Genomic DNA, 288,358 nt, shown 5'->3' with positions numbered 1-288,358 from the left:
GGAAGGAAAATGAGAGAAAAACATGCCTGTAAGTGAAATCAGCTGTGAACAAAGTATCCAGGTACTTTTGACCCAAAGCACCATTCTTCCTCCTAGTGGCACTTATTTTTTTCTTCTTTTACAAGATTTGCCCTGAGCTAACATCTGTTGCCAATCTTCCTCTTTCTTTTTTCCCCCCTCCCCGAAGCTCCAGCACATAGTTGTATATTCTGGTTGTAAGTCCTTCTAGTTCTTCTGCATGAGCTGCGTCCACAGCATGGCTACTGACAGGCAAGCAGCATGGTTCCACGTCCAAACTGAGCCCAGGCCACTGAAGCAGAGTGCACCCACAGAATTTTAACCACTAGGCCATCAGGGCTGGCCCCTCTCAGCACTTTTGCCCAACAAGTACAGAGCATGTACAATGTGTTTGGCTTTGTTCTAAGTTCTTTATATCTATGAACTCACTGAACCCTCGTAGAACCCCCATAAGGAAGGTACTGTTATTATACTTATTTCATAGATGAGGAAAGCAAGGAGCAGGGAGCTAAAAAATTGCCTGTGACCACACAGCTGATGACTAATAAAATCAGAATTTGAGCCAAAAACCTGCAGTCTAACTCCCTGTGCTCAACCACCATGATACAGCACTAGTTCCTGACATTTACACAACTTTTCTCCAGTTTTTCCCACAACCCACCCTCACCAGCAATCTCTCCACTCTTGGGCTCCCTGGTCCTCTCCTCCCCTTCCAGACTTCATTCAGAAGCCACTTCTTACTCTCTTCGTTGACCATCTCAACTCTCGTAGCAATTGGACTTATTCCTGTCTATTGTATATAACCTACTCATGTCTTCCAGCCCGGGAAGTTTCCTCCAGGCAGTTGTAGATGTTCCCAGAAAAGGAACCACTTGCACTCAGAGCCCCCTGCCAGCTGGCTCCCTCAGGCCTGGCCCCATGGCCTCCTTAACCCGCTTCCTGGACCCAGCCTGTCTCAGGGGATCCCTGCTCCTCAGAGTGGGGAGAGGGAGCCCCTCCCCTCTGATCCATTCATTCGCTGGATAGATACCGGGGCCGCTATGTACCACCACCACTCTCTGCCCTGGGGATACACGTGTGATCACAACAGATGAAAATTCCTGCCTTAAAAACTTTTATTTAGCAAGCCAGTCAGCTAATAAGCATCATAATAAGTAAGCTGTATGGAGCGCTAGAAGAAGAAAGTGCTCTTGAGAATACCGAGTCAGGGTTGGGGGTGGAAACGCCAGGGGATGTTAGCAATTTTGAGTGAGTGGCCTCCCGGAGAAGTTGATACTTGAGCAAGGCTTGCAGGATGAGGGAGCTGGTCCTGTGGATCCACTCGAGGAGCAGGGATGGCCAATGCAAGCCCTGCAGAGGGAGCCCCTGGAGTGTGGAGGGAGCAGGGGAGGGGGCAAACAGGTAGGCCTTGCAGGCTTTGTGAGAACTTCCCTTCTACTCTGAGTTAAACATGGGCAGTTGTCACAGGATTTTGAGCAGAGGAGTGACAGGGCCTGACTTAGGTTTTAAAAGGATGACTTCGGGGGCTGGCCTGGTGCCATCGAGTTTATAAGTTCACGCACTGTGCTTCGGCAGCCAGGGTTCGCACCGCTTATCAAGCCATGCTGTGGTAGGCATCCCACATATAAAGTGGAGGAAGATGGGTACGGATGTTAGCTCAGGGCCAGTCTTCCTCAGCAAAAAGAGGCGAACTGGCAGCAGATGTTAGCTCAGGGCTAATCTTCCTCAAAAAATAAAAAAAAATGATGACTTCCAGGCAGCATTGCAACATCACTTGACTTTTGTGGTCATGAATTTAGAATAACACCAGTCAACCCAGCCAGAGGTTTTTGTCCAGCAGTGGCCAGCTGTAAATGTGCAGACAGATGTAGGTAGATGTTTGGATCTACAGCACAAAGAAGGGCGTAGTGTATAGAGATGAGGAGTTAAGACCCTGCAGAGCACTCACAGAATGCGACTTGGCCCCCAGCGTGGGGCGAGGTTAGGGAAGCAATTCTTCCTGTTTACATTTAGATTCCTCTCCTTCCCCCACCCCCTCCCCCCCCCCACCCCCCGAGCCCCAGATACGTGTCCTGACCCAGAGATGAGGTGTACCAAAATTCACAGAGGAGAACTCAGAATTCCATCTCCCCCCACTGACTGAATTCTGTTGCAGGATAGCATAGCTCTTATTTCAGCATGTGTTTAATTTCCCCACCTGGAGTGCAAGTGTTAAAGGGAAGAGTACGACTTCTTTTGCACCTGTTTCCTCTAAAGCAAAGGTTCTCGGCACGAGCTGCACTGGATTCACCTGGAACATTTAAAAACGGCAATGTCCTTCTCTAGAGAGCTAATGCAATCGGCCTGGACTGCAGCCTGGTCCTGGCCTCCAAGGAAAGCCCAGGCAATTCTGACGGGCACCAAGGTCGAAAACCTGCAGATTATCTATCCCAGGGCCTGGCATGTAGAGGGTCTGACAAATAATCAATGGAAAACATTCACGAATGGTCTGGGAAAGTAGATAACTTCCAGCTAATCCCCTCAACTCAGGTATTTTTCCTCAATAAGTCATCCTGGACACTCACTTCTGTAAAATTAAGCTTCTTGGAATGCCATTTTCAAATTCAGTGTCTTGAAAAGTTCCTATATTTCTCCATTATGTAAAACAGTGATTCCCACACTTTGGTCCGTGGACTGGACCAGCTAAGGAACTTTAAAGATTGCAGATTCTGGGGCCTTGGGACTCACCGAGTTTCTGGTGCAGTCGGCTAGAGGCCTAAGAATCTGCATTTCTATAAAATTCCCTCGTGACCGTAATTCACTCCCAGGGTGAGAACCGCTGATCCACACGATAAAGCCCACGCTCCTTCCCTACTTCCTCAAGTTTCTCCACAATACGTTACCATCTGATTTACAACTCCTCCTGTATTTCTCTATAATTCCAACCCAAATCCTTTATCCCAGGAAAGGAAATCAATGCCCAGATCTTTACAATGCCTGCTCTCTCCTACTTCTGTTCACACTGTGTCTTCACTTCAACTGACTCTTCCCTCCTCTACACCTGTCCCCAAACCTGTCCACTTTCCTGTCTGGCTCAAGTCCTACTACTCCCTCCACGGAGCCTTCCACATTTTCACAGACCAGGATGTAACCCGTCTTCGCCTAACTAAGTATCCCTTGTTGGTGTAATTACTGCCTTTGATTTGACTTGTTATGAAATGATGTGTTGTTTGTCTAAAGAAACTACTAGCTCCTATAAGACAGCGACCCTGTCTATGCCCCTCTGTATTTGAACTATACCTGGGACCATGAATGGACGAAGGAGCTTACAGCATAGGCAGAATCTCTCTCAGCACCTCCTCAAGGCTTTTTCTAATTGTCACAATTTAATTTCATAAGATGATTTCAAATATCTTGGAGAAAAGGCATAGCTATCATAAAACGAGGCAGGGAAGGCAAAGATAACTTGGGTTTTGTTTCTTGTGTTTTTAAAGCCTCATTTGCCATTATTATATTTATAAGGCACCACAGATAAGCTAACATACTTTAGATACTGCAGTAACATAATTTTTAAAAAGCACACGTGCCTTGGGGCTGGCCCCGTGGCTGAGTGGTTGAGTTTGCGCGCTCCGCTGCAGGCGGCCCAGTGTTTCGTTAGTTCGAATCCTGGGCGCGGACATGGCACTGCTCATCAGACCACGCTGAGGCAGCGTCCCACATGCCACAACTAGAAGAACCCACAACGAAGAATACACAACTATGTACCGGGGGGCTTTGGGGATAAAAAGGAAAAAATAAAATCTTTAAAAAAAAAAAAAAAAAAAAGCACACGTGCCTTATATGCTTTCTGTACCCTTCTTGTTTTATATTTTCCTTGAGCAGTAATAGTCATCTCATGTACTTTATTTCCACTTATGGCTAATTACACTTTCTGGTTCCTATAATCCAAACAACATTGCTAATATTTTTTGGTTTCTGATTCTCTGAATATTTTTAAAGATTTTTATTGACGTTACAGCTCCTTGAGGTTCCACTGTAATAGTAAATTCTCAATTAGGAGCTTAGCAAGATTCATAAAAGTCTAAGTTCTTAGTTTTGTGACAGAACTGAAACACCCAATTTAAAGGCTTTTACTGTCATAATGGGAAAAACACACTACACATCACTGTTTACCTAGGGGCCAGTAGGGGATCAAATCTCTTTCTTACAGTAAGGATTTTGGAGGAAGTTTCTATTGTATTAAAGGCTACTATGCACAAGATGCTGTCAGATTTCTTTCTGGTCTGTCTTTTTCAAAGTTGATGTTTGCAGTCTGTTATACATGAGTACCTACAGACTCCATGAGAACAGGAGTCATTTCAGTGTTCTATCTTGTTCAGCATCCAACACAGTGCCAGTCACGGGGGACGTGCGATGAATGTTTGTTGACTCACTGATAGGCGTTGGGAGGTAAGAGGCTCCAGGGGAAGAGGGGTGTGACTGGGGAGTGTGATTATCAGAAGCACCAGCTACTTGCATTTTCAAGGCAACCAGTCACAAACTGTTTGGTTCTCAGTGTCTGGAATATACTTGTATATTTGTGTGATCTTTGAAAGCAGAATGTTATATGTAAATGGAGAAACCTGGAACCTGAGCACTTACCAATTACCTATGGAGTGGAGAAAGCTCTGTGTATGTGGCGGGAAGGGGGTCTTGTGTTTTTAATCACTAGCCAGAGAGTGGTATATTTGTTTAGTATGAAGTTTAGCACATGAAAGGTTTACCCAGAGAGCAGCGTTAAAACCAAGAAAGAGAAAAAAAATAGGTAGCTAACTTGTTCTGCATAAGAAAGGAGGAGGAATTTGAATGAATTGAAGAGAAAGAGGAAAAGGAAAAGAAGAGAGAGGAAGAGCTGGTCAACACACAGAAGGCTGGAGAAAGCTGACATGAGAAATCCCAAACAGCAGGAAGCCTGAGAGACTTTGTAAGTAATGTGTAATATTCAGTTTTAATCTCCATGCCTCCTGTGATATAAGCCTCCACACTTCACCCCAAACCTTCAGTAGTCTGCGGCAAAGAAATGGGCCTCACTTGGCCTAGTACCCCCAGGAAATGAATCATCAAATCCAGGAGGACACTGTCAAAAAATAAAGCAAAGAATAAAGACAGAGGCCACGTTCTATGTGGGGCGACAGGGAAAGAAGAGAATGAACAGCCTGGGAACCAGAGGGGCCTAGATTATGAAGCCCTCAGGACTTTGCAGAAAACTTGGGAAAGGATTTTAACAAACTGAGATTGAGATTCTCAGCTTTTTTTTTTTTTTTAAGGTACACTTTTTGGTGAGGAAGATTGGCCCTGAGCTAACATCTGCTGCCAATCTTCCTCTTTTTTTGTCTCCCCAAAGCCCCAATACATAGTTTCATATCCTAGTTGTAGGTCATTCTAGTTCTTCCATGTGGGATGCCACCACAGCACGGCTTGATGAGTGGTGTGTAGGTCTGCATCCAGGATCCGACCCAAAGAACCCTGGGCCCCTGAAGCAGAGTGCGCAAACTGAACCACTCGGCCATGGGGCTGGCCCTCTCAGCTTATTTTAATAAGATCTCAAAGGCAGCAGGTGACAACAAATGACATCTAGGTTCCAATTCTTTAGCTCTGTCCTCCGAGAGCCCCCAAGTGCCACACCACAGAGCCATGATTTTAGAAATGAAAGGCCAGCAGCTTCCCATGCATATGATGAAACATTCAATATGGAAGTTTCTTCGGTGACCTCATGCAATGTTTTGAAGTTCCATGCAACTTGAACAAATGTTTTCTGCTCACTTTATAACCAGTTTGTTAGTGAATAAAATAGAAGGGCTTCTCCAGAGTTTTAGATCTTTCTATCATGATCCTCAATAACCCTAAAGTTTCATTCATTTATTTAATAAATGTGTATTTAGCATCTTCTGTGGGTCAGACACAGAACAGTGCTTCTCTAAGGGAGCTTCAATCCTGAGCAACAGTCCCACACCCTGGCTGTTTATCAGAATTATTGGGTAAGCCTTATAAAAAGAAAGATTCCAAAGAACCCACTCCAGACCTACCATGTCAAGAATCTCCTTTTGATCTCTATATCTTTTGGTTTTCCAATAAGCAAGAGTGGAAGAATGAGAAATAGAAACAGACCAAATAGTGGAAGTAGAATAAAAAAGATACCACAACCACTTTCCCAGAGGTAAGATTACAGCATGTCATCTGGATATTGGCTGAGTTCAGGGAGGGATCCTCACAAAATCCTGCCCATTAACCACGATGAGATAGCATTTCATACCCACTAGCATCGCATCATCATGATGATGGACGATAACAAGTGTTGATAAGGATGTGAAGAAACTGGACCCTTCCTACATCACTGGTGGGAATGAAAAACAGCATAGCCACTTTGGAAAACAGTCTAGCACTTCCTCAAAACGTAGAGTTACCATATGACCTAGCAATTCCACTCATAGGTAATTGAAAATGTCCACACAAACATTTGTAAGTGATGTTCATAGCAGCATTATTCATAATAGCCAAAAAGTGGAAACAACTCAAAAGTCCCTCAACTAATGAATTGGTAAATGAAGTGTTATATATCCATTCAATAGAATATTATTCAGCTGTGAAAAGAAATGAAGGCACAGCGAAGGAAACCGTCAACAAAACGAAAAGGCAACCTACCAAATGGGAGAAAATATTTGCAAGTTGTATATTTGATACGGGGTTAACATCCAAAATATGTAAAGAATCTCATACAACTCAATAGCAAAAAACAAACAATCTGATTAAAAACTGGGCAAAGGATCGGAATAGACATTTTTCCAAAGAAGACGTACAGATAGCCAACGGGTACGTGAAAAGATGCTCAACATTACCAATCATCAAGGAAATGCAAATCAAAACCACAGTGAGATGTCAGTTCACACCTGTTAGAATAGCTATTATAAAAAAAGACAAGAAATAACTAGTGCTGGTAAGGATGTAGAGAAAAGGGAACCCTCGTGCACTGTTAGTGGGAATGTAAATTAGTGCAGCCACTATGGAAAACAGTATGAAGGTTTCTCAAAAAATTAAAAATAGACCTATCATATGATCCAGCAATTCCACTTCTGGGTATTTATCTGAAGAAAATGAAAACACAAACGTGAAAAGATATATGTACTCCCTTGTTCAGCGCAGCATTATTGACAATAACCAAGATGTGGAAACAACCTAAGTGCCCATTAATGGAGGAATGAATAAAGAAAACGTGGTGTGTGTGTATATATATATATTATGGAATATTGTTCAGCCATAAAAAAAGAACAAAATCTTGCCATTTGCAACAACATGGATGGACCTTGAGGGCATTATGCTAAATGAAATGAGTCAGACAAAGAAAGACAAATACCATATAATCTCATTTATATGAGGAATCTATAAAAAAAACAAAACACTAAGGTCAGAGAGCAGATTGGTGGTTGCCAGAGGTACGGGGTAGGGGTGGGGCAAAATGGGTAAAGGGGGTCAAAAGGTACAAACTTCAAGTTATAAAATAAGTCCTGGGGATGAAAATGTACAGCATGGCAACGATTGTTAATAATACTGCATTGTGTATTTGAAAGTTGCTAAGAGAGTAAATCGTAAAAGTTCCCATCACAAGAAAAAAATTCTTTAACCCTGTATCGTGACAGAGGTTAACCAGACTTATTGTGGTGATCATTTTGCAATATATAAAAATATCGAATCATTCATGTTGTACACCTGAAACTAATATAATGTTGTATGTCAATTATACTTTAATTTAAAAAGAAGGAGTGAAGGACTGATACAGGCTATAACATGGTTCATACCTTGAAAACATTATGCCAAGTGAAAGCAGCAAGTCACAAAAGTCCACTTATTACCTGATTCCGCTTATATAGAATATCCAGAATAGGCAAATCCATAGAGAAAGAAAATACATTAGTGGTTGCCAGGGGTTAGGCGGAAGATGGAACGGGGAGTGACTGCTAACAGATATGGGGTTTCTTTTGGGGGTGATGAAAAGTTTCTGAAATTAGATAGTGATGATTTTACAACCTGGTGAATATACCAAAACCACTGAATTGCTCACCTTAAAGGGGTGAATATTATGGCATGTGAACTATATCTCAATTCAAAATATATATTAAAAAAAATTTTAATGGCATCATAAAAAATAATCCTGCCCATTGCATCACAAGGAAGAAAGCATTAAATGGGGGAAAGAAGGGTCTTAAGGTATGAACTCCTAGATTTTAAGGGCAAGGAATATATCTTATTTATCTGTGTGAGCCCAGGAGCCATTACGCCTCCTAGCCTGTGTACCATACCCTCTGCATCAGTTAAGATGTTTCCCATTATCAGCTAAGGAAAATGCAACTCAAACTCGCCTAAATAATAGAGAAATTACTGGTCCATTTGACTGAAAAAGCCCAGATTTGGACTTCAGGTAAGGTTTGCTCATCAAGGACCCAATTTCTTTCCATCTCTCATCTGCTTTTTGGATAACTTTGACCCCTGACTAGATTCCTTCTTGCTCCTAAGATAGCTTCCAGTAGTTTCTAGAGGTACAGGCTTGCTCATTTAAGACCCTGGTAGCTTACTCAAAGTTCAGGGAGTAATAACTGTTGATCTTTATCCGGCAGACTTAGGTCTTGCACCATAACAAAATGAATCGCTGAATCCAGGAGGACAACGTCAGAGAATAAAGCAACGAGGCCCAGAGCTAAGCAGCGAAGCTAAGTTAGTTTTCTTGCTGGGAAAAAGGGAGCCACTCATTCAGCACCTGCCTGAAAGAACAAGGATAGGCATATAGGATAAAGGAGTATTTATTCCACATAGGAGGGATTCTAGGCTTTAAGTGCTGATTATTTTGGGGGGGAATTGAAAATTGCTCCTTTTCGTGGGTCTTTTTTTTAAACGTATGTGACCAAGTGCAGGCATGGTTTTCCAAGAGATCTCAGGTGAGATACTTCAGGCTCTATCCGGCTCTCGCAGCATGCACTTTTTTGTGCAAAATTGGGGCTTGGCAGTTATGTACTTTTAAAAAACAATGGTAAGCACTTTTTGTTTGAAAACAATGAATCTATTCCTAGACGTCAGGTGGGGTCAATCCCACCAACACGGCTCTTCTGTCAGAAAGAAGAACGAAGAGACGGTTGTTGGTGAGGTAACCATATGCACAGTACTCTCTGAATTCATTCAATGCCTGAATAAGAAATACGTTAAGACAGTAAGGACGACCAAAGGAAGAGAAGCATGCAAACATGGCACTGGGAGTGTGTGGGAAGCCCTAAAGCTCTTGGAAACCGTTTTCTAGGCAAAAGACAACGAAAAAATGCGCCAGTTTTACCTTAAGCAATTTATCCACTAATTTTACCCCCCTCATTTTTACATTTACAGATTTGCAGTTTTAAAAAAAGTTATTGAAATGCTGTCAAGTAGCGAGAGAATTCTTTCCTTGTTAACCAAGATAAGCAGGGGTTTATTTCCACAGGAAAGATTCTTTGTGTTGGCACCAGCATCAGACACCCTAGAGCAAGAAAACTTCTCAAGGAAACTTCCAGAGCAAATTCCAATTAACTAAAGCTTCTCCACCAAAAAGGACATAACAGAATTTTTTATCTCCTCGTCCTACAACAGCCATCTTGCTTCCTGTTTTCAAAATTTTTCCAAGTTTAACACTGATTTCTCAATTACTGAATTTTTTAAAGCGTGTAGGCAAACACACTAAGAGTTAACAAGTGTGTTCTCACATTGTAAGAGAAGGTCATTCAACAAACTTCAGAACACCTGCTTCCAAGTCAAAAAGAACAAATTCTGTCTCTGCTGCTCATTGGCTATGTGACCTGGAGCAAACTGCCTAAGCTCTCTGTCCTGTCCCCTTAAAATTGCAGTGACAATATCCTATCAGCTTGTTTTGAAGACCAACTGAAATAATGCATATAAACCACTTAGCCCAGTGCCTAGAAAAATCACTCAAGAAATAGCTGTTGCTACGTTATAATTATGACAATTAATAGGAAATGTGTTCCAAACACCTGAAATGCAACCATTTATTTAAATGTTATTTAATATCCCCATGTGGCTGTAAAATGTATACATCCGAGAATTGAGTTAGAGCTTTCCTCATCTATCAGATGTGAAAACTGAGGATAGAAGACAACGTACCAGGAGAGAGAAATCTACGGCAGAACCAAAAGCCAAATTTTCTCATATCGGTTGTCTATATAAGCTAAAACTGCCAATTCATAGGAATATTCATTCTCAGAACCAGAGAGAACGCATTGACTAATCCCATTGTTTAACTGATAGAACTGTCAAGGCCCAGAAAGTCAATAGAGGGTGAAAATCAGGCCAAACAATTATTTAATGATCTAGTTAGTTAAAATAAATCTCATAGCCTCCTCATAAAAGTAATAATAAGGGGCCGGCCCGGTGGCACAGTGGTAAAGTTTGCATGTTCCGCTTCGGTGGCCCAGGATTCACCAGTTCGGATCCTGGGTGTGGACATGGCACCACTTGGCAAGCCATGCTGTGGTAGGCGTCCCACATATAAAGTAGAGGAAGATGCACACAGATGTTAGCTCAGGGCCAGTCTTCCTCAGCAAAAAGAGGATTGGCAGCAGATGTTAGCTCAGGGCTAAACTTCCTCAAAAAAAAAAAAGTAATAATAATAATAAGCACGTACATGTATATTTTTTTCCAGATACTTTTCTAAACACTTTTAATATATTGATTCATTTCCATATATTGACTCATTCCATATATTGGCTCAATATATGACCTTCTGTATATTGATATTGTCTCATGGTCTTCACTCACCTCTTACAGATGAGGACACCATGGAACTGAGCAGTAGAGATTAGCAAGGGCAAGGCTGGGATGCAAACCCTGGCTGTGTGCTCCAGTGTCCAAGTTCTACTATTACACCCTATGTCCCAGCCCAATATGGTAGCCACTAATCATGGGTGGCCATATTTAAATTTTAAATTAACCAAAATCAAATAGAGTCACAAATCCAGTTCTTCAACTGCACTAGGCACAGTTCAAATGCTCAATAGCCACACCTGGCCCATGGCTTCTGTTGGATGGCGCAGATAGAGAATATTTCCATCATCACAGACACTTCCGCAGCTCTGTGCTCCTAACCACCACATCTCACTGCCTCGCGGACTCTAGAGGTCTGTTTGCTTTGCCTGTCTATGCTAAGAGTTCCCTGAATTCAAAACAAATTTAGGTTATTTCATTCTCTTTGAGCAAGCAGATTACTCAGGGCCTATATTTTATACGGCTATCTAATATAACATATCAAAGGTTGCAAAGCATTTAGAAAACATGTTCCCTGCTGTGAAAAATTTAGAATCAAATATTGTGAATTCTCTGACGCCCATCACAATTGGGCAATGCTGTATTCCGGTGGGACAAAAGTAAAGGATAGTTGAAAGGCATCAGTATTATAGGCAAATCCAACTAATGAATTATTTTCCAGATATTTTCTGTATTCTTGTTGCTGAGAACTCTAAATGCGTTCTCCTACAGAATCATCGGCACACACAGGGGTGAAGTCTTTACTTCATCTGACCAGAGCCTGCTTAACCTGTGATTTATCTGAAGCATTGTATCATTTGCTGTTACAGGACTTTTTCATCAGATGTAAAACTAGAGCATGGAAACCGAGGACCGCTGAGATATATTCTGGCTTTAGAATGCTTCATAATAGTCATCCTTCTGAGATGATGATTTTGCATCCAAGTAACCCAAAAATTAAGCTCAAGTGGGAATCAAGAAAAAGCAACTACATGCACAGGGGTGAGGTGGAGGGCTGTGGATGCAAATCCTGCAGTGGAATCAACCGCACCACGTCTGTGCGCTTTTAGCCCTAACCAAAGTCAAGAACCCCAGAAGCAAGAGAAATGCTGGAGGACCATCGATCGTTTTCAAGATTCAAGCTTTTCAGCGTCTATTATGAGAATTAGGGCATGTGTTCCTCCTTTAACTCCTCCTCCTTCTCTTTCTCCACCTCCTTTTCCTCTTTCTCATTAACAGCCAGCTACCATAATGGGGAATTTATTATATGCCAAAGCATTGTGCAATGTGTTTTATTCCTATCATCTCATTTAATCTCAGAAAAAACTCATCTAGTAGGATTATAAAATCCACTTACAGAGAAACCCCAGGTGCAATTCACCCAGGTCACACAATAAGAGGTGGAGCCTGCATGGGAACTCAGGTCTGTGTGTCTCCAAGGACTGCATGCCTTATCACTGCAGTAGGCTGTCTTCAGCATCCGCAAATCAGGATTGCTTAGTATAGTGGAAAGAGCTTTACTAGAGAACCAAAGAGCCTTAGTTTTCATCCTATTCCACAATAATGCCAACTGTTACTGTGGGGAAATTATTTAATGTCTCTGGATTTCAGGTTTCCTATTTGTAAGATGGGGAGTTGAGGGAGAGGATGTGTGTGTGTGAGTGTGTGTGTGTGTGTGTGTGTGTGTGTGAGGAAGATTGGCCCTGAGCTAACATCTGTTGCCAATCTTCCTCTTTTTGCTTGAGGAAGATTGTCCCTGAGCTAACATCTGTGGCAATCTTCCTCTGTTTTGTATGTGGGATGCCGCCACAGTGTGGCTTGATGAGCAGCGAATAGGTCTGTGCCCAGGATCTGAACCTGCAAACCTCGGGCCGCCAACGCAGAACATGCAAACTTAACCACTATGCCACCAGGTCGGCCACAAGGAGAGAGGATTTTTGAGGTTCCTTCGAGTTCAAAACTAAAATTCAATTCTATTAATATATGCATATTTTAATTTTCCTCCTACGTATATTATTTTCACCACTTAAGTGATCATAACTAGTATTTACTGATTTTCACTACGAGCCAGGCACTTTACATGCAGTTGCTCATTTCGTCTTTATCACAGCCTTGCGAGGTAAGTACCACTGTGGATTACATTAGTTTTACGATGCAGAAATTAAGGCTCAGGGCAGCTAAGTAACTTGCCCCAACAACGAAGGACAGAGGCTGGACCCAAACTCAAGGCATCTAACTCTAAAGGCTGCACTGACTCCTGTCTGACACCTCCTCTGCCTCCGTAGTCAGACACTGTGTGCTAGACCTTCCATAGTACACACACATACGCCTCCTGAGAGTAACAGTGCAGAAATATATTAAATCTCAGGAAAAAAACAGAACAGAGGAAAAATAAGCAAATATATTTTGATGACCAGCCTCCTAACAGTATTTGATGGAGAAGGCATATTCAACTTCTACCTGCCTCATTTAACCTACAGAATCATCTTTCATTTGTGAACTAAGCTGCCTTCCATGGAACTTTTAGATCTTATGACAAACACTGATTGTAGTAGCTCCATTAAGCTTAAAATCTCTAATAGTTTTCTTAAATTGGCATTTCTTCCTACAAGTTTAATAATAATTTTTTTTGAAGATGTGTGTAAATCTTGGCTCAATAATACTATCAACAAATGAACCTTTAGCATATCCACACCTTAACTCCTAAGGTCCTTGGACACTAAAAACCTCATACTGGATCGAGCCCCACCTATGTTTGGCAAACAATAGTGGTTTATAAGGGCAATTAAGACATCTCTGGAACAATGGCTCATTATTCTCTTGGACTAGATCTCTCCTCATGTAAGTAAGGCTATAAACTGTTTTCTTATTAGCTTAACCAAATGTGTCATATAAAAATTCCTCTTGTGGGGTAAATACATGGATAGATATTTGATAAAGCAAATATAGTAATATTTTAATTATAGAATCTAGGTGGTGGATTTATGGATGTTCACTGTACAATTCCTTCAACTTTTATATTTGAAAGTTTTTAAAATAAAATGTTGGGAGAAAATCCCTTTTTAAAAATATTTACTGTGTATTCTACAAACACTTACTGACTCCTCACTATATACTACACACTGGTACAGCTGTAAAGGGAGCTTACAGTTTAATGCAACAATACTGCAGAATTGGCTTATGTGAGACTGGGAACTCACAGCAGAGGACCAGATACTCTTTCGGTTGAAATCAGAAAACCCCTACAAGCCTAACCAGCCTGGGAAGGTCCAGTTATGTACCTGCTGCAAGTAAACCAATCAAAGGCTGTGTAACCAGTTTGAAAGCCAATGGGAAAGCTTCCCACCCATGCACTCTACTGCCCCTCCACCACCTCCAAAAATCCCACCCTAAGAGAAGTCCCCCCAAATAGGACATTGACCAATCAAAGACTGCTTGAGGCTTCCTCCTTTTACTCCATAAAACTCGCTGTCCTTTCAAACCCCTTTGAGCCCCCAACACAAGGAATGCTGACTCCCTTACTACAGTAAACTCTGAATAAACAGACTTTGATGAACTCTATAGGTGGCCTTCAACCTTTTGACAATCCTCAGCTACTGTCATCTAGATGGTTAGTTAAAATCAGTTATGACAACTCTTCAAAAACAAATATGGGGGGCTGGCTGGGTGATGTAGTGATTAAATATGCATGCTTTGCTTCAGCAGCCTGGCATTTGCATGTTCAGATCCTGGGTGCAGACCTGTACACTGCTCGTTGAGCCATGCTGTGGCAGCATCCCACATACAAAATGGAGGAACATTAGCACAGGTGTTAGCTCAGTAACAATCTTCCTCAAGCAAAAAGAGGAAGATTAGCAAGAGATGTTCGCTCAGGGCCAATCTTCCTCACCAAAAGACAAAATCAAACAAAAATATGGCACCTCTATTTGTTTTCCCCTATAATTCCACTCTCATTTGTATTACAGTCTGCTTTAAGAGAGAAGGGGACAAAATTACAGGCAGAATGGCACAGAAGCCAAGGTGCCTCCTTGAGACCATCTTGCTTGGGAAGGTCATATGCAATGTCTGTCTCCTGGGGAACAGTGTTGAGAATCTCTGAGTAATTAACTTGAACTCTGCATCAGCGTTAGTAAATGCTTTGTCTTCCACAAAGTAGAGGATAAGGAAGTGTGAACAGTAATGGCTGCCTGTGGGCTGTGTATTTCCTTTGCAAAACAGCAGCCTGCATAATCATGACTGAGTGACTCTAGCAGACTTGGGAAAAATTCTTGCATTGGTCCATCTGTCTTCATTCAGTCTCTCCCATCCCATCTGACCAAACACTCAAATACTCTTCAAGATTAATTCAAGCCTCACCTCCCTCATGATGTCTTCTCTCATCATGCCAAACCAAATTGATTAACCTCTCCTTGAAACTCTCCTAGTTATAAGCCTTAGAAAGAAGGAAAGAAGAAAAGGGAGACAAGTATGGAAGGAGGGGGGAGGAGGCAAGAAGATAAAATCGTTTTACAGTCTTCCTAAAAATTGAGAGGAATATGACCAAAGATCCTTGCAAAGATATATCCTCAACATTTTAATTTTAAAGATGACAATCAGAATGGCAAATAACATTGTTCAGTTTCTTTCTCTGTCACACCCCACCACATTATTCAGCTTTTATACAGAACTGTTGCTGTGTTTCATATATACTCTCCCTCCAAATTTCCTAATAGAGACTTATAAACTATCACTCGATTCTGAATCAACAAAGCTTACACAGAAGAGAAGACCTGGCAATGTCATATCCGGTCAGTGCAATAATCTTTTTTGTCATTTTGTCAAATAGGATTTTGGAGTTTCATTGCTGGTGTGAGATTATGAAATCTAACAGGAGATATCAGCTTCATACAAGCAATACCTCCTGATATGTTCTTTAGAACTGCCTGGTCTGTGAGACCAGGAGAGTCTTGTCTTAGATGTCTGCACAAAAAGCCCAGATGAGGTCCTCTAGGATTCCTACAGGTGGGAAGTTAGAAAAGGTGACTTCTTTAAGCCTTACCAACTTGAAAATTCCAACAAGTTTTCTAAGATAAAACCTAAATAGAGAAAAAAAAGAAGAGAATAGAGGAGAAGGAGTTAGGAGAAAAAATGTTCAAATTAGTATCATGGTTGCAAAAGGCTGACCCCATAATGAGTCTGTAGGTTTGGAATGCCTGTTACACTTTGCTTCCTAGAATAAGAACCTTGGACTCATGATGAAATTGGGCTGTGTAGGCAGCATTTCTCAGCTCTGTTTAAATACACTGTTGATGTGTTGCCTATGACACCATCAAGAGTGTTCCTACAGATCCAGCCATACAGCTGGGGCGGGCACAGCACAAAATGAGCCACCCGATGACTCAGAAGCTGCTCCTTAGCCCTAAGCTCTGATCCTTTCCAGGTCTAGAGAGGGCTGAGGGGCTGGTTCCAAAGGGGAAGCCAGATGCTCAGGCACTGTGCAGGGAACACAGCAGTCCCAGGATGAATCCCAGACCCCTCTGACAACCGAATGAATTTGCCCCTCCAAAACTCACCTTATCATCCAAATGAACCTTTACTTCTTCACCAAGAAACAGAAATATATGTAAAATTGTGCACTTAAGAAAGCAAACTTCAATTCGGCTCAAAAGTAAACACGAATGAGAAGGTGACTATTGCTTACTTGAAAAAGAAAATAAAACAGTAGATTTGTTTTCCTCATCTAATCATTTTGACTCACATTTAGTATGGCAATAGATGTTGAAAGTAAGGACTAACAGATGAAACGTAGATACCATAATCTGCCCGAGTATGATGGGTGAGGCTGACACTGCTGGTTGTCTAGGCAATGTCAGTTCTCCATTTCATCCTCATTAAGAGAATCTCAATTTTCACAGGAATGGCAATGAGCCCAACTGAAAAACTACAGTCACCAGACTCTCTTGCAGCTAAAGGTAGTGGTGGGAGATGGTTCACAGCAACAAGATGTATGTTTACTAGGGGTTCTGGAAATGGTCCAAGTCCTGATAATAGAAACTTATCCTCACTCCTTCATCTGTCTTCCTCATTCCTGGAATGCTGACATAATTCTGAGATGCTCAGGAGTTACACATGAAGGACAGCAAAGCAGAAAGTTAAGATGAGCCTGGCCCTGGAGAAGCTGCACTGGACCCTGAAATGATCACTGCCACACTTTTTATGGAAAAAAATAAACCCCTTATTTGTTCAAGCAGTATCAAAGTTTCTATTACTCTCAGCTAAATCTATCCCAAGTAGAGAGTATGGATCAAGAAACACCAAAATTATGCAAAATTCTTTGGGTTTTATTCATACCAAGTTGTTCCTTTGTTTTCAGATAAAGGAGATCATCTTCACAAAGACGTGCTGGTTGCCGCCCTGCTCCACGGCAAAAACCTGACCTCAGTTGGAGGAAGACGGATTTTGGGTCCTGTCATTTTGGTGATAAAGATAAAACTAAAGGATAGTCAAACTTCCTCACACTCTCTTCCAAGGTGAGCAACTGAATTCAACACTGTATTGACTACAATAAAAACAAAGAGAAATGTCCATGATAATGATGCCAGTGTACGTTTCCTACATTCCTATCAATGGGAAACTATTCTAGAATTAATTGTTGGAGTTGATTGTATTGTATATTGCCTGAGTACAAGGTCATCCTATGCCATTCTCCAACTATTTAGAGCAAAAAACAAAAAAATTTCAATGTATAAGCAAGGAAATCAGAGAAGCAATGACTTACAAGGAGAGATCCATGTATTTCACATAAATTCCAGCTATCAGTGGACCTATACCAAACGTGTTTTGGACAGAAAACTTATAGTCCAGACACCTTTGGTCATTCAGAGCCTAGAAATGAAATTGTTCACACCCAGTTCCTAGAATTAGAACTGCTACTCCTTTAATTGTTCATCCCTCACTTATAAAATCAGCAGTATGAACGGTTGCCTGCCTCCTTCACAAGGCAGTTATGAGAACTAGATCAATGCCACTGCAACGTTTTCCCCCTCCATTCCTCAGCTTGCAGTTTTGTGCTGCTTTACAGGGAAAACTTGAAAACAATTTAAATAGACCTGTTCCGTCCACTCACATGCAGGAGCTGATTACCTTTCAAAAATAGTGTGACAAACTTCTGAACCCGATTCTTCCATACTAGATGGGAAGCATCAGCTCTCACATTGGCAAGTTTGTAGAGTCCATTCTCAAGAATGTGGGAGGCTGATAGAAGGCAGTGCTTTCTGTGAATGCAGTAGAAGGGAAAGAAAGAAAAAGAGCTTGCTAATTGTGACCAACACTTTGGTTGGTGATTCATCAACTCATCTCCTTGCCCACCTCCCAATGTAGATGGTGAAAAAGGGAGATACTCCTTTTCCCAGCCACCCTTGCAGCTCAGAGAGGCCATGAGACCCACTTCTGCCCAAACAGATGCAAGTGGAGGGACTCCTGCGAAAGATTTTTGTTGCTGGATGAAAGGAGACAGACATGTGAGAGGAGCTTTCTCTTGCCATCTTGACAGACCCCCTACATCTGCACTCATACAAAGCCATGGAAGGACTTGCTGTCCGTGAACCATTTGGTGACCAGGAAGCCTGAAACCTAAGGACAAAAACTAAACATGCCACAGATGTTGGAGTGGAAGGAAAGAACAAGCATGGGCCTCCCATGATTTTAAGTCACCAACCAATCCAGAAACACTTACCTCTAAATATCTTAGTAAGTTTATAACAAATGTCCTTTCTGAACAGATAGATTGTTCTACCCAGCTGTAGTATTCTGCATCTGAAAGAACACATACTGACTCAGATTAAGCACTGGGACCTACGAAATTATACGGGTTCTAAAAATATAACACAAAAGTAACTCAAAAACAATGCAACAATAACAGCCAAATCCATGAATAACCAGTCTCAAGCCACTTGTTAGTTCATGGAAATATTTACCTGGCAGAGTAAGAACCAGTTGGAACAATTCCAGGTTTCCTCAGCCTCTGGGTCAACTTAGAATGAATGCCAGACTTTTCTGGGAGGAATTTCAAAATGCCCCCTTCATTGAGAAAGCGATTACTTACCTTACAGGCACAGCTATAAAGACCAAGGAAATCATGAGAATCATTCCTTATATTTATATAGCAAACATCTCTGGAGAGATTGATAATTTCATTTTGTTTTCAATAATTATTAATCTTTGCAATATCCTGGCAGGGAGGAGGAGGGATAAAGGATAATTACTACCATTTTAGGGAGGAAAAGAAACAAATAACGTGAAATTAAGTGATTACCTATGAACCATGGTCAAAATGTAGCCCCACTTGGAGACAGCCAGTAAGCCAGCAGAGCTTAGACTCCACTATCTTAAATCCCAGTCTAGCCTCTGTCCCTCAGGCGCTGTTTCCTGATGATGCAGCAGGTGATCCAAATGAGTCACTCAGTTCCTTGCACATCCCAGAAACGAGGCTAGGATACAGAGAGAACACAGATTACAAAGGCAAGTCAAACCAGCTCATTCAGAGCATTGTAATTAAGGCATCCTCATCATTTTTTGACTCCTAAACATCTGGAATAAAAATAACAAAAAAGGAGAAAAAAATATAAGGAAAGCACCAAAACAAAGGAATACACAAGAATACTTAAAAGTCAGAGAGATTTTCAAATATCTACAAAGTACACAAAACTGGAATAACTAGGAGTAGCAGAGGGGGAAGAAATATTTTAGAAATATATTAAGTATTATTTGGGAGTTATCTGAAGTTCAGTCAGAATTTTTTTCTTTTTTCTTTCTTTTTTTTTGCTGAGTAAGATTAACCCTGAGCTTACATCTGTGCCAATCTTTCCTGTATTTTATATGTGGGGCACCACCACAGCATGGCTGATGAGTGATGTAGGTCCACACCCGGGATCCAAACCTGTGAACCCAGACTGCCAAAGCGGAGTGTGCCGAACTCAACCACCAGGTCACAGGGCTGGCCCAGCATTTTATTTTCATTTGTTAATAAGGCATGCTACAACTCCTTCTGGATGATGTGAGGTGGCTTGAAATAAAGTCTACATAAACCATAGGGCCTTTAGAATATAAATAATACCGCCTCAGTGCAAACACCTGCCCTGCCACATCCTGGCTGTGTGATTTAACTCTCACTGCCTCAAGCTGACTGATCAAACTTGCTGTGGGAGCAGTAACAGCACCAACTGCAAAGCGTTCTTACCTGACATAAGTGTTAATTTATCTGAGGGAGCTCAGAGCACACCAAACAGGATAAATGCCAAAAAAACTATACCTAGGCCTATCATTTTTAAATTACAGATAAAGAAAAAATCCTGAAAGAAACCAGAGGGAAAAAAATACCTTAACTGTAGAGGAACAAAGATAAAAATCACATCTGACATCTCAGTAACCATGCAAGCAAGAAGAGACTGGAGGGAAATATTTAAAGTTTGAGAGAAAAACCCCACCAGCCTAGAATTCTGTACCCTTCGAAATTATCCTTCAAAAGTGAAGAAGAAATAAAGACTTTCTCAGGCAAACAAACATTGAGGTAATTTGCTACTAGCAAACCAGCCTTGAAAGAAATGTTAAAAGAAGTTCTTTAGAAAGAAGGAAAATCATATAGGTTACCAGAAACTCAGAGCTACATAAAGAAAGGAAGAGCATCAAAGAAGGAATAAGTGGAGGTAAAATAAAAACTTTCTTAAATGACCTAACAGATAACAGTTTGTTCAAAATAATAATAGCAACAATGTATTCAATTAGGTAGGCTTATGTATATACCTTATATGTATGCTTATATATATTATATATACTCCTATGTATGCTTGTATATAAGTGCAATGAATAACAACGATGATCCGAGGGGTGGGAGGAAGGAGTGAAGATCATTTCGTTATTGTAATGTACTCACACTATCTATGAAACAATACAGTGTTATTTAAATGTGGACTTGGGTTAGTCGTAAGAGTATATTGCAAACTCTTGGGCAACCACTAAAAAAACATTAAAAAAAGAAGTTTGATTTGCTACAAATGGAGAAAAAAATGGAATCTATAAAACATTCAGTTAAAACTATAAAAGGCAGAAAAAGAGTGGACAATAAAACAGGAACAAATACAAGGGTAACAATTAGAAAAGAATAACAAACATGGTAGATATTAATCCAACTATATCAATAATCACTTTGAAAGTCAATGGTCTAAATACCCCAATTAAAAGACAGAGATTGTCAGAGTGAATCAAAAAACAAGACCCAACTATATATTGTCTATGAGTAACCCACTTTAAATTTAAAGATATTATAGATTAAAAATAAATGGATGAAGAGTTAATTTGTCTGAAGCTTCTAGAACAATGCTTTACCCAGAGTAAATACTATGTAATTCTTTATTATTATTAGAAGAATTCGATAATATAATTAACAGGTGTTTTTAAAAAATATATTCACATATATATTTAATATAAACGTTTGGAAGATTTAAAGAATTGACCATATCTTAAAACATTGAGAACACCTCAGCAGATTCTAAAAATTACACAATATAAAATTCTCATTCTCTGGCTGCAGTGCAGTAAGAAATCAATAAATTTTTTTAATTGGTAACATTTAAACAGCCCTTCCGGACCGCCACTAAACAAGATATCTTGTTTTATGGGGGTGGGGAGTTGGTGGATTATTGGTGGTGGTGTTTTTCCTGACATGGATACATGAGAAATTTCCCTCTTTTCTTTTTTAAGCCAGAAAGTTGGTCTTAAAGACCTTGAGTTCTGATTACCTTGCCTAGAGAAGGGATAACTTTGATTTGTGAGATGCGTTAGGGAAATGAGTTTTGCTCTGAGACTAAGGGAAGAATGTGGTCCTTCCTGGGGAGATCGCTAGATTCCGTGAGACCGAGGGTCCGAGGCTTTCGCAGGTGGAGGGCTTGGTTGCAGGCTGGCTCATTGGCCCCAAGTCAAACACAGAGCACCATGGGTTTTGGAGTTTCAGCCAAGATCTGCAAGGCCAAATTTGATGTTGAGGGTATGGAACCATCAGATATTGCCTTCTAGTAAAATATTGTTAGAGTCATCTATTGTTACTTAACAAACTATACCAGAACTTTAAATTGTTGTTGACTTAAGACAGAAACCATTTTAGTATATCTCATGATTTTGTGGGTCTTGAATTTGGGTAGGGGTCAGCTGGGTGATTCTTCTGTTCTATGTGAGTCTGGCAAAGATGACTCTGGTATTCAGCTGGCAGATGGACCAGCCTGGAGGGGCCCTGGATGCCTTCATGCACAAGTGCCTGGTCAAGGATGGCTGAAGAACCAGCGTAGCTGGGTCTGTTGAGTGGAGCACCGCGTGTGACCTCTCAGCACGGCAATGTCAGTGTAACCAGATATTGGACCTGATGGCTCAGGACTCCAGGAGTGAACAAGGCAGAGCAGCCTGGTCTTTTATAATCTAGGCCCAGATGTTACCTAGTGTCACTTCTACTGTCTGCTGGTTGAAGCAGTCACAAGCCAGCCCAGATAAAAGGGAAGGGCACATAACCCCCACCTCTGAATAGTGGGAGTGCCAAAAACTTTGCAGCCATGATTTTAAACCACCACAACTCTACAGACGTGGGCTTAGACGCCTGGGAGCACCCAAAGGACTGAAAATCAGGGGCCTTTGCTCGATTTCATAGATCTCAGAAGCCACCAAAATTCATACATAATATGCGTAATGGAAGAGAAGCCAGAAAGAGGCTGACTGTTGGTTTAACAGTCACACTAAAAAAATAACTATCAATTCTTATTTTACTAAAGTTTTACAATTTTTATACATTTAAAACAAATTTATTCATGTTTAAAGTAAAATAGTTCCACAAAACTTAAATAAAGTATCTCTTCCCCACTGTGTTAGTTTTCTATTGGTTGCTGTAACAAATACCACAAACTTCATGGCTTCAAACAACGCAAATTTGTTATCTTACACTTCTGTAGGTCACAGTGTGGCACAGGTCTGCTTGAGCTAAAACCTTTGCGTCCACAGGGCTGAACTCCTCTCTGGAGGCTCCCCAGAGCCTCCGCTCATTCAGGTTGTTGACAGAATTTAGTTCCTTGAGGTTGTAGAACTGAGGTCCCTGTTTCTTTGATGAGGGTTGTTCCCAACTTCTAAAGGCCACCTACATTCCTGGGGTCATGGCCCTGTCCCTTGACCTTCCAGCCAGTGTCAGGCACCTCTCCTGCCTGACATCTCTCTTGCCTCTACTGTGGTCACCTCTCCTCTCTCTCTCTCCTCCTCTGACTTCAGCCAGGACCGATTATCTGTTGTCAAAGATTCCTGTGATTAAATTGCCCACTTAGATAATCCAGGATAATCTCCCAGTCTCAAAATCCTTAATTAAATTACATCTGCAAAGTCCCTTTTGCCATGTTACTCAGAATTTCATATGTTCAGGGGATGAGGACATGGGCATCTTTGGAGAATCTTCCAACCGCACACACTACTCGCTGTCCCAGTTCCAAAGTCTTTTTTTGCTCCGTTATCAGTGTATACTACTATTTCTGGATTTTCTTGTTTAATTTAAGAATTAACATTGAGATAAAGATAATGATCTAACTCTTTTATGTGCCCACATATTCACACACATACACATCCCTCCTTCCCCCATTATCCCAATAGAGTTATATCACAATTTTTGGTTAAATCATTATCCAAGTGTTTATGTCAATATTAGCAAGTAAATACGTTTATAACTAAAATAAATACTATGCTATGATTATTTCTTCTTTCTTGTATAAATGCAGTTAATATTTGTCACCTTTCTTTCACTCACTTAATTTTCTATATATCAATCATCTTTGAAGTTTTTATTAGAATTGGAAATCATTTCTCAGTACATTTTAACACAGCAGATAATCTATCAATTTTTTCTCTTTTCCGGAAAACAACCCTCCTTGGCCTTATGCCCTTTCATTGGAACGTGGATCAATTGCTCTCTAATCTTGACCTGGAGATATTCTTTTAGTATCACTTCCATGATTCCCTTCACATTTCTCCTAGGTTGAGGATCACCTGTCTCTTGGTCTACTCCCTCATTTTGTTGGAGCACATGCTCCAGAAGCTCACTGAGAAAAGGTGCACGATTTTTTTTTCTTTAGCTTGCATGTTTTAAAATGTTTTTATTCCCCTCTCACATTCGTTTAATGCTTAAGCTCTGTATAGTATGCTGGGTTGGAAATCTTCTTCCCCTGTCTCCAAAACGATGTTGAGATTTGATTGAGGGTGGTGTGGAGAGCGGTCTATATGGCATCTTGTAGCAATGGAGTAGCAGGGAAAGATAATTGTGAAGGGGGAGTTAACCAGAACGACACCTCCACCACAAGCATGCTCTCAAGCAGACCACTTTTAGAAAAGAGTAGACATGGTACTTGAGGATTTGGTAAATGATTCCCTAAAACTATCCATGCCTGCATAGTTTTAGAATAGTTTTCATGTACTTTACCTCTAGACTTTCACATACTTAACCCAACTTGAAGACTGCTCTTCTAAAGCAGCAACTCTTCTCGGAAGTGTGGGACCCAAGGGTTAGAGAGACATACAGTCTCTGGCTTTCTCATTCTCTCCTTTTTTTACTTATCATCCCTCAGGACCAGAAACAAAAAGCTCTAGCTATTTCTTTCTTCTGTATCACATCCTCCTCTGACCCTAGAGACAGCGGTAAAGGTGGTTCAATAGCCTCTTTGTGATTCTCATGTTCAATAACCTAAATTTCTCTAGAGTCTAGAACATTCAAAGATAATCATCAATGATGATTATTTTCCTTTTTAAATTTGGAGGAAAGGAAAGACTTCAACGATTTTCTAATCATCCTTATCTTTATTGTGAACAATTTTGGCATATGGACATGCTAATGAAAATTATTATTAATTTTAGTAAAATTTTAGAGAAAGTCATCAAGTCCTAGACACTGGATATTATGGCAATGTTATAACCCTACTTTCCAAGTTTTCATAATCTCTTTGTGGAGACCAGACAGTTATACAGTGAAGAGTTAAGCAGTCTGTGATTAATTGCTAAAATGAGAGCTATAAACATATCGTATCTTATTCAGTATCACAGAAAACCTAGGCTATTAGGAAATTTGCTCCAGAACTTTATCTTGTAATCTATTTAGTTGAAAAATAAAACTTACTAAACTGTAAGTTGGTGAGGAATGCAGTTATAAATTCATACTAAAATTCAAACAGATTACCTTAATATATATTCAACCTCTGGGTCAAAGTATATTCATTTCTACCACAAGCTCGGAAACAAACATTATGGTATTAAAATTGAATTTTTACCCTAGGGCTGTAACAAGGAAATGAAAACTGAAAAAAAAGTACATTTATTTCTTTTACCCAGAGTTTTACTAAGAGTTTACAGTTATTTGAACATTTAGGCCTCTTGCATTTTAACTTCCTCTGAGAACAATAGAAATAGATTCCCACCCTGCTTCAGCCTTCTCACCCAGTTCCTATAGAGAAAGCCTTTCAACTGAAACAGTTTAACGACCAGGCTAAAATCCAAGATTCTATCAGTTAATGATGAAGGTTCAGGATTTAGTAGGATTTAAATCTTACATATTTAATGCATTAGATGAACTCTTGAATGCCCTTGAGCTAATAGCTCATATTAATTAAATTATTAATTTAGTGAAATGCAGAATTCACATTTAATCTTCCTATCACACAGCACATGTAGATAGTTTGAGAAGCCACAAATGACTAGAAGCAAGATAAACGTGTAAGTATTTCAATATACAAAGCAGAAAGGAAAAAATTTAATATCTGGTTCCAATTGTTCTAAAAACTCAAATTCAGATTTCCCTTTCTGGTTGGCATTTGCCGAATTTCTGGATTCCACCAATTGTCTTTAAATTCTAAACAGTGAAAAACTATTTCCTCAGAAGTAGTAAGGAAAAAAACATAGAAAAGTAAATCACTTTTTAAAGCAATCAAAACCAATCGTCAACCATCATCGAAGGCATGAATATAAATCTCTACATATCACGCCTTAGCGGCACTTCCCAACTGAAGGCTCCAAAAATGACGTGGTTTCTAACAAGTGAATTACATTCGTATTTTTCCCATAATCAAAGGATATAGATCAAAGTTTGGTTTCACAATCTTGTTGGTTCCTGAAGAAGCACTCTCATGCAAAAATGAGGCCATTGTCTCGGTAAACCAAGAGCTCAGCTCGGAAAGTGATCAAAGCCATGAAAAAATCATTTTGCAAATTATTTAGGGACACGCGAGCATATTTTATTGAAAGCCCCAAGGTCACAGCAGAGAAAATTACTGGTGTATATTTTCACCTTGTCCTTGGTGTATTTTTTCCTTTAAAATGGCTTCGTTTGGAGATCCATCAGGAAAGCGGTGCTGTACACAAGGAAGGAAAGTCGTTGTAGATTTTAACCTTTAACGGAATAGTTTCAGCAACTTAAATTTCCTTTTACCTCTAATCTACTCATATGCCAAGACCGAAGGAAATATTTTAGTGTTGAATCTCTACCCCAAAAAATCAGTTCTTGTTTTTGAAAAGGGTATCTTGGTAGATACTGGAACATCACGCATAAGTGCAATACAGAATTAGTAAAAATGCTATTTGTGGAAAGAAAAAAAGGCTGGGCTAAGGTCGGAAGACTCCTGGGATGGGGGTGGCAAGAGCAGAGTAAGAGCAAATTAATGACAGGATGTTTTCAATCCAGAGTAGATTCAGCCACTGACAATGAAAGGGAAGAAAAGTCCTCTTGTTTATGGATGGGGTCTTTCTAGGATTTTTAAACAACCAAATACAGTTATAGGGTCCTCACACCATGAGAAGTATCATTACAAAAATGGGAAAAAAATTTAAGTTCTGTCCATTAGGCAATTCTGTTTTTAACCTTGTTATAATAAAAGTTATCCTTTTAAATAGTTCAGTAAGACAAAGACTTCCTTATTTTCATAAACGGGTCAGAAGGTACAGGTAATACCTGATACGGTTCTATAGAGTAAATGCTCTGGGCACAGCAGAATCTTTATACCACTGCAGACAACATTTTTAGGGGAAAAAAATGAAAATAGGAAATGTAGATGATGTAGAAAATTTTATGCCAAAAGAATCTTGTATCCACTCGGCAATTCGTATATCTGAAAATTATTAGCTATTGAAGATTGTTAATCCTAGTTATTCTTTTTTTTTTTCCTTCTTCTTCTTCTCCCCAAATCTCCCCAGTACATAGCTGTATCTTCTAGCTGTAGATCCTGCTGGTTGTGGCAACTGGGACTCCGCCTCAGCATGGCCTGATGAGCGGTGCCATGTCAGCGCCAGGATCTGAAGTGGCGAAACCCTGGGCCGTGGAAACAGAGCACAAACTTAACCCCTCAGCCACGGGGCTGGCCCCCGAGTTATTCTTAATTAAGATACTTTCGAATTTTTAAAAATGTTTTAGTTTAGGCAATATTTATTAAAATTAAAACGTAGTAAAACCAGTAGTAAAATTCAGATAACCTCCTCTCTCTCTGCTCCTCATCTTAATGCTCCTTAAAAATCATTGAAGTTTTTAATTAAGAATTCTGAATAGTGTTTTCCTTTTTCTTCTCACTTTATATCATCCTTTGGCCCAAACAATTAGAAAAGGCTTTATTCTGATACAATTTTTACATTTTCTCTCATCTCTGTCAAATCTCGGGGTGCATCAATTGATATAATCAACAAGTCAATAAATGGTAGTTGGAGAAAACTGTAAGGAAACAATTTCTGACCAGAGGTGGGATCTCTCAGAGTGAGCAGAGAAAGGGAACTTTTCAATCAATGAATTTTAATCAGTCATTAATGGATCCATAATTAGCGAGTTTAAAAAAAAATCATGTAGCACAAGATTTCAAGTGTTTTCACCTAATTTTCCAAGAAATGGTCAACACCAGTACACTGTCCCCATGTCTGCATTCCACTTTATTACCTGATAGGGATGAGTTGGTCAGATAATTTCATTATTCTACAATTAAATCTAATTAAGCCTATAGTAGGTAACCTTACTTAGTTACCTCAGGAAATAGAACGTGAAAGATCTGCCACAATATTTAAATATTCCTCTTATAATGTGATCATATTTAATATAAAACTACTAGTGGGAAAGTGCCCAGATTTTTATACATATTTAAAATTTTTTACTTTATTAGCACATTTTCTTTATACATTAACATATCTACCTTGAATGAAAGTTTCAGATACCACCTTCCCCACTATGAGTAGGAAGGGAGCAGGTCTTGTTGGAACAGACTCTTGTTTCCTGACCATAGGAGTAGCCATATGACCAGCTGGACCCATCTGAGAACTCCATTATTCTGGCCACAGTGACTGGGTCAAGAATAAACATGTGATCCAGTTTAAGCAATTTGGAGTCTTGGTTAGGATCTCTGCTGGAACTTAGAGGAAAGAAACTCCTTTTCTCCGCTGATTTCAAAACTCTAACAATGTGTTCCCAGGGCTGCCAGCAGCTAGATCCCTTGCCACATGGAAAAACTTGAAAATGAAGCTGACATCCAGAGACTACAAGTGAAAGAGAGGGTCAGGACAGCATGGAATTCCTGGTTTAAGTCCTGAGACCCACTCACCAAACCATAAAATTATAACCTATGATTTGCAGAAATAAGGGCATTCTCTCCTGGAAGACCAAATAAACTACATTCTGTTCCCTGATAATCACCACTCCCCCAAGATCAGACTGGGTCTCATCGAACCCTATCTTTTCTTGACACTCCTCTCACTTATAATTACTTTCACTCTCCTGGCACATATTAGGAGCTCAATAAATACTGAGTGAATGAATTGATGAATGGATGACTTCATTAACACTGAACCATACCATACTGTTAACAAAGGTGAATTATTTAGTAAAAATAGGAACACAATAACTCAGAGCTGACATTGAGGCATGTCTTTAAATGGCTCTGCAAGCATATAATCTTTTCTGGATACTGTATTCAACTTAAGTATACAACACCTAAAGAAAGTAAGGGTCCCATGGAGAAAGGACTCTAGGGCTACACAAATGGGGCAAGGAACTTTGGGTTAAAAACCTGGAGAAATGGGTTTCCCAGCTACCAGCTGAGATCTGAGCCACCCCAACTATTATAGACTGTTTGTGTCTCCCTAAAATTCATACGTTGAAGTCTTAACCCCTACTGTGATGGTATTTAGAGATGGGTAAGTAGGTTTAGATGAGTTAATGAGGGTGGGGCTCCCATAACCGGATTAGTATCCTTACAAGAAAAGACACCAGAGAGCTTGCTTCCTCTCTCTCTCCACATGCACACATGGAAGAAGGGCCATGTGAAGACACAGCAAGAAGGTGGGCATCAGCATTCAAGGAGAGAGGCCTCACCAGACATGGACCTTGCTGGCAACCTTGATCTTGGACTTCTAGTCTCCAGAACTGTGAGAAATAAATTCCTACTGTTTAAGCCACCCAGCCTGTGGTATTTTGTTATAGCAGCCCAAGCTGACTAACACAGATTTTCCTACTAGGATGCAGTCTTGTGTCTTGGAGTCAGCCCCGTTACAGAATGTGACGACTAATCTCAGCTCCCCACAGAAGACAACTTTATTTGAGGCAAGTTCTACTGTGTTTTTTGAAGCTATACAAAGCATAATAAAATTTACCTCTCACAAAGGGGCTACCATTTGGTCACTCTGAATTTTATTTTGCCTGCTATTTGTTAGGTTTTTTTTCCTTGCTCTGAGCTTCAGTGATTGACTATTGAATAGAATAAACATGTATTGAACACCTTTTACATATTGGCCTCATTCTAGATCAGAGGATATGAACTGAACAAAATGCCTGTCCTCATAGAGTTTACAATCTAGTGGGGGGATGAGGGAGCAGGGTGATAGACAGACAATAAACATGTAAACAAATCAACATGCAGTATATCAGACGGTGACTTCCAGTTCTGGCCATGACAAACCATCTTGTATCTGATTAACCGTTTCACCAAAAACAGCTATGTGGAAAACAGGAAGAAGGCACTGGAGAGCAACCAATTTTGGCAGACTACAATGCTCAGGACAGGAGAACACAGGAAGTGAGGTCCACATGTACCTGGCATTTCCCCGAGCACATTTTCCAAAATGCAGCACATAGGAAGTGTCCAAGCTACAGGTAGCAGTCTTATCAGGTAAAGAGACAACAGTCAGTATTTGGAGCTTTCAAAGTATTTTGGACTTCAGAGGCAAAACCAAAGGAAGGAAGGTGTCACAGGGCAAAAGACCAAAGATCTTCACACAAATTCCCCTTAAGTCACTGTCTGACTCTAAAAGTTTTCATGCATGGGGCAAACTTTCATAAAGAAGAAGAAGAAAAAAAGGGCCCTGGAAAAACCTGCAGCAGGGTGGCTAGAGAGCCAAACAGAGACTTTAGCAGCTGAGAAATTCTGGGGACACAGAGGTTGTAGTTCAGGTAGAGTGGTCTTGGCGAACACTGAAGCTGGAAACTGAGACCCCAGAGTGGCTGTACCCCAGGAGCAATGACTATGTTATAAGAGTAAAAGAAAAATATTATATAGAGCAGACTTAACAGTGCTCACAATGAAGTTTCAAAAGAATCAAGATGATCTACCAATTTTCTAGCTGACTTTCCAGAAGAAAACAACCCTCTTTGGAGGAGGGTAATAACAACCTAGAGTTTCTAAAACTTTACATCTACAGTATTTAGCGTCCAATCAAAAATCATCAGTAATGCTTCAAAAAAAAAAAAAAAAGCGTCAAAGGACCCCAAACTAGGCAAAAACAGACAATAGAAATGGACCCAGATGGAAAATCTCAGCTAAAAAATGGAAACTACCAAAGAGAACAAAATGGAAACTCTCTAGAATCAAAGAGTACAATATGTGAAATTAAAAATTTATTAGATAGGCTTAACCACAAACTGGAGACTGCAGATGGGAGGACTAACTAACTCGAAGCCAGATCAATAGAAATTATGCAATCTGAAGAGCTGAGACAAAGATGGTTGAAAAAATAAAGAGGCTCAATGAAATTTAAGACAATATCAAACACTCTAACACATATGAAATTGGAATCCTACAGGGAGAGGAGAGCAAGAAAGCATTAGATAAAGTATTTAAAGAAATAATAACCAAAAATTCCCTAAAGTTGGTGGAAAACATGACTTATAGATCCAAGAAGCACAATAAATCCCAAGCAGGATAAATACAAAGAGACCCACATGTCAGCATATTTTAATCAGAGATTACCGAAAAATAAAGATATAGAGAAAAATTAAAATATAAAATAATAAAGAGAAAGAGAAAAATCTTACAATCTGCTGGGGGTGAGAGGATTACACATAATTTACAGAGGAACAGTAATACAAATGACAGCTTATTTCCCATCAGCAACAACACGATCCAGAAAACAATGAAATGATTTTTTTTTTTTTTTTTGCTTGAGGAAGATTATCCCTGAGCTAACCTCTGTGCCAATCTTCTTCCACTTTATATGTGGGTCGCCGCCACAGCATGGCTGATGAATGATGTAGGTCCATGCCTGGGATCTGAACCTGCCAACCAGGGCCGCCAAAGCAGAGCTCACCAAACTTAACCACTATGCCATGGGTCAGCCCTATGAAATGATATTTTTAAAGTGCTTAAAAGAGGAAAAGAAAAAGTCAGCCCAGAATTCTATATCGAGTGAAAATATCTTTCAAAAAAAGGGTCAAATAAAAACATTTTGGTTAAACAAAAGGAGAGGGAATTTATTGTCCTCAGCTTTGCATGACGAGAAACATTAAAATGTATTTTAAATAGGATTCAACTACTTTCATTTTCACGTAGTTGTCCTAATTCTCTAAACTTTTCAGGCTAATCATATGTTCATATAATCATAGGGTTTAGGACAACTATTCTAAGTTTATAACAAAAATATTTCTTCTTTAATGATACTGAGCTGGGTATAAGATAAATGGTCATTTCCCAGAACAGAAGAAGGGAGGGGAATTTCGCTTAGATTTATCGTAGCAACCACCATATGAGCATAGGTGGTTCGTTTTTCTATCTGTTGAGGTGCAGGCAGAGAAGCTAGAACACAGAGTTCTGGAAGTACAGCTAGAACTGCTTCCAGAAGGAAGTACTTGTTCAGGGTGCACTTAATACAAAATGAAAGGAGGTGGAAGAGAATAGGCTGCACATGGGCACGGGAACCCAAGAGAAGAGGGGGAGTCTTTTGTCTGCTATAACGCATAAAACCATGGCTCTTAGGAAAATAGGGCACGATGAATGTCTCAGGCAATCTGATCACGAGCAAAAAGCAGAATTAACACTTTTTCTTATGCACCAAACATGTGGAAAACTCCTCTGAAGAGTCACGATTCAACTCCACCAAATCTCGTTCCTCTATTAGTGGATCAGGCAGTTTTAAGTGAACCTTTACAAGGCCATACAAGGGAAAGCAACAGACGATGAAGCCCATCAGATCCACCACCACTCACCCTCCACAAATGGTTGCTGTCATTGCTTAGATAGAATATCTCTTGTTTAAGCTACAGAGTAGTCCCCTGGAAGTCATCTGCTTATCCTAAAGTTCTTTCCCCTGACAATCACAGAAATAAATACTCCAAATAACAGAAAACCCTGAATTAGAGGAAATATATCAGATTGGACGAGAACATGGATTTTGGAACCAGACTGCCCGAGTTTGTACCCTGGTTCTGTCACTTACTTTTTTTGTGATCTTGGAGAGGTTAACCTCCGTGCCTCGGTTTACTTTTTTATGACAATAAGGTGCTTGCCTTGCACAGGGCTGTTCTGAGGATGTGAAATACACGTTAGCTACTAGCAGTATATATATTAGCACAATTCATTGGCTATTATTATTAAGGGATGATGTAAAACCCAGCTCTCTAGTTTCATCTGTTGATTCCACTAACTAAATTCCAGAAGAACCCATCTATTGCAGAGCAATGGATTCTTCTGTGTTTAAAGATACACATCTATTGGTTTTCTAGACAATTGTCACACCCAACTGCCACTATTAGGCTGGTAATTCTCTGGGCCCCAAAGTGCTCACCATTTGCAGGAAAACAAGATTGTCAAGGACTACAGTGAGGAGAGACAAATGGGCTGTAGCAAAGGCATTAGGTGAACAGGTGGCCTCAGAGTGACAGTTCTCAATAGAGAGGGTCAGAGATGCCACCTCATAAAACTGTTGGGAATGGCGCAGGGCCAGAGGGCAGACTATTTAGATAAGGCAAGAGAGGTTCTCTTTAGTGGGATTCTAGGATGAAATCCCATATATTTAAGAGAAAATTTTATAAATTCACGTGTGATGTAGGCTGATGTTACCAAGTCCTAGTGACTATTAGACCCGCAGAACCAAGTTAGAGACCAGAAAATGTCAGCCTCCTACAAAAGATCTGTGCTTTACTAGAACTTTCTTGGTGCGGGGAAATGTGTGTCTCATGATCAAAAAGTAAATTTCCTTTTCAATTCAAAATTTACTCTTATTTGCAAGCCAGTTACCAAGAACAGGATTTGACAACCCAAAATGACCTCTAGGCAAGGCCACTGGCCCTGTTCACAAACCCAATAAAAATAATCTCTACTCTGGCCAGCCTCTCCTCAGCTTTTACACTCTGAGAGAGCTTTTCCCAAGAGGGCCCTCCTCTGACTCTTCTAGATGAGGTGGCGGGATGCCTGGTATTAAGTAGGGAAAAGGCAGCCAATGACAAAAGTAACTCCAGGAGTCTAGCTCGAAGTCAGCTGTGCTCAGAAATGCACGCTCACTACTACTGGGTTCTTCGCCAGGTCACGGGTCAGGGACTCTCCTCTGGAGACGAGGTGTGGGAGGAAGGGGACAGACAGGAGTCAGGGAACAAAGTGGCTGGTGAAAAACATCCATCGGCAAGACAAGTAATGAAAAAAGAGGAGGAAGAAAACGAGTCAACATTTTAAAAAATATTTCAGAAAGTTAGAAAACCCTTAACAGTGGAAATTGGAATATGAAAAAGCTGAAAGAATTAAAGTTGTTTTTTTTAAAATAATGAAGTTTAAATGAAGTTAAAGATTTGAAAGGAAAAAAAACTAGACTGGGGGTTAAAATAGCAGACAGTAAGAACCAAATGCAAGTGAAATAAAGGTTAAAATATTTTTTTATTGAGATGGTTGAAAGCCTAGTATAAAGTATAAGTAAAACCTGCGAGTTAAAAAAATTGGGAGTCAAAGAAATTGCCTATGGTCAGCCTAATGATAAATTACGGAAGTTCTGAGGTCAACCCCATGTTCTCAATAAATTATCTCCTATTGTGGCGGCAAGTCTTTAACCTGATTCAGAGCGTGTGTTTGTGTGTGTGCGTGTGTGTGTACTGAGGCCTCTCCCTCCTCAGGGCGGGGCTTTCCCAGCCACAGGCACCTACAGGGAATCCAGCCCAGCCTTGACGCACTCCCTTCTGCTCCATCTTCTGAATGAATGACCCTCGGGAAGGGTTAGATGAGAATAAAAAGCTGTTTATCCGGATATGGTCTAAGTTTGTAAAGTCTAGCCTTTTACACAATTCCTGAGGCGTGACCATTCTCGTCCCAATTTCATATTTCATTAGCACCACCATCAGCAGATTATGTAAGATATTAAAGTCAATGCTGTCAAATGATACCAGATCTGCAAAATGGGGTTAGAACATCACATTATCTGGATTCTATGAAAGCCAAAATTTGTGATACATTCTGAATAAGGTCGTTTAAAAATTTATCTTTGAATTAGCTAGGATAAAAAAAAGGCCTGTTAAAAATAAAACAAAATTTTAAACGTTTAACCCAATGTGGTGTTTAAGAACTTCAAAAGCATATAATTAAATTCAGTGGATATGAGAAATCATTCTTACCTATGAAAGGATTTCAACATGACTTCTACACAATGCACTTTGATAAGCTGGTTCAATTTCTATGAAACACTATTAAGCGACATGTTTTTAAAAATGTCTCAACCCACACATTTTATCACTCAGCCTAACCTTCTTTTAGTAAGGTTTTAGTTAGTGTTAATTTTAATTAGTCTTTGTTTAGTAAATGTTCTGCCAACTCACTCCAGCCTTTATGTTGAAGGCTTTAGGATATTAGCAACATTGGCTGATTCCCAATCTGTTTCATGTCTCCCACGAGTGACACAATTTCACTTTTCCTTTTTTACTAAAATTTGCTGGGCCCTACCATCTAGTCTCTGCCCAGTTTATGACACATTCAGAAATTATCTAGTTAATCTCATGCTAATTAAAACCACTCTGCAGCTGGGTATTTTTTTTATTTTAAAGATTGGTACCTGAGCTAACAACTGTTGCAAATCTTTTTTCTTTCTGCTTTTTCTCCCCAAATCCCCCCAGTATACAGTTGTGTATTTTAGTTGTGGGTCCTTCTAGGTGTAGTACATGGGACACCGCCTCAACATGGCCTGATGAGTTGTGCCATGTCCGCGCCCAGCGACATGGTTTAGATCTAAACCAGCGAAACCCTGGGCCGCCGCAGCGGAGCACGTGAACTTAACCACTAGGCCACGGGCGGTCCCCGAAGCTGGGTATTAAACAGACTACAAGGCAGATCTTGTGAACGAAAGTTTTATTTACACACCGTATCTAGAAGCAGATACATAAATTCTTATACAATTAATTTCCAAAAATGTGCAAGAAATTACTGTAATTTGTTTACAAACCGAAACACATATTAAAATCAAAGGACTTTGGATAATTCATTCTGTGGTGTTCTCAGTACAAATGGTACACACCTGATTTGAAACATACAGAAAAAGTGTAAACTACAGCAATCTGGATTGCAAGTATTAATTTCATGGCACTCCAACGACTATAAAATGTCATTAACCGAACATGTATACTTAATACAAAATTCTGTAAGAATTTTTCATCATCTCTGGATGTAGAGTTTGGATCACTTTTCAGAAACAGCAACTACACATTCGCCACATTATATCTGATTAATAAAAAGGATGTTTATAAAAAACTTTCTTTACAGGATTAAAAAAGTATTAAAAGAAACCAGATTTGTGATTACTAGCGTACCAATACTTTATTTTAGAATTTTAAAGTTTGTATGGAACTGGCGATTGTTCCTTATTAGAGTTTTCAACAAAACTTGTCTATTGCTGGTAGTGTGATTTCATTTTCAAATTAAGACCTCACATCCAATGAAAAGCCATTAAGTTTTAAAATATTATTTTGAATCATTCATAAAGCAATTATCTCTCATATACAATGTGAAATGTACAATGATTAAAACTGGCATTTCTGAAAGCATTGTTAAGATATTTAGACCTGTAGCACTAGCAGAGACATTATATATAACCTATTTAAGATTTTAGTAACTTTTATCCTGTTTCAATAATACTGGCTCAGAAATTATAATGTATACTTTGTTTTATTTCCTAAACGCCAACGATTTAGCCTTTGGCACATGATTTTCTTCAACAGCAAGATGGCTGCCCTGTGTAGCTGGTTTCCTTAAAAACTATTTTTAGTTCTATGATCATTTCCTGTGATATAATATTTTTGACCTTCGAAATTTTCAGATTATTGCACCAAGCAGAAAGAGAACAGTTTTCCTTTGAAAGAGAAAGAGTGACACATTTTTCAAGTACTTTCTATGCTTTATTATTTATAAAAATGCATAATAGTCTCCTAGTAAGCCTGAAAATAGCTTCTGGCTTCCATCATGTTTTGTGATGAAATATTTGATAAAATCAACTCTGATTCATTTATTATGGCAAAAGGATACAGTTTTCCTGTTTTCTTTTTCTTGCCTTGAGCTCAGATTTTTAGAAGCACATATTTAAAACTCACTTACAGATTATGTCCATGTCATCTAAGCCACTATTCAATAGAATTCAGAAATTTACCCAAATTGTACCTAGACCAAAGTACAGGATGAAGATTTTCTCTCTTTTCCCCTTTCCATTTTCACCCAGACTGTTGTAGTCTCCTATAAGGCCAATCTTCCACATTACGTTGTGTTGCCTATGCCAAATGGAGCTCTCTACAAAAAAGCAGGAAATACTACAATACTGCTCACTTTGTTTGTAAATAATTTCTTGGCAAATACTTTTACTTTTACCATACGCTATCAGACCTTAGCAATTTCAAATTGAATTAGAATAGGGCATTTTACTTTTAAAGTATTTTATATTACGAATATACAAAAGCACATAAAATTGGCTGAATTAGAACAGTATCAAGGCTTGCCCCTCCATAAAAACAGAAAATACAATTTTAAAAACACTTAGATGAAAATCAGAATAACCTTAACTTGAAACTAAATGGCTAGATCTTAAACACATGGTATCATGGGGAAAACGTGGGGAACAGGCTATAGCGACATGGTAAGACGGGGTTCAGGGCAGTCCAAAGACCTCTGTGCACCATGACCTCACAAAGAGTACATGTAAATGCTTCTAGAAACACGGAGAAGCCACTTCAACATTTATTATTAATACACAGTGACTCTGTGACGACACCTGCCATCTAATATAGATGCACAGGGACTTTTAACTCACCCTAGATATATTTTAAATTGTTTAAAAATAAATAGTTTTGCAAAAAAATAGTTTAAATGTCTTGCATTACTTTGATAAGTTTACAACTCTGTAATAGTTCTTAATCCAAATAGCTTATAGTGAATACTTAAATTATATTATTACAGTATACTCCATATGCCATCTTAGTAGGTGAAAACATATCAGAAAATGAAAGAGGAGTCTTTGTGACAAGGTACAATCAACATTCCACCAAAATTAAGTACCTTTCCCCCTTTAAGTCAAAATACCATAACATGATATTATGGCATTGTGCCTTTTCTTGGTAATTCTCAGTTCTGACCCTAAAAAAAACAGAGAAAAACACGGGGACACTGATATGTCTGAATGTCAACTAATTTTGACCTAAGACCTTGACTCTTGTTTTTAAATGGAGGTAAGAGAGAGGAAAACTGAGCTGCAAAGGAAGAAATGTCTTAAATTACCTCTTTCATCTGTGACGGAAACATTTCCCTTTAAAGTTGTGTAGCTGGAAACATTTTCTGGTTGGGGTAATCCCAAAACTACACTAAAGAACAGTGCAGTGAGTAAACACTGCATTCAAAATAACTAAAAAGTTCTTAGCGAGTCCCCCCCAAGGACTGACTCAAAAAGATACTAATGATGCCAATTTACTTAAGACTTAGCTAAATTAAAAAGAAACAAATAGAAAGCCTATTTTTAAATGGAAGTATATATGGTAGGCAATAAGACTTCCATATACATGATATGATTTTAATATTTTTCTTACACGATGCTCCACAATTTCCACAATTTTTCAACTAAAGTAATCGGGTTTTTCTGGGTTTTGGTTTTTGTTTTTTTAGTAGGGGGAAGGAAGGGTCGAATCTAGTACATACTAACAGTGACTACATAAAGAATTATATAAATCCAACTTTAAAATCATGTTGTCTTTCTATTCAAATCAATTTAAAACTTAGATAAACTTCAATGTTGCAAGAGAATCTAGTCCACTTATGAAAATCAGTTCTACATCAAGTTCACCCAAGAAAAAACACTGACTAAGCTGAAGAAATCACAGATAAAACATTTTACCAAAGAAAAGTATAGATAACACAAAAAAATTGCTATCACAGGAAACTATGATCATCTAGTATTTCTTTAATAATAGTTCTAGTTCCATAGGTCTTTACATGTTATGCCAATTTTTACCAGAGTTTAATGACGGAAAAGGCAACAATTTCTAAACTGACGGTATTCATTTCTTTATGATTTTTTAATGTAAGGCCATTTATTAAAATAGACAAACCACAAGATGAAAATGAAAGCAACAGAAAAATTCAACTTTACATAACCAAAAAAATAGCACAACCTTAAAAATAATTTAGAAATGAGTGTTGTAAAAGATACAATGCAGATTTGCATTCCATTACCCAAGATTATGTTGATTCATAATTCTAAATAAATCTTTCTAAAGTATGAGATTACAAATCATTTTCAGTGTATGCGTAAATTCTGTGTTTTATCATAAGGGTACGTTTACCCAACACTATCTTTGAAAATGGGCCATTTAAAGAGACATAACAATTTTCACTCTAAGTTTCATTCAACTTTACTTAGGGCTGAATACACATGAAATGTGCTTTTAATGCATAAAAATCACAGTGGATAGCAGCAAAGGACTTGGGGAGGGGGGGTTAAGGAGAATCTGATAATTCACATTGTGATTATTCTGCACATTGATGAAAGATAATGCACACTTCTAAAACCTCAAGACTTCTCTTTTTAAAAAACCAAAATAAACCCAAGACACCTTGCCAACACTTCCCCACCCCTAAACAAACTGATTACTCTTTTACACATAAAACTGAAATAGTATGGCAGCAAAAGAACTGATAGCAATTAAAGTTTGTAAACTGTTATTTCAATCTCTTTTTCTTATTCCCAAAGTGCAAGATGCAGGGTTCTCATCATCTTTCAGTAGTGCTTCTCCTGTAAATAATCCTTCATTTTGTTTGGCAAAGGCAGTTTCTGAATCAAGTCTATTCTGGTGTACTGACGTATGACAAACCGACACAGGTACTGCAGGGAGCGCACCTGCATGAACCGCGACACGGGATGGGTCAGCCTGACGGGGTACGTCGCAGAGCCAGGCAACCGAGACCTTGAATAACAAAAAGCTCCATTTTCAGAGTCCCTGATTGAATGCTCAATTAGATCAACTATAGACGTATGTCCTTCCACATCTGGTTGTTCATAAAAGCTAAACCTACCGTTTGAGTGTTCAATTCTAGTGTGAAGTGTTTTGCCATGGGAGCGAAAGCTCAAGCTTAAAAGATAACGGTCATCAGAACTATCCCGAACAAGAAAAGAACCATCTGGCACATTCGCTAACTTCCCTTCTGCCTCCCAGCGTGTGATTGGTCCCCAGTACCATCCTTGCTTTGCAAGTTTTTTCAGCTCCTCAGTAAGGCTTGTCACAACCATGGGACCACTACTCTGCACTGAGTCATAAACTCTTGCAACCCCAGGGGCAGAGTTAGGATCAAAATTCAAATGACAGCGCATACTTTCAGCCACGTGGGCATCCGCGCCGGTGAGGCCACTGAAGTTCCTTTGGATTTGATTAGTCTGCATTGGAGGTAGCAATGGTGAGAGTGGAGGGACGTCATCATGACTTGCTCTCGGGCTCTGCAACATGACTCCCGTGGTGCCAATCAACAAGCCATTCACCGACTGATCCACAAAGATCTCCTGGGCCACGACTAGGTCCTGGTCCACCTGATTCTCGTCTTCAGAGAAGGAGTTCCCTCCCACTTGAGGAGGGACTGCAGAGACTTCCATGGGAGAAGAACTGTCCAGACAATAGCTACGTGATCCTTCCAAAGGGTACATCCCCTCATCTAAAGGCACAGTATACTGAATGTAGTCCTGAGGCATAAGTCCAATAACTACAGGCACATGTTCATCAAGGTGAAGATGCAAGTCTCCATTCTGAGATTCCGAACTCTTCAGGGAGCTACTTTGTTCTTGGCACACAGTTTCAGACTGAAGGTCGTGAAAATCCTTCCGAACACCATTCAGTGCTGGGCTTGGACTGGACGAGTGAACCAAGGCTTTGACTCTCACCTCCATTTTGATACACGTCTCCTCAGAGTTGGTAGGTCGAAGAGGCCACGGCGTGGGGCTGTAGTGATGGTTGCGGAGGGAAGTGGACCTCATCGGCCTTTGAGCTCTCACATCTTTAAAGACGATGGGTGCTGAGGAGGAGGAGAAGGTGTCCTCGTCGGCAGAGCTCCCAGAGGCCGTGCTGCCCTTGCCTTTCTGCTTCTGTTTGGCAGAGAGCCGTCTTTTTAACGTACCCATGAGGCTTTCACTTTTGGATCTATTTTTGCCACCTTTTTCATCTTCACTGTTGATATCACAGCTTGCCATATCTTTACCATAGCAGCTACCAAATAAGGAATCATCTTTTCCAAAATCACTTGCTAGTGATGGTTGTTGTACTACCATGAAATCCGTTTCTTCTTTACTTTTATTCAAGTTGAAAGACTTCCGGAAGGTTTTAAGACTAATTTTCTTCATTATGACTAGTTACCTAATCCAAGGGGATCAATTTCTCTCTGAAATATTATTCTCAAACATCTGGAGAGGCTGCAATGCTGCATCTATGTATTTTTCCAGCTTCATTTACCCTTTGGAGCCATTTTCTAAAATAAAAAAATAAATTAAAAAAAGTCATATTAAAATGCATTTCCACAAAAGTTTTATCTTACTCAGTTTTAACCCTTTAGCTTCTGAACAAGGACACCTGAGTATCTTCATAGGAAGGTAAGCTCCATTAGGACAGGATTTTTTCCGTCTCACCCAGCAGAGTCGTAGATCACTGCCCGCTACATAACCAGCGTTTGACAAATCTTTGGTAATGCTCCAAGAACAAACCCTAACCTCCCTCTTTTCTTTCTCCACTTTGCTTTGGTTTTCTCCTTAATGATGGGTCAGCGCTCCTGTCTTTCCTGCCTCCTCCAGCAGACCCACACTCCTCTTCAGCACCAATGCACACCGCTCCCTGACTCTGCCCAGCACGAGTCTGTGTCCCCCAGACAGCGAACACTCAATAAAGAGGCAGCACATCAAACTCGAGGAATAACGAACCTGGGTGATTCCTCAACAACTTATACATGTTTTTAAATATTTAAACATCTGTAAAATAAATAAAAAGAATTCCATAATCTGTGATAAATTATCTGTAAAAAGTCTAAAATTGTCCCTCTATACCCAAGAGTTCCTTGAGCCCATCCACCTCCCCATTCCCAGTGCCCAGCACAGACGAAAGAGAAGCTGAATGCTCACATCTTGAAACACTCCCACCTCTAGGGCACACCCGTACAAACTAGATATGTCTAGTGTAGGTCTATGTGGAAGAAGACTATGAAGCATACTTCCAGAATTATTATTTCTTCCTCTTTTTTCTGTAATTTCCCATGGCAAATTTTTACTTCTGTATCCAAAAATATACTTTCTAAACTTCTTTGTATACTGTTTCATCACTGAAATGATAGGATTTCAATTCTGCAAAGACTTTCTGAACATCATTTCATACAAAAGAATTCTGACACCCAAAGTCATATTAATTGATCACAGTAATAACTGCTTTGCAAAGACATTCTGTTTAACCTATGCATAATGTTTCATTTCCTCTATGGCCAAGTTCTGCAGTTTCTGCAACCATCAAAGTATAGTGCCATAACAAGATGATTAGCTTTGAGAAAAATGCTAATAAAACTGAGAGCAAGATTTGATCTCTCCACCCATAAGTTTAGCACCACTCAGTTTCCCGGCAAAAGCCTAAGTAAGTGTGATGACATTCATTAATTCACTGGGCATTTACTAAGCCCCTACTACATACCAGCACTGTGTGGTAATGTGCACATCATAACAACTGTAACACAAACCCATTAGTACTATAGCAATTAACACATGGTGGGAGTTGAGAGAGAGCTTCCAAATGTTTACTTTAGTTCTAGATAGGACTTGGTTACTGTGCAGATAGAATCTGCATGAAATCATTTTTAGTAAAAACTACTCAGATCAGACAACCTATTAGGGGATCAGCGATATCACCCCCATAAAGGAAGAAGCAATTTTAAAAGTCTTACTGTCACATACTATGTTTTTGAGCAAGTTGTAAAAAATAAGTACAAATATTTGGGCACCAGTTACTTTTTTTTTGAGGAAGATTAGCCCTGAGCTAACACCTGCTGCCAATCCTCCTCTTTTTGCTGAGGAAGACTAGCCCTGAGCTAACATCCACGCCCATCTTCCTCTACTTTATATGTGGGATGCCTGCCACAGCATGGCTTGCCAAGCAGTGCCATGTCCACACCCAGGATTCGAACCAGCCAACCCTAGGCCACTGAAGTGGAACGTGCAAACTTAACCACTGAGCCGCCAGGCCAGCCCCAAGGCACCAGTTACTTTTAAACATTATATTAAGTTATATATTAGATGAACTCACTATCCAAGTAGCATTATCTTCTACCTAAGTTTAAAGATGTAATATTTAAGTTATTAACATTTTTGTTTTGTTTTGTATGGCCATCCACAAACATGAAATAGAGAATATAGTGACAATATACTTTAGCTGGCAAGTCACTCCTTTTGAGTAGACAGGATCCCAATATCTAATCTCTTGACAAGAATAAGAATCCACGCACTCTGTTTGTGATGGGTACATTTGTAAATGTAAAACCATCACACAATGGAATTTAGATATTTTGTTGATGTATGATTAAGATGAATTGCTACCTTCCATTAGAAAGCAGCTGTTATGAAATATAAGTAAAGTAAAACAATCTATGTATATGGGAATAACAATATGTATAAAATCATGTTGAAATTTTTAAAAGTCAACAAGAAAAAGAATCAACAGAAACAGGAGACAATATCCTGTATCATGGTAATAAATAGATAGTAAGTAAAAATGAGCAAAGTGCCTTTTTGGTAAAAATCTGTTAAAAAGTAAACGTGTTTGCATCACGTGAGCCCAATCTCTGGGCCTTGTGGATGAGCAAGCCCCAGAGCCCGGCCACTGTACCCTAGACCCCAAGAAACTATGTAACTCCCATGTGGCTATTCCTGAAGCTGTCAAGCAATGACTTACCATAACTTACCACACTTAGCATTTACATATTCACTTCATATCAATTTGCCTTTCTACAGAAATATTTTAGGAAGGCGAAAAGATCTTCATGAAAATCTGCACATTCCATGTTCATACTCCTTCAGAATAGGATGAAGTTTTTTAAATGTTTGAAAGTCAGTTATAAATTCTGCTGCAGCTAAACGATATGCCAGACTAATATAAAATAATTTTAAAATATTACAAAAGTGCACCATGGAAATATTTGTAGAAATTTCTATAAATAAAGAAACAGTATCACACACAAAAGCAGACCCATGTGTGTATGGAAACCTGACATATGAAAGAAGGCAAACCAATGGGAAAAGGACAGTATTTAATTGATGGTACTAAGACAATTGGTTATAAATCTGGAAAAATAATAACACTGGATTCCACACCTCACAATGTCAATGAAAATAAATTATAAGTAGATTAAAGATCTAATTGTGAAAATCTAAGTTTAGTTAGAATAAAATATAAGACTTTGAGATAAGAATAAAATTTCTTAAACAGAGTACAAAAGATAAAGAATAAAACTTCAGTTCAAAAGACACCACAAAGGGACTGAGATCTCATCTGTCAAATTCTTTTGTGAACGTAAGAAAAGCAGGACAACCTAAGTATACCAAAAGGTCCTTAACTTCTCTTAATCAGAGAGAACTTTTACGTACAATCGTTCACAGTAGTAGAAAGCTCATTTATTCGTCTTAACAGGCTGAAAATGGCGACCCGAAGACTAATAAAACCTCCCTGCGTTAAGTGATAATTTTCTGGCTCACTAGCAATGAATCCAATTCTGTGCACAAAAAAAACTGGGTGTCAATTTCACAGAGATTAAGAAAACTTAATTACCAAAATCCATAAGACAAAAAGATGTGAATACAAGAGAAAACAAACATGTTTAGCCCCAATAACAGAGATGTTGCAAAGAAAGTATTGTTTACAATAATAACAAAAAATCAAATTCTTAATAAACTAGATCAATGGATCAACATCCGGAAGGGCTTATATATGATCTGTCTGGAGTGTTACCCCAAGATCTCTCAAACCCAAGCACAGAAATCAACCTCAAGCTTGACCTGGAGGGTCAGGCCCAGCTAAGGTTCTAGGAAAGGTGTAAATGTCAGGCCAGTTTCTATCCTAATCACCAAGGCTTTCGTTTTTCTACCTCTGTGCCTGGCTTATGCTATTCCTTCCTCCTGAAAAATGTTCTCCTCCTCTTTCCTAATCTATCTTTCAGGGAATTCCTTAAAAAAATATACTTCTTTCTAAAATCTGCTCTGATCATCCAGCCAGAAGGGAGTTCTCTCTCCCTTCTCTGGACTCAGAAGACTCAATTTGTACTCCTTTAACAGTATGTCACACAGTGACTTAGAATTGCTTCTGTTCTATCCATATCTTAGCTCCCCAGATTGTAGTACTTGAAGATAGAGACCATGTCTTTATTCATTTTTATATTCCTAACCAGGAACTACCATTAGATATTTAATATATATTGCTTAAATTCTTTGATACCAAGTAAATATTCCTTGACTATCAAGTAAATAAATGGATAGGAAAATCCACACTGTGCGAAACTGGCTAAATCTCCTCATCAAAATGAAGCAATCTCTCTCCTATAAAATCAAAGTCATTATTACAAATGATCAAGGATTTGGCAATTCCACCTAAAAAGGCCACATGGGAAACACCTACCTGCCTATCAGTTAGCAAACTCTACCACACAGACTCTGTTTCCATACTTTCACATGGTATGTGTTCAGGCATGTAAAGGGTCCAAGGAAATTCTACCAAATAAATACTGGTAAAGAGAAGGAAGTAAATGTATTAAACAATCCTCCCCACCCCAAATACTTAGTACCATGTATTTGCATAAGTACATCTAAAAAGAAAAATTATCTTTGATTTTGAAAAGTTGACGATGGGTAAAAAGTACAATAGCCACTGAATTATCTACATACGGACAATGCCGTCACCAGGATCTGAAAAAAATATTAGGTTGTACTAAGTATGCGAATGTTACAGTGGGTGCTACAGACTGTCCTTTCTGCTCGTAAGTTATTTTTCATAAAGCCCTCTACTGCCCCTTTTCCCCTCCACTGGTAAGATACTCTACTAGATTCAAGAGGATTTAAGATGTTTGATGCAAAACTAAGAGATGAAATCTGTGAGCTCCAAGACAGGGCAAAGAAACAGTGGGAAACGGCTGGACAGATACTATCTGATACAGCATTCTTAAGCAGTCAACTCGGAACATGACCAATGACTAAAAGCTATAAATCAGACTAGACTGTAAATAAACACACAGGATAAGGGAAGGTATGGTGATTCCTAATTCTGCTTCCTAGTTTCACTCTAACCCGCTGCATGCCAGGGTGTGGGTAAAATGCATGAGCAGGTCTTAGTGGCTCTTTGAACCCCCTGAACTCATAGGCCAAATATTTTGTCTATGTTCTTTTCTCTGTCCATTACTATCATCAGATCCTCAAAGGAGTCTTGACCCACAAAAAAGTGTGTCTTCACAGAAAACTTCGTAAGTGGGAAGAATGCACCTTGACGGTAACAAAGCCCTGTGGCCCTTGGCATCATGGTGCTCACTATTCCCTGGGAGAGGCCATCTGGGCAGGGCAGACACGACACAGGTAAACCAAGAAGGGCATGATAATTAGTAATTGGAACAGACACCATGAAGGAAAGGGAGGCAATCAGAGAATACTGGGGTTTCTACTTTAGATTCCATGAACACGTAAGACCCCTCCAAGCCCTCTCTGACAGGCCAGTATTTAGGCCAAGGCTGGAATAAAGAGAATAAGCCAGTTACACAAAGGAAGGCTGAAGTGAGAACAACTTTCTAGACTGAGGGAAAGGGTATGTGTAAAGGCCCTCATATGGGAAACTGTAGATGCAAACAGAGAAGCCCAATGTGCCTAAAGTCTAGGGCGTGAAGGCAGAGTGGGGCACCAGTTGGCCACATCAAGGTATTTGGGTGTGATTCTAAGTGCAATGAGAAGAATTAAAAGGTTTTGAATATCAACATGGTCTAGTTTATACATGCACATCCCAGTTTTGAGCCCACACATCATCCTATCTGACACACATACACAAACCTACTAGGAATGTAAACACAAACCTACCAGGAATGTAACTTTGATGACAAAAAAGAAAAAGAAAAAACCCAGGGGGTCTCAAATTGCCTTATCTAAAAAACAGACGGACCATAAAATCATCCTATTAGGTAAAGTTCGTAATGAAATGTAAGATGTTGAAACAAACACTTGGAACCATGTGTAGCTCCAGGAGGGGACTTTCAAGTCTCCCCAGTAGACCACGTGCCTAGTAAATTTCTGTGAACAATGGCTGGACTGAGCGAATCCTGTTCTGAGACTGAGAGCGAGCCTCTTCTCCTTCTCACACGCACTCTGGTCTTTCTCAAGTCCGATCCTCAAACGGCAGCAAGAGTAAAATGCGAAACAGCTTTCCACTTCACTCAGTAAAAGACATAAGTCTTTGCAGCGGTCTGTAAGGCCCTACATGACGTGACTCCTATCTTCACACTATTCTCCCCCTGCCCTCTCCACTGCCTCCTTGATGCTCTGAGGGTACTACAAACGTGCTGCCATTTAGGGCCTTGTGCTGGCTGCAAACATGACACATGAATCTCCCCATTTCCTTCTGGCCTCCGCTCAACGGTCGCCTTCGCAATGAGACCTCCCTTGACCACGCCATTTAAGCTGCAACCCAAACCCTCTCACTGTGTTGTATTATTTTTCCTAGCATACAATAGAACCTTCTTATTACGTTCTTTATCTTTCCCCCGCTCTTTACGTTAAAGAACATAACTTAACGAAGGCAGGGATTTTACCTCTGCTTTCTTCACTGCTGTCTCCCAAGAGTCTAGGACCACGCCAAGGCGTAGCAGGTGCTCCGTACCAAGAGTAAGTGGATGGTAGACATGCAAACCTACTCCGGCACAGTGATCGGACACCGACCCACTTTCGCCTCCCTCACTCCCCACCTCAAGCCATAATTTACCATTACTGAGGATAAAGTCACAAAACTCCTTAACATGGTTAATAAGGTCCTACAGGGGCTGGTCATTCTTCACTTGGTGATTTCTGGTCTAGTCACACTGAACGCATTCGTATTCACCGTATCCTTGCTCAAGAGAGAACTTTTTAATGTACTGCCCCTTTGACTGAAACGTTTTTTTCCCTCTCCTCTTTGACTAAGTGCTTCACACCTAAGCTCATCTGTCAGTTCCTCAGGGAACCGTACCCTGCTCCTCCTGACTGGGTGACATCCCCCAATTACAGGATCTCAGAATACTGCATCCCTCTCCTGCCTGGAATTTTCATCTGGGATGGATACTTAAATCTGTCTGTATAATTATTTGATTAATGCCTATCACCCAAGCACACTAAAATCTCCATGAAAGCAGAGACTATGTCAATTTTTTCTCAACACTTTAGACCCAGCATCTAGCTCATACCTGGCCCAAATGCAGCACTCAATAAACATTTGTTCAATGAACACCAAGTGAAATGAATGAGAACACTGCTCCACAATGACGGCAACTTGATGCATATAATTGCCCGACAGCAGGATCAGTGACTGATTCTGAGGTGATATGCATTCACGCTTGAATTAACCTCATTAAATTTAGGGTTCAAGTGGTTCTGCTCCCCACTATCACATCCATTTCATAGAAAACAAGAGACTGACAACCACAGTAAAACTACTTGGGCGTCATCTACCTGATGATTAATCCTTTCTCAACTACCAATCCATATGCAACTCAATACTAACATTAAATAAACAAAATTCAATCCTAGACATTAGAAACTATAAAAAGTTCTATTAGGCCATACGGTCTTTTATCTCTTCTCTTCATTTTCTAGGCAAAGATTACTCTGGAATTTTTAAGAGTATCAGTTTTTCTGTTTGCACTTCCAAAAATATATGCCATCTTTTTATAGGATTGCCATCTGTCTCATCATGCCTAAGTAAATGTTCTGAATTAGTTACTGCTTTTCTAATTGTAAAATTTTAAGTTTACACATACACTTGAAAATGTGTATAAAGGTTCAAGGAAAAAGGTTTTAGACATGAATACTTTATCCATATGGGCAGAAGACAACATCTTCAAATACTTTCACAATCTCTTTTTTTTTTTTTTTGGTGAGAAAGATTGACCAGCAGCTAACGTCTGTGCCAATCTTTGTCTATTTTTCGTGTGTGGGACACTGCCACAGCATGGCTTGATGAGCAGTGCGTAGGTCTGTGTCCAGGATCCAAATCCATGAACCCCGGGCCACCAAAGCGGAGTACACAAATTTAACCACTATACCACCTGGCTGGCCCCTTCACAACCTCTTTTTTAAGAAATGATTGGAGGTAGTCATGCCTGTCCTTGTAACAACTAAAAAAAATATAACAGACAACATCGGAAAACTACTTAACCTTCAATGAACGAAACAGTTTTATCATTGCCATTTTACAAGTGAGGAAACTAGGTCTCAGTCACATTAAACTTGCCCAACAAAGTTAAATAGTTTGCCACCAGGAAATAGCAGATCCAGAATTTGAACCTGGCTGCTGACATGGGAGCTTGTTCTTCCCCTATAATAAGCTGCCCGGCCAGTCAGTCTAGTGCTTACGTCTGTGGTTCCCAAACTTTCTGCTCTAAAGGCCTCTTCATCCTCTTAAAGTCTACTGAAAACCACAAAAAGCTTTGTCTATGTGGGTTATAGTATTGAAATTCACCCTATTAGACATTAAAACAGATTTAAAAATATTTAGCAATTCATTGCAAAATGACAATATACTCAATATATGTTAACATAAATAACATTTTCATGAAAACCGAATACACTTCCTCAACCAATAAAACTTCAGTTAGAAAAGTGGCACTGTTTTACATTATTGTAAATCTTTTCTGTCCGACTGAAGACAGCTGGGCACTCACGTCTGCATCTGCATTCGATCTGTTACAACATGTTGTCTCAGCTAAAGTGTGAGAGGAAATCCAGCCTCCTGCAGACGTAAACACAGCTGGAAAACGGGGAGATATTTTATTTGATAACTTTTTCACATAACTGGATTTTCTCCTTGTGATACTATACAAAAAATCAACAAGTGATAGTTTCTTAAAAGTTAGTTGCACTGTAAAATCTGAAACCATCTCAAGAATTTTTTTACTCTACTGCATCATATTTCATTGGTCTAGCTTGCATTCTGAATGAATCTTTTATCCATGCAGGATTTTGTATCCTGTATTATTTATTTCATTATACGGTATCAAAAATTACATTTGTTAAGATCACTACTAATCTCATCAGAAAAGTCTTTAAGCATTGGGAAGCAGCTAAGCTAACAGAGGCAGATAGAAGTTTTCCACAATTCTAATTTTTGCTTGAAAGCTTGAATTTATCACTGGCAACAATACTGTCAGTAAGTAATAGGCTTACTGTGGTCAATTATGAGAAAACATGTACTAAAAACCCACGTTGAAAAACCATAGTCTGTCAATTGTTCTTTTAGGTAAAAGTGGGGTTTTGTGAAAAAGCAGCTATCTTAGCCAGCGGCTCCAACCACGGCACGTGCACTTCCTCGAGACAACTTCCTTTCTTCAGTTTGTGGTAGAAGGAGCTTTCTACACACTTCCACTTCACCATAAAAATTCGGAAAAGATTTGTAGTCAGGGTCAAGGTTTAATAAAATCAGCAGCTGGCCCTGTGGCCTAGTGGTCAAGTTCAGTGTGCTCTGCTTTGGCAGCCCGAATTCAGTTCCCGAACACAGACCTACACCACCCCTCGGTGCCCAAAATGAGGTGGTGATCCACATATAAAAAATAGAGGAAGACTGGCACAGATGTTAGCTCAGGGCCAATCTTCCTCAAGCAAAAAGAGGAAGACTGGCAACAGATGTCAGCTCAGAGTAAATCTTCCACAGCAAAAATAATAATAATAATAATAATTTTTACTGCTTCATCAATGACATTCTTAAATGTAACTGGAATTTCATTTTCCTACAAGTACTTGGAGGTAAATAACATATGACTTCTATGAAAGTTTAATACTATTACAGTTGGTGCGACTGCCTTGTTTGTGGTAAGGCACCATCAATTTTATCCACCATTGCTTTTGCATCCTCCGTGAAAACAGCAAATAATGTTTTAGCATTATTATGAAAAGGGATTCACAGACCACACTCTGAGAAGTGTTAGCTTAAACCACCTGTGAAGACAGTTTAAAAGGACAAAGAGAAAAACTTTTAATATAAGCAAAACATCCATACAGAACACTAGGAAGATAAGGAGTTTCCCCTTGCAACTCTCTGCACTAGGGGTTGAACCGTCAGTTTCCAGGCACGCCTTGGTTCAGGCTCTTACATTTCCAATTCAGTTCCTTGGATTCTGCTCTACTCTTCCTGAATCTGTCAGTATATTACTTGCCATTACCTTCATAAAAAAGGAAAAATAAAGAACAGATACTAAAGACTCTCCAGAAAGGGAGAAGTAGAAAGGAGGGAAAGGAATAGACCATATGATAAAAAACAAAATAAAGGCCATGGCCAATATAACATGAAATATGATGGAATTTAGGTTCCAATGTTTGTTAAGCCAATAAATATGAATGAGACAAACTCAACTATTAGAAGAAAAAGATTTTCAGAGATAGTTTTTAAAAATCCAGTCATATGTTATATGAAACAACACACTAAAACCAATTGTCTCAGAAAGTTTCTGAACACCACAAAATCTCTATTAGCCTCCACTTTCCAACTACCCTCTTCTTCCTTCAGCATTCTGTTATTTTCTTATTCTATCAGTTGAATTATATTTAGCTGTACTCTACTTGAGATCAGGAACATATCACTCTTGGTCACTTGTTATATCCTCAGTCCTTAAAATAGTTCCTGAGCAAGGCTGATGTTCATACAAACTTCTCTGAATTTAAATTCATTGCATGATTTAAACATGTAAACAAATAAGGTTTTTTTTTAGGAAGATCAGCCCTGAGCTAACATCTGCCACCAATCCTTCGCTTTCTCTTTTTTTTTTTTTTTGCTGAGGCAGACTGGCCCTGAGCTAACATCCATGCCCATCTTCCTCTACTTTACATGTGGGACCTCTGCCACAGCATGGCTTGCCAAGTGGTGCCATGTCCACACCTGGGGATCCGAACTGGTGAACCCTCAGCCACTGAAGCAGAACGTGTGAACTTAACCACTGCACCACTGGGCCAGCCCCAGTAAGTATTTTTTAAAAGTTGTTTCCACAAAAACAGTTAATTGATTTGTAAACACTAAATAAATACAGATGGCTAAAAAAATTTCCTGTGAAATTAAGTATAAGCAAAATCACTCTAAAAAGACTAGGAAAACATCACTTCTAAAAAAATCTAGCCATTGTACAAAGATTGCCTTCAAATGTGACTGACTTCTAATTCTACTTAAAAGAAGTACCAAACTGGAAATCACAGAGGAAACATTATGTCAGGATACTGATTACATAATTCAGATTGATAGAGTTCAGTCAATGGATATCTAAAGAAAAGACATTTAGAAACTAATGAAAGAGTGCACATTTATTTGTTTTAATGTAAAATAAAATGTTTAAAAGCACATGAGGTCTGTACTTCGGAGCCATTTTTCAATTAACTGACAAATACCAATCCTAACTGTTTCAGAAAAAAATCCTCTAACAGAAAAAAAGTGATAAAACGTATATGCTGACAATACGAGAAAGCTAGAGTAACAACAGTAATATAAGACAATGTTTACATTTAAGGAAAATTGGTCACACAAAATTAAAATGGGCACATCACACAAGGGATAATCTACAAAGCAGATAAAATTGCCAAAAAATTACACACAAAATGGAACAACATTAGAATGTCTCATTCGGGGTGGAGAAAGGGTGAAGGGGTAAAGTGAGATATTTGCAGGTGATGGATGGAAAGCAGACTTTTGGTGGTGAACACAATGCAGTCCATACCGAAGTCAAAATACAATGATGCATCCCTGAAATTTATCTCATGTTATAAACCAACCTTACCTCAATAAAACAAATAACTAAAATAAAAAATAAAATGTCTCTTTCAGCCCAAGAAAATGAAATAAACAAAAATGAAGAATATAGCAATTTAAATTACTTTACCTATTAGATATATGGGATTCTGTACTCTAAAAAGTGACGATACAGCTCCTTTTCAAGAATCTATGGAATAGGTACTCGATGTGACAATATATTAGGCCACAATGAAAATCTCAATAAATTTAAAAATCAGAAAAATCTCATTCAATGACCACAAGGCAACAACACTAAATAGAAAAAACAAAACAAATTTTTAAATAAGTAAAATTAAAATCATCAAACGTCCTTAAATCACTCTTGAATCAAAGAGGAGATCTCAAAGAGACGAGAAGTGGCCTACTGTTTATAAACCAACATAACGACAATGCTACAGACCAAAACCTGTGCGACTACAGACCCTAAAGCTGCGCTCACGAAAAGCTCCAAAGCCTTAAACATTTACAAAACCCAATAGGAAGGAATTAAAAGAGACAAACTATGCACTCAATTCCAGAAGTCAGCAATTAGAACAAAAAAAGAAAAAGAAAAAGCAGCAAAAAACAAAGATAAAGACACAAATGAATTAGAAAATAAAAAGTAGTAGTAGTAAACATTGTAAGAGTTGATTCTTTGATTAAACAACAAAAAACTTAATTGTTAAACTAACTGTCATAACCAAGGAAAAAGGAAAACCCGTTTATAAAAATTTAGAAATGGAGAGAACAATAATTACATATCCATGAGAAACCAAAATACGTTAACAGCACTTTGAAAACTATAAGAATTAACTAGAAACTCAGATGAAATGGATAAGTTTATGGCAAAAAATTTATTACCAAAATTGCCAATACAAGAGGCAGGAATCCAAAAGAGGCTAAAAGCTGTCAGAGAACAAGCAAGTCATCAAAGAGCTAGCATGGCCTTCTCTTCCCTCAGGAAGAAAAAGCGACAAGTCCATAAACTTAAGTCCAACACTCACTAAACTACTTTGGGGCAGAGAGAAAAAAAGAAAGCTCCCAATTCACTTTTAAAGCCAAAAGAACATTGGTAACACAACTGGACAATGATAACACGTTAAAAAAAAACAAAAAGCACTGACCTCACTTACAAACACTGAAATACACATCTTGAATATCAGCAAACACTGGGAGTGGTGGGGGAAATGATTGAACCAGATAAGAGACATCTCGAGATCGCCAGCATGGCTGTTAATTTGTAAATTTATTGATATAATTTGCCATAGAGCAAAGGAGCAAAATCATATGATCATAGCTATAAATCATAAAAAAGACCCGAAAAAAAAGTAACATCAATTCCTGACCCCCACCCCAAAAATCTCTTTGCAAAATAGAGACAGATGGACATTTAACATGATATATATAACAAAATTAAGAGCCAAATGAACAATGAAAAAATGCTGAAAGCCGGCAACAAGGATGCCAATTATCAATACTATAAATTAGCATTATCTTCAACATATTAGCCAATTAATTAGACGAGTAAAAAAAAGTATAAATATTGAAAAAGAGGAGACAAACTGTCACTATTGACAGATGACATGATTGAATGAAAACCTGGGAATACAACAGATGCAGGTCAACAACCAGCAGGAAAAAGAAGAACTCAGTCAAGTGACTGCTGGCAAAATTTATATGTAAAAATCACTAGTAAACCAAAGCAATCCCAAGAAAACAGAACAAAGCTGGAGGTATCACACTCTCTGATTTCAAAATATAGAAAGCTACAGTAATCAAAACAGCATAGTATTGGCACAAAAACAGACACACAGATCAGTGGAACAGAACTGACAGCCCAGGAATAAACCCACACATCTATGGACAGCTAATTTTTGACAAACGAGCCAAGAATATACAATGGAGAAAGCAAAGTCTCTTCAATAAGTGGGGTTAGGAAAACCCGACAGCCACATGGAAAAAAATTAAAGTAGATCATTATCTTATACTTTACACAAAAAATTAACTCAAACTGGATTAAAGACTTGAATGTAAGATCTGAAACCATAAAACTTCTAGAAGAAAACACAGGCAGTACACTCTTCAACGTCAGCCTTAGCAACATATTTTCAAATACCAAGTCTGACCAGAAAAGGGAAATAAAAACAAAAACAAACAAATGGTACTACATCAAACTAAAAAGCTTCTGCACAGCAAAGGAAACCATCAACAAAACGAAAAGACAACTTAACAAGTGGGAGAAGATATTTGCAAATCTTACAACCGATAAGGGGTAATATCCAAAATATATAAAGAACTCATACAACTCAACAACAAGAAAACAAACCCAATTAAAAAATAGGCAGAGGATCTGAACATTTTTTTTTTTTAATTTTTCCTTCTTCTCCTCAAAGCCCCCAGTACATAGTTGTATATTTTAGTTGTGGGTACTTTTAGTTGTGGCACATGGGATGCTGCCTCAGCGTGCCTTGATGAGCAATGCTATGTCGCTAGGTCCATGCCCAGAATCCAAACCAGTGAAATCCCTGGGCCTCCAAAGCACAGCACGTGAACTTAACCACCCAGCTACAGGGCCAGCCCCTGAACAGACATTTTTCCAAAGATATATATGTGGCCAACAGGCACATGAAAAGATGTTCATCACTAATTATTAGCGTAATGCAAATCAAAAGCACAACGAGTATCACCTCACGCCTGTCAGAATTGCTATTATTAAAAAGACAAGAAACAACAAGTGTTGGGGAGGACGTGGAGAAAAGAGAACCCTCAGACACTGCTGGTGGGAATGTAAATTGGTACAGCCACTATGGAAAACAGTATGGAGATCCCTCAAAAGATTAAGAATAGAACTACCACATGATGGAACTATTTCACTTTGGGTGTTTATCCAAAGAACAGCAAAACACTAATTCGAGAAGATTGCATTCATTGCAGCACTGTTCACAAGAGCCAAGACTTGAAAACAATCTAAGTGTCAATCAGCAGATGAATGGATAAAGAAGATGCAGTATATACATACAATGGAATACTACTCAGCCATAAAAAAGATGAAATCTTCCAACATCATACTCAACAGACAAAAACTGAAACCCATCCCTCTCAGAACAGGAACAAGACAAGGGTGCCCACTTTCACCACTCTTATTCAACATAGTACTGGAGGTGTTGGCCAGAGCTATTCGGCAGGAAAAAGAAATAAAAAGAATCCAAACAGGCAATGAAGAAGTAAAACTCTCGCTGTTTGCAGACGACATGATCTTATATATAGAAAACCCCAAAGAATCCATACAAAAACTATTAGAAACAATCAACAACTACAGCAAAGTTGCAGGGTACAAAATCAACATACATAAATCAGTAGCATTTCTATATGCTAACAACGAACTAACAGAAAAAGATGTCAAGAACTCAATCCCATTCACGATTGCAACAAAAAGAATAAAATACCTTGGGATAAATTTAACCAAGGAAGTGAAAGATCTATACAACGAAAACTACAAGACCTTCTTGAAAGAAATCAACGACAACATAAAAAGATGGAAAGATATTCCATGCACATGGATTGGAAGAATAAACATAGTTAAAATGTCCATACTACCTAAAGCAATCTACGGATTCAATGCTATCCCAATCAGAATTCCATTGTCATTCTTTACAGAAATCGAACAAAGGATCCTAAAATTCATATGGGGCAACAAAAGACCCCGAATTACTAAAGCAATCCTGAGAAAGAAGAACAAAGCTGGAGGCATCACAATCCCTGACTTCAAAACATACTACAAAGCCACAGTAATCAAAACAGCATGGTACTGGTACAACAACAGGTGCACAGGTCAATGGAATGGAATTGAAAGCCCAGAAATAAAACCACACATCTATGGACAGCTAATCTTTGACAAAGGAGCTGAGGGCCTACAATGGAGGAAAGAAAGTCTCTTCAACAAATGGTGCTGGGAAAACTGGACAGCCACATGTAAAAGAATGAAAATCAACCATTCTTTTTCACCATTTACTAAAATAAACTCAAAATGGATCAAAGACCTAAAGGTTAGGCCTGAAACAATAAGTCTTCTAGAAGAGAATATAGGCAGTACACTCTTTGACATCAGCTTCAAAAGAATCTTTTCGGACACCATAACCCCTCACATGAGGGAAACAATAGAAAGAATAAACAAATGGGACTTCATCAGGCTAAGGAGCTTCTTCAAGGCAAGGGAAAACAGGATTGAAACAAAAAAACAGCCCACTAATTGGGAAAAAATATTCACAAGTTATTTATCCGACAAAGGGTTAATCTCCATAATATACAAAGAACTCACACAACTCAACAATAAAAAATCAAATAACCCAATTACAAAATGGGTAGGGGACATGAACAGACATTCTCCAAAGAAGACATACGGATGGCCAATAGACACATGAAAAGGTGCTCATCATCACTAATCATCAGGGAAATGCAAATCAAAACTACACTAAGAAATCACCTTACACCTGTTAGAATGGCAAAAATATCCAAAACCAAGAGTGACAAATGTTGGAGAGGCTGTGGAGAAAAGGGAACCCTCATACACTGTTGGTGGGAATGCAAACTAGTGCAGCCACTATGGAAAACAGTATGGAGATTCCTCAAAAAGTTAAGAATAGAAATACCTTATGACTCAGCCATCCCACTACTGGGTATATATCCTAAGAACCTGAAATCAGCAATTTCAGAAGCTCCATGCACCCCTATCTTCATTGCAGCATTATTCACAATAGCCAAGTCATGGAACCAACCTAAGTGCCCAGCATGATGATTGGATAAAGAAGTTGTGGTATATATATATATACAATGGAATACTACTCAGCCATAAAAAAGGACAAAGTTGTCCCATTCACAACAACATGGATAGACCTTGAGAGTATTATGTTGAGTGAAATAAGCCAGACAGAGAAAGACGAACTCTGTATGACTCCACTCATAGGTGGTAGTTAACATATGGACAAAGAGAACTGATCGGTGGTTGCCAGGGGAAAGGGGGGTGGGGGGAGGGCACTAGGGGTGAAGTGGTGTACCTACAACATGACTAATAATAATGTACAACTGTAATTTCACAAGGATGTTAACTTTTATAACCTTAATAAAAAAAAAAAGATGAAATCTTGCCATTTGTGACAACACGGATGGACCTTGAGGCTATTATGCTAATCGAAATAAGTCAGACAGAGAAAGCCAAATACCGTGTGATTTCACTCATATATGGAAGATAAAAACAACACACACACACACACACACAGAGAACAGACTGGTGGTTACCAGAGGGGAAAGGAGGAGGAGGAGGGCGGTTGAAAGGGGTAAAAGGGCACATGTGCACAGTGATGGATGGTAATTAGTCTTTGGGTGGTGAACAGGATGTAGTCTACACGGAAATCGAAATATAATCATGTACACCTGAAATTTATATAATGTTATAAGCCAGTGTTACCTCAATTGAAAAAACACTAGTAATTCGTGGGGCTGGCCTGGTGGTGCAGCAGTTAAGTTCGCATGTTCCACTTCAGTGGCCCGGGGTTCACCAGTTCGGATCCCGGGTGCAGACCCAGCACCACTTGTCAAGCCATGCTGTGGCAGGTGTGCCACAGATAAAGTAGAGGAATATGGGCATGGATGTTAGCTCAGGGCCAGTCTTCCTCAGCAAAAAAGAGGAGGATTGGCAGCAGATGTTAGCTCAGAGCTAATCTTCCTCAAAAAAAACTAGTAATTCTATATTCCAAAAGATAGTAGAAAATATAATAAAAGACTAGGTTCTATTTATAATAGTTTCAAAAAAATGAAATTTATTTTTAAAATGTCCAGAATGACATGAAAAACTTTAAAACTCCTCAGGGGATCGTACAGATATAAATATACAGAAAGACACATCTTATTCTTAGATAAAACAGTTTTAATCCTGTCAAAATATTAACTCAAGATCCCAAGAAAATATCAATTATGTTTTTGCAAGAAACCCTGACAAAATGATACTGAAGTTAACTTTGACATATAAACAATAAAAAGAGTAAGAAAAATTCTAAAGGACAAATGTTGGAGAATGACTTACGTAAGATATAAAACATACTGTAACAGCTTAAAACTGGAAGGGAAAAAAGACTAGACAGACGAAGACATATATGAAAAGGGTATGTGACTAAGAGATGTTAAACTTTTGGGAGAAAGACAGATTATTCAAGAAATGATGATGAGTAGACTGGCTTACCATTTGGGACTGGTGGGGAAAGCAAGAGTTTTACTTTATTTCTTACATAAAAATAAATTTCAGAAGTATCAAACAGGCAAACCTTAAAAAAAAAAAAGTTGGAGAAAAGTCTTTAAAAAAACCTTGCAGTGCAGAAAGTCTTTCTATGCATAAAATAAAACCTTGAATCCGTAATAGAAAACTGACAAATCCAACAATGCAAAATTTAAAATTTCTGAACAGCCAAAAGAATGGAATAAATAAGCCAAAAGATAAACTGAAGGACCAATGCAAACACATACGACAAAGGATCAATATCTGTAACACAGACAGTGCTCTTAGAAATCAGTAAGAGAAAGGCACGTGATCTTATAAGCAAATGGGCAAAAGATACAAAGGGACAGTTCACACACAAAGAACGACAACAAGGAAGAAAGGCAAGAAAACAAGCAAGAAATCAGGTGAGCCAAAGAGCGAGAAAACAAATTCAAGTGGCCAACCAACACCCTAGCAGACTCTCAATTCATTCATCACAGAGAAATTAAAGGAAATCGGGGTGATTGGAACTGTTCTGTATCTCGATTGTGGTGGTGGTTACATGACTAATGGCATTTGTTAAAACTCAACAGACTTTACACTCTAAGGGTGAGTTTCAATGTAAACTGTATCTCAACTTTAAAAATTCACTAGAAAGGAAACTCAAAACAAAACAAGATAATATCTTTTCACCTACTAGTTTGAAAAGTTAAATCAATAACAATGTTGGCAAGGGCATGGGAAACTGAGGGCTCATAACTAATTGCTGAAGTGTAAACTGGGGTAAAATTTGTGGAAGATTATTTGAAAATATCAAAATTTCAAATTCACATATGCTTTAACCAAGTAACTATGCTCTTAGGAATTTATCTTTTTGATATATACTTATGCCCAAAACAAGAACATACGGAAAATGATTCTCACAGCACTAAAAAAAAAAAGCTAACATTACTTGATCACGTACTTAGTCCTGGCCTATTACTGGTAAAGACAGGCCACATATTGGCCTAATATCTGCTGGGCCTTGGTTTTAAGCCTTCTGAATATACTATGTCTTATTTAATCTTTATAACCCTGTAAATTCAGTACTACACACAAAGCAGTATAACAGTGGGAGGCACTCCTCTGAACCAGAATGCAAGAGTTCATGTATATCCTGGCTCAACCATTTAACAGTTGTATGATCTTAGAAATAAAAGTATCAGCCACTCAAGTTAGTTGTGAGGTTTAAATGTGTTAATATACGTGATATCCTTACAACAATGCTAGCATGTATTAGGCTATATATACTGTAGCTAACAGGAGTAACAACATAACAATAGTAACATTCCCATTGCATAGACAGGGGAGCTGAGGCAGAGATTAAAGAGTTTGCCTAAAATCAAACAACTGATTCTAAAGAATGAGCCCACTTAATCACTACACAAGACTTTCATGCATAATGCATTTAGGTAAAAATGTGGAATTAACCTAAATATTAGGAAATAACAATAATAATATACATCAAAAATCAGTGGACTAGTTTAATAAATTATAATCTATCAATATAATGGAATATTATGTAGATAAAGAAAGAGATTTAAGATACATTGTTGGGAAAAGGCAAACTACACAACAAAATGTAAATATGATCCCATTTGTGTATACATTTATACGCCTAAGCTTTACAGCAAATGTCTCAAAGAATATCCAAGTATCGGTGATTATACCTCTAGTGAATAGGAAAAAGGGATTAGGAAGCCCAACAGACATATTTTCCATATTAGATCTTTCTGTAACAATCAAGCAGGTTTTACTTTACTATAAAACAACTAGCCCACTCAACACTTAACAAAAGAAAATAAGACAGCCTAGGAAAAGAATGTGTGTTTCCGCCACCTGATATCATGAAAAGCAGGACTCTGTCGCTCTCAGGGTCAAAGGTCTCAGCAGCTTTTCCTAATCCACCTCCCTAAACCTTCCCAAACTATTCCCGATTCTTCCTAGGTTCTCATCTCACGATACAGTCTTGCCCTTCACATCTTCCCTCGTTCTGTCATACTTCACATTTCATAGGAAGTCATTCTCATATTTCAGTCTTTTGCTTCCCTATTCACAACTCGAGACTCTTCTGGCAGCTCTGCTCCCTGTGGACACCAGGCATAAACCCCTCATCCAGTCAAATCACTGACACCTAGCCACCGTGGCACCCCTGAGTTCACCCCACACACCAAGTGCTTCTCACCACCCACTACAATGTCCCTAAGTTTCCTTAACTTATGCCCACCTCTTTCTCTGCCTCCCTCTCCTGCCTTTTTCATCACTCCAGGTCACATTCTTGTCTTGACACAGATAAAACACTGCCGTTCCTTGAAAGGTATAAGGAGATAACTGCAAGTCATAGTAAAAACACAGAGATGAAAGATAAAATCCTCACCCTCAGGACCTTGGATTCTAGTACAGAACATGAGTAAGCAAATATTTGCAGAAGACTATGAGAATGGCTGTAAAAGCAGCATGTTGAGGATGCTATCATCATTCAGAGGAGAGATCATACGAAGAGGAAGAGGGGAGGTTTCTCGTCACTACTGCTTCTGCCACTATTCTATCCTATTACTAATACCAACACAACCGCAACCCAATGGGAGGTTACTACGTACTAAAATACCTACATCAGCCTTCTTGAATCCTTATAAGAAGAAGTCTGTTTGGAAGGAACTATTTTTATCTCCATTTTATGAAAGAGCAAACTAAATCTTAGAAAGTTTAACAATTTGCCCAAAGTAACAAAGGAAGTTGCCAAGTAACAGACCCAAGGCTGACCCTTGGTACATGATCCAGAAACTACCATCTTCTCTGATTGTGCTAACATTAGATGGGGCAGGGGAGGACAGAGCCTAGTGATTAAAAGTACAGACTCTGGAGCAACACTGCCTGACTGCAAATCCCAGCCACCATTTCTAATGACCCTGGGCATCAAGCCTCAGTTTCCCCATCTGAAAATGGGAATTAAAAAAAGGACATACCAAGCGGGGTTTACTTCTGGCATGATGGAATGAGGGGGCTGATAAAAGCAACTAAAAAGCTGGCCAAACTGTCAAAAGCAACCATTCCACCACTATGGAGATAAACTAACAGCAAAAACAACTGAGAAACTTATTCATGAAAACCATTGAACTCTGGGATTTCATAAAAATTACAAACTTTTGTGCTCCAAAACACATCACTGAGAGAAAGAAAAGCTACAGACTGGGAGCAAAAATTTACATATCCTATATCTGAGAAAAGATTTGCACCCAGAATACATAAAGAACTCCCACAACTGAAAAATAGTACAATCTGATTTCTACAATGGTAAAAAGAGCCAAGTAAACCTTCTACTAAAATGGCTAAAAAGCACATGAAAAGGCACTTAATATTACTAGTCATTAGGAAAATATGAAATTGAAACGACAATGAGATACCACTACACACCCACTAGAATGACAAGACCCAGTGTTGGCAAGAATGTAGAGAAACTGGAACTCTCATACATTGCTGAAGGCAATGTAAAATGGGTTGGCTTTTAAACTCTTTTCTTTGTTCCTTATTGTGGGAAAAATGATTAAAATGCATGGCTAAATACAGATCATGAAGGTGCAGCCACTATGGAAAACAGTATGGAGATTCCTCAAAAAATTAAAAATAGAACTACCATACGATCCAGCCATCCCACTACTGGGTATTTATCCAAAGAGCTTGAAGTCAGCAATCCCAAAAGTCCTATGCACCGCAATGTTCACTGCGGCATTATTTACAATAGCCAAGACATGGAAGCAACCTAAGTGCCCATCAACAGACGAATGGATAAAGAAGATGTGGTACATATATACAAGGGAATACTACTCAGCTGTAAAACAGAACAAAATCATTCCATTTGCAATAACATGGATGGACCTTGAGAGAATTATGTTAAGTGAAAAAAGCCAGCTAGAGAAGGATAATCTGTGTATGACTCCACTCATATGAGGAATTTAAAATTATGGACTAAGAACAGTTTAGTGGATACCAGGGAAAGGTGGGGTGGGGGGTGAGCACAAAGGGTGAAGTGGTGCACCTACAACATGACTGACAAACATTAATGTACAACTGAAATTTCACAAGATTGTAACCTATCATTAACTCAATTAAAAAAACAAGAAAAAGAAAATAAATAAATAAATACAGATAATGAAAAGATCTGTGATAGGGCAGACACATTTCAGACCCCGAGACATCACTCTGTGTCAGTTCACACAGACCATGGACTTTCTTTCTTCTACAGCTGTATATTACTTGTGCCTGGACTTTTTATGCTTTTTGTGGTACCTCGAGAAACAGAAGTTTCTCATCTTACTTTAGTTGAATTTGTTAGTCTATTGTTTGCCTCTTCTATTGTCTCAAGAAGTCTTTCTGATACCAGAGCATATATTCTCCTGTATCTCCTATAGAAGTATCAAAGTTTTGCATTTCACATGTAAGTCCTTGATTAATCTAGTATTGATTTACGTATAAGGCAGGGATTAATTTGCATTTTTCCAGATAGATAACCAATGGGCCCAACATATTCACAGAAAAATACTGACAATCATAATAATCAAAGAAATACAAATTAAAATAGTAATGATTTTTCACAAGTCAAATCAGCAAAGATTTTCTAATGATGATATTCATTACTTGAAATGTCTTAATATAGTTGTAAAAAATAACATGCTATAGGCAACTCTTAAAAATATTCAGTCTTTGACCGAAAAATGCTATTTTTATAAATCTTAAAGAAATAACGTGAAACTAAAGCATAACAATGGCCCTTGTATTATTATATATGACAAAAAGTCACTTCAAATTTTAAAAATCAGAGACATTCTAATTTCCACAGTATGAGAACTGTAAACAAAATTCTGGCACATCTACACAATGGAAATTTAGGGAACCACTAAAACCGATATTTATACAGAGTTATAAATAACATGAGGGAAAAGTTCATATTGTTCATTTGTTAAATGCAAAAACACAGGAAACAAAAATCGTATGTAAAGCGTGGTCTTGATTACGTAGAAAGAATAGGGAGGAAAACCAGGCCAGAAAGAAACACAGCATAACTGTCAACTGGATTGCAGAAGTCTGATTTTCAATATTTATTTTCAAAATACTCTACAATAAACATGGAGAGTTTTTATAAGAATAAAGTCTGTGAGCCTGCTTTTTCTTAAGTTACTTTTTCAAAGGGACTGGCTGAGTAAATCCATCAGGTTAAAGCAAAATGCAAGGCCTTTTCTTGGCTTCCAGGTACACCATGACCGCCAAACAAAAAAATAAATCAACAGATAAGAATAGTGTATTATTTTTGTTTTATTAGAACCTAAACAGCCTCCTCCTTCTCCTCACTATACCCAAATAAATTTTGCAAATCTGACATTTCATTTTGTTTGGTGTATATGTAGTCAGGGACTGGCCTGAAATATTCAGTCTAAATGACTGAAGAGTAATAACCCCGCCAGCTTTTCAATGACCCTCTTCCCTCTATACTTAGTTGACACTGCATGATTAATCATAATAATTTCCTAGCATATACTCTCAATTCCCTTCCCGCACTGTCACTCTGAATAACTCTCTTGGCAAAACCACAACATTAGTTAAAGCCAATTCTGCCTACACCACGCCTGCTCCTTACAGGGGAAGGCGGCTGGAGGAACACACAACCACTCTGATTGGTCTCACTTATAGCTATGACCATGAACCTCAGATGGAGCCTTACCACCACCCAGAAATCAAGCCACATCTCCCTGGTCCCTTCACTCTCACTTTCCTTGCCGACCATTTCACATCTTTCCTCACAGCTATAACACTTACTCCCCCATCTTCCTATTTCACTGAGAAAATTAAATTAAAATCAGAAGAAAACTTCAGATTTCAACACTACATCTACCCACTTTCCATATTTACTTCCATCCAGTTACTCTACAGATCCATGCACCTTTCTAAAGGCACCACTCCACTTGCGTACTTGACCTCCTTCACTTCCCAACAATTTCCCTCTCTACTGGGTCACTCCTAAAAATGTCACTTCTCATAAACTTGTCTTGAGCACACTTTCCCCACCAGTGATGGTTCTCTCTCTTTAATCCCTTCTACAACAAAACACCTTGGGAGAATCATGCATACTTGCAGTCCACAATTCCCCCTCTCCCACTTTCTCTTAAACTCACACCAGAGGCCTGCTCTACCATTACACAGAAACTGCTCTTGTCAAGGTCACTAATGATGTCCACACTGCAAATCCAGCATCAATTCTCAGCGCTCATCTAAGATGCTCTATCAACAGCGCTGGACACAGCTGATCACTCCTTCTCATACTACTCTGCCTCCAGTCTCTTAATGTTGGAGTACCCCAGCACCCAGATGTTGCTCATTTCTTTTCCAGCTACACTTATGCCCTTCAATGACTTCACTCATCCTCATGCTTTAAATAACATCCATGTGTCATCCACTCTCAAATTTCTCTTAATTTAGCCTAGCTGTAGTCAATTCCCTGTCTTGACATCGCCACTTTGTGTCTTATAGATATCCGAGACTTAAATTCAAAACAAAACTTGGATTTCTTTCACGCCACCCCCAAACTTGCTCTACTTGCAGTCTTTCCCACTTTTGTTTATGGCTACTCCATTCTTCCAACTGCTCAGATCAAAAGCTGTGGAATCATCCATGACTCCTCTCATTCTCTCATACTCCACATCCAGTATGTCACAAGATCCCAATCTCAGCCATCTTCAAAATATACACAGAATCCCATCACTTTTTACCACCACACTGGTCCAAGCTACTGTCCTATCTCACCTGCATTACTGCAATAGCCTACTAATTAGTTTCCTTGATTTCTCCTTCGGCCCCCTACAGTCTTTTCTCAACATGGCACTGGTGCTCAGGGAACTAGCACAAATGCTGACACTGGCTGCTAATACTACCCTGACTAATAAAGTCCTTTATCTCTGGCCCAGGACTCTCATGTCTTCTGGCAGTAACCATGAAACTATTTCAGGCTAACTTAGCTTGCACATAGGGAAAAATCTCCAACTCTTCACAGTTCCTGACAACAACATGCAAATACAAATAAATTAAACATAGCAAATGTCGCAGAATTGCTTCGACTTCCTTTAGAGTCTCTAGATCTCAGCACAATAAGCTTTATTTTAGAAAGCAATATAAATATTTGCATGGCTACAAAGGTGGATAAAGAAATTTAAAGATAAGAAAAATGGACTTAAAGTTGCCATAAAATTTAAAATTTTATAAATTAAAAATAAACTTCTAATTACAGCAAAAGCTCTAATAAATTTTCAAGTGATTCATTCCCACTTTGTAGGCTACTGACACAAAAATATAGGGTAGCACTAAGTTTGCTGTGTGACACTGCGTGAATCTCCTGAGTCTCAGTGTTCCCATATAAAACAGAGAGGCTGATCTCTAAAGCATGTCCAGCTCTAAAACTACCTGATTCAATGAAAATAAAATATGCAGAAACTTAGAAATTTAACCTGCAGAGAAGATTTACGTGAATATTTATAAGCATCTTTTCCTAAAACTGTGTTCAATACATTCCTATTAAATTGAATATGAAACAAATGTTCATAAATTTAATCATTTGAAATGTTAATAGAGCTGGGTGATAAGGATTAATGAAATAAACCTACTCTTTAATTTTTTAATTCCGATTTTAACATGTTGGATTTAAAAAGTAGTACACTTATATACTAATTCATCACTGTCTTTATGTATATATGTATTAAATATCTAATGTATACATTTTTATACCTTTCTGAGCACTTACTAAGGTTTTAGCTAAAAACATGGCAAATTCCCTAAACAATCCTACCACTTTCACTGCCTATCAGCAAGTAGGACCTCACTGGTTAAACTACAGAGTAGATACTATCCTTTGAGAATTTTTGACAAACTACTAACAATTAAGTACGGTCCAAAGATCTGTTTTGGTTTTTATTCTGGAGCAGGGGTGCTATAGCAAATAGTACAATGATGAATTTCCTTCATTACTTTTCATTCTTCAAAATTTAAACTAATTTGTTTATACATAAAATCTCTTAAATATATTGAACTGCTAAAGCAAAAATTTTTAGCTTCTAAAAGCAACACGCACACAAAAACTGAAAAGTAATACAATTGCTTTGACGGCTCTCAGTGTTAAGTCTTAACACAAAAGCTCCAATTTAAAAAGCAATTTGTCAATTATTCAAATGCTGTCGCAGAGAACACATAAGATTTTTTCACTCAGTTTGCATTAGAGAATATGAGCTTTCAGTTAAAATAGTCTTTTCTTCATTTTCTTTAAGTACACCCAAATTAAGAATAGCAGATTTGGGATACAAAAAGTAATCCACATAAGATTTATTAAATGTATATTAACAGCAAACATAAACCTCATTCATTAAGCATTTAAGATAAAGGGGATCCTGCAGAGGGATAATTATTCAAATTAGTAATATACCCCTATTAAGCAAATCACACAAATCTTACAAAATGAAAAAGCTTATATGCATCGTAAAATAACAACTTAATTGTCAAAAGCAACTTACTATAGGTGGCTAAACATGGGATCTGTTGATGCTTTTAAAATAACCTAACTTAAAATAACTCATGTTACCCACTACAGATCAGCAGGCATTTCATAATTAAGTTACACAGAACTCAGTGACATAGAGGGGCTTCATGACAGCATTAACTGAAAACCTTTATTTAAAGAAAAATTACATGTGGGTTTCCCTCAGAGTAAAAGGCTTTAATATTCACTGATGATAGCAAAACAAACAAAAACTATTAAAAAAAACAAAGAAACTCTGGATGAGCCACTGATGAAACGTACTTCTTTATCTCCTCTATCCTCAAAAAACACAAGGACAACGAGAACTGGGAAGCAAACGACAGCAGATGAGAACAGTGTTAACTGGCTTAACCAGACTGGAGAAAGCTGAAATCCAAGCCTGTGGAAGGGAAGGCAACAAAAAGCAAGGCTAAGAAAAGGTATCACCAATTGGAAAGAAGAGTCAGATGCGATTTATTTTACAAAGTGGTAGGAGAACAGTTAGAAAACAAAACTCTTAGAATCAAAATTAAAAACTCATAGAAGAAAACCTGAGGAAATTTTCTCCCAAGAAAAGAAGCCCCCCAAAAAACTGACTTGAAAAATTGAGGAAAAAACTAAAAAAAATTAATATATCAATGCAGGGGGTCCAACATCCAACAAAGAAGAGCTTCAGCCAGGAAAAGAAAGAAAATGAAGGGGAAGAAATTTTAAAATTTTCCCAGAACTGAAGAACACAAGTTTACAGACTAAAAGGATCCATGAAATGCTCAGTACACCCAAAGAAGAAAAAATAATCATCAGGTACGTGAAATTTTAAAATTTAGGAGATAATACAAAGGTACTAGAAAGCTTCCAGAAAGAGAAAAAAATTACATGCAAATGATTGGGAAACAGATGGCAATCGACTTAATAGTAACACAGAAAGCTGGAAGCTGGTGGGGCAACGCCTTCAAAATTTCAAGAGAAAATTTACTTCCAGTATGGCACACATTTACAATCAGTGACTCTTCTTGTGCACCTCCACACTTCTCAGCATCCGTGCAGGGCCACATGACTGGTTCTGGCCAATGGACATTGAGCAAAAGTGACATGTGTCACCTCTGGCCAAATATTTAAGTGCCAGCTTGTGAGCTCTCAGCTCTCTTTTGCATTTACTGTAGTAACTTAGAGCCATGGAGTGATGTGCTGGGGAAGTGCAGGTGAAAGCAGACTGGATCCAAAGAAAGATGCCAGAGGAGCCTGCAGCAGGCCTGCAGCAGACTTGGCGAAAGCAAGAAATAACCCTTTATTTATGCACTGAGATTTCAAAGTTAATCTGTCACTGCAGCATAACCTGCTTTATCCTGACATTAGCATTAACCTAGAATTCTATACACAGACTATAAATCAAATATTTAGAATGTAGACATTTTCTGACATGCAAAGTCCCAAAAAGAAAAACACAAACTCTTCACCTTTCTAGGAGGTAAACTAAGAAAAAGAAAACAGGTAACTGCACTTAGGAAAGAGAAGAAAAGAATCTCTAGATGGATGCTATAGCCCCTGCTGTTCAGCCTGTTTGAGGCACTGTCCCTGCTGCCTATAGCTCTTCCCAATAAAATATGGGTCACCCTCCAAAAGCCGATTCAACTGTGAAATCCTCCATGAAGACACAAATTCAAACTCCTCAGCTCTCATAAGTAAATGAAACCATCTTGCATCAACGGCAAGAAGAGGTGCATACATCAGACTCCATTCTGAAATCTGCTAGTGATGAGGTATGTGACTTTGGGCAGCTTATGGAACCACTCTTAGTCTCCATTTTCTCATCACCTGGATAAGGACAAAGCTGGTCAATAATCAAAAAGATCTAATTCTAAAATGCAGTAATTCTGCAAATGTATAAAACCACTAAAATCCTAATATAATTCTATGTTTAGTACATGCTTACATATTCTGACAGACTGTGATATTTGGTAATAATGTTATTCTCTAAGTATATATGTATCTGTTACTTTAAAAGCAAAGTCAGGGGGCCGGCCCCCTGGCCAAGTCATTAAGTTCAAACACTCCGCTTCGATGGCCCAGGGTTTCACCGGTTCAGATCCTAGGCACCGCTCATCAAGCCATGCTGAGGCAGCATCCCACATAGCACAACCAGAGGCACTCACAACAAGAATACACACACAGCTATGTACTGGGGTGGGGTGGGGGGGCTTTGGGAAGAAGAAGAAAAAAAGAAAGAAGATTGGCAACAGATGTTAGCTCAGGTGCCAACCTTTAAAAAAAAAAAAGCAATGCCAATAGACAAAAATGACTATTGACCAAAGGATGACAATATTTCCTTTAAAAACCAAAATTAAACTTTAATAGCAAACACCTTCATAATTATAAACATTGAAAGGAAAATCAGATAAAGTAACAAGTCTACCAGTGAGAACTCATCTTCCTTTAAAAGCATATCAACCCTGTTGCTTCGCCCATCCAGCATGTCACTGGTGTGGCCAGAATAATGTCTATTATGACAAGTACAACCATAAGCAGCATCAAAGAAGAGGCTATCCAGACCACTTGGTGAATACTTTCTAAATAGTTCTAAAGAATAACATTAAACCCTTAAAACTGTTTTTGATGGAAATCTTATCTAATGGGAGCCACCTATTCCTCTGCCTTCTTAAAAGAGATACTTTAAACACAACCATGTATATTAAATATAATCTCAAGTGTCATTAAACTGCGGTATATAGACAGATGCCTCTTCCGATGACTGAATTTACCTGTTGGAAAATTTCAGGATGGCACAGCGACACCTTCACGGCTTCCTGATGCTCAGGTAACTGTCTGTCTCCCAGGCCTTCAGAGCACTTCGGTCTTCTCTTCTTTCTCCTCTATTACTCAAGAGTCTGCTCCCAGGGACAATGGAATAGTCACCGTGCCCCAAACATAGTGTCCAAGTGTGGTGCCCTTTTAATAATTTTAAGAAAAAATTTCAGTGTGACGGCTGTTAAGAGTGACAAAATAACATTAAAACAAACAGTATGAAAACAAGAGGGCAGGGCCTTGCAGAAGGTCAAGTGAAGCACCTTTTCTGTTCCAGATCTCCCACCAACCAACTGCAACGAGCCAGCACCAAGAATCCAGTCGCTGCTCACACTGCAGCCATCGCAATCCTCACAATTCTAGCAGCCCCACCGTTAACACTTCCATAGACTCCCATTCTCCTTCCTCTTGTATTCCCGTTTTCCTTGTCCCTTTGGTCTCTCACCCTTTCCCCATACAGGGCTTCCTAAACAAGAACAACCAAGTCTTACATACACGCTGCTGACTGACCAGAATACTCTTTTCAACTAATCACAGTGTATTTTAAACTAATTATTACTATTAGCACTTGATATATTCCAGGTACTGAACTCATACATTTACATGCATTATCTTATTAAATTTTCACACCAATGTTGAGAAAGACACTATTATTATTTTATAGATAAGGCAAATAAGACAGTTTATTCTACAAACCTACCCTACAAAATCACAGTGCTGAACTTCAAACCTAGATTTGCATCCCTAGGAAAGACTGCCTTCACCAGTTGTGATGGGAGTCACCCAGGTCTCTGGCTTGTCTAACTTCAAATGAGTTTTTCCTTCCTGCTTAATTCTACATCAGATAACCAAGGATGCCAGAAGGTCCCAGAGAACTGAGGTTTTTACCTTACTAAGCTATGTAAGCTAACATCAAGGGAAATGTGCTTTCGAGTAGCTACTCTCCACACACTATTAATAACTACACTTCCAGAGGTGATGAAGGCCCGTGCATCTTTGCGGTCAGCCAGTTGGGTATGTGTGTGAACTCAGATACACGTTATGGCCCTACAGGTAGAGACAATTCTCTCTCTGTGGTGCTATTTGGGCCGTGCAGTACAAGAACTTTGGCCTTATTAGTGCTAATAATTTATTCAGCTGAGCAGATCAGCTCCGATAGGGATAACTAAGCAACGGATTTCTAAGATCTACACAGCATATCTTTGTCTTTAATGTGTAGATAACGATGTAAAAACTACAAGCACTTTCTGTACACCACATCCCTACTCAGTGATCAGGCCCCCATGGGAATGTTAGGGAGAAGAAAGAGAAAGACCACAGACCACACCCTGCCCACATGAAACTTATGTGGGGAGATAGACGAGAAACAAGTAAACAATTACAGACTGTAATAAATGTTATGATGGAAACATACAAATTGATAAGACGGGATTACTGAAGGAGCTATAAGGAAGACTAGTCAGGCAAGGCTTCTCTGAGGTGGTGACCCTGGGCATTAAGATCTGAGAATGAACCAACCAGACAAGGAGCTACTGAAGAACATTCTAGGCAAATAGAACTACTGTGTCAAAGATGAGGAAGCCAGAAGCAGCCTGGGATGCTGAGGAACAGAAAGGCTGGAGCATAACTCTCTGGTAAGGCAGAGAGATGGCTGTTCAAGACCAGCTGAAGAACTAGGCAGCAATCTTGAGGCCAACGGTAAAGACTCTGGATTTTACTTCAAACAAAACATATACTCAACATAACTGTCAGATGGACTATTATCCCCTCTTTAGCTGCACATGAGGAACAGGACTCAAAGGGAATCTAAAATGTGTTCAAGGTCACATACTAGTAAGATACACTCTTTCCTAAAGATCTAACACCTCCAAAACGTCCTCTGCGTGCAATGTGAGAAGTGAAATCTTAAATGACTTTATCTAAGTATGTCTATTCTTGAAACAGCCAACTAAAAACAACTGTCTCAACTAAGTAAAATTTAATGTTCGTATGGATCATCAAAGACCTTGAAGTCAGTCGACAGTAAAACGTGCCGTCAGTTCTAAAGCCTTCGCCACTTAGTAGCTAAACCAACATGCGGTACATAAGAAATTAACCACAATAAAATTAATGACAATCTCACTCCCAATTTAAAACATGTCCCACCACTGTTTCTGTTTTTACTACCTGGTCAATTCTTTCGATCAATCTAGTCATACAAGAAAATTCCCCCTTTTATGACATATATTAGTATTATAAATTTCTCCCTAGTAAAAGGAATAATTTTACAAAAGTACTCAGGCACCACAGATGTGCCATTTTCAAAATTGGAAGTTAGGGATGAGGACAAGAGAACTAAATTAGACAATCTTCACTTTCCATAAAAGATGCAACAAACAGAAAACAGCAAAAGATGATCTTAGCTGTAGGTCGCTTACCTGCCTACACTTATTAAGACAGTCACCATCTTACCGACAGGGATAGTTCTGAGAAATGCGTCCTTAGGCAATTTCGTCGTTGTGCGAACACCATAGAGTATACTTACACAATCCTAGATGGTACAGCCTACTACACACCTAGGCTATATGGTACTAATCTAATGGGACCACTGTCGTACACACGGTCAATCGCTGCCTGAAATGTCTTTCTGTGGTGCCTGACTGTATACACATCCATTAGTTATACGACCTCATAAATAACATGGAGTATTTGACTACAAACTTCAACATATTTCTGTGCTGTGTGTATCAACCCATTTGACGTTTCTGCATATTTTTCAGAGAACAATAACAGTAATTGCCACCAATTCAGAAAAGGATGTAACATTTTCTTTCCTGGGAGTATATTATGACTTTTAAACAAGATCACACAATTACTGCTATGAGCAAAATAAAACATACTACTAGTAACAAAAGTTTCCTGAAAACTGACCAAAATGGAGAAAACTACCAGAACTTTCTCTGAGTAGTGAAGTTACATAATGAGGCAGACTTAAGATACTTGCTTCCCTTCCCTAAAAAGAGAGCCACGCAAAGAACGTGCAGGACCACAAAATGACTCGGAATCCAGTCAGGGCAGCAGCAGAGCTTTTCCTCCCAGCCCCTGGTCAGTGGCACCCAACCCCTCCTCTGCCGTTCCCTGCAAGGTGCTGCTAAGGGAAGGCGCCAGGTGACACCTGAGGGTGTGCCCCTGGGTCCTGTGGAGGCCATGCTTAAGGCCTGCCTATCTTCCCACTAAAAGAAGTGGAAATGGGCAGTGCCAGGGACTTCCCACCAATTCAGAAGATTCTAAAGATCATCATAAAGGGAAACACTGTTTCAAAAGAGATGCTGAAGGGAGTCCTAAAACGGTAAAGGTTCAGGTGAATATCCTGGCTGATCTTTACCCAGACCAAACAGTGGAAAGCACTTGCCAAACCCCAGATAATGTTCTTCTTTACGAACTCCACGGTCAATGGGCCAGCTTCCCCAAAGGCAACAAGAAAACATGAGGGAGGGTGCTGGAACCAAAGGGTTGAGGCCACATTTTGTCTAGAGCTGGGACAGACCCTGACACTCACCATATCCACGCTAGGTGACACAGGACAGAGGCGAAATTAGCACAGGGCAAGTATCACAGGCTACTTCAAATGGTTTTCTCTGTGCAACTTGGTAAATAACTCCGACTCTCCACAGCACTAAATATTCCTTCTAAAATTCATTCATTCAAGTAAGCTAAGTGGATTTCATGTTGTGGCAGTTGGGACGTTAAAAAAAACGTCAAATTAAATTAATGCCTACTATGGTTGAGAAGACGCGACGATATTTCATCCTGAAGTAGATGCCTGTTTACTCTTGTTTGATTACAAATATATCTTTATTCCCAGGAACACAGTCAATTAAAAACGTACTTGGGAAACGTTTTGCGTCTCATTCACGTTATCGTCGTGATTACTATGTTCTCCGTCTTCATACACAGCAGCATATCGCCCTAGCAGGGGTAGACGTTCAACAAACATTTGTAGAACTGAATCCTACATTATGCATGTCATTCCTGGGAACCTGAGTTCCACCACATATCCCTACCTGGCCCTTAATTCCAAAACGTGGGAATGGGGACCCCAAGTTTCACATTCCGACTCAATGGTAAGGTGGCATACAGATCACTGCACACATTCCAAGTTTTGCGCCAGGACCTGCCACCGAGAAATGTCACTAGCTCTGCTACATGACGAGCCACCATGGTGTCCCTGAAGTTGCCAACTCCTGAAGCAAATTAAACATCAAGGCCCGTGTCGGTCGCAGGGGCAGCGCGAAACCCACAATGCCCTCACCCATGGAAGGACGTGAACAGCCAGAAGCGCCTTCACCGGGAGCGAGCCAGGCTCCCGGCCCCCCGCGACCTCCCGGGTCGGCGGCGGCCCGACGCGGCCTGGGCCCTCCCGAGCGCGCCCTCCGGCCCCGGCCCCGAGCGCCGAGCCCGAGGAGGGGCCGAGTGGCCAGGCGGTGAGCCGAGGAGACGCGCAGGCCCCGCGCCGCCGCCCCAGGCCTCGCCGAGCCCCGGCCTCTCCCCGGCGGGCCGCGGGCAACAAAGGCGGCGGCCGGGCGCGGCGCGCGGCGGCCCGGAGGCCGAGGGGTCGGGCGGGCGCGCGGCGGAAGCAGGCCTCGGCCCTCCCCGGCCCGGCCCCCGGCCCCCGCCCGCGCCCGCGCCCCGCCGGACCCTCGGCTGCAGGGGCGCCGGGCGGCCTCCGGGCCCCCGCGCGGGACCCGCCTCCGCTGCTCGAGGCACCGGGCCCCCGCGGCCAGTTCCCCGGGAGGCGGAGGCGCGGGAGGCCGAGCGCAGCCCCGGCCCCCGCCTCGGCCCCGCAGACGCTCACCGGCGGCGGCCCGCTCCGCTTCCTCGCCCAGCGCCGGCGCGACTGCGGCGCGCGGCCCTCCTCTCCCGCAACTCCTCCTCCCGCCTCCTTCCTCCTCCTCTTCCTCCTCCTCCTGCTCCAGGAGGGGCGCGCCGCCGCGCCTCGGCCGCGGGGGGAGCGGCTGCCGACGAGCCGCGCGGCCCGCCCGCGCCCACCACTCGGCCCGCGGCGCCGGCGGGGCCCCGGGCGGGGGCGCGCGGGGGGCGTGGGGGGGAGGGGGCCCCCGGGCGCGGGGGGCGGGCCGCGCAGGGGCGCGCGGGGGCGGGGGCGCGCCGGGTCGGGGCGCGCGGAGGTCTGCGGCCGCGGCGGCGAGGGGCGCAGGCGGGGTGTTCGGGCGTTGGATAGGGGTCCGGGCCCGGCGCCCCTCCGCCCGAGCCCGCGGCCGGCCGCGCCTCGGGGCTGGTGCTCCGTCTTGTGCTTCTGTCTTCGGGTGGCCCCGGCTAACGCGGGGAGGAATATCTCGGCCCCCGGCACCGCCGCCCCCCTCCCCGTGCGGCCGGGCGGCGGCCCCACACGGCCCGGGGCCGCTCACCTGGCGCGGGGACCCCCTGCCTCCTCCCCGCAGGGAGGGCGAGACCGAGGACCGCGAGCACCCCCGCCGGAGCGGGGGCCCAGCGGGGAGGCCCTTCCCCACGCTTCCTCTAGCTTGATCGTAAAATCGGCTTGTTAGAAGAAAACTTATTTGTTTCAAGCCATCTACTTTCCATCTAGTCCTTTTTAGTGGGGTTTTATCCGAGTAACAGTTCACTATTGTTCGTGCCGCTGAATTCTAAGGTAGTGTGATGCAAAGTTGCGTGTTGGGGACTTGACTCATTTCTTTGGAAATTGGCTGAATGTGCTGCTAACGTATAGCAAATTTGATTTTTGTCAGAATCAAGGGGAAAATGTTTGTCTTTGGGTAAAAAGCGATTAAAGATAACTATCATTAAAATCTAACAAGAATTATTGTTGACTGTAAAAGTTGTTTTTTGAATAGTATAGTCGTTTTAAAAAGGAACCCAGGGGGCCAGCCTGTGGCTGAGTGGTTAAGTTCCTGCGTTCCCCTTTGTTGGCTTGGGTTAACCGCTTAGGACCTGGGCGCCACTCTGCACACTGCTCATCGAGCCATGCCGTGGCACATCCCACATGGAGGAACTAGAATGACCTGCAGCTAGGATATACAACTATGTACTGGGGCTTTGGGAGGACAAAAAAAGAAAAGAGGAAGATTGGCAACGGATGTTAGCTCAGGGCTAATCTTCACCCCCCCCCCCCCCGCCAAAAAAAGGAACCAAAAAAATAAGGCTAGGGAAAAAATAAAAAAAAGAAAGCTGTTTGATTGTGAATTTCTATCTCAATAAAGCTGTTAAAAAAATAATTGATTTTAATTCGTATAAAAGTCTGATGTACAATACTCAGCTAAGAAAAAAGCTCATCTAAAGAAAAAATGTAGATTAATAATTTAAAAATTGGATTCCGGTGATTCCATAGGTTTTTATGCCTGAGTATAGTTTATGTAAGGTTGATGTCATTTCTTGTGTGTGATTCTCCAGACCACGGCTGTCTTAAGTTCCTATTCGAATTTATCAGTACACCCCTATCATTATTGTTAACCTGATTTAAATGCAACCCGGTTCTCAAATATCTAATCGTAGTGAATGTAGAGTGAGAGAGAATGGTCAGAGAGGTTAGTAGTAATAACAAGGAGTAATCAGAAAAGAAGCAAACTTTTCAACCCCTCCCCCCTTGTGTTGACCCCCCTCAGAGGAGAATTCAAGGGATAGGTTGGCGCGTCAGGGCCAGGTGTCTCCTCACCTGACCTCAAGCAGAGTGGGAGCTGGAGGCTGTGCAGTGGGGCTGCTGAGCTCTAAGCAGCACTGGGCTGAGCTGACTCCTCCAGGAGACACCACCAAGCCCCTGGGCTTCTGAGTCTGGCAGAGCTGGTCTGGCATCTCAGCTTTGACAATTCATATTATTGTGTGACCTTAAGGAAGTTTCTCTGTTGTAACATCAGTTTCTACTTTTGTGAAAGGGAGACGGGTGGGAGAGTGGGTTTTGATCCTAACTATATCAAATAGTTGTGAATATTACATGAAATAATACAAGAAAACCACTTCACTTGGTGCCTGGTCCATAATGATTATTACTAGGTAATGTATATTTCATGGGCCAGACACTGCATTAAGCCCTTTTGTATATATTATCTCTTTTAGTTTTAGCAATAATCTATCTATAAGGTCAGTATTATCATCATCCCCATATTACAGACGAGGAATAAGTAGGAAATAACTTTCCCAAAGTCACACAGCTACTATGAGGCTGAGCTGCAATTCAGACGTAAGTCTCTCTGACTCCAGAATATGAGCTCTGAACCACTAAATTAAAATAATAGTGATAACAATATTAATAATCCAGCAGCAACTTTAGTGCAGAGATACTAGTGGCTAAATATACTATTAAAATCTCCATTCTTGGCTGAATTCCAAACACTTCTTGGCTGTAGGCAGGTGTTGTCTTCGTGGCTGTCCGTCATCCAACCCTTCCCTCTATCAGCAATTCAGTCTCCCTTTGGGGGAAATCTTATCTTTGCTCTGCTATACCCAGCCAACCTGAGAGGTGTGCCCAGGACTGACTGCTAATTAGCCTCTTGCCCAGGACTCTGACCCTTGAGCTAGAGATACAAACAAAGAGGGTGCATGACAGAGGAAGGGGATCGGATCCACCCTAGTGGGGTACCTGGAGCAGATGGTTCCTGGTGCCAGCCCCTGATAGCCTTCTAATAAATGCCTGTTTTGCTCAAGATAACCAATTTCTGTTGTTTGCAACCACAAACACTGTCTGATAGATACACTTGCTAAAAGATGGTGATGGCAAAGAGTCCCGCTGAAAGTCTAGCCTCTTAACAGGGGCGGGGAGCCTAGTTCACCTCATCCTCCTAAAGTCACAGCTTACAGAAACAGAGGGACCTTTATTGATCATCCTCAACATCCTCATTTTACAGAGGACGAGACAGACTCTGAAAGATCATATGACCTGCCCGAGGTGACAGAGTGAAAAAGAGCTGAGTCATGACTTGAACTGCTGTCTCTCAATTCCAAGACTGGTTTGATATCTAGTATTAAACGTGGTCCCTTCTTCCAGAAGGGGAAAATAGAGGAGCCCAGACTTGAGAAAATTGGGAGGAAGCAGGATGGGATACAGTAGGGAGCTTTCCAACCTCATCCTGACATTTCAGTTACATCCTCAGTGTGAAAAGCACCCTCTGGGCCCCTGGGGGAAAGCTGCCCAGTTGAGGAAAATTCCACACTCTCCACTTCCTATGGCCTTTCTGCTGCCTCCTGCCTTTCTGTCTTTGAGGATCACGAGCTATCCTCCACTCCTGCAAAGAGCCCTGTTTGGTACTTGTACAGGGTTCAAGAGTGTTCCCCCAGAGACTCATGTCCTTCCCGGAACCGCAGAATGTGACCTTGTTTGGAAGTGGGGTCTTTGCAGATGTAGTTAAGTTGGTATGAGGGCATCCTGGAATATGTTTGGACCTTAAGCCAATATGATTGGTGTCTTTATAAGAGGAGAAGAGACACAGAGATGGACAAGCAGAGGGAAGGCCATGTAGAGACATACAGGGAGAACGCCAGGAAGGCAGAGATGGCTGTGATGTGTCCACAGGGCAAGGAATGCCAACGACTGCCGCCAACATCTGAAGCCAGAAAGAGGCGAGGAAGGGCCCTCCCCTAGAGGCTTCAGTGAGAGCGTGGCCCTGCCGACACCTTGATTTTGTACTTCTAGCCTCCAGAACCATGACAGAATACATTTCTATTGTGTGAAGCACTCAGTTTGTGATGCTTTGTTGTGGCAGCCCTAGGGAACTAACACAGTTACTCCTAGGCCTGCCCGCCCCTCCACTCCCACCTCGTGGGCCTGTTCTCTGTAGTGAAGTCACTCCAGTCTCCTCCCAATCAAAGATTCTCTGTGCAGAGTTTTCCAATTACTAGTGTGACCACTGGCCCCAGTTTGCTCAGGACAGTACCAGGTTATAACTGTTCTTCTGGCACAAATGTTAACAGTGCCTCCTTTTATTTCAAAATTGTGCCAATTCAGATAATAAATTCTGTGTTCTCCCTGCCTTCCACCTAGAGTGTAAAATAGTGACTCAGTTACCTGGCATTCCAAGCTCTCTGAGAGTGGGACCCAACCTACTTCTCCAGCCTCACATCCACTGTTTCCTTATATCATGCTTTGCTGGGCCAAGCTGGGTGTCTCCATCTCCAGACAGTCCCAGCCCTGTGCCTTAACTCATGCTTTTCTCTCTCACTGGAGCATTCTTCCGTCTCACCTCCCACCTTTGAGTACTTCTATATGTTGAAAATCTTACCCAGTGCCGGTCAAGGTTCAGATCCACCCTGTCAGAAATGATGTCATCCTATTTAGGAACCCCACGTTGGGTTCAACCTCTTTTAGAGCGCAGTTCACACTCTACCCTGAACGGTAACAATTCTCACTCTCCTCCGAACGCAGATGCTTTGTCTTATTCATCTTAATATTGAGTGTACTAGTGCCTTGAATGAAGGTTTTTTCACACTATAGGGACTCAAAAAATGTTTGATGAATAAATACAAATATTCCATTCCTCTCTCCATCTATTTAGAATAGCCTGGTGGTGATAAATGGGCTTTCAAAAGCCTTTTATAGATCCACTTCAAGATATCGGGGTGGCTGCTTTGTCCTTTGGGAAGTGACAAATACCTGCTTTCCAGAGCATAATTATTAAGGGAAAATGTGCTATTTCCATCAGCAGCTAAATTCTGCAAGCTGGGAGCATACTTAAGTCAAAGGAATGAGGCCTGCCTCCCAGAACAGTGGGTCTGGAGGGGCTTTAAAGGCTGGAAGAAAGTTTGTAGGTATCTGATTGTTTAGTCAGAAAGTAGCACTTCAGCAAAATATTGCTCCTACATGATAAGAGTCCCTGGTACTTCAGGCTCAGCTTAACATTATCCTCTGTTTCAGATCAAAGACTCCTATTTGTAGACAATTAAAAGAAAAACCTCACTTTTGCCTGCCTTCTCCACTTCCAGGATCCAGGGCCCCAATGACTGCTTAGGAGTCTTTCACTATGCAAGGTAACCCTATTGATTTAGTGCAAAAAAATCTAGCAAATACCCATTATTGCGAGGTATCAATGGCATTTATTTGCCTCTTGTGGAAACTTAGAAGGTATGTCCTATAGTAGAGAATAACTCCGTATACAATCCCCTCACAACACCCTTAACCCAACAATGGAAGAATGTATCGGAATTTTTCCCCACAAAAGGCAGAGCCAGAAACCCTATGGCCAGCGCAGGGCTGCAGGGTCATCTTGAACTGCCATCATGACTTCCCCTCCGAGTGACACGGCTAGCTGAGTAGAATCCAGTTTCTTAAAGAATCCCTTCTCTATAACCAAATGGACTAAGTTGTTAGCTCACTGAATTCAAAAGCTGGAAGTCCATAGTAGGGTCAGCATTTCCAGAAAGGTGAGCTTCCACTCATGTTTGTGATTCTAAAGCACTAGGAAGCCCTGACAATCCATACAAAAAGAAAAAATACTGCACCTCCTATGACACTAACTAAAATTCTATACTACAGCTTTGTTCCTTTAGATTTGGAGTTATTAAAGTATGAATACCTCCCTAGAAGCAATGGCACTCTTAGATGTCCTCAGTGTTTATTACCCTGTGATCTATATATTACTGTCATGTTGTTATTTGATTCTTGCATCATTTTTAACTCTTCATATCTAAGTGTTCCCCAATTTACCTATGCAATTCCATTCTAAGAGTTTATTTGTAATTTAGATTATAAATTCAATGTTTCTAAAGAAAAAGGCAAATGTTATAAATGGCCCTCAGATTCTCAGATTAGCTCCTGTACCCAACAAAAAAGCTTATTATTACAATTAAATAATAGAACTAGAAGGAATATTAAAACTTTCTAGTGATCTAGTATGATATACGTCACATGAAAGCTGTTCTGGTGGTAGGCTCTTGAGGCAGGAGTAGCAGCTGGGAATCAGAGGGTTCAGTCAGACTATCAACATATCAGGCCTCAGCCCCCAGGAGGAAGGGCTTGGGAGAACCTAGGGTGGATCAGAGCCTCAGATATGTGAAATGCCCAGACTCAGGGCTGGCTTCCAGTCTAAGCAGGGAAACTAAAGGAGGGGTCACAGAAAAGTCAAAGTCGAAAGGAAATTTTCCCTTTGGGGCCCCTAGTATAAGTGTTATGTTAGGCACTGCTGTAGGTTGAAGTGTATCCCCTAAAACATACGTTGGAGTCCTAACCTCCATACCTGTGAACGTGACCTTATTTGGAAATAGAGTCTTTGCAGATGTAAACAACTTAAAATGAGGTCATACTGCATTAGGGTGGACACTAATCCACTCACTGATCCTTACAAGAGGAAAATTTGGCAAAGACACACAGGGAGAAGGCCATGTGAAGATGGAGGGCAGAGATTGGAGTGCTGCAGCTGCAAACGAAGGAATGCCAAGAATTGCTGACAACCACCAGAAGCTGGAAGAGGCAAGGAAGGATTCTCCCCAAGAGTCTTCAGAGGGAGCATGGCCCAGCCAGCACCTGGATGTCAGACTTGTAGCCTCCAGAACTGTGAGACAGTAAATGTCTGTTGTTTGAAGCCACCAGTTGGTGGTACTTTGTCACAGCAGCTCTAGGAAATGAATACAGGTAACTTACAACGCTATCTCGTTCAAGCAGGCAGAAATCCGATCAGGTAGACTGCTGAGATGTGTGGAGCAAGGCTGCAGCTTCCATTCATTCAATATCCAAGGAGTATTTATGGAGAATCTATGTTCCATGACGTATGCTATGTTCCAGGCATAGTTCTAGGTGCGGGGGATATTTCAACAATTATTTATCGAGTATCCACTGTATTCCAGGAATAGTTCTTGCTGCAGTGGATGAAGGAATGAACAGGGTACATAAGGTGCCTGCCCTTCAAGGGATTAATTTAATGAGAATGGGGGCAGAGGGGGAGGGAAGAGTCAATATCAAATAACTAAGCAAATGAACAAAAAAGTCTAGATTATAAATGTGCTACAAAGGAAATAAATAGGGTAATGGAGTAGATACCAACTGGGGAAGGGGTTGGTGGCACTTATGTGAGTTAATCCAGGAAGAGATCTTTGCTCTGAAACTTGCAAGATGAGGATGAGACAACAATGCAAAGATCTAGGCAGGGAAGAATTCTAGGAAAATCTCTGAGGTGTAACAGAATTTGGCGCATTTGAGGAAGAAAGAAAGACTGGTATGGCTGGAACATGGTGAAAATAATGGGCGGATAGGAGATGAAGTCGAAGTGGGAGCAGGGACCAAATCATTTCAAGCCTTATAGGTAAGGAGTTTCAGTTTTCTCCTAAGAGTAATGAGAAATAACATATATTTTAATCAGGAGATGATGCAAACTAATTTACGTTTTTAAAAGATCTCTCTCATTGCTGAATGGAGAATGGATTTTAGCAGGACAAGGTTGGAACTAGGGAAAAAAAAGAGTTAGGAGCCAGGTGAGGGGCCATGGCAATTTGGACTAGAGTCAAGGTGAATGGATTTGTTTGGGGTTAAGAGTTTAACAGGTGAGTACAACTAATTGAAGAGCAAGTTAAAGCAGTTTTGTTGATTGTAAAACACATCCAGGGGCCGGCCCCATGGCCAAGTGGTTGAGTTTGGGTGTTCTGCTTCAGTGGCCCAGGGTTTCGCCAGTTCGGCCGCTGGGCGCGGACACAGCACCACTCATCAGGCCATGCTGAGGTGGCATCCTACATAGCACAACCAGAGGCACTCACAACTAGAATCTACAACTATGTACTGGGGGGGGTGCTTTAGGGAGGAGAAGGAGAAGAAAAAAGATTAGCAACAGATGTTAGCTCAGGTGCCAATCTCAAAAGAATTAAAAAATAAAACATATCCAGAAGTTCTTTGACACTTCTGTGTGTTCTCCCCCCGTGAATCTGGGCTGACTATTGTGACTCACTTTAAACCAAAAAAAGGCATGCAAATATATTTAATGTAAGTTTTATGTGACACAGGAAGAACCTTCATAAGGGAATGAAGACCTGAAGAAATGGTTAAACCTGAGTGTTTTCATGCTAGATATGATAAATAGTGGAAAGTCATGGAAATATATGATAGGACAAAGTGTTCAAGTTAAATGTAGTAAACGGGGGGAACGTTACCAGAGTTTTTGCTTGTCCCCTTGTCTTTGGAGATAGGGACATTCCTTTTCTCTGCATTTAGGAAGGGCACCTCTGACCCACTTCAGATGTAGGTCAGAAAGTCTTTCCTAGGTTTTATGATCTGCTTCAGGGGAAACTTGGAGATTCCTTCCTTGCAAGAGCTGTTTCTCAAATTCCTTCAACTTGAAATATCACTATGTCAAGGTGCCACATTGTGGGGTAGCATGTCCTGAACTCCATCAATAAAAACCTAATTCTTTACCAAATCTTTTATTTTTCCAGTTATTTTTAAGAGGATATTAACCCAAAGTGTAACAAAGAAAAAGCTTCTCTTCCAAACTTTTAAATTCTTTTACTGGAGCATGCAAATTAAACTGACAAAAGACTAATTAACAGGAGAAAAGGTATACTTTTTTTTATTGATGTTAATATTTTTATGTTCACAAGGGCTTTACAGAAAAGAAGTGAAAACCCAAAGAAGCAGTTAGACTTGGAGGCTTATATATAATTTTAAGAAAGGGCAATAAATTGTAGAGAAGTGAGTAAACAAGGAAAGGGGGTTTGGGCTCTAGGGGCAATAAATTGTGACTAAGAAATGTATGGTAATTAAGGGTTGTTTAGCAAGGTTTGTTATGCAGACTCATCTCAGTTTTCCTGGAGAGGGGAACACCTTTACAAATAGAAAGTTATGTCACCCTTACAGAGGGAAATGGATGCCCTGCTCTGAGGCAGAAAGGAGGAGGGCAGAGAGCTCTTCCGGGGTCTGCTATTTCTCAATTGCCTTCAGCTCGAAATAATCAATATGCCAAAGTGGTATATTTTGAGGTGGCATATACTGATCCCCTTCAAAAGTTAAAAACTGCTGGATTGACAACAATTATTTCAGGGTCGTTGTCTTAGAATTTACTGTTCAGATACATTCTTGAGAATGAAACCAGTCACAAATTACAAAATATCTTAAATTGCAGAAAGTGAGATTTATCTCATCAGAGAAAGACTGCTGTAAGGGGCAGACACGGGAACTGTAGGAATGTGGTGTTACATCATTGAGCAAGCAACCCAAGACAAATATAGAGAATGTAAGTCATGACACACAAGGCCACCATCACTGATTATGAAAGCATTTAGATTGAGTATAATTTATATAGATCCCATTTTACTCTTTTCAATTAACAGCAGACATATTTGAAAAGTGCGAGATTTGTGCAAAGGCAAGGAAAAATACTGGTCATTCAAATGTCTTGTTGCATCACAATAACAAACACCTTTGGAATTGGTATGTATAAATTTCCTATCCAGAGTCACATCTTGGCAGTGGCCCAGCAAGGGACTTGAGATCAAAAGGCACTCCCTTTGAAAGGAGTACCTTAGAAGTGTTTTCAGTCACTGGCTTTCCCCTCATGATCCATTTTAATGTCCCTTGGCTCAGAGTTTGGGTGGAGGTTGGGCACAATAGGTGCTAGGTACCCTTATGCTAAGTGCTAATCTATGCCAGACTTGCAAAAGGAGTGGCTCCCAAACCTGTTCTGCCTGAATTAGCCAACCTACCTAGCTTCAGGGTACAAAGAGAAAAGCCTATATGTCCCATCCTCCACCAACGGGGAGAAGGAGTTGTTTCTTCCTCATTTTAAGCCAAGTGAAAGGAAGCTTCAAGAAAACCAGAGAGCTTGACCTGTGCCCTTGGTATTTGAGCTGTGGAGGGTGATGTCAGACTCCCTGAGCAGAAAATACTGGAGAATCTACATGTCCTGACTCAGCAGCAGAACCAAGAGATGGGCCTGCACCCCCAGAGTGTGTCAGGCCAAGGATGCAGGAGACACCTCTGGGCTTTGTGGACCAGTAGACATGAGCTGGAACTAGGTAACTTACAAAGGACTCTGCCCTGGAGTGTGTTAAAGAAAAAATTATTCTAATACTTGCTAGAATGGCAAGAGAGACTTTATTGTGATCCGTGTCAAGACTATCGCAATAGGGACGAGGGATTGAGCTTAACTCTGAATGCAGTAAAGACAGCTGGGGTTTTATAGCCAACAAGCAGAGTGAAGGGAGCTCAGTGGATGGAAAATTCCTAAGAGACATGAAGGGTAGGGGGATTCTTGCTAAAGCATCACCATCTTGTGAGGAGACTCAAGCAGCCCGAAGAAGCCCAAGTGGGCAGCAACTGAGGCCTCCAGCCAACAACCAGCACCACATGAGTGAGCCATCTCCGAAGCCTCAGCCCCAGACAAGTCTTTAATGACCGCAACCCAGCTCACATCTTGACAGCAACTTTGCAAGAGACCCCAAACCAGAACCACCCAATGAAGCTGTTTCAGAATTTTTGGCCCAAAGAAATTGTGAGATAATATGTTTATTGTTTTCAACCACTAAGTTTTGGGGTGATGTGTTATGCAATAGTAGATACTGGTACACTCCACTTTACAAATGAGAAAACTAAGTCGCAGAGAGGTTAAATAACTTGCCCAGTGTCACACAGCTAAAAGTGGTGAAGCCAGGGTTTGAACTCACATCGTCCAGTTTAGCACCCCTCCTTAACCATTGCATACTGTGCCTCTACCTCATAAAGAAAGGGAGGCATGACTTCAGCATGGGGATGAATAGGATTTCTAAGTGGCCAATGGTACATGAACATGCCCAAGTTCAGTATTTTATTTTATTTTTTCAGAATTTATTTTTAGAGCAGTTTTAGATTCACAGCAAAATTGAGCAGAAAGTACTGATTATTACTTTTTGACCATAAGCCTTTCCATGTATTTGCACTTATTTAGAAGCTAATAATAACTGAATATTTTATAATAAAGATTCTTGTGTCCTCTTTTCATTAAAATTCTTTTTTTTGTGGAGGGAACATTTTCTTTTGCCCTGACTTACCTCTCTTTTTATTAATATTAGCCTGAATTATTAACATTTAATTTGTAATAGACTGGAAGTTTAATTTAAATAATCTAATGAAGTTTATAACATTTTAGGAAAATAACATTCAACATCCACTTGTGAGAGGGGTTCGAAATATATGTTACTTAATTTCTTAACCCCGTGTCCTCATAAAAGGAAACTGCACCCTCTGACCATGTTCTTGTGCTAATCTATCTCTCCCATTTTCTCTTTACTGTTGACCTCAGAATGATCACCTTACCATGTCCATGGTAACCATATTTTGTAGGGAAGAAATGATGCAACAATTACATGAAAAAGGCGGGGAGCAAGCCAGTTTTCACTATTATCTCATTCCTAAACTTTTGATTAAGAGGAGTTGGGAATAGCCGGAAGGTAGAGTTAACTTTTATATTAATAAAATGACATTATTTATATGTTAATAATTATCACATATATCAAAAAACACCATATATCAATAATTATCAAAACAAGATAAATGCTAAGTTAAATAATTATCAAAACAAGATAAATACCTATGCTCCTCTTTCCACTCTTTTTATTACCCCTAGATTGTCATCATGAAAAAGTGTTACTTCACATGAGACCCAGAAATAGAAGAGACTGTGTATCAGCTGAGGAAAAGCACTTGGCTAAAGACGGTTCTTCACTACTTAAGGAAATGAATGCCTATCAATAAATACCGAATTGAATGGTGAGAGATGACGTGAGTGGAGCCATATTGAAATAAAGTTGGAGCAGTCATTTCAGAGGAAGCAACTCGCACACCTTGTTTTCTTTATCTTCCAAACTGGACCAAACTGCCAACCTTCCAAGAAGTCTGTAAGGACAAGAATATTCTGCTTGTAAGGACTGATGAAATTGGACTTTGCTGATGACCAAATTGCTAGCCAGTCAATGAAGTATAAGTCTAGCTTTTTGCCTGATGACCGAATCTCAAGCCAATCTATGAAATACAAAGCTTGCATTACCTCATCTAGCACCAATAAACTCTTCCTTAATACAACTCACGCTTCTTCCCTTTCCCATAAAAACCCTGAGCCCCTCTCCTGTAATCGGGTCACTATTTGGATTTCGACCTGAATCTCTGCTCCCCGAATTGCAGTTCTTTGATCCCAAATAAACACTTTGCCTCTTAAACTGATTTCTGTTTTTGCAAGTTGACAGAATATTACGTTCTCATTGGCATCTAGTGTATACTTCATTGTAATAGCAAACCAATATCTATTAAAAAAGTTAACGAGTAATTTTGACTGAGATCTGGAATAGTTTTCTAACAGAGTCTCCCTTTTAAATATTGCTGAGTATGCATAAATGCAGGAAAAATCTGGCAACTCCAGGGTTTAACTTAAAAAGAGAAAGCAACAAAAGACCTAGGGAGCTATTAAGGAAACATCAGTGTGATTCAGATTTCCTTCTGTCATTGAGTATTTTCAGGTTCAGTTTTGTTTGAAAACAATTCCACGGGGATGGTGGAGCAAACAATAGCAGTCCAAGGACTTAGCTTTTCTTTCCAGAGGACTCGGATCCCTGACAGCTTACTGACTATATGTAATATCTCTCAACTGAGTCGCTGCTAAGTACTGAGTGGCAGTAGGATAAACATTTTATTCCTGAGAAACGTTTGAGTGTATTTAAGTCTTTATTGCCAGTTGGTGTAGACAAATAGGCTTAACTTTTAGACAGGTTGAGAGTAGGCCAGCCACACACACACACACACACACACATGTGAAAGTTGAAGAACTAGACAAGATCTAAATAGAAGATTCTTCCAACCTTGGCCCAAAGTTGTCCCAGGGCCTTCCTGAGGGAAGGGCCAAAATACCCCTGAACAGTTTTACTTCTGCTTTGTCATATCAACAAGTAACAGAAGTCTCAAATTTTAAATCCATGCTTTAACACGGCAAAAACTTTTACCCTTAAACATTTGTAAAGCAACACAAAACCCAGACATTTTCTGTGAGATAAAATAAATTCTCTTTATATTTTCTAGAGCTTAATTACTGCTTCTTATTTATTATACACTTTGGTGTACCTTCTTATTTTGAAAGAGGAGGTGAGGATACATATAGCAAAAATTAAGAAATACAAATGCAGGTTTAGATAACAGCTAGTTTCCAGAAATACTATGATGAAATATTTTAACATTAACATTGCCCATTTAGAATGACCCATTGTCTCAAAATATTTTGGTTGAATTTTTATTTTATTTTATTTTAAATCAGGGGATAGAAGAATCTGAAAGTCATTTTGCTCCCTACTCTTATTTATACCTTTTAGTCTCTTACATCAAAGGCTTTTAAATCAATCACCTGGTATACTTTTTAAAAAATTCCATCTTGTAATTCAAGACTGTTACAAGAATGAAGTATTTCCGCAGTAATTACTCCAAGAGAGGAAAGAAAAATTTCAAATTATTTTACACTAATTCATACTTTATAAGGCAAAATCAGAGCTTTCCCGTTAATTTTTTTAACTAAAAATGAAAGAATGGTAGGCAAAACTTTGACAATTCCTTTTAGTTTATCAGATCAGTGGAAATACACACGTTGAAATTGACATTCATGTCTAACTAAATTAATTAATACCAATACCTCAGCTATGAGAAACTCAGGTAGGTTGTAGAAACGCTTACATGGGATCTTCTATTTTTAGGCTTTCTTTAAAAAAGAGCCAAATACTTGTCCAAGAGTAGTAATTCACTTTATCAGTGTCAGAATAACAGTTGAAAATCTTAACATCTTTGGAAAGAAGTGAAATAGTGTTTTTTGTTTGTTTTAGAGTGGGAATTAAAACTGTAGCTCCGTAAAATAGCTTCCAACTGGCTATCAAAGCCGCCCTGGGTTTACAAGAATCCCGAGGGTCTTTCAAGATACAATCCGTCTCATCCTATGTCAGAAACATCGCCAGATTATAAGGAAACATCACTTAATGTCTCATTGATAAATAGAAAACTCCATCATCAAATTAGAAAAAAATAAAAACAAAAAAATCTTTATCTCAAGGTCCAAGACACCCAACAATTCAACAATTATGTCTCATTTCATGAATATTTGCAAGATGTTCCAGACACAAGGGATCTCTTCAGGAAATTGGCTTCATTTCAACCCTGATAGAATTTCTAGAAAAAAAATTAGTGTAAAGCCCTACCGAGGGCTGGCTTCACCGGTTTGTGCCCAGCGCGGTTGCCCAGGGTCCCACAGTTAGAAGGGTCCCACGACTGTGGGTTAATGCTCCGTCATGGAGTTCTGAATCGCTTTCTCTTTGAATTTGAGTTTTGTAAGTGAAGCCCCATGGGACAAAGGAGCATGCTCTAGGGGGCTTGGAGCCTCAACTCACAGGTAGTCCATCTCCCACCGACTCCTCCGGTCAGGTTCTAAGTCACCTGCTCTACTCGCCCTGGCCATGGGGCCCACCAGTTCGCCCCTGCCTGATACCAACCTAGAGTCCACCCTGGCGCCTACGTCGGCTGGGTCTGGGCCAGAAGCACATGCGCACAGCATCTTGGTGTGGGGCGTGGCGGAAGCCGTCCCAGCTTGGGCTGGCAGCGCTGTGGCTCAAACTGGTTGAGTCGTGGGGTGAGGCTCTTGCCCTCTCTCGTTTCTGGTACCTGAGCAGACGTTGCAATACCCTTGGGTAGGGTAGCAGACCCTTGGGCAGGAGAGATGCTGCCTCGACTTCCCTGAAATGCAGGTAAGGTAAGGCACATTGGTTTGATGCTGGAGGATGGAGAGACTTGGGGTGGACCCAACAGTTGGTGAGCTGCACACGCAGCAAGTGGGGGGGGGGGGGCACCTGTGAGGGTCTGCACTTGCTTTGCAAGTGTCCTGGTGCCCGAAGGAGTATGACATTAAATAGCAAATAAAAACATCGTGATGGGTAGAGAGACAGACCCTTAGGAACAATTACCTTTTGAATAATTTAGTATTTCCCAGAAATTTGTTACCCTTAGTAATCTTTACACAATTCTATTATTGACTGGCAACTTCTTCACTAGGATCAGCAAATGCCGTTTAAAAAAAGGGGTCCCGCCAGTGGTACTGCGGTTAAGTTCACGCATTCCACTTCTCGGAGGCCGGGGGCTTGCCGGTTTGGATCCCGGGCGCGGACATGGCACCGCTTGTCAAAAGCCATACTGTGTGTGGTAGGCGTCCCACGTATAAAGTAGAGGAAGATGGGCATGAATGTTAGCTCAGGGCCACTCTTCCTCAGCAAAAAGAAGAGGATTGGTAGTAGTTAGCTTGGGGCTAATCTTCCTCAAAAAAATAAATAAATAAATAAATAAACAAAAAAGGAAAAACGTGTACTTATGAAAGAGCCAATTTGGTTTAGATTGATCATGTGTGCTGCTGCTTCTCTGTTTTCCAATCAGTTCCGTTCTCCACCCTTCTCTGGCCTGTGCTTGTCCTAGGAGATTGCCCTCTATGGCAGCATCGCTTGGGCTTCCTTGCCCACTGGTGTCCATTTGGGTCCAGCAAAGTTAGGAAATGGTATGTGAGCGGAGATCTGGAACAGAGAGAATTCAGAGTGCTTGTGCCCCTTGCTCCCTCCTTGCGGGGCTGCAGTTTGGACACAGGCTGCCTGCCTTGGCTCTGGGTCTCATTGAGAGGCCTCTCCACTGCCACTCCCTCTCCCACTGGTGCTGTTCCCTCCTCTTGCCACTTCCGGCCACTTTGGGTTGCTGGTTCTGGGGTGTCATTATCCCTTGTTAGTTTCCTTAATTCTGCCCACTGCTCTGTTCTGTCCTTTTCTTAAGCCTTCTTTGGTTAAACGTTTTGGGTCTGCCTTCTGTTTCTGCCAGCACTCTGATTGATATGGCACCTCTTCTTTACACAGCTTGCAAATGGATGCAATTCAGGTTTGTAGCTTGGAGGAGTTTTGCTGGAGCATACATTTTAGAACCATGCTGTCATTTGATTTTCTGGATAATCCCTAAGCATACTCTGGTGGCCTGGCAATATGCTAACTTGGCTAGGCTGGGCAACATTTCCTGGAATTCTTGTCCCTGTATATTTCTAGTTATGGCAGGCCACAAAGACATTTGAAAAGGGGAAGTGAAGTAGCAGTTGTGTTACTCTGATGCTGGGAAGATCAGTGGAGAAGCACAGGTATTGTGGGCAACTCACCCATCTTGTCACTTTCCTGCTGACTCACCTCATTGGTGTGGCCAGTACCTGGCTTGCAGCTGCTCTGTCACCCCCATGTCCTTCCTTCGCTTCTCTGATGCCTGGGCCAGGTGTGAGTTTAGCTCTAAGATGAAAAGTGCCAGCTTTCCCTGCAGGACACCGCATCACTAGCATTGGCAGTGATGAGAGACTCACCAGGTTCCAGTCTGTCCTTGTGGGCTCCAGCTCAGGCTTATGGGTTCCAGTTTCTCTTACTCTCCTCCACTTTCACTGCCTTCCAGACCTGCCCGTGGCCTGCAGACTGAAGGTCAAACACGAGACAGAAAGACCACAGCCTTACAGAGCCTGCCTAACCAGTTCCCATGATTGTGTAAGGTCAATCTTTGTATCAATATTTGTAAAATAATACATATAGTGGTTCTGCGTCTCTGGTAAAACCCTCACATATTTATAGCACCGTTCTTTTAGCTTCCTATATGTACATTAGATGATAAAATACTTTCTGTTATTTATCTTTCTTCTTTATTAATGCCATTACAACTATGATTCCAGAGCCTCATTACCTTGTAAAATATCTTAGAAATACCACTGAAATCCTATTCTTTTTGAGAACATAATTAACTAATTAATGTCAATCTGGATGCCTGCTTTGAGGTCATTAGCATCCTCACAGAGGCTAAGATTTGGAAATTAAACTAAAATTCAAACTAGCTATTTTGTTCTCTCAAACTATTGTCTGATAGTTATTGGTTTTGTGAAAATGTTTTAAAAATCATTAACTTATAAATTTTAAATGACCTGTGCATCTCATTTATCTGTATTAATCCCATTCTTTTTCTCTCTCCTTTTTCCTCTTTAGTTTATGGATGTCTAAACTAGTCAGAAAATGGGGGTTATCTATTCTTTTATGAAACTACTCATGTAAGCACCCTCCTTTCATTCCAGTGTTTTATCAGTGGAAGGTAAAGACCTTCTTTCAGTAGGCCAATAAAAATCCCTCCACGTGAGCTCATTTCTGATAGTGACAGCCGTTGCCATCTCAGAAAAATTTTCCATATTCTCCTTATAGACTTTTTTTTCACATATCTGAAATTCATTATTATGTCAACCATGTCCTTTGTGTGTGAGAAACAAAGGGTCCTAGTTAGTCTTTTCTTTTTTGATATTCTAGAAGTGGCTACGTTCCTATTTTCTTTCTTGTTATGGAATTTATTCTTCAAAGTTAAGACCCTAATGCATAGAGTATATTCACAGTCTGATACCCATATCTGATAGAAAATGTGACACGTTAGAAAATAACGTTCGGAACAAATTATGTCAGGACTTTCCTTTCTGTGAATGTCTTTGCTTTTGTGAATCATGTAATGTTGTGGATTGGACCTAAATATTTTTATATTAGAAAAGGAAAAAAGTTTATTTTTGTATAGATAAATATAATAAACATGACCAACATTTCTAACAATCATAAGAACTTTGTTTATTTCATAAAGAAATGGAAAGGAGCAAAGGTAGAATCTTAATTTGTCAACTTGTGTAATTAACTGAGTATAGCACAATAATTATTTGGAAAACAATTATACTTCAAAAGCCTTTTATATTCACCAGCCTGAAAAATATTATTTAATGTAACCATCAAAATGTGACTTTCTTTACTATGTGAACTCCCTCTTAAGAGATAAATAAGAACATTCATATTAATAAGAACATGCATTATCTTATTTAATTAAATGCCATCCACAATGGAACTCATCAATCTGAAGAGGATAATGGACTTGGGTCATATTAGACCATTATAGAAACTGAGCCAAGACTTTCTTCTAATTTTAAAAATCATTTTCTAAATCAAATACATATATTGGCCCAGTGTTCATTTTAGTTAAAAGATGTTTATTTTAAAAGTAATTGGCACAGAACCTGGACAATGTTCTGTTCCACTAATTTTATAGTCCTGGGGAGCTCGCTCCAAATAGATGAAAAGCATGGTCAGTCATTTCCTGAGCCAGAGCCTAGTTTGTAATTAACATAGAGTTTGTTTAGATGGGGTGAGGGAAAAGGAGAGAAATAAATAAATTCATAGGAAGGTCATCTGGAGTTAACGTTAAACTTTCCATAGTAAAATACATTTTGTATAATTTACTCCTAACAAATCGATTTCATTTGTATGATATATATTCCATAATTCCCTAAAATATAGGCTAGCATGATAAATAATAATACCCAAACTGTAGTAATTACCAAGATTTTTTAAAAAATCACTGAAAAAGAGGCAATTTCCATTCTGTTTTCAATGTGGAGGGAAAGGAAGGAATCATTTGCCTTATGAATTGTATTCTTTGCTTAATGCAACAATTATTGGACATTTTGGGGGAAAAAGATTGCTATTTCAACAGAAGCTGAAAATTACAAGTAACATTTAGATTCCTGGTGGAATTGCAATAAATAAATGAAAGGTAAAGTGCTAATATCCTTTTCAGGAAAACAAAATAATTAAATTAGCCTCTTTTAAATAGGATTGATTTTTTATTCCTTTCGAACTGATAGAAGTTGATTTCAATATATTCTGGTCTGTAACATTGAAATCTTTTCACATATTGTGATAATATCAAGCATATTAATTTTCTTGGGTTAAATTCCTAGCATTCCAGTCCATATTAGAGTTATTTATATATTTGCTTTTAATTCCTGATACCCTAAGCATGGATGTTAGGTCTTTAACTGTCTGAATATCTTCAAATAAACAGAACAAACATTTAAGTGCATCACTGTGAGTATATTATATGTCTCTAACATTTTGACCACGTGCCTCACTCTGTTGGTTGTCAACAGCACTAACTTACAAGAGACATTTTAGCTGATTTTCCTACATGAATTCAAAGACAAAGATGGCGTTGTTTTAGGTCGAGGAAAATTTATTGCCAGAAGCATGTCTTTAGTATTCTAAGTCTATACATAAATAGTCATTGGCCTTTTCCTCACTAATATTTTAATTTTATGAAGTAGTATTACGTTGACTCTACTACATGAATTTTCACTCAAGAATGTAACTTGCAGTGCTAAAATTTTCACACAGACCAATCTGTTTTCCAGATTGTCTGCCATGAAACCACTGATGAGCCCTTTAGTTGGACCCTGTTGACTGATTCATCCTCTCTCTGTTTAGATAGATTTATAGGCCTGTCAAACATCACATAAAGCTAGTAATGTAGAAATGTTATTTAACCAGGCTGCACAGCCAGTGTTACAAACTAATAATGTTAAAATTTTAAAAGCAGGTTTGGAGAATATGACTGACTTCAACATCTTTTTCCTTTAAATTGCAAATCCTTGAAAATAATAACTTCTTAAAAATGTATAACAATTAAACTAATTACAGTACATCAAAAACATAACAAGAGGATTTCTTTTAAAATTAACAACACGTATTGCCGTTTATTATATTTTTATGCTTATACAAAATTCATCCATGGTCAGAGCACAGTGAAAATTAAGAAAATTTTAAATAAGCAAGCATTACAACTTAATATTTTATCTGAACTTCAAGATCATTCTCCCTAAACTTATTTCATGTTTACTTTTTTAAAACATCTTTTGTTCCGTTGATGAATGAGTTGCTTGATATTCAGCAGTTTGTGAACTCCTTGGAAAGAAAGCCAGGATCATAAGGCTATGGTGTGGTTTCGCTGAAAACAAGTGATGTCACACTAACCTTATTTCTTTTTTAGACAGTGTGACTAAAGGGGTAATTAAGGGGCATGCTGTGGATGGGTATTTGGGCCTCAGCAAGGCATTTCACAAGGTCTCTCATATGATATTTTTGAGGATTAGACAGAGAAATGTTAGCTAGAGGCAAGGACAGTTTGATAGATTGAGCTCTGGATGGATGATCATAATCAAGAAATGTCAAATGGTCATAATCAAGGGTAAGCTTTGTCCTTGGCCCTTTGCTGATCAAATTTGTGAATGACATGGATGAAAATGTAGAGCCCCTTAGATTTATAGCTAGTATAAGAAACTGTGTCGACAGATCTGGAGAATTGGGTTGAATTTGCTAAGATGGAATTTAACCCAATATGTTCTTGATACTTGGTCTTAAAAAAAAAAAAGAACAAGTGAGGTTGAAGGAAATTTAGCTCAACAATTTTAGTGAAAATATGAATCAACAATAAGACGTGACCTTAGCAAAACCATGCTGACCTTGGTCTGCATTACTAGAACTATAATGTCCAGAGTGAAAATTGTCTCAATCCACTCAATCAGATCCCACTTGGAAATTATATTTTCTGTATGCAAATTGGAGCTTATTCAAAAGAAAGTGACCAGAATGGCAAAGGAATTCCAAAGCATGTGATATGAGAAACAACTAAAGCTTGGGAGACAAGAAGACTGAGGAAATCTAAAATCATGACTTTAAAACATTTGAAGGATAGCCAGAAAAGAAGAATTAAACTTGTGCATAGTCCACAGGGGTAGCACAGATCGTCCTCTGTATAGAAGAGGAAAAGTTCTTTGTGCAGATCAATGTTAGTTTACAAACGTACAAGGATTGATGCAATCAGAAAGTCACCACTTTGCAACTGCCATTGAAATCTTTGACTCAGGCAGAGATAATCAATGGATGCTGAAACCAGGAAGAGCGAGGTTGGTGAGAAAAAGGATATGTGTATGGTGTCAAAACATCAACCCACAGATTACATTCTGCTTAGCACTTGTTTTGAAACCACGGTTTAGTTCCAATGTGATTAATATATTATGGAACAATTTGAGCATGGCACAAAATTCACACTTGCTTATTATGTGTGATTTCATCTACAAGAGTCATCCTCCTGACACCCACGTGCAAACTTCAGGTCGTTTCAGGAGAAAGTGCGATGTTTATATAGTGTTTATGTATTTCTTCACCATTTAACATGTGTAAAACTGTGCTACCATTTTTATTGGGTTTCTCTTTTTTTTTTAGTGTGTTGCTGATGAAGTTTTTGTGGTTCATGCCTCTAAGCCAGTTTTCCCCATAAACCCTGTGGTTTATATTTCGTAATTTTGCTTAGCCGATGATTTTTAGGAGCACATTTACTGAGTTACAAATGACTCACTCTACTTCTTAATCACCAAGTTTGGAAGTACCCCCATAGAGAGATCTGACTCTGCCTGTCTGAAGTGCCTTCTAGTGACCTGGCATTTTGTACTTCTTGATGGGATGCAACACAGATTACACACATCACCTGTAAAATGGCTGCAAATATGCATATGGAATCTAATCAAACCTTTATACCGAAACAAAACAGAACATATATTTATATATTTACATACAAAATTGGCACAGAACTTTCAATTAGCACAAATATTACATTCATTTGAAAACAAAAGCTAGAATAAAAGCGGCTGTAAAAAGTTTTTGCGGGAAATTTGAAAATAGACTGGGTATTAGGGAATTATTGTTAACTTTCCCATGTGTGATAATACCGTGATTATGCAGGAGAATACCCTTTTTTAGGAGCTACATGTTGAAATTGAGGTAAAATGTCATAATATTTGCAGTGTGGTGGTTTATCATACTATTATTTCAAATTTGTGTTTTAAAATTTAACAATAAATGGTTGAAAAAATTAATAAGATAACGTGAAAAGTGAGTGAGAGGGTTGTAAAGGGATTATTATTGATAGTGGCATTTCAGGCTAGATATAATTTTTGTGATCTGCTCTTATTTGAAATTTCCATGTAAATCTTTTGTGTTACATATGTCCGATTTTGTTTACTGAGAAATCTAGACTAATTATTGTCAAGTCAATATTAAAGCGCCGGTATTAAAAAATATAGACCCCTTCATTCAATAATGGGCTTCAGGAAATTGTATTGGAAGCCAATGAAGGAAAGGAATGATTTATTCATGTGCAACCTACAATGATAGAACAACTTGTGCAGGTGAAAAGGGTGTTCTGAGGAACTGTAGCGTCGGTGTGACAAAAGGAGCAAATATTTTTAGAAACAATGTGTTAAAGTAAAACAAACACAAAATCTATGAATATGTTTGTACAAAATATTAGTTCTAAGAGAGGCACAGAGATGTCTTTGTGCTTGCTGGTCTCTTAGGCAATAATGTGTGAATCATGCCTGAGTGCTCTGCTCCTTAGGCACCTCCCTTGCAAATGAGATTACGTCAGAGAAACTACTGTCATAAGTTTATCTTAAGTAAAAACAATTCCAAGTTTTTAATAAAATGGATTCTTTCTGAACGAGCAAAAAACCCAGTCTCATTAGGGAAAAATATCAGTTATGTGGTATATATTATATAAATCTGATTTGATACTCACTTTAGCTTTAGGATCAAGTGTGATCAACTGTGTTCACACTAGTCACCTGTGACTTCATTACAGCTCCTAACCTGCTTGTAGGCTCTGCTTTTTCTGTGCTTTGACTTCTCTTCAAATCATTAATCTTTTACTTTTGCTCTATCAACGGAAAGAAAGTAGATTTTACTTACATAAATTTAACACCATTTAAGTATAAGATTATCTCTCAAACTTGAAAATTGATAACCAATATATCAAAAATACAAGACAAGTTGTTACATTCTGATATTTACTCAGAACAAAACTTTCATATAATCCATTGACCTCTGTGTCATAGAGCCACAGGCCAGAGCAAAATTAATTCTTATGGAGAAGAATAGTGAAAAATGGGAAGGAAGGCCAGCTCTCAGTTCTCAATGCTGTGGGCGGTGAATTAGAAGGAAGGTGTGGGAAGTGTGACTGGCTTCAAAAGGTTGGACGCCAGATAAGGGCTGCGGGTGCTCTCTGTGTCTGAAGCCAGGTGTAGAGTGAAGGGGGAGATGGTTAGGAGACAACATCAACAAGCCATGAGAACAAGTGCATTTCAGGAATTGATGGATGGCATATCTTGGGGATGATTCTTTTGCGCACTGTTGACAGTCAAGATATGTCTATTATTTTTAAGTACCAAATGGCTTGCCTCTTGCTCCCTAAAATCTGTAACTCCTGGAACTTCTGACATCTCAGTTATACATGATAGCTGGCCATATTTTACAGTTTCTTGATTTCATGTTTGAAGCCATCCCTAGGCCATGGATAGCATCAGTCCTTTGTCTTAGAGGGGCCCATTGTTGGAGAAGTAAAGGAGAAAATAGAGGTTTGTTCAATTTTTTTTTGCCTCCTCTCCCCAGTGGTTACTGCTAAATTGATCAGCACATACACTCACTCTATCCTTTCTCCCCAAATTTCTAAAGCAAAAGAGGAAACTATTCTCCCTCTGCCTTTTTTGTGGCTTTTCTTTTTCCTCTAGGGAGGCTTTGAAATTTATTTAACTAGATTTCAGCTGGACAAAATTGATGGTTAGGAAGAGAAGGAAACACTTAATATGATTATCTGTGCCCCAATACTTCCTAGAAATAGTCCTGTGTGTACCAAATTCCCCTAAGGAGATGGCTTACTGTTGTATAATCCACAGAGCATCCTATAATTATACAACCATTTATTCCTTTTCCTGCTTCCAATTTCACTGATTAACTTATCTAACAGGGCCATTAAACCCACATATCATTTTTCACCATTAATCAGTTATTCATGAGTTTTATCCATCTCTGAAGTATATTCATCATGACAAATGGCCTCCATTTGCATTTTAATTGGCCAATGTACAGTGGTATCTGATAATACAAATGGTGATTTCCAGCTAAGTAGAAACTTACATTTAGTAAGATTAAAATGATCTTTATTTTACAGTTTTCTGATGTGATTTTCATAAATGTACTAAAGTAAAAAGTAGGGATTGCTTGTATGGTAACCAGTTTTACTAATAGCCATACCACCAGGGTTGCCAGATGAAATATAGGAGGCCCCATTAAATTTCAATTTCAGGAAAACAACAAATAATTTTGCATGTAGGTATTCATACAATATTTGGGACATAGTTATACTAAAAGCATTCATTGTTTATCTGAAATTCAAATTTAACTGTGTGCTCTGTATTTTTGTTTGCTAAAACTGGCAACCCTGAATACATACATATATGCAACTACATACAAAGTCAAAACAACTCCATAACTGTCTACTATCAACAAAGCTTTCCTTTATTCCATGAACACCTTTTAAAATATGTATTTGGAGCTTCTGGGTTGGTGAACACATGGAGATTTGGGGCGAGTGGTACTCAGAAAGGGCATGGAAGCTCCATACCTTTTCCCCATACCTTACCCTATGCATCTCTTCCATCAGGCTGCTCTTGAGTTATATCTTTCTATAATAAACTGGTAATCTAGTAATTAAAATAGATACATACATACATACAATATATAATTTATAATTTTGAAAGTAATTGTTTTATTTGAATTAGTTGAGTCTTACTAAATTTCTTTATCTATTAAATATAAATAGCCTTATCTATATACAATTTTGAATAACTATATTGGTAGTACCAAGAAACAGTATCGATTTTCACTTTTGATCTTACTGTTAAGATAATTAGCTTATATCTTTCTAACTTTTAATTGTGTAAAACTGTGTAATATTTGCTATCTAATTTCATTTCTGTCAGGTAAACACATACACAAAATTTTGCATAGACTGTCTTCAAGAAACATTTGTTTACTTGATTTTGCAACTTCCTTCTTGTTTAGGAGAATGAAAAACTAATTATCATTTTAAGCAATACATGTCCCTACTTCAGAAGAAAAATAAAATGCCAGTAAATAAGGGTCTTGAACATACTATGTCTAAACAATCATTAGGGTCAGCTATCTGGGCATCCCTTAGCCCTGTCAAGTTGACACATAAAATTAACCATCATTCTTTCGTTTTTAGTTGAGTTTTGGGTAGGTTTATAATTCCAGGTTGGAATTTTTCCTCAAAAGTGTGAGGGTATGGCCTCACAGTCTTCAAGCTATTTGAATTCCCCCTCCTTTACATGTGACCAGTTTTTTTCCTTCTAGGAGCATTTAGGGTTTTCTTTTTATCCCTGTAGTTTGAAATTTCACAAAGATATTCTTTGATGTTGGTCTATTCCCATTCATTGCAGTATGCCCTTAGTAGGGCCCATAATTCTAAACATTCTTACCCTTTGGTTTGGGGGGATGTTCTCATATCTGTGATATTTCTCTCTCTTTTCTGTTTCCTGTTTCTGGAGCTCCTACCAGTTGAATGTTGATCTCTGTTTTGACCTTACTTTTTCATAGTTTTTCTCTATTTTTTTTTTTTTTTTTTTGAGGAAGGTTAGCCCGAGCTAACTACTGCCAATCCTCCTCTTTTTGCTGAGGAAGACAGGCCCTGAGCTAACATCGATGCCCATCTTCCTCTACTTTATACGTGGGATGCCTACCACAGCATGGCTTTTGCCAAGCGGTGCCATGTCCACACCGTGGATTCAAGCCGGGGAACTCCGGGCCACCGAGAAGCAGAACGTGAGAACTTAACCCCTGTGCCACCGGGCCAGCCCCTCTCCTATTTTTTATCTCTTGCCTTTTAATTTTCTGAGAGAGATTCTCAACTTTATCTTCCTATCCTTCTACTGTGTGTTTTCTGCTATCATAATATTAATTTCCCAGAGCTGTTTTGTTTTGTGAATCTGTTCTTGTTTCATAGATCAGTTCTTTATAAAGTTAATTTTACAGGATCAGTTCTTGTTTCACAGAAGAAATATATTCTCATGTAACTTTGAGACTCTCTCTCTAATTTCTCCTCTGCTTCCTGAGCTTTCTCTGTTCCCTGCAAGTTTCTTTGTTCTTTGTTTCTTTGTTCTTTGTTTTGTTCTTGATCTTTCAGGTCTGGGTTTCTTTAAACGTTTAGTGATCCCTCATGGTCTGTTCCTATTTTAAAATGAGGCTCTTTCAGTCTTGTTTGGAGGCTCTGTGTGTTTGGGCAGTGCGTTTAGTCTTGTGAGTATCATGTAGGGATACTGAGGCACGGTCTACCTTGAAGGTTTGGTTTTTGTTTTTTTGTTTGTGTTTTCTGTTTTGGCTGGTCAGTTTCCTCACAAGGGAAGACATGGCTGCCTGTGTTCTGGGGAAAGGAACTGAGGACACACTTTTCATAATGAAGACTTTTACTTCTCCTCCTCCTTCCAGTACAGGGGAGAGGGTGCCATCTGCTTCTTGCCAAGACCCGGCCTGATATGCTCTTGGCTGTGCCAGAAATCTGTAGTCCAGAAGCCCTCTGCTTCAGTGCATTCAATGAATAAACCTGTAGTCTTTGCTGTAGATGAAGTGAGGAAACAAATGTTTAAAAAGAAAGTTGCAGAATGGAGATATGTATAATATGAGTCAAGTTATCTAAAAATTAGTTTGCATGCATTCTACCTGCATATACCTCCTGTGTGTTTATATAGGCGTACACCATATTTGGAAAGATAAACATTGGCCTGTTGACAGCAGTTATCTCTAGGAAATGGTCTGAGGGGAGAAGGAAAGAAATAGAGACTTCGAATTTTTAATTCTTACAGCTCTATACTTTTCACGGCTTTGTAAACATTTTCAAAAACAGTTTCCACTGTAGTTCTGATGTCCAGCTAGACTTGAAACCACTGACCACTCTCTAATTTCTGCGTTCCCTTCTCATCGGAATATTGGAATACTGGCTATAATAAGAATTACAGCAAATGCTTCGTGGCCAAATGAAAGGAATTCTGCAGAAGTCTTCCTGTATGACATTATAGGAAGGTGGGTGTTACACAAAGGAAATGGTAAGCTTGGAATACATGGGGTTTTTTTTCATTTAATGCATTTTTGGCATAAAAATGTCTGAGTACTTGTTTTGTAGAGTACTGTGGCCATCTAGTAGATATTGATAATTATATCAATAACCTACCTCTGATCCTAAGCAAGTAGACTATGCATGATGCAACACAGCTTTCAGTTGAATCAGTGATTCTGTTTTAAATGCACTGCCATACTTAAAATATACATATGGAAAACCATTTCTATAAATTGGTTCTTTTGCATATGTATCCATCTATCAAAATATTTGTAAAAAACAAAAAAAAGCACTAATTACCCAACCACCTTAACACAATGATTATTTAAAGAATACTTCTTTGCATTAGAATGTTTAATACTTACATTGTCCATGTAAAGTTTCTTATGTTTTTGATTTTTATGATTCTGAAAACTAGCAACACATTTCACTTTTCTGTACATTGATTTTTCTATAGATAAACTGCAATATGTTTGAAAAGCATTGTCCATTAAATAAAAAAAATAAAGTATTATGTTTCTGAGTATCTATTGTTACTGTTTCCACCCACTAAAAAAACATTCCACTGCTACTCAAAAAATGTCGCATTTTTTTCCTCCAAAACGTTGTCAGAAATTCCTGTGATAGTCCTTTTTAAAAAAGTTCTCTGCTAGGGTGAAAGGGAGTGACTCTTATGCTGCAGACCTCGTCTTGTGCACCACTGTAATTAAATTTTGAGGAAAATAATTTGAGTAAACCATGAAATAAAGCACCAACTACTTTATTTGTGAGCAGAGTTAAATCATGTGTGGATCTTTTGTTTCTGGATGTGGGAAAGGTAAATAGGGCATTTCTTCTGACAATTATGAGCCAGATTCCATTACGTTTTGCTGTGTGCCCAAGTTAGGGAACAATATCATTTGTTTGATATTAACTGTTAATTATCGGTCTTCACACAAATCCAGGCAATTGTATTATTTGGAATTCCTTCAAGCTTGGCCGATGTTTTGCCTTGCATTGTAATGCCCTACAAATTTGTGTAAAGAAACATATCATTGTTAAACAGAAAAAAAAACCTTTTTAAAAAGAATGACTTCAAAACTTTCAATAAGACTATTTTTTGTTTGTTTGTTTCTGGCTCCCATCCGAACGTCAGAGTAAGCAGTGCACTCTTTTGTGAGTTTTCCCTTGTCTGTGAGTGAGCTGTCCTCTAATGCTTTTATTTTTATAAGCCTTTAACTTCATGTGGACTGTGGACTCCACCACACCCTAGCCAGTTTTTACTAACAGAGGCACACCTTTGAAAAGTATGCAGGATGTACTGTCACTTTTTCCTTGTTATAAAATCTTACCATTGAGTAATGACGCTCTTGTTGTATAAGCAATAAAATAAAGCTTTAATGAATAGAGAATAATTTCTTGTTTATTCTAATGAAAGAGCAGTTGTTGAAATGGCTATAAATGTTCAGATAGGAATAGTCCCTTGCCAAATACCTTCATTCATTTATTGAACGTGCCCTTCAAAGAGATTTTTATCTCAGATTCAATTTTGTTTTCCAACCAGTCAGTCATTTAAGATGGCCAATGGAATGCTTTACAAATTGAACTTACAGAGTTTGACTCTCTCTGTTCAGATTTTGTTAAATGTCCTACCCAATTGTTCCTTTAACCCAGGGAGAGCAAGCAGGATGTACTCTGTGCCCGTGGGGAGATTTGCCCAGGATTCAGATAGTTCCTCCAATCCAGCACAACACTCTTCACCCTCTGCTTCAGGCTGAGCAGCCCCCTCCCCCTCCTCCACCATTTTATGAATTCCTCCCAACAGTCACTCACGTACATATACACACAGCAGAAGAAAGATAAAGATATCCCCAGAATATATTTCTTGTAATGGAGATCTATTCATGATACTTCTACTGACTCTTGATGACTGGTGGAAATTTCCCTAGGATTTGCTTATTAACTGAACTGCGACCTTTTGTCTTGAAATTGTGCTCTTTTTGATCACTGCTGGTGTGTTTTGCCTTTTCTTTTAACTAGTTCTCCCACTCACTTTTTATTAGGAATGGGAGTGGAAGATGCTGTGCTTTGGTTTCCTTCCTCTGCCTCTACTTCCTTTCCGTCCCCACCTGACTTAAATGGGACTGTGGCTGAAAGACAGTAAGTCATGTTGCCCAGGTTACTTCCCATCAGTGAGCTTCAGAGCTAGCATTTCACTGAGGGTTGACTTCCCAGCCCGGCTTCTTCCTACACCAGGAGTCACAAATCCCAAGGCCCAGAGAGACTTGTTAGGCAAGTGATTGGAACCAGCTGGATGGGGAGAGAGGCACGCTGGGAATCAGCTGCTCCTCTGTGCCAGGTTTTCTGTTTAAAACCAGCCAATGGCTTTCATCCCATTTAGATTAAATTCAAATTCCTTTAGCTACCCTGGTCAATCGGTTTTCAGGGTCTGAGCAGAAATCAAATCCAGATAAAGGAGGCAAAGTTGCAGTTTCATGCACACGGAGTGAAAGTGATAAGAGTGTCAGCCAGATGCCAGATCCACTCAGGATTTCCACCTGAAACAAGGCAAAGATGAATAGTGTCAAATGAAAAAACTAAAGCAATTTAGTAACAAGTTTGATGTCCTTTATTCAAGGGAACACAGTCCATGGATGGGGCAGTACAGTGTGTCACAAGCAGCGGAGCACTGTTCCTGAAGAGCGGGTTCTATAGAGCGTTGGAAGAGGCGTGTGGAAACAGGGTGTGATGGGCGAGGAGGTCCTGTTTTATACAGTGCGGTAAGCTACCTAAAGCTGAATTGGAGGATTGGGTTTGGTGTATGTTAGGTTTCCTCGACATTTGTTTCTTGACTTGGGTTTAGATTTGTCATGTGGACCGGGCCTCTGGGGCGGCCTCCATTCTGTGGGTCCTGATATACAAATTAACTTTATCAATATGAGCAGGGCTGTGGCTGGCATGGGAAATGAGAGTTGGCACAGAGAAGGAGGAGGCCTCCCCTCAGGGCACTGAGATATGCAGCACCTCATTTCCCTCTTCAGGAAAGAGTAGGGTAGTCAGCAGCACTTCAGTACCCAAGTTGCCTGTAAAGGACTGAAGAGTTTAGAGGAGGCAGGGAATACTTGGCAGACTGGAGAAGAGAAAAGCTTCTTATTACTTCTACTTATCTGAATGGTGAAGGTTCTAGGTGTATGTCTGTCTAGACTGAACTGAGGGAAAACCCCCCACCATCCTTAATGTTAATTTGATGTTCTGTTAGAGGTAGGACCAGAAGAGGGTAACGATTTATCATTAAATTAGACTCTGAGCATTCTGGTACTCAACTCCAAAAATCAATCAATTGGCTAATTGGTTGTTGGCCGTATCAAGTATCAGCTGTGAAGGTGTTGCCTGAAAGGAACAGAACACCCAGCTCAAAAGGCAAGGGGAAACTCTTCCGTAAGCAGCAGGCTGGAGGGAGGCTCAAGACATTGTGGAGGGAAAAGATTTTATCTTCCTGCTCTGCCTTCCTCACAGCACTGAGCCACCTCCTGCCACTCCCCATGGTCACAAGTTGGGTGCAGCAGCTTCAAACATCATGTGCTCATGCGAAAGTCTCCTGAGGCTGATGGACAGTGAAGAGCATATTCTTTCTCATGTCCTATTTTAGAATGAGGCCTCTATAGATCCCCTCTCCTGGCCAGCCTTGGCCAGCAGAATGACCAATGGACGTCCAGCCTCCACCCCCACCCAGGACTGAGGGGTCTCATCTCCCTGATACAACCCAAGGAAGGGTAGGAGGGACACGGAGCAGGGAGGGTGGCTCCCAACAGCATTTGCCACAATGATTTATGCGATTCTTCCATTTGGTAAAAAGAAAGTATCTTTTTTTTAACAGACTCATCAGCATTGATATTCATGAAAATATATATGGCATACTTATTAGCTAGGCATTTGGGCACTTAGGTCCTAGAATAGAGAAAATAAGGACAGGCTATTAAAATATACAGTGATTAAGTCTTATTCTTCATAAAGTTATTTTTGTAAGATCTTTGAGAAGTTCAGAAACATTTAAGGAGGTTACTACTATTTGCCTGTATTTGACCAAAGGAGAGTGAATTGAGCTAAAGTTGATCTTCAATTCAGGTGGGTATATCATATTTTGCTTATCTTCTCTGTGATGATCAATTCTCAACACTGGAAATTAGTATACTTCACAGGCAGGTTATCAATGAAGCTGTTTTGACTTATTCTCTAAAGGAAGGCCTGTTTTAAACACATTACTTTTCTTCTCTGGAAGGTATAATGGTAAACACTAAAGCAGTGTATTTACCACATCTTTCTCATGCATCACCACTTTTGATTTCCATAAAACTGAAAAATAAGGAGTGTTCGTATCATTTCCACAATCCAGATGGAAATGGAGGTCCAGAGATGTTGACTTCCCCAGCTCAGAGATGGCAGAGCTAGATCTTGAATTCAGATTTTTTAACTTCAATTATCTGTTCTTTTTGAATGAGTCGATGAGCTTCTGACCAGAAAGAATGTTGACATAAATAGCAAGAGTAAATACCTGCCTTTCTCTCCTGAATCTGTAACTGATTGCCAGGGAAGGTAATGAGAGAATTTGGGGGACTCTCATACCTACTTCTGATAGGTAGAGTCTGATTCTTACTTTCTCTGGTTTCCAGGTAAAAACTGCCTTAGAGTCTTGAAAAATACCATGGGTGGGCTTATGCTCAGATTACTTAAAGTCAAGGAAAGATAATATTACCAGACACTGACATATTTTTATTCCTTTTCCATCTTGGCAATTGATTTCCACCTCAGACCTAGTATTGACTTTAATTAAAAGACTAATGGGGGGCCAGCCCCATTGTGTAGTGGTTAAGTTTGGCACGCTCCCATTTGGCAGCCCAGGTTCGTGGGTGCAGATCTCTGGCGTGGACCTACACCACTTGTCAGCCATGTTGTGGTGGCGACCCACATACTAAATAGAGGAAGATCAACTTGGATATTAGCTCAGGGTGAGTCTTCCTCAAGCAAAAAAAGAAGAAGATTGGCAACAGATGTTAGCTCAGGGCTAATCTTCCTCACCAAAAGAAAAAAAAAGACTAATGATAGGCATGCTACACAGTGGTGTGGAATTAGAATATTTTCAGATGTGAAGAGAATGGGTCACCTGAATTTTATGTTATTCATGAGGGATAGAATTGCTAAAATAAGTGAAAATTAGTGAACACACTTATCGTTTTTGATATGCTGTGGAAAGAGGACTCCAGTGAGTAATATCTGTGGACCAACTTTTGGGAACCACGCATAAGGATGAGGAATTGGGGACCTGGTTTTCAGTCTTAGCTCTGCCACTAACTCTGCCACTTTGAGGAGTTACTTTTGCGGATCTCAGGTTTTTCTTGTAAAACAGAGACAGCATGGATTCGGTAACTTCCAAAGCTCTTTCAGTTCTAAAATTTTACGCTCTTCAGTTCTCTCAGGAGTCTGCAGCAGTCTGCACTGACCCTCACTGTGCCTTTTGCTACCCCCAGCCAGTTGTTCAGCACTTGCCAGCCCACCACTGATTAGAAGTGATGTGCCGATTTTTGTACTAACTCCCTAATTAGTAGGAAGGTGTGTCTGTTGGAATGGGCAAAAGAGAGAGAGTCGGGAGTGGGTCTCTGTCTTAGAGCTCTAGCAGAAAAAAATGAACAAATGACCAAAAGAGATGAGTAGTAGCAGATGGTATTTCTCTTTAATCTTGGTTGTCAAGCGAAACTTAGAGTAAATTCCAAATAATAACTTTTCCTTTGTCTTTGTGACATACTTGCATTCATTCACTTACTCGTTTATTTATTCATCCTTTCAACACATTCTACTGTGAGTTAAGTACACTGGTTGAAGCTGGAGATACATCAAAAGCTTACCTAGCTTCTGGACCTTCTAGACCTTGGAGGAGCTCCTTTCGTGAGCTAATAATAACCACACCTAACAATATCAGTTGAAACCTTAGCAGAGATTAACTTGACTGCTGAAGAGGGAATTGGGCATAGGAGAGTGACCTTCAGAACTTGAGAGTATTGAGGGAATATCTGTGGAAAGACTGGTGTGAGTCTGGATTGCACACCGTCATGATGGTTACCAGTACAGATGAATGGTTCCTGCCTCTGGTGATGCCAGGTATGAAGCCATGAGTTCTTTTGGGCACACAGGATCTCAACATGTGGCTCAACATCAGGCTTTGAACCAAGAGATTCTCTTGCTCCTGGCAGGTTCCAGATTTTTACATAGTTTTAACTTTGTACAGTGTCCCCTTGAAACTGTGGGAAAATAAAACTGTTCTAAGGAAAACCAGCTCTCAGATGCTGCTATAGGAAGAAGGAAACTGTGTCACTTATTAGCTGTGTGATCCTAGACAAATGTCTTAGCTTTTTAACTCATCGTCTTCGTGTATAAACAACTTCCTATAGGATTAAATGAGGGATTGAGGCATGGACCTCACACATATATTCACTTTAAGTCATAGTTATTGTTAAAAACAAGTGTTTTCAAAATGGAGAGCCTTTCTGTGAATTTAATAATCGTTCCGTAATCTTCTCGAAATCCTAATACCCCACTATTGGGTATGCAATTACGGCTGGGCAGCCTGCACATCAATCTGTCATTTACAAATGCGAGAAATTTATGATTGCAAAAGAAGTACAATCTTTAAAGTATCCAAAATAAATCTTTCTCACCTGTTGGCACGATTATTGTGTATGTTTATGTAAAACTTAGTTAGATTCAATTACTGCTACTAGCAATGACAAGTTCCTAAAAGTTCCTACTGCAACCACAATAATCACAAACTAATTAAAATGAATAGATACAAATGGAAGAGAAGACTCTTCCTTCTCTCTGTGGCTCAGTTACCTCATCGGGTAGATCATCTGATAAATTTGATCAGTGATGCAATGTGACCAAGAAATTCTTATTTGGCTTTACTGATCTGGAAAAGTGCTTTAACTCTTTCTATAACCCTGTGTATACTCTGTAAACAGTGGTTGAACATGTTATTTAACTAGATAACATATCACAGGGCTTGTTCATTAAGGCAGGATGCGGAGACTAAACCAGATGAGTACCATCGTGACAAAATTTGCGAATATTACATCTCAATCTGAAATCAGGTGCTTTCTCAGGCAAATAATTATATTCAAAGATTGCATAAAAAAGATAAACACATATGAGGGATAGAGGTACAATCTTAGATTTTACTGAAGTCTGAGTTCCATTGGGGCAGAGGCAGTAACTTGACTTTGTATCTCTTCAAAAACATAATTTAAATGAATGAATTGATAAATACATAATGACTGTTATTTCAAATATATAAGATAGTTAAAATCTGGACATGTATCTTTCAAAAAATATTCTCACAAATGAAAATAGTTTTTCATAGTTTAACATAAATAAAATTAAAGGATATCACTATTGATATTAATAATATTACTTTGAAGACACTTTATAATAATTTGAGTATGTACTTAATAGCTCTCTGTGGCTAATCCTACCTTTGACTTTACTCTGCTTTCAATAATATGATGCAAACCTGCTTGAAATTAAGAGAGAAGCTGTCGCCTTAGCAAGTAGTGGGTTTTTCCCCAACTCTGTGGTCTCATTTAAATAGTGTGATGCATGCTTTTCTATGCCCATGCTGTGTTATAACAAGTCATACAGAGTATACTGGGCTTCATTAACATTGCATATTTCTGATTAATTATTAAAACTTCAATATAGTCTTGAAATTCTACTGATGTTCAAAAACAATTCAAGCTGTATATCTGTGATTAATGATACTGGTATAATTCCCTTGACAATGAAACTGAGCTTTGCTCTTCAGAAATAACTAAACATAACAAGTACAATAATATACCCTGAATGGAGCTCATTTTGAATCATAGTTTAAGTATTTCAGTAGGAGGAAAGGGATTAAGGAAAGAATTCACAGCCAAATTTATACTTCATGGGATAGAGATAATTCACATGGCAATTGAGAGTGACCCTTTATAGATTTGTAGATAATGGAGGCAGGTCCTAGAGGCTTAATGTTTAGAAATATCTTCATTATATGCTAGCAGGAGCGACCAAATAAACCTTTCTGAAAGCCTGAAAGAAATATGTATGTATAAATTAAAACTTCAGGAGGCTAAAGTATTGACCATTAGCTGCTAATTCATGATAGTTCCCCCATTCAAGAGAGGAAAGAAATGTTACTCATTTTGGAATCTACTCTTAGGCTTCACCTAGAAGAGAATACGAGTTTATCACACATAGACGTAAAAATTGGCCCTCGTGGCTTCAATCCATATGTAGCTCTGATATCAGTGATGAATTGTTGCCTGTTTTCAATAATAATGACATACAACAAATTATCTAACTACATTGGACAGTGTTCTTGTGCCAGTTACCATGTCATCGGCTGTTGACTCCAAACCACTCTCTCTACTAGGCTTTGTAACATGGGGGCTGGCTCTCTGCAAACCACATTTCTGCTCTGCCAGCTGGTTCTCTGTGTGTCCTGCCCAGAGGGACGACCCTGGGGAGGCTGCCAGGCTGGGCGGGAGAGCATCTCCTTCCTGGGGGCTTCCTGTCGGCTCCTGTGGCTGTGAGCATCACCCCAGCAATAGTTCTTCACTCCAGCAACAGTGACTGATGACGGGGGCAGAAGGCAAATCGAGTTTGCAGTTTTTCTAATCCTTGACGAACTAGATTCAATATACCTCCTCCAGCGACACCAGCATCAGCTGGCTCATAGAAGCCCAGGTTCCAGTGCCACGGGGCCCCCCCCGTCTCAGAGGTCTAGGATTCAACTCCGTGGGACGACTCCTCCAAGCTTCTCTTTGGTCTCCCCAAAGAGGAGGACCGTCTGCTTCCTGCAGTTGCTGCCTCCTTTTGAGTAGTTCAAAACATAGTGAAGAACTCTGTCTACCTTGTTATAGATCTTTTATATTAAGTGTCTACGTTAAAAAAACTCATGTCATTTCTGTCTTGACTGATACAGTTGTGTTAGGAGGAAAGGGGTGAAAACAACTCAACTATTAAAATCAGTCAACTAATAGGGCTAGTGCTTAACAAAGGTTCAAATTTACTTGGACGATCAAATGGCTAAAGTTTATAATATTTTAAGAAGAAGGAGTAATGTGAAAGTACTCTAAATATACATATATTTATATATCTCCTATATATACAAATAAAAATCTATGTATAAATATATATAGTACAAATATATATTTATATGTATATGTATAAATACACAAATTTATGTATCTCCTACATATATAAAATTGACACATTTGTATGCATATATATAGGTACACACACATATATATATATGACAGGTGTGTGTGTATATGTATATATACCCATTCCCATGCAGTTATGGAGGCCAGGAAACCCCACAAACTGCCATCTGCAAGCTGGAGACCCAGGAAAGCCAGTGATACAATTTGGTCTCAGTCGAAAGGCCTGAGAATTGGGGGTGTAAGTCCCAATCTGAGTCTGAAAGCCTGAAAACCAGGAACACCGATATCGATGTCCAAGGGCAGGAGAAGATGGATGTCCTAGCTCAAGCACAGAGCAAATTCACTCTTCCTCCAACTTTTTGTTCTATTTTGGCCCTCAGTGGATTGGATGATGCCCACACTGCTGGTGAGAGTGGATCCTTTTTACTCAGTCTACTGATTCAGATGCTAATCTTTTCCAGAGACACCCTTGCAGACACTTCCAGAAATAATGTTTTATCAGCTCTCTGGGCATCATTTAGTCCAGTCAAGTTTACACATAAAATTAACCATCACAAATGGGATGGATAAAACTCATAGGTGTTAAACCATAGCCAATAAATAAGCTAGTAGCTTATGAGTTATAGGTAAAACTCATAGCATGTGTTAAAGATAGAAAATGAGTAAAGAAGTAGCTTGAAAAACAAGCATAGTTCATGAGATATGTTAAATATAGGTAGTATGTTAGTATCATTCAAGACATATTATATGATAAATAGGATGAAATTAGCAAAAGTGTTTATTTATAGAAAGAAAAATATGAGACGACCAAGACGTAAGGTACAGATCATGTCACTTCTAGACTGACAGCTAATCATTCTTAAGTTGGCTACACATTGGGATCCATCCTGGCCCCTTTGTGCTCTGGTTAAGAAATGCAGACAAAACCCTGGTTGTTCCACAGGCCAGTGGGCAAGGTACAGCTGAGGCCAGGAGTACTTGCTGCTGTGTCCTAATGGAGGAAACATACATTATTGATCCCAAGTGCCTCCTGCTCAACTTCAACTCTGGTACTTGTGACTGTGCATGAGAGAGACAGTGGGGGGGGGGGGGAGGGGGGGAGGGGGAGAGAGAGAGAACTCAAGACTCAAGGAAGGTGGTTCTTTCACTCTGCTTGTGTTAAACTATTCCATCCCCATCCCTGTGTCTCACTGTGTGTTCTGAATTGATTAATAAACCATGATGTGAGCATTTCAGTTGTATCTGTGAGCCTCTCTGTTTAGTGACATTTAGGATCAACCTTGTCTATTTCTGTAGAAAGGGCAGTTGGAATTTTGTTAGGGATTGCATTGCATCTATAGATCAATTTGGGAGTATTGCCATCTTATCAATATTGAGTCTTCCAATTCATGACACAGAATGTCTTTTGTTTATTTAGGTCTTTAAAAAAATTTTTAATGGCATTTTGTAATTTTCAGTGTACAAGTCTTACATTTATTTTTGTTACATTTATTCCTAAGTATATTTTATGATGCTATAAATAATAACTAATGCAATATTTTGCAACTATTAAAATGCAATTTAGAAAGCAAGGTATAATAACAGAAGTTATCGTTGGAAGTAGTGTATAATAAAATGGGAAGATGATTTTTATTTAATGTAAAAAAATGAGTACCAAATCATATGCATTGTAAAACTGTGACTTTGTACCCAAAATAAGCAAAGAAACCTGTATATAGGAGTCCTAAAGTAAAAGTAAAATGTAATTTTTCTCTTTTTCCACCTTTTTGTGATTTCAAACGTTTTTAATGACAATGATTACTTTTATAGTGAAAAATCCAAATATATAATTTTTAAGAATTCAATGATCTTCAATCATTTGGGTGGTCAAAATAACCAGACTGGACTATTTATGATCCATTCCTTTTGAGAGCTTTTTGCATGTTTATTCTTAAGAGACTAAAAAGAAAATTGCTGTATTTGATGTCAAATTGACACCAGTTAATCACGGAAGATTTTTTGCAATTTCTAGTGCTAAGCACCTCGTGTAACATTCATATATGTAATGTTTAGATGCAAATTGTATCTATATTCTACTTCTTCAATTTTTTTGCCGTATAGACTTTTAGTTTCTTTTTTATTCCCCATTCAAATTTATTCATGCTATACATTACTATAGATAATCCTTAGATAGCTCAATAGTCAGTATATGACTGAAAAAATTGTATCAGGAGAAAACTGTACATTTGACATCATAGGAAAACCATTTTTATTTTTCACGAAGGAAATAATTCCGATTCCGACTGCAGCATACAAGTCATTGTCAAGACAGTCTAACTGCTATGCCTCAGACGCCCTGACTGATCATTTCATGGATACAAGAAAAAACAAACCAGCATCTCTTATATTTGCTGTCTACATCAGCTGAAACAGGAAGATTTATAGTCACGTATAGGAAAGTGATTTATTGCTGGAATCTTCCACATCTGTAGAACTTGTGTATCACCATCGCCAAGTGCATCCTCTGAGCTGACCCTGGACAGCCTGATGCTGGAGTGTGTGTGAGTGAGCCCTGTAGGAGCTGTTCCCCTCCTCATCCTGTGAATGCCATTGCTCCCTGGCTAATTGGAATAGACTCTTAGCTGCTGACTATGCTTCATGCTGGAAAGACTATGCTCCACAATTTAATTAGTTGATAATTCTAATCTTCTAATTTAACTAACACTTCTTTTGAGCATTGTGTCACTTGGCACAACATTTTTGAGACTTAATGGAAAAGTGCAGCCTTTCTGGGCAGTGTGCCTTCATTTACTGAACCACTGTGGCACCTTCTGTGCTGTTCTTTGGTATTTATTGTGAGGTTTTCAGCCAAACCTATTGATGTGTACTCATTAAGACCAGTTGTCTACAAAGCACCTGCTTTCCTGAGAAAGGATCTTATTACTAAAACATAGCTAGTTCTTGCCAAGAAGAGGGCTTAAATTTCTTTGGTTGACTTGATGCTTTATCACACTGCCTGTTTGGTATTTGTAGTCATTGTGCTAAGCCCAAATTTCTTCCTTCTTCTTTTGTTCTGGGAAAGCCCTGCTATGAATTGCTTTCCATCCTCCCTGTTGGAAGCTGGATCATGCTGTGCCCAGCCCTGCATCTAGATTGTGCTGCGATATAAGTACAATGGTTCTAGTTCCTGCCACCATCTCAAGGGAATGGTTTAGACCCAAGGACATGCAAAGAGTTACAGTCTGCACCCCTCCCTCCCCTGTCGCTGTCAGCAAATACTGTACCCTTCTCTGCTTCTATTCTGGTTGCCCTCCTCCCTCCCTCCCTCATTAAAGGACTCCCAATGGTATCAGTACAGGCAGGACCAGCAAAATCCGGGGTGTTGCCACAATCCATTCCTTTGTTCAAGGACAGCTAGTTCCAGCAGCACTCTCTTAAAAAAGGAAATACCCTCATGGGGGAAGTCACCTGAAACTCACAATACCTCAGTGAAAAGGAGAAGCAGAATCTGCTGTTGCTAACTCTGTGACCTTGGGCTTGAAGATGAGTTTCTTCAAATCTGTTTCCACATCTGCAGAAGGTGAGAGCAGACCAGACTAGATCCGTTTCTTTATCTTCTGCAGGTTAATAGAATGCTTTGGGAATCTGATGAAAGCCATGGACTTTCTCCTGTGAATAGTGCACATGTGAAAATAAGAAAAATTATAAACAAGGTAGGATTGACTGACACTCTGGAGGTCCATGGCCACTGGGTTAAAATAAAAAATAAACAAGCAGAACCATGAACACAGTCTCTAAATTCATTGTGAAGGCCTACATTCTTCGATTCCAACCTCCCCATCCAGCTTCCTGGCCTGACTTGAACGTCCTCAGAACTGACATGTCTCTCCTGCCTCATTTCTGTGTGATTTTGTTTTCTCATTGGTTAAGTGTGAAGGGTCACCTTTGGGCAAAACCATGAAACTGTGACAAGACACTACAGGACCCCATCATTGGCCATTTCTTTTCAATTTTGAAATTTCTATCTCTCCTTTTTTAAAATTAATTTTAAAATTGTGGTAAAATGTACATTATATATGGTTTACCATCTTAACCGTTTTTAAGTGCACAGCTCAGTGGCGTGAGTACATTCACGTTGTTGTCCAGCCATTGTCATCATCCATCTCCATAACTTTTCATCTTCCCCATGTGAAGCTCTGCACCCATTAAACAATAAGTCCCCATTCCTCCAGCTCCTGGTAACCACTATTCTACTTTCTGTCTCTGTAAATTTGAGGACTCTAAGTATCTCATATAAGTGGAATCAGGTGTTATTTGTCCTTCTGTGTCCGGCTTATCTTATTTATCATAATGACCTCAAAGTTTATCCATGTTGTAGCGTGTATCAGAATTTTATTCCATTTTAAGTCTAAATAATATTTCATTGTATATAAGAGCTGCATTTTGTTTATCTATTCAATCGTGGATGGACCCTTGGGTTGCTTCTGCATGTTGGCTACTGTGAATAATGCTGCCATGAACAGGTGTATGAAAATATCTGTTTGAGCCCCTGCTTTCAATTATTTTGGTTATATACCCAGAAGTAGAATTGCTGGATCATATGGTAATACAATGTTTAATTTTTTGAGAACTGCAATACTATTTTTCATAGCAGCTGCACCATTTTACATTCCCACCAACAGTGCACAAACATTCCAGTTTCTCCTCATCTTCGCCAATACTTGTTATTCTCGCTTCTCTCTCTCTATTTTTTTTTTTTTACGAGGAAGACTGGCCCTGAGCTAACATCTGTGCCCCAATCTTCCTCTATTTTGTTTGTGGGTTGCTGCCACAGCATGGCTTGACAAGTGGTATGTAGGTCTGTGCCCAGGATCTGAACCTGTGAACCCTGGGCCGCCAAAGCAGAGTGGGTGAACTTAACCACTACACCACCAGGCTGGCCCTGTTCTTGTTTTATATAGTAGCCATCATCCTAATGAGTGTGAGGTGATAGCTCATTACGGTTCCCATTTGAATTTCCCTAACGATTAATTGAGGATCTTTTCAAGGGCTTATTTGCCGTTTACATTTCTTCTTTGGAGAAATGTCTATTCAAGTTCTTTCTCTCTTTTTAACTCATACACATACATTTTCTTCTGTGCTTTTCCCCCATTATCCTTCTCTGTTTTATGTTTTTGCTTAGTCAGTAGTGCTAAAGTGTGTAATTTAATTTTGTGGTAGATTTTAGTGTAAAAAACGGAACAATTGCTTAGTTTTCTCTTATTTATTGCTATTACTATTATTGCATTTATGTTCCTGAAGTTGAAATGAGTGGTTAAAAATAAGCATGAAAAGAAACTTGCCTATTGTCAATCGTGAAAAATTCTCATCACCTACACCTGCTAATGTAGCCACACTTCAGAGAGTTTATGCATCTGACTATCAGGTTAGCTTAATTATTTCCATTGGTACCATTTCACAGGGTTACATTTTAGTTAATATTTGTATCACTAATTATTAAGTAAATTTCTTCAAAAAAATTACACCATGATGAAACATTCAAACAAAAGACAAAAATTTCACAGAAGATTGTTACATGCCAGGCAATGTACTGAAAAACAGGATAAACTGCTAATCTGCTAAGTGTTAATAGAAATCCCCTGGAAAATTACAAAACACTCAGAAATAAATGACACTTACAGCATGACAATGCCAAAACTTTTGGGACAAATCTAAAGCAGAACATAATGTAAGTTTATGTATTTGGATATAGTTATCAGAAAGCAGGTGAGAATGAAAACATCCCCTGTCCTTTGGGATAAAATATGTCCTGGCACAGCTGCTTGGACTCTGAAATGAAAGGAACACCTTGAAGCCCTACACGTCCATATTTCCTGCTGAGAGCTGGACCTTTAGTGAGAAAGAAAGAAATTTCTGTTTTTCTTAAGCCGCGGATAGTTTGGTCTCTGTTAAAGTTTCTGAGCCAGTAGCGTAACAAACAGAGAACTGTTTTACACCATATAAAGGAGAAACTCCATCCCCATGAATTGGAAGCCTAAATGGAAAAGGTTAAGCCCTAACACTAACAAAAGAAGGTAAGGAAAATGTCTTTGAAACTTGGGGTGGAGATGTTTTAAATAAGATCCCAGAAAGTACAATCCGTCAGGAGAAAAAGTGAGAGAGATTTGACTACTTGAAAATTAAGTAAGGATTTTTTTTTGAACAAAGGACACCATGGAAAAAGGTAAATGAGTGACAGATTAGAAGATAAGAAGATATTTTCGATATGCAGAACTGGAACGTGGGTCAATATCTAGAATACACAGGGAACTCTAGTCAGTCAACACAAAGAGATAGGGAACTGTATTCATTTTCTGTTTGCTTCTGTAACAAATGACCATAAACTTAGTGGCCTCAAACAACACAAATTTATTATTTTAAACTTTTGTAGGTCAGAAGTCTGACACAGGTCTCACTGGGCTAAAATGCAGAGTTGTGTTCCCTCTGTACATTACACTTTAGAAGAAAATCTGTTTCTTTGTCTTTTCCAGCTTCTGGAGCTGCCAGCATTCCTCTGCTCATGGCCCCTTCCTCTATCTTCCAAGCCAGCAACAGCAGGTGCATCTTTCTCACACTGCCTCACACTGTCCTCCTTTTCTGACTCCCTTTTCCACTTTTAAATCCCCTTGTGATTACACTGAGCCCACTCAGATAATCTAGGATAGCCCCCCTGTTTTAAAGTCAGCTGATAGCAATCTTAATTCCTTCTGCAACCTTAATTCTCATTTGCTATGGAAAGCAACGTATTCTCAGGTGCCAGGGATTAGCATGTAGACATCTTTCAGGGAGCCATTATTCTGCCTACCAGGTACACACCAGAACAAAAGACAAAGGATATAGATTCCCAGAAGAGGGAACACTAATGATTGATAAATTATGGTCAGAAACTAGCAGCACAATGATCTTAAGTGTCATCTGGAACTTCATTCATTTATTCAATCAGAATATTTAGTAAGCAGATAACACAGGCTGGATTCTGATGGAAAAGCAAAGACAGAGAGCTCTTCAGGTGGCCAGCCATAGGCCCCTTTGAGACCCAGCCTGTCCAGGGCCATATGAGCTGTCCTAAAATACTGTAAATAAAAAGTATGTTGATTGGAGAGACCCGACCTGTAAGAAGAGGACCTTTAGAATTCCAAGACTTTTGTCTTCATTTGGGAGTAAACATGACACAGTGTTTAATCTATCTGATTGCCGTAAAAGGTTACCTCCACAAATTAAGAGAGGACTCAAAACATTTTTCTAAAAACTTACCAGTGTTAGCTCTGGACTGCCTTCTTGCCTTAACTGATATCCCACTTTTGCTCAGAGATACCTGACTTTAAATCGGGCCAGCACTGAAAAGATATCCACACTATCACAATGCGTTCTGTAGAAGTGACTGGAATCAGTACTTTATTTACAGATCCAAGACACATTCAGCACAGTTACAACTCGAGACTGAGCCCCAAGTGGTATTGCCACCAAGGCAGGGCTGCAAGTCAGGGTCATTTTCTGAACTTCAATTAATGGATTACATTCAACTGGAGCACAAATGGAGGGATTACGAAAGTTGGCTTGAGAAAGGTTGCTCACATGAAGATCACCTGAAGATCACAGGAAACTGTATCTTTGTGCTAGATCTCTCGAGAGCTGGCTTCTGTTTCTTTTTCCTGGAAGTAACACTTGCCTGGGATCATATATCTGACTGTAATAATGAGGTTATGTGAATTTACATATTGGAAAAATATCTAAACATGATAACAATATTATATTGAACTTCCCCTGCACTCTTCATCCTAGGAGTTTTCCCATCATTAGCTAATTAAATTTCATAGTTTGGAAATGAAAGTATACACTTACCTCATTTTACCAAAGGAAATGTTTTTGAGAGGTTAAATGACAGTGTAGACAGTTACCCCAACCAGGAGGAAGAAGGGAAATGGAGCAGAAGCATCTTGCATTTACTGAATAATGTAGGTATCTGGGAACGAAGCTCAAAGCTTCACCTGTGGGCCATCCATCTAGTCACTTTAGAAGGACTGTATCTAAGTATCACCAGATATATGGAAAATAACACTCACAAATCCTCAGGAAAAGATACTGTGATTTTCCTTAGCAAACTATTTTGGTGTCTTTACAAACTAAGTTCTTGTTTTCTACTTAATATCTTCTTATTGTTTTTCTTTTGTGACACTTTATTGAGATAGCTCATGTGCCATATAGTTCACCAATTTAAAGTGTATATTTCAGTGGTTTTTAATATATTCATAGATAAGTGCAACCATCACCACAGACAATTTTAGAACATTTTCATCATCTCAAGAGTAAACTCCTCACATCTTAGTTATTACTGCTTTGTGCCCCCAATGACCCCCAAATCTAAGTAACCACTACATCACTTTCTGTCTCTATGGATTTGCCTATTCTGGACTTCTCATATAAATGAGATCATATAACACATGGTCTTTTGTGTCTGGCTTCTTTCATTTGGCGTAATGTTTTCAAGGTTCTTCATACATGTTATAGCATGTATCAGCATTGCATTCCTATTTTTAGCTCTATAATATTTCATTGTATAGATATGATTTATCCATCCCATACACCCATTGTTTATCCACTCATGAGCTGAAGGACATTTGAGTCGTTTCTACCTTTTGGCTCTTATGGATAATGTTGCTATGAACATTCGTGTACAAATTTTTGTGAGTACAGATGTTTTTATTTTAGGGGGTGTATACCTAGAGGTAGAATAACTGGGTCATATAGTAACTATATGTTTAACTTTTTGAAGAACTGTTGACTGTTTTCCAAAGTTGCTGAAATATTTTACATTTTGTCAGTAGTATATAAAAGTTCTGATTGCCAGCCGGCCCCGTGGCTGAGTGGTTAAGTTCGTGCTCTCCGCTTCAGTGGCCTGGGGTTTTGCCGGTTCGGATCCTGGACGTGGACATGGTATCACTCATCAAGCCATGCTGAGGTGGCCTCGAACATGCCACAACTAGAAGGACCCATAACTAAAAATATACAACTGTGTACCGGTGGCGCTTTGGGGAGAAAAAGAAAAAATAAAATCGTGAAACAAACAAAAAAGTTCTGATTTCTCCACATCCTTGCCCAAATTTGTTATTCTGACTTTTTTTGTTTCAATTAATTTTTTTTAATTGAGGGGAAATTCGCATAACACAGAATTAACATCTTAAAGTGTTCAGTGGCATTTAGTACACTCACAATGTTGTGCAATCATCACCTTTATCTAGGTCCAAAACATTTTCATCATTCCCCAAAGATGTACCCATTTATCCGTCACTTCCCATTCCCCACTCCCCCCAGGCCCTAACAACCAACAGTCTGCTTTCTGGCTCTGTGAATTTGCCTACTTTGTTGTAATATAATGTTTTGAAAGTTAATCCATGTTGTAGCATGGATCACTACTTCATTCCTTCTTGCGGCTGAATACCATTCAGTTGTTTGTATGTACTACATTTTGTTTATCCATTCCTCCGTTGATGGACATTTGAGATTTTTCCATCATTGGCTCTTGTAAATAATGGTGCTCTGAACACTTCTGTGCAAGCATTTGCTTGAATACCTGTTTTCAGTTCTTTTGGTGATATATCTGGGGGTAGAATTGCTGGGTCATTTGATAATTTTATGTTTGACATTTTGAGGAACTGTTAGACTGTTTCCCACAGTGGCTGCACCATTTTATACTCCCACCAGCAATGTATGAGGTTTCCAATTTCTCCACATCCTTGCCAACAATGCTACTTCTCCTGTTTTTGATTATAGCCTTCCTAGAGAGTGTGAAGTGGTATCCTATTCTGGTTTTTGAATTTTCATTTCCTTGATGACTTATGATGTTTAGGATTTTTTTTCCATGTGCTTATTGGCTATTTATATATCTTCTCTGAAGAACTGCCTATTCAGCTCCTTTGCTCATTTTTAAATTGAGTTATTTGTCCTTTTATTGTTGAGTTGTAAAGGTTTTTTACATATTTTGGATAATAGATCCTTATTAGATCCATGATTTGAAAATATTTTCTCCCACTCTCAGTTTGTCTTTTCACTTTCTTGATAGTGTCCTTAGAAGCACAAAAGTTTTGTTTTGATGATGTCCAATTTTTCTATTTTTTTCTTGTTTTTGCTGTCATGTTTAAGAAACCATTGCCTGATTCACACTTATGAAGATTTGTGCCTATGTTTTCTTCTGACAATTTTATAGTTTCAGCTCTTGCATTTAGGACCTTGATCATTTAGAATTAATTTTGTAGAAGGTGTGAGGTATGGATCCAAATTCATTCTTCTGCGTGTGCATATCCAGTTGTCTCATTTGTTGTAAATCTATTCTTTGCCCGTTGAAGTGTCTTGGCACACTGGGTGATAGTCAATTGACCATAAATGTGAGTGATTATTTCTGGGCTTTCAATTCTATTTCGTTAGTCTATACCTTGTTTCTTATGCCGGTACCACACACTCTTGAATACTGTAGCTTTGTAGTAAGTTTTGAAATTGGGAAGTATTTTTGAGATTGTTTTGGTCAGTGTGATTCCCTTGATTTCCACAGGAAAATAAGCTAATAATATCCATATTATTCCCATATGGATAAGCTTTTCAATTTCTACTAGAAAGGCAGCTGGGTATTTGATAGGGATTGCTTTGAATCTGTAGTTCAATTTGGGGAGTATGGCCATCTTAACAATACTAAATTTTCCAAGCCAGGACACAGGATATCTTTCTATTTATTTAGGTCTTCTCTAATTTCTTTTCATAGTATTTTGTAGTTTTCAGTGTAGACGTCTTGCATTTATTTATTCCTAAGTATTTTATTCTTTTTGATGTTATTATAAATGGAATTATTTTTTAATTTAATTTTTGGGTTGTTTATTGCTAGCATATAGAAATAGAATTGATTTTGTATATTGATTTTTATTCACTACGTTACTAAAGTCTTTCCTTTGTTCTAACAGTTTCTTTGTGGATTCCTTAGGATTTTTTATACATACAAGATCATGTCAACTACAAATAGAAATATTTGCTTTTTTTTCTAATCTGGATGCCATTTCTTTTTCTTGCCTAATTACCCTGAATAAAACTTCGAGTAGAATGTGAACATAAATGCTGGTAGCAGACATCCTTGTCTGCTTCTCCAGATCTGTAATTAAGACCCCTATTTATTAAATTGTGCAAAGAAAGCAGAGTTCAAACCCATGTTGCTCTGCTGTTTGGAATGGAACATGAATAAACCTTGTTTCACTCCTTTCACTTTAAAATGGCATAAAATATTTATTAACCTTCTATCTTGGTATCGGGAGGATAAATCAGAATTTGACAATCCCCTTAAAAATTAAATATTATATAAATTAATAGGACAAAGTTATGGGGCATGATTAGGAAAATTCATAAGTGGGGGATGAAACCTCTAGTCACAATCAATTTTCCTTCTTAGAGATCAGAATTATTAATAAATCATGGTCTTTATTCTTAAATAAGCCTGGCTGGGATCCAGGTGACCTTCTCGGGAGACACACAGAATGTCTGCCTGCCCTGAGGAACCATGAACAACATCTCTGCATCTATTGGGTTTCAGCCTCTTTTGTTTAGGAACCCTGCTGACTTGCTCTTTTTATATGTTGTCTTCATAAATAAATTAGTATTCCAATTAATGTAAAAGTAGCCTGTAAAAGAATTTCTCACTCAGGCTAATAATTTCTTCCTTCTGAAAAATGAGAAAAAAGGAGTCAGAGCATCCCTTTTTTTTTTTGCTGGAAATTTTGCCTGGATATGGTTGCACAAATGGCTGTAAGGCTGTGAGCACCTCTGCACTGAAGCCTCCTTTGCTGAGTAGCAAGACCATTTCTGAGGCCCAGGATGCTCCCGATGAAGGGAGCCTCTATCTTGTGGTTATACTTGCAGGCAGGATTGGGATATGACTTGACACTGTATTTGATTCCTAGGAAGAGGATTATTTTAGTCCATTTGGTATACTATGACAAAATACCATAGATTCAGTGGCTTATAAACAACAGAAATTTATTTCTCACAATTCTGGAGGCTGGCAATCCACGATCAAGGTGCCAGCAGATTCAGTGTCTGGTGAGGACCCACCTCCTGGTTCATAGATGGCTGTCTTTTTTCTGTGACCTCATGCAGGGGGAGGGGGACGGAGCTCTCTGGAGCCTCTTTTATCAGGGCACTAATCCCATTCATGAGGGCTCCATTTTCATGACCTAACCACCTCCCAGAAGCCCCAACTCCTATACTTTCACAATGGGGATTAGATTTTAACATACAAATTTTGAGGGGAACACAAACGTTCAGGCCATGGCAAAGCGGCATCCTCAAGTTTGACAGCTGCTAAGACAGCTATTATTTGTAGTAACTACCTGTTATGGAGGTCATGGGTTAAGTGCCTTCTCTAAGGTTTTTGGTCCTCAAACGGTCCTATCGATAGGTACTATTATTAATTCCAATTTCTACTTGTAGAAGCTGAGACTTAGAGGTTATAGAGGCATCAGTTTTTGCCCCCTACCCAAGATTCTTTCCCCTCATTTTCTGTTAATACCACCCCTTTCCTTAGTGGAAGTCTTCTGCCCAACTCCCTGTAAATCTAGTGTGGTTATAGTATCCTGCCCTGCTGTTCAGAGGTGTGAACAAGTATCCTAGAATCAGGTAATCTCATAGTGATGATCCCGATGAGGTTCTTATCATGGATTTTATATCCAGATGTTCAGAGAGAAGTTTCCTTTTTCTTCTAGCGTCAGTACATGGAAAGATGGAAACCTAGACCACAATCCTCTCTTCCCCTATGTTTTGGAGAAATCCTGCCTGTAATACAAGAGAATGGGATAAACACACTGAAAGAAGCAAACCCAAGAGGTTGAGAAAAAGAATATTGATATTTTTTGAATCTCTAAGGTAGATCCCTTTCTAGAGGGAGATAATAATTAACTCATTTTTGTTTAACCAAGAAAGTTAATTAGCTTACCCACAATTATGCAATTAAGCAGGTTGCAAAGCTTGTTTTAAATCTATGCCTGTCTGGCTACAAAGTTTGTGCTTGATGCAATACTCTATTTAGCTTATATGGCTATTAGCCAGATGTTTCAAGTTAGTTAAGCAACAGAAATAAAGGGTATGAAGTGCATATGATCATAACTGACAGACCTACTGTACATATCCCCAAGTATTAAAATTCATGCCCAAATTGTGAGGAAGAGCAAATTGCACATCTTTTCCAAGAAAAAAATAGTTTCTGTTCCTCCTAGAATAAATCATCACAGACAGTAATATGAGTTCTTAGGAGAATAACTGAACATTTCCTGTGACTTTGGGTATAAATATCTCCATCCTACATGAACAATCTGATAGAGCAGACTGAGGCAATGACTGCCAGGGATTTATGGGTATGACCAGGAGCTTGAAGAATGACTGAGACTTAGGGGAAGCTCAATAATTAGTAGAATATGACTGCTCTTCTGGGGCCCCTTGTTCTCCATCACGTTGCATGGCCTGCGTACCTCAACCAGACCTCAACATATAAGATCTCTACCTTTTCCTACTTTCCTGATCCATTTGTGTCTTGCCACTTGAATGACTATTATTTACCATCATGTAAAATTCAACATGTTTTTATTATAAGTTAGCATTTAAATAAATATAACAAAAATTACTATAAATACAAGTAGAAAATTGCAAAGATGTACACCCACACAGTTCTCCATACGTCCACACAGATATCTCTTGCTCGTTTTTTCAAGTACTCAGGCATCACTGAAATATTTGACCTTGAAGTTCAAACTTAACAAAAGCCCCAGTTGCTGATTGTGATATAATAAAAGTAGGAATTAATTACTAAAGTATATGCAGGAAAGGCTTGGCAATTAAAAACCTCCTTCCTAAACAGATCTTGGGTGAAATAGGATATATCGAAATAGCAGTTTCAGAAAGGTTGAGAATAAAAATAGTTAGAACACTATAAGTCTAAATTCATGATATATGATTAAAGCTTTTCTTAGATGCAGATTCATGGACTTAAAATTCTCTATAACTGAGAAAGAATGAAAATAAAGCAACAAAACCTTTAGGTCAAGAAGTTAGAAAAGAAACAGCAAAACCAATCTAAGGAAAGAACAAGAAAGTTACTGCAAATAAATAAAAGTCCAGTTAATACATGAGAATATGTGAGGGTTTTTTTTTTTTTTTTTTTGAGGAAGATTAGCCCTGAGCTAACATCTGCTGCCAATCCTCCTCTTTTTGCTGAGGAAGCCTGGCCCTGAGCTAACATCCATGTCCGCCTTCCTCTACTTTATACGTGGGATGCCTACCGCAGCATGGCTTTTGCCAAGCGGTGCCATGTCCGCACCCAGGATCCGAACCAGCGACCACCAGGCCGCCTAAACGGAACATGCGCACTTAACCTCTGCACCACCTGGCCAGCCCCTGTGTGAGGGTTTTTTAACAGTAGAATTAATAAGTCGAAGATTGATTCTTTGAGGGAAAATTGGCAAGTTAATACTTAGTCTAATAGGAAAACATTTTTTTTTTGCTTTTGAATGTCATAAGCAGGACTTAATGATTTTTATCTAATTATAAAAGCAATATATGCTCAACAATAACAATAAAAACTAGAAAATAAAATCAACATAAATGAGACAATTTCATGGTTTGGCCCCCCATTTTACTGACAAAATGCTTGTTTTAAATTAATTTATGTTTCTCCCACAGTGTCATCACCCCCTACCTGCTGACATCCCCAGTTTCTTATCACCTAAGACTTTTCATCTTAGAAATATCATTGAAAAGTTATCTCTGTTATTCCTCTATACTGTCATGTGTATTTTGACCTTGACACTTCAAATCCATAATGAGAACCTTCATGCCTGGATAACGACACAGAAACCTAGCTGGTGTAACTGCCTCCACAGTTTCTCCCTTTTGGTCCATTTGGCACACTATCCATCAGGAGCTGTCACCCTAGGGTTCAGGAATGCAGCCACTGTGACAGTCCTGGCCAGGCAGCCCTAGGTATGGGCCAGTGGAGTCTTGATTAAATATCCACACCTCTTTGTTGTCCCACTCTCCAACCTCCTGCTGCTGTCTCCCATTGGCTACAGCGCATGGAGGCCAGAGGGCCAGGGAGTCTGGATGGTGGAGTCTTTTCATCTGTGCAGATTAGTTACTAAAAAGACTGGCAGGGCTGGGAGGAGCAACTAGCGGGCCAAACGGAGACCAACATGCACACTGTCAACCCCTTCCCCCTCTGCCTCTTCCTTCCATAGGTAATTTGGCGACGTGGAATTTCTTACTTTCCCTGACTGACAGACTCACTCTGTCTCTGGTAGGAATTCCCTTACCCCATTTCCTTGCCTGGCAAGCAAACTCCTACTTATCCTTCAAGATCCAACTCAAATGTCACTACTCTCTCTTTCACCTACACACATACAGAAGTAGCAAGGTTCTAAGAATGTTACAAAGAAAATTAAGGTCCGGTCTTCAATCCACCACTTACTAGGTGATGTGACCTTGGGTGAGGTACTTGTCTGGTTTTAACCTCCCTTTTTGTTTTTTCAAAATAGGAATGGGAATACTTGTCTTGACAGCTCTTTCCCAGGGAAATCGGAAAGATCAGTGAGATAAAATGCTTTCTAAAGTGCAAATCATTTTGCAAATGTAATTTTGGTGGCGTCGTTACCATTGCTTAGAAATTTTTCCTATTTGTTCGGATGGATCACAGTGCAAGATGCAAAAATCAACTTTGGTGCCTTAAAATACTAATTCGTTCCCCCCCCCCCCCCTTTTTTCCTCTTTCTACATTCTCCCTTTTTCTCTTCTGCTCATTTTCCTTTTTTCCGGCGTCTCTTTCCTTTTGTGGTTTGCTTGTTTATATTGAATTTAGGTATCCGGGGACGCTGTTTGACTTTGCAGATACACTTCACAGTTAAAGAGGGTAAGTCACTCAGTAAAGGGGGTGGGGGAATTCTAACAAAACAAAACTCTGCATTCTAAATTGTAAAGTTCTGAGAGCTGATAATTCACACTGGCAGAGTCATAAACGGATCTGTTGCAGAGCGAGGACGCAGGGCTGGGTTGCGCTGCAGTCCCGGCCTCTGCAGCCCGCGCCAGAGCCCGCGCTGGGGCACCGGAACCCCAGGCAGGCGGGCGCAGCAGCGGTTCCGGAATTCCGGGAGGCGAACACGAATGGACCAAGACTACAACTCCCGACATGCATGGCGACCAAACCAGGTTCTACCCTACTTGTCTCCTCATTCTTTCCGGTTCTTACGACAGATACTTCTGTCTAGGAGCTGCGTGGTAGTATTTATAGGGAGACTGTAAGCTTCTCTGGCGGTGCGGCGCCCGAGAACAGCTCACGGAATGCTTCTCACTCGTCGGGTGGTTCACTCCCGCGTTGCAGAACCCGCCGTCCGACGGGCCGGGTTTCCAGGGGGACATTAATTGTGGCCGGACGCTGTGGCGCGGCTGTTTAATTCTCCGACGGCGGCTGATGGTGCGGGACGAGATGGTCCTGACGGGGCTCATCAGGAAACTCGGTAACAGTCTGCGATGCCCTCGCCCCAGCCCTTCTTTGTCGTGGCCACCTGCTCGAAAGGCCGTGTCCCGTGTCCGAGGCCGGGCCCCGCGGCGGCGGCTCCGTCTCGTGTCCTGGCCTCCCTGGGCGGCCCCCTGGGACCCTGTGGGACGCTGTCAGCTCGGCAGTTCTCGTGCCCAGCGCCCGAGCGGCCGGCAGGTGCAGACACCTGGGTTCCCTCTCTCCTTCCTCCCCGCGCCGGGCCCCCCAGGAATGACCAAGTTTCAGGGTCGATCTGGGGGCGCCTCCTGGGAGTAGGGCAGCAGCGTGCTGTGCTTCGTTGACAGGTCATCAGCTGGCCGAGATCCGGGAGCGCGCTCTCCGGAGCATCCTCTGCAAGGTTGAGCACAACTTAATCTGCTGTGCTGATCTCGTTCAGGAGAGGCTGCTTTTCCTGCATTTGCTGGAATGGTTCAATTTCCCGTCCGTCCCAATGAAAGCGGAGGTTCTGAGCCTGTTGAATAGATTGGTTAAGGTAGGATCATTTTGAAATAAAATGATCAGAGGAGTGAGTGTTTCTTAGTCATTTAATTGTATCGTTGGTTGAAAGTTAAATAATTAAAACAATTTTTTTAAAAACAATCGAAGAGTTTGAATTTTAATTTATCTGGGTATGTAGTGCTCATCTTCCTTTTCTCTTATTCGTAATGCTGAATCTCACGTTGTCTCTTCTGTGCTCTGAAGTAACCCAGAGCTGCTGAGTTCTGGTATGTTCTGATTTTTGGAATCATCTTAGAGGTTAATATGTTTTATTCTGTATTTCCTTGTGTTCTGCTATTTACATGTTAAAAGTTAGTTGTGTCTGTAGGAAAGAGAATACATTTAAAGATAATGTTACAGACCATGTTTAGTAAATAGCACAAGAATGTTAAATTGCTGTTCCCATATTTGATTTTCAGATTTGTGTTCCTCTGCCTTTCTCGAGAGTAGTTAGTTGTTATGGTGAAATGTCAGTGTGCTGGTGTCACCTTTCAAAACTGTAAATCACTCTGCACTCGTGGGGGGTTCTCATTACTTTGGCATCCTTTGACTGGTTGGAGGTTGGAGGTAGGAGAGGAGAGGGTGAGTGTCAGTGGGAAGCAGTAATCCATTTAGTAAATAAAGGTAGGATTGATAGGGTGCATTTCCAGTGATCATTGTCTGGACTTGTCTCTCCTAAGCGTTATCAAATATTTTATGTATGTCACTATAAATGTACGTCCTATTCTTGGAAGTTCTTTACTTTGGGGTATATCAATGCAAGATTTATTTTTTTTTAAAAAGGAACATCTAGTATACCAAAAATAATTTCATGTTTTGACTGTGGTAAAATAATGTCTAGAGATTTTGATATTTATTATTATTCTTAAGACTCTTCTCTTCTTATTTCAGTATCCCCCAGCGGTCCAGCATTTAGTTGATCTCGGTGCAGTCGAATTTTTATCTAAACTTCGTTCTAATGTGGAGCCAAATCTACAGGCTGAAATCGATGGCATTTTAGATGGACTTTTTATTCTTCCTTCGGAAGTTCCTGCGCTATATTCTGAATCTTACCAAACCAATCAAACTGGTAACTCTTTGGAATCAATCTGAAGCATTCTGTTAAAATATACATATTGGTTCTAGTGGTTAATTCTAAGAAAGGTGACCTTAAATTAAAAAAAAAAAAGACTCCTTCCCACCCCCCCCCCAACTTATTTTTCTTGCTAACTTATCCGAGCGATCTTTTTTCCCCTCTTCTACTGTTATTTAGAGGAGGATACATTAGTATTTATTTCTAATTTTGTATGGGGCCTAAAAGATGCCATTGATTTTCTTTTTGTGAGACTAGTGTGACAGACTATTTCTTTAACAATAACAACAAATTTTCATTGAGCACTCGTTATTGTGTGCCAGACGTCATTCTAAATGTGTCAAACTTGGATTTTTTGACTGTGTTCTTTGTACAGGAGTATGGTGATACCTGCCCTAGCTCATGATTTTGTTGTGGGGGCCAATCAAAATGAGCTACACGTGGTATACTGCTTAAAATCAGAGCGAAAGAGACAGGGACTTAAGTCCCAGTGCTGCCACTAGTTGTGTGACCTTGCTAAGTAAGGTTCTTCACTCCTCCAGGCCTTAGTGTTCTCATGCCAAAAGTGGGACAAGAAGAAAGAACATCTGGTAGAATTGTTGTGAGGATTAAATGAGACAATGCCTGTCAAGTGCTCCACGTAGGGCCCAGCATATATTAAGCATAGAATTGTTGGCTGCTACTGTTGTGTTCTTGTTGTTATTTAATGCCCGGTATAGTGCCTAGCAAACAGAAGGCATTTAAATTGATTCAAAGAAAAAAAAAAGTGCTGATGAAATTTATGTGATTGAGTAGTAAAGGTGGAAAAAGCATGTTTTTGCTTGCTTAATCTGTTAGACCATATTTTTCTCTTCACCAATGCTGCGCTGCTCCTGCTATGACTCTGGTATGCTTTTAATAAGAACAATAGCAGCTGCCATTGATTGAGTTCTTGTGTGACTGTGATTTTTAATAATGTATTTTACAATTTCTGTCTAAGCCATAACAAATCAAGTAGAATCTTAAATCGTGAATTTTCAATCTAGTTCCTGGCAGGTGAGATTAGAGGTATAGTCTAGGGCTAATTTTCAGTTATCTGTATTAATGTTAGGAACTACTAGCATGAAAAATTCAAAGAGAAAATTACAGAATTTAGTTGTAGCCTTTTCCTCCTTCTCATTGCATCTGAACTGCTGAATTCATAATAAGATGTGATGTGGAATCGTCACAGGTGTTGAAAGATAGCACTCCAGTCCTTTGTTTGTGAGTTTTTTTTTAAAGATATTAATGAAAATTGATGTGATCAGACACTATACAATTAGAGTCAGAGAGGGGAGATGGACTAAGCAGCAGAGATGAACAATCCTTGAATAGATACTTTGTAACAGATTCTTTATGTACATTGTGGATGTTTTCATTCTAAAAAGTAATTGTATTTATTAACAGTAAAAGAGAGAGGGGATAAACCCCATCAATTGGAAATTGGTTCAGTATTCACATTCTTTTCCTCTTTAGAAAGACAGACTTCAGAGAAAAAAAAACTAGGTTATTTTTCTAGTTTTTAAAATGATTCAAAAACTTGAGAAAACATTAATATTTGATGAGTGAGTTTCACATTTAGCTAATAAAAATCAATGATGAAGTGATACTTATATTTTCTTTTCAGAATTGCCACAACCTGAAATCTTAACAGGGTATTTTCCTCAAGACAAAAGTAATTTCCAGCAGACAGAAGTGCCTCCACGGCCGATGGGTGTGTATGTGTAGGGAAGTAAATCTGCTGATCTGGTAAATAGGAAATTAATGTACTTTTCCTCATTGTTGTGAAGACACACTGTCAAACTTGAATGTTTCAGCATTGAACTGAATGTTTCAGTTGCCTCAAATTAGTCTCGGGTGTAGAGTCTAAATGGTGACACTTGATGTTCTGACTGCGTCCGAGCAGCTCTGTAAGTGGGTGGTAATGGTGCACTGGTACCTCGTGCTTATTGAACACGAAGTCTTTGTCAGGGGACGGTGCCCTGTGCTGTGCGTGTGTCAGCTCCCTGAGTGGTACTGTCCATCTAGTTATTTAAGCCGAAGACTCAGAATCATCTTCGTTTCTTCATTTATCTTTATCCCAACATCCAGCTGATTGAAGAGTTCTGATTTAGAGCCTCTCCCTGGAATCTCATCCAGGTCCTTTCGTGTCTGGTGTGTCTGGTCTCTGCTGCTCACAGGCCACCTTCTCAAAGAGACCTTCCTGAGGGCTCTAGCCGGTGTTCACTTTCTATCTGTGTTTAGTTTTCTTCCTAACACATATCGTGATCTGAAATTATGTATTTATTTACTTCTTGTTTGTCTCCCTCATTCTTAGTTTAATGATAGCTGCATACAGGGCTTTATCCCCAGTGTGTGAAACAATGCCAAAAATGTGTTAGGCACTATATACGTTCTTTGAATGAGTGAATCAATCCTCGTGGAGCCCATGAGATTGAGTTTATTAGTGTCCCCATTTTACTGATGAGGACACTGAGGCTTAGAAAGGACAAAAGCTTTGTCCTAGGTGATGCAGTTAGGGAGTGGATAGGTAAGCATGTACTTCATGTTTTTCTTGCCTGCGTAGTTGAGATGAAAAAGTTGTGTGCCAGGATACATCTGCTGATGTCGGGTATTCAGATTAACTGAATTTGGAAGTCCTCTGTTATTAAAAAACTTTCATAGAAACTCTCAGGTTGAATAACAGCCTGAAAAGAAAAAACAGAAAACGTGCTCATGTGTTAAAATGCTTCACCTTTCTGGAAAAGATTTGTTAGGCTTGTAAGGAGCTTTGGTTTTGAGGCAAGATGGTAGTTCTTTGTGTTTGTGGCTGAGAGGCTTAACTGAGTGACAGTGAGAGACATCAGAAGGAGGTGAGTGTCTACAGGGCTGGTAACAATGGGTCTTTGAGTGAAGCTGTTGAAAACCTTAAGGACGATTGAGATGGTTACGCATTTCCTGTGAGTTGCAGTTTGTGAATTGATGGTGTGGCTTATTTTGGACACATCTTTACGTACGCAGTGTAAGCCTGTCCTTCCCTCCACCTACCTCTTGCTTTTGCCTTAAAAAGTAAACCCTGCTTTTATGTTAGCACTTGAAAAAAGCAACTGTGATGTGTTTGGCAATTTAATATTACCGTTATCTGAATTTAACGATTCCATGCTCTTTCAAAGCATTTGGCAGAAAGACTATTTGCCATTTGGAAGGGCTTATGTAGATACTGTTTCTCAGTCTTGTCACCTTAACTTATGCAATATGAGATCTGTTAAAAAATAATTTGAACAGGGGTAGTTTAAAACTGTGTTAGTTTCTTGGATTTCTTTTAATCTCCTTTGAACTCTGATATTTGATCTTCAACCTTATGGTCTTCAAGTTATCTTCAAAGAGGTTTAAACATCTAATACCATATAGGATATTTGAACATGACTAATTAAATGTAATAGATGATTATGTTTATATCATTTTTAATTTCTCCAATTAAAGATGTTCTCCAAATGCCAGTTCCTTTTATGTCAGATTTAAACTCTGTTCTGATCAACCACAGGGTAAAATAGGAAATTTAGTTGAAACTCTAAATGTCATTCAATATTGGTGTGTGTTTAATGCTCTTCTAATAATAATAATATACTTGTTCTGTTTAAATTATGAAAAGAGAGCTCTCTTATTTATCCTGTGAGGGAACAAAATTGTAGCTGACCTTGCTTGGTATAATGTAAGATGGAACTTTACTTGGAGCCTTGTTTTAAAAGGGAAGCTTTACTCTTAACTTTGTGAATCTGTCAACATTGACTTCTTGATGCCTGAAGTTTTGCTTTTCCGTTAACAGTAAATCAGACTGTCAAGTGCTTGAAGTTTTCTGTGTTTCCTTGGCTGCCGCTGACCACCACAGACCGACATGTCCTCTCCTCTAATGAAAGGTACAGTGCCTGAGGTATTTCTGGTATTTTGGTTCATTTATAGCCATCAAATCTGATAGTTATTACTATACATTTTCACCAGGAAAAAAGATACTAAGTGGCTGTGAAGGTAGTAATGGGAATATATGAAGGATTTTCAGTATTTTAAAAAGCAAGCCAGACAATTCCTGTTTGCCTTTAATCAGGCTGCACATCAAGTTTCTTTTTTCCAGTTGGAATCTTGTGTACTTCTTGGTGATATTAGTCATCTCTTATTGACCAGATTCTCTGATTGGCCATTGCTTATGCCCTTGGTTAATAAAAATGGAAAAATCAAACATAAATGCAGTCTTTTTTAGTAGACGATATATTTCGAAACATGGATTCCATGTTTTCTTCTCTGTTAGGAGAAGGTTGGGGACCACTGATCTAATCTAATCTTATGTAATGGATGTTAATTGGTTATTCCTCCCAAAAGTAGACAGCTGATATATAGAAGTTTGGAGAGTGTTTTAATGTCTAGTTTCACTTTTTGCTGAAACTTTAATTTCAATGAATGCCACAACAACGAGTTGTTAGTCTTATTTTGGTAAGAATGTGAAAAATAAAGACCAACTTGCTAGAGTTAGGGCCAGATACAGGTGGATGGTGTTGAAGGACTTTTGGTGATGGCACTTCTAAGGCATCAGTAAATTCTCTTGGAGTAAGGTATTGAGGGGGTGGAGTGCACATGACAAAGGGCAGGGGCTTGTTTTGATATGTCAGTTCTGAGTCAGTCCCTAAAGAAGAGCTAACAGCGTCTAGTGCATGCGTGTGAATGGCGAATGGTGGACTGGAGCTGGGCTGAGAGAGAGGGTGTGGTTTCTTGGGTTGGGGTGAACAACTGCTGCATCCCTAGGAGAGCAGATATTGTCTGAAAAGTTGAGGGGTATCCTCTGTCTAGTTTAAGAGGGGAGTCCCAGCTTGAATCACCTAGAGCAGAGACGAGCAGTAAGGAATCTGATTCCTAGAATTTAACTCTATACTTACTATTATTTTTTTGTCTTATTTCCTAATTCATTTAGCAGATTTCACCGAATTCTGTGCCCTTTGACCTCATTGATCTCATTTTGTAGCATTGTGATAATCTCTGGGCTTATAGTAGTGGATACCCTGTAGTCCCTGCTCTTGAGGGTCTAGTGGGGGATATAAGGTCAACACACAATTACATAGCACAAAATAGAGGCATATGGAAGAAGCGTCTACCCCAGAGTTGTTTATTGATTGGGGAAAAAATCTAGGAAGGCTTCCCAGGGGAAGTGATGTCTTAGTTGAGGTCCAAAGGATTGTGATAGAGTCATTATGCCCCGAGGTTACTCAGAATCTGGTACAGGTAAACTCATTTTAAAAATAATACTATATTTTGTAGTTCTTTAAGAAGTAGTAACCACACTTTAATCTGGAACACCTGTGAACTATTGAAGGACGTTATCATGCAAGATTTTCCTGCTGAGATTTTCCTTCAAAGGCCAAAAATTGTTCAGGTGCGTATCCTGTGTAATTGTTTTCGATTTTGAAATAGACAACTTTTTGCAATGAAACAAATTTTGCAAAGTAGGAGTCCTTGGAAAGGAAATTTGCACTACTGTATTCAAAAAATGAAATATTTGGTTATTTAAATCACTTATCTTTTAACTTATCTGGATGGGAATTAGTCTCATTCGATGCATGCTGTCCATTGTGACCACCTTGAATTTACTGTTTATGGGTCATCCAAAGGAGAAATAGACTTTGAAAATGGAGTTTGGGCAGCAGGAACCCTTCTTAACAGTAAGAATAGCATCACTTTCTGAGTATCCAGTCTGTGTAAGGCACAGTGCTAGATGCTGTGGAAATATGGTCGTAATGAGCAAATCAGATGGATTCTTTGCTATCTAGTCTGTTGCTTATTTAGTAGAGAGATTGGGATCCAGCGTTGGGATTCTGGCATGTCCAGAGCATCTCGCAGTGCCTCAGCACCCTCAGTCCACAACCTCGCTCTGCAATTAGAGGGCTGAAGTGCATGCCAGTGAATGGAAGCTATTAATACGTACTGCTGCACCTGACAAATGATAGCAGAGGAAAAGCTGTTGATTACCAGCACGTGGCAATGTGATTTAGCTGTTTGAGATGAAAAGGCTTGCTGTGATTTTTTAAAAGTACTGTGTAACTTAATGTTCTGAATGGGGAATAATTCCTGTGTTCTCTCAGAATGGGTGCTCAGCTACCAGATTTTAGATATGAGAAACACAGGCTATTAAAATTTTATCATCTTATTTTGACTCATCTTCTTGCATTATGCTGTCATTTTTGTGCATTTCTCTTTCTCCTGTCTTATAAACATTTGGCAGCTTCATTTATTCCCTTTGTTGTTCATTTAACCTTCCTGAAGCTCCACATCCTTCTTTGAGGTCGAGCACTTAGTTCCTGTGATCGTTTTCGTTGCTCTTTATTTCAGAGTCTCTTATCTCTGCTGAAACTGGCCTTTGGGGGAGATGGAAAACATCGCCTGGCACTGCAGTCAGTGTCCTGCTTGCAGCAGCTGTGCACGTATTTAAGAAACAGACTGAACTTTCACCGGGATCCAGGTTTTTTCTCTAGTAAACAAGGTATTTATATTTATTTGTTCACTAGTCACTAGCAGTATTTGCAGATTCTTCTGAGAACTCCCCATTATACTCGCTGCTGGGGCCTTACTGTGTATACATTTCAGAACATCAACCCCCTATTCCTAAACGTAATCAAATTGTCATCTTTGAAAACAAACTGTGATTGACAGAACCACTCATGATCCCACCCTCTTTTTTTATTTTTGATAAGAGACCTTTGCAGGTGTTTTTTTTCTTTCTCCCATACGTAAAGAGTGTTTTTGGCAGTTAGGGACTAGGATTCTGAGTCCCGCTATTCATGTGGGACTTTGGGTATTTTCACACGTTACGTGTTGTGTTAATAAATTGTTTGGTTTGAAAAATACCAATTTTTATTTTATGAAGACTATTTTTATTTGACTTGTGATGTAGTCATAGTATTATATGATAGTGTCAAACTTTTCAGGGAAAAAGCACCATCTAATGGCCAAATAGAGTACGAGGCTGGCCTTGTCAAAACAGTATTTACAACTTAAGATTTCTGTGTGCTTTTACAGTATGCATTGAATATTATAGTGATTTGTCATTATGCTTTACAGTTAATCCCTGTTTTGTTGAGAGTTTCACTGATCCTGTGCTCCTTGAATATTTTTGCCCTACGTTAGCTTTATTATAGATCTCACAGGGTCTGGGGTTTCCTCCTTAACTTTCTTGAGATACAGCATTCTGCAGTTGGCTGATAAGAGAGCTTTTGGGTGCCCCATATTTCATCAGAAAAAAAAATTATAATGATGATAAAATTGCTTGGTATTTCTGAAGATTTATTCATGTAGTAAATAAATATTTATTTATCGTCTACTATATGCCAACCAATATTCTAGTCTCTGGGGGTATAACACTGAACAAAACGGGTAAAGTCTCAGCCTTTATGAGGTTAGATTTTGGAATATTGGAGACAGGTAATAAACAAGTTCACTTCAGATCAGAAGTGCTCGAAGGGAACAAGGAGGGTGGTGTGACAGAAGGTGATGGAGGGAGCGCAGCTTACTTAGGTAGGATGGTCAGGGAGAGCCTCTCAGAGGAGGCGACCTGGAGGGCGAGAAGGGGCGTCTGCTTGAAGAGCTGCGGGACGGGTGTTCCAGGAAGGTCAGAGCCTCAGCAGCGAGGGTGACGTGCCTGAGGAACGGAAACCAGGCCCGTGGGTGGAGTGTGGTGACCCGGTGCTGGGCTGGGGAGGGCAGAGAGACAGCGAGGGGAGACCAGAGAGGCAGCGGGGGCCAGAGCGTGTGGGTGGAGTGTGGTGACCCGGTGCTGGGCTGGGGAGGGCAGAGAGGCAGCGAGGGGAGACCAGAGAGGCAGCGGGGGCCAGAGCGTGTGGGTGGAGTGTGGTGACCCGGTGCTGGGCTGGGGAGGGCAGAGAGGCAGCGAGGGGAGACCAGAGAGGCAGCGGGGGCCAGAGCGTGTGGGTGGAGTGTGGTGACCCGGTGCTGGGCTGGGGAGGGCAGAGAGACAGCGAGGGGAGACCGAGAGGCAGCGGGGGCCAGAGCGTGTGGGTGGAGTGTGGTGACCCGGTGCTGGGCTGGGGAGGGCAGAGAGACAGCGAGGGGAGACCGAGAGGCAGCGGGGGCCAGAGCGTGTGGGTGGAGTGTGGTGACCCGGTGCTGGGCTGGGGAGGGCAGAGAGACAGCGAGGGGAGACCAGAGAGGCAGCGGGGGCCAGAGCGTGGGGGGGGAGTGTGGTGACCCGGTGCTGGGCTGGGGAGGGCAGAGAGACAGCGGGGGGAGACCAGAGAGGCAGCGGGGGCCAGAGCGTGTGGGGACTTGTTGACCTTGGTAAGGATTTTATATTTTCGTTGAAGTGCAGTGAGAAGCTCTTGAAGAGGTTTTTTTTTTCCCCTCTGCAAATTCCTTTATTTTACCTAATTCTTTAAAAATTATGGTAAAATATATGTAACATAAAATGTGCCCTTACAACCATTCTTAAAGGTGCAGTTTGGTGGCATTAATTACAGTCACACTGTTGTGCAACCAACACCTGACCTGTTCTCAAACCTTTTTCATCACCCTGGAAAGAAGCTCTGGAACCACTGAGCCGGACTCCCCATTTGCCCTTCCTCCTGCAGCCCCTGGGTGCCTCTAATCTACTTTCTGCCTCTAAATTTGTCTATTCTAGCTACCTCATACAAGTGGAATCATACAATATTTGTCCTTTTATGTCTGGCTTGTTTCACTTAACAAAATGTTTTCCATGTTGTATAGCATATGTCAGAACTTCGTGCCTTTTTTATGACTGGATAATATTCCATGGTATGGCTATACCACACTGTTTATTTATCTGCTGATGGACATGTGGATTGTTCCCATATTTTGGCTATTGTGAGTAATGCTTCAGTGAACATTGGCATATCTGTTTGAGCACCTGTTTTCAATTCTGTTGGGTGTATACCTGAGAGTAGAATTGCTGGATCCTGTGTTAATTCTATGTTTAGCTTTTTGAGAAACCATCAAACTGTTTTCCGTAGTGGCTGCACCATTTTGCATTCTCTCCAGTGATGTATAAGCCTTCGCATTTCTCCACATCCTTGTCAGCACTTGTTATTTTCTATTTTTTAAAAAATCTTTGTCATCCTAGTAGGTGTGGAGTGGTATCTCGTTGTGGGTCTTTTTTTCTTTTGCTGAGGAAGATACACCCTGAACTAACATCTGTTGCTAGTCTTCCTCTTTTTTTGCTTGATGAAAATTAGCCCTGAGCTAACATCTGTGCCAGTCCTCTTCCACTTTATATGTGGGTCATTGCCACAGCATGGCTGTCGATTGGTGTAGGTCTGCGACTGGAATCCAAACCCATAAACCCAGGCCACTGAAGCAGAAGGCATTGAATGTAACCACCTCACCACAGGCCAGCCCATCATTGTTTTTTTTTTTCCCTAAAGTTTAGCAACTGAGCTACCATCTGTTGCCAATTTTCTGTATTCTTTTTTTAATTTTTTCTTCTTCTTGTCCCCAACACCACACCACTACATAGTCATATAGTCTAGTTGGGGGTCCTTCTAGGTCCACTATGTGGGTTGCTGTGTCAGCATGGCTTGATGAGTGGTGCCATATCTGCACCGAGGATCCGAACCAGTGAAATCCTGGGCTGCTGGAGCAGAGCGTACAAACTTAACGACTGGGCCATGGAGCTGGCCCCTGACCCCTCGTTTTGATTTGCATTTCCCTAAAGACTACTGTCTAATGACTAGTAATTCCCTGGTGAAATTTCATGTACTTATTGGTCATTTGTATATCTTCTATGGAAAAATGTCTTTTGAAGTTCTTTGCCCATTTTTAAATTTTGTTTTTTTAGCTGAGGAAGATTCGCCCTGTGCTGACATCTGTTGCCAGTCTTCCTCTATTTTGTATGTGAGCCACCACCACAGCATGGCTACTGATAGACAAATGTGTAGGACTGTGCCTAGGAACTGAACCTGGGCTGCCAAAGTGGAGTGCGCTGAACTTAACCACTAGGCCACTGGGGCTGGCCCAAGTTGTTTGTTTTTTAATTGTTGAATTTTAGGAGTTCTTTGTTTATCCTGGATATTAAATCCTTATCAGATATATGATTTGCAAATATTTTCTCCTATTCTGTAGGTGTCATCTTGATAATCTTTGATGCACAGAAGTTTTTAATTTTGAAGTTCAGTTTATCTATGTTTTCTTTGGTTGTGCTTTTGGTGTCATATCTAAGAATCCATTTCTAAATCCAAGGTCATGAAGATTTACCGCTATATTATCTGCTAAAGAGACTTATGGTTTTTGCTCTTACATTTAGATTTTTAATCCATTTTGAGTTAATTTTTGCAAATGGTTTGAGGTAGGGTTTCTTGGATAGTTTTAAGCAAGGGAGTGCACAGTCTGGTATCCCGCTTTGGCAGTCTTTAATGTTGTAAATGAACACTGTTGTAAGTGTATGTTGGCTAGAAAGTTCCATATAACCAGGTCAGTTAGATATAAACCTAAATGTGCTAAGTGAATACTTGCCGAAAAGGTTGACCTTTAGTTTTATTTTTACTCCTATAGTAGCATTTCTACTATCTGAATTTTGTTAGTGTTTATTTGGAAGAATGACGCATAAATACTACATAATCAGCAATCTGTCTGTACTATGGGATAATTTTCTTTTTTTTTTCCCCCAGATACAATTTCCCAGAATTCTTCTTTGTCTTATTGTCATGATGTAAGAGTTACTCATCATTCCCAGAATCCTTCTCCAGGAAGCAGCAGCCCCCGGCCTTCTGTGGTTGGGCGCACAGGCCAGCGGCCCAGAGGAGACGGCCAGGATTGGGATGCACTGTCTTCCAGGTGACTGTAGACAAGCCAGGTTAATGTGTGTGTCTCAGTTTCAGAGGGCAATCATCATTTTCCTCTGACTTCTCTTTCGAAACATTACCACACGTGTTGACCTTCTGTTAAATGAGTGGTTTTCGTACTTTTTTAGACCATGACCCACAGTAGGAAATAAGTCCTACGTTGTAGTTCGGTGTTCAGTACACAGACCTAAACTGCATGTGTGTGCATGTGTGCCTGTGTGTCCACTAAAACAAAGTGTTCACAAAATAGTACTCAGATTCCATGTGCTACACAGTGAACTATATTTTCTGTTTCTATTGCACTGAAAGAAGAGTGATAATTCTCACTCACTAAATTTTTTTTGCCAGCCACAAATGGAATGTGATCTAGTTTAAAAGCATAGGTTTAAATGATAGATACATTTGATAATATTTAAAACCCGTTTTTGTAAGTCTAAGCATGATTTAAATACATCAGTGTTTTAAAAGGAATAATTGGAGAATCTGTAAAACAGACTCCTTCAGGGTGCATGGTTTATGGACTCCTACTTGTTTGTGTAAACACAGACTTTTATTGTGAACTTTCTTAAAGGGATTGGCATGGTGTTTGTATTTTACCTCATCCTTAGGCTACAAGCATCTAAAAACGTATTAGCCTCTTGTTTAGTGTCATTCTGATAAATGCTCAGTAAGGCCAGCCCTTGTCTGCTGGCTAATTATTGTCTCATGGCGCTGCTGCTGCTACCAGCTAGGGCTGCCTGTACTGGCTGTGGGCTTGGTGTTAGGCCAAGTGCCGTACGCGCTTGGTCTCCTTTAGTTGTCCTCCTAACAGTCCTTTAATAGGATTGGTGTTGTCATTGCTATCATCATTTTACAGAAAACCCTGAGGTTCCGAGAGGCTGGAGCCTAACCCCAGTTTATAGAGTTGGTCCAGAGCAGGGCGGGGTTGGACAGTATGATGTGAGAGCCTGTGCTCCTAGTCCTTGCCTGGTAGCTGGTGGGGAGCAGGCCTGGTTTTTCTCTTTACTCTTAGAAAGCCTTTGTCCCTCCTTCACTAAGCTATATCCATAGGGTGTGCTCTGTGCTTGTGAATTTTCACTCCTGAGTGAGCATCTTCCTCATGGGGCCTTTCAGAGTTGGAGAGAAGTACAGCTGATTTCCATATTTTGGGATACTTTGTGTGGTGAAATTGAAGAAATGACAAAACATCTATTAAATTTTGGGTGTTGTACATGTTTCAATAGCGTTAGTGTGTCTCTGTGATTCAGCTTCAATTGTGGACAATACCAACAGTCAAAATTTTGAGATTCTTTGTAAATGTGAGTTTCAAGCCTTTCTCTAGCACTGTTACCCCACCACTTTACATCCAAGGTAAGAATGTTTTTATGGAGGAAGTCAAGAAAGATGAGATGTTCCATTTTTTGGTGTATTCAATATCACTCTGTGATGTTGAATGTGCTAATTAAAGTAATCCATTTCTCATGTTTTTCTGGCATTCTTCGGTTGCTAACATTGGCTTACTCAGAACATTTGGTGAAAATCACAGAAAACTCAGGAAACTATGTGAATTATTTAGTTTTGCCTTTATAAGTTGATTACCGAACAACTTTGCTATGAATCTGGTTACTTTCCTTTAGAAATGAATGGTTTCAGTGCTAATGTTGATTGCTACTATAGGAATGTTGACAGATTTCAAGAACATCAGTTTGAAAAGCAAAATATAAATGCATTTTTGGTTTCATTTACAGTTTTGAGCCGTCTATGGAATTTAATCTCATAAATTTGTCAAGGTTTCTACAAACCTGACCAGAACTGTTGCATGAAGCAGTATAGTTGTGTCCAGTGTGAGGTTTCTAGTTTGCAAGGCAGCAGATGTGCAGTCAATCTCTTGTGAGCTGTTTCCATATTCAATAGTTGCCACTTGTTTGTTTTGCAGTGGGAGCAGCGGTCGTGCTCCTGTGAACTCCGTCCCCTCGCCTTTGGAGATGGCGCACATGGGTCTGTCGGAGCTGGAGGCCGAGGGCGCGCTGGAGCTGCAGTTCCAGCAGCTCAGTCTTGCCCAGTTCTGTGTCTCCGTCCTGGAATCAGCGGTTCCTCTCCTAAGAACGGGTTAGTTGTTTCTGAAATCCTAGTTCTTTTTATATAATTGTGTTTGTTTTGTCGGTTTTCTAGGACTCTTATTTTTCTTGTTTTCACCTTCTGTCTACATTTGGACCTTTAGAATCAGTACTTACTTATCTTTTGGGGTACAAATTGCTAAGAACTTAATAAGGTCTTTATTATCTCTTAATTAAACATGGATGCCACGGAGCACTGCAGACAGCGCATCCCCTTTCGTTTATGGCTTCTTATTGCACAGGCTTGCACTTCTCAAATGCTGTTTTAAACGTAAGCACTGGAAAACCTGTGCAGCTGGAGTAAGTTAGAGAAGGTGGAGCAGCATGATAGACGATAAAAAGATGTTTGGCCTTTGCTCTTTAGAAACTTTCTGAGTTGCTCTCAGTTTCATTCTCCCACTCAGTTCTTACTTAAGCTATGACACATGTTAAAGACAAAAACAAACCCCAAACTAGATTCTTACCTTTGCAGGAGTTTCTTTTTCCTAAAAACAAAAAAACCCAAAAAACAACTCAAACATTCTTGAGTTACATTTTCTCTCAAGTGTGCTGGGTAAATTTGCAAAGATATACTGAAATATGCAGTGGAATGTAGTTGTGATTTCAGCAGAGTGATAAGAACTGTGGCAATATGGCTGATGCCCAACAGTCTAGTCGTCAAACCACCGTCACTGTGTATTGAGTTCCTGCTGTGCTTGGCTGTCCGACTTGGTTTTGTGTGCATGATTTCATGCGCTCCTCACACCAACCCATCTTGTCCTTCCGTCAGTGGTAGTTACTGCTTGTATCTCCGTTTTACAAATGAGGAAACAGAGTTAGAGTGGTTTAGAAACTTATCCAAAGTCAAACAGCTAAGAACAGAGACCTGAAGCAAGGTTCTTCTGAAGCTAAGGTCCATGCTCTGAAGTACTTAGCATACTGCAGTGTAAAGAAAGATCTGGAGAGAACAATGATTTTTATTCTCTAAATCTACACATCTTTAGTAGTTGATAAACTTGTTAAGATATAAATACAGGCTAAATGAGTTTTACCTTTTTTTGGTTTATATTGGCTGAATAAAAAATATATCCCATGCTAATGATTCTTTAAGTCCTGTGGCTATTTTTTGCCTGTTTGGAGGTGATGAGGAGGAAAGCAGAAGGTAGGTATATATTTGGGAAGCATTACAAATTTTTTTATTCAAAAAAAAAGTTTTTTTTATCCTGAGGAAATCTGTATGTCCTAACTTCTTGTTGACTGAATAAGTCTGCTTCTAGGCCTTTGGGGTACATATTAATTCACGTACTAATAATGTGAAACGAAGGAAGATCTGACCTTTGGCATCGTAAAGTATTTATGCTTGTCTCAGCATGGTATACTGAGAGGAACAGTTTTAGATTTAATGATTTTGCATTTAACCTTTTCTTAATTTGCTGTAAAAAGTCAGATTGATCATTATAAAGCTGTATCTTGGTACATAAAATTTTCTAAATGTTCTGTTGCCCTTTTGTGGTATATTATTGCATAATTTGTAATTGTTCAATATCATAAGAGATTTCTAACAGAACTTACTGCTGCTGTTCTAATGAAAGAATTAATCTAGACACTTAGGATCTGGTAGTTTGTTTTACTTTTATTCATTAGAAACTTACCTTTGGTATATGAGACAGGAGAGTCTTGACTGGATGTTAACCTCACTTAGAACTGTGAGTAGCGGAATTCCTTTGTGATTCTCTCTCTGTGGAGGAAGAAGATTGCTCTGCTGGGTGTGACTCTGACAGCACGGTTTCTTTAGAATATTTTTTAGATTTAAGATGAGTGTAGGCTTGAGGACCTATTTCGGATGGAAGTCCTCAAAGTTTCTTTAGCAAATGGCAGCACGAACATTTATTCCTTTAGTTATTCCAGTGCAAGCATAGTTTCCCAGGCAGTTCCTGTGTGGGAAAATACTGATTTATGATGAGGCTGAAAGCCTTCTAGTACTAAATGGGAAATTATGAGAATGCATTTTCTAACCCTCTCTGGTGCTGTGTCACCTCTTATGTATAACATGGACAGTCTTTGAATTTGAAAATTATTTTGATCTAGTGCACAGTGCTTAAGTCAGATTTTTCTATTCTCTTCTTGAGTGTCTTTCCCGCTTATGAACATGTTTCATTTGTTGTAAGTAGTATTATGATCTGAGCAGAAGTCTTCAGTGGTGGCTGTGGATTGTGACTTCCCTGTTCATCCCTTCCAACAGTTTTAAAAACTTCAAAAAAATGAAAAGAGAAACTAGGGATTTGGGGGCAGACTAACTGTAGGATTGAGTAGTATTGTATTCAGCCATTTATTTGAAAGTGAACTTTTTTCCTTCTCTCTCCTGTTTGTATTCCTAGGAAGTAGACAGATGGTAATAAGAGTTCTGGAATTGCTTGCAGAGGATATGATACTCGTTGGTGAAGCAATTTCCGCAGATATCTGGGATGACAACAGCCTTTTTGCTATAGACATGGTGAGAATCAATGTTTTCCTTGGGATATGGGTAATATATTAGTATTTTACTTTATTTTGGTCCTTTTAAGCTGGCTTCATTGTCTCATTAGTCTTTGGAAGTTTTCTTTCTTGTAGCTGTAGTATGTCCCAGGTTTATTTTGTGCATAGTATGAAACAGGCCATTTCTCAGTCACTTGAAAGAATTCTTGTCTCTTACCATTTCACTATATAGATAGATTTGTTTCAATTTGTTTTCACTTTTGGGAATTGCTTTCTCTTCATGAAAATGTAACTCAGAGATGTCTCCCTGCTATCCTGTTCTCTGGTTTATTTTTACCATTTTTATTTTAGTTTTGGCATAGGAAAGCAAATAAGTATGTAGATTCTTATTCCCCCTCCCACATCTTACAAAAAAGGTGGTATGTCATATACAGTTTTACACCTTGTTTTTACAACTTAAAAGTATATCCTGTATGTGTGAAATAATAGGTATGGAGCTTAGTCCATGTCCATACATGGAGATCTTCATTGTTCTTTTTTATAAGCTACAAGTGCTTCCTTGTGTGTTTATTCACCCAGTCTCCTGTTCATGGACAGAATAGCTAATATAAATTATGTGAAATGAGTAATGTGCATATGTCATTTCATACTTGTACAAGTGTGTCTCTAGGGTAGATTTCTTTAAGTGAGATTCCTGTCTCAAAAAGTAAATGTATTTTTAATTGTATATATTGTTGCATTCTCCTATATAGCTATACCATTTCATTCACTCACTAGCAATTTATTAAGATATGTTTTCTCTTATAGACTCAGCAGTAGGGTTTGTAGTCAAACCTCAGACTTTTGCCATTCTGATAAAGGAGATGTGGTCTGTTAGTGTAGTGTTAATTTGCACTTCTCTATGAGTAAAGTGGAATATCTTTTTGTAACTTTAAAGGATGTTTTCATTTCTTTTTCTGTAAACCATCCAGGCCTTTATCTATTTTTCTCTTGGGTTGTTGGTCTTTTGTTCTTTTTCTTGATTTCTGAGCACTCTTTAGATGTTAAGGACATTGGCCTTTTGAAACAAGTTGCAATTTTTTTCCCCCAGTTAGGTTTTCGTGACTCTCTTCATCATGCTTTTTGCCATGCAGAAGCTTTTATTCATTTTTTTATTTTTGTGTAGCTGGATTTATCAGTTTCTTTTTTAAAAATTGGTTCTGAGTTTTGAATCACAGTCAGAAAGATTCTTTCCACACCTTGGGAAAAATTTACTGTCTTTCCATTTCTTGAAGTCTACATTTTTGTCTTCCAGGAGTATTTTCCTCATATAGATTTTGTACATTTTTTGTTGTTTATTCATATAAATGTGTGTGAATATATATATGTGTGTGTTTAACAGCTTTATTGAAGTATAATTGACATAAAATAAGCTGTACATGTTTTTAGAAGTTTTTTGATAGATTTTAACATGAATACACTCATGATATAGATTAGTTTGCATTTTCTATAATTTTATGTGAATGAACTCATTGTTCTTATGCTATTTTGTCTCATTTCTTTCTTTCAGTGTTCTGTGTTATTTGTATTTCAGTAGGGCAGATAATTTTGGAAAATGTTGTGTTATATTTTCTTTTTTTTGGAATAAGTGTTTTGATAAGTAATAAACACATGTACAGGAACCTCAGGAATGTTAAATTACAGCATAATATTTAAGAGATCTGTGAACTACCAGGGTATGTATCCATGTAAACTAAAGCCATATGCATCCCTTTCTACATTTCAGTAATCATAAATCGTGTCATTTTTATATCTTTTATTTGAAATTATGTGATAAGCTTCCTTTCCTTGGAGAACTGGTGTTCTATGTTTTTTGTTTATGTCAATTGGCAACTTATGTCTTTTCTTTCTTTCTTTTTTTTCTTTTGCTTGGCTTGTCAGAGAAGTGGAAGTAAAATCAATTAGTTGTAAAAATATGTATTGACTCTCATAGTTAACATTTTTTTTCTCTTTATGTTATTTTGACCTTGGTCTGTCTGTGTTTTATTAAACTTTGTTATAGGCTGCCTGAAATCCTTGTGAATAGAGGTTAGAACAGAAAAAGTAAATAGAATACAGATGTTTATTTAATGCCAATGCCCATGTGTGAAAAACTCAGACTTTTTTAATAACACAAATCTCTTGAAAAGAGAAGCAAATATTTTATGATAGGTATAATATGTTGTTTCAAGTCCTTCAATTTCTTTATCTATAAAATAGGGATAATAGTTCTTAATCTTAGTTTTCTTTAGTCCTTAAGGTTATCACACTATTTTGTAGTACTTTTAGAAGATTTTCACATATTGAAGGTTTTCAACAGTGAGTTTTTCCTTAGAAGTGTGAAGAATGTTTTATCGGTTGCTTCTTAAATTAACTTAAATTTTCTTGGCCGGAACATTTATCTGTAAAAGTTTAGTCGTTCGCTTTTAACTTTTGGCTGCTGATCTTTTATGATTCAATGAATTATTTTTACTTTAAAGGTTAAATCTGTTGTCCAAGTGCCAAGTGGTATGTTAGAAATGTTGAATAAAACAGTACTGCTTGAAGAATCAAGCAAGTATTTGATTTACTTGTTTAAAAGAATAAATGTCTCCCAGGAAAAATCTCATTCCTTCGGCTATACATTCATAGAAGCAAACAATTAAGTAGAATTTCTTAATGTCCCTACTTTTGCCAAGTTTAAAAAGAAAGCTAGAAGGAGTATTTTTGTTGAGTCATTAAAGGAACAAAATAATAAATGTGTTGTTACCAATTCAAAAATTAAATACCTAAGGATGTGTAATCAAATCTCTAGATCTTTCCAAATTGTGCTGATAGGCGTCGCGTCTGGGACTAGCTAACTCGGTTTGTGTCAGCATGGTCAAAGGAATTTTCCCCCCTAAAATGGAATATTTTTATTTCACTTGAAGTAAATAAAAGAAAAACGTTTTCACTGAAATTATTATATTTTGTTAAAATAAAAAATGTATTGATAAGCACTTGTAAAACTTAGGTTGACCTAAAAATTATGTCATCCCTTTTTGGCTTCTCTGTGAAGTCAGGTCTCTTTTTTCCTAATTCACATGGTAAGTGAGTTCAAGGAGAAGGATCTTCCCCTCATGGCAGATAACCGCAGTGCTGGGGCTGTCTTCTGTTCGTTTTTTTGTGTTTCTTCTCTCTGTTGCTCCTGTCATGGCAATGTCGCGAGAAGCAGTCTTTTCTCCTTCTTTATGACTCCTTGCCTCTAAATTCTTGTCTTGGCTGCTGTGAGCTGGTAACTTAGATATCCAGCATGTTGGAAGATTGGAGTTCAAGTGGGGCTGCGAGGACTGTGAGGGTACCTAGGGAGATGAACTTTGTATCCAGCAAGGGCTCAATAAGGGTAATTGAACCAGATTGTGAATTTATAATTGGGTGAGTGGGATCTCTCAGTAGCATATGACTTCCCTTCTGTTGCCACCAGTCCAGAGACAGTTATTTTAGTTCACCAAACATTCTTTGATTACCTATTATATGCTAGGCACTGTGGTATGAGATGAATAAGTGGCAGTTTTTCACTCTTGTGGGTGATAGATGCTTTTATTGTGACACTGGTGAAACAGGGAAGCAGGAAGGAGGAGTAGTTAAAGATAGTTTAAATATAGCCCTTACTCTATGATAGAGTCTAATAAGCACTGTGTGTGTGTAAGGTCATTTAATCATCCCCACCTGAGAAGATAGATAACCCATTTTACAAATGAGGAAGTAGGGGCACAGTTTCTTTTCCTAGGTCACCTAAGATTCTATGTTTTTGACCATGTTTATTGCCAAGGGTGCCTTGAAAAAAGCCCAACCTGGGACCTCAGGGAGGGCTTTTTGTAAATCATGACTGAATCGAATCTTAAATTATGCTTGTGATTTGGCTAAGCAAACAAAGGTAGAGTTTTTTATCTGGCTGAGGGCAAGAGAATGACAAGAAGTGGAGTGCTGGGTGGTGGTGAACGGTAGGGCCGTGGGGGAACGCCAGCAAGTAGAGCCTGAAACGTGAGGTGGAAGTGGTGGGAGCGAGGCTGCGGGTTCCGCACGGCTCTGCTTGGAGCGGGCTCTCTGCTGCATGCAGCGGAGCGGTTTGGCGTCGTTCTGACTCGGGATGAGCCAGCTCTTCCCCAGAGAAGAGCCTGGGGAGAGCTGCACGTGGAACACTTGGCTGCCGTGGGCAAGGGGGTGAGGGTGTGGGACTGGAAGCATATGGGGGAGAGCTGTCCCAGTCGCTTGTGTCAGATGCTTTACAGACTCCACAACCCGTTTATCATGAGCAGACAGCGGAGAAATAGTTTGTACTATAAATTCTGTTTCGTTGGGAATATTTAGAATATTTTGCTAATCTGATATTTTAATTCTGTACCTTCTTTGTTAAAGCTATGAATATCCTCTGAAAACTAGCCCTTGTTCCCCGCATCAACTGCTTCACAGCCATTTAAACATTTTTAGCCCGATGAAGAAGTACTGTGTGAAAGAATTACCTGTCAATATAAGACTGTCATTCTGTTTCTAATTTTTTTTCTCTAGACCGTGTTATTAATATAACAGCTATTGAGTTTTTCTGTTTTAATTTTGTAAGCGTTGCCTTTGGTTTAAATTTTTATTAATTTTTAGTTTTATTTCCGTGGGATCTGAGAATATAGCCTTAAATATATATTGGAGTTTTCTTTGGTTAGGTAAATGGTTAGTTTTTGTCAGTATTCCATGGAAACTTGAGGAGTTGTATTCTTTGAAACGGTCAAAGTTTATATGTGTTTATTTTGTTAAGTTCAAAAAGACTGCGTTAACCCTGTAAATCCGTCTGCATTTCAGTAACAGGTTTTGCTTGATGTTGGATGTTATTCAGATCACGAAGACTCATTTCTATTGTCTGTACTCTGAATTATGCGTTTCATCAGTAGAAAATTACCACCTTTATCCAATTTTTTTGCCCTGAATTCATTTATTCATAGATTTTTTATTCATATTTCACTACACATTTAATTTTTAACTTTTTATGCATAAAGATGTCTTTCTTATATGTGTAAATTACTAATTTTTTTTTTTACTTCAATGTGAAATCATATTTCACTCAGGGAAATTGAAACTTTGTAGTACAGATATGCTTGGTCTTCTCTCAAAAGTTCTTGCTATCTCTTTTATTTCCTTTTTTGTTTTTGCTATATAGATTGTTTTGTCTTCCTTTTCCTTGTGCAATGATTTGGAAAGTGTCATAGTTTTAATTTTATATGTGTTTATTTTAAAATTTAAATTTATCAAATGATCCATGTAAGTAACAAAACCCAATTTACTCCTGTTTGTAACTTTTTTAATTGTAGTAAAGTATACATAAGCACTAACTCCCCATTCCCATTCTGCCCTAGCCCTTGGTTACGACTATTCTACTTCCCTTCTTTATGAGTTTGACTATTCTAGGTACCTCACGTAAGTGGAATCATGCAATATTTGTCTTTTTTGTTTCTAACTTATTTTACTTAGCATAGTGTTTTCAAGGCTCATCCATGTTGTAGCATGCATCAGAATTTCGTTCCTTTTTAAGGCTGAATAATATTTCATTGCATTTATATACCACCTACCACATTTTGTTTATCCATTCGTCTGTTGATAGACAAGTTTCCGTCTTTGGCTGTTGGGATAATCTGTGAACGCTGATGTGCGCATCTGTGTGTGAGTCTCTGCTTTCGATTCTTTTGGGTATATACCCAGAAGTGAAATTGTTGGATCGTGCGGTATTTCTACGTTTAATTTTTTGAGGAACTGCCGTACTGTTTCCACAGCGACTGCGCCATGTTACAGTCCCAGCAGCAGTGCACAGAGGTTCCGTTTTCTCCACAGCCTCACTAGTTATTTTCCATTATTTTTGATGATAGCCATCCTCATCGAGGTGAAGTGGTATCTCATTGTGGCTTTGATCCTTTACGTAATTTTTATAGGCTTGATACCTTTTAGTTTTGTTTCTGGTCTATTCATCCTTGAATAAAGTAACTTTTGACATACGTTCGATTTCTGTCCTTGGTGTACGGGTTGTTCCCCGTTTGTGTTTCCGTGTGTTTTCAGTGGGAAGGTGAGGGAGAGCCCAGTGCTGTCTTTGTTCTCCTGTCTCACCGATGCTGTTTCACCAGCTAGTTTACAGGCCCGTCAGCATATCTAGGATATATATTTTGGTCTATATGGTTATGATTTGCAAGTTAGTCTACTACATTTTAGCTTTCTCTTCGTATTTTATGTATGCCTTTCAATCTGAAAGATATAGCTTCTATTTAAGTAGTAAATCATTTGGAAATTTATGATGGCAGAACATTTCCCCTTGAAACAACCTTGTTACCTAAAGATGCAGTTTATACATTTTGATATTCAATTATTATTCTTTTTTTGCTGAGGAAGATTTGCCCTGAGTTAACATCTGTTGCCCATCTTCCTCTTCTTGTATGTGAGCTGCTGCCATAGTCTGGCCACTGACAGATGAGCAGTGTAGGTCCACGCCTGGGAACTGAACCTGGGCCACTGAAGTGGAGTGTGCAAACTTAACCACTAGGCCACTGGGTTGGGCCCATGATATTCAATTATTATTATTACTATTATTTTTTGGTGAGGAAGATTGGCCCTGAGCTAACATCCATTGCCAGTTGCTTGAGGAAGATAGTACCTGAGCTAACATCTGTGTCAATCTTTCTCTATTTTTGTGTTTGGGACACTATCACAGCATGGGTTAATGAGCGGTATGTAGGTCCGCACCTGGGATCTGAAGTCAAGAACCCCAGGCTGCTGATGCGGAGTGTGCAAATTTAACCACTAAGCCCCCAGGCCGGCCCCTCAATTAGTTTTTGACTTTCCCTGTTTCATTTCTTTAGTAACTTTGGGATCAGTTTGAGGGCAGGGATCATGTCTCTTGCATGAATGCATTGTTTTCCCATTATACTTGCTGCTGTGTTAAGCATACAGTAAGTCTGATAAATATTTGGTGAGAGATTTACATGCAAATGTTAAAAGTTGGAACAAGTAAGCACTGGAAACTAGAGGAATTTATGGTTCATTAAGCTTTTATATTTTGTTATTTTTGCTTATTAGTTAGAATTCATACTAAAAAATTATTTTTAAAATTTAGGTGTTATCATTGTTTTGTACTTTTTAAAGTTATCTTCGTAATATTGGTTGTTCTTATAGAGAGGAATAAATTTTTGTTTTGGTTTGTTTTAGTTATTTTATAATAATATTTTAAATTGTTCTCTATGAGATATGTATACTGGCCTCTAGAATTGGCTGTTTTCCTCTGTTTTGTGTTTAAATGTTTGCAGAAAGAGAAACTGCTCATGGTGTTGGGGTCCCTTGGAGACACCATGTGTTACCACAAAAGCAGCATCAGTTTGGAACAACCAGAGGTGGTGCTGGTGCACCACAGGATGGCGTTCGTCAGCATTGCACTGTTCGCAGTTCGACTGCTCCAGACGCTTCTCCCTGTTGAAAAGGTAAGGCAGGCAGTGTTGCTTACTGATAGTTTGCTGAATATTACCAGTAAGTGCTCTCCTGTCATTTCCTTCTGATCATTTCACAGTGACCAAAGATTATACTGGAAATGTAGATAGTGAGAAATGGCTAACAGTTTTGAACAATTTTGGCAAATCATTTGATAAAAAAATGAGTTCTGTAAAGGATTTTTTTTTAACGTAACTTTTTGAAATTGTAGTGTAACATGTGTTTAGAAAAGTACACAGCTCAGTGCATTTTTACCAAGTGACTGTATCTGTGTCTAAAGCGTGGCGCCCCCAGAACATGGAGCATGCAGCATTTCAGAGGCCCCTCCTGTCTCTCACCTCTCCTTCCTCCCCCGAGCCTAGCGCCCTTCTGACTGCTGTCACTACAGACGAGTTTGTGTTTTTGAACATTATATAAATGGAGTTATAAAGTTTGTATTCATTTAGAATTTTCTTTTTTAGATTCATTACTATTGCTTGTAGCAGTTGTTTAATTTTTATTGCGAGATACTCTTCCATTATATGACTGTGTGTTAAAGGTGATTTTAATAGGCTTACATATTTCTTTTAAATTATCTTACTGACTCTATTTTTAAATGGAGGTTATATCTCTCAATTTGAAAGTTGGTGGTAAAAATCTCTCAAATGACTCATGTAAGTGTTTTGTAATGTACTTATTGGAGAAAGAAAGGTGTGGCACGCCTAGAGAAGGTACTGAAGAGACTGCTAAACTGAACCCCTCTCTCCTGTGCCGCTGGGGCTGTGTCGTAGCCGTTTGCCCCTTGGTTCCCCAGCAATCTGCAGATCACAGAGTCAAAGCTCCATTTTTCAATAACACTTACGTATGCAATATATTATCAGGCCTTCTGGGCAAACAAGGGTAAAACATTAAATTTTAAATATAGTATTTTGCCTTAGAGAAAATAACATCACTTCTATTAATTGTAATTTTTAACTTTTATTCATTAGTCATTATGTTTCTGAGGAAATTTTCTGTTTTGAAGAGTGGTAATTTTCCAAGGCATAAGCATTGTAAATGGAAGAATTCTAGTCATTTAAGACTGGAGTTGCATTTAAAATATGGGTGTCTCACTTTATATAATAATATTATATAACTGAAAAATTAGTAGTGCTACAATAACTTAAGTATTACGTACGATCAATCTATAGGTTGAAGTATGATGGAAAACTTATCAGTTGTATCATATAGTTTATTGCTTTTTTGATTATAGATTATTTTTTATCTGTGTGCTTATTTGGGCAGGAACCAATTAAAATAGAAATAGATTTATTTTATTTTGACTTACTTTAGTATTAGAATAATGTAGAGCCAATTCTCCATGGTTTTTTTTTGGAAAGTAGTTATATTTTTGTTTATTTGTTTTTGTTCTTGAAGGCAAATCAGTATCTGTAATATTTGGTAGCTCTTTTAAATATATAATTTGGAACTTCATTAGACCAGTATAAGATTATTGAGGAGATTGTCATTTAGGTATTGGTTTATAGATGGTTGTTATCGCTTTGATTGATTAACTAAGAACTTTGAAATGGGATCTGAACAAAAATTCTCTTCCTTTGGTGTTAAATTCTCCTTCAGTTTATGTAAGTACAAGCTTGTGCCACCCTCTCCCTGTTGCTAGCCCACCAAAAATTAAAGTGGAATTGGGAGCCTGAAACTTCCTACCTGGAAAGTGGGTTTTAAATATTTGAGTTGCCACTTACCAAGTATGAAATTTGGAAGTTGAAAAATGATAATATGTATCTATGTAGAGATTTCCTGAATTTGAAAGTTTTGACAAAATGACTTTGAGGGCCTTTTTTGAAATTGATAATTGTTGATTTTAAATGATTTTTGGAGAATATCCATGTACAGGTTAAAATGATGCATTGGTAATCTCATGAAAAATGTTTTGGTTGGATAAATCAAATTGGTAAAACAAATGAAGGTAATTTTATTTGGGGAAACATCTGGGAAATGAGAGCCATAAGTACTGGCCCTGTGCGGGGAGCAGGATCCCAGAGCATCCTGGGAATTGCTGTGACCCTTTCTCAGCCTGCCAAGCAGACTGAGGGTAGGGAAGGATTATACCAGAAGACTTTGGCTTTTTCAGTGAAGTATATGAAATCTAATAATTTGGTGAAGCTGATAGATTCAGAGCAGTGCTTCTCAAAGTGTAATGTGCAAACAGGTCACCTAGAGATCTTGTTACTCAGGTCTTGCGTATTCTGATCCATTAGTTCTGGGGTAGGGCCTGAGAGTCTGCATTTCTGGCAAGCTCTCAGATAATGCGGTGGCTGCTCTGCGTGGCAAGGTTTAGAGAAAACAGTATTATATCACTTTCCCCCACAATATGCGTGAGATGATGTCGTTGACTCTTTTTTTATCTAATAGTGATAATGGACTTGCACTGAAATATCTTTACTTTTAGTCCCAAGTGACATGTGGTAATGCTTATATATGTTGGGCAGCTGCCTTGGGTCTGGGGTGTAAACTGATCGGTCCATTGGGCCATGCAAGGATTGGATTTATGACCTTAGCAGGGTGCTCTGAGTTGCCAAGATAACAGAGTTTCAGATATAGGTATGCAGAGTGAAAATGTCGAAATTCCTTAGTGATGGGGTGGAAGGAAGAAAGAAAGGAAATTAATATTTATTGAGTGTGATATGCCAGACACTCTGCTCAGTGCATGTTTAATTCTCGTATCGGCTACTCTTATTTTTCTGACTAGAGTCGGAGAAAGCTCTTTTAAACTAGAACACACTGCCTTTGGAGTTAGGTCCACTAGGATTTACTCTCTTAGCACAGTGCTCAACTCACTAAGTCTCCTCTGCTAATTCCTCTTTATCTTCCTAACCTCTTAAAAGGGTGGAACCCCAGGACTGACCATGGCCTCATGAAATATCATCCCATTTTGTGGTCTTTAAGTGCCATCTAATTGCTGACAGCTCCCACATTTTTATTTCAAAACCATATGTGTCACCTGAATCCAAATTCATATATATCCAGTATCCTTTTTGACATCTTCACTTGACAGTCCATGTTCCATATCTCCAACTTAGCATGTCCCAAACCTAATTCTTTACTTCCCCTCAGAAGCGTGTTCTTCCTATAGTCTTCTCTATCTCAGTAAATGGCACCTTCAATCTTCTAGCTGATAGCTGATAAAGCAAAAACCTTAGACTTATCCTTGGTTCCTGTCTTTCATACACACTCAGATCCAATCCCTGAGCAAAATCTGTCATTTCTCCCTTGGACATCTATCCAGAATCTGAAGACTTCTCACCATTTCCACTACTACTCCCTGAGTTCAAGCCACCAGCCTGTCTTACCTAGATTATTGCAGTGACTTCCTCACTTGTCTCTTAGGTTCCACCATTGCACAAGTCCTAAGATGACCTGAAGCCTTACCTGATCTGGCCATCACTGCCCCCTTACTCCATCCTTCAGTGCTGGCTCCACTGGGCTCCTTACTCCCAAATATACTGTATCTCTGAGCCTTTGTACCTGCTGTTCCCTCTTCTATGATTACTTTTCCCTTAGATATCCACATGGCTCCTGGTCTCTACGTAAATGTCACCTCATCAGAGAGGCCTTCCTCTGCCCACTCTCCCTGTCACTTCTCTATTCCTCTCCATCTTCGCCATCCCATTTTAAAAATTTTCTTAGCACTCCAGCCACACCTGACATCTTATGAAGTGCATTGGTTTACTCTCTGCCTTCTCCACTGGAATGTGTGCTTCAGGAGGGCAGAGGTTCTGTTTTACTTCCTGCTGTGTTCCCAGGATCTGAAATGGTGCCTGGCATACAGTAGGGGCCCAGTAAGTATGTATTTGCTGAGCAAGCGAACAATAGGTGATCAGGTAACTTAGTTTCTCTCTCTCTCTCTTTTTTCCCACTAGGAGAGTTCTTCACAGAATAATGAAATTTCTCTTGACTTTCTAATAGCTGCTGTCTTAATAATCTGGGTTTTTTCATGCTTAATAACCCCAAAATTTGATTCCTGTAGTTTCTGATACTGATCTGGCAACTTTATTTGATTTAAAAGTATTATTTAGCTGATTTAGCTCTTAATCTTAGACTTTCAGACAATTAATGATTATCCTTAAAAATATCCATGAAATAAATCATGACCAAACCTACTTTAATAAACACAGCATTTCAGCCATACCAGTGAGCTCTGTCAAATGATTTTCTCTGAATGTTGAAGTTTTAATCCTTTTCATTTTCTTAATTGATGCATAGAATTCTGTCATGAAGCTTGAATCATTAAAAAAGAGCTGAAACGGTTCTTTCAGTTTTAAATCAATTGATTTAAATTTATAAAAAGTATAGTATTTCCTTTGTGCCTGTTGATTTTATACTGATTAAGGGTCAGTTTTCTGTAAGTGTTCTAGAACTATTTTAAATATTATGTTGAATGTTCCCTTTCCCCTCTAAAACACAACAAATAAAAAATCATTCTGTCCAAATCAGTCTATAGCCATACTTGATTCAGTGTTGTTCAATTCAATGTGTAGTTGGTAAACCCTGGGTTGTGTGGTCAGCTATGGCAGGGAAGTGTTCCTGTCCTCAGGAGATTATTGCATTATTCTGGAGATTGTGTGCACATGCGTGGAATACTTAGAGAAAAAGACCTCATGCCTTGAGTTCCGTAGCAGAGGATAAACAAGGCACAGGGCCTAGGGGAGAGTAATTCTGGGTGTTGGTGTGGGGAACAAGGAAGTATCCTGTATCCCACACTTTGGGAAAGAGTTGGAATTTGTACTTGAGATATTCTGGGCAGAGAAAAATTGCATTGAACAAAGACATAGAGATAAATGAAATGTTGGGGAATAGAACTTTCTTTGGAAAAGCATAGACTTTGTGATAGAGAATTACTAAAAAAGAAAATTAAACTACATTAAGGCTATAGTGTACTATGTTTATCTAAAAAATGTTTTTTTAAAAAGAATTAAAAATTTTTTATTTTTAATTTATTAAGGCAAGCCACTTTTTACCGGAGCCTATGTCAGCAGCATTATTTCTAGTTTCTTTGGACATGCCTATTTCTTTGGAATATCCAAATATTCATGAAGCTGTTGTGGCCTATTTGGAACAGCTGAATTCTGAAAACTACAGTATTTATAAACGAACTGCAGAGGTTGTTTATTCAATTGAATGTACCTGTAACTTTCTGTCTGATGTTCGGAAGGAGGTAAAAATTTTTGTTAATATCTCTTCTAAATTCCTTTTATAAAATACTTAGAAAATTTACCCTGTGCTTTTCAAATTGATGGACATATAACAATTGAATTGTTAGAGGTGGAATAGATTATTATTGAGTGGGTCAGTTATCAGATTAAGGATATGATTTGTATAAAATTAAAATGAAGATTTTAGATTAATGAATGATGTATATTCATGAGACCAATGGTTTTTAGAAAAGCTGCGATTATTTTCAGTGTCTTCATATTTAGTAGTGAGTTCCTCTTTGAAATGGCGTACTGTGTGGGAACAGTGACAATTGATATAAACAGAATTATAAGGGCCATTTTAATGCTTACTTGTAGGCACCTTTTTCCTTTAATATTTTGAAGACATATATTTACTGACACAAAGAGCCGGATTTTTTATTTTTATTTATTTATTTATTTTTTGATGAGGAAGATTGACCCTGAGCTAACATCTGTTGCCAGTCTTCCTCTTTTTTTTTTCTTTGCTTGAGGAAGATTGTCCCTGAGCTAGCGTCTGTGCCAGTCTTCCTCTACTTTGTATGTGGGACCCTGCCACAGCATGGCTTGTTGAGTGGTGTGTAGGTCTACACTCAGGATGTGAACCCTGGGGCTGCTGAAGCAGAGTGCGTGAACTTAACCATTATGCCACCGGGTTGGCCCCCTGAGTTTTGACTAAATATAGTCATGAACTAGATTGTAAGGTAGTAGGATGACTTTAGGTACAATGTTATAGCAATAATTATGTATTGTTATTTATTCCTTTTAGAGATACTATTAGGATATTTTTAGTATGTTAGTGAAAGAGTTAATGAGTCTTAAAAGAGTGACTGCAATACTTTTTTACTGTCTAAGAATACCAAAATGAGTCCTGAAGATCTTGAAAAATTAGGGGCAAAATTCTTATTTCTTTTGGGCTCTACAGTGGAGTCTATCTGAACCGCATATTTCTAATTTTCCTTTATTTATCACTATTGTTTTTCTTTTTTTTTTTTTGCCACTTCTTAATGCCACTGGTTTCTTGTTTCCTCTATGATAAAATTTTGAATTGTCTTTAAGTTCAATTATTTCTGTGGCATTCTGCATGGCCCGTTAACCACATGTGTATTGATTGTCCTCTGTGTTCTTGGAACCATCAGGATGTTAGAAGGGGGAGGTGGATCATAAAATGTGTTCGTTCTGCCTTGAGTTATAGGTGGTGGGGAGATAGGGCTACCAACAAGTAGTCAAAGAGCCAGACCACTCGACTGCAGCTTTAAGCCTACTCAGAGGTGAATAATAGAGTCCTTGCGGCCTTTAGCTAGGGATTTTTCCCACGTTTTCCTCCTAGGCTGACGTTTTTAATTTGCTTGTTGAGAAAGTGGACTTAAGCAAATGTGAACAATCTCAGGGTCTCTGAATGATCTAATTTCTTGAAGCTGCTTAGTTAGCTGCTGAGAATTTTGTTGTATGTCAATGTGATATTTACTGTTCCATTTTGCTTTTTTTTAGGGAGAGAAGAATCTCTTAGAATTAGTGGAGCTGGCAGACCACGCCTTGCGTAGCTTTTCTTTTCATCAACATTTGCCCCTAATAAAGGAAATCATCTGCATTTGTTCAGAGATGTAATATTTTCTTTCTTAATGTGATTATATTGTTATCATAATATATTGTGTGTGTGTTTGTAAACTTAGGAGCAATGAAATAGGAACAGGTCTTAAATCTTGTTCCTCTTCTTATTTTTTTAGTTTAAATTGCTTTTATATGTGTTTGACCTTTAAACAGTATATGTATAGCTGCATTAGGACAGTTAACTGTTTTATTTACGAGTAAACTTTAAAAATGTCATGCCTATAATCAAAATGAATTATCCTTGGATTTTTATACATTTGTTTTGGTGTCCATCCAGACCAAGTATTCAAGCGTATTTATTTATTTATTTATCTTTAAAGTTTTAGTTAATAAATTGAGAGTTTTTTAAATGTAAGTTTCATTACTTCCTACCTTTTTCTTTTTTCTTTTTTTTTTGGAAGATTAGCCCTGAGTTAACATCTGCTGCCAATCCTCCTCTTTTTGCTGGGGAAGACTGGCCCTGAGCTAACTACTGTGTGCTTCTTCCTCTACTTTATATGTGGGACACTTACCATAGCATGGTGTGCCAAGTGGTGCTGTGTCCGCACCCAGGATCTGAACCCTTGAACCCTGGGCCGCTGAAGCAGAACATGTGAACATAACTGCTGTGCCACCGGGCTGGCCCCTGGGTTTTATTATTTATTTACTTATTTTTCACCACTTTTTTGTTGTGGTGAGAACACTTAAGATCTATTCTCTTAACAATTATCAAGTATACAATATAGTTTTATTAACTATAGTCACCAAGCTTAGATCGCCAGAATTTATTCATCCTCCATAACTGAAACTGTATTCTTTGACCAACACCACTGCATTTCCTCTATCCCCTAGCCCCTGGCAACCATCATTCTACACTCTACTTCTATGAGTTTGACTTTTTTAGATTCCACACATAAGTGAAATCATGCAGTATTTTTCTTTCTGTGTCTGGCTTATGCCACTTAGCATAATGTCCTCCAGCTTCATCTATGTTTTTACAAATGATAGCATTTCCTTCTTTTTTTAAGGCTGAATAATATTTCATTGTATATATACATCACATTTTCTTTATCCATTCATCCATCAGTGACACTTAGGTTGTTTCCATATGTTGGCTATTGTGAATAATGCTGGAATGAACATGGGAGTGCAGCTATCTCTTTGAGATGTTGATTTCATTTCCTTTGAATATATACCCAGAAGTGGAATTGCCAGATCATATGGTAATTCTATTTTTTTTATTATTTTTTTTCATGAGGAAGATTGGCCCTGAGCTAACATCTATTGCTAAGAATCTTCCCCCTCTTTTGCTTGAGGAAGATTGTTGCTGAGCTAACATCTGTGCCAATCTTCCTCTATTTTGTATGTGGTATGCTGCCACAACATGGCTTGATGAACATTGTGTAGGTCTGCACCTGGGATCTGAACCCTCGAACCCTGGGCTGCTGAAGCAGAATGTGCAAACTTAACCACTATGCCACCGGGCCAGTCCCCTATTTTTAATTTTTTGAGGAAATGCCATACCGTTTTCCATAGTGGCTGTACCAATTCACATGCCAAATATATGTTTTTAAAGACATTCTGGTTTTCTTTTTACTCTTTAAGAGAGCCTGTTCTCTGCTTTGAAACAAATAAGTGCTTGGGTAATTACTAATATTGGGTTAGTTAAATAAGATCCTAGTTGGAGGAATTGGAGTGGGAAGAAACCCCTTCCATATGCTTTTCAATCTCTTGTTTAGTAACTTAGTTACCTTAGATGTCTTGGATGCTTTACCTTTTTGCCAGCTGGAAATCTGCACAGGCTAGTCCATTACTACAAGGAGAAAGTCAGAAGGTGTTTCTACGTATGTTGTCTCACCCATTGCTACAAGTGAAAGTTGGAACTTACCACTGCTGTCTGGAAATTATTAAGGTGGGTTTTTTGTTTTTTGATTTTTCAGGGAGAAGTAACAGTGGATTCTCTTATTATAACTCCAAAATTAAGTTACTTGACCTTTTGGGTGAGAGAGAAGAACTATTACCTAAAAATTGGTGGTAATTGTTAGTCAATTCTAAGAAATTTGTACTATTCAGTTCCCTTGACTTAGTAAGTCTTAGCAATTGAATTGCTTTATTAAGAATTACATTTATGTTCTGTTATTTAATGATGGAAAAATTGTAAAGAAAAGTTTACTTCTACCAGGTATTCAAAAGTGATTTCTATGCTCAGGAAAAGTTTTAGGTTATTGTGGCTTAAATTTTATAGTTTCAGGTCTATTTTCTTAGTAATATTTTTCTTTTGGAAAAAATATTTGTTTTCTTTGTTTTTAAATTATAAAATATTTCAGCATAGAATAGTACATAGAATATTAACTATTTTAATATTGAAAAGAACATTGTACATAGAACAGTGTTGAAAAATATATATGTTCCTATGTACTCTTGAAAATGTTCTCTTGTATTTAACACTTCTAAGTACTATCTAGATATAAGAAATATTTACATTTGCCTTTTTTACTTCTGATCCTTTTTTATCAGAAATAAAAATATTAGTTGTAACTAACGCTTTTTTCCTTTCTCTTCCTCTTTCCTTCTTCCACCAAGATAACCACTCTTATTTAGTTGGTGTTTATCCTTCCCAGCCATGTGTTTTATATTTTTACTATATATGCACATCTTTATAAATTGCATTTTTTATTGTTTTATCCATTTAAAAAAGTATATAATTTCATACTGTACATATATTTTTGCTGCCTATTTCTTTCATTTAAAGCAGGATTTGAGATCTACCTTGGTCATTCATCTTAACTATTCTTTAGTTTGAATATGCTTCCTTTTATTTATTGATAAATATTTAGGTTCAGTCTACTTTTCACTGAAATAAGATTTTCAGTATATTCAGTGACAGTCTGTAACTGATGGTTTGTGTGTTTGAAAAAGTCGTGATTTGACCTTGTGCTTGAATGACAGTTCAGCTGGGTGTAGAATTATAGGTGGACTGCTAGTTTTCCTTAGCACTTTACCAATGCTGTTCTATTCTTTTTAGTCTTCTATCTTGTTGACAAGTCTGCTATCAGTTAAATTATAATTTCTTCATTTTTCTTTTCCTCCAATAGCTGTTGAGATCTCTTCATTTCTCTGATGTTCTGCAGTTTCATTACAATATGGCTTTGTGTACATTTGTTTGTCTATCTTGTTTAGCACTCTTCAATCTGAAGATTCGTGTCTGCCTCAATTTCTGGATCATTCTCAGTTGTTATTTCTCTTATTCTTGCTATTTTCTCCAAGTGGCACTCCCATTAGATCTATGTTAGACCTTCTTATTTTACTCTTTATGTCTTTTAAGCCCTCTTTCGTATTTTCCATATCTTTGTTTTGATTGGATGGAATTCCTCAGCGCTGTCATTCAGGACAGTTATGCTTTCCTCACCTGTGTCTAATTTGCTTTTTAAAAAATCTGGCAAAATATACGTATCATTAAATTTGCCATTTTAACCATTTTTAACTGTTCAGTTCAGTGGCATTAAGTATGTTCACATTGTTGTGCGGCCTTCATTATCCACCTCCAGCACTTCTTCATCTTCCCAAATTGAATTCTGTACCCATTGAACAATAACTGTCTATTCCCTCTCCCTCCAGGTCCTGGCAATCACTATTCTACTTTCTATCTGAATTTGACTATTCTAGGTACCTCAAATAAGTGCAGTCGTATACTATTTGTCTTTTTGTGTCTGGTTTATTTCACTTAGCATTACATCTTCAGAGTTCATCCATGTTATAGCATATATCAGAATTGCATCCCTTTTTAAGGCTGAATAATATTCTATTGTGTGTCTATACCACATTTTGTTTATCCATTCATCTGTTGATGGACATGTGAGTTGTTTCCATCTTTTGTCTTTTGTGAACAATGCTTCTGTGAATGTGAGTATACAAATATCTGTTTGAGTTTCTGCTTTTTAATTCTTTTGAGTATATATTCAGGAAGTGGAGTTGCTGGATCATTTGGTAGCTCTATGTTTAATTTTTTGAGGAAGTGCCATACTGTTTTCCATAGTGGCTGCACCGTTTTACATTTATACCAGCAGTGCACAAGGGTTCCACTTTTTCTGCATGCTTGACAACAATCGTTATTTTCTGTTTTTTTGATAATAGCCATCCTAGTCTCATCATGATTGCTTGTAATTTATTCATCAATTTTAAATTTCAATTATTCCATTTTTCATTTCTAGACTTTCTCTTTACTTCTTTTTTAACTCATATATTCTTTTTTTCAAAGTAGTCTTTCATTAATTTCTTCTTTTGCATCTTTGAAATTAAACACACTTATTTTATAATCTTATTTAGATTATTCTATTATATAGAATTCTCCCATTTGTTATGGTTATTGAATCTCCTCAGGTGTTGATTTCAGCAGGTGATGTGATTTTTGATTGTGAGGTCATCTTTGGCAGAATAGTATATTTTCATTGGAATAAGTTGAAATACTCATCAAATGAACCAATAGAGAGGGAAAGGAAGATAGAGGGTGGCAAGTGGCTATTTGAAAGAAGCTAGTGCCTTTGAAAGTTGAAGGTGGTGGGATCTAGAATATTGATGGCTAATTAGGCTTAGGTGTAGTAGGAAGTAGAAGGAACTTCCTTCTACTATTGACTTTGTGTTTCTTTGAGATTGAAAGTGAGTAAGTGGGATGTTCAGTGTGTTTGAAATGATTGACATGAGTAGATGTTTGATAAGCTCAAACAGTAGGATTTTTGAGCTGCATCGAGAACCAGTTGATTGTGTCCATAATCTTAATACTGAAACTCATCTCCTTTGTGTGATTATCTCTGACTAGCTGTTTGTGGTTTTGGGGAATATAAACATTTGGATACGTCAAGGGTTGGGGTTTTTCCTTGATGATGGGAAGGAGGCCTTTGTGCAAGTGAGCCGAGTAATTGAAGTGATAGACTGTAGAATCAAAGGAGTTAAAGGCTAGAGGGAAGGACGTGGAAGGAGTTGCTGACTGGAGGCCAAAGAAGTCGTATATTGGGAAGTAGTGTTGAGCAAGAAGGTTAGAAACCTGTATGTACGATTTTAGAGGTGAAATAAATGAAAACCAAGTTAAGTCTTCCTGAGACAGAGGGTAGTGAGTGTCATTGAGATGAGGAGGTCAAGAAACTGAGATTCCCTCATGTGAGATAGTTCCTACACTCAGAAATTCAGGATGGTGGAATTAGATTCAATGTTCAGATCCTTGAAGTAGATCTTAAATAATTCTTGGAAAATAGAAAATTCTACTGATAGGAAAAGATTTGGTGTAAATTGAGTTATCAGTGTGTGTGATCATTTTGTTACATGATGAATTTCACGTAGGAATTATCTGGGTGTTAATTTATTGGAGGAATGATAGAAAAAGGGAAATCAGAAATGCAGACATATATCTGTCAGTCTGGAACTCGTTATTTTAAAAAATGCACTGAATCCATTAGTGATTTTGAAATTCTAAATTGTAGCATAATTTTTATAACCAAGTAGTACCCATTTTGTTGGAATAATCTAAATTTAAGTTGAAGGGTGTTTGTATGCTCAATATTTAAATATCAAATTTAGCTTATCATATTAGTTGATAAAGAGAAAGGAAAAAATAAGAGAATATGAACATTCATTTAATGTCTTATTTTCTTCTCAGCTATTTGGGAATTTATATTAGTTGACACTATTCTGGCAAAATATGATTGTGATTTTTCTTTTCTCACAAAAGATACTCATTTGTGTAGTACAGGAAAGTGTTTTAAACTCAATACATATTTAGTTTCATGAAGTTATAATAATCTTTAAGTTAAAAGTTCCAGTTGACAAAATTTCTTGTAGCTAGCTCCTGGTATGGTAAGCATGTAGAATTTGGGTTTAGATATAAGAATTTGTATAGGCTTTTTACTTCTAATGGCTTTATTTCTCATATGATATTGTTGCAGTGTCTTTTGGAAAATCCCCAAGGCATTGCTGCATTCTCTACATGACCTAAATTTAGGAGTGTGCTACTGATGCATAGATTACTTTTTCTTAATAGACAACTCAGCTTTTTATTGTAAGACTTACTTTGAAGAAGGGATGAAAAAGAGGTAAAGTAGTTTTTATTTAGGGATTATTGGCAACCACTCCTGTGTTATTTACATATGACATTTATACGTTCATTCAACAATGTTTACTAGACACTCACGATAGACTGGGCTTCAGGGATATAGTGGTAAAAAATACAGAAAAGATACTTATGGTCATAGAGCTTACTTTATACATGGAAGAGAGAGATAACAAGTATATATAATAATAAGTATATAAATAAGTAAAAGGTATATATGTAATGTTGTAAAGAAAATAAAAGAGGGCTAAGGAATGGAGAGTGACTCTGGGATGTGAGCTCACATTTAGGTGGGCTGGGTAGGGAGGATGGGAGAGAGAGCTGCTAGGAGAGGAAACAGCGGGTGAAAAGTCCTTGAGGTAACAATACCCTTTGCATGTTTCTGGTCAACAGAAGGAAGGCCAGAGTGGTTGGAGCACAATGAAAGAATAGAAAAATGGTGCCAGACAAGGATGGAGAAGTAGGCAGGGGGCCAGTTAATGCCAATCATTAAAAAGCTTTGAATTTTATTCTAAGTACAGTGAGAAGCTATAAATGATTTTAAGCAGGAGGATGATTTGATCTGATTACCTTTCTAAAAAGATCACTCTTCCTATTGTGTGGGGAATAGATTGTCAGGAGTCAAGAGAGGAAGCAAGAAGACCAATTCCACTGTAATAGCCCTGTTGAGATGTGATAATATGGTGGAAATGGAGTGAAGGAACTGAATTTAGGATGTGTTATGGACGTAGAGCTGATTAGTGTGCTGATAATGGCAGTAAGAGATAGAGAGTGATCAAGGGTGAATTCTGGGGTTTGGGATTTAGTTGTTGGATTGATGGTGTTGTCCCAAGTATGGGGTTGTGGTTTGGACAGAATTATGTTTTAAGCCTGTTAAGTTTGAGTTGCCTTTTTACGTCTCAGTGGAGATGTTAAGTAGACAGTTGAATATAACAATGATAATGATAATAATAATGATGATGGTAATAATAGTGATAGCAACTAACATTTATGTACATCTATGTACCACGTACTTTTATAAGTGTATTATTTCATTTGATCCTCATAACAGCTCTATTAGGTAGGTTCTATCTTTTTTGCAAATATTTGTCCAAGGTCTAAGGTCATTCAACTAGAAGTAGTAAAGCTGGGCTTTGAATCCAGGTAGTTTGACTCCAAAGCCATTATTCTTAAGCATTGCACCACACTACCACTGGAGTGTGGAGCCCCGACTAGATATAAAATTTTCAGTCATCAGCATAGAGACGGTATTTAAAGCCGTAAGGCTGAGTAGGCTCATTTAGTGAGAGAGTGGAGAAGAGAAGGCCATCTAGGGTCTGTCCAGGTAGAAGTTGAGCACAGAAGGAACCAGCAGTGGAGAGAAGTGTCTGAGGTGAGAGGGAAGTATGGTGTCCTGGGCAGAGTCAGATGAGAACAGAGCTGCACCCATTGGGTTTGGTGTCGCAGAGTTTGAGAGGAAGCTTCTGTGGGGTGATAGGAACCGATGTCCTGCTGTTGTGGCTGGAGGAGAGGCTGGGAAGTGGACACGTGGAGACTGAGGACAGAAACTCTGGAGGACTTGTGCTGGGAAGGAGAGTTGGAAAATGGGTTACTAGCAACAGGGGCACCTGAGAGTATGTCTAGTGGTGATTGGAGTAATGCTGTGAAGAACAAGGAATTAGAGCTGCTGCAGAAAAAGAAGACAGTTGCAGGAACTAAATCTTGATGGTAGGAGGAGATAGAATGTAGTGTAGCGGGGAGGGGTTGGTCTTTGATAGTATTCATGGCATGTTTTTCTGTTGTAAGAAGGTTGATATATTTAGTGATGGGAAAAGAAAGGTGTTTCATTAAGGATTAGGTATTGTTTCCATTTTATGGATGAACAAACTAAAGCTAAGAGAGTTTAAGTGTTTTAAGGAAGTGAGTAACAGAGCTTTTTTAAAACCGTAGGCTGAAGCTTAAGCTCTTTCAAAAAGTTTGAGTATAGGTGCTGGCCCCGTGACCCAGTGGTTAAGTTCTCGCGCTCCGCTGCAGGCGGCCCACTGTTTCGTCGGTTCGAATCCTGGGCGCGGACATGGCACTGCTCATCAAACCACGCTGAGGCAGCGTCCCACATGCCACAACTAGAAGGACCCACAACGAAGAATATACAACTATGTACTGGGGGGCTTTGGGGAGAAAAAGGAAAAATAAAATCTTAAAAAAAAAAGTTTGAGTATATAAGTTGTCTGTGGCATCAAGTTAAAATTTAAAAAGAAAAAAAAGGTAAATGTGTTTGTATATAAGTGTGTGTGTATGTGTGTAACTTTGACCTCTGAATTGTTGGTAGTGGTTAGGAAGAAGTAATTTGCAGGGTGAAAAAAATTACATTTCTGTAAATCAGTATTGATTTTATTTTTACCTTTTATATTATATTTAAATCTTAGTAATATTTTAGGTAGCTTTTTTTCCCTCTCATCTCAAGCAGTCTCTAATAAAATTATTCTGTAGCTCAAACTGAGAAAAGAATTTGTGATAATTAGTCTAAGAGATGGTACAGTCGTTACTTGTGTTCAGGTGTGTAGGTGTAACGATGATAAAATCCTGCATATATGTTGTCCTTTCCTTCTCCTCGTAACTTTAAGTCTGTTTTCATTTGAAGTTTATTTTTCTTTCTCAAATCTCAGTAAGCAAAATGCAAACACCTTAGGATATGTTTATTAGGAAGTTTATTTCCTTTGTGTCTATCATTATGAACGACTTTAGGCTATTATGATTGTCTCAGCAGTTTGGTTATTTAATTTATCAAGACTCTGCTTGTTGGCAGAAAGTAACATAAAACATGTTTTATGCAGACTCAAAAACTGTTAGGCAAGAGAATCTTTTTTCATCCTCTTCCAGGTAGGTAAAAGAAAATTTTCAGTGAAGTGAAAACTACGATTAGATATGAATTATAAACAGAAGAAAGAGGAATCCTTTGGAAAAATCAGTGTCACTAACTTTTAAAAACTTTTTGTCTTCTTTTATAGGAATGTTTAGGTGTCCATAATGTCACTAAACCTGTGTCTTCACTTTGTAATGGAATTCATTTTCTACTTCACCCAAAAGTTCTCTATGAAATCTCTGCATTTGGCATGCAAGAGCCCAAAAATGAGGTATGGCATGTTAGAAGTAAGTGCAATTACTACTGTAATTCTTTAGATACTCATCTAAATCAAGTTAATATTCTAGGATAACCAGAAAGTATGAGGAGAAACTGAAAAGAAACTTGTTTTTGGTGTATGGGTTCAGTTGAGGTGTTGTTTACTTAAAAAGAAATGTTAAATAAAATATGAGAATCAAAATACAGGATATACTTGTTCTCAAAGAATTCACATGAAACTGTTTACTTACGTTTTTCATCTAAGATTGGAGAACTCTACAGTAGTTATAGTAAGCAGGTTATTTCATTAATGGAAATTTTTATTCAATGGAAAAATATACCCTCAAGGTAAAAAAGAAGGAAATTATTAAGAGAGGAAGACTGGTTGAGAACAGAATGTAAGATGATGCTACGGAAATGTGAACATTTGAAGGAAGAGAAGTAATTCTTTTCCAGGTTTTATACGTGTTACAGGTGTGTAAGATGGCCTTGTTGGACCCCTCACTTGGTGGGATGATTTTATCTGTGTTGTTGTGCAGGTGAATGCTGCTGCCAAGGCCATTCTGGTTTATCTGCTGCAGGGACGACTGATGATGACAGCGCTGACCTGGAACAAGTTCATTGAGTCTCTCTGTCCTGTCATTCCAGTCCTACAGGTACCCTGTGCAGTTCCCCGTTACTGTACCATTTATCTTTGGTGAGAGTGATTGATTTAAATGCAGGCAAACAGAGGAACTGTCGTGTGAGAGAAATGAAGAGAAGTCGTGCAGGCACCGTGGATAGGTGAACAGGAAGTGGGTGGCTGTCTTGTTCCTGGCAGAAGGTTAAACCAGGAGAGCTAATCTGTCTGTGTACACTTTCTGTATCTGGGTGGGAGGCTAAGAGCTGAAGTGCAGGCATTTAGCATTGACTGTGAAAAACAGAACTCAACCTTATATGAAGGCTTGTAGGCAAAGCTGACAGTGCTTTTTAAGCAGACATTACATAACTAAACTTGCCTCATAAATTCTATCCATGTATACATGTGATTATAGTGATACTTTAGTTAACAAACTCTTGGAAAGAAAGCTGTTTTAGCGGTCCTTCTGGGCATTAAAGGAGTGAGGGATGTTCAGGTCCCTACCTCCCTTAGATGAGAAAGAGGAGATGGGAAACGTTCTCATGGGAACAGTCCTCGTAGGAGAGGGAGCCCAGGCCTCAGGCCTGGAAGCTCGCACAGTTCTGTTCCACACAGACGTGTCTGTAGCCCTCCGTCTTTGTTCTGTGGGGACAGGTCTGAAGATCTGGGAAGTGCCACTACTACAATCTTGGAAAACAGAAAAACTAGCAAGTGTCAAGAGGGTTGGCATATTTTCCTGAAGTTCTCCAGTATTATTTTAAGTACAATTTTTTAAAAATATTTTTTTTCTGCTTTTTCTCCCCAAATCCCCCTAGTACATAGTTGTATATTTTAGTTGTGGGCCCCTCTACTTGTGGCTTAAGTACAGTTTTATTTAGGCTGCCTACTTCATGTAAGTTATTTTGAAAAGCGACTATTCAACTGAACTGGAGGAAATTTATGAGTTGCTTGATAGGCCAATACCATTCTTATTTTCAAGTTAAAAAGTTAAGCAATATGTATAAAATCAAACAATAATTTCTCTTTCTGTGAAATCTGTTAGGGCTATGCTGATACAGAAGATGCTCTGGGTAACAGCATTCTTCTTCTAAGCCAAGCCGGTTCCGAGGCAGGTGAAGGGATTCTCCCCTGTACTGTCCGACTGAAGTCCGTGCTGCGACTCCTGCTAGTGAAAAAGCCATCGTAAGTACAGCAGAGTCTTTTGAATGTAGAAGATTAATGGGAACCTTCTAAGAATGTATAGTAATTATATCAATCTGAAACTGTATAGAACTGAAGAAGGTACAAGAAAGTGATTCTTCACTATTAGACGAGGAGAGGGAACTAATGTGTGAAACTAAACGGATACAAGGTCCCCTGGATGCTTTCCTGAGACCTTTCATCTCTTTTCCAGCCTGGTTGTCAGATGTCTGGCTTATGGTACTGCTGCACTCAGTGCTGTTCAGCAGTGCTCTGGGCAGGTTGGAGAGCCATGGAGATAAACAGATTGCAAACATTCTGGAGCATTCTCGATATCTTCTCTCTTTAGAAATTGTTAGCCTCCTTGAGTGATCCTTTTCTAAACATTTGTTCCGAAAATTAAGATTTTCATGAAAGTGTAGTGGACCAGTTACCTCATATACCAGAGTATGCAGGTATTTAATCTTGTGTGGCTTGTCCTCTTATTTTGGAAACTGATGAAGAGCTCTTTCCTCCGCCAGTGGTATAAGTATCATTTTAACTAAAAGAGAAGAAAGAGAAATATGTTGTCTTCCTTCCTTCTCTGTCAGTGCAACATGAATCTTTGTTGCTCTTTAGGTAACACTGGTTAGATTTTTCCTCGTTGAGAAGAGAAAGAAGGCTTAGGGTCAAGATGGATGGGCAGTGATGAAGAGGGAGAGTTGGTTGAAAAGGCTAGGAGGAGCAAACAATGGATAATTTGTTTTTCTCATATTTACATCAGGATAATACAGTGGCTTATTTATAAACAGATGATAAGACTGAAAAATAAGGAAGCAGGTGGAAATAAACTAAAACATTAAGAGAATGGAAGGAGGAAAACCAAAGAAGAGATTGTGAAAATATGTCTATAGAGTAGAGAGTAAAGTTATGAGTGAAGCGAAAGCAGTGGGGCACACGGAGTTGGTGTTTGTGCTCCTCAGGGATTGGCTTCCACATGTGTTCCATGGACCCTGGGCAGCGTCTTTATTAAAGTTCTAGTGTAGTACTCTCTACCCCCAAATTTGGTGATTTAGTACAATAGAAGTTTATTTCCCATTCACCTTTGGGGCCCCAAGGTCTCCAGGTAAACAAAGACACTCTTATCAGGCAGGACATTCCAATGGCTTGGAGATCCTCTCCCAGGAGCCGAGGGCAAGGCCAGACCTCTCTTTGGGTAAGGTAATTCTCTATTAAACAGAACTTAAAACAATTTGAATTACATATTTGTTTTCATTATTTGATTAATTCTACCCCATGCCACCAGACCATAAACTCCTTTAGGCAGGAACTCTGTCCATTGGCTAATCTTTATATCCTCGGAACTTCATAAAGTACCTTGGACATAAATATGCTCAAAATGTATTTGTAGAAAGAAATAAATGTAGAGGAATAACCGGATTCTTGTGCCCCACACTAAACCTAAAAAAACGCTAAACTTATATACCAGAGGAGGAGTTGCATAAATATATGTTTTACATATGCCACTCTAGCCTCTTTCTGGCGGTTGTGACTGTCCCTAAACTGACAACCCCAGATTGTCGTACAGATAGCACTGGCTGGGAATGAAAGGAACAAAGGAAAAGTATTACGAAGAGTCTAGTTGTTCTAAGCATTCATGAGGTAACAGCAAATGAGAGAGGGAGAAAGTTTGCCTGACTTTTCATACCATCTTGGAGTAAATGTTAGTCCTACAAAGATGATATGTATTAATAATATCACAGTAAATTCCTGCTTTCCGTTAGATTTGGTAAGCATTTATCGAGTGTCACCTGTGTGCATAGGAATGGTGGTCGACTGTGGGAACACAGCAGCACACAGCAGAGACAGGGCAGAATTGGGCATGCAATTGGGGAGAGAGACCTTGCCAATTATACTTTATTATTAGTTGTAATAAAGCGAGGTCACTGTTATGATAGGGGGACTTCAGAGTGACAGGACACAGCAGGGTGACCCAGCCTTGACTGTGGTAGGGAGGCCTCCCTGAGTATGCAGATTTTAATTGTTGTCTTAGAAGTAGTACTTAAAACCTGGAGCTTGGATTATTGCTTAAAATGTGCCCAATTTCCATGTAGTTCAAGAGCCTGTCACAGGAGTGATAGATAAATGGTTGTCTCGTTGTCTCCCGGCTCAGTGCTCTTCGTCCACTGGATGGATTTTCTGTTTTGCCATCTCATTGTCTAATGGAGTGTGTTATTTCATGTTTTCTTGAAATTTCCCACCTCCACACTTAGCTGACCTTAATTCTAATCTGTTCCAGATAAAATAGAATTTGATGGGAAACAGAAGTATTTACATTTTCATATTCGAGGAGAATCTCTTTGACCCCTAAATGTAAGAAGATTTTCATATGTGTCGTGATATCACACTTTAGTTATTAGTGTGATTACTCTCCTGGAGGTTCACTCTAGTGTTTGGACTCTGTTCATAGGTCTGTGTTAATTTTTATGGTTGAAACAGATCACTAGACTTGGAGTCAGGAGTTACGGATTTAATTTGCAGATTAACTTATTAAAGTTGACTGTGATATGGACAGTGAAGTTCACACTGATACTGACTGTGAAGTTGATGGTTTCAGTGAGTCTCTCTCTTCACCTGTAATTATTGATTATTTTTTTTCTGATGTTTATTTATAAATATAAAATTGAAAGTGTAGTTATGGTTATACAATAAATATTTTAGTAGAAAAAGTAAAATGTCGTTATTAGTAATGTCAGTGTAAGCATGGCTCATTATTGTGTTGATGTATAATAATTTTTTTAACTATGGGCCTTTATAATTTATAGATATTTATATGTTACAAAATGTTGACTTAAATGCTTTGTTTCTTCAGGGTGCGTTCGCTAGCGTTAAAGCTTTTAGCATGTCATCTTACAAAGGAAGAAGGGGCTGACAGAAAGCGCCCTTCAATAGATGCCAGAGTTCTCTCCAGAGTTACTAACTTGTTTGTTGTGAAAAAACCTATTGAACTCAAACTGGATGACAGAAGAGAACTGATTATTAAGGTGACTATAACTTTCGAGTTTATTACTATGTGGTTACTTGATACATTTGTATGTCCCGTATCTTACGTTACATTCTTCGGTTTGTACTATGCACCAGAGAGAGAGAGAAGTGGTGCCTTCAAGTGTGGTTATTCAAGGCTAGTTTAAAATTGTGGTCTGGCTTTATCTGGCTTCTGGATGCATTTATTTATTGAACAGATATTTCTTGAGTGCCTGCTATATGCGAGGCATTATGTCCTTTTTATTTTAGTATATATCCTGGAATTGCAAATTAATTTGAATTATATCTTAAATACAACATAAGGCTAATCTAGTGGAAAGAAATTCTGTGATGATTCTTAAAAACAGATATCATTGACATAAAAAGTATTGAGAATTCTTGGTCTTATGTTGGAAATTGCCTATAATAGCAAAAAATAGAAAGCTCCTATGACAAAAGTTTTCAGCCTCTTCATTACAAGAGGAAAAAAATATAGGAGGAAAAGGCAGTTTCTCTTCAATGTTACAGTGGTTCTGAGATTTCGTCTTCTGTAAGTCTTTGGCTCCTTACATACCTTCAGAGGTGTAGCATCCATTTCCTTGTCTTTATCCGGGACTGCACCCAAATCGTCCTGGACTGATGCAGGGTTAGATAAAGAAAGCCGTCTGTTATCCCCACTGGTTCACCCTTGTGTTGTATAGCTGCTCCTGTGACTTCAGGCGTGCAGTCTATCAGTTTTTATTTAAGTGTAGAGCAGCCCCTAAAGCCTGTGGTAGTACCGTAGAGGCACATGTAGTGCAATGGAATTTTTTAAATGGGAAGACGCATTCGGTGTTCTTCTAACCTAAGTGTTTGGGGCCATGTGACAGCCCTGGCAGGAGGATTGGCAAATGTTCTGCCAGCCACACACCAGGTCCCTTGGGGATTTCCTGAGTACTAAGCCAGTGGTAGTCACTTCTGTGCCCTGTGTGTGCTATGGAGGAGGGCAGGGAGTGGGAATTCTAGAACTGTCTTGTGTGAGTCCATGTTAGGTTAGCAGATAGCAGTGGGAGGGAGAAAGAAGAGTGTTGTCTCTGTTCTTTTCCTCTCCCCTTTTCCTGTTGTGTTTGCCACCTCAGGCTGTCCTGGCATGAAGTGAGAGTCAGGGACTGGTGTTGGGGGTGGCGTTGTTGGAGTGCTGGACAGCAAGTCCCAGAGAGCTGTCTGCTTTGTGGTCTCTGAGAGGGAGGAAGGGGAGAGGCCAAGGGAATTTGAGTTGGTGGCTTCTGGGAGCCACCGAGAAATCCTGAGTCACATGTCTGGGGTTAGCTCTTCTCAGGTGAGCCTGGGTCTACCTGCAGAGATGTTATGTGAGTTGGATGTTTTCTGTGAAATTCTTAAGGTGGCTAATGGGTTATGAATGACTTCCTAGCAAAAGTCTACATTGAGAAGAGAGGCTTATTTGACACGATGGCTCTTGTTTTAGATCTCTAAGTTCCTCGCTGACCTACTACATCATTGTTGCAAATTTACGTGTAAATATACCAGTTACTGAAGTAAGTTGAGTTTTTGAGCTTTTATTGTTATGGTATGCACTATAAACTTTTATTGGAGAATTGGAAGTAGATGAAAAAAATTTTTTTCTTTTTTTTGGTTTCCAGGTGGAGACTGTTGAAAAGGTATATGAAATCTTTATCTCAGATGATATTGATCTTGTTTTGAAAAAGTCGGCTGCAGAGCAGTTAGCTGTGATGATGCAAGGTAAAATCTTAGAGAAAATGATCACCGTACTGCTGACGGTGGAATTTTACATTGCCGTGTGTAGTCATGTCAGAGGTTGGCAAACTCTGGTTTGTGGGCTAGATCAGGCCTGTGGCCTGCTCTTTTACAGCCTTCGAGTTAAGAATGGTTTCTACTTTTTTTTTTTTTTTGCTGTGGTCACATTGGTTTATAACATTATGTAAATTTCAGTTATACATCATTATATATTTTGATTTCTGTGTAGATTACATCATGTTCACCACCCAAAGACTAATTACAATCCATCCCCACACGTATGTGCCTAATCACCCCTTTCGCCTTCCTTCCTTCCTGCTTTCCCTATGGTAACCACCACTCCAATCTCTGTTTCTCTGTGTTTGTTTGTTGTTGTTTTTATCTTCTATTTATGAGTGACATCATACAGTATTTGACTTTCTCCTTCTGACTTATTTCACCTAGCATAATACCCTCAAGGTCCATCCATGTTGTCACAATGGTTTTTACATTTTTAAAGAGTTGTTAAAAAAGAACCAAAACAAAGTATATTCGACAAAGACCATATGTGGCCAGCAAAGCATACCATATTTATTATCTACTTCTTTACAGAAAAAGTTTGCTGACCCCTGGTCTAGATTATCATTATTTGGCCTATAGAATGTCATTTGATAAAATTATCTTTCTTCTGAAATAGTGATGTAATTCTAATGGTAAATTGCATGTTCCTTCCTCAGTTTACCTAGTACATGATGTTTTCAGTTTTTTCCATCTTGCTTAGAGAAATCAATCAAATAGTACTTTCTTGATAGATAAAAATAAAAAATAATGCACTTTATGTATTTTCTTTAAAGGTTTATTTTTAAAAATAACTAGTAAAATTTACTGTTAGCTTTGTTTGTAATGTTGTTATTCCATAGCCTTCCGTTCTTTGGGCTAGTTTTAAATTTTGCCATGTATACGATGTGTGTAATTTGTCTTTAGTATTTGAGAGAAATAACTTTGCACTTACATGAAAATGTTTTTTCTAACTTGGAAGATGGTGCATGGTGAATATTCCTATTCTGATGTTAGTGGAAACTTAGATTAGAGGGTAATTTGAAAAAGCGTATTCAACATATTTGTGGTTTTAATAACAATAATACACGCTACAGAAAATAAGGCTCTGAAAATGTGGAGAACCTTGTCTAAAAAGATTAAAAAAAAACTTTTAGAGTATTTTTCCAGCATTGTTAACATTTCACAAATATAACTTATAATTTTGATATGCCCTATATTGGAGGGTAGTAGAAACTACCTTTTTTTTAAGTGAGGGCTAAAGGTAATGACAGTGATAGTGACTAATTCAATATTAATATGTATATTTGTGTTTTTTTTCTCAATGAGAATATAGGAGAACAAATTAGGAAAATTTGTCTGCAGGTTGTGAAATACTTGTAGCTAATCTATAAGCAACTAGAGTTTTTGGCTCTAGTAATATTTCTAGTATATATATATGTGTGTGTCTTAGTCTGTTTGGGCTGTTTTCATAGAATATCTTAGATTGGGTGGCTTATAAACAACAGAAATTTATTTCTCACAGTTCTGAAGGCTGAAATTCTAAGATGAAGGCACCCGCAGATTTGGTGTCTGGTGAGAGGGCCCCCTTCTTGGATCATAGATGGCCATCTTCTCTCTGTGTCCTCACATGGCAGAAAGAGGGCGAGGGGGTTCTGTGGGGTGGGGTCTCTTTTATGAGGGCACTGATCCCATTCGTGAGGGCTCCACCCTCATGACCTAATTACCTCCCAAAGGTCCCAGCTTCACATACCATCACCGTGGGGGTTGGGATTTCAACATATGAATTTTTGAGGGGCACAAGCATTCAGACCATAACAGTGTATAGACACACACACACACACACACACACACACACGTGTATATGCTTATTAAAAAAGAGTTCATATTCTTGAAAAATGTATAGAGTACTACAATCATTTTCCCTTTATGTTTGCTATTAACATCTTGAGATTAGATCTTTTATTAGTAGAAAAATGATCATGTTGCAGGCCATATTTACACATTAGCTTGTGGAGAATTCTAAATATCGAAGTGATGGATTTGGAAAAGAGAAGAGTTGTCAATGAAACAATATAAAGAAAATAATTTTCCATGTACAAGTGAAAGGATTCATTTGTATACTTAAAATTCTAGTACTTGTCAGAGTATGAACTAGTTCATTTAATTACTCTTTTTAAATAGTTTTTGTTTTTTACATTACAGAAGATGTGCTTATTACTTAAAAGTTTTGAAATTGTTCCAATGTGTATAAAGTAAAAATTTTGAAGTATCATCTTCTAATTTCCAACATCAGGTGTAACTATTTTTAACAGTTTGAAAGTTGTGTGGAGGTCTGTTCTGTATTTTTAAAACTACAGAAAATGTTCTTTAATGTTTAGTAACTTTTTTTTTGGTCTACAGATATTAAAATGCATGCTGTGGTGAAAAAGTTATGCTTAATTGACAAGATAATTGAGTATTTAAATGAGTGTGTGGGTCAGGATGGTGAGGTAAGACTAATGTGTATCTAGACATACTTTTACAGATTGGTGTTTCTATTAATTAGATCTCAAATTGAATTCAGCTGAATTTGGATAAGTACTTGACGTTTCCATCCTGAGTTAACACCCACTGCCTTGTTCATTTCTTTATTTCTAAAAGTGAGGTCTCTATAAAGGAAAACTTATCTTAAAATTTCTATAAGATGTGTAAGCAGAAGTACATACAAATCTTATTTTCAGTGGAAACTAATTCTTAATATTTATTTACGCTTTAGTTTCACACAATTTTGATGAAAAAGCATAAAACTTAGAATAAGACAATATTACAGTGTAGTTTATCTCACCTTAGAATTGATGAAAATAAAATAACTGTGTTTTCTCCCTCCTGGCCAGGTTGTGGAATGTTTAATACAGCCGAGCCTCACGCTCTTGAGGAAAGTTCTTTCTGCCGACCCGGTCATGCGTGTATCCCTCTCACAGCAGTCTTCTCTCCTGACCCTGTTATTCAGAGGTGAATAAAGTAAATTCTGCTAATAATGAGATCAATCTTAAGCTTTAAATATTTATTCTTTAACTGTAGGTAATATTAACTTTGCATTTTACTAACAGAATAACAAAGTTTTATTCGTGAGTATACCACTAAAAACACTCATCACAATGGAAAATGTTTAACACTTTGGTGGAAATTTCCAGTCCTGTGACTGAGTAGGCCTTAGAGCTTCAGCCTCTGATTGTTCTTTGCACCTTACTGGAGGTCTAGTTAGGTGCTCAGATAGTTAGCTGTTACCTGTAAAGACAGGAAGCTGCAGCTGTGGGCGTGGCCGCCTTCTTTCCAGTATCTGTTTGCTCATTCTTCTTAGACTTGTGCCTTTACGTCCCCAGCCTTTGGTGTGGTATCTGATTGTGTCATCAGACTAGTATTAGGAGTATAGATCAAGTCTTAGGAGTGGGAAGTAGACTATCCTGAATGACTCTAAGCATTCATTTATTACATTTATAAGGTGTGATTTTTTTAAACCATTTTAATCTGGTTGTAATTTAGTAATGTGGTTAGATGGAAAAATTCCATCTGATTTTATCTTCTTTGTTGATTATTCTCAATAGAGAGCTTGGTAAGCTTTTGTGGTATTTTATTTCCTAGAAGTTTAGGCCACTGCTTTTAAATATTCTACAGGAGACATCTTGATCAAATGTCGCAATATGCTTAAGCTTTTCAATTATCAGGCAGATAGGAGACAAATAATATTTATATTCAGAATATTATTAGAATATAGATTAGAATTTAGTCATTTTATCTTGTTTTCTTCTCTTCTAATGGCTTCTGCTTGCCAAGTGAATAGGACACAGTTTAAGATTCTAAACAGACTCAGTGTGTTCAGGCTCATAACATTTTGAACAGCGTGTAAAATTTTATGTTTTTATAGATTGATCTGGAAGAGTAGCAGTTATGGATCTCTAGTTTTCTTTAATCCTGCTAATAATTATCTTCCTGTTAACCTCATTCAGTAGAATTTAGTGCCTAGTTTACCTTTTATTTTATAATTTTGATTTAAATTATTCAAGGAGTCAACAAATTGTGAGTACCTACTGGATTCAGAGGCACTTTAAGGAAACATAATCTGTACCCTTTGGTATTTAATAATTTTTCTATCTCATTGATATTTGTGAAAGTTACTTCAGTGAGCCTGAAAATGAATTACAATATCTCTCACTGATGGATTTAGTTTTAGGACAAAACTAGTTTTTTAACCAGGCACTCAACCAGGAAAAGTCATTCCTCAGCAGACATTTGTTGAGGACGTACTATGTGCTAGGTACAGTGCTAGGACCTTGGAGTATATTGATGAACTTGGGAAATGACCCTCACAGAGCTTAGAATACAGTTGGAGATTTTGACAAGTAAATGCATAATATAGCATAATGATGCCTATAATAATGAAATTCTTGGTGCCAGAGGAGGTGCTCGTGAGTAGATTGATTGGTGGGAAAACATCAGAGAATGATTCCAGGGAATGTGGCATCTAAACTGGAATTTCAGAGGTGAATAGGAGTTCCAATAGAGAGGGTTGATTTCCAGGTAGATGGAGCCGTGGTTTTGTGTGTGAGGGAGAGAGTGGTGTGTTAGAGACGGCCATTGGTTAGGGATGGCTGGATTTGGAGCAGGCGGGGGGTCTGGGGTGAGGGAAAATGATGGGATGAGGCAGGAAGGGGAAGTTCATGCAGGGCCTGGTAAGTCATAGTAAACCATAGTGAGAAGCCAGTTAAGGCTGGTAAACAGAGGACTCTGTGTTTTAGGAAGATTATTCTGTCCACAGCATGGAGATTAGATTGAAGGGATACAATAATTAAATAATCTTTGAGACACGCTGCTTTGAGTTATAAACTTTATGTCATGACAGAATCCTACCCCGTATTTTAGGGTTAGAGATTAACTTAGAAATCATTTATTACACCATCTTATAGTGAGGAAATTCAGGTCTAGAGAGATTTAGCAACTTGGCCAGGTCATAACCAGATAATGGAGGAGGCAAGAGAAGAGCCCAAACTTCCTTACTTTTGTTGATGTTTTTGTTTTAAATAATTACAGAACTTATATATCCTTATAGTAAAAATTCAAACAATGTGAAACTGTACAAAGAAAAATTACAAAAGTTTTTTGAAGTTTTCTCTTCTTTCTCAATTTCCCCGAAGAGGAATTTGCTAGGTATTATCTGGCATGTATCATCTGGAACGATCTTTTCTATACACACTTACTGTATTTTTATGCTACATACTTCAGTGTTGTGTTCCTTCCTTTTTTTCCACTGAAAATATATCTTGAATATCTTTCTATGTCATTACATAGAAGTCTACCTTCTTAAAAACACGAAAGCAAAAAACTACTGCATAGTGTTTCAGAATTTCAGTTTGCCGTTTTAATACAAATGTTTGTCCCAGATTTTTAACTATGACAATAATCATGTTGTATGATCGTCTTGCGCACACACTATAATTGAAATTGCTGGGCCAAAGAGATTTTATAAGATATGGTTAGGGTCCCGTCCAAATCATTCCTACCAATGGTGTTTAAAATTGCATGTTTTCCTCACAACTTTGCTAACACTGAATCTGTCTTGTTTTTAAAATTTCTTTAATCTTATGAGTGAAAATAGTCTCATTTTTATTTTTTATTTCTTTAATTTTTAGTGCAGTTGATTATCTTTTCATGTATTATATATTCACATTTCTTATTCTGTGAATTGCCTATTTTTCTATTGTATTTAATTTCTGTCTTGTATTTAATAAGTGACTTGTGGAATTTCTTTGTATAGCAAAAATATAAACCTTATGCTTGATTTTACATTAAAGTTTTCTTCCAACCTTTCTGTCCTTTTTAATGTGTTCATTTTATAATATCTTTAACCTTAAATATTTTATGGAAATATATAAAGCCTTTCTGTCATAGCAACTGGGATTTTCATCCTGCTCTAAAAGGAGGACATCCCCCGATTCCGAATTCCAAATATGCTCCTGTGCTTTCTCCTGATGTGTTTGTAGTGTTGTTTGTAAAAATTTAGATCTTTAATCTATCTAGAATTAATTTTGGTTTATAACGTAAGATATAGATCTAAATCTATTTTTTTGCATATTGTAGGAAATAATTTCTTACGTATTCGGAAATATTATGGCTCATTCTGTCTTCACTGATGTGATATGTCTATCATAGGTTAAATTCTTCCATGTATCTCTGTTTCTTTATTCTTTAGTTCCTAACTATTTTTAATCATGCCATTTATATAATGATGTTTTCCTTTTCTTATAATTAAGAAAGATATCTTTCAAAACTAATTTCTTGTTGCTGCTTCCCTGGATTTACCGACTCTGTATTATGTTGTTATTCCTGCATGATTGGTACAAACATCATACCTGTTTGGGTAGAATTTCATAGGTTTCAAGCACTGAGAAATTGTAGCATTGGGAGCATGACAGAGGTGAAAACTGAGGTTCATTAATGTTAAGGGATTTGGCCAGGCCTCTAAGCTAAATGGTAGATGCTAGAGTTAGCATTGTGTCTATTAGTTCAGAGCACTTTCCTTTTCTATTATGTTGTTGTAATAACCAAGACACACAAACCCAAATACAACAGTAGCACAAACACAATGTTTTAAAATCAAATCCAAGTTCTGTGCTTGTATGTTTATAGGAAAGGGCAGAAATTGTGAAATAAAGAGATCTTTCAGTGGGCAAACGTTAGCTCAAGTTAAATGACTTGGCAAAACCTTCTTAGAAGCTGGATCAGTTTGCTTCTTTGATTAAGTAAAACTAGACAGTATCTAGCGATGGATCTGCAGATATTCCTGGACCAGCAGTGTCTATATCTCTGGGCTGTGTGTGCTTTACCCTAAACCTACCCAATTAGGAACTCTGTGTAGTAACAAGCCTTCCAGATGATTCATGCACACTTGAAAGTTTGAGAGCCATTTTGTTTGTTGGTTTGTTTGTTTGTTTGATTGGCACCGGAGCTAACATGTATTGCCAATCTTCTTTTTTTTCTTCTCCCCAAAGCCCCCTAGTACATGGTTGTGTATTCTAGTTGTGAGTGCCTCTGGTTGTGCTATGTGGGACCTGGCTTGACGAGCGGTGCCACGTCCATTCCCAGGATCTGAGCTGGCGAAACCCTGGGCTGCTGAAGTGGAGCATGTGAACCCGACCACTCGGCCACAGGGCCAGCCCCTGAGAGCCACTGTTTTAATGATGTCAATTTATCTGGGTTAATGTTGCATTTCTCTGAGAATGGCATCTCTTCTCTTTGAGTTATTTTAAATTTGAAGTTCATTTTTTATAGAGGTAAAAATATTTCATAAAGTTACGCTTCTTTTTATTTCTCAGTTTCCTTGATATTTCATGAAGATTGTACAGTAGTGACTGAAGTCGGAGCATTATTTTGTCTTCTATTATTTGATGAAGTATCAAGAATGGATATGTGGTGAGCTATAAGAATTTTAAAAGCTTTTTACTCTTAATTATTTATCTAAGGTTTCTGATGTGGCCTTACAGCAATGCCTGGAAATTCCTGACTTGGAAGCTTGTGCTTTCTGTGGAAGATACTGAGGATGATTTTAGATTTGAGTATGCAATATTGAAAAGGCTGTTGACTCAAAAAGTCACCCCAAACTTTTATTTTTGAACATTACTAAGTAGAAAATTTAAAAATTACTGAGTAATTTTTGGCTTTAATACATTTTTTAGTACACTCTCAATTTTCTGTTTTTTCTTTAATATTTTATTAAGAAAAAAACTCTTAGAAAGATGTTTAGGATGACAATACCTGATTAACACTCACTCTGAGCAGGATCAGTGGGAGGGGAACACAGAGCCACCTGCCAGTACAGGGCCTGCATTAATTACGTGGACTTCCTAAAGAAAAGCATAATTTACTCTTCATGAGCAAATCCGGGTAGTAGCAAACATGTTAAAACTGTGGAAAATGACAGCAGCAATGGCAACTCTTGATGTGGGTCTCAGTCAAGGAAGTGAAGCCAGTTGTATTTGTTAGACAAAACTGTGGTCTACTCAGTTGTTTCTTTCCTTTTGTTTTTCTCTCATGCATAGGTCTGTTAATGCCTCCAATAAACCTTCTTCACCATCAGTCTTCAGTTTGCCTGTTTCAGTTTTTAGAAGGTAAAGGATTTATTTTGTTGATTTTTTTGAAGGTAAAATATTGTTAAGGAAAGAGAAATCAAAATCTATAATTGGTCACAGTTTTCTCCTAGCGCTTGAGTCACATGACTTGCAGTGTTTTGAGGTCTCCTCCTCAGTGGTGCTTTGGAGAGTTCGGTAACTTGGTCTCCCCATCACCAAGTCTTTCGTCTGATACTGTTCAAGTCTACAACAAAGTTGAAGGAACTGTACAGTGAACACCCGCACACCTTTCAGCCTAGATTCAGCAATTGGTAATGCAGGAGTCTATCTGCTTTCTCTTTCTCTCTCTCTTTATTTATTTATTTATATTTATATGTAATTTTTCCCCTGACCCATTTGAAAATAAATTTCAGACATAATTTTGCTTCCCTCCTAATTATTCCAGCATATACTTCCTAAATTAAGGACATTCTCCTACATAACCGTGCATGATCAGATATAAGAAAATTAAAAATAATTCTGTAACATGATTTGATTTCTTCAGTTATACCCAAAATATCTTTTGTGGATATTTTTCAAAATGCAGGATCCAGTCAAGGTCATGAATTGCATTTGTTTTTCATGTCTCTTTACATACATGAAGTATACAAATCATAGGAGTACGGTGAATGATTTTTTCCACATAACCACACCCATGTAACTAGCATGCAGATTATCATACAGAAAATTAGGCTGACCCTATGGCCGAATGGTTAAAGTTCTGCACACTCCACTTCAGTTACCCAGGTTTGGGGGTTCAGATCCTGGGTGCAGACCTATTCCACTAATGAGCCATGCTGTGGAGGCATCCCACAGACAAGATAGAGGAAGACTGGCACGGATGTTAGCTCAGGGTGAATCTTCTCCGCCCCCCCTGAAAAAGAAAGATATGGAATATTACTACCATGCCAGAAACCCCTTTTATGCTTCCTCACTACCTTCTACCACCCCACAAAGGTAATTCTATTTTAATTTCTGTTACTATACATTATTTCTGCTGATTTTTGAACTTTATAGAGTGTTTTTTGTTGCCAGTCTTCTTTTTTTTTTCTTCATCTTCTTCTCCCTAAAGCCCCCAGTACCTAGTTGTATATTCTAGTTGTAGGTCCTTCTGATTGTGCTATGTGAGATGCTGCCTCACCATGGCTTCATGAACGGTGCCATGTCCATGCACAGGATCCAAACCAGTGAAACCCTGTGCCACTGAAGCAGAGCTCATGAACTTAACCACTCGGCCACAGGGCCAGCCTCAATAGAGTATATTCTTGTATGTGGCTTCTTTTGCTCAACTTGGAGATTCATCCATGTCATTGCATGAAGCAGTCGTTGGTTCACTTTCATTGCTGTGTACTATTCTGTGTAAGAATATACAGCAGTGTATTTACCATGCCATCATTGATGGACACTTGGTTTGTTTCCTGTTTGAGGCTATTCTGAATAAATGACTGCTAAGAACATTCTTGAACACATATGGGTCAGAGGGTATTTATATGTTTAGCTTTGGTAGATGCTGCCACACAGTACTCCAGAGTGGTTGTCCTAGGTTACATTCCCAGCAGCACTGTAAGAGTACCAGCTGCTCCACACTCTCACCAGCCCTTGGTATTTGCATCACCCACTCTTTTCTTTCTTTTTTTTTTGTGCATAAGAATATTCATAACAGTTTTATTTATAGTGGCCAAAAACTAGAAACATCCCAAATGTCTAACAACAGGGAGAACTGGTACATGAACTATGCAATATGCATATAGTGAAACACTACACAACATTTAAAAACTAGTCTTCATACAGCAGCATGAATCTCATAGACATAATGTTGAGTGAAATGAGACAGAAAAGAGTATATATTATAGATTCCATTTATTTAAAGTTCATCAACAGATGAAACTGATCTATGGTGAGAGAGTCAGAATGGTAGTTACCTCTTGGAGGAGAGCAAGGAGAGTAATTGAGAAGAAAAGGGAACAGAGAAACTTTCAAAGGGGATGGAAATGTTCTGTATTTTATTCTGGGTGGTGGTTACACAAATGAATACATATATAAAAATTTATCAGGCTGTTCACTTAAAATCTCTGTATTTTTAAGGTAAGTAAATTATATCTTAATAAAACTATGATTGAAAATAACATTTCATAGCTTGGTAGATATTATTACAAATAGTATAATCATTTTCACTGCTGTATAATATTCTATTGTTAGACTATATCACAATTTATTCATTCTGCTGTCAAAGGGTATTTGGCTTCATTTGAGTTTTTGTTCCTCCATACACACCTATAAACATTATTGTGTGTTTTCTGTTATATGTGTGCGAGAGTTCCTCTTGGATCTATTCTTAGGAGTGAAATTCGTTGCTTGTAGATATCACTCTCTCTTCATGGTCTTTAGGTTTGGCTAGATAATAAAACTCACATGACTACAGTAGGCCATGCTTGGAATGAGGTTACTCATGTGGGTGCTGGAAGCTATCTTAGCTTAGGAGCCCCATGTCCTAGTAGAAAATACAGTCTCTCATAAGTGTGCCATAGACCTAGTGTCCAGGCCCCCTGAAGGCATGTCACTTAGAAGAGCCACAACACTTAGATTCTCAGAGCTGTAACTTCCCGTTATGCATTTACAGTTTATTCCCAAACCTCCCAGTCCAGATGCAGGGATCGTTTTCACCATAAGCAAAGCAGCTTAGTGAAATTGTTGACATTCTTTATCTATTTGGTTGTCCTGAGGAGAAGAGCCAGTGAGTCAGCTCAAGCTCACATTTGTCCATAGAGAAAGAAGAAAAGGTTTTCTTACTGCTTTACTCATAATAATGTTGTTATTTTAAAAACTCTTTCTCGTCTGGTGGATATGTAGTGGTTCCTCAAACTAGTTGTGATGTATTACCCTTTGCTTTTTATTTTCTTCCTTCCGTGTTCTTTTGGCTTAATTTGCAGTTTATTTGTTCATGTTCATGACACTGAAGAATTCACTGTTGATTGTTTGATAGCCTTACCTTACCTTTCATTTTGTGCAGGTCCTTTCAAGTAGGCTTCTGTGTCCTTTTGATGTGGCTCCAGGAGTCTTAGTACTTTCTTGACAAAAGCAGAGGTTCCATGTCCAAGGTTCACCTTTGATTTCCCTGTCTTGGACCTAGCATTAGCCATTTCTCTAAGGAGCCCTGGTTACTTTTGAGGAAAATTCCAATTTTTAAAAAGTATTATCTTTACTTAAATTATTCAGCCTGATTTGTGTATAGAACTCTATCTTGGCCTCTTTTATTGAGAGACGTGACATGAAAAAGCACACTAAAGTTCCCCTTAGAAATCTCACCCAATTCTACTGATCTAATATTAGTCACAAATACATGACTTAGGGGTATGGGATATGTTTTATTAGCAAAATTATTCTTTAACATTTGAACATGCGAGGCATGGTTGTCCTATTAAACACTGTTAAATTAGCTTCGGTTTAAGAGATACTGCAATTGAATCTGTTCGTAGATCTAAAAATATTTCTGGGCTCTCTTAGTGACACAGTGATTGAGTTTATTGATGATGCAACTGTATTCTCCAGTGAAAGTAGTAAGTTGTGATTCTGTCACTTAGTGACCCCTGTGAATATAGGCAATTCGTTTCGCCTCCTTAAGATTCATTTTGATCATCTGTGAAGTAAGTTATCATAGTGCCATGCCTTGTAACTGTGAGTGAGTGATAGGTAATATACAGTCTCTGGCATAAAGTGGGCATTCGAGTTTTAGTTGAACACCTTTTGTGTGTGGTTCGTTGTAGAGACTTCATCTCTGTAAACAGCTCTAATACAGCATGGAGTGTGATAAGTCTGCAGGAAAGAGTTTAATAAAGTGTTTTTGGGAGTTTAGAGGATGACAAAAGAATAATTGGAATAATATATAAACCATGATAAATGTTTAAAATCGGGGCTATGAGAGAGATCTTTGTGCTATTGTGGAATGGGAGGCATAGAACTCTCTCTCGTTTGTGGCTCATTGTTTGCAGTGGTGTTTAAGAATTTAAAAATGTGTTATTATTTGTATACGTTTTCTTTAGGTATCATCTACCAGTGCATGTCCTTGGACACCATGCTGTGAGTCCTTACTCCATAGTGTTGCCGTTATCTGCTGACTGTTTGGCCTTGAAGCCCGTCTCAGATATGCTGCGGATAGCTTGGAACCTGTCCTGGTATCATGGGAGTGATAATCTGTTGAAGGAAATGAGTTCTGAAACTAAAATCCAAGAGTAAGCTGTTACATTTAGTTGAAAAGCATTCACATTTAACTGATTATAATTAATTAGTTAGGTTTTATTTCTCCTTTAGCTCAAGTAGCTTTTTCATTATCATCCGATTCTGCTTTTTCATTGAAAGTTATAATTTTTACTTTGTTTTAAAGATTGCATGTGTCTTTACTTTTTAAAAACTGTCACACCAGGAAATTTAAATTAAAAAGCATTGTGCTCTGTGCTTTTTGACAGATTATGTAAAGTTTGGTTAGTTAATAGATGTAAATCACTAGGACGAGTGCTCCAGATTGGAGTGAAGCTCAGTAAGTGTATGTGTGGATGTTGTTATCATTACTGATAATCAAGTGCATTATCACGACTTTTGAAAGTCTTACTATTTTAATCTGTCAGCACTTGCTTGTTTGAATGAAGATTACTTTATATTTCTGTAAGCAGGAAAATGTCAATATAAACACTGAAATGCTAGTGTAAAACCCTAATATTGACAGATATACTCCAGATTTTCTTTTGGCTGTGTCAACCTTTAATTAAAAGAAAACAAAGAGCAAATTTTAGGAGAGGGTTTGTGATAAGAACAAATGTGAGCTTTTATTTAAATAGCTTTATCTTGTTCTTCCATCTTCTCTTCTTGTTTAGATGTTTAGATACGTTACAGTTATCCTCTGAGGACACCCTTGCTCTGAAGATGACACACACAGCTAGTGGACTGAAGGACTGTCTCCATTCCATTGTTCAGGCTGCAGCCCACAGGGAAGTGAGGGCTGCTGTCACGAGGATGAGTTTTTATCTTCTGAATGACAGATTGTCTCTAAAGGGTGGCGCTGGCCCGTGTGGGGTCACCTTGAAGTCCTTGGCTTGGCACACAGCCCTGCACAGGTCGGTGTAAACTGAAGGCTTCCCGTGTCTGAGCCCTGGATTGGATTGTATTTGGGTTCATCTCCGCACCTTTGAAAATAAGAGCATGGATCTTATTGTTGCTATCATGAGAGAAATGTTTTTTTAGAAAGAAAAACTCCAGAATTTTTATCTGTAATGAATAACTAGTAACAGCAAAAGAGGAAAAATTTAACTTAATTATTGCATTTTAGACTTATTAATAAATATAATTTTTTTATATCTTACTGTAGAAAGTTTTGTTACCTCACAAAAGTAGATGATTAGGATAAGACTTGGGTGAGCAAACTGACCGTTTCTTCCCGTCCATGTTATACATGAGCTGAGACCTCCGTGGACTGAGTAATAGGTTTGATGCACCTGCACTGGGCTGTTTTGTTTTGTTTTGCTTTTGTTTTGTTCTTAAGTGAATTATCTCATTTTCTTTTTCCTCTGGATTTCATGAAGTCGGTTGCCATGCGGATGTCCTTTAGTAGTTATTGGGAAGGCTCTAGCTTGTAATTTAACACTTTAAGTGGTAGCAGATGGCTATGTTTGAAACAAATAAGACCGGTAAGCAGCCGTTGCCAGCAGTTCTGTACTTCAGTCTTCATGGGACTTTAGTATAAAATGTATGACTATCTATTAAACAAAGTGTGCAATTTTTGAAACGTGAGGTTGAGTTTCCAAAATGTGAACTCCTTTGTTTAGTGTAGTTCTCACAGTTCAGGTTACTAATTCAGCTTTTCTGGTGGTGTGCTGGAGCCAGCCAGGACTGCCTTGTGAGAGAGCTGATGGGTAAATTTTCAGAATTTCTGTAAGTTAGTTGTTAAACACAGCCATTCTTAAAAATTAAATTACATAAAACTTACAATTAAATAAATTACATGAAAAATAAAGGTAATGATTATGCAAACTCTTCACTTCCTAATTATTTTACAGCATTTTACTGTTACCTGTGCGCTTTAGGTTATTGATACCTATTATGTCTTTTTGTGGAAATGCTATATATAAGGGTGTGCTGCTGGCATCTCTCCACAGCTGTGTGTTATGTTGGTGGCTTGCACTTGGCCATGGGGCGGATATTTACACCTCAGAAACTGGCAAACACAACAAATCAGCACCTCACTCTTCAGCTGGTTGTTAAATATTTATCAGCACACTACTTTACAGAGCTAGAAGCCATGATTGTCGTCTTCTTTATTGTAGATTTTTACAAGTGCTTCCTGCATGCACTGAAGATGAGAAACTACTAATAGATATCATACATTTTTTAAATAAGTTATTGAAGGAACAGAGAAAAAATTCATCAGTAGAACTTCTAAACTGGCTTCTAGAATTACTTCTTAGACATGTAAGTGTTATTAAGGAATTTGGGTTTCACGTTTGATAAGTGATTTATTTGTAAAAATCATTAATACTATATTGTGGAAAAGTATAATTTTTGTATAACCTATGCTTAGTAAAGTAGTCTTCGTGTTTTAATAGATGGTTCATAGTAACATGGCCTTCTGATATGATTGTGACTATGCTTATTAAATTAAAGGTCTGCGCTATGAATGGGACCTTCAGTCTTGGTGTTTGATTAAACCTGTTCTGTATGTGAGCTTTCTGCTGCAACTGTATTTTTTTTTTTCTTTGAGGAAGATTAGCCCTGAGCTAACTACTGCCAGTCTTCCTCTTTCTGCTGAGGAAGACTGGCCCTGAGCTAACATCCATGCCCATCTTCCTCTACTTTGTATGTGGGACGCCTACCATAGCATGGCGTGCCAAGCGGTGCCATGTCCGCGCCCAGGATCCAAACCGGCGAACCCCAGGCCACCGAGAAGCGGAATGTGTGAACTTAACCGCTGCACCACTGGGCCGGCCCCACAACTGTATTTTTAAGTGGAGATCTTGGGGTAGGGGGACTGCAAATAGGAATGTGGAGAGGCAGAGAGCAAAGGCAGGTGGAGGCAGTGAGGGGCATAGTGATGGTGAGGTTGGAGACAATGAGTCAGACGGTCCTCAGGCTTTACTGTAAGTTTACTGTAGTATTTACCCTTCCAGCCTCCACTCCTCTCAACTTTTTTAGCTGACTATGTTCTAAGAAACTTGCCGAGAACCCAAGAAGCTAGCTCGCTATCTATTGTTGGTCTATCTGTGTAGTTTTTTTGCAGATACTGTATGAATTTACTTAACCTAGTGAAGATAAACTTTTGCACAATCAGGAAAAAACACATAAAAATTAGAAAAGAGGGTGTAAACTGAAATAGAACATAGTAGACCTTATAAGAAAATATGTTCCGTTATATGTTAATACATTTGCAAAGCTTGTCTGAAAACAGGATTCTCTATAACAGTACAAAGTGCCAATATGGTGTAAGTTAGAAATTCTAATTGAGAGTACTTTTTACAGTTTTTATAGATTTAAAAAATCTATATATTATGTATATGAATGTTTGTGTGTGTATAAAGCTTGATTAGATGTTTATTATCTTCTGCCTTATTGTAGACTGGTGAAAATCGGGTCCGTTTCATTCACAGTTGCATCCCCAGCATCTACACTAGAGCCCCGCACCTAGTGAGCTCTCCACAAACATGTCGTAACTCAGTAGTAAACTTAGGCACTGAGGAAGTATGTTGCTAATTACAGGAGAATACATAACCTTAATTTTATAACTTGTTAAAATTTAGCAAGAATGGAAACTACGGACCACATTACAAATTCCAGTATACTTATAGACTAAATTCCTAGAACCGTAATTGCCAAGTCAGTTACAAATTGCAAAGATAGCTGTGTGTGTGCATCTGTATTGAGATTTTTTTGTTTTTGTTTTTTGTAAGTGATGATTCTTACTTTGAGTGAGATGCTCTTGTCATGTTTGGGTCCTTGTCTCCTTTTCTGGGACTTGTTTGATGCCCTTGCTAGTTGTGCGCCTCAACTGGATTTTTAGATTCTCTTGGTCTTTTTTTTTTTTTCTGGTAACAGAGGAGCTTTTCGTAAATTAGGGAGATTAGCCCTTTACCTATGATGTGAGTTGCAAATGTTTTTTTCTTGTAATTTGCCTTCTGACCATGCTTATGGTATTTTGGACTTAGTTATCTTATTTTCCTGTCTTATCTACTCCTTTTATCTCCTAGCTTTTGTTAGTTATTTCTACGTTTCATCTTTTATAATATTTAAATGGTGTCCCATGATTATAATTTCCACATTTAGTAATAGCCTTACAGGAGTGTGTGTGTGAAAAACCACCCCTCCCCTGGGTTATTGCAGGCCTTCCAGCTTCCACGCCTGCAGCTGTGGTTCTTAGACAGCTGCTACAGTGCTCTTAACCTTAAGTCACATCATGTCAGTCTTCTGCTCAAAACCCTCCGCCAGCTTCCTCTCTCATTCAGATTAAGCTCATAGCCTACAAGGCTCTGTTTGAACTTGATTCTGAATATCTTTCTGACCTCATCTCCTACCTCTGTAGTCCTCTTGTTCTGTTCCAGCCACATTGGCTGCTGGTTGTTTTTCAAACGTGGCACTTACAGCTAGTGAGTGCCTTTGCATTTCCTCTTCTCTCCGGCTGGAAAGCTCTTCCCCTAGATATCTGTATGACTGACTACCACACTTACTCAGAGCTCTTTTCAAATGTTTGTCAGAGGAGCCTTCTCTGACAGTCACGTCTAATATGGCATCCCTCCATGCCTGACTCTCTGCCTGCTTATCCTAGTTTATGTCTCTGCGTTGCTTATCACTTATCACTCCCACCTGTGGAATATCTTTGTTCGCTGTCTGTCCACCTCACCCCACTCTACCCCACTAGAATGTAGACTGCGTGAGGACGAGTTATTGTTTTATTCACTGCCATATTATTTTTAGGTAGTCATGGTTATAGATTTCTTTCCTTACAGGTTATAAATTATTTACCTTCTTGGAAAGATCTCTACTGAAAAGTTTTGAGTAAACACTTTCATGTCTTCTTTTATAACTTTTAAGGTTTTATCTTCATTTACTTCTTTGTTCATTTGGAACTTCTTTTGATGTAGATTATTTTTTTTGAATGGTTAGCAGTTTTCCCTATCATGTATCTAACCCTGATTTGAATTGCCACCAGTTTTTAAAAATCATAAGCTGACCTGCTATATGTACATGACTCTTTGATTGAACTTGTAGTATGTTCCTTTGATATGCCTGTATTTTCTGAAGGACTACATTTTTTAAATATTTTAACAAATTTTTCCTTAATAAACTTTATTTTCTATATTTTTCTCTAGTCATTTTTACTTCTTTCAGATTAACTTTATTTTCATTTTTTGAAATTTTTTGACAGAACAGTTGTCCAGGGGAAAGACATTTGTGTCTGAGTTTTATTATCTTCTGTATGTATAGCAAGAAATACTTTAAACATAGTTAAAGACATGATAAATTGAGAAAAATATTTATAACACAAATGAGAGACAAAGACTAATTTCCTTATAGTACATTTTTTGGATCCTTTGTAAGAAGATTGAACTTCCAAAGTACATAGATTAATTGTTCAATAACGTTTGCCCTTCTGTTACTTTCTCAAAGATGATTTCAAAGTGCCATATTTACTTTGATTTTCTCTTATCTTTTAATTATTAAAAAATTAAAGAAGTGTTTGAAGACACTTATTTTCTGAACATTTTTAATAAAGCAAAACAGTAAAACCTAATGTCATTACAATTCGTCTTTTAGCTTTTAAGCATGCTTAAATATTTTAGAGATTGGATATTGAAATATTAAGAGAACCTCTATGAAGCTTTTCTTCTGAATAAATTTTTTGATAACTCAAATCGACTTTTGAGCTATAAATTTTTTATAATTTCATAATCTTTTTACTTATTTTTTAAAAAGAATAAGCTCTAGAACATCTCCTTCTTAGGTTAGAGTTCTTGTATTCTGGAGATTATGGTTGATTTGGGTTGTGAAAATTTTAGCAGTATGTTGGCTTTATTTGGTTTTAGAATCTTTTCTTGAAAATCTGTGCAATAATTGAATGTTTGTGTGCAAGACTTTTTATATAGTATATAACAATACAAAAATCACTATGCATGTTAAAATGTATTTGTCTAAATTATGTAACTGTAACTATAGTTAAAATTTTACATTTAAACGGTTGTCAATTTTGTAGTGTGTTATGAATGCTGATGTATATTGTATAACTTATTTATAGTTTTGAAAGTAAGATGAAATTTCTACAAGATTCTAGATGATTGTACTGTAATTTTAATGCACTTTTGGAAAAGGATTTTTGGTATAATTAAATTTATTTGACTTGGTATGGTATCCAGGCTGTCTTTGGAAAACTTTTACTTTACCTCCTCATTTATTGTCATCACTAGTGTTATAAGTAATAATACTTTTAAGGGTGAGCAAAGTGGACTTAAGCATCCAACAGGAGGGCTTCCTCTCTAAACCTCGTGCTGCAAGGATTAAATTATTAAGTATTATGAACTAATCAACGTTCAAAATAAAGGAAGCCTGAAAATAGAAAGTCAAGTGCCTTTTAAAGTTTATCATTAAAGTGGTTAAAATAAGTGAGAAATTATTTAAGAAGGTCAGTAAAATAACATTTCCGAAGGAATTGTTTTGAACGTATGCATGTAAAATGAAAAGATGTGTAAAAGCGATGGTGGCAGAAACTAACAAAATTAGGCAGATATGATACCCGCTTAGGCAGAAGAATGCTAATAGGAAATGTGAAGAAAATCAGCTAATTTACTGAGGGAAGATTTCTCAACTTTATCTTGTGGAAATTTGTGTTTTATCAAAACATTCATTATAACAAACATTTTAATTCAAACATTGAATACATTCATTATTACAAACATTTAAACTTGGACACTTTAGGGATTTATTATATCACTAATCTATATTTAATTTTAATGACATTTTGTTAATATCTAAAACAACCTAGATGTGCTGAGTTTGAGAACCTCTCTTTTCAGAATGAGTTTTTTGATGGAAGTTCATAAAAGTAGGGCCGTAATTTTTGGGGGGGAAGCTGTTTAGAACTGCGCAGCATATGTCTCTCTCTGTTGGCCGACTTTCACAGGCACGTGTGCACTCAGAGTTCATAGAGGGCATTGCACATCCTGCTGTTGTAGGCTGCTGATGGTTGGAAAATTGCATATGAGGAGTGGTAACTGTGTGCGTAAGGAAAATGAACCATCATTAGAAATTCTTGCCTTTTGGAGGTCAACGGTGACAAAATAATGGCCCCAGTAGTTGACTTAAAATTAAGATTGAATACTAATGTCTGAAAACAAAACCTTCAAGTATGCTTAAGCACTTGAGATCAATAGGCATCAGCAGAGACGTCTATTCTGTTCTCAGTTATACTTGAGGAATGATAATTCATCCCATATTTTAGAAGTGATGCTGCCAAGCTTCACTGAATCTTAATGTTAACGTGTAAATCCAAGATATGTTATAAAGGGAAAAAGTGTCAGCAATTTACAAGCAGAAGCAAGTTATTAATAGGATGAGACTCTTTGGAAGCATCTTAATGTTAGGTATATGCATAATGTATCAATACGTTCGTATATTAATTAGTAGCTTTTACTTAATATTTATCTGTATATCAGAATTAATAATTCCTGATAGTAAAATTATATTTTACCAAGATGAGGTTTGCATTAAAAACAGCTTGTTCATTTTGTCAGTATTTATCAGAGTTGGAGTAAGTGTGGGTGTAAGTCAGCCTGTGGTTATTTGGGGCTAAGAACACTATAGAATATGTGTTTATTTTTGTGGCTTTATTAAATGTGTGTCTTAATTGTTCATGTATGAAACATAGAAGTTGTAGTTATGTTTTATATAATTTTACTTGATCAAATGAGTCACTTCTTTTTCAAGATGAAAGGAAAAGCTGAAAAAAAATGCTGCTTTGGGGCTGGCCAGGTGGCGCAGCGGTTAAGTGTGCACATTCTGCTTTGGCGGCCCAGGGTTTACCAGTTTGGATCCCGGGTGCAGACATGGCAGCACTTGGCAAGCCATGCTGTGGTAGGCGTCCCACATATAAAGTAGAGGAAGATGGGCATGGATATTAGCTCAGGCTAGTCTTCCTCGGCAAAAAGAGGAGGATTGGTAGCAGATGTTAGCTCAGGGCTGATCTTCCTCAAAAAAAAAAAAAAACCCTGCTTAGGTGTAAAACATAGTAAAGCAAATTAAAGGCAAAACATCTCCCCTACACTTTTCAAAAGCTCTTAATTATATTATTTATAATCATGTATACCTGATTGAAGTGTACTCCACATACTGCTTGGTATAAACAACTTGGAATTTTCTTCCCGTTTTTTCCATTTCTTTTCCCTAAGAAGAAAGCAGTTATTTTTGAATTGAGTTCTTTAAGTGAGGAATTTCATGACAACAGTAATTACATTTTGATTTTCTCTCTTTTCGTATGTTGTGATATGCACTATTGATGTCACATAATGCTGGGGACGGAATGTTAACCAACTTTGAAGTAAGACGATTCTGAGGTTGAATCCTTGCTCTGCTCATTCGTATGACTTTGAACAAGTTTCTTAATTTTTTTTTATAAACTTCCATTTGCCCATCTGTAAAATAGGAAAATGCAAATCATCTAGTTTAATCAAAAAGTTAAATGAGATCTTGTTTTCTCTTATTTACTTATTTTTTTTTAAGATTTTATTTTTTTCCTTTTTCTCCCCAAATCCACCTGGTACATAGTTGTATATTCTTCGTTGTGGGTCCTTCTAGTTGTGGCATGTGGGACGCTGCCTCAATGTGGTTTGATGAGCAGTGCCATGTCCGCGCCCAGGATTCGAACTAACGAAACACTGGGCCGCCTGCAGCGGAGCGCGCGAACTTAACCACTCGGCCACGGGGCCAGCCCCTAGATCTTGTTTTCTTTCACTTTTTTTTTTTTTTTTAAAAGATTTTATTTTTTCCTTTTTCTCCCCAAAGCCCCCTGGTACATAGTTGTGTATTCTTCGTTGTGGGTTCCTCTAGTTGTGGCATGTGGGACGCTGCCTCAGCGTGGTCTGACGAGCAGTGCCATGTCCGCGCCCAGGATTCGAACCGACGAAACACTGGGCCGCCTGCAGCGGAGCGCGCGAACTTAACCACTCGGCCACGGGGCCAGCCCCCTTCTTTCACTTTTTAACACAGTGCCTGTGATGTTATAGGTGATTAATAAATATAACATGTATCTTTAATGCTGCTGATTAATCTAACATTTCTACTCTTTCAATATTATTAGAGATAATCCTATTACATTTCTTTCGCTACCTTTTTTAAGTTGGAAAACAGGAAAAAATTTAAATAGTCCTAGTTTTATTTGTTTATCAGCCTGTCAAACTGGCAGAGATCACAAGTCATAATACTCAGCCTGGGCTTGGATGCTGTGGGCCTTCTCATCCCCTGCTTAGTCGTATGTATTGGTACACTGTTTGCACGGACAATTGGCAATATATATTGAAAGCATTAAAACTATTAGAATGTTTTGACTTATTGATTTCGTTGCTTAGAATCCATATGTGGGATCTAATCAGAGTCGAGCGCACTGCTGTAGCTCAGTGAAGTTAGAAATTGCTGATTGATTACCCAGCAGTTGATGTGGCAAATTCCTGTGGTTGAAAAACAATCAGATATTAAGATAGTGTTTTTGAGGAAATATTGATAATAACATTAAGTAAAAAGAATGATTACAGTAGAGGGTTTTTCCGCTTGATCTCAGTTTTGTTAAAAATATAGAATTATAATTCTGTTTATATTTATACTCATATACACAAAAAGAAGAGTATGTACCAGTATACTAATAGCGGCTGTCTCTGTGAGGTGTGATGATGAGTGGTTTTTGCTTTGCTCATTGTGCTTCTCTGTGTTTTGCAAAATAGATCTGCATTCCTTTTGTTTAGATAACATATGAGGTGCCTTTTGAGTTTAGAACATCTCTACTAATGCGGTAGAGACCCACACTGACTAGTTAGCTAATAGAACTCTCAGTTAATCCAGAACATGATTAGCAATGAAAACCTGTATGCAAAACAGCACATAGCTCAATTAGAGAGTAAATGTGTTTTTTACAAATTTCATTTTTTAGAGTCCAAACCCACTTTTAGACCTGCTGGTTCTGGCGGAGTCACAGGCACAAGAGGAAACAGATGACATCCGGACTGCTGTCAGACAAGAACTCCAGAAAGAACTGATTGCTCTTTACAATACCTTGCTGCTCAGTTTCATGGCAGTTACTGACAGGTACCATTTGTATCATTGAAGGTTTGGGGACATTTATATACAACCTAGTTTTCTTTTGATTTCTAAAGAGTTTTACTTTTCACTTGTTTCAAATTAAGAGGAGGAAAGACTTCAATAATAATCAGTTGAGTGGTCTTTTTGTTTTTGTTTCAATTCAATATTTCGTACAGCCTGATTGTAATTTCACACACACACATGCAGTATTTTTTTGTTCTCTAGGTTTTAGTTCTTGATCCTGTCTTAATTCTCTACGCTTCTACCTGAGTACTCATACCAAGTATGGCTATTTTTATATTGAGGATTTTCAAATATGTATCTGTAGTTTTACCTTTTTAAAAATTTAAAAAATTAGATAAAATTCTCTGTGTCCACCTGTAAGACTGTGATGGAATACGTAGCAATGTAGTGAGTAGTTGTCAGTTTTGGAGTCTAAAGATCTGTAAAACTGAAGAAATTTCAGATTTTGTTCTATGTTTTGTTATACAGTGCTGTTATTTCTTGCAGGAATTATATCTTTGGATCCATGCTTAGCTGCTTAATTTAAGGAATTTTGTTTTCTAATCGAAAATGTTCTCGATTGTCCTGTTTCTGACAGTTTTGTTTAAATTGTGTCAAACTCATTAAAACCTTTTTTTTCCCTTTTATTTTAGCTTCCTGGGGAAAAAAAATTCATCTTATCCAATTAAAAATTCAGTATTTTACTGATACTGAATGATTAAATGTATGGGTTTAATATATGCTAATTAAACTCATTGAAAGTATGTATTTAATTTTTCATTCCAACTTTAGTTTCATTATTGGGTGGCAATACCAATATCCATTTATGTATTTTTCAGTGTAATTGTTACTTGTAGTTTACATCGTAGATCCTAGATGGTATTTGATCTTTTCCTTGAAAAGGCTTATTTTGAGAGGGAATATTTTCTGCCTTTCCCCTAGTTCACACTTTTCTGATACAGTAAGTTGTTAATGACCCTCTATTACCAGTGAGAAAGCACATTAAACTCATCACATTTGTTCTCTGGTTGATTTTTTCCCTCCTTTACGTACACAGGAAATGCCTGGAACTTTTTTATGTTTTCCAAACGCAGCTGGCTCTGAAACTGCTCCAGTGTCTGAGAGTCTCGGATGCGCCTCACTTCTATGGCCTGCCTTCGCTTGAGAGGACCTTACGAGGGATGGCTCACCTCACAGCGTTCCCAGGATGGAGCTCACATTCTCCTCTCACAAAGCCACTTGAAATTTGTGTGAAGTACTTGTCAGGTCTCCTTGAAGTAAGTAAAAATAACCAATGACTGTAATAACAATAGTAACAACCTCTTACCCCCCCAAAATAGCTATTGATCACTTACTGTGTGCTAGGCCTATGTTAAGTGCATATATATTACTATATTTAATGTTAATTATTATTCAGTATTTATATGATATCATAATGGTGAAATATTTTAATGATTTTTGCTAACAATATGTAAGATCACTTTTTTTTTAAGATTGACACTTGAGCTAACATCTGTTGCCAATCTTTTTTTTTTCCTTCTTCTCCCCCAAACACCCTAGTACATAGTTGTATATTCCAGTTGTAGGTCCTTCTCATTCTGTTCATCAAGCCACGGCGTGGCTTGATGAGTGGTGCTAGGTCTGTGCCCAGGATCTGAACCAGCAAAACCCTGGGCCCCTAAAGTGGAGCATATGAACTCAACCACCTGGCTACGGGGCCTGCCCCTGTTTAATGCTTTTATTTGTGAAATGCAGCACATATGCAGAAAATACACAAAATGTAAATGCGTAACTCAATCATCACATAGCGAGCACCCATGTAACCACCTCTAGTCTAAAAATAGAGCATAGCTGGCACACTGAAAGCATTGATCATACTCCCCCCCAATCTCTCTTCCTCTCCCAAAAGGCAGTTCTTATTTTGAGTTTTATGATAATCACTTCTTTGCATTTCTTGTTAGTTTTACCACTTAATTATGTGTCCGTAGATACAGTAATTCTTGATTTTTTTTGATTTTGTAAAGTGGCATCCTATGACTACTTTCTTTCATCATTCTGCTTATGTGAGTTATTCATTTTGCCACCTGTAGGTGGAGTTAGCTTAGTTTCATTTTTATATAGTATTCTCTTTGCTACAATGTTGAAGGACATTTGGTTTTTCTTTTTCTTCCAGGTTAGAGTGGTTTTGGATTCTTCCCCTATGAAATTCTTGTCTTTCAGTGAAAATGAATTTTTGAAATTTTACTTTCTAACGTGTCTATGCAGATGTGCTCCATTTTATATAGTAACCATGTACCCAGCCAGGCTTGTTTTCAAACTGAAAGGAAAGGCCTTTCATTTGTCACCTTTCAATGTGCTGTTTGTGGTATTTTTTTTTAATTAATTAAATAAACATAAGATTAAGGAAGTTTTTTTCTAGTCCTACTTTCCTAAGGGTTTCTGTTAAAAATCATAAATGTGTATTGCTTCTCTGTATTTTTTAAGATATATGATTTTTCTCCTATATTCCACTAAGGTGATGAATTATATTGAGTGATTTTAAAATGTTAAAAAATCCTGCATTTCTGGAAGAATTTCAACTAGGTTGTGATGTATTATTCCTTTTTATATTAACAGATTTGTTTGTTAATGTTTTTAGGATTACTCTACCAATTTTCTTATGCAAAAAATGTTTTTAGAATTATCGGCATTTTTCTTCTTTCTCTTGTCAAGTTTTAATATCAAAATTAGTTCACCCTTATATGTATATAATTTTCTTTATATGACTTTTTCCTTCTTTGGAATAGTTGATTTAGATTGGTGTTATTTCTTTCTTGAATGTTTAGTAGAATTTGATGATGAAGCAATCCAGGCCTGGAATTTTCTTTTTGGGAAGATTGCAATTGAATTTTTTAAATCTAGAATTATTCAGATTTTCTATTTTTTGTGTCAGTCTTAGTAAGTTATGTTTTTCTAGAATTTTATCTAAATTTTTGAATTCATTGCTCTAAAATATTCATGAAATAATTTTTTTTTTCTGGTGAGGAAGATTGCCCCTGAGCTAACATCTGTGCCAATCTTCCTCTATTTCGTATGTAGGATGCTGCCACAGCATAGCTTGATGAGTGCTGTGTAGGTCCATGTCTGAGACCCAAACCTACAAACCCCGGGCCACCAAAGTCCAGTGCACGAACTTAACCAGTACACCATTGGGCTGGCCCCTCATTTTTTAAAATATCCGTCAGATCTGTAGTGAGGTCCCATTTCATACCAGATGTTAATTATTCCTTCTCTGTTGTTTTCTTGATTGGTCTTCCTAGCGGTTTGTGTGTTTTATGAGTCTTTTCAAAGAATGAACCTTTGGCTTTGTTGATCCTGTCTTTAATGTTTTTCCCCTATTTTATTTATTTATGCTTAATATTATTTCCTTCTCCTTTTGTTTTAATTTATGACTCTTTTTCTAATATTTTAAGGTAGAGTCTTTATTGATTTTTTTTTAGATTTCTCAAATAGACATTCTTAGCTCTAATTACCCTCTAAGCATGGCCTTCACTTTTTCTTTTTTTTTTTTTTTTTTTTTTTTTTTTTTTTTATTAATGTTATGATAGATTACAACCTTGTGAGATTTCAGTTGTACATTTTTGTTAGTCATGTTGTGGGTACACCACTTCCCCCTCCGTACCCTCCCCCCACCCCCCCTTTTCCCTGGTAACCACCAATCAGATCTCCTTCTCAATATACTAATTTCCACCTATGAGTGGAGTCATATAGAGTTCGTCTTTCTCTGACTGACTTATTTCGCTTAACATAATACCCTCGAGGTCCATCCACATTGTTGTGAATGGGCCAATTTCGTCTTTTTTTATGGCTGAGTAGTATTCCATTGTGTATATATACCACATCTTCTTTATCCAATCATTAGTTTCTGGGCATGTAGGCTGGTTCCACGTCTTGGCTATTGTAAATAATGCTGCAATGAACATAGGGGTGCAACGGACTCTTGAGATATCTGATATCAGGTTCTTAGGATAGATACCCAGTAATGGGATGGCTGGGTCATAGGGTATTTCTATTTTTAACTTTTTGAGAAATCTCCATACTGTTTTCCATAGTGGCTGTACCAGTTTGCATTCCCACCAACAGTGTATGAGGGTTCCTCTTTCTCCACAACCTCTCCAACATTTGTCGTTCTTGGTTTTGGATGTTTTTGCCAATCTAACGGGGGTAAGGTGATATCTTAGTGTAGTTTTGATTTGCATTTCCCTGATGATTAGCGATGATGAACATCTTTTCATGTGTCTATTGGCCATATTCATATCTTCTTTTGAGAAATGTCTGTTCATGTCCTCTGCCCATTTTTTGATCGGGTTGTTTGTTTTTTTGTTGTTAAGTAGTGTGAGTTCTTTGTATATTATGGAGATTAACCCTTTGTCGGATAAGTGGCTTGTAAATATTTTTTCCCAATTAGTGAGCTGTTTTTTTGTTTCAATCCTGTTTTCCCTTGCCTTGAAGAAGCTCTTTAGTCTGATGAAGTCCCATTTGTTTATTCTTTCTATTGTTTCCCTCAACTGAGGAGTTACAGTGTCCAAAAAGATTCTTTTGAAACTGATGTCAAAGAGTGTACTGCCTATATTCTCTTCCAAAAGACTTATTGTCTCAGGCCTAATCTTTAGGTCTTTGATCCATTTTGAGTTTATTTTGGTGTGTGGTGAAAAAGAATGGTCAATTTTCAATCTTTTGCATGTGGCTGTCCAGTTTTCCCAGCACCATTTGTTGAAGAGACTTTCTTTTCTCCATTGTAGGCCCTCTGCTCCTTTGTCGAAGATTAGCTGTCCATAGATGTGTGGTTTTATCTCTGGGCTTTCAATTCTGTTCCATTGATCTGTGGACCTGTTTTTGTACCAGTACCATGCTGTTTTGATCACTGTAGCTTTGTAGTATGTTTTGAAATCGGGGATTGTGATTCCGCCGGCTTTGTTTTTCTTGCTCAGGATTGCTTTAGCAATTCGCGGTCTTTTGTTGCCCCATATGAATTTTAGGATTGTTTGTTCAATTTCTGTGAAGAATGTTCTTGGGATTCTGATTGGGATAGCATTGAATCTGTATATTGCTTTAGGTAGTATGGACATTTTAACTATGTTTATTCTTCCAATCCATGTGCAAGGGATGTCTTTCCATCTCTTTATGTCATCGCCTATTTCTTTCAAGAGAGTCTTGTAGTTTTCATTGTATAGATCCTTCACTTCCTTGGTTAAGTTTATCCCAAGGTATTTTATTCTTTTCGTTGCGATTGTGAATGGGATAGAGTGCTTGAGTTCTTTTTCTGTTAGTTTATTGTTAGTGTATAGAAATGCTACTGATTTATGCACGTTAATTTTATACCCTGCTACTTTGCTGTAGTTGTTGATTATTTCTAATAGTTTTTCTGTGGATTCTTTGGGGTTTTCTATGTATAAGATCATGTCGTCTGCAAACAACGAGAGTTTTACTTCTTCGTTACCTATTTGGATTCCTTTTATTTCTTTTTCCTGCCGAATTGCTCTGGCCAGCACCTCCAGAACTATGTTGAATAGGAGTGGTGAAAGTGGGCACCCTTGTCTTGTTCCTGTCCTCAGAGGGATGGCTTTCAGCTTTTGTCCATTGAGTATGATGTTGGCTGTGGGTCTATCATATATGGCCTTTATTATGTTGAGGTACTTTCCATCTATACCCATTTTACTGAGGGTTTTTATCATAAATGGGTGTTGGATCTTGTCGAATGCTTTCTCTGCATCTATTGAGATGATCATGTGGTTTTTGGTTTTCATTTTGTTAATGTAGTGTATCACGTTGATTGACTTGCGGATGTTGAACCATCCCTGTGTCCCTGGTATAAATCCCACTTGATCATGGTGTATAATCTTTTTGATGTATTGCTGTAATCGGTTTGCCAAAATTTTGTTGAGGATTTTTGCATCTATGTTCATCAGTGATATCGGCCTGTAGTTCTCCTTCTTTGTGTTGTCCTTGTCAGGTTTGGGGATCAGAGTGATGTTGGCTTCATAGAATGTGTTAGGGAGTTCTCCATCTTTCTCAATTTTCTGGAACAGTTTGAGGAGAATAGGTATTAAGTCTTCTTTGAATGTTTGGTAGAATTCTCCAGAGAAGCCGTCTGGTCCTGGACTCTTGTTTTTGGGGAGGTTTTTGATTACCGTTTCTATTTCCTTACTTGTGATTGGTCTATTCAGATTCTCCATTTCTTCCTGATTCAGTTTGGGGAGATTGTAGGAGTCTAGGAATTTGTCCATTTCTTCCAGGTTGTTCAATTTGTTGGCATATAGTTTTTCATAGTATTCTCTTATGATCTCTTGTATTTCATTGGTATCTGTTGTGATTTCTCCTCTGTCATTCCTGATTTTATTAATTTGCGATTTCTCTCTTCTTTTCTTGGTGAGTCTGGCTAGGGGTTTGTCAATTTTGTTAATTCTTTCGAAGAACCAACTCTTTGTTTCATTGATCCTTTCTATTGTCTTTTTTGTTTCAATATCGTTTATTTCTGCTCTTATTTTTATTATTTCCCTCCTTCTACTGACTCTGGGCCTTGTTTGTTCTTCTTTTTCTAGTTCTGTTAGGTGTCGTTTGAGGTTGCTTACGTGAGCTTTTTCTTGTTTAGTGAGGTGAGCCTGTATTGCGATGAATTTCCCTCTTAGGACTGCTTTTGCTGCATCCCAAATGATTTGGTATGTCGTGTTCTCATTTTCATTTGTCTCCAGATAATATTTGATTTCTTCTTTAATTTCTTCAATGATCCATTGTTTGTTGAGAAGCGTGTTGTTTAGTCTCCACATTTTTGCACCTTTCTCTGCTTTTTTCTTGTAGTTGATTTCTAGTTTAATAGCGTTATGATCAGAAAAGATGCTTGATATTATTTCAACTCTCTTGTATTTATTGATGTTTGCTTTGGTTCCCAAAATATGGTCAATCCTTGAGAATGTTCCATGTGCACTTGAGAAGAATGTGTAACCTGCTGTTTTTGGATGAAGTGTTCTATATATATCTATTAAGTCCATCTGGTCTAATTTTTCATTTAATTCTATTATTTCCTTGTTGATTTTCTGTCTGGATGTTCTGTCCATTGGTGTTAATGGTGTGTTGAGGTCCCCTACTATTATTGTATTGTTGTTGATGTCTTCTTTTAGTTCTATTAAGAGTTGCTTTACAAATTTTGGTGCTCCTGTGTTGGGTGCGTATATATTTATAAGTGTTATGTCTTCTTGGTGGAGAGTCCCTTTTATCATTATATACTGTCCCTCTTTGTCTTTCTTTATCTGTTTTGCTTTGAAATCTACCTTGTCTGATATTAGTATAGCGACACCTGCTTTCTTTTGTTCATTATTAGCTTGGAGTATTGTTCTCCATCCCTTCACTCTGAGTCTGTGTTTGTCTTTGGGGCTGAGGTGTGTTTCCTGGAGGCAGCATATTGTTGGATCTTGTTCTTTGATCCATCCTGCCACTCTGTGTCTTTTGATTGGGGAGTTCAATCCGTTTACATTTAGAGTGATTATTGAGACGTGGGGGCCTACCACTACCATTTTGTGTCTTGTTTTCCGGTTTTCTTCAGTTTCCTTTGTTTCTCGTCCCATGGTTTAATCTGTTCTGATGTAGAGCTGCTACTCTCTGTTGTTGTCCTTCTACTTATCTCCTCTGCTCTTGGTTTTGTAGCCCCTTTCCTTTTTTGGATTTTTCAGGAATGAGGGTTTTCCTGAGGATTTCCTGAAGAGGAGGTTTTGTGGCAATGAACTCCCTTAATTTTTGTTTATCTGGGAAAGTTTTTATTTCTCCATCGTATTTGAAGGATATTTTCGCTGGGTAGAGAATTCTCGGCTGTAGGTTTTTGTCCTTCAGATTTTTGAATATATCATTCCACTCTCTTCTAGCCTGTAAAGTTTCTGCTGAGAAATCTGCTGATAGCCTGATGGGGGTTCCTTTGTAGGTTAGTTTCTTTTGCCTGGCTGTCCTTAATATTTTCTCCTTGTCGTTGACTTTTGCTAGCTTCACTACTATATGCCGTGGAGTTGGTCTTCTTGCATTGATAAAGTTTGGAGATCTATTGGCTTCTGTCACCTGAAGATCCATCTCCCTCACCAGATTTGGGAAGTTCTCAGCCATTATTTCTTTGAATAGGTTTTCTGCCCCTTTCTCCTTCTCTTCTCCCTCTGGTATACCTATAATCCTTACGTTGCATCTCCTAATTGTGTCTGATAATTCTCGGAGAGTTTCTTCATTTCTTTTAAGTCTTGCTTCTCTCTCCTCCTCTGCCTGCAACAATTCTATATTGCCATCTTCCAAATTGCTAATTCTTTCCTCCATATTATCGGCCCTACTGTTCAGAGCATCTAGATTTTTCTTAATCTCCTCTATTGTGTTCTTCATTTCCAGTATTTCTGTTTGGTTCTTCTTTATCGTATCAAACTCTTTTGTGACATAGCTCCTGAACTCGTTGAGTTGTCGGTCAGAATTCTCTCTTAACTCGGTGAGTATTTTAATGATGGCTGTTTTGAAGTCATCATCATTTAGGTTATATATCTCATTTTCTTTGGGATTGTTTTCTGTGTATTTGTTACTTTCTTTCTGTTCTGGAGATTTAATGTATTTTTTCATATTGCTTGATGATGTTGATTTGTGCCTCCGCATGGAGATAGAGTTTAGTTGCTCCTTTCACTTGTTTCAGCTGCTGCGGTGGGGGGAGCAGCTGTTTATACTTCACCAACCAGGAACCCTGTCCGTAGTTGCTAACTGGGCCTGGGCCCCTCTTCGTAGCCACAGTGGCCCTTTGGATTCCCTCCTCTGCCGTGGGGGCCGTCACGGGGGGCTTCAGGCTGCAGGTGCCTACTGTTGTTGCCCACCTAGATGCGCTCTCTCCTTGGGGTCTGCAACGGTGTTATGGGCTTTTCCAGCGGCCAGGGGTGGGATCACTTTTATTTGTCGCTCGGTTGCTGTCGGCACCCACCAAATCTCACTTGTCCTCTATGGGTCGCAGGAGAGCTATTGGCATCTTCTACAGTCTGTGGTTAGTACACCTAGCTATGCTGCTTTTGCCCTGGGGTCTTCCAGCCTTGTGGCTGGCGGCTGGGTGCCTTCTACTGGTGCTGTGCAGAGGCTTTCCCTAAGGCTTCTGTGAGCCTGTAGGGTTTCCCCCTAGGCTACTAAGCTGGGTCTCTGGAACTCTCTCCAGCCCCAGTCCTCTCCGAGATCTCCGGCAATCCCTAGCCTCACCGGGTGGGCAACGGCAGCTGGGGGTCGCCCCGCCCTCTGGGCTTCTCTCCGGGCCTCTGCCGGGAGCTCTGAATGCTCAGCGTGGCCCCTCTGCTACCGGCAGACAGAGAGTTTTGTCTGCTGCCTGGCGGAGCTCCGGCGCTTCCCCTCCGGGTCGCCGGACCCGCCTTTGAAAGTTCCCCCGCCCTGGTCCTCTCCGAGATCTCCGGCAATCCCTAGTCCCACGGGGCGGGCAACGGCAGCTGGGGGACGCCCCGCCCTCTGGGCTTCTGTCCGAGCCTCTGCCGGGAGCCCTGAATGCTGGGCGTGGCCCCTCTGCTACCGGCAGTCAGAGAGTTTTGTCTGCTGCCTGGCGGAGCTCCGGCGCTTCCCCTCCGGGTCGCCGGACCCGCCTTTGAAAGTTCCCCCGCCCCGGTCCTCTCCGAGATCTCCGGCAATCCCTAGTCCCACGGGGCGGGCAACGGCAGCTGGGGGACGCCCCGCCCTCTGGGCTTCTGTCCGAGCCTCTGCCGGGAGCCCTGAATGCTGGGCGTGGCCCCTCTGCTAATGGCAGACAGAGAGTTTTGTCTGCTGCCCGGGCGGAGCTCCGGCGCTTCTCCACCGGGTCGCCGGACCCGCCTTTGAAAGTTCCCCCGCCCCGGTCCTCTCCGAGATCTCCGGCAATCCCTAGTCCCACGGGGCGGGCAACGGCAGCTGGGGGTCGCCCCGCCCTCTGGGCTTCTCTCCGGGCCTGTGCCGGGAGCCCTGAGTGCTCAGCGTGGCCCCTCTGCTACCGGCAGACAGAGAGTTTTGTCTGCTGCCTGGGGGAGCTCCGGCGCTTCCCCTCCGGGTCGCCGATCCGGCCTTTGAAAGTTCCCCCGCCCCGGTCCTCTCCGAGATCTCCGGCAATCCCTAGTCCCACAGGGCGGGCAACGGCAGCTGGGGGTCGCCCCGCCCTCTGGGCTTCTGTCCGGGCCTCTGCCGGGAGCCCTGAGTGCTCAGCGTGGCCCCTCTGCTACCGGCAGACAGAGAGTTTTGTCTGCTGCCTGGCGGAGCTCCGGCGCTTCCCCTCCGGGTCGCCGATCCGGCCTTTGAAAGTTCCCCCGCCCCGGTCCTCTCCGAGATCTCCGGCAATGCCTAGTCCCCCGGGGCGGGCAACGGCAGCTGGGGGTCGCCCCGCCCTCTGGGCTTCTCTCCGGGCCTCTGCCGGGAGCCCTGAGTGCTCAGCGTGGCCCCTCTGCTACCGGCAGACAGAGAGTTTTGTCTGCTGCCTGGGGGAGCTCCGGCACTTCCCCTCCGGGTCGCCGATCTGGCCTTTGAAAGTTCCCCCGCCCCGGTCCTCTCCGAGATCTCCGGCAATCCCTAGTCCCACGGGGCGGGCAACGGCAGCTGGGGGTCGCCCCGCCCTCTGGGCTTCTCTCCGGGCCTGTGCCGGGAGCCCTGAGTGCTCAGCGTGGCCCCTCTGCTACCGGCAGACAGAGAGTTTTGTCTGCTGCCTGGCGGAGCTCCGGCGCTTCCCCACCGGGTCGCCGGACCCGCCTTTGAAAGTTCCCCCGCCCCGGTCCTCTCCAAGATCTCCGGCAATCCCTAGACCCACGGGGCGGGCAATGGCAGCTGGGAGACCTCCGTGCCCTCCGTGTCTCTCTCTGGGACCCTCCGGGCGCCCCGAGCACCAGGCCGGGTCTCCCCGCCAATGGCGGGGAGAGACTCTCCCCGCGGGCTCAGGTGTGCAACTCCAAAGTTTCCCTCTGCGTTTAGGAGTAATTGCGGGGGGTTTAAGTAGGGTTCTGGTCACCTGTTTCCACCGTCGCTCCTCTGTTGTGTTCTCGCTCCTGCCCTAGATGTGTGTGGATCCTCTGGGGGCGTCCGTTGGAAGAAAGCCGCTTGCGGGTACTAGGCTGCCCGTCGGGGTCGGAGAGTTTTCACCTATTTCCACATCCTCCCGGAGGAAAGTCCGTCCGCCTTCCGATGTATAGTCGCGTGGGTGTCTCAGACGTCCTGAGATGCTGTCTGGATATCCTTTGTCAAGCGATAAGTGTCCAAATAATTGTAGACTCGAAGGGCGAGAGACAAAGAGGACTACTCACGGCGCCATCTTGGAATTCCTCCTGGCCTTCACTTTTTCCACACATTCTACTATGCTGCGTTTTCATCATCATTTAGTTCAATATATTGTCAGAATGATGTAATAACTATAACAACGATGTGGTTGTATGTGGTTCTGTAAGAGAACAGCTTCACCGGGGTGCTCTGGTGACCTTGTATGTGTGCACGTAGCCCGCAGAGGTAAGGCTTAACTGCTGCTCGTCTAAGTCTTGCAGAACTTCCTGTGATCCTTCTGGAACATGAGAACGTGTGAGGCTTGTGAGGAACTGTTTCAAGGCTGTTGCTCATTCGCTTCACTCTCTTAGGAAGTTTGTCACAACCTGTTTCTTATTGCCTCCCGGGTTCTGACGGCTGGGGCTTTCTCTGTCATTCCCCCTTGGTGTACAGCTACAAGCTGTAAATGGCTCAGTGTAGCATGGCGTGAATCCTCAGCAAGAGTGCCCTACCATCTGCACCTTTGTTCAAGTGTCACCCTGCGCAAGGGACACTGGGAGCTGGCACCTTTGGCAACTCTTGCTTTTGCTGTTTATGTAAGTAATTAACAGTCTGAATCTAAAAATGGCTCATTGTTTCCTTACTGTCCAAATCTGTCAGCATTGCTTGCCTTGCAGCAGTAATTGAAGGAGTTAAGTGTAATGTTGAGAAGCTATCAGGAGTCCTTTTGTTTTTCAAATTGTGTGAGAGGAGTGACTTCATATCACCCGTTTCAAACAGCGGCAACTAAAATGAGCTTTCAATGGTATTGGAGAACAAAAGGCCTTAGTTCTAAGTAAGAAGTTGAGGCAAAAAGGCAATAATGTCATTGTAAGTCTTCAGTTGTCTTTAAGGTAATAAAAATCACAATTTATTAGCTAAGGAATAGATAAAAAGTAAAATCCCTGTTTTACAATATTCCACAGTTATGGAAAACCTAATTAACACATTTTGATTTGATATAAACAGGGGAATACATTTCTGCTTCATAAAAGATCTTGGGAAAAAAATCTTTATGTCTTTACATTAAATGACTGGAAAATGATATGAAGAAATCTGTCACTTTTGTTAGAAATTGTAGCAGAGTCCCATTTAATCTTACTTGGGACCTTCTGCTTAACTAGCTAAACAGATTTCTTTATTTTACTACTGACTAAATTTATCTTTTACAGGATAAAGTAGAGCTTATATGAATGATGAACATCAAAGCAAAGTCATTGTTAGTCCAAATGATTTGCTTCATAGTTTCTTATTAAAGCTGATTCCTTTTCAGAAAGGAGCCATGTTTCTAATATCAGATATTTTGTTTCTTCTTAGTGAAATTTGAATGTGAGAATTTGCTTTCTGTGGTTGAGAAACGAGACTTTTAACAGGAGCATTACTCATTATGATAGGTGAATAAACTATGATAATTGTTAAGATCAGATATATGACGTATAATTCCAGGGATCTGACAAAAAGTTCAAGTTGAAAGGAGATAATTCCAAAGCTCTTGGTTTGTCGCTTATAAGCTCAAAATAAAACCATCACACAGATAGTAGAGATAGTTATATCCAGTGATGATTATAGGAAGATAATAAGGGCTTAATCTTTCAGGTATCTTACTGCTAAGATATCCCTTAAGATTTTAAACTTTTAAGTATGAAAAATTTCAAACATACGCATGTAGAAGGAATAGTAGAGCAGAGCCCATGTATCAGTCACCTACAATTAGTACCCGCTGGCCAATATGGATTCCTTTTTCAGCTACAATATAAAGCTATTTGGTTTATGAAAATTCTAATTTAGGTCAAAGCCCCCAAATTACCTATGAATAAATTTCACTTGTCAAATACGCTGGGATTTATGATTTATGTTTTTTTTTAATCTGCTTTGCTGCATAAGCTGAAAAAAATCCAAATTAAGAAGTAGACTTTATTATAAGACAAAATGGCTTACATTAAAGCATTCTGTGATGAGTAAAAGCATTCAGAGTCCTGGGGTGGTTGAATTGAAATACTTTCTTTTGTATTGGTGAGATAACAAGTAGTTTTGATTGTTTTGACTCACAACAAATTTCTCCTTCATAAAATATTGGCACCTAAATATACTTAGCATTCTTTTTTTATTAAAATTTTGTGAATTATAAATGATCTTTTGTCTCTTTGAATATTTTTTTATTTAAGGGATGAAAGTTATAAAGTTCTTGTTATTCAATCAGTCAACAAATATTTATTAAACCCCTGCGTGATTTATATAGAAATGTTCCAAAAGAGTTTGCCACATATTTTAAAGGATTTTCTAAATCAGGTGGAAGGACTTTTCCTCAAACTACTGTTGTCTAACTCCCCATGTCCATTCTGATTCCGCTTCTGAGTTAGAGGTATAGCCCTTCAGATAAAAAGCATTTCTGTTGTTGTACTGATGGAAATGTGTCAGATCTCGGTTTTGTGGGAGAGAAAAGGGTGACAGCCAGTGATTTAAATAATAAACATATATTTACATATAGAATTGAAAGCTAAGATTGCTCAACAGTGGGAAAAATGTCCATTTACATTTAAACCATAATTGTAGAAAATCTAGACTAGCCCGGGTAGTCAATAGTAGTTTTATATAGCTAGCAATTTCTAAGTGTGCTTTTCAACACGATATTTGTAAACTCTTTTTTTTCTTTTGAAGGATACTATAACATTTGAAGGATGTTATGAGCATATTCGAAATCACAAAAATCTCCTAGAAGGATATTACACTTCCTTTGGACAAGTTCCAAAGGGAAAAAATTTTAAACTAAGAATATTTGTTTTAATTGTGGTAAAATGTATGTATTATAAAATTTATCATCTTAACCATTTTTATTTTATTTATTTTTATTTTTTATTTTTTTGAGGAAGATTAGCCCTGAGCTAACTACTGCCAATCCTCCTCTTTTCTTTGCTGAGGAAGACTGGCCCTGAGCTAATGTCCATGCCCATCTTCCTCTACTTTATATGTGGGACGCCTACCACAGCATGGTGTGCCAAGCGGTGCTATGTCCGCACCCAGGATCCGAACCGGTGAACCCTAGGCCACCAAGAAGCAAAACGTGCACACTTAACCGCTGCGCCACCGGGCCAGCCCCTTAACCATTTTTAAGTATATAACCTGAGAATATTATATATACCTTATGTGATTATGAGTCAGTTCAGATAAATTAGTAGAAAGTGATAAATATGCTCAGAGCAAAGCCGCCATGAAATTGTTTACATTTCTTTTTCAGGTCATTACTTCTTTTTATGTGGAGCGGGGAGGAAATGCTATGTCCTTCATGGGAAAAGGTGTCACGAAGAGCACAGTTCTTTGCTTGCTTCACTTATCTCATGAGATGATGGCCCAGGCCCAGAGCTCGGTGAGGTCATTAAAAGCTGTCTGTCTCCTCAACAGTTGCCAGAAAAGGAATGTGCTGTGTCTAACACATTTCAAGCCTATAAATTTGCTATATGAAAATGTCTCTTTTGACTTTTCTTCTGGGAAACAAAAATGATTTTTGACTAAGATATTTCTTAGAAGTTGTGTATTACACAAATCTGAATTTTATTTGAAACTTATTTTGATGGAAATCTGCATTGCAGACTACATTTTGTCTAAATAATGGGAAAAATAGCTGTTCTGAAGAAAAATTAATTTTAAGGAGAAGCTCAGATTTTTGTTTGCCTGTTTTGGCTAAATAATAAATTAAAACGAAGTCTTAAGTACATTTTTACTTTGTTTTGATTTTTTAAAATTCGGAGTTATTTAAAACTCTCTCTGTTTTATTCTTAGAAACTGACCTAATGTGTTTGTTTCCCTTTTTTCACTCTAGGAGTGGCTGTCACTCTGGTTCCTGCCTTTGGGCAGCCACAGTGAAGAACATGCTCCTACCCAGCAAGGATTGGCCTGGTTGATTCCGTTATGGGTTGATCGAGACCCAGAGGTCAGTGTGAAGGAAAATGAAGTCCATTATGTGTAGATTAAAAAACACATGAAGCAAAACGTATATGCATGCTCGTATTTTCCAAAATGAGGTCATTTTAGTCACTAGACCTCAAGTTTTGTTTACCCCATCTTAGTCAGCTTGTGCTCCCATAACAAAATACCATAAACTGGGTGACTTGAACAAGCGGAATTTGTTTTCTCACAGTTCCGGAGGCTGGAGATGAGGTATCAGCATGGCTGGGTGCTGGTGAAAGCTCTCTGGCTTCCAGTCTGCCGCCTTCTGACTGTGTGCTCATGTGACTTTTCCGCTCTTCCTCTTCTCATAAGGCCACCACTCCCATGAAATTAGGACCCCGCCTATGACCTCATTCAACCTTAATTACCTCCTGAAAGCCCTATCTCAAAAACAGTCACATTGGGTTTGGGGCTTCCGTATAAAAATTTTAAGGGGACGGAGTTCTGTTCATAGCACCCCCTCTCAGCCAAACTCATAAGAGTACAGGTTAAAAGTAGAAGAAAAAAAAAAAAAAGGATTATAGAATCTATCACTTTTAGAAAGAACTCTGAAAAATTGTTGAAGAAGCCTAGCCATTTTCAAACAGTCTAGAAGGATAGCTGCTGAGTGACGTTTGAGTGTCATTTGATGGCATAGTACTATTACAGTGCAAAGTTTTATATTTTCTAGTTTTAGCCATTTGTCCACTAATTTTTAAAAAAAATCATTTTATTGAGGTATGATTGACATACAAAAAGCTATACATATTCGTGTGTACAACTTCATGAATTTGGAGATAAGTATACGCCTGTGAAACCATCACCACAATCAATGCGATCAACATATAATTCACCTCCAAAAGTTTCCTCCTACCTTCTTTACTATTTAATTATTTATTCGTTTAATTGTCTATTTATTTTTGTGATTATAACACAACATAATAACTTTTTAGCAAATTTTTAAGTATATCATACTGTGCCTCCTGACTGTAAGCACTATCCACTAATTTCAAGCAAGAAATGATTACATCCTGTTATAATAAAACCTTGATTTGTAGAAATGTCATTTGATATGAGCTTAAAGGTTACATTCTTTAGACACATTGAACTTGGACTTGTTGCTTGACTGTGTTATGACTACATTATTTTTTGTTACCCTGTAGCTGTCAGTGAAACACTGTTTGGGAATCAGAATTCAGAGGGTCACCAAAATGCGTAGCTGGAGCAGCAGTGTTACTGTGGTACACGTGTTACATCACATCAATCTTATTTGAAACATTTTTCTTTTAAAATAATTTTGGGGAAAATACTAAATGCCTTATAAAAAGATAATCCAATTCCTTCTTTCTGAAAAGCAGTTTCAAAAAAGTTAAAACCATTTATTTGGGAGAAACACTAAAATATTAAGGAAGGTAAAACAAAATAATAGGCCCCTTCTTTAGAAATGAGGACTAAACAGGAATCATGTTCAAAGGAGATGCATAAGAGCCCTATGCTTTCCCTAGAACAGGCTTTTGAACTATAATTCTTATTCTTATTTATGCTTGGTTTTGACTTTTTGTGATATTTGCTTTTATTTAACTTTCATTTTCTATATTATGCTTTCTAGAATCATGGAATAGGATTTTTATTCATTTATAAACTTAAGGTCACTGTTTTCTATAAGTGCGTTTTGTAATTTAGGATCATCAAGACAATGTCATAAAAGTATGATATTTTATATGCCAGAAAAATTAAGGATTCATGTTAGGAATTTGGATTCTTTGATTTGACGACTTTTCCTTTAATTTGAACAGGTGAGGTTCACTTCACTGGGATTAGGATCGGCACTGACCACCCTTGAAACTGGCTGTGTGGCCTTGGCCAGCAGTTGTCAGAACATTTCTGGTGGGCTCTGGGGAACTGTGGTGAACATTCTTCTGGACCAGTCGGAATGCAGTATGGTGCGCCGGGAGGTATGCCTGTCTGGTTACCACCTCCTCCCTTTCTTCCCCTTAGAAATCGGTTGTGATAGTCTCTGTAAACCATACCTCACTCCCTGTTCAACATGGTGACTGACCCAACCATGATCTCTTCTGCCTACGAAAAACTCCAATAAAACGGTAGTAGAGAACAAAAAAGATTAATTCACAGAAAAAATTGAAGTCCTTTATTCTATAAGATCAAAGTAATATTCGCTATATTTTAATATGAATGCTTCTATTTTATTACACATATAACCTCAGTTTTTATGAGTCTCTAATGTTCATAAAGCTTTATTTAAGATAAGAGGCTGTCAAAATACTCTTTGCCATTTATTGTACAACACAAGAGGAAAAGCAAACCCTATTTCAATTCTTTCTAAATAGTTGGTGGTTTTCTTTCATTGCTACTTTTTTTTTTTAAAGATTGGTCCTGTTGCCAATCTGTTTTTTTTTTTTCCCTTTTTCTCAGAGCCCCCCAGTACATAGTTGTATATTCTGGTTGTAGATCCTTCTGGTTGTGCTGTGTGGGATGCCGCCTCAGCATGGCTTGATGAGCGCTGCTGGGTCTGCACCCAGGATCCGAACCAGCGAAACCCTGGGCCGCCACAGCAGAGTGTGTGAACTTAGCCACTCGGCCAGGGGCTGACCCCTCATTGCTGCTTTTATCAAAGTGATGATTGATGCAAATATTTTTAAAAGTAAACAAATAGTGATTAGAAGCTTATAAAGAAAATAGCAGCTTCTGGGCCTACCACTAACCAGTTTCCAGTTCCAAAATTCAAAGGCCGTAGTTTTCTTGTTATTTGTTTTTTAACAGTAATGCTTAAACTTGTATCTTCCTCTTCATTTACCCACTTTAAAGGTTATCTATTGACTTCCAGTTAAGATGGGTTGAAAATTTCACTCTCTTTGAATTCCTGCTGTTACCCCTCCCATTATGGCATAATCTTTCATTAAATAGATAATCAGTGTTTATGTTAGTATGATTCTTTAAATTGACCATCTTCAGGACCTAGCCAGTTAAGGTGGACATTTGTGGTTTGTATTTCTAGTTAGCAACTTTTTATTGAGAGTAACTTGTATGAGAGAAGGGAGGGGAGGTGGAAGAGGTATGTGTGTGTGAGAGAGAGAGAGAGAGATCAAGTGTGTGTGTTTAATCTATAAGGGGGTAATAGAAGCATGAAAGTATATTTCTTAAATACTACCAGAATAGTTTACATTTTACAGATCATTTCTTGAAAAAACAGAATTCTGAAGTAGGAAAAAATGTATGTGCTGATGAAATAATTTCATCCACTGTTAAGTCATCACCTAAGAAGGTCTGCAGTTTGGCACTTCTTATAGTGACCTCTCAGCATGTGCAGTTTAGTGATACATTTTTTGTTATTAAATTACGATATATTGGTTATTTCAGAGATGACAACAAGATGGCAGTATTGACTTTTTTTTTTTTTTTTTACATTTCAGGCTGCATTTATTCTTCAGAATCTCCTTGTAATTCCAATGCCTTCAGTAATTATAAAGGATTATACTTGGCAGGTGGGTGACTTTAAATAATTATCAATCTACTAGATATAGGAGATTAATTGATTAGATAACGTTTCAGCATATGTTTATTTCATTAATGATGAAATTTTCTACAGGGCAGCAGGATCTCTTACAAGAGAATATAGAAATTTTCCTTTGCTCGATCAGATTTATAGGTTCTTCTCCATAGTGTTAAAAATAATTTTAAACAGAAATAATAATAGCTAATGTAGTGATTACTATGTACTAGGCATTCTTCTAGGAACCTAACAAATATTAACTTGTGTAATTGTTTGAGTTGCGAGCCATTATTATCCTCGTTTTGTTTAATAGCGCTGAAGTTTAAATAGTTTGCCCTAAATCACACACCTTTGCTTTGAGTCCAGGCAGCCTTTCTCCTGCCGCTCACTGTGCTGCCTCTCTAATTTAATAATAATAAACAAATTTGTTTATAGTTAAATATGCGTTGATGTTAACATCTTTTTGCCTTTTCTGGGTTAGTACACAATTAGGGTCATAATTTATCTTTCTTTGGTTTCCACTGGATTAATTTTTTGTTTTGTGTTCTGAATGTCAAGTCAGTAAAAAGTTGACTAACTTTTTTCTAACTCTTTAGATGATTTGGAGGATACGAAAGTACTCCCACTGAGGAGATAAGCTTTGCTCTGTCTCTACCCTATTACCTAGCTGTACGCCCTCATCCTAGATGTGTGTATTTATCATACTGCTGCATCTCACTCCCCAGGATCCTAGACAAATCTAAAGTTTCTAAGTTTTCCTTAGAATAGATCCTTGGAGGAGTTACAGAATCGAGTTGAGCTGCAGTGAGGGCAGCTTTTCAGGAAGTCACCTGAAGCATGAATTTAGGTGGTTGTCAAGGCTCAGATCGAATTTAGCTCTTGGAAGGTTCACTCCTCCAAACTTGACAAACCCAGATTAACTCTGCCAATTACTGAAAATCTCAGGCCACTTTTCCACTGGTTCCTCCAGCTTGGTTAACATTGCCATCTGATAATGATTGCTTATTCATAGTCTGGGTTGTAATAAAACCATTGGAGACAAAACTGGAAGGCATACACAGGATTAGTATTTATATTAACAGTGTAGTAGTTTTGATACCTGTTATCCAATAACTAGGTTTTAAAACGTGTTGTTTTGGATTCAAATACAAAGCATCTCTACTCCTATTGTTAAACTAGTGACACTTGTATACTATAAGCTTGATGTACTGCCAATGAATTTTTTTTTTTTGATGAAGCAATAAAATAATTTTATTAAATCTTGGTCCTTGAGTACCTGCCAATGAATTTTTAATTATTGAAATAAATATAATTTAAAGGCAAGAGTAATAAGATTTCTTGGTTCTATTAAAGCTCTTGGGACATTATATTTTGATATAAAACCATGAGTAGAAGTTCACATTTTTCTTTTACAGGTTAAATACAGTCATGTGCTGCATAACGATGTTTCAGTCAAGCACAGTCCACCTATACGATGGTGGTCCCATAAGATTAGAATTATATAGCCTAGGTGTGTAGTAGGCTGTACTGTCTACGTTTGTGTAAGTCTGCTCCATGGTGTGTACACAATGGTGGAATCGCCTAACTGCATTTCTCAGAATGTATCCCTGTCATTTAGCAACACGTGCCTGTAGTGGACAGTTCTTTTTTGTTGCTGGTGACATGCTTACTGCAGCTTGTCAGTTATGTTATTCTCCAGTTCTTCATTGCAGAATTAATTTTCTACTAAAATGTTGAAAATAGTGCTTTAAGCAAGCTTTTGGAGTCTTTTGCCTTGCCTTCATTGGTCAGAATCAAAAAAGTTTGAGAGCTACTCTAATCCCAAACAGTACTTGAGGATGAAACTTTTGCTAGTCTTAAGCAAAATTAGAAAAATAGGGACAGTCTTGTGTGTTTTCAAGAAACCCAGATTTTCTGCCGCTCTTTTTGTTTTGGATCTATTTTTGGTTATTATTTTTCTTTTTGATTTAAATGTCCTCACTTAGCAGTATAAACAGTTGGTTGCCTAGTATTTGTCTCTCAATTTTAAAAAAGTTTAGTGGTACTTTACATCCCAAAGTGGGATGCTAAGAAGCGACAAGGATAATCTTAAAATATAGGTAATGGAGTTTCATAATCTCCAAGTAGTTGTGACCTTTGCCAGTTTATTATAGCTGGAAAGAAGGTCTTACATATCCAGTATTGCAAAATTAAAACTGTCTTTGGTAGAATGATGAATAACAATCTTGTTCAACAAAATGTTTCATTTGCTTATGTTGGTGCACATTTCAGTGTTTTGGAGGATATACCAGGAAGTAGCACCTATCTAGCAGCTTTGTGAGCATTTTATTTGGGTAAGGTAGATATTTGATTCACTCTGTTTTACAAAGAGGGTTGCTTTGACTGCTTTGCACTTTGTTTGGTGCCAGAAGCTAACCTGATGCCCTCTGTGCTCCTGTTTCACTGGGCATTCCGCAGTGTTCTCTTTATGATTACTGCCCCTCCCCGAAGTCTTCCCACACACACAGCGTAAGTTCCTGTTGTGTGCCGCTATCTGGCATTGTTGAACTTCTGAGTGGTAATAATTTGCATATATAAGTTATGAGTTATGTAACTGACTGAGTTTCCTTTTATTGTTGAGTGCTGGAAAGTTTAGAGCCCTCCTGCCATATATGGCTCTTCTCCTATACTATTCGTGTTTTAGCTTTATTCCTGGTTCCAGTGTTTTCATACCTTTGTTTTTCTTTCATCTCTGCTCTACTTTTTTTTTTTTAAAGATTTTATTTTTTCCTTTTTATCCCCAAAGCCCCCCGGTACATAGTTGTATATTCTTTGTTGTGGGTCCTTCTAGTTGTGGCTTGTGGGACGCTGCCTCAGCATGGTCTGATGAGCAGTGCCATGTCCGCGCCCAGGATTCGAACTAACGAAACACTGGGCCGCCTGCAGCGGAGCGCGCGAACTTAACCACTTGGCCACAGGGCCAGCCCCTATCTCTGCTATACTTTTACTATCATGTTATAATTTACCTTTCCTTATAATAGGCCTTAAATCTTTTCTGGAACAAGCTGAGACATAAATCATTTAAAACATTTTTTAAAAATTTTAAAATGTGTTTATTAAAAAGTACTAGCCTCTACAATCCATTTTAATCTTCCTCTTCTCTGAAACACACTAGCATTTAAGGTCTATACCATTACATTGGTTCTTTTTCATATATCATCCTTACTGCCTTGTCTTATTTCTTACCATTTAACTTAATTAATCTTCCTAAGTAGAATATATGTTTTAGGACCATATTTTTAATATATTTTTTAAATATTTTTTCCAGTTCCCACCACAGAGAAGATAGTGCTCCATCCATCTTTGCTAATGCATAAAAATGTGAAAGCAGTCCATTTATCCCATTAGTATTAATGATGTTGCTAAGTAAATAAAGTTAAAAATCAGGTCTTAATTTTTTCTGCCTAATCCCCCATTTATTTTTCCTTGGATACAGAAACGTGTTGAAAGTGGGTGGTCACAGAGAATAGGAGCAGATAGACACCTGTCTCAGCACAGCTTCCCTTGGCGCACAGTGTCCCAAAGAGGGGCCTGAAGGCCCGGCTCCTGCTGTGGGAGAACCAGTGCTTAGCGCATCACCCCTGGGTGTGTCACAGCTCTTTTCTGTGTCGAACACTGTTTTTTAAGGGCAGCATTTATAAATATTGGTCTTTCCTTGTTCAAGGCTGCATCCCTCTTTCAGGGAGAGAAAACAGTGTCCAAGGGCCCCTAAACTGTGTCATGGCCCACCTGTCCAGTGTCCTGTAAGCTGGTTTCCCACAGTCTGGCTTGGATTTGGTACTCCTGAATGTGGAAGTTTCTGTTGCTGGGTTTAGATTGAGGATTTGTTACAAATCCATACCCCTGCAACTTTAACAATCAGAATAGAATTTTAGAGTTGATTATAACAAGAAATTATTGGTTGGATAGGGATTATCTATGTAGTTTGTTTCACTTCATTTCTGTAAATGTTTGTTGAGTACCTAAATGTTGGGGATTCACAGGTGATAAGATTTAATGCTCTGGGGCGTAGAGCTTGTGGGGGAAGAAGACAAACACATACCCAGGGACTGGTGCTATAGTGTTTTATGTATGATGATTAGCTTATGTGTAATTTTTGTAATGTTAAAGTTGTTCTTTCCACTTGAAAATGATATCCACATTTAAATGTAAAGGTAATTTCACATGCTTAAATAATATAGTGAGTTGTCAGTTTGTGGTATAAATATACGTGTTCATGCTTTTGTTCCTTTCCATGTTTGTGATGGGACTTTGAATTGGCACATAATTTTATTTTTTTTAAAAAAGATTTTATTTTGAAGAAAAATCAGACTTATAGAAAAGTTGCAGTAACAGCACAACAATTTTTATATTCCCTTCACCCACGTTACCCCAATGTTATAATTTTACCAAATTTGCTTTAGCTCTGTCTAGTATCTTTTTTCTGAACTATTTAAGATTTGCATACATAATGCTTCCTTTTCTCTAAACTCTTAAGTATGAATTTCCTAAAAACAAGGATATTCTCTTACATAATCATAATAATAATTATCAAAATTGAGAAATTATTCACAATTTTCCAGTTGTTCCACTACTGTCCTTTATAGAAAAGAAAACAATCAGATCTAGGATCTGATTGAGGAATACATGTTATGTATAGTTTTCATGTATATTTAGTTTTGGTTTTTTTAATCTAAAATAGTTCCTAAATCTTTAAGACCTTAGCATTTTTGAGGAGTTCAGGCTGTTTAGTTTTTGTAGTGTTCTTTAATGAGGTTTGTCTGCTTCCTCATGATTAGATTGCGGTTATCCATTTTTGGCAGAAAAACTGTAGAAACGACGTGTTCTTCTTGGTGCATTGTATCAAGAGACGTGATATCTCTTTGTCCTGTTACTGGTGATACTACTTTGCTCACTTGGTTAAAGTAGAGTCGGCCTCTTTTCTCCATAGAGAGTTACAGTTTTCCTTTTGCAGGGAGACACTTTGAGATTGTGTGAATATCTATTTCTCATCAACAGTCTTGCACTAGTTTTAACTTCCATTCATGATTTTTGTCTGAAGCACTTACTACAGAATGGTTGCCAAATGATGGTTTTCTAATTTCATCATTCCTTCTACATTTAATTACATTTTACTGTAAGGAAGAGCTTTTCTTTCTACTCCATTTATTTATGTATTCACTTATTTATTTACACCAGTATGGCTCAAGGATTCTTAGTTTGTTTCATGGGTTATAATCTGTTTCTATCATTATTTATTTAGATGTTGAAATTGTTCCAAATTTGTCTAGGAGAAGCGCCTTCGTGAAGACTCTTAGGTCCTTTTAACATATCTTCATCAATCTTTGATCACTTCCTTACTTTCTGGTATAGCAAGATATTCTAGACTTTCCAAGCCCCAGCCTAGAATCAGATAATTTACTCAAAAGAGCCCTGTCTTCTTTTAAAGGAGGTGGAATTTAGAACTGAGATTTAGGTTCTAGATATGCTTGTGGTTCCTGGGGGTCCTTGCTCCCATGCACTCTTCGTGGACACGGCAAGTAACTGTCTGCATGTGCGTTTGTGCATGTATTTTAGATAGATAGTGGACTCATTTATAAGGTACAGTCTATATCATTTTCAAATTTGATGTGATAATTATCAATGCATATTTTCCATCTTTTAATGTGTTCATCATGACTCATGAGTATTCATTTCCCAAAACAATAAATACGTGGTATCAAGGAAGCAGTATCATTGTAACTATATTCATCATTTTGCATCTTTGAGAACAGTATTTTCAAATTAATTGGAGTGTTTTATGACATAATTAATTTGCTATTTTCTTGGCAAATTTATTTGTAATGGCACCTGGTGATTTGAAGAGTTTTCTTTCTTTGCATATTGTCCTTCTCAGCAATCCCTGGCAATTTTTCAGATGATCTGGCAGCCCCAGCACTCACCTGAGGGCAAGGCTGGTAAGAATATAGACATCTTGAGACAGAGCAATTAGACCATGCTGATTTTTCCTCTAGGCCAGAAGACAGCCCCATCAATTACTGATGTATCTGTGGAGCGGAGCCTAGTGTATGCATATTCATTGTTCTGGCCCTTGTACCATTAGTCATCTGTGGAAAGCCTAAGTCAGACCATCTTTTGTGCATATGCTGGCCTTGGCTTCCTGGCTGTGGAGTAAAGCTTTGTTGATAATATGCCATTGCTACTAGGAAGCTTTGGCATTTGGAGAATGGGGATTAGGGCTTAAGGCTTATTAAAATAAATAAAAAATAAATAATGGTTATGTAATAAGTACACATTTCAGATATTTGATTTTCTTTGAGAAGTTAAAAATATTTTGAATGAATTGTTTGAATTTTAAAAGAAATTATTTTTTCCAAGTAGTAAATACATATGGTTAAAAAGCTAATAGAGCTTACAGTGAGATTCACTATGTCTTTCCATTCACAGAGACAGCTTTACTTCCTATTGATTTTAATTCTACAGGTGGTTACCTTTGTATCTCTCAATAGTATGTTTGCAATGATATGTTTGTTCCTTCACTGTGTCCGTATGTGGATTTAGTTCATTTGAACAGTCTCCTGCCAGTATAGTTCTATTACTAGTCTTCATTTCTCCATTGGTCACCCCTGCTGTTTCTGGTCTCATTACTTGTGGATCGTATGTCTTGGCCCCCCATTTAGAAGGAGAGTAGGATGTGGCTAAGATGTTCCTATCCTTTCATTGGTATCTTCTCCCCAACTTCTGCTGTTCTTTGCCAGTTTTATCTTTACTTTTCCTTTGTGAAAGTTGATTACATTCACTTTCTCTTCCACATCCTTGACTTATGTATAAGTTGATCCTAAAAATTGAAAACTGATAATTCACTACAGAGCCACTTATTGGACTGTGATTACACTTTCTTATCTCTGCTTCCAAGGCCATGACCCCTCTGGCACTCAGAGGGAAAATTTTCTGGTATTTATAATATGTGTGTATGTATATGTAGACATATGTGTGTATGCATGTATGTGTATAATTTAGTAAATTGATTTGGGTGATTTTTTTTTTCCTTTGAATTTCTGTTTATTTTTTTCTTGCATTTTGAGTCCATATCATATCTCAAGAGTTTTTTTGAGCTCTTACTCATGCTTTCTTTTCAGTTAGAATTCTTTCCTACTAATCATCCTCAAAATAATTGTATTCCTACCTAATAACAAATGCATGAGTGATAAGCTTTATGAGTTCTTGCATATTTGAAAATGTATTTAAATTGCACTGGATCGATGGTTTGGATAATTACCAGATATTAGATTGAAATCATTGCTCATAAGAATTTTCTAACATCCTGTACTACTGCCTTCTAACATCCGTGCTATTGATGAGAAGTTGGATACCCACCTGATTCTGTTTATGGCTGACTTTTTCGTTTACCATCTTCTCTTTATCTTTAATGTTCTAGAATTTATGATTATGGGTCTTTTTTCATTTCTCTTGCTTAACACTCATTAAGCTCCTTGACTTGAAGACGTAGGTGTTCCTTATCTTTTGGTTCTGACAAATTTTTTTGTATTATTTTAAAAATGACTTTCCTTTTTCTTTGTTCTATCTTTCCACAAATCATATAAGTTTCATATTAGGTAGACCTCTTCAATTGATTTTCTTTGTTTCCTTATCTTTTATATTTCTATCTCTTAGTCTTTCTTTTCTGAGATATTAATTCTTTTGTTCATATCAGAATTAGTTTAACTTCTTCAATCTTGGTAGGCCGAATAATTTTCACTGGGCTTTATAGACAAAGAAAAAAAAAAACAGGTTCTAAAACCTTATTAGGTAGATTGAATTTTACATTTGTGTCTCTTACTATGACTTCTTTTGTTATCTTTATTTTCTACATCTTTTTTTCTTTTTATATTAGAACTAGAGAGAAGAATGAATTTTTGAAATACATTGATTGACAGGTGAATGTGATTTTATTAATTACATTCTTCAACACTAACAATTACAGTTATTTATAGAATAACTAGTGCAGTTCTGCATCATATTTACATGTATCATTTCTCACTTATTTTGAAAATATTTATAACTAATGAAAAGATAGATTTTAGAAGACAGTGGGTTTGTAACACTTTCTTTCTAGCAGATGGTATAGCCATCAGCCTCAGCTGACCTTTGCAGAATAAAGAATCGGCAGATTTAAGAGCTCTGGAAGAGCTTGTTTTCCAGATTTACACAGTTTACATCCCCTCATCTTATTTTATTAAACCTTTGTGAATTTTGAACTGTGACTATACCTCATCCAGGAAGCAATTACATAGACCTGATTTTGTAAAAGTAAAATTTTTGAATAATTTCATATAATCTGTGTAATAAAATATTTTAAAATTGTTTTGGGCATGATTATGAAATATATTTAGAAAAATAACATTTGTACTACTTTGTTTAATCATTTTATTTTATTGATTTATTGAGTTTTGTTAGGTAGGTGGGGTTAACTTAGTAGACTTAGCTGAGTTATTTCTAATTCTCACCTTGGTTGTTAATTTCTTCCCTGAATTATCATAGTGAGGACTCTATGTTAAGTAACTACTGCAAATCTTTTGTGTGTTTGACATGCTGTACAGTTAAGAATGTTATAAGTTGCTTGAAAGGTAGACCATTTTGAAGGTGTGAATATTATTATTGGCTCTGCGGTTTTGGATGAATTACTTCATCCTAGATAATTAAACAAGGTAATGCATAAAAGGGCCACATTGCCTGAAACATATGCCACAGTTAATGAAAGGGAGCCACATGACCCTGTTCTCTTGTACTTCTTTCTGTTTCACCTCCTTCCTCTGGACCTCTGAATTTAAACTTACACAGTGACCGTCATGTTTATTAGTCATATATCTTATTAAATAGGTAAATTGCTCTATTTATGAAGAGTAAGCTCACAGTGTTGGGTAGGTTTGTTAGAACACAACAATGACAAATTCGTAACCATAGAAGGTATTTAATATTGAAGTAAGAGATTTAATTATAGTGATAATATCCTTAAAAAGAAATGTTAATGGAAATCTTATTAATGTAATTACACCTTTAACTTTTTTTTTATTGAGGTCATAATAGTTTACAACATTGTGAAATTTCAGTTGTACCTTATTATTTGTTTGTCACCATATAAGTGCTCCCCTTCACCCTTTGTGCCCACCCCCTATCCCCCGTCCCTCTGGTAACCACTGACCTCTTCTCTTTGTCCATGTGTTTGTTTATCTTCCACATATGAGTGAAATCATTTGCTGTTTGTCTTTTTCTGTCTGGCTTGTTTCGCTTAACATAATACTCTCAAGGTCCGTCCATGTTGTTGAGAATGGTTCGATTTTGTCTTTAATTACACCTTTAACTTTTGAATTACATTATCTTCTAGTAAGTTTTATCTGCTAGGAAGTTGTAGTGTCCATCTTTCCTTGCTGATGAGGAGGGGTGAGAAGAGGGACACATACCCAAGTCTCATAGGTAATGATAAGCTGTGAATAAGTTTTGACCACACTTTTCCTCTCGGCACTTAGATTGCTATTTTTTATCTTTTATCTTTCTCTTATGGTCTGTTTTAATAGTCTTAACCTTATTGATTATCATTTTCCAAAAAATAGAAATATTTATAAGCTAATGGTGGGATTATTTGCAAACTTTAACCAATTCTGATTGCTCGATTTTTGCCATTGGATATTCCAGGAAAAGTAGTGAATGCCACTGTGAAAAATTATTTGAAGAAAAGTGCAAAGAGATTAAAATCGTGTAATGACACATTCTTCTCAGCCTTCTCGTGGAAGTGTGTGTGTATTTGTGTGTGTGTGTGCGCATTTCCCTTGGCAGGGTTAATTCACTGAGAAGTGATGTAACAAACACATTTTACTATGGATATCGACGAGCCTTTTCGTTTTATCTGGCATATTGATAGGTACAAAAAATAATTTAGAGCATAATTATTAGACCACATTATTTCGGATATTTTAATACTTATTTTATTGTTCTGTATAGGTTGAAAAATGCAGCTTTTGTTGTGTTTGTGGCTCAGGTATATAATTATTTGGTTAAAGCTATACTATTCCACAGAAACATGTTAAACTAAATGGCCCCTCAAGGGATGGAATAGATCTGCCTTCTGCTCTCAGGATTTGTAGGCAGCAAAGACCTGGAGTACTCTGAAATAATGTGCGCTCAGTCAGGCTGCTGGAAGTGGAGAAGGACGGAGGCAGGTGAAAGGAGCATGGTAGCATCTGGGGCCCGTTTGATTCCTTGACGGGACTGTGTGGACTCAGTGGGTCTTTTTGAAGAAATTATGTGGTAAATCAGTCTCTCTTTTTCTCTTTCTCTTTTCCTACAGGGCCCCTGTGTCCACGATGAGGACTCTGGCCTATCACTCATAGGAAAGCCCGCCCTTCAGGCTCTGTTATATCACTGCCATTTTTATGAACATTTGACTCAAATGGTAAAACATTGTTACCTGGGGCGGTATACGTTTGATGTGAATTGTTCTGCTCTTGTTGGAACTTCAGAAGGCAGTGATTTAAATGGTAAGTATTATGTATTTATATTTTTACTTTTACAAAATGTAACTTTTAAAAAACTGTTAAAAACCTTATGTGTTTGTTACAGAATATTTGAAAAACAATGAAAATACAGAGGAAAAAATTCATCTCTAGTCCGACTTCCTGGAGATTACTTTTATGATATGGTGTATTGTCCTCCTGTCTTCTTTCTCGGTGTCGCTTTTGTTTGTTTTACATAATTGTGTTCATATTTTATGTACATTTTTCTGTTCCCTCCTCTCACTAAACATTACCTAAGCATTTTTCTATGTTATAAATTCTTCATGGAAACCATTTTTGAGATCTTATTAATGTTTTATAAGTTATTTCATGTCCTTCAGTAAAGTTTTATAATTTTTTTCTCTATTAATGTCTTCAACTTTTTGGAAGGTTCTTGCTAGGCAGTCAAAAATGAGACCTTCTCCTACTAAATTTTCTAATTTATTTTGCTAATGTATTGAAAAGCTATTTGTTCTTTTTTTGAAAAGCTATTCGTTTTTGATATGTTACACATTTATCAAAATATTGTGCTGTAGCCTTGTTATTTCTATTTATTTGTAGATTCTCTTAGATTTCCTAAGTACAAGATCTTAGCACATATAAATAGTAATATGTCTCATAATAATAAATAATGTAAGAATAAAAACAAATTGTATTTTTAAAGTAATTTTTTAAATAATTTTAAAAAATCTTGACATACATTCACACTTACAGAAAAGGTGCAAAAATAGTACAAAGAATTCTCAAATGTTTACATTTTACTTTATTTGCCCCTACACTATGTGTATGTAAATGTATATGTGTCTATAAGTCAAATTTATTTATATGTGTGTATATGTGTATATATATGTTTTTCTGAGTCGTTTAAGAGTAAATTGCAGACATGAAGTTTCTTTGCCCCCAAATACTTAAGTGTGAATTTCTAATTCACTTTTCTGCTTACTTCTTGGAGGAATTAAGAGGAAAATGACATTTGGTGACATTTTTGAACATTCTATATAAATGTCCCTATTAGGAAATTGACTCATTTAATTGTTTAGATTTCTCTGGATTAGTCAAAGCATGGCCCTTAAACCAATAACATTAACATCTTCTGTGAGCTTGTTAAAAATACAAATTTACAGCTCCCACCTTGATTTGGGGAATGGAATTTCTGGGTATAGGACCCAGGAAACTGCTTTAACAAGCTGTTTATGATTCTTATGCACATTAAAGTTTGGGAGCTGGTGCTCCTGATAAATTGTGTTAGGTTAAGCTAAAACACAATCAACTAGATTTTAGTTATTAGATTTTTTGTGAAACAGGTTTATATATAAATTAGTTAAGAATAATAAAAATTAGGCAAACCTCTTTCCTTAGTTCTTGATTGGTTTTATGTAATGTATTCTTTATTTTAATTGTTACAGTACCCAGGACACTATTTATGTTGACAGTTTCTTGTTGTCACAGGTTTAGATGAGTCATTCAAGTTTTGGAGGGGTCCATCTAGGATGTCCAACCAAGATCGAGATCCAAGTTCTCTCTCCACCTCGGAAACAATGGTACTTCCAAAGAATGCATAAATGTTTGCTTTTGAATCTGAAAAAAAGTTGAATTTACATAGTGGAGAAAAAGAATGTATACAAAGTATAAGATGATAATTATTGGCTGTGATTTATTTGAAGAGCTGTCTGGACAGAACTAGGGTCTGCCTTGCTCATATAGGTACACTGAATATCCTTTTAGATGAATTTTCAATCTATTTCATACCTTTTTTGATAGAACCAGAAATAGAAAAGTTTAAAAATGTTTATCAGTAGTCTGAAATACCTGAAATTTATGTCTGCCTATCTGCCTGCCTTTTTCTTTTCATTCGTAAGTTGCTTTGTTCTAAAATTTTGAGACACTAGTATTTCTAGATAATGACTATAACTAGGTTTCAGTTGTTTTACAAGCATACAAAATCATTTATTCTCAACTAGAAAACATTCCGTTAAAGTAAGAATTCTTGGAGCAATTACTGTGTTGTAGAACCTGTTAGGAAGGCAAAGGCTTGGCCCCCTTGCTTCCAGGAGCAAAAATAATGAGACTAATAATTATACAGGCATTAATAAGATTCACCTCCTCTGGTGTCTCAAGACACTGGTACTTTCTGCTGTAGTTTTAAGAGTCTTTTTTTTGTTGTTGAATTCAGAAGAGTTTGTGTTTAGTGCTAAATTGAACCTTTATTTGGAAAAGCAGAATAATTACCCCAGATCCACTAGATGTCATGCTTTCCTTTCCAAGGTAGAAATAGTATGTATCTTTCTCTCAAGAAGAGAAATAGTGATATGATTAAATACAAAAAGAAGTTGTATTAATTGGTTATTTAGTTCATAGAAGAAGAGCATTAATATGTGCTTAAAAGTAATTTTTCTTGGGTTACGCTGTTTCTTAAAAGGGCTAAAGACTAACCTTGAAATATTAATACATTTTTAGTTCTTTGCTTATTAGTAGGTATTCAGTAAATAGTAATGGTCTAATAACTTTATCTTAGCTACTTTATAAATATCTAGTTGTGTTTATCCAAGAAGACTTAAGTGCCAAAAGCCAAAGCAGATCAAACTTTTGCGTTTCTCTGTTCTATAATGACATATAAATCTTACAGGTTAGGATACTAAATTTTCCAAGAAAAACTTTGGAAATACATTACTTATTGTGATTATTATTAAAATAGAAACACCTCTAGTAATGTGAAAGTCTTTAACTTGTTTGTGTTTGAATGTCACATAGTGTTTTAAAATATATACCAATGAAATCTGTTTTTTCTTTTTTTAAGAATTCTTATATGTAGTCCTATGTAAGATGTTTTTTCACGTAGTTTCTCAAAAGGCTAGTATTATCTGTTGGAATTTTTACAGTTAACTCTTTTCTTCCTTTTTTTTGGATCCCAAACAAAAGAATTTTGGTGCCTTTTACTCACTGAATTGGTGACTTTTATTCACAAAAATAGTCTAATTGCCCCAATTCTACTGTCATGTTTTCCTTATCATGCCAGAGACACTGTGTATCTTTGTCCCAATAGGAGAGAAGTCTGGAGAGTTTATTCATTATACCGATTTTACTTTAAACTCAAGCTGTCAACACCCGGACCAGCTAATGCTTTCTCACGTATAAGAAAATGTTGAAGTTACAAATTGAGATGTCACCTTAGTGGATGTAAATCTTGCTAATAAGCTTATCTGGTTATTTATATTATTATTTTGTGTATCTCCCAGATAGGAGAAAAGATGCAATTTCTTTATTGGTGTGTTTGTTTTTACATTTTGTCTTTCTAAGGAAAGGGCTATCTTTTGATTTGGGTCATGTCATCCATTATGCTGTTGCTGGGTCAATATTTACTCTGTACTGTTAATGCCACATTAGGGACTTTAATGGTATTATCTAATGAACATTAGCTCTGTTGTTTGGCAAGCTTTGTAAGGATTGGGACTTGTGTGTTTTGTAAATACAGATAAGGAGTGTCATTGTCACCTTAGAGACATTGCCCTTGTGAATAAATGCCTTTTCAGAGATGGCTTTTCCTCCTGCCCCAGGGAAGGAGAAGTGTAGGGGGATCAGGCATTAGTCCTTTCTCCTTCAGGAGTCATGTTTCTGCTTGTCAGAAATATTCAAGCTAGATAGGTGTTTGTGCCTAGTAAATACCAGTGTGCAGCAACAACTTTATGACCAAATTTTGGTCTTTTCTGCCACTCTTGAGGAGAATTATGTCTATTTTTTCAATCTATTTTATCAGTTCTCAAAATAAAGGAAATGTGCTTCCTTTCCTTTTGAGCTTTTCTTTGTGATATATGTGATTCTTTAAAACTTTCTGGAGCACTAATTTAAAGAGAACTGATTTTACTCTGTTTGTTTAAACATTTAGAGAAATTTTACTCATGTCTCCATAGTCTTAAAAAAACTGAAAATCATTCTTACTATCGTTGTTTTACAAAGGAAGAGGTTAAGGCATGGAATGAATAAGCGTCTTGTTCAAGGTTCCAGCGCTGGTAACTGGTAGAGCGTTCAAATCCAGAAGTACGTTTGGCTCTAGGGCCCAAGTTGTTGGCCATCTGTTGTAGTCCTCACTACAAAGCCAGAAGTGATTGGTGCCACAATAGATGTTATAGTCAGGGTGTATAGAGGTTACACTAGAAGGAATGATGAAATCGGAAGTGGTTTTATGTAAGAAGTACCCATTGATATGGGCTTTAAAGGATTAATCCCTTCTCCGTTAATTTGTATGCACACATTTGCAAGGAGCTGAGAAGATATTCAGATATGTTTTAGGATTTAGTACCCACTTACGAGCGTTGAAAGTCCAGTTGAGAACATAGACGTAATTAGAAAATAGCAGAATACCGAGTTGTAGTGTGCTGAAAGCACTAGATATTCAGAGAATGCATGGGGCTGTTTGGAGTGTGGGAGGAAGGCTGAAGTTTGGTCACCAGTGTAACCAGATAGGAGTCAGCCAAGAGAGCTGAGTCTGCTTTTGGATTTGAAGAGGTAAGATGTAATAGCTATAAAGATAGTTCAGCAGAGTAAAATGGCATGAAACGTTACAATTGACATTAGAGAAATATGTGTTGATATTTCTTTGTTGGCAGTTAAAAGGTATTTTAGAGAATGAAGAGTAGACCAAGAGCGGTTAAAGCATGGACAGGTCTCAGGGGCTTATTTAGAAGAAAAATAGTTCAGACCTGGGGATAGTAATGGGGCATTACATACCTCCAGTGTGGTGATCCCAGGAAAACCTGGGGAGTTGGCAGTGTGCATGATGGTGGGGGGGGAGAGAGACAGTGATATACTTTGTTTAAATAAACTTTTACCTGTGGGTTACCTGGAATCTAAGAACCTGTATATTTTAGTTAGAAGGAAACTACAAGTGACATTCTGTTCCTAAGTATTGGAAATGTGGGCCTCTGGGCTATAGTACAACAAAAATGAATGCTTCCTTTTTTTGGTATAAAAATTTAATATTGATTCTATTAATAAAACTTAGACATTGATGGTTTGTAATACCTTGATATTAGTTTTTTTCTAATATAATTTCTCATACATGATGTTAGAGTGAATACAATGACAGGTAAAAATAGAATATTATTCTATTCTATGTGCATAATGTGTACTATTTTTTTTTTTTTTTTTTGAGAAAGGTTGGCTCTGAGTTAACATCTGCTGCCAATCCTCCCCTTTTTGCTGAGGAAGACTGGCCCTGAGCTAACATCTATGCCCATCTTCCTCTACTTTATATATAGGATGCCTGCCACAGCATAGCTTGACAAGTGGTGTGTAGGTTCCCACCCGGGATCCAAATTGGAATGTGCAAACTTAACTGCTGTGCCATGGGGCCAGCACCCATAATGTGTACTATTTTTATAAGTAATTATTCTTTTAAATATTATTAGAGCAAATAATTTTTATTTTTTCTGTACTTTGTACTCACTTTGGTATGTTGGAAGTTTTCCGAAATAAGTCACTGTAGAGTTACAGCCATTGCTATCAAGTTCAAACATTTAAAGAAACTGGCAAAAACATTTTGGACTTGATTTCAGCAATTTTATGAAGTAGGTAACTATAACTTAAATAAGTTAAATAGGTTTGGGTCTTATATTTGTACTAAAACACATTTTCTTAATTTTGGTAAAAAGTTGATTATTTTATGTAAGAAGTTTTGATGTGTGGAGAGCGCCAACTTCTTTGCCTTTAGGGCTCAGATGATGACACCCCTAGTTTACTCTGTGCCGCTACCCATGTTAAGTGCTACAAATGGCTGAAGTTGTTAAATCCATACCATTTGAGCATTCTGCTCTTTTAAATGAAGAAACACTGACTTAGAGAATTTAAGTATTTGGCCTGAGGTCACAAAACTAATAGAGGATGGAACAGAACAAGCTCTAGGAAACTTGTTCTCTGAAGTCATACGCGGTACAACACAGGGGCCCCTGACTGTGTCCTGGTCTGTTACATCCCTGTGTGAGGAAGTGATCTTAATGTTAGACAGGGAGCAGTCTTACAGCATCTTCCGCTCATTCCTTCAGTGGTATTTTTCTGAGTCTTCTTTTTTTATGTTGCACACAATCCATTCGAATCATGAATATATATAGTTGAAATGATTTAAATTTCTTCTTATAATTTGGTTAGAATTTAATGATTACACATTGTGAAGCATGACGAAGCTTTTTGGGTCTTGGCCATGTCGAGAAAGGTATCGTTTATAAAAATGAACAGATGGAACCTAGAATCCCTTAGAAACTTTTTATACCTTATATTTTGCCATGTTTTAAAAATGTGAGTTGATTTGTACCCTTTTTCATACCACAAATCCTCATTTTCTTCCTGTGTTCTCTTAATTTTTTAAAAATCAAATAACCTTTTTTGATACCAAGACTGCTTTTGATGAAAGAGGATAGAAAGTACTATAAAATTGTTTTTTTTCATTGAGGTAGCATTAGTTTACAACACTATATGGATTTCAGGGGTACATCATTGTATCTCAACTTCTGTATACATTGCATCATGTTCACCACCAAAAGTCTAGTTTTCATCCATCACCGTACGACTGACCCCCTTTACCCCTTTCGACCTCCCCTTACTCTTTTCCCCTCTGGAAGCCACCATCTATTCTCTTTTTCTGTGTTTGTTGTTGTTGTTTATATTCCAAATGAGTAAAATCATATGCTATTTGTCTTTCTGTCTGACTTATTTCGCTTGGCATAACATGCTCAAGGTCCAGCCATGTTGTTGCAAATGGGAGGTTTCTTCTTTTTTCTTGATGACTGAGTAGTATTCCATTGTGTGTGTGTGTATCACGTTTTGTTTATTCATCCTTTTGTCAGTGGGTGCTTAGTTTGTTTCCAAGTCCTGGCTATTGTAAATAATGCTACAATGGACACAGGGGTGCATATATCTTTTCAAGTTAGTGTTTTCGTATTATTTGGATAAATACACAGCAGTGGAATAGCTAGATCACGTGGTAGTTCTAAGTCTTAATTTTTTGAGAAATCTCCATACTGTTTTCCATAGTGTTTGTACCAGTTTACATTCCCACCAGCAGTGCACAAGGGTTCCCATTTCTCCGCATCCTCTCCAACACTTATTATTTCTTTGAACAAGCCTCTCCTCCTTTCTCCCTCCCTTATCCCTCTGGCATACTTATAATCCTTATATTACTTTTCCTAATTAAGTCAGATATTTCTCAAAGAATTTCATCATTGTTTTAAAATCTTAGTTCTCTCTTCCTCGACCTGAAGCATTTCTAGAGTTCTGTCTGTGAGGTCACTCATTCTCTACTCTGTAAGTCTACTCTATTTTTTATGCTTTTTACATTATTTTTTATCTCATTAATTGTCTTCTTCATATCCAGAATTTTTGTTTGGTTTCTTTTTGGAGCTTCAGTCTCTTTGGTGAAGTATTCCTTCTGTCCATTAATTTTATTCCTGAGCTCACTGAACTGCCTTTCTGAGTTTTGTAACGCGTTGAGTTTCTTTATGATAGCTATTTTGCATTCTCTGTCAGTTAGATCGTAGTCTTCTGTGACTTCAGGTTTGAATTCTGGAGAGTTGTCGTTTTCCTTCTGTTCTGAAGTGTTAATGTGGTACTTCATGGTGTTTAATGAATTGATCCTCTACCAATGCATCTGCGGCAGTAATCACCTTTTCCTGTTTGGGTACAGCTATGGTTACTTTGGTCCTGGTCACCTGGATCTTGTGTTCCTCCACTGGCTCTCTGTGGGCTTGGATGCTGCTGTCCCATGCGCCACCTGTGTGGCTGTTCTTGGGTTGTCTTGGGGTGCTGGTTGCACTGCTGGCAGGGGTGCTGGGTTCACAGGTATCACTGTCACTAGTGGTGGCCTGGGGACCCGGAGACTTGTATACAGCCCCTCTGCTACTGATAGAGCTGGTGTTAGGGTTGCCCCCACTGGGTGCTGGGTCACGAGTTCTGCTGTGGTTCCTGTTGCTTCTGGTCACAGATTCCCCATGCCGTTTTGGGGCCCAGGGGCTGTTTTTTTCTGTTCCCGTGCTGTCTGATCATAATTATGCTAGTCAGCCACTCTGTGTTCATGTGGGCTGAGTTGCAGCCACTCAGTGAGGCACTTCTGTACAGGCTGGGCTGCCACACTCAGCAGGCAAGTCATACTTGTGTGGGTGGAGCTGCTGCCTGGCACTGTGCCTTCATGCAGGCTGCGCCGCTGCCACTCAGCAGGGAGTGTTCACACAGGCGGGACCACCACAGCCCTGGTACAAGGCTTGTTATTTCTTGTCTTTTTAATAATAGCCATTCTGATGGGCATGAGGTGATATCCCATTGTGGTTTTGATTTGCATTTCCCTAATAATTAATGATGTTGAACATCTTCTCATGTGCCTATTGGCCATCTCTCTGTATATTCTTTGGAAAAATATCTGTTCAGATCCTCTGTATATTTTTTAACTGGGTGGTTTGTGTTTTTGTTGTTGGGTTGTATGAGTTCTTTCTATATTTTGAATATTAACCCCTTTCATATGTACAATTTTCAAATATCTTTTCCCAATCAGTAGATTGTCTTTTCCTTTTGTCAATGGATTTCTTTGATGTACAGAAGCTTTTTAGTTTAATGTAGTCCCACTTGTTTATTTTTGTTTTGCTTCCCTTGTCTGAGGAGGCATATTCAAGAACATACTGCTAAGACTGATGTCAAAGGGAACACTACCTATGTTTTCTTCTAGGAGTTTTATGGTTTCAGATCTTCCATTCAAGTCATTAATCCCTTTTGAGTTATTTTTTGTGTATGGTATAAGATAGTGGTCTGGTTTCATTCTTTCACATGTGGTTGCCCAGTTTTCCCAGCACCATTTATTGAAGAGACTTTCCTTTCTCCATTGTACATTCTTGGCTCCTTTGTTGAAAATTAGCTGTCCATATAGGTATGGATTTATTTCTGGGCTCTACAGTCTGTTCCATTGATCTGTGTGTCTTTTTTTCTTCCAGGACCACATTATTTTAATTACTGTAGCTTTGTAGTATACTTTGAAATCAAGGAGTGTGATAATACCCCCAGTTTTGATCATTTTTCTCAGGATTGCTTTGTTATTCCATATAAATTTTAGGATTCTTTGTTCTACTTCTGTGAAAAATGTTGTTGGGATTTTGATAGGGATTGCATTGAATCTATAGATAGCTTTAGGTAATATGGACATTTTAACTATGTTATTTCTTCCAATCAATGAGCACAGAGTATCTTTCCATTTCTTTCTGTATTCTTCGATTTCTTGCAACAGTGTCTTATAGTTTTCAGTGCACAGCTCTTTCACCTCCTTGGTTAAATTTATTCCTAGGTATTATATTCTTTTTCTTGCCATTGTAAATGAGAGTGTTTTCTTGATTTCTCTTTCTTCTAGTTCATTTTTAGTGTATAGAAATGCAACTGATTTTTGTATGTTGATTTTGTACCCTGCAACTTTACTGTATTCATTTATTTCTTAGGTTTTTCGTGGATTCTTTAGGATTTTCTCTATATAAAATTATGTCATCTGCAATTAGTGACAATACTCTTCCTTTCCAATTTGTATACCTTTTATTTAGTTTTCTTGCCTAATTGCTCTGGCTAGGACTTTCCATACTATGTTGAATAAGAGTGGCGAGAGTGGGCATGCTTGTTCCTGTTCTTAGAGGGATAGCTTTCAGTCTTTCACTGTTGAGTATAATATTGACTGTGATTTTGTCATGTATGGCGTTTATTATCTTGAGGTCCTTTCCTTCTATACCCATTTTATTGAGAGTTTTTGTCATAAATGGATACTGGCTCTTGTCAAATAGTTTCTGTGCATTTATTGAGATAGTCATATGATTTTTATTATTCACATTGTTAATGTGGTGTATCATATTGATTGATTTGCAAATGTTGAACCATCCTTGCATCCCTGGAATAAATCCCACTTGATGATGGTGTATGATTGTTTCAATGTATTGTTGTATTTAATTTGCTGATATTTTGTTGAGGATTTTTGCCTCTATATTATCAGTAGTGTTGGCTTGTAATTTTCTTTTTTTGTGGTATCCTTCTCTGGTTTTGGTATCAGGGTCATGTTGGCCTCATAAAATGAGTTAGGAAGCATCTCCTCCTCTTCAATTTTTTGGAAGAGTTTGAGAAGGATAGGTATTAAGTCTTTTTGAATGTTTGGTAGAATTCACCAGAGAAACTGTCTGATTGTGAACTCTTGTTTTTTGGGAGGTTTTTGATTGCTATTTCAATCTCCTTATTAGTTATCAGTCCATTCAGATTCTCCATTCTTCTTGATTCAGTTTTGGAAGGTTGTATGATTCTAAGAATTTATTCATTTCTTCTATGTTACCAGTTTGTTGGTGTATAGCTTTTCATAGTACTCTTTTGTAATCCTTTGTATTTTTGTGCTATTTGTTGTAATTTCTCCTCTTTGTTTTCTGTTTTTATTTGAACTTTCTCTCTTTTTTTCTTAGTGAGTGTAGCTAAACGTTTGTCAATTTTGTTTATCTTTTCAAAGAATCAGCTCTTAGTTTCATCGATCTTTTCTGTTGTCTTTTTAGTCTCTATTTTATTTCTGTTCTGATTTTTATCACTTCTTTTCTTCTACTGACTTTGGGCCTTATTTGTTGTTCTTTTTCTATTTCCTTTAGGTATAATGTTAGGTTTTTTTCTTTTGAGATTTTTCTTGTTGATAGTCTGTATTGCTATCAACTTCCCTCTTAGTACTGCTTTTACAGTATCCTGTAGGTTGTGATATGTTGTGTTTTCATTTTCATTTGTCTTCAGGTATTTTTTGATTTCTCCTTTGATTTCTTCATTGATCCAGTGGTTGTTCAGTAGCATGTTGTTTAGTCTCCACATATTTGTGACTTTTCCAGCTTCTTTTTTGTACTTGATTTGTAGTTTTATACCATTGTGATCAGAAAAGATGCTTGATGATTTCAATCTTTTTAATCTTAAATATGTGTTCTGTCCTTGAGACTATTTCATGTGCACTTGAGAAGAATGTGTATTCTGCTGCTTTTGGATGGAATGTTCTATATATATCTGTTAAGTCCATCTGGTCTAATGTTTCATTTAAGGCCAATGTTTCCTTGTTGGCTTTCTGTCTGTATGATCAATCCATTGATGTAAGTGGGGTGTTGAGGTCCCCGACTATTATTGTGTTGCTGTCAGTTTCACCCTTTAGGTCTATTAATAATTGATTTAGATATTTAAGTGCTCCTATGTTAGGCACATATATTAATAAATGTTATGTTTTCTTGAATGGATTCTTCCCTTTATCGGTATATAATGTCCATTTTTGTCTCTTGTTATCTTTTCTGACTTGGAGACTACTTTGTCTGTTACAAGTATGACTACACCCATTTTCTTTTGGCTACCATTTGCTTGAAGTATCATCTTCCATCCTTTCACTTTGAGCTTATGTTTGTCTTTAGGGCTGAGATGGGTCTCTTGGAGGCAGCAGATTGTTGGGTCTTGTTTTTTAATCCATCCAGCCACTCTGTGTCTTTTGATTGGTGAGTTCAGTCCATTTACATTTAGGGTGATTATTGATATATGAGGACTTAATATTGCCATTTTATCTTTTGTTTTCTGGTTTCTCTATATTTCTGTTGCTCCTTTTTCATTGTGTTTCTGTCACCTATTTCATTTTGGTGGTTTTCGGTGACATTTTTCTTAGTTTCCCCTTCTTTAAGTTTCATTTCTCTGGTCTCAATTTTTGTTTTGTGGTTACCGTGAGGTTTGTATAAAAGGTCTCATAGATAAGATAATCCTTTCTCTGCTTTTACTATCTTATCTTCATTTGCCTGTACAAGTTCCATTCTTTTCCTCTCAGCCTTCTGTTTTGTTGTCACATATTATCTCTTTTTATGTTGTAAGTTCATTACCAAATTGAAGTGGTTATAGTTATTTTTAATGTTTCCTTTCCCTTTAAGCTTTATTTTATAATTGTTTACCAACCTGTTCTGATACAGAGTTGCAATTTTCTGGTTTTATCATCTTGCTCAAAGTCTTGTTTACCTTTGCCTTTTTGTTTCAGGTAGGAAAGCTCCTTTCAACATTTCTTGTAAGACAGATCTAGTTATGATGAACTCTCTTAGCTTTTGTTTCTATGGAAAATACTTTATTGCTCTTTCATATGTGAAGGATAACTTTGCTGGATAGAGTATTCTTCACTGACAGTTTTTGTATCTCAAGATTTTGAATATATCATCCACTATCTCCTGGCCTGTAGAGTTTTTGCTGAGAAATTTACTGACAGCCTAATGGGGGTTCTCTTGTAGGTTATTGTTTTTTTCCCTCTGGCTGCCTTTAATATTCCATTTTTGTTGTTGACTTTTGACTGTTTTATTATCATGTGTCTTGGAGAAAGTCTTTTGCATCAAGATAATTGGATGTTCTGTTAGCTTCATGGATTTGTATATCCAGTTTCTTCCCCAGGTTTGGGAAATTATAAGGTATTATTTCTTTAAATAAACTCTCTGCTCCCTTTTCTCTCTCTTCACCTTCTGGGATACCCATTATCCTTCTATTGCCCTTTCTAATGGAGTCAGATAATTCTTGTAGAATTTCTACCTTTTAAAAAAATCTTATTTCTCTATCCTCTTATACCTGCATCATTTCTGGATTTCTATCTTTAAGCTCTCTCATTCTGTCTTCCATATGGTCTGATTTATTTCCAGTGCTTTCTAATGTGTTCTTCGTCTCATTTATTTTCTTCAGCTCCAAAATTTGTTTTTATTTTTTTAGAATTTCAGTCTCTTTGGTAAAATAATCTTTCTGTTCATTAATTTTATTCCTTAGGTCATTGAACTGTCTTTCTGAGTTTTCTTGTAGCTTGTTGAGTTTCTTCATGGCAGCTGTTTTGAATTCTTTATTAGCTAGATCACAATCTTTCATGATTTTATGTTTGGTTTCTGGAGAGTTGTTATTTTCTTTTTGCAATGTTGCATTATCATGGGTTTTTGTGGTGGTTAATGAATTATTCCTCTGCTGGTGTATTTGTCATAGTGAACACTTTTCTTATTTAGGTATAGCTTTTTTTGTTTTGATCTGAACTGTTTAGCTAGTTGGAGATTAGAGGTTTTGCTTTTGTTTTTCAGTAGGTGGCGCCATACACTAGTTTTTCATTTCTCTTACCTGAGCTGCCTCAGGCTGTATTTGAGGGTCAGCTTTTCCACCCTCCACCACCTTTATTAGGGGTGTTACTGGTACTCTTGTCATTGCTGCCTGCACTTTTGGTGGTCACTGATGCCTTGCTGTTGCTGGTGTTGCTGCGGTCACTGGCTTTGCTGCCAAGGGTACAGGCACCACTGATGCCTTCAGCATGTGTGGGGTCATCTGTGTTGGAAGCTCCGCTGCGGTGTGGGGGAACAGGAGGGTGGGCAGGGAACTGGGTTCATGGGGTACTGCCTCCACTGTTGTTTATTTCCCTGTGGTCACAGGTGCCACTGCCATTGGGAGGCTGGAGTTGTGTGCATGTCTCCACTACTGCTAATAGGCTCTGAGCTACAGCCAGGGCCTGGGGATCACGGAGCTCCACCTTTGCTGCTGCTCTACTCTCCGTGGCTGCAGGTGCCACAATGGCTGCTAGGCTAGCGTTGCGTATGTGCACATCTCCACTGCTGCCCACCAGGTTCTTGGGTGAGGCAGCTGGCTCAGCCGTCAAGGCCAGGGGCCATGATCCTGCACACTGCCTCTACTGTTCTCTCAGTTAACTCCTGTATGTGCTCCACTCCAGTCCACCCACCTTTGTATGTACCAGATTGCGGATCTCTTGACATCCTTGTGTGTTGGGCAGTGTAGCCTTTGTTGAGTTGCGGGTGTTTTGCTTGCTGTAGATTGAACGGGAGAGACAAAGGGATTATCTCACACTGCCATGATGATGACATCCCTATACATTGATTTTGACAAATATCCAAGTCCTAAATTAACTTTCAAAAAATTTTGAAGTATCTAGTGAACTCTTTTGTTTCTGTAAGGCAGGATACAAAGAAAACAGCTTTTGAATATTGATGTATTTTGTTTATGACAGAAATTGTTCTTTTTAAAACTCAAATCCTACTTTAATATGGTAAATGTCTTTGCTACTTTCTACTATTTCAAAGGGACTCTCAAATTATAATTGCTTATTTTATGATGAGGCATGATTTAGAAAGCTTCTTTAGTTATCTAATCTGTTTATAAACACGTTGTAGAAAAGGTTATCTTTTTTAGTTTTTATAAGAAAAATTTGAGTCTGCTTTAGGACAGTGGCTTTAAGTAGCATCATCCTATCTGCGTTAACAGGCTTTTATTGCCTTCTATAATACCAGTAAAGTGATAAGGCTAGAAGTGTAAATACTTCAAGTCAAGGAAAACTCAGTTTTATTTGTCTTATCAAGGGAATGTAAATTGAAAATCTTAGGATGTGTCATGTAGCAGTTGTGAAAGTGAGGGAAGTCTAGATTGTGATTTTCCACTGAGACCATTTTAATGAATAGGGCAAGTGATAGACACAAGAATTAGACGGACTCACTGTTACAACAGGACAACTCTGGCCTCTCACTTGGGGCTTCCTACTTACTGTGGGATAGAGAACAAATGAGAATGTGTATTCTCTGCTATGGTGGAAGGGAAGAGATGACTAAGCATGTTCAGTTTGCTTTTGAACTAAGCCAGTCCCAGCTCCTCTACCTGGGAGGGAGGCCAGAAGTCTTAGTGCGCTCGAAGTTCCTCCATGGAAACAAGGAGGAATGGAGAGAAAGAAGCATATCCTCTCAAATAGGGGTAACTAGTTCTCAGGCAGGTTGTCCAAGGACTTCCTCTGCCTTAAGTGGGTTTGTGCTGTCATGAATACAGTCCTGGACTGAGAATCCTAATTAAGAATCTGAACTTGGGTGCACCTGTTACTTATGGTCTTTATCTCTAAATGAGAACCTGACCTAGATCAGGCCTTTTCTACCTACAGCATTGTAGGCTCATGTGAACCTCCACTTGCCAGTAGCTAATACTTGAATTTCAAAATTGACTACTTGTTACTTGGATTTCAAGATGGCAAATATCATATTTAGTTATCAATGTGTGTTATTAAATATAATCAAGTAATGGGCTGACCCAGTGGCATAGTGGTTAACTTCGTGTGCTCTGCCTTGGTGGCCCAGGGTTTGCAGGTTCAGATCCTGGGTGTGGACCTACACACTACTCACCAAGCCATACTGTGGCAGTGTCCCACATACAAAACAGAGGAAGATTGGCACAGATGTTAGCTCAGGGACAATCTTCCTCACCCAAAAAAATATATAATCAAGTAAATAGCCATTGGAGATTATTTTCAAACAATCAAGAATCTGAGCTTAGAACTAGTGCAATTCAGTTTAATGTATTTTTTGTCTTTACTTATTAAAATAGTAATATGCTAATATAACAAATTTAAAAACATAGATAGGCTAGTAGAACCACAAATCACTCATAATCAATTTTTAAGATGCAATATTCTACTATATAAAGAAGTCCTTGTATTTTCTCAACCATATGGGTAAGTTATAATACAACTATTAGAGAGGTGCTTTCTATAATCATATTTTCTAAATTTCGTGTCCCTTCCTTGAACCATACTGAGGAAAATCACAAGTTTTATTAATGTCTTACCTTTGATCACGAATCACAACTTTGCTTTCTTCTAATGAGCCAGGTATTTAGTGGGCCCTTAGGAACTTTCTTTTCCTGCACTGAATGCTATCTCTATTTTTTATTTATTTATTTATTTTTTTGAGGAGGGTTAGCCCTGAGCTAACATCTGCTGCCAATCCTCCTCTTTTTGCTGAGGAAGACTGGCCCTCAGCTAACATCCGTGCCCATCTTCTCTACTTTATATGTGGGACAACTGCCACAGCATAGCTTGACAAGTGGTGTGTAGGTCCCCACCTGGGATCCGAACAGGTGAACCCCAGGCCACTGAAGCAGAATATGCAAACTTCACTGCTGTGCCGCTGGGCCAGCCCCAATGCTATCTCTGTTTTTGTCAGTAGTGAGGAATGCTTGAGTGTTTGTCAATTGAAAGAATATTTAGTGAAAAGATAAAGGATTCCAGCATCATTGTCCTCTTAAATTTTCCTATGCAACCAAAAGAGCTTGTGGCAGAAGCCAAATGTATTAGTCAGCTCCTGCAGAGTTTGTGATATCAGTCCTGGTATGTGACTGTTGTCTTCACAGACTACAAAAGTTACCTGGATGTGTGTTGATGGGAACCTTTGTGCCAATCATAGGCAAATATAATTTAAAAAACCCCAATTTTAGGTTATTTTTTCCTAGTATCTATATCCAATATTAAATAAAATAAAACATTTAATACACATTTATTTGAGTGATTTATTTAGACTGAAATTTATCTAGTTTTACTTGCCAGATGACTTTGTACATAGCTTACTTACATTTTTTAGCTACAGGTTTCTATTATTTGTTATTGTGGTGTCGTACTTGAAGTAGTGAGAGATATTAAGGTCTTAAGTTGAAAGGGGGATTTTAAAAACCATATATTATTTTCATCTACCATTTTCTTCAAATTTGTATTCTCTTTACTATCAGAAAATGCAAATGAAAATAGCTTTGGTTTTTGCTTTCATTCTAGCATGTCAAGTCTAAGGCACCTTACTTTAAGTGTTAGGATAAATTGGCAATCACTGTACAAATGCTGTGAGCTGTGTGGTATCCGAGTTTGAGGGAGGGTAGATGCATAAAGTCTATGAACAGCTCATGCTTATGCATGCACTGACAAAATGCTTATCCAGTTATGGGAACTTCCTGCTACCTCAGAGAAGACGGTAAGAAAGAGTGATTTGACCTCTCCAGATAAGGTATTTTTCACATAGGAGGTGCCGAACACATCAGTTTGGGCTTTTTCAATTTTAGGAGTCCACAGTCTGCTCGTCTATAAACCTGTAGTGAAATTGTGTTTGCTTTCTACAAAATTTCTGTTATGTTTAATGTTTTAAAAAATGTTGTATTCTGAAACAGAGTGACAGCATATTGCCTGAGTTTTTAAAATAGTTCTTTTGCAATAAGGGGAGAGGTAGAGATACATCTTTTAATAATTCTAATTTTTTTTTTAAGATTCTCACCTGAGCTAACGTCTGTTGTGAATCTTCTTTTTTTTCCCTTCTTCTTCTTCTCCCCAAAGCCCCCCAGTACATAGTTGTATATTCTAGCTGTAAGTCCCCCTGGTTGTGCCATGTGGGATGCCGCCTCAGCGTGGCTTGATGAGCAGTGCCACATCCGTGCTCAGGATCTGAAACAGCAAAACCCTGGGCTGCTGAAGTGGAGTGCGCAAACTTAACCACTTGGCCACAGGGCTGGCCCCAACTTCTGCTAAGATTTTGATAGACACTATTAAAATTTGTGTGTGCCATTTGAAACTTTAAAAACCCTTTTCTTATGAATCAAGTAATGCAAAATATGTTAAGGCTTTAACGTTGATGAATTATCGTTAAAGTAGTATGTTTTAGCCTTTCAACATTTGGACAGTAAGAGAGAATAGGCCTTATTGAGACATTAAAATCCTAAGTGGGCTTCAAATCAAAACTTTGCTCCTTTGAGTTACTGATTTACATAAAGTCTAGCAAGTTTTATAAGAAGTAGCAAATGCTATTCAAAAAGCTGTTATAACTCTCAAGATATGGAATGTTTTTCAGTCATGCTGGCTAGTATAGTTTTGTTATAACCTTCTTGTGTAAGGATATGTTGTGTGTATGTTGCTTCTGTTTCATTTTCCACGTCATGACATTAATGGTGAATGTTCTCAGTAAATGCTTTTCTTTGCTGCTCCGTAGGTGACACCTTCATCAGAGAGTGCTGAGTTTTCCCCACTTGTGACCTTGGCAGCACCTCTCCCAGAAGCCTCGCATGATCAGTTTGTGGCTCAAGGTATCCTTTTAGGAAGACATTCTACTTTCAAAAAGAAAAGAAGTTGGTCCAGGCAGATTATTTTGAAAGTAAATGTCTAGATAAGAACAAAATTAAATGCGTCATAGAACACAATGTCTAGATAAGAACAAAATTAGTCACAGAACATGACAGAATAAATTAGAATAAATATATCAGAAATTAACAAAACAACTACCCTTAACTAATATATGGGAATTTGGCCATCACCTAGTCTGATTGCCATTTGTTCCTTATTAGTTAAGCATAGATATTTGGTGTTTGAATTGGGAACTGATGGGTATTAGTTGGCTTCATTTTTCTCCCTCTTTTGGGAAAATATTTCAATTTACAACAGCAATCCACTTGAAAGTGAAGAAAGACTAGTCATAAGTATTTTTCAAAGGCTATGTGTCCATTTTAAAGGACGTAAAACATATTGAGTCTTTATTTTGTTAGAAATGTGTGGTAAATAGCCCAGGATTTATTTTTATTAGTGGCAATATATAAATTTTACTCTTTGTATTAGGGACTGCTTCTAACTCTGTTACGCTTCAAACTTTATATATTCTGAAGAGTACAACTTAGCTTTTGTTTATTCTAGAGAGTATATAGGCCTTTATTCTGCAGCATTAAATTCCTAACATATAAGAATATACTACCTAAAAAGGTAATTTTAAACACTTAAACAATGTAATTTTTCATTACAATATTTGTTCCATAACTTCCTAAACAATGTTTCATTTTGGTTTTTAGTGATTTATGTTAACAATGTACAAAAGTTTTTAATTGTAGAAAGTACTCATTTGATCTTCTTGAGAACAAAAGGAGCAAACTCAGATTGTTGAAATAGCTAAGAACACAGGGCATGAAATGAAATTTTATAATGAATTTCATGAATATTTATCTCTAAAAGTATATTGATTACTCTTAACTTTTAACAACTTTGAGATATGATTCAAATACGATACAGTACACCCATTTTCAGTGTACACTTCATTGGTTGTTAGTATATTCACAGAGTTCTGCAACCATCACTACAACTTGAGAACATTTTCATTACCTCCAAAAGGAACTCTGTCCCCATTAGCTGTCACTCCTCATCCCCTACATTCTCCCTAGCCCTAGGCAATCACTGCTGTACTTTCCCTCTTTATAGATTTGCCCGTTTTAGACATGTTACATAAATGGAATCATACAGTTCGGGATCTTTTGTGACTGGCTTCTTTCACTTAGCATAATATTTTCAAGATTGATCCATGTCATAGCATGTATCAGTACTTCAATTCTTTTTATTGCTAAGTAATATTCTACTGTATGGATATACCACATTTTATTTACCCATCCATTAGTTGATGGACATTTGGATCTTTCCACTTTTTGGCTATTATGAATAATAATACTACAAACATTCATTTACAGGTTTTTGTGTAGACATACAGTTGTGTGGAATTTTTTTGGTTTCATTATGCTTGATTTGAATTTCTTTTATTTTCAATGATTGTGCTTAGAATGCATGATTAATGCAGAGTTTTACTGGTTGCTAGTCACTTCATCACTTCAGTGGTATATTTAAGAAAAAAGCTTTTTAATCCTTTTTGTTGAACCTGCCAACGAATCTTTGAACAGTGCTAGAAAGTATTAAATATATGTTGTCAATGAGCCTTAAGACTAGAGTGATTTTTTTGTTGTTGTTAGATATCTTTCTTAGTTCCATCTCTTTAAAATAGTATTAAGATAAATTGTTTTTAGTGATAATGAGATTTTAATTCTCTCAGCTGGAACGTGTAGCAGGATTTCCCAGTGAAGCTGGTTAGTCCTTTTATTTCTTGTTCTGTTAATTCTTGATTAACCAGGGAATTATTATGCCCCAAAACAATTTAGAACAGGATGACAAGAATGTTCCCTAACATGTACATTGGAGCCACTTTAGATATCCAACTTTTCATATTTAAATTTAAATTCTTTCATGTTATAAGAAAACCTTTAACAGGGCCTCTCATGATCTATAAGTCTACATTTGATATACAAAGTTGAAAGGAATCATTAAAAAATAAAAAGGTTAGTGTATTTGTGTACTATAAATATAAATAGCGAATAATTCTCTCTAGATAAAATATGAAAATTTTATTGAATACCATATTGAATGAGTTGGAATTTCTTGAATGCTGTGCCCCTCTCCTTTTATTGGTATTCTTTTCTTCTGTATGCTTGCCCTAAAAAAGCTGAAGACATATAATACATATTTTGGGAATATTTAAATTTTTCTCTTAAAACCGTTTGAACTCTTTCTGTGGAATTACTCAAATTTAATTTTCCCGATTTTATTTGGTTTAAAATATCAAATCTTTCTTGACAATATGTAGTCCCAAAGTGTCTCCCCAAAGGAATTAATTAATTAATTACAAAGGGAAAAATCATAACTTTACACTGGGGAAACCTAGTAAACACCACCTTAATCAAATATGGGACAAGCAGAAATCATGTTTCTCCTGACATGGGGTACCGAGGATCTAATCATGAGGAAGCATCAGTCGTCAGACATTCCACAGAGTAACTGGCCTGTGTTCTTCACAAAATGTCAGGACCTGAAGGATAAAGCAAGACTGAGGACTCTCCCAGTGTAGAACCCAAAGAGACATGACAACTAAGTTCAGAGTGTGATCCTAAATTGGATCTCAAGAAGAAAAAGAACTTTGTGTCTTTGTTCTCAAGCACGTTAGTGAGACAACATGCAAAATTTGGAACAACGTCTATAGATTAGCTAATACCACTGCTTCAGTATTAATTTTCTGGTTTTGTGATTATAAAAGACAGAGTCTCTGTTTGGAAAATTAATTTAGGGTTAAAGGGGCATTATATCTGCAACTCACAAAGAGTCTGTATGGAGATACGTGGTAGGTGGGTAGATAAAATGTGGCAAAATATTACTACTTAGGGATCTGAGTGAAGGTATATGGGAATTCTTTGTACTTTAGTACTTTCCATAAGTCTGAACTTATTCAAAATATAATGTTTCTTTAAAAAAGAAATCAGACATGAGAGTCATGAGGGAAGGCCTTGAGGCAGATTGGCTTTCTTGTTAGTATCCCCTGCTGAGTCTTCTAGGAAAGGGTCACTGTCCCATATCTTCAGTTCTAAAATCCAGAATCTCTGAAAACTGAAAGTTTTCTCAAAACTCCCTTGGTAGTAAAACTTGCCCATACCTGAATACATTTGGCTGCAAAACCTGACCAGTACTGTGGTCTGAGGTTGTATTTACTCCTTTATCCATCATATTCATTGTGATTGTGCATATGCTATGCTGCAGAAATATTTATTTCATTATGGAACGTTGTCTAAGATCCCACTGGAGGTGTTAATTAATGTATGGTACATCTATCTTATTATTTTTCTAAAATCCAAAAATATTTTGAATTCTGAAATACTTCTGGCCCCTAGAATTTCAGGAAACCTCATTGTGAAAAAATGAGTTTTTCAGAAAAACACTGTGGACCATCTGTCTGTTCCTTAGCATCTTAATGCTTGTTACACAAAGCCCCACTCTGCCCTTCTTACACTCTTGCCCGTACTTCCCTCTTACACTCTCACCTAAGGCAGACACCTACACATCTGCGTACATGTAGACACATGCACACACACAGTGAAGGAGTTGGAGATGAGTCTGCACTGGAAGAATTCCCCATCATCTGTCTTTGGCACCTTCGGGAACTTTGCTCTGATTATCAGAACTTGTTGACGTGGTACATAACCACGAGGTAAACAAAATAGTGATGACTTTTGTGCTTATTTTCAATAATAGGTCAGCAGGAGACTGTGTCACCACGGCTTCCTCGTGATTCCTCCCTCGCTGCTCCTCTGCCCAGGCAGTGTGTTTTTGTCACTCCACCTCTTCTTTCAGCAGTGTGCAGCCTCTTGGACAGCCTGTTGGTGATTGCTCCGGGAGACACTGCAAGTGCTTTTCGACAAGCTCGTCTCCTAGAGCTGCTCTGTAGGTGAGAGACCAGTTCTCCCCAAGAGGCTGGGTCGTACAGATGAGTTTATGCAAGCGATGCTCATGACTCGATAAGACTTTACAGGTACTGGGAAGAGATCTTTATCCTTTCGCAGGCTCATTAGACTGCAGGTTTTTGCTTTTATCAGAATTGTCTTGACAGCTTTTATTTTAGATCTATTAAACCACTTCTATTGGTTTGTCATGTTGACTGTTAAGGCCCCTCCACAAAATCCTGATTTTTTTAGAATTCAGAAGTTCTAAACCTTATTTGTCCTCTGCCACGCTCAAGGAATATCCAATCCCCTTGGGCATTCTAAATGGGAGTGAAGGAGTTTGGGGGTTTATCTCCCTAGTGGTCGTATCAGAATAATGTTCATGGATTAAGAAATTGTTTTTTAAATTCATTTGGGTGATTGAACTTTTTATTAGAAAGTATTCTGTTAAAATTTAGGAAAATCATGATTTGGTTCTGTCATTCATCTAATATTAATAAGCCTCTGACATAACTTTTCCTGATTTTCTTATTGGTTACATGATATAATTAAAAAGTCCTTATAGGGCCAGCCCCAGTGGCCTGGTGGTTAAGTTTGGTGCACTCTGCTTCAGCAGCCTTGGTTTGCTTCCTGAGCGCAGACCAACACCACCCATCTGTCAGTGGCCATGCTGTGGTGGCAGCTCACATACAAAATAGAGGAAGATTGGGAACAGATGTTTGCTCAGGGCAAATCTTCCTCAGCAAGCAAAAACGAAACAAAACAAAACAAAACACCTTATATATTGTATTTAGTCTGACTTAAGGTCTAATTATAGTTCATTCACTCACTAGTGTTGCAGCCTTGGGAAAGTCACTTTAATCTCTGGAGTGTCATTAATAACACCTATTTAACGGGGTTAGTGCGAGGCTTAAAAGTGATGTGGTCTCAGGTGCTCCCTCGTCTACAGTCAGTGGTACTTCTCTGTACCCACCTCCCTGTTAACCACACGTTCATTTACATGTCTTCTCTGCCTCTGTTTCTGCTCTTTGCACATTCACTGTCTGAAATGTCTTCCTTCTTGCCAGATCACAGTGCTTTCTCTTTCCTTTTAGGATATTAAGAAAAGTCTAAAAAGAAAGAAGTTTTCCTTGTTTCAGTTCACTCAGTTGTGGTTCCTCCTTTGCCATTTGTAGTAAACAGCGAGTGTGAGTTTGTCCTGTTCACCTTTATTTGTCATCTTTTCTACTGGGATGCCTAGTAGAGTTGGAAAAGGAAACTGCTAGTTGATTGTCTTCCTTCTTGGATGTTTCCTGCCTCAAGAATGACTGAAATGGAGCTTTAGGAATATTCCTGTTTTTCAAGAGTCATAGTCTGTTGTGACATTACGGGCACAGAGATATTAAAAGATCTTTTATGGCAAAGCCTTATCACATTTCCATACTTGTTCTTTATTTCTGACTTAAAAAATTTTTTTTCCTGTTTTTTGTTATTTTGTTTTTAGCTTACTAAATTGGAACTAATTTCCCAGCAAGTGTTTTTCCTGTTTTAAATATGAACCTAACCACCAAGGTTTTTCTCTTGTTTGTGTTCCTTCTGAAAGGGCTTCATTATATTTTTTATTCTGCTTTTTAAGGTTTTATTAGGTATCTTTCTTCAGAATTTCTTGCCTCCCGTATTTATCATATAAGATCTTTTCCTGTATTCTGAAACATTGTAGAATACCTTTTTATAAACATTTATTGTCTTTAGTTATAAAAATCCTTTGTCTTGAATTCTATTCAAGGTTACATTCAAACTTCAAATTCTGATTTATTAATCTTTAATAACAAGCATACTAATGTCTAAAGGGTGGCCTTTTTCCATCCTTCACAGTATTGCAGATGCTGCCCTCATAGAGATGTGTGTCCAGGAACTCAAGGCCCCGCTGCCTTCGTCACCTCCAGTTGAACACACACAGGCTCAGGTAAGTGCCTCACGTCTCCCTCTCACCTCATCTCTGTTGTGCATTTGTTTGCTCTAAGTGCCAGAAACATAAATTCTGCTGAGGATATACTAGCCATAGGAGAAAGATGAAAATCTCTCAGGGTATACATGGTATGATGAGGTTATTTGAAATAGCTTACTTAACATTTTCATCTGAGACATCTTTGGATGGTAGAAAAGAGCAGTGGGGTTTGGAGACCTAGCTTCTGTTCCTGATTCCATCATTAACCAGCTATGAAGGTTTAATCACAGATCCTGATATTTTTAAGCACTGTAGTAAAAAAGGGGACATTTATGGCCCAACTTCCCCTTCTGTGATTTAAGCTCTCTCTTTCATTTTCATCTAAATTGAAGTTGTTAAAATACTTAATGACTAAGTTCTGTGTATTTTTAAAACCCCATATAATAAGAATAAATTTATTTTTGTTCCTTCACAGGTATTTACTATTTTTAAGTTCTTGCAAAAAGCTAGAGTCTGTATGTAAAGTGTGCTTAACAATTCTTTGTGTAGTTGTTGCTGATAGAAATGTTATCTCAAAAACAAATTTTAAGAAAGACCATGAGATTTATTTGGGGTCATAATAAAGGGTAGACTAGACCAGTATCTCTTGCTTTGTGATATCTTCTTTGAGCTTCCTGAATAAGGCAGACCCTCACCCAAGACTGGGTAACGCTATGCGCATTATCTTCGAAACACTTGTCTCAGTGCAGTGTTTTCATTTGTGAGTGTGCTTATTTCCATAAGGGCTCTCTCCTCCATTTTTCTGTCTATCCATCCAAGAAATCTTTATTGAGGGCCTACTGTGTACCAGGATCTTCCCTAAGTGAATAAAACAAAAACCCCTCCCCTCAAGTTGGGAGAGCAGATCATGAAGAAATCCATACATGCCCGATGATGCTAGACGTTGAGGAAGAATAACTGAAGCGGGGGACAGGAAGTGATGTCCGAGTTGGCAGGGTAGGGCTTTTCCATGTAGGGTGGTCAGGGAGGGCCTTTCAGACAGTGGCATGTGACCTTAAGTAAGTGAGGAAGCCAGTCCTATGGGACATAGCAAGGCCCCTGAGATTGGAGTATGTTTGGCCTATCCAAGAAACAGCAAGGAAGCCAGAATGGCTGGAGCAGAATCTGTGAGGGGGAGATGAGGTCAGAGGGCAAATGAGCTCCATTTGAAGTCAGGGCCTTGCGTCTTTTTGTGCGCTGTTGTACCCTGAATGCTGAGCACAGTGCCTGTCTCACGGCAGGCACTCGTCCAATATTCGTGGAGTGAATGAATAATAAAGTAACAAACATTTATGGGCTCCTTGTTTGTATTCGTTTATGTAATGCTCACAGCAATCACATGAAGTACCATTAGTGGCCTCATTTTATAAAGGAAATGACTGGAACCCAGAGATAAGTAACTTGTTCAGGTCGCTCATACAGTAAGGGGCAGAGCCAGGATTCCAGCCCACAGAGGTTGGTTCCAGAACCTACACTCTTTAAACCATTGCACTGCCTGGCGTTATGTGGGCTAAATGCTTCTTGGCTATCTGTCCTTATACAAGACCATTCATTCATTCCAGAAAAATTCTGGAGCATCTGCTCTGCCAGGTTGTGTTGCAGGTGCTAGTGACACATCTGTGAACAAAGTAGACACATCCCTGCCCACATGAAGTCTGTGTCCCAGGAGACAGACAGTAAATGGTGAATAAAATGTATTTTATCAGATGGTGACAGATGGTATGGAAAACAGTAAAATAGGATGGGTAAAGGGGGAGAAGTTGCTGTTTTTTCGGAGAGTGGTCAGAAAAGCCCTCATGAAGGTGAGATTTGAGAGAGACTGAGGAGGGGAGGAAAGGGCCGGGGGTGCTGGGCAGAGTGTGCGGGCAGAACTGCCCCGTGAGGTTGCACTCAGCCGAGGCACGCATGTGCTGAAGTGTGTGGTTGGTTGGTCTGGTTTTTTTTTTAAGAGTTTCAAACATAAAAAAAGACTTAACTTTATGAATTACTATATCAATACTTCATTAAATCTTCAGTATGGTAATTTACACAAGAGCCTAACAATTCAGCTATTCTCTCTCTAATGTTGTCTCTTGCTTTCCATGGTTTATCTGTTTCTGGTAACACTTCACACACCCAGAGGGCAGACTTGCTGTAATTTCCATAGTGTGGAAGTTGAAGGGAACAAAAAAGACTTTACAGCCATAAGGAAATTAAACTTCACAAACTGCTTGCATTTTACCCAATAGGAGAAGTGTAGAGCCACCTACACTTTTATGTAAAATCAGTTGGCAGATTAGATACAGGGAGGACATACTCATCAGGGGAAGCAGGACAGCACAACTGTTTTGAAATAGTCTGAGGTCACTTACCTTAGAGGCACGTATCCCTCCTCGAATGCAGGACAGTTCCCGACTCTCAGAACAGCAGAATAAAGTGGGGGCGGGGGAAGGTGTGTGTGTGTGTGTGTGTGTGTGTGTGTGTGTGTACAGAGAGAGAGTTCATTTATATGTTCACCTATATGGACGCTCTCATTGTCTGGCGATAGTGGATAAATGAGACATCACAACTTGTTCTTTAATTATTACGTATCCAGAGAATTAGTTTTTTAAAAGTACTTTTGCAAATACTTGTTGTAATATTAGCATCAAGTAACAATCCAGAGATGGTTTTATTGGTAATATTAGAGAAGATTTCATTTTTCTTTTATAATTAAGAATAGTATGTGGGGGGCTAGTCCAGAGGCGTAGTGGTAAAGTTCAGATGCTCCGCTTCAGTGGCCCAGGGTTTGCTGGTTTGGATCCTGGGCTCGGACCTACACGCCGCTCATCAAGCCACGCTGTGGGAGCATCCCACACAGAAGAACTAGAAGGACTTACAAGTAGGAGATACAACTATCTACTAGGGCTTTGAGGAGGAAAAAAGACAAAAACAGGAAGCTTGGCCACAGATGTTAGCTCAGGGCCAATCTTCAAAAAAAAAAAAAGAATAGTATTTTTATGTTGAAAGATAGTTGAGGGCAAACATTGACCATATTTGCATTTTATTTGTGGCAATAACTGGACAGTTAGGCTAGCTTCCTCCACCCCCAAATTGTGCTCTTTGAAGAATATTTTGTAATCTTTCTTTCTTTCCAAAATTGTAGACTTTATGGCTTTGGAATGCCCTTTTCTGTTTCTTACAGACTATTGATTCCATACTGTAGCTACCTGAAAAATCTCAGGGCTTGCTTTCTCTAAATGGAATTCAAAATTTGTTTTTGAAAATACTGTTTTGTTTGGTAATATTATAGTTGACAATGAGTGTTAACGTGGCTGTTAATGACATGCTTATGAGAAAAATAATGCTTTGTTGCTATGTATTCATTTCAGGTTTTTAAAATTTATGATTAATAGTTTATTAACCTATGTTACAAAGAAGTGACTTATAATTCTTGAAAAGTAAAATATTTTATCACTGAGGTGAGCTTGTCATATGATCTGTTTTGTTTTACTTTATCTCCTTTTTCAAATAGGTGTCCTTTCTCCTGGAATACCTGTCCTCTTTGTCCAGGCTTCTGCAGTCGTGTTTATTGCTAGATCCTGACCTTGTGACTCAGAACAAGCTTCTGAAACCTCTTATCACAAACGTCATTGGAGTTCTTACCATATGCACCAAAGATGTATTAGGTAAGCTTTATTTTTTTAGTTTAGACTGGAAATAAATAATATTGAGGAAAAAAATCTTACTCTGTGCCAGATATATACTTCAAGGTTACATTTTGAGTTGTTCTTTGCCAGCATTTTAGAAGGCTTTTATAATGTGTTTTATAGTTTGGATGTTTTAAGTGGTTCCAGGAGACCATTTGAGGCAAGTATGTATGTAGTAAAGAATCATCCCCTTGCTGTCAGTTTAAGTGAAAGTAAAGTTCTCTATGTAATGTTAGAAAGTATGGTGAAGTTTAGGTAGTAATTATTCTTATAAACTATGGCCAAGGCCAAATGACCTACTAATAACTCGTTTGCTATATAACAAGCATAAGCAAGTCTAGCATGTAGTATCAAAAATTTCCTAAGGTTTAAAATTATTGAAAAATATACTCTGATGAAAAGTTGAATATAATGCTTAGTAGTAGAGAAAATTAAAACAATGTAGGATCTTTATCAAAATTAAAATATGATAATTGTCTAAAATAGTTTATAATGAAGTAATTGATCGTTTGGTAATTCTCTTTGCCTATCAGTTCATTCTTATGTAGTCCTTTGAATTTTATGGATTTGCTTTATTTTAGATCTGGTAAGTGAAATGTTTTATGATGCCTGCAAATCCAGTCCTCAGTGTCTCATCAGTGTTAAAATTATCCCAGTGCTAGAGGAGCAGTAATTCCTTACTGGAAATTTCACAAATGGCAGTGATGTAAGCTAATTATATTAGACAATGCATTCTCTACAAGGGTGGTATCATCTGCCCTAAGGAGCAAAAATTGATTCTTGGGGGAAGAAAGCCTTAGCTATTAGAATAGTTTGTGGCCCTCCAGAGCTCAACTCTACACAATAAAATCTTATTCCTTAGTATTTATTTCTCTTGTTGGTTTTTCTTGGGTATCACTTGAGAAGCATTGACATTGAGCTCATGGAAGATACATGAGAAGTATGCAAGGTCAATGCTAAAGAACTGTGGTGCATATGTGGCTGTGAGTGGTGGGCTTTCAATTGAATGCTTGATCCCAAAGTCAGATGGCAAGAGGTGGCCTCTGTGTCTTGGCTGCCATTGGCTGCCTTGTGGATAGGGTTTGTTTTTTGTTTTTTGTTTTTGTTTTTTGAGGAAGATTAGCCCTGAGCTAACATCTGCTGTCAATCCTCCTCTTTTTGCTGAGGAAGACTGACCCTGAGCTAACATCCGTGCCCATCTTCCTCTACTTTATATGTGGGACGCCCGCCACAGCATGGCTTAATAAGCAGTGCCTAGGTCTGCCCCTGGGATCCAAACCAGCAAACACCGGGCTGCCAAAGCAGAGCGTACAAACTTAACCGCCATGCCACTGGGCCGGCTCCTACCTCATGGATGTTTCTATTGATTCTCTTGCTTTTCTTTGTGACTTGGGCTTTGAAAATTAAATTAAAAGTGTATATATTTTATTATTTAATTATGTAAAAGTTATTTAACCCATCATTAATTATGTCAAGTGCTAAAAAGAAAAAATGTCAACGATATCTGAATGTATATCTAACACGTGGTTAAGTTAAAAGTAATTTTCTCATATCTAGCAAAAGTTAAAACTTCACTGAAATTTTTTTAAGAAACTAATTAAAATTTTTTTGTGGAAAAATAACAGTTTTGAATGACTTTATAAAAAATTGGTTATATCTCTAGTTTGTATGTATGTGATTTGCTAATTTCATGTGTAATTTGATACATTTTAATTTATATGAGTAAATTAAAAGTTATTCAAGCACAGTTATAAAATTAAGTGTTAATGGTTTTTTAATTTTTAATTTAACTTTCCACTTAAATATTTATTTGGCCATCTTAAGCCTGTATTGAGTAAAATCAGTAAGCTTTATACTTATTCTTTTTAAAAGTACAGATATACAGATAGTACATAAGCAGATGTTTAGTATCTGTGGGATTAATATTTCTTGGGGCTGGTGATGAGGAAATATGTCTAAAAAGATTCCTTATAGAGCTGATAATATGGCGAAGAGGTTGAGAAGCACCAAGAATTGCTATAATCCTAACTCCCTGGAAGGTGCCCTTTCCAACTGCCTCATGGGTGCTGAAGAACGCTAAGATGGAAGCCCTTGGTTTGCTTGGTAATGGAGTTTGACAAAAGCTGGCAAACACTGCTGGTGGTGTAGTCAGAGAAGGCAGTGCTAAGAGAGCCACTGCTCTCCAGCTCCCATTTGCCAAATAAGGAGAAGGGAAAGCTATCTTTACTCTCGAAGGTTAATTGCTGCATCCTTAGCCACAGGCAGAGCTGAAGAATCCTCTTCTGTATTGTAGTTTTCCTTGTGGAGCAATACTCTTCTCGGTGCTTCAAAGAAATTCTCCTTTCTTTTCTGCCATGACCTTGGGATGTTCTGTTTTCCCCTTTCATCCCTGCACGAAGCTGCTAGAGAGGATGAAGAAAACAAGAGAAACAATGACTTGCTTTTACAATGTGCCTCTGTAATTCTGAAGTTATAGCTTAATATTCAATTTGTCATACTTTCTGATTGTTGAATATGTTTTAATAAGAGGAGCATGTGTGAGTACATATTTATTTGTCTATAGGAGGGTGAGGAAGACATCTTTAAGAAGCAATGGAAAAGAGAAATTAATTGAAATAAATTTTGGATCATGTTGAATTAAATTTGTCTTCATTTGACAAGTACATACCTCTTATTTTAAGTGTGATGAAGTGTCTTGAGCTTTGTATTTTAAAAGGTTCTTTGTCTTCTTTGTGTTTATAACTTGAAATGCTTTGATTAACTTATAGATGTGGAGTTAATATCGGCTTTTTATCAGACATGGACACATTTATTTAACCTTCTGGCTACACTCCTGAGGAAAGCTGGGGCTGCCTCTCTCCCATCTGTTACGATGGGTTTGGCCAAGCACTGGGTGGCCGTGATCGGTAAGAAGCTACTCTTACTGAGCTTGTGGTCTTTCTGCTAATGAAAATTAAGATAATCCTTATCTATGATTTTATATATATATGTATTCCCTAAAATTAAGTAATTTTATGGCATGGCGTATGAAAGAGAAACCAGATGCTTGGTTTGAGAAATTTGCAGTGCTCTTGAGAAGTCCAAAAAATGCATTTTTGAAAAATTGAAACACATTTCAAGATACCATAAAAACAAGTAAGAAAAGCCTGCCGTGTTATGAAGATACATGTGACATGATTGTAAAACAGTGCGATAGATTTACTTGTGTTGGTCTGGAAACCAGTCTCTTTCCTCATATGTATGGACTGAAAGTGGGTAAATCTGCATACATAAAATCCTGTGTATGCATTAACATGGAAAGTTGTAACAAAAATAGTGTCTTCTCTCACGACACAAGGATTTTCTTATAGCACAGAAATGCCAAGAGTATAGTGTAATTATTTTTATAAGATGTCTTCCGTATAATAATTGTCTACTAGAATAAGCAAATGATTATTTTTAAATTAACTACTGTCCATAATTTTTCATAAAGCCTCTTCTAAATTTTAGCATTGCAAGAAGACTTTTTTAACATAAATGTTTATAAATAACATTTATGCTACCTTGTTTAAATTACCAGTTTTAAAGTACTAAAAATTAAGTTCTTTTAAGATTCCAAGTTATCGCTAATTCAGTTGACATATTTTTTTCAGATTTCATTTTATCACTTGGTCATTCTCTAAACTTAGATATAAGATACATTTTGGTACCAGAGTCATAGTTTTGAAGTGAGATTTATGGCGAAATACATGTTGAACAAGAAGCAAGATTGTTGATTATCTGGATATGGGAGTTCTGAGTGTACCCTAAGGGGAATAGTGTCCATTTAGAGATCATTATTTTGTTAAAAGAGATAAAAATTGAAAGCAATTGACTGGTGGAGTGATTGAGATGGAGATTTTCCTCTTGCATCCATCGGGGGGGAATCAGTTTACCACCTAAATCATTAATAATATAAAGCAAGAAGCTTTATGGGACTCATATGGGGCACCGAAGCCACCTGGTCAAATCAAACCCACTGCCTGCTTTGGTAAATAAAATTTTGTTGGAACACTGCCACACTTCTTCGTTTCCTTATTGCCCGTGGCTGCTTTCATGCCACAGCAGTAGAGCTGAGTAGTTGTGACAAAGGCTTATGACCCACAAAGCATAAAGTGTTTATTTACTTCCTGGCCCTTTGCTGAAAAAGTTTGCTAACCCTTGATTTAAGCCTATTTACCTGACACTATTTCCCTAGTGATAAAAGAAAGACGTATTAAGTTCAAAATCTTTCTACAAAATACATACACAGTTTTATATAATAATAGTGCTAATCAAAAATAACCTACTATATAGTAGCTTTGATAATAGTAATGTTAATGAAAACTAATAAAAATAGTCATTGATATTCCTTGCTGTGGAGTTGTTTTTGTTTGTTGTTTGGTTTTTTTTTCTCCTTATCATTTTCCATCCCATGTGCTTGTACACATTTAAAACGTGATAACTTACAGCATCTATAACAATCTCTTCTCAGACTTGACAATATTTAGACATCACTTAAATGAACATAATTTTCATGAAACCCTGCTGTAAATTATTTTTTTTATGTTACTTAAGAACATAAGAATTTCTGTAAGCCTAAATCTAGGTGGAAATTCTTATGGTTTTAACTCACACAAGTATAAATCCAAAATAAATGAAACACAACAAAATTATAAACCAATGCTATCAAATTAATAAAATTAATGCAATGCAGCAAATGTTCTTTTGATTAAGTTAAATCAGTGCTCACAACAGGAAATTAATAATGACTGATTCACTGTAGCTTCTTTTGAGTTTGTTTGCCCATTCTTTCCACTCTGTGGTGTTTGGAAATCAGTTCATAACCACTCTTGTTCTCTAGCTAAACTACCCTGAAACCTTTGTTCCTACATCACGCCAACACTGCATTCTGTCTTAAGTCCTCTTTGGCATCAGCTTGCTTAAAAATAGAAACACAGTCACATGTACAAATGGTAATCTAGATAATCCAAAGTGTAGTTACATTAGCTTTTTTCTTAGGTTAGTACTGAAATTAAAAGCAAAAAACTCTAAAGACTTTGTGGATCCCAGTAGACCATAGAGGGATTGATACGCATTTATATATAATTCTTTTATTTTGGGTCTTAGCACAGATTGTGTATATATGCATTTGTACACACACACACACTGTCATACTCATTTATATAACAAAGAACCCATATAAGAAGAAGGAAATGAAAATTAAATGCATTCCTTGACGCAGTATGTCGTTTTAGTACCGTTTACATTGCTTTTAAACAATCGAGTTACTCTTGTGCTCCTTGACCTATTGATAGCTGTACTTCATTAGAAATGAAAAAGCTATAAACTTAACTACTCAGATCAATCTAATTCACTTTTTTGATATTGAAGAACTTTTCAAACATTTATGTATGGAATTATTCCCTCTTTTAGATATGTTCTGCAGATGTGTGGGCTTGTCTACCACATGCCCTACCCTCTCTACTGCCAGCCTGCAATTCCTTTCTATTCTCTTGACTGAAGAAGCAAAAAGGCATCTCCGGGATAAGGATAAAACAAGTTTATGCCACAGTCCAACAATGACTTCACTTCTTGATACAACTCAGGAAAATCAGAAATCTCTAGAACGACTTAATGAAGTAATTATTCAGGTAAATGATTTCTTGATTTTTCAAAACTTGGTTTAGTGTTTAAATGAACTGACTTTTAGTCTTTGTTTTATAAAAAACTTTTTAATCATTTGAATTAAAAAATAATTAATGCTCATTATGACCATTTAAATAATAGGAACTATATAAAGTTAAGTTAACTATCTCCTCTCCACTCTCACCCCTCTGATATTGACCAGTTTCTTTTTTTTTTTAAAGATTTTATTGTTTTCCTTTTCCTCCCCAAAGCCCCCTGGTACATAGTTGTACATTCTTAGTTGTGGTTCCTTCTAGTTGTGGCATGTGGGACGCCACCTCAGCGAGACTTGATGACCGGTGCCATGTCCATGCCCAGGATTCGAACCGTCGAAACACTGGGCCGCCTGCAGCGGAGCACGCGAACTTAACCACTCGTCCATGGGGCCGGCCTCTTGACTAGTTTCTTTAATGAATATGTTGTAAAAATTCAAAATGAAATATTAATAATGTAAATCCAGCAATTTATCAAAATAGTGTGCTGTATCATGACCAAAATGGGTATATTTTAGGAACGCAGGTATAATTCATAATTTATTGCCATTTTAAAGACATGTTTACATCTTTGAAAATATATTTACCTAAATCACGTTTGATTTATATAAATGAACTACATATATTTAAGGTGGTGATGTGTATAGAGGTAGCCAGACTTGGTTGGCACATTTGTGAGAAAACATCCCCTTTCCAAACCCTGCTGATTATTTTATCTTATAAACTTATTTTTTGCAATCGTAAAATATGAATTAAGAATTTGGTTTCATTAAAAACATTCTAGGGGCCAGCTCCGTGGCCGAGTGGTTAAGTTCGCGCGCTCCGGCTGCCTCGGCCCAGGGTTCCGATCCTGGGCGCGGACATGGCACTACTCGTCAGCCCACGTTGAAGCGGCATCCCACATCCCACAACTAGAAGGACCTGCAACTAAGATATACAACTGTGTACAGGGGGGGTTTGGGGAGATAAAGCAGAAAAAAAAAAAATTCTAAAATCACTTGGGTATTGTTATTGTATAAATGACAATTTTAAAAAAAGCTAGAAGTGTTTCCTAAGTTGCACAATTATCTTTTACAAATAGGAATATTACCAGATTTTTCAATATTAAGAAATATCCTCCTTTTTAGTAGTCATATGGTTTTATGGTTTTGTCTTCTCACTGAAAGGTGGGGAATTAGTGGACTTGCGCATTGAAGGGTTTGCTTCCGCCATTTTTACAGACGGAAGGTTGTTCCTGTCTGCCAACTGGTTATAGTCCCTTTGCTGCTTAGGATTTGGGGATTTTTGCCCCTTTTCTGCCTGTGAGAGTCATGGGTGTGCAGATCTTTCTGGAATTTGCTTGTGTTGGAATGCAGACAAGGCTGATAGCGGCCAAGACAGCTCCCTGGTCCAGCTCAAACCTACCTGTGGAGGGTCACGGGCTCCTCCGGGGACTTTTGCCCAAGACTATAGTTGCCTTTGAAGCACAGATAAGGAGCCTGATAAGGGGTCTCCAGAGTTTTCTCTTTTCCACCAGCTCCTTCAGAAGCTGGATCTCTGGGGGAGAAAGGTTTTCTTGAAGAAAGCATTTCTTGAAGTCGCTTATTCTTGGGAGGCCAGAGCTTCCCTGAAACTACGACCTCACACATTCCACTCATCTTTTCCTGGTTTCAAGCCCAAGCTGGAATCTGTCCCAATTACCTCATCCACCGTCAGAACAACAGGCTTTGTTCTCCATCGATTAACTGAGTCCGATTTTGTACTTCAGGGAATATTATAAGCAGGAAAACTGAAATTCAAGCCTTTACACAGTCCACTCCCAGCCCTGATGCAATAGCGTTCTTAATTTCCTGGCTTTGGCGGAACACTTTTCTCCTGGGGAAGGCACCGTGCTTTCCTCTTCAAGGACTTTAAATGACTCATGGGCCCCGCATCAGTTTCTTTCCCTCCGTGAGGGAGCATGCTGGCCCCTCTCCTGCCCAGGCCAGAATGCCCACGAGCTCTGGCAGCTTTGACCACAGCCGTGACCATGGCTCCTGCGGCCAGTCCTCCCAGACCTGGGAAATTTAAAGACCTCCAGCCCTCCAGGCCAAGGCTATTTTATTTCCCAGCTATTTTCTCTTGCTTGTTAGTGGTGGTGTGTTTCAAGGAACCACTGTTAGACTCCTGATAAACATGGGTCCACATAGGGATGATGAGCCAGATTAAGATACTGTATGTAGGAAAAACTGTGCCACAGGAATTTGCTTAAATTTACCTTGCCGTTGTTTTCCCTAATATTTTGTAATATTATTTATTATAAAAGTTATTGTTTATAAATCTTTTGCTGTTATCTTCTTAGCCAAGGAAAAGGAGGCGCCCCCAGAGCCGCAGGGTATCTCAGTGATTTTCCTAATGATTAGCTAATTTTCCTCTCCATTTCTTCCAAATTACAAAAGAGAGAAAGTATTCCATGTGGATATGTATACATTACCCAGTTATTTAAACTGTGTTTCCTAGTAAATCAGACTCTTCTTGTGCATGTAAGCAGTAAAATAACGAATACGTGACGCTTGTTAGAAGGGCCCAGGCGAGTTTAAGACAATGCAAGTAAAGACAAGAATTGTACGGATGGCACGCTTATGAGAAAATGTATGCCTGCCCTCAGATGGGACATTTATTAATGAGCTTATTAAACTACAAACACTGTTTTCTTACTCTGCCTTATGTAAAGATATGTGAATTAAAATATTATTAGAATCTGTTAAACAGCAGCACATTATAATAAGTAATATACATCCATTTAGGCTGTAGGTTGTGCCAGGTGTTATGTGAAGCAAAGTAAACTATAATCTTGAAATTATCAGAAGAAATAGCAGTCTAGAATTCAAAATTCAAAATTCAAAGGTATATTTAAATTCTCTGTAAAACTGCACTCAAAAACTGTACTCAAAAAATAGCAAGCTGTGTGACCTTAGGCATAGCACAGAACCTCTTCTGAGTCAGTTCTTTAAATGCAAAATGAGAAGATCGTGTTATATTATTGCTAAGTTTCAGCTGGCTCTGAAATTTTCCATCCTCCTCATAAATTATTATATTGTAACTTCAATTAAAATGTCTTGGCAGAGAATCTTTTAAATGGATGCTTTACAGCAGTATCCTATGGGGGATACATGTTGAGAGTTTGCGTTTGGTACTTATGTCTTAAATAATGTATTAATTAATTTTTTTATAATTCCATTTTGAGGAGGTTTCAGGGTTTGAGTATTCTCTAGGAAACTATTAACTGTCTTTTGACCATGAAATATTGAACACATTTCACTTAATGGAGACTTTTCCTTGCCTACTGAGATACTCAACACATTTCATTTGCAAATGCATATAGATAACAAGATTAATAAAAACTCTCTCTATAGTAGTAGGTTTTGTCTGTAATTGATATGTTGAATTATTTTTACTCCTTATATTTGATCTGATGTCTAAGGTTAGTAATCCAAGAAAACATCAAACTCTAAATGTCACATTTTAGGTGTTTAGTGAGTGGTAAAATTCAAGAGTACATCTTTTGGAGAGAAGGCTTATTGTTTAGATACTGCCGTGTTAATGAATGTTCACTCTAATTAAAAAGCCTCTTCTTTACATTAGTACCTTTTGGAAAGAAAGCAAAAAGTTTTGACCCAGAATTCCTAGATCACTTAGCGTATAGAAGGAACTGGATCTAAAAAGAGCATAGTATCTAAATAAACCTCACTGAGTCCTCTTATTTTCTTTCTACCTATGGGTGACAAAAGGACAGATTGTGTCTTGCTCCGTATCCTCGTGATGTGTCTTTCCTCTTTCGTGGGTCTGTATCCTCCCCTGGCTAGGTGTCTGTCGCTTCAGCCCTGGGACAGGGACTTGCAGCCCCGCCCTCCTGCCGCGAGCTTCCAGGCATCGGCTGCGCTCCTGCTCTGTCCACCTACACTCGGCTGCTTTCAGGGCGCACTGCACTGTGAGCTACTTGGGAAACAATAGAAATCCCATCCTGAGCTCTGACCTTCAGTGTATGTTGAAAAGTGTGGATTTGCTATAGGTTAGTCCTGTTTATTTGTTTTTTGTTTGTTTTTAGTTCGGGCTTTCATGTCAGCTTTATCCTGTACACATTTTAGTGTCAAACAGGTTTATAAGTTTTTTTACCCAAAGTAGGGGACTTCTGCCTTCTTGCCTCATTTCTCTCTTTTCAGAGGTGACTGCTTACACCTCTTTCAGCTTATTACTTCGTACTTTACCTTCCATGTCTCTAAATAGCATGCATGTATTTCTGTCTCGATTATTCCTTATGGACATTACCTGTTGATTTCCTACTGTGGAAAATGAGACTTTAACTCTCTTTCCGCTCCTCCCTCTGCCACCCACCCACAGCGGGTTCCCTTCTCACTCCCCCGTGTTACCTGTCTTCACGTTGAATGGGAGAGTAGGCAGCATGCAGTGTTAAATCTGGGAAAACTTTGTGTACAGTTGAACTGGCTGCAGGTTTACCTTTCTCTTCCTGCACAGCTTTCCTTTTCCTTAGAGGCAATTGTATTATTTTTCAATTTGCTGAGTTTTCTGTTATCACTGATAAACTCTATGCTCTTTGCCAGCAATCGAATGTCCTCTCATTATATTCGGAAATGTCGGAACTTATATCAGCCTCATCTTCCAGAAGAAATCACCCCCACTTTCCTCTGACCTTCCTGGTGCCCAGTGTCATTCTGGGGTCTCCTTTCCCCTTCTTCCTGGGGAAATCCTTTACCTCTCTGTCCTATGATTTCCCGTGGCCCTGTCCCATGTCCTCTTTTCCTGGTTCACGCCCTCCTTTTGGTAGAGTCTGTTCTCCAGCAGCTTCTAGGGAAAAGGCTTTTTGAATTCCACATATCTGAAGGTCTTCTTCTACCCTTACATTAAATTTATAGTTTGGTCAAGTGAGAATTCTAGATTGGAAATCATTCCTTTTTGGATTTAGAAGGTGTTGTCTGTTCCCTTTAACTTCTCCTGTTACTGTAGAGAGCTCTGAGGCCGTTAGGATCCCTGGTTTCTCTTTCCTGGAAAGTTTTAGAATCTTCTTTCTGTCTCTAGTCTCCATTTTCCTGATGAAGCACCTGGGTGTGAGTCTCTTTTGTCTGCTGTGCTGGGCTCTCGGGGAGTCCTTTCCGTCTGTAAACTCCTGTTCTGTAACTGTTTCAGAAGTTCTGTAGCTCTTCACTGTCAGTGAAGTTCCAAACTCTCTCTGTTTGGAACTCCTGTTAAGTTTTCTGTTTCCTATACAATTTCTCTTTTCTTCCTTCTCTCTCTATTTTGATTTCTGTTTTCTGGTTGGTGGCTATTCTCAGGTGTCTGGTGATCTTGATTGTGTGCTGTGTTTAAAACTGGGAGACTTACAGCAGATCGGAAGCCCCGAGCATCTGAGTGGAGCTTGTCAACTGCAAGCTGTAGTGTGTAAGGGGATTTGGCTGGTCATTTTGTGCCCCTGTTTTCTGGAGCTTGTCAGATTCCCTAGAGAAGAGTCTTCTGATCTCCTGCCTGGAGGTGAAAACCCACACTGCCAAGTGTTTTGCAGCAAAGTAGGAGAAGAGAGCTGGGGTCTTAGAATTTAATTTGCACAGTTTCACTTAATCTTTCCTGTTTTCTGTAGAATACCCTTACTAACAAATATGCTTGGTCTCTACCAATTCAGAATGCTCGTAATTCATCCCCTCCAGAGACTAAACGTCCAGTTTTTGCAAGGGTTGGGGAGGAAGAGAGGCTTGGCTGCACAGAGATTGGTGGTGGACAGAATCTGTCATCTAACTGCTTCTCAGAGATTTTCACTCACTTCCAGCCATTCCTGATGCTAGATTTCCCGAGCTGTTGGCAATTACAGATTGGGGTGGTCACCCGGCTTTCCCCGCTCACAACTCTCAAGCCTGCTGACACGTTTGCCATTCTTCCGTCTGCTTTCTAGTTTCCAAACTTGTTGTGTGTGTTTGTCTTTCATCCCAATTCTGTCATTTTAATGAGATTTCACGAGGGAATAAAAGACACATCCATGTGCACAACTGTTTCCCTAGAGGTCTTACCTCTTTTTTTTCCCCTCATTACAGATAGTGGATGAGTAGTATTTTTTAATGAGATCAGTTTGATTTTTCTCAAGTCACTAATACATGTAGGTTAAATCAAGATGTGTGGGGCCAGCCCCAGCAGCCTAGTGGTAAAGTTTAGCACACTCTGCTTTGGCGGCCTGGGTTCAGTTCCCAGGTGTAGATCTGCACCACTTGTCTGTCTCTGGGCATCCTGTGGTGGCAGCTCACTTGCAGAAAGAGGAAGATTGGCAGTGGATGTTAGCTTAGGGCGAATCTTCTTCAGCAAACAAAACAAAACAAAACAAAACAAAAACCTTATGGATGTGTTTATGAGAGCAATTTTCCTATTAATGGTGTTGATTAAGTTTTAAGATTCTTATAGTTAACTATAGTGATTATACTCCAAGTGTATTCATCATCTTATAATACTTCCCTGCCTTTTTTCCCCTTCTTCTTCTTCTTTTTTTTTGTGAGGAAGATTGGCCCTGAGCTAACATCTGTTGCCAGTCTTCCTCTTTTTTGCTTGAGGAAGATTGTTGGTGAGCTAACATCTGTACAGGTCTTCCTCTACTTTATGTGGGAGGCCACCACAGCATGGCTTGATGAGCGGTGTTAGGTCTGCACCCAGGATCCAAACCCGTGAACCCCAGGCCACAGAAGTGGAGTGTGCAGACTTAACTGCTACTCCACCAGGCCGGCCCCTTTTACTTCCCCCTTCTTCAGGGTCACACTTAGCGTGGTCTTTATCAAGCATCCCTGGGCCTGGGCATTTCGTATCTAATCCATTGGCCAGATAGGGACCTGGCTGGTGGAAAGCAGCAGCCTAAGTGAGATATTTAGGTTGGAATTGCTGCCCCGGTGGTAGAGCTGGGAGGGCCCACTCTGCAGGCTCCTGCAGTGTCACGTCGCCAAGTGTAAGCCAGTCAGGCGTGGTAAGTGGAGTTGCATCTATGTAATTGGGCTGTACTATATTTTATGTAAAATTATATCACTTAAGCTTAACTTTAATAATGATGTTATAAAGCTGGATCATTTTGAAAATTACTGTTAGAAGGAAAAGTTATGAATTTGAATTATATCTAGTATTTATAAATCAAATGAGGAATTTCTAGATGCTTAGACTGGATTTATGAACCCCTTGAAATTGAAATAAAAATGTGTCTGTATATCCACATGAGAATTTTACCACAAAAAATTTCACCTGAATCTTGTCAAGATTTTAGAGCTAACACACCCAGTAAATGAGAAATACAGAGGCAAGAAGGCAAGTTAAAACCGTGACAGGGAAGCAAGCAGACAAATCCAGAAGGTGGGACGTTCTGTAGGATGGCTGATCTGGTGTATACAACATCTCAACAACATGAGGGAACAACAGTAACAATGAAAACTCTGGGTCGGGGGAGAAAAGCAGGTGATCTAGATTTAGGAGATATAACACAGATATGATATGAGGGTTTCCTTGGGTCCTGATCCAATAAACCAACTGTGAGAAGACATTTTTGAGACAAAAGAGAAAATCTGAGTTTGGACTGGATGTTAGTTGATACCAAGAAATTATTGTTAATTGTATAACACATGATAATGGCATTATGATTTTGTATACTGGAGCATGCTATTTGATATCTAGTGTTTACTTTAAAATACCTCAGCTAAAAAATCTTTAAAAAGAGAGAATGTGGGGTTAGTTATTCTGTTTACTCTTGTGCATATTTGAAATTTTTTATAATGAAAATTTTTTCAACTCATAAATTCAAATGTGTAAAAGAAATATATCAAAATATTAGCGTTTTCAAAATTGCAAGTGATTTTTCATTTACATAAAAGTCAAAAAATTAAGAAATAATATATTTTTGAAAGACGTCATATGACACGTAAATATTACTGTAGAATAAAAGTGGGAAAGAGCCATCTCATTTGAGGAGCAGGTGTATATTGGGTGGAAACTGAGGACGGGGAATGTGTTTCAACAAGAAGAAAAGAGGGATTTGGTGACAGTCTCCTACTCAGGAGTTTCCCAAGGGCCCTTTTAAATGGTTTATATATAGGTACACACGTTCCCTGGTGAACTTGAGTAAGTGCATGAACTTTCAAAGTGTTAATACTAAATGAAACTTTTCTTTAGATGAGTGTTTGAGAATGATTGTTGGTCTTTTCCATGTTATAAATTTCTTATTCAGTCTTGTCCACACAGAGCATTCTTAAATCTTCGTGATTTTTTAGATTCCAGTAGATTTCATGGAATAGTTGAAACCTAGCAATACTTTTTAAATAGAACACATCTTTTACTCACAACAGTTGTGCTCCAGATTACGTTTTTCTTCAAGGCAGTTTGATCTGTCCTCTTCGCAGTGCTATGAGGGAAAGCCCTCCAGAGACGTCCTGAAGAGAGTTGCTGCAGATGCGCTGATGTCGCTGCTGGCTGTCAGCAGACGAGCGCAGAAGCTCGCTTTGAAAGGTGAGCCACACGGCACCTCAGCTGTGTTCATGGCATGTTTTCAGTTCATATGTTTTACTGCTTGTTCTTTTTAATTTTCTTTGGACTCAAAAGGTAAAGAACTTATAATCTCCATGTACTAAAAAAAAAATAGGATTTTTTTTCCTGTACAGAAACACAGTAAATATGCATTACTTTTAAAACGAAAAGATTATACGTGTAGATTATTTTTTGTGTAATGATTCTTACTGTAGGGAATCTATATCTAAGTATTAGAGAAGCTTTAAAAAGCAACGCATCACTCATTATTTTCATAATAATTAAATATTAGTAACCACAAGCACATATTGCATACCTGAATAAAACACATAGTTTTGATAGTAATAACAGCATTTAGATGGTTCTGTATTTTCATATAAATTTCCCCTCTAGAGTGTTGTAATTTCTCATCTGGAATGAGGGAGCACAGGTCTTAGAATTGAAAGAGAACACCAACAACATGAAGTCCATTAATTTAAATTGTGATTTGCTATTAAAATAAGTTATGCATGCCTCAAAATGTAAATTAGATTTTGGGAGTATTGTACTAAGTTGAAAACACAGGGGCTTTAGCATTTATTTCTCTTGATTTCTCCCTCTGATTCATTAATCTCTCACTGAAAATACTAAAAAGAAGTTGGTCAGAAATATAAAATTATTTTTTGAGAATTTGTTATGTGTGATTTTTACTTATTTGGAAATGGAATATCCTTTTGATTGTTCTGGATTCCGTCTTTCAGCCGATCTAATAGACAACTGCATGGAGCAGATGAAGCACATTAACGCACAGCTGAGCCTGGACTCCCTGAGGCCCCGGAAGGCGGCCCTGAGGAAGAAGGTGACTGGGAATCCCCGCGTTCTGGGGTGAAGGGTGGCTCTCTCAGAGACCATCTGTCCCGTGTCCTTGTGCTCATAAATGACACCAGTACTGGGTTGAAATGAGTATCTGATTTAGAGGAAAGGTACAGTCCGATAAATTAATGGGGTTTCTACATTAGCAGGTTTGGGTTTGGGAGTTTTTTTGTGTGTGTCTTAGTTCTCACTTAAGGATCTTTAAATGAGATTTATATTTTATATATTGCTGTTCTAAACATTTTGGAGTGTGTGTGATAAATTTTTTATATTGCAGGCAGAAAATCTTTCTCTCAAAGTAAGCATAGGTTCACTAGCAATGACATATAAGTGTTTTCTATATGCCAGGCACTATTCTAAACATTTTATATTTATTATCGCGTGCACACTCTTGACAACACGGTCGTACAAGTAGTGATTGATAAAGCCAGTGTTTGCCCCGTGTCTGGATGGTTGCAGAGCTGGTATTCCTAATCTCTGTTTGTTTCTTTCCATGACTTCTGAATGTCTCTTTGTAGCACTGAGTCTGCTGGACTCATGTTCAAACTGCATGTTCATGTAAACTTGAAATAACACAGTTTTTATATAATAGCAGTGGTTAATAATAATGACTGTGATTAAAAAGATCTGCCACACATGCTCATGGAGAAAATGAATGTGTATTTATAACTATATAAATACGCATGTATATGTATATAGCTAAGGCCATTATGGTGGCAATCGATTTAATAACTAGTTTCTAGTCCACTTGATAAGAAACCAAGAAAAAGCTTTACTTAATAATTTCATTGATGCAGGGGGTTACATGTATGGCAGTTTTTTTTCTTGCCTTTTTCCCTTTTTCCTTTCTAGGCAAAGGCCCTTTACTTCATCATTGAGAAAGTCAGTCAACACCTGAAATGATTGAAAACCGGTCGGTGCCTGCTTCACATTATTGAGATGAAACATGGAGCCTATTACATATCTCAGTTCCTCCATGCTTGATAGAACAGAAATAGCTTTTTCGTGGTGGATGTGCTTCTTGAGATATGGTCATCTTTCAGAGATCATTAGCTTGTCAGCCCCCTCAGAGTTATGGTGGTCGGACACAGTGAGGGCATGGCTGCACTGTGATGTGACGCAGAGGAGAGGGAGTGACTGTGTCTGAGAGGTGGAATATGTCATTGTGTTCACATTTTTCAACTGCTTTTTGTTTAAACAGGAGGATGGTTTTATTAAAGAGTTGAGCATTACCATGCAGCTCCTAAGAAACTGTCTTTATCAAAATGAAGAATGTAAAGTAAGTAGAGCTACTTCTCAAAATTTTGATAGCAGTGCTAGCCATTAAGAGTTTAATTTTTATGTGAGAAAATATAGAAGGGAAAATGGAAAACTCTGAATTTTTTTAGGTGCACACTTGATTGGTCCTTAAACTCAGCGTTAATTCTCAGAAATGGATGTACCTAAACTTGTTGCTATTCTTTAACACTGATGGCATTTCTTGTCTTTGTCAGCATTTTGACTTTAACTCTGTTACTGAAACTTTGACTTCAGGCAGCTAAAGCAAACTTGAGCCTCTTTCCATACTGTTATGCATTTCAGTTGTTTTTTTTACTAAGATGGAATGAATGGTTGTGTACATCTTAGAAGGCAGAAGTTTTTCAAAGAGAGTTTCCAGACAACTCTCCAAGCGAATAAGTGGAGGTATCTATATCCATAAGGAAAGAAGAGGAGTGTTTCTCCTGCTTCAGAGTGGAAAAGCTTCACGCTGTTGTCGAGCATGGCCGTGTGCACCTCACAGAGGGTCTGCCCTCCAGCATGGCTGGTCCCTGTGTGGCTGCCTCAGCTCCTCTGTCTGGGAACCCTTGAGATGTTTTGTTTTGTCTGTGAGCATTGACACTGTCATTTACAATACTATGTTAGTTCTGCTACACAGGATAGAATGTCTTGAACACTTTGATTTGCTTTGTCTTAGTGATATCACACTTTTGAAGCACTAGCTTTCACACAGAAATACTGTGGAAAATGAGTAAAACAAAGATAAATTATAGAAGCTTCCCTTTGAAAAAAATTTCTTACATTTTTTGCTTTTACTTGTGATAAAACTGGAAAAAGCATTCTATATCTGGAAAATGAACATATTGAACACATATTCCTTAAACTGTTTTAAAAAGTTTGTTCAAGATATGTTATTAACAATTTACATTTCAAAACAATTTGAAGGGAAGTAGGTATTTATACATTTCACTAAAATTCCCAGTGTATGAACTTTTTACTCAAAATAGAAATGTCTTTTACTAAATTTATGATCCCTTGTGCTAAACGGTATCCTTGTGACTGGCTGCAGTTAATATTCATCCATGACACCTTACTCAGGGAATACTTTGCAACACTTTCCAGGTAGGATCTGCCTGTATAGATTTATGAGAGGCTGGCCTGGGCACTGGTTATAGATATAGTGTTCACACTTGTAAAGCATTAGCCATCTATAAAAGTGTAACCTCTCAATAAGTCAAAGCCTTTCAACATTTCCAAGTTGTTGAATAAGGAATAAATCAAGAAGAATATTTAGATTACTTTTGAGTATAAATATAGTCTTATGGAGCAAAGATTCTTAATTTCTTTTCCTGTTCCCACTCACCTGAGGTGTGCGACACGCTCCCATTACTAATTGTTGGTCGCTCTTGTAGTCATTCGCCAAGTCACCCACACCCACCCCACCGCAGTGTCTGTGTATATGTGACGTTAGGGACTTTTCATACTGGGAAGATCAGGGTGGCTGTGAGGTAAATGACATGAATGATGGGCGAGGTTAGAGGTGGGGACTGTGGCCGCAAGAGATGATGAGACCCTAACCCAGGCAGGGAGAAAGAGAAAGGGGAAGGAGAGTGGGGTGTAAATTTGAGATTGAGGAGAAAGAAGAGATACATAGAGTGACTTCCAGGCTCTAGTTTAATACAAGAGTGTGTTACAGCAAAGTGTAGAGAAGAGAGATCCTAATGTTCCGGTTTGCACGTTAGTGTAAAGTGTCTTTGGAACATCTCGGGGGAAAATGGCTGGTATTCAGTAGATTCCATGGGTCTGGGGCTCTGAGGGGTGATACAGGCTGAGGATATTAGGAGTTACCAGTGTGATGATTGTGTAGATGGTGATTGTAGCCATGACTATTGGTGAAATTTTCCAAGAGAGTGTGTAGTGAGAGCCTATGTCATACCCTTAGAAAATGTAAGTATTTAAGAGAAGTTAGCAAACCACTGAGAAGGGAATGCTGGAGAGAGTTTGGAGGTGATCCAGGATAGAGGGGCTGCATGGAAATGAAGGAAAAGAGACCTTTAATAGCTGCCTTTGTGCCTGAGCTTTGGCAGCTACTAAAATAGGAGTGGTCTTGCTGGCATCATCAGGATAGAAAATAAATTGAAGTAAGCTGAAGATTAAATGAGAGACAGTGAGTGACGGCAATGACAGTACTCTTTCTAGAAGCTTGGTCATGAAAAACAGCATCACTGATTTAGGACATAACGCATTAAAGGAAGTTAACCTGCATATTTGTTTCTCCTAACATGTAAACTGCTTGAATAGGAACAGAAATGAGCAGTTTGGGGGCTAATTATTAAAGACATAGGAAGAAAAGAACTAACTGATGAATAAAGATGCCTGAGGAGGCGGGCAGGGCTATGTTCTAAAACACGTATGGAGTATGTCTCCAACAAAACACGAACACCTGTTCCTCATGGCCAGGCAGCAAGATGACTGGGTGGAAACCCAGCTAGACTTTGTGGACAGAAGGGCAGAGGAGAGAAAGAGCTTCTATCCGATCGTGTCTGCCTCCTCTGAAACAGGAAGCAAGGTCATCTGCTGCAAACACGTTATCTGCCTCCTCTGAAACAAGAAGCAAGGTCATCTGCTGCAAACATGGGGCTGCGTCCCAGGCTTAGGGAGAGGAGGGAGCGTGGGGAATCACTTGAAAGTAACACTGGGAGTGACTTCAAAGCCTGTGGAGATTGTTGACCGTTGGCAATAGTTTCCCACTCTCTTCTGCCATTGATGCTGCATAAAATTGTATAGGTGTATGTATTTATATGAATGCTCACATACGTGCACATGGGTCTACAAATGCCTAGTAATTCCTATTCATTTAAAAAATTTCTGCATTTACTGCAAATAGTTATGTTTTATCCATTAATATTGTCCCAGTGATAACTGATCTTTATAATAAAGACTGAGTTACTTAAGAAGTTATTGATTTAACATAATATTTTGACTGAATTTTACTGTATTGAAATTATTTAAAAACAGTAATCTACTTCTCCTCTGTCTATCCATCCACACATACCAGATATGTACACACACATACACACAGAGGGAGAGAGGGCGGAGGGGAGAACGCAGAGGTGCTCAGCATGTGTACCAGCCAGAAAATCCTCTTTCTCAATCACAGCAGAGCATTTACAAGAGTTTATTCAGTGTTGTGAGATGTCTCTGTCTTGCTTGATTTGCGTGTTCAGAAGCTGTTTTTCCACATTTCTTACCTAAGCTGCATGTCCTGGCCACCCCAGTGTTGAGGGAACTCCTGAGACTGGTCGGGCTCATGATGCTGGGCGAGGGGCTGCATCTGTCCACACAATTGGGTTGCCCGCTCACACTAATCAGAACAAAGATAAATTCAGTTTTTGTCTCCTTATGTTGGTGGCAATTTTTTTGGATTTAATTTTAATTTTACATTTTCGCATATTCAGACTAATGCTGTCCTTATTTCCTTCCTGCAACAGGAGGCAGCTCTGGAAGCTCACCTTGTCCCTGTCTTGCACTCTCTCTGGCCTTGGCTTTTGATGGATGACTCACTGATGCAGATTGCCCTGCAGCTCCTTTGTGTCTATACTGCAAATTTTCCAAACGGTAAATAGAACCCCATGCTGCCTTTCAATAATATACTAAAATACTAATTTTACATAATGTTGTTGAAGTGGACTAGAAAAACAAATACATGTTTTGAAGTGTTTCTGCTACTTATTGAGGGTGTGTTGGTTAAAGGCACACTTTCTTGTAGGTATTATAAGAGCAGATAAATGTTTTAGTCTATGTTTGTTGAGATAGGAGGAGTCATTCATTATTCAGCTCAGGGAATAGAGAGGGGGAAACTGGCCTGATTATATGGCACTGGGAAATTGAATTTAATAGGAAAATTGAGAGAGTGAAAATTAGGATGTGCAACCTTAAAAACCAAGTAAAGGTTAAAATGTTTATAGATTCTAGAGCAGGAGACTGGCATGATGAGTTCTAGATACAGTTGGTCTGGTGAGACTTGACGTCACTGAGGCACTCGCTCATTCATTCATGTGACAGATATTTTATTGAGAGCCTACTATAGGCCACGCATTGTTAGAGGGCAGCAACTCAGAGTGAGCAAAGACAAGGGTGGAGGAGGTGTGAGGAGAGAGAAGTTGTGACACAGCTGTCTGAGCGAGGGAAGTGAAGTAGGCTTGCTGGCAGTATCAATTTCCCATTTGAAACTTCGGGTCATAAATTTAAGGTTTAACTAGTCAACGAGTCTGTGTGCTTTCTTCTAGCAACATTCAGCAGCTCAGCAACTGGGTCCCCCAATATCAAAAGACATACAGAGAAAGGACTGGAACTCAAACAATCGCGAGCCCATTTGGTCACCACCAAGTGCTGAGGATGGCATGTTCCTTGATAGTCCGACACCAGCCTCCGCCTCCACTCTGGAGCAGTCGGTTTCTGAGTGGTAGCCCACTCAACTTTTCTCTGGCATATGACGTAGGCAGACTTCCAAGCTCTCGACCCCTTAACTTTCGTTGTGGTGTATGGAGTCCACCACGGTGCAGGGTTCTCCTTGTTTTCATTCTGCTGCTGCTCACTTCCTTGTCCTTATTTCTGCTGGGACAGTGTCCTCATGCTCCATCTTCTAGCTCCCCTCCTCTTACAGTGTGACCAGTGCAGGATAGCTGTCTCTGGAGAGTTGCATCTGCATTTGCCCTTCTTTACCCTACCCTTCACTCCTTAATTTAGGGTTTAGAGAAGTAAGGAGGAAAAAACGAATCAATTGCTGGATAGTGAGCAAAAGAAACATCCACTTCAATATAAATCTTTTGAAACTATAATCTATGTTACTTTTAGACTTAACATTGATATAAATATTAGAATGTGGTTGGTTACTAAGTTGAGAAAGAAACTTTTTATTTTCCTGGCTGATTTGTTTCCATGCAAATGTGCAACATTTAGTGACAGTTCTGTGTAACATCTAATGGAAGCCGTGATATTTGGATACTGCTGTACACTGGGAATACAGGAAAGATCACTGTATTTGTTTGTGTTTACTTGCCTTTTATGAGTTTATTTTACAGCAGGTATTTGATTATGATCTAGTTATACTTAAACTGGGTTCCCTGCATGGACTTTCACAAGTTAATTACACCTTAAGTTTATGTTACAATACAGTAAAATGTATTTTTAATTCTGTTATGACTATTTTTCTCCCTTGATAAATCCCATGTGGTTGTTTAATTTACTGAGAAAACTTTGGACTCTAGAAAACCAGTTGACACCACTGCTAACTCTTGCTGCTTGTGAGCTGTGTGACCTTGAGCAAATCACTGACTTCTCTCAGCTCTGTACCTTCATCTAGCATATATGGCTGGTAACATTTGTCCTCTCTCTCCACCCCAGGATTATTGTATTCCTCATTTTTTTTTTTCTTCTGTAAAATGAAGGCATTAGACCAAGTTACCTCCCATTTCAAAAATTCTGTTCTTCTACCCAGGGCTTTATTTAGATGTCTTCTTTAGGAGCTATTAAAAAACCTATTATGCTTTTTTATTCTTTTAAAAAAATAAACCTGGTGTTTTTAAGTGCTCTGTTGAGACGGTTAGGCCCTTAATGAGGACAATGACTCCATGAGGTTGAATGTAGACACCGGCACCAGCCTTCAGTGCTCATTTGCAGCTCCCAGGTTAATGGCCAAGCCCTTTGATAGACAGATATGCTTTCCCACTTACGTTTTTTTTAAGTAAACAGTGAAACTGAGAAGACATTATGATAGGCTGTTGCTTTTTAAGGTTGCAGTTCTCTTTGTTGGTCAAGTTATGGACAATATCCTGTTCAAGCTGCGTGTAGAGGAGCCCCCGGCAGCTCTCTGATGCTGTGTGTCCTGAAGTTGGCTTCCCAGATGCCTCTTGAGAACACTGCCGTTCAGCAGATGGTTTTTATGTTTCTTTCAAACCTGGCCTTGTCTCACGACTGTAAAGGAGTAATTCAAAAAGTAAGTACTTAAACCCTCCTGCATGTCATTCGAAAGATACTCAGTAAAATAATCCTTCTAATCAAGGACGTGTGTGGAAAGTCTAGAACTCAATTTCCAGGATTAATTTATTATGATTTCAAGGCATTTTATTTTACAGGATTGTAAAAGGATTAAGAGGTTCACTTTCTTTAAAGCCAGTTGATAGATGATACATGAAGAGTGACAGAAGCTAGAATGGGATCACACATTTCCTTTTAGTTTATCTTCTTAGCTTTTGGATTATATTTTATCTCTCTCAAAAATGTGGGTTTTGGAGAGACAGCTGTCTTACATTTATTTGGGATCATAAAAGCAATATATTGGTCTTTAAACAGACCAAATTGAGCAGTAACAATTTCAGTTCAATTTACATTGTCAAAATGGTTCATGAAATCACAGCCTCCTTTCGCCAAGTTTGATCTAACTTCTTTATGACATAGTAGGTGATTTTATCAGTCCTCTGAGACTCCAGTGCCAAAACTGGACTTCTTATCACTGATGTTAACTTAGGGTGCTTTAAAAGGGTTGAGTGATTTAAACGATTCCAGTATACGTGGTCAGTGACTATATTTAGGTGTGTATACACAGAGTCCCTAATTTGGAAGATCCCTTAAAATTTGAATGTGATCAGATTATCTTTTACTTACTTGTACATACTAATCTGAGTGCTTCTGTCTCTTTTATATGAAGGCCAAGATAAATTGCAGAAATTGACAGAATTTGTAAAAATTGAGTCTCCTTTTCCTCTACTGCATCATCTCCTCAAACCCCCCCAAAAACCACTTTGAGTGCAATCTCCAAATAAATAGCAGTCTTACTAAGGAGACATTTTTCAGTGGTGTGTGGAAGCTAGCTCACGTTGGCTCATGAGCGTCGTCTTTAATTTTCAGGAATTTTGCAAGCCAGTTGACATCACAGTGGTATCTTGAAATCAGCCACAGTGGGAATATTCACACCATGTAAATTGGCAAAAGGTGCAAATCAAAGATCCGCTGCTCTCACTGGAGCCAGCTGTTTATTTACCAGCGCATACATATATTTTCTTCATATATATGTGTGTGTGTGTACACATCAGTTTCTTCATTTCTGAAATTATTAGGGTAAACAGAATGATCTCTAAGATATCTTCAGTGTTCAGCCTGTGACTCTGGTTCTGTACTTAAGTATATTTTGAAGCAAGTGTGATCAGACTCCCTTTCAGGTGCAGATCAATCAAGTTGTTTTTCCTCTTGTCTGTTTAGGAGACCCCTGAGCCTTCCACTGCTGCATTGTTGTAATAAGCCCTGGACACTACAGTTACACCTCTTCGTTACTCATCTATAGGCATTAGAAAGTGTAGCTAATGCTGCTGTACAAATAAGATTCTAAACTTTTCACTTTCTCTCTACCATGGCACATTTCTGTACATTCTACCCAGTGTAGGAAATTGTCTGAAGGCATCTTTAGGCCCCCCCCAAAGAAGGAAACCCACAGCACATTTACAATTTTATGCACTGCTATGTATTTTATCACTGTTGTCAACCCTGAATCTCCAATATCACGGCAGAGTCTAGCTTCTTGGGAAAGGCGAGGGATGAATCTAGAAAGCATTAATTTGGGCTGAGAGATGAGAAGTAGATGTGAATGATGGCAAGTGCAGTGCAAAGTGAGCATGTAGTTTTACAGTTTACCTATTGCTGGGATAATGTTGCTAATATTTCTGTAGCTCATTTCATTCTTATACTCAGAGTCCTTTTACATTAAAATGTTAAATTTATTTTATAGATTCAAGCCGACATCTTGATTTAGATCGAGGAGAAGTGAAGAAATAAGCCAGAGTAGATTATTAGACAGCGAGAGAGAGGAGTGTTCTGGGCAGTTTTGAAAGTCAAGGGATCACATTTCTGCACCCTGATCAAAATGTCCAGATGGCTGTGGTCCCCGTGCTGTGCTGGGCTTCTTCTTGATGTAGTACTTGTATGCTTGCTTGCTTTCTTTGTGTGTAGATTATTCCAGACAGTAAAGTTATTATTTTTCACATAGTTGGGATTTGGTGAGGTTTTGTGGAAGGGGTTTTATTGGGAGGTTGAAATAACTCTCACAGTGCAAGTGGTAGACCTTTCTCGTCCCTAAGTTTACTAGAATGACATGTAGCCCTGAGAAAGCATCTGTAATGATAAGCAGCTAAGGTAAAATGAATAGAAGATGTACTCACAGATTTTTTTAACATCCTTGCAGCTATAAAGATTCATATATCCTCATACTACCAGAGTTGTTAACTGGTATCCAAGACTGATTTGAGTTTGTTCTTTTCCTCCCCATAGGATAGCTTTTAATGAGTAGCGAAATTGCCAGAAGGCAGACAGAAAGAGAAATCTCAAGAGGCCTGAGAAATTCCCCAAACTGAGTTATCAATCCTGGATAATTAAGACTTCACTATAGTTGACTTTATCCGTCATCAAGAAAGAATTAGTAAGAATTAAAATTTGAGCACTATTTTGTTCTCCTTGACTTTTTCACTTATACCTGGAAATAATATAGATGAGTATTTGGAAGGTATTGGGAGGAAGGAGAAATTAAGGTTGGGGAAAAGAAGAGCAGAATGCTAGTTAATTGGTCTCCAAGGGACTAGGAAAATAATGAAAAGACTCAAGAAGAAAATAATATTCTCTCTATTTACCCACAGAGTAACTTCTTGCAGAACTTTCTATCTGTAACATTGCCAAAAAGAGGAAATAAACATCTCAGTAATCTGACCATTCTTTGGTTGAAGTTACTCCTGAATATATCGTTTGGAGAAGATGGGCAACAAATGATCCTGAGGCTTGATGGCTGTCTAGACTTACTTACAGAGATGAGCAAATACAAGCATAAGAGCAGCCCTTATATACCGCTTCTTATTTTTCATAATATTTGCTTCAGTCCTGCCAATAAGCCCAAGATCCTGGCTAATGGTGAGTATTCACGTATATGCCACACAGACACATACACATACATCCATTTCTACATATGGTTATTCATAGAGCATTCCATTCAGATTAAAGCACAAAATAATTTTATAAGTAATTTGCCAGCTATTTATTAAGCACCTACCATGTTCAAGACACTATGGGAGGCAGAGTCTGTGGGATTGAATCAGGCATGACTCCTGTCCTCAGAGATAAATCGGATGTGGCTCCAGCCCTCCAGGAACTGCCCAGAGTCTCCCAGGGTTAACAAGTCAGTCACCGATGGACACAGTGGATCCAGGAGGTAGCAAGGAGGAGCATGGGCATTATGCTCTCTGGCCGTGCCTCCACTCCTCCCATCTCTCCCCTGTCACCCCCTAACTCCCCTCGCTCCTCTATATCTTTGAGCAAATGCTGCCATGTCACTAAAGCCTTTACAGACTGCTATCAATGTTGTAATACCCACGCCCTTCCTCCTGCCTCCTCTCCCTTCCCTCTCACTCTGTCTCCTTTCCCCGTTGTATCTTTCTCCTTAGCATTACTTAGGCTACGGAGGTTAGGCTGTTTGTTTTCAGTATATATCTGTTTATTCCTAGTCTACCCACACTAGCACGTAAGCTCTTACAATGTCAAGAGGTTTTTGTCTCTTCTCTTTACGTTTATCTGTAGCACCTAGAATTGTGCCTGTCGCTACTTAGCACTCTGAATATTTGATGATTGAGAGAGAGCCTGAGCAGGCAGGACCTAAGACCAAATGGTGAAACTAGCCTTACAGACTTCCTTCTCTGAGATATAGAACAGATGGAGGTGAGGATTAGTGAGAATTCAGAAAAATTTTGAAACAGAAAGAGAGAAATGGAAAAATCTGTTTCCGCGACCATGTGCTATTTCTGTGAGGAGTGTGTGAATTTCATAGGGAGAGAGTTTTAGAAGGAGACTTTGTGTTATCATGAAATAAAAAAAGAGGTGGGCCCTAGATGCCCACCCACCCGGTGTTGGATGCCAACCCCTTGTGGATTCACTCAACATCACCTGGGGCAGCTTCTCTGGGTCTAGTTTCTTCATCCAATAAAATAATCCCTCCTTTCTTGCTTTTGATAGAAGTTGGTTTATAAACACACCTAAAGTCTTTAGCACTGTTTATGGTACATGGTAAATGCTCAAGATATATTAGTTCTCTTTTCCTGTCATGTTTTTCACTTAATCTTTCCTTAGAGGTGCTTTTCCATGAAACATGGAGTTTTCCAAGTGAATGGAAATGATTCTACTTACATTCTGCTTTGTGTGTGGTCATGATTCTGTTTTTCTGATAATAATTATTGAATTGCTAGAAATAGAAGAGCGATTTTAAAAGTTCAACCAACTTTTACCTGCCTGAATTAACTGTGGATCTGCCCTCTGCTCTCCCAGAGGCCCTCCGTTGGCGCCGTGCTGGCCATCATGGGCTGTGCTTCAGTCGCTGTCCCCGCCTCAGTCCTCACGTTGGTGAAGTGAGAACGATAGGCCGTCCTTCGCGGGGCAGTGAGACAGCGTGTGTGAGGCGGTCTGTTCCTATGCTGTGTCTCTTATGAGTTATTCACCCTTCTCAGAGGAAGTTTTTTCTTTGGGGACTACTGACCGCAACTTTATCATTGAGAGAGTTGGAAAGGACACATTTTTAGTGAACTGAAGGAAAAGTCCACATTTTCCACTTCTGGATCCCTCTGGATTTATTGTTAGCATTTCCTTCTGTCAGCATTGCCCCCTCTCCTTCATTAGCTGAAAGCAGAAGGGCAAACTTGTGATAAGAAGGACTTCCCCCACCCCACAGATATGAGATTGGGGCCTTTGAGGCAGAGATAGGAGGCAGCAACCGTGCGTTTTCTGTGTGGACCTGCGAAGGCATGGCGCAGGTGCTGCCTCCCGGCTCCACTTGGGTGTCCAGAGGGAGGGCTTAGCAGGGCAGCTGACTTAAAAACCTCCCAGGTGAGGCTGCACGAGTCTGCTCTGAAGCACCCAAACATCTGGTTGAGACGGTCAGGAATGGCGGGGGCAGTGCGGCTTGACCTTGCAGTTGAAAATAGATCCAGAGTACTCCTTGTTTCTGGTACTGTCAAGCTAGGTCTCCTCTGACAATAACAAAAACATGCTAGGTCAAATATTAAAATTCACTTTAAAAAATCAAAGAACTGAAAAGATAGTGGGAAACTTCCAGACCAATTTTGATTGAAAGTCTGTGCCCAGGACTTTATACATATTTAGATTAACCCTAGGTCCAGATGCCTTCACCAGTGAGTTCCACCAAACATTTAAGCAACAAGTGATTCCAAACAGGCTGAACTCTTCTGGAGAGAGGACAAAGAAGTGACAGTCACTCATTTTATGAAGGTAGCATAACTTTGTTAGCAAAACCTGACAAGAGCACAGAGTTTTCTGGTAAATGTTTAATTGCTGGCTCTCAACAGAGGAGTAAGATGTATATTGAATATATAGAAATTTTATTATTTACATAAATATATGAATTTTACTCATATGCAGAGTATATAGTAGCACACAACTTACTGATTTTAGTACAATACTTGATAGTCTTTATTGTCGATTCTGTAGGACCAGTGGCTGTTCACAAAATACTTGCATTGGCTTTTGCTGAACCTTGTGTCCATAGCCAATCTGTGGTTGCAGTTCAGTCATGATTTGACAAACAGAATTGCATACCAATCTGCTCTTTTTCCAGTAAAGGTATTATCATTAAATCTCATATGTAATATACTGTTAAAACTTTTTTCACCCATCTGCAAAATATATTCATAACGCTGAAACCTCTTTCAGCTTTACCACTGATTCAACCCTGACTTGTAGTATTTGTTGATTTTCACGGTCTAAGTATTCTCACTATAGCTGATTTCAGGCTACCAACATGACACCCTAAACTTATAATTAAATCAGTTAGATTAAAAAGAAAGGTAGTTAAATATTCAAATCCCATCATTTCCTAATTATTTAACTACATTTTACTAGTATCTTTTCTCTTGAGGTTCCTTGTATGTGTATGTGGGACTTCACTTCATATCTATTTGTTAAACTTAAAAATGTTTTATGTGCTTTTTTGTATGCGTGTTATATTTCACAATAAAATGTGATTTTTAAAAAAATCGATCCACTTACATTATCGTAGGGGACACCACATCAATTGACCTATATATGTACTTTATTTTTTTTTTTTTATTTATTTTTTTTAAAGATTTTATTTTTTCCTTTTTCTCCCCAAAGCCCCCCGGTACATAGTTGTGTATTCTTCGTTGTGGGTTCCTCTAGTTGTGGCATGTGGGACGCTGCCTCAGCGTGGTCTGACGAGCAGTGCCATGTCCGCGCCCAGGATTCGAACCGACGAAACACTGGGCCGCCTGCAGCGGAGTGCGCGAACTTAACCACTCGGCCACGGGGCCAGCCCCTATATGTACTTTATTAAAAATTTTTAAGAGATAGTAACTGAAAGAAGGAGTTATTATAAACTTACTTACATCCTGGGTTATTTGTTCTGGGTGTTTGATATAATGTATAAAAGCATCACTTGATGATACTCAGATGGAACACACAGAAATCACCCTCCCATTTGATGCTGTGCCCTAAGACTGCCAGATGCCACCCGTTATGATGAATTTCATCGGATAACTATTTATATAGACTAGTTATGGTGGGTTATGATACAGGAAACACCAGGGGAACCACAGGATGCAGATGAGGCGGTGAGGCAGGGTGGGGGGTGCAATTGGCAGGAGCATTGTGGCACCCACCCCAACCTTCCACACTATCCTTCCCCTGCACAGAGTTCACTGCATGGAGTGGCTGTTTTTTTCTGTAAAAGGTTCTAAATTCCTTAAAATTTCTTTAAAAACTCTAAAAAGAATCACCTAAACAGCAATTTGTTTGATTTAATTATGTAATCTTTCATCCAACTAGTATTTATTGAGCCCCTAAAAATGAACTGGCACTGTGGCTGGAAGACACACCAGCGAGCAGACACAGACCCTGCCCTCAGCCTCACTCAGGGGTACAGTTTAATTAGATGCATCCTGTGGGGTGGGGAGTGGTCAATGCATGCAGAGAGAATCCCCCAAAACAAGTGTTTCACCCTTAAGAATGCAAACGTTTTTAAAATGACACATTTTAGAGGAAAAATAGCTTGATACAATTTAATGATATATAAAAATAAGTAATAAAATAGGTTCATATATTCTGAAACACTGACAGTCTCCTTGGGGCTGGACTTCTCTGCATCTTCACTTAGAATAAGTAGGCTGCTGCAGATACTTTGTAAGTCTCGATTTCATACTCTGGCTAGCTTTTGCAAGAAGGGGGCGTATCTTGTGTGATGATATGCCTTTACGTTACTTTTTCCTCTGACGCACACACACACATTCCTCTAAAATGTTTAGTCCTTTTTCAAAAGGCTTCTCTAATAGGGTATTTCTTGGTTATTATATATAATAACCTGCTACTGATATGTTTGTATAATAGTCTTTATAATTTATCATAAGAGCAAGTCTGTTTTCCTGCACACCAAAATATAAGCTATAATTGAACAGCTCATTAATATAATTCATTATGTAATTACTTTATTGCTGCCCTATTGTTGTCTTTAAATGAATGTGCCTCTGTTGAATTAGGGCCAAAAAAATTAGGCAGCCTCAGCTTCCCTGACGTTCTGTGCCTGAAAACAATTTGTTTTGAGGTTATCCTCCCACATACCACATGGTATAAGATTGTTTTTGCCATAGTCTAGTGAAACCAACTTTGTATATGTTCTGATAGGGAAAAAAAGAGGGTATCTGACTAGTCCAAGGTAAGAATGCACTGTAGTGTCTGGGACTGAACTTTTTTTTAATGTGTTTATTATTAGAAAAAGTCATTAGCGTGCTAGCTGCCTGTCTGGAAAGCAAGAATCAAAATGCTCAGAGGATTGGAGCAGCTGCGCTTTGGGCTCTGATTCACAATTATCAAAAGGTCAGTTTTTTTAAATCGTTGTCACACCTGGGAGCAAAAGCAGGCCTCTCAGGATGTGTCCAGGGATGTCAGAGGAGCATCAGCAAGAAGAAAAAGAAGTCAGAGACCCGTGCTGCCTTTGTACGTTCGTACAGTTAGTACACAGTCAGTTGAAATCTTTTTCCTTTAATCATTTCAACAGGATGTCTCGGAAGAGTCTCTCTCTTTTGAGTGAATTTTCTCTGTTAATATAAATTAATTTGCCGTATATGTGTAATGTTGGTATAGATTGTTTTTTTCTGAAAGAGGTGTCAAGGAAAGATGCATCTCGAAATAAAGCCAGCTGTGTGATTCCCCTTCCTGTAGTACGCGTCATCACTGAGTTTTGACATAAGCTTGGTGCTTGGAAGGCTGCAGCCCAGGGCCGGCCCGAGGAAGCTGCAGGCAGGTGGGACTTAGACCTGCTCGTTCTCTGGCCTCTGGTCTTCTCTTTCAGTGCACACATCTCACTCCTGAGAGAAATACCCACACGTACTAGCTGTTAAATTGTGGCCAAGTGACAGCATTAGGATGGACAGCTCTCCCCCCGTGGTGCTCTCAGCCGGCCGTCCCTGGTCTGTGCTGCTTGTTCTCCCCACTGGCTGGTGTCAGCGCACCCGAGGATGGAGGCTGCTGCTGTCGCCTTCACCCATGTATCCCCAGGGCTTAGCGCAGGATTTGGCACCTTGTAGTAACTCAGTAAATATTTGTTGACCAGCTGACCTATAATGTTCCATATACTTGATCTGAAATCTGAGCTTTGAAGAGATACGAAATACTGAAACTAAGATTGAGTAGTTTACCTAGCAAATGGAGCTGGGGAGAGAAGGGGTAAAGGGAAGAGAAGAAAGAACGTGGGTACAGCAGAGAAGGAATCAAATTAGATAGGGAGGGATGTGGGCAATGGCACCATGGAGTGTAGTAAAGTGTAATTCTCTAGCTTCAATATATATTTTACAATATCCTGTTTAACACTGTAGTTAGCAATGGCAGAACTAGGGTTGTGGTATCCTGATCCTTAACATAGGGGAATAAATATAATTAATGGATTGTTCTATGTTATCTCCAGGCAAAAACAATTTTGAAAAATCCATCAATAAAAAGAAGAGTAGATGAAGCATATTCCTCAGCAAGGAAAAGTAAGTTTCATTATTAAAGAGATTACAGTTAAACATGGAAGCTAGTCAGTGAATTCTCTGACTAATGAAATATTTGGACAGTTCACAGCAAAATGACAGTTTTCCACAGTGGTGTTTTATGCTGATATTTGAGGAGCCTTTTTGTCAAAGCATTGTAAAATGTGCCGATATTTGATCTGTGCTTTTCATTATAACACTTTTTAAATAATAAAATGTTCTGACAGATGAAGGTTTGAGATGTGATAAATTCTTGAAACTTGTCTATGATCCTTCTCCAAGTCATTTTTCTCTTGTCCTGAACTTCCTTTGCCAATGGCTACCACTGCGCTAAAGTGTGTTCTTAGTTGATAAGAACTGGGCCCAGTTAGACTTGACCTTGGTCAGGAAACTTTGATGTAACATCAGGGAGTTGAATTACAGTCTTCCAAGAATGGATCCCACTGCCCCTGATTCCACTTGGCCCTGTGATGTGTTCGTGATATGAGGCAGGATTTTCTTTTCAAAATGCATGTTTCATTTTAAGTGACAACAGTTTTCGATGAGCATTATTCTCTGAACATTTTTTATGCTAAGACACTGAACTCTGTCTTTCTTGTACTGTACTAGGTCTGTGTGTATTGGATCTGCAGTTATTAATTTGTGTTTTTATAGTCTGATTTTTTTGTGTCGGGAAAACTGGCCCTGAGCTAACATCTGTTGGCCAATCTTCCTCTTTTTGCTTGAGGAAGATTGTTGCTGAGCTAACATCTATGCCACTCTGCCTCTGTTTTATGTGGGATGCTGCCACAATGTGGTTTGACAAGTAGTGCTGGGTCTGCACCCAGGATCTGAACCTGTGAACCCCAGGCTGCCAAAGTGGAACACACGAACTTAACTACTATGCTACCAGGATGGACCCTATTGTCTGATTTTTTATAAGTGGTTTGTGGGGCTTTTTGGTTTGTTTCTAGCTGTGACCATGAGTTTCTGGAGGTAGTGCACAATGGAGTTATGCTAGAGTTTACACATTAGGAAGGATGGTATGTAAAAAGAGCAAGGCCTTCATCTTGGATTATGAATAATGGTCTCCATTATGGGTGTGGGTTTTTTGTTTATACTCTTTGGCTAAACCATTAATAAAAATAAATATAAATCTGTAACTTCTTCATTTTTTTAAAATGTGAAATATTGCTACAATGCTATAGCAATTAGATAGAACTTTAAGTTACTTATAAATCCCGTTCATGTTTGTTTGTGTATGTGTGTCTACTTGTAAGTGTAGTACTAAGTTTAATAAATTTCCTCTTCCATACTCTTATTTTTCTATTTCAGCTTTCTCAGACTCGGAAGAAACCCCTCTAAATGCCTATTATTTGAAATGTCTTGAGAACCTCGTGCAGCTTCTTAACTCTTCATGAGCACTGTGAGATGCTCTGCCCTGAAGCTGGTGTCCAGCGGACAGCTGAGCCAAATGTGAAGCACAGCCTGTGTCGCAGCTGCTGCCCGAAGACATGCTAACCCTCTGCCTGGTGTAGATGCCCTTCCTTCCTGATGAGAAACAGAACCAGTGATGTCCCGACTCTGTCCCTTTGCGCCAGCTCTCTACAGTGAGAGCAGCTGACAGGAAGATGATAGAATAAAGGCATAGAAAGTTCTGGGAACATAAACATTTTTACCTTTTCCTATGCAATTTCCTTTGTAAAAAATCCTATTTAACAGTTATTTAATAAAATAAAATATTTTTAGAAACTGAAAACTGACTAATAATTGCTGCTTGTAGACTTTTATCAGTCTCATGACTATAAATTTTAAAAATTGAAAGAAAACAATGTGTTCTGATTTCTTTAGAGTTTCCACATGAAATTTGGCTCTTGTCAATATAAATCCTTATATTTCAAACCTTTATATTATCTAGAACATACGCATTGGTGAAGGGATAAATGTAAATGTGTGTAATTTTGTGAGTAGCTTCTTTATGCATTCTTTTAGTGATATTAACTCCTTTCCATATGATATGTAAACCTGTTATATTTTTTTGTTTTCACCTTTCACCTTCTGAACTGCTGTGTAGAAGGAAGAAATAAAGTTTATGGTCATGTAGGCCTGGGTTTAAATTCTATCTCAGCCCAAAACATCATGGGGAAGAAGACTGGAAAATCTAGCAGAGACAAGCTCTGTCAAGTACTCCATGACATAACTGAGCTAACATGTAGTTGTGAACTCAGAACTTAAAATCAATTCAGGTACTGATCACTTTCAGCAGTTTCCCAACACTTTTGAAAGAAGAAAAAAATTGTGTCTAAGAAAAGAAAAAAAAGCTGAAATATATATATATGTGTGTGTGTGTGTGTGTGTGTGTATACAGATAAACACACTATTTAGGAAAAAGTTTTCTGATTGAATTATGGTTAACAGGAAAAAACATCATTTTCTATTAAATGCTGTTAGCAAATTGCTATCATCAGTAAAATAAACTATGCAATGTTATCTAAGCTGGACGCATGAGGACAAAATGTATGTTAAATGCTGAAATAGAAATAGATAAATTTGTAGTGTCTGAAAATTATTGATTAGAGATCTGAAAAATAGATTTAGGAAGTTCAGAAGTTTCCAAGCAACCCAAGTTAATTTGAAGGAATGAACATATTAATATTCTGAAAAACTCACGAATGGAAAGGGCAGCAATCTTAGGAATTGTTTATACCTCTTCTCCTGGTTTCTTACATTCTCTGCCATTTTCTTGGTGTCACCTTGTAAGCCCTCATGGTGAATAATGAGGTGGCTTTCTTTGTGACTTCCATTAAAGAGCTCTTTCTGTGTCACAGGCACTGTTCTCAGAGCATTTATTATTTAATCTATCTTCCTGTAAAATA

The 288,358-nt window shown here is 38.5% G+C and overlaps 2 protein-coding genes across 15 annotated transcripts; one reads left to right on the top strand and one right to left on the bottom strand.

Moving 5' to 3' along the window:
* Positions 1-35,393: 35,393 nt before the first annotated feature.
* On the bottom strand, positions 35,394-75,866 carry SOCS6 (suppressor of cytokine signaling 6). Of its 5 annotated transcripts, none has more exons than XM_070275055.1 (3): positions 75,618-75,866; positions 70,170-70,356; positions 35,394-41,042 (listed from the first exon to the last, which is right to left on the bottom strand). In XM_070275055.1, exon 3 carries the CDS (start codon positions 40,915-40,917, stop codon positions 39,310-39,312), a length of 1,608 nt encoding a protein of 535 aa, XP_070131156.1. In that variant the 5' UTR covers positions 40,918-41,042; positions 70,170-70,356; positions 75,618-75,866; the 3' UTR covers positions 35,394-39,309.
* Positions 75,867-127,299: 51,433 nt separating this feature from the next.
* On the top strand, positions 127,300-287,241 carry RTTN (rotatin). 10 transcript variants are annotated; one of them, XM_001493188.5, is made up of 49 exons: positions 127,300-127,787; positions 128,113-128,300; positions 129,197-129,374; positions 131,023-131,109; positions 133,201-133,291; positions 134,679-134,793; positions 135,747-135,897; positions 140,051-140,216; positions 142,140-142,312; positions 144,678-144,793; positions 152,088-152,258; positions 157,247-157,459; positions 158,967-159,079; positions 160,851-160,977; positions 168,153-168,278; positions 168,805-168,921; positions 169,927-170,066; positions 172,915-173,086; positions 174,707-174,806; positions 177,261-177,349; positions 177,734-177,851; positions 182,210-182,306; positions 182,933-183,001; positions 187,042-187,230; positions 187,870-188,109; positions 189,316-189,460; positions 197,169-197,323; positions 198,378-198,597; positions 211,848-211,976; positions 212,430-212,540; positions 214,333-214,491; positions 215,968-216,039; positions 226,411-226,600; positions 228,065-228,156; positions 244,408-244,501; positions 248,301-248,493; positions 250,343-250,433; positions 253,948-254,101; positions 256,891-257,028; positions 259,556-259,773; positions 268,188-268,293; positions 269,052-269,149; positions 270,365-270,442; positions 273,912-274,038; positions 276,216-276,418; positions 279,105-279,372; positions 284,246-284,349; positions 285,437-285,506; positions 286,818-287,241. In XM_001493188.5, the coding sequence occupies exons 1-49, from the start codon at positions 127,742-127,744 to the stop codon at positions 286,901-286,903; spliced, it is 6,693 nt and encodes a 2,230-aa protein (XP_001493238.3). In that variant the 5' UTR covers positions 127,300-127,741; the 3' UTR covers positions 286,904-287,241. The 10 variants fall into 10 exon arrangements, 8 of the variants coding, with proteins under 8 accessions (XP_001493238.3, XP_070131932.1, XP_070131933.1 ...); XR_011441605.1 differs by having other exon boundaries at positions 127,450-127,787; positions 284,246-284,776; XM_014727854.3 differs by having other exon boundaries at positions 127,520-127,787; positions 131,023-131,144.
* Positions 287,242-288,358: the final 1,117 nt, after the last annotated feature.

Source organism: Equus caballus, chromosome 8 (assembly GCF_041296265.1).
Source record: "Equus caballus isolate H_3958 breed thoroughbred chromosome 8, TB-T2T, whole genome shotgun sequence".
NCBI classification, from domain to species: domain Eukaryota; kingdom Metazoa; phylum Chordata; class Mammalia; order Perissodactyla; family Equidae; genus Equus; species Equus caballus.
Note: the sequence above shows the minus strand (reverse complement) of the source record. Positions and strands in the feature narration are given on the sequence as shown.

What these genes read in the sequence shown, in the direction of transcription:
- SOCS6 (XM_070275055.1), bottom strand. Translation starts at nt 40,917, where the DNA reads ATGAAGAAAATTAGTCTTAAAACCTTCCGGAAGTCTTTCAACTTGAAT.
- RTTN (XM_001493188.5), top strand. Translation starts at nt 127,742, where the DNA reads ATGGTGCGGGACGAGATGGTCCTGACGGGGCTCATCAGGAAACTCG. An exon ending in CGCTTCTCCCTGTTGAAAAG is followed by an intron (nt 152,259 to 157,246) that starts GTAAGGCAGGCA and finishes TAATTTATTAAG; the next exon opens with GCAAGCCACTTTTTACCGGA. An exon ending in GTGTGGGTCAGGATGGTGAG is followed by an intron (nt 177,350 to 177,733) that starts GTAAGACTAATG and finishes CCTCCTGGCCAG; the next exon opens with GTTGTGGAATGTTTAATACA.